This window comes from Cupressus sempervirens, chromosome 1 (assembly GCF_028749045.1).
Source record: "Cupressus sempervirens isolate cs-2001-9-10 chromosome 1, ASM2874904v1, whole genome shotgun sequence".
Classification (NCBI taxonomy): Eukaryota; Viridiplantae; Streptophyta; class Pinopsida; order Cupressales; family Cupressaceae; genus Cupressus; species Cupressus sempervirens.
In genome coordinates, this window is record NC_143118.1 from 537736779 (window position 1) to 538025136 (window position 288358).

The window sequence follows — 288358 nt, forward strand, 5'->3', positions numbered from 1 at the left end:
AACATATGACTTGGAGCTTTGTGCACATTTCCAAGCCCTCGAGAAGTGAAAGCATCAGTTATTGCCCAAGGATTTTGTTGTTTTCACAGATAACCAAGCCCTAAGATTTATCAACTCACAAGTGAAAGTAAGTTTGAGAAATGTCAAATGGATGGATTTATTGTATTCCTACACTTTCACTATCAAGCACAAAAAGGGGCGAAACAATAAGGTAGCAAATGCTTTGAGCAGGAGGTTGCTAACAGTACAAGAGGTCAAGTTGCAGAGCATGGGATTGGATGGGTTCAACGATCTATATAAGGAGGACACTAATTTTTCATAGGCCTACAAGGTACGTACTAATTTTTCTAATCATTTTCATAGTGACTTTGTTGAATACAACTTGTAGAATGGGTTATTGTTCAAAGGATAATAGTTATGCATCCCAAGGGGATCTATGAGGGAAAATCTCATACAAGAGAAGCACAATGGAAGCATGAGTGGGTACTTTGGTCTTAACAAGACTTTGGACCTTGTGGAGAGGTTTTATTAAGTTAGCCTAAGATGCAAAGGGATGTAAGGAGGTATGTGGAGAAGTGTGGAATATGTCAGAAGGAAAAGGGTACTTCATCAAATGCATGACTCTACCAACCTCTACCCATTCCTAATAGGCCTTGGGAATGCATCGACATGGAATTCATAGTGGGATTGCCAAGGACTAGAGCAAGGTTAGATAGTGTTTTTGTGGTATTAGATAGGTTAAGTAAGATGAGCCACTTTAGCCCATGCAAGACAACACATGATGCAAGCAATATTTCCAATCTATTCTTCAAGGATGTGGTTAGGATACATGGCTTACCAAGGAGCATGATTGCTGAAAAGGATGTCAAATTTATGGGGAATTTTTGGAAGACCCTATGGAAGAGGCTTGGACAAAACCTAGCACATAGCTCTACCGACCATCCCCAAATAGATGGGTAGATAGAGGTTATCATCAGGGTCCTAGGCAACATATTAAGGTGTCTAACCAAAGAGTATGGGAAAAGTTGGGAACAAGTCATCCCTCAAGATGAATTTTCCTACAATGATACTAAGAATGGAAAAATAGGTTTAAGCCTTTTCCAAATGGTGTATGGGACTCATCCAAGTGGCATCATGGAGCTAAGGGACTTAGCATACCAAGGCCACATTAATGGGCATGTTGATGACTTTGTTTAATCCATGAAAGAAGTGCATGAATAGGTGAAACAAACCTTGATGGAGGCTAATCAAAAGTTCAAGGAGAAGAAGGATGAGGGGAGAAGACAACTATAGATTCAAGTGGGAGACTTGGTGATGGTTTATCTAAATGAATCTAGGTTGTAAAAGGGCATCCCAAGTAAGTTGTAGATGAAGATGATTGAGCCATGCAATATACTTGAGAAATATGGACCCAATACCTTCAAGTTAGACTTACTCAAGGACATGCCTATCTATCCCATCTTTAATGGCAAGGAACTAATATGTTATAAGGGTCACAAGATGGATGAAGAAGAGTATCAAGAAGAGTTAAGGATGTCTCAGACCTACAAGTTTTTGAAAAGAAGCAACCACTAGTGGAGAGGATTTTGGATTCTAGAGTGAAGAGTACAAGAAACAAGGTTTAAAAGGAACATCTAGTGAAGTGGTTGGATATACCTAAAGCTTAGTCCACTTGGATTGCTAAGAGTTATTTCAAGAAGCATGCAATCAGCAAGGAATTCATCTCTCAAGTAGTACCTTAGTCTTTTCGTGTGGGGGAGAATGGTGCAAGAGCACCTAGGGGTAAAGGTGAAACCCTAATGCATTTTTGGTTTTTAAATGATCTAACCAACCATTGAGGTAATAAGAACTAGGAATAAAGTCCCTAGGTATTTTTAGGAGGTTTGGATAGGTAGGATTTGGAATGTGAGTCAAATTTTGTCTATTAGGTCCTGATAGGCAAAATTGCTTAAAAATTGCTCAAGGAGGAAAAATACAGAAATTTTCCTTTAAATGAGGAAATATGTGTGTAAGAGTGGTCCTTAGTTATATTAATGTCATTTTAGAAGGTTTAGAAATAGACTGGCCAAGTTTGATGGCTCAATGTGGAAAATTGCAAAAGTTGTCAAAAAAGTTGCATTGACAACTTTGCAATTTTTGCAAAATTGCATAGCAATTTTTGCAAAATTGCATAGCAATTTTTTATACAATTTTGAGGAATGAACTACTTGGGTATTTATGTTTTGAACCAAAGGAAATAATGGAAGATGGGTTCTATTTAAACCTTCTTCAGTCGTTTCCAAGGGTTGAATAGTCACTTGTATGGACAACACCTGTAGTGGAGCAATTTTGTGATCAGAAACGTGGTTTTGAAGGATTGAATAGAGAAAGTGGATTGAATAACCTACTATTTTGTATGGAATGGAGTCCTTGGATAATTTTTTAAATATATGAATACTTTATTTGGTTCCAATCATTCATTTGCTATGGTTTTGAAAATTAATTAAGTTTTACCTTACTGTTGTCCAGTTTTATATTTCTAGCATTCAAATGGCTATGGCTTGAAATTCCTTGGTCTAAACACCATGGCCTTTGGAGAACAAGAAATATCCTTTTTAAATAGTGTATATAGTTATTTTAGATTTTTTTCAAGGCAAATAGCTATTTTTTCAAGTGAGCCCTAGGCAAGCAATGCAAACTTGGCAAGGTGCAATGAATGCTTGAATTGAAGTTTTGATGAGAACAGTAGATTGGCACATGCCAATCTAGACTAGGAAATGAAGGATTAGAGTGATAAGGTTTCATAACTCAAAGGAGAAGGTTTGAATTGTATTTTGAAACCATTGGTGAAGGATTCAATGGCATTGCCTTTGATACCCTTAAAATGAGGGTTTTTTGAAGTTGTACTACACGGTCATCCCAAGGGCCTAAGACCTAAAAAATATTCAATTTTAGGTAATAGGGAATAAAATTTCTGAAGACACCAATTTTCCTTGTTAAAAAAAATTGGATTTGTATCTTGTTCCTTGTTTTTAGGAGGGCTAATAGGGGCTCTTAGGGCTACAAGGCTAGACAGGGTAATTTGCAGTTGTGGGAGTGTGAAACTCACAAGGATGGTGAAAAATGGTAAGAAATGTGTCAAGAACCTTATAATTATGGCTAAAACTTTATTTTAACCTTTTAGGTGCACTTGGTGAAGTTTTGGCATTCTAGGTCAAATAGTGCATAATTGGTGAACTGAAGGGAGAGGATGGAAAACAAAATTGTTAGGTGAGTTTCTCGGTGAAAGGGGATTGGGAAGGAGTCCTCTAGGTTGGGGTTTGGAATAATAACCCTAATTAGGCTAGGAGAAGCCTTGGAAGAGCAAGAAATCTCTAGAGTAAAGAAGCTCCCAATCAGTAGATCTTTTGCTATGGCAAGAACTATGTCTACTTGGTTCTGAATTTTTTGTATATGAAGACTTGGGTGATGTATCACTGGGGATTTGAGGTATTTTGGCACCTCATAGATGGAAAGGTCCTTTTGGTACTTGTTGTGGCATTGATTTTGATTGTTGTACCATGGGTTTTGGTTGTTGTTGTGTCATTTTTTGTGGGTTTTGTTGACATACCTCTATTGGTTGAATGTAAGGCCATGTATGTGACTATTTTTGTAGAGGTATATGTTGAGTATGTTGTGGCATATGTTGTTGTTGCAAAAAAAAAATTTGATAGGTGATTTTTTGCTCTAATCATTTTTTATATTCCAATTGTTGTTGTAGTTGCTCTTGTTGTTTAGAAAATATTACTTGAACTGTTGTTGGAATTATTATTGATACATTCTATGTAAGTCAAGTGGATTTAGACTAGGTTGTGTAGTAGGGATGTTGGGTCCTTGTACCACTTGAGGTTGTTGTTTTTGTTGAGGATTTTGATATGTCACATGTATGTTAAGTAGATTTTGACATGGTTGTTTGTTAGGGATGTTGGGTTCTTGCATCACTTGATGTTGTTGTTGTCTTGGAAGTTGGCTATTTCCTTTAGAGGTGAGCATTATGTTAGGGTCCTTGATTTGATATATTTGTGGGTTGAACACTTCACCTTGGGATATCATATTGATTTGGCAATGGGTCATATTCCTTTTGGGAATTTGTGAAATGTCGATTAGACTCTTCCTTTGTGTGTCAATAGGGGCTTTTCAATAAGTGTTGATGTTTCACGTGGTCTACTCATAGGGGGCTCCATAGCATTTGATGTCATAGAAGTTGGTAGAGTTAGGAGAAAGGGTGCACTTTGTTGATTTTCCTCCAAAAGTGGTATGTTAGGCATCCCCATGGTGCAGGTCCCCTTAGGCACTTCTTATTGTTGCATTATGTGATTGATGTATATCCTTAAAGTCCTTTTGGGGTATTTTGGAAGAGATTTGTTGCCATTGATCAATGGAGGTTCATTGAATAAGGGGTTGATACTAATATGTTCAAAAGTACCTTGGAGAATCTCAATGATTGATTCTTGCTAAGAATTCATAGGTTTTACCTTTGTATTTGAAAATTCTAAAGGTTTTTTTTTATTGTCCAAGTCTACGTTAATCATAGGTTGTATGTTTTCAAACATGAGGTTTTCTTGATGTTTAGACTTAGTTTCTTCTAAATTGGGATTAAACTTGACAATCTCTTGGGCTACCAAGAGTTTAAAATTCTTTTGAAAAGTTATCTTGACAAGCCCTAGTCATTTCTTCGTCAGTGATACTATAGTCTATGTCAAAATCATCAATTAGGTACAAAGTACCTTATTGTATGTTTGAAGGATTAAAGGTATTTGTGTTAGGTTTGTTGAATTTGAATGAGTGGGTTTGTTCATCTTCGGGTGCTATAGGTATAGTTGCACATCTATGTGGTATAGGTACAAATATGGGTTCAAAATTGGTACTCCATTGAACCATTTTATGTATAGGGGAAGTGGTAAGAGATAATTTCATAGTAGACATGTTGTTGAGGGTTAGTTGTCTCATTTCTTGAGGTTTACTATTTGGAAAATACATGCTTAGAGGTTCTACGAGTAAGGGTTGTAAAGCTTTAGCTTCATCTGTGTCAAATGTTTGTCGAGGTTTCTTGGTCTTCTTTTGTCTTGGATGCACTTTTGGTTTTGTTTGTACTTAAAAAAACAAGGGTTAATACAAGTCTTCTGGTCTTTAGGTTGATTGTGTCCTTGTGAGTAGTGGCATCATACTTAAGGATGCAAATTCAATTGGGAAATCTCAAAATGGACTCTCTATCTCCCAAGTGTGCACCTAAACTACTAACTGCACTCTAACATTTCCAAGTGCACCCTAGGGGTGTGCACTTGATATCTAGAAGGGGGAAGTTGGTAAAAGAGGTGTTTGGGTGACAAATATGTAGAGTATGAATGATTTAAGTTCTTTTAGAGATTTTTTAGGGTTTAGGGATGCAATGCAAGCTATGAGAATGCAATTTAGGGTTTTGGAACCCAAGATGGACTTCCTAGTTACCAAGTGCACTCTGAAACTACCAACTACACACGTGAGGTGTGCAATTGGTAAATAGGCCAAAACTTGATAATTTGGAAGTGGGTATGCAAGATATGAATTTTTTTGGATTTTTAAGGGTTTAGGTGTGTTATACAACCTAAGGAAGTGCAAAATGACCTAGGGTTATGATATGAAAGATGTAATGACCTAAGAGGATGATGCACAAATGCAAATGTGAGAGATATTTTGGACTTTGACTAAAGGATATGAAAATGATTCTAAGGTTTGAAAAATATTGATTATGTTGGACCTTACACTTGGAAGTGATGTTAAAAGTTGATGTATGTAACTTAGGATTGAATTATGCAAGGGGATTATGGTAAGGTTGATAATGATGTTTAGAATATACAAGATAGGAATGTGAGATCAAGAAAAGTGTTGGGTTTGAAAAATGATTTGGACAAGTTGATTGTTGGAGATGTTCATGGGGTTTTGATATTTGGAAGAGATACTAAAGTTTTGGACTATGCAAGGTGAAGTGATTATGCAACTAGGGTTAAGAAAAATGATATTTAGGGATACTAAGGGTGTGATAATGCTGTGACAAAGTGTATGCAAGGTTTTGAACTTAGGATAAATCTTTTGAAAGTATTAATCTAAGAGTTTAACCTTATGAAGATGGACTTTGGATCTTGACCAAAAGAGACAAAAATCAAAAAGATAAAGTTGATAAAATGACAAGGTCAAATCCATCAAGACAGATAGATTTTGACCCAATTAAATGACAAAAAAAGATGATAAAAGGACTAAGGTCAAGATCCATCATCCATCAACATAAGGAGATACTCTAGGACTCATACTTTGTTCTGATTTTTTACTAAGTTCAAAAGGGGTCTTAATTTAAAATGAGGTTTAGAGAGGATCAAAATGAGGGCTATGTGAATTGGATATGCAAGATGTAAGGATCCTAGGATGAAAAATGATGTTTAGGGTGCAAAATGATGTTCAAGGTTATGGTTAGGATGAGGACCTATATAGGCATTTGGAGCCAATTCTAGGGTCTCAAAATGTAGTCAGGAAGCCATAATTGGTTGTTCTGGCAACCAAGTGTGCTTAGAAAGCACTAAGTTCACTTTGACATGCCAATTATGCCTAGGGTGCAATTGGGGCCAGTTAGAGCACAGTTGGAAGTTTCATAGTATAGTTGGGAAGTTGTGATGGAAGTTTGTTGATTCTAGACTTGGTGACTTTCAGACTCTTATGCCAGAGACCTAGTTGACTGGGGATGATGTTATGATCATATTGGAGATGAAAAATAAGGGTTAGAACATGAGAATTGAAGCCTAAGATGTGCATAATGAGGGTTAGGACATGTAAGAGTGATGTTTAAGACATGATAAATATGATGACCTATACATGCATCTAGTGGCAATCCTAGGGTCCCAAAATGCTATGTGGAAGTCAAAATTGGTTTTTTTGGTAACCAAGTGCATTCTAATAGAGCTAACTATGCTTAGGGTGCAACTGGTTCCAATTAGAGCATAGTTGGTAGTTTCATAGTGCAGTTGGTGAAGTGGGATGAAACTTGGGTGATTGTGGACTTGGTGACTTCCATACTATTATGCCAGAGAATGATTTGATAGTGGATAATGCTATGATTAGAACAATGATGAAAATGAGAGTTAGTACATGAGAAATGAGGACCAAGAGATGAAAAATGAGGGATAGGGCATGCAAGAATGCGAGTTTGGCGATGCAAGATGAAGATTAAGGGTTGAAAGGTGAAGGCTATGAGATGAAAACTGAATCCTAAGGGAAGCACTATGAAAGCTAAGGGATTCTTTATAGGTCTAAAAGGTGAAAAATGCAGGCTAAGGATGAAAGTATGAAAATCAAAAGATAGACAATGTAAAGGTATGCTATGTAAAGATGAAGCCTGAATCATGCCAAGGACTCCTAAGATTACAAGTCTCCATGTTTAAAAGATCTCAAGTGTTTGACAAAATGTTTGTAATGTTTTAAAAAGAGTTGTAATGTTTTGACAAGAGTTGTAATATTTTGACAATGTTTGAAAGTGTCCAAGCTTCAAATGTGTTTAGACTGAGTTTGTAAATTTGGCTTTATCTTGATTAATGTTATTCACACACGCAAGATATAATAGACAAGAATAGTTGTTGTTAAACTTAAAAGACACATCATAACCTAGGCTTTAAGATTGTATCCACTAAATTACCACTTGAACCAAAGTATCTAGAGTGGAAAACCTAGAATCTTGGCACTATAGGCTCCCCCTTATAGCGCACTCACTTCTTAGGGATACCAAGATTAGCTTCATAAGGATCATCACTTCCCAATGGATTGTTGCCTCTACTAAGGACCACAAGAAAGTGGGATGTCTTCATAGGCATGGGTGACCCCCTAATCCAGTGGATAGAAAGGAATTTTTCCAGGAAGACAAGGTGTTTAGTTTGGGATCTGTATTTGGCAAGTGAATGATAAACTTCCTTAGAAGGTCTCCCATCCCTAAGAATTGGGTCTGACACACCACAAGGGTACTGGATGAGAGATATCTCACAACAATACCACTGATAGGAAATTAATTGTATCAAGTCTATTATAGAGGTTGGAGTGTAGACTTGGTATTGGCCCATTATCATTTCAAGATCAAACCCTGGGGCTCACCAAGTGGTGAGTTTTGGTTCCAAGGTATTCCTTTATAAAGAAATTGCACAAATTTTTCTTACACCCAAGATCCACAAATGATGAGGGGAGAGGATATGTCCATGCAACTCCTAGGGTTATAAGCAATATAGAGATGCCAAAAAGAAAAGAACTTTCATTTTATAGTACCAAACTAAGTGTTAGTTAATCTAAGAAAAACCACACACATAGTTTGAACAAGCACACAAGTCTTTTTCAACATCTTTCATCAAATAATTAGTAGTTTCCAACAAGTTGCACATGTTGCAAATAGATCATCAGTAACACAAAACCCTCTACTCTAGGTCCTAGAATCAAAATGAAAGCCTAGATGTAGATTATGACTAAAACTTGACCTTTCTATGAACCAATTGCACCTTGACAATGAAAAATGTGCCACAGAAGGCCAAAAACACTTAGGAGGTTCCCAAGTGCACTCAAACAGTGCCAACTATGACCATGGTGTACTTGGGACCAGTTAGAGCGCAAATGGTAGTTTCACATTGGGTTCACCAATCATAGGACTAGAAAATGGGTTAGAACCTAGCATACTATGAGAAACCACAAAAACTCAATCAACACACACTAAAACCTTCTAATCAAACATGAAAATCAATAAAAATAAAGAGAATCAACATAAGTTAAACCCTCTCTTTAATTTTAGTTCCCATGTCCTTCTTTCTTCTCCATTTTAATTTAGCTTCAATTTCCTATAGTGCACACACAATTGAAATAAAATGACAATGATGGGATGGATGCTACTGAGAGTATTAGAAGCATGGTTTGGACATGATGTGAGAATATAAATTTTAAGGATGTTCCACAAGATAGGGGTTAAAGAATGAAAATGACTACAAGATAGCTCAATTTATAGTCAAATTGCAAGAGGTGAGACAGGAATGAGGAGATGGACATTTATTAATTCTAATGTGCAACTTGGCATGATAATCCTTAAAATATCTATGACATAGTATGAAACAATATGCCAAATGTAGTATTCTATGACGCATGAAAATCTACATGGCTAAAAGTGGAGGAGAATATATGATGTTCATATGACACATCAAAGCCACTTGTAGACAAGAATCTATGATGAAGGAGGTTTATTATAGTCATGTGTAAGGAATAATATATGTCAAATATGACACATATTAGCCAAGTGTAGGGAGAGAATATGTGATGTATGATGTCCATGTGTCAAAACTAGGTGGAATATTTGGATTAATAATTCATGATTCCACGCAAATGGAAATTGGTAAAATAGAAATTAGAAGTGAAAAATAGGACTTGGGAAATTGAGAATTCCCATAGTTTTCCAAGATGAATCAATTAATTAATAAGTATTAATTAATTGAGAATATTGCTTAGTAAGAATAATTAGTAATGTGAGATGAGAATGATTAAAATGATATAGGAATAGATTATGGGTTATCTAATCCTATAGGGAAAATTGGTAAATGATTGGCCAATTTTATTGGATAAATGCATGATTGTCTTTTTGGTGAAATGTGATGATCATGCAAATGGATTAGGACAATGTTGGGTAGATCAAAGACATGATCAAATTTATTTAGTGATTAAGATTGATAACATGTCAAGGACACATGACATGGACTAAGGACATGTAACATAATGCCACAATCTAACACAGAGGGACTCGACAATGTTAATGATCAGATGATGAAAATGAAATATTTGACCTAGTGCTAAGGAACATGACAGTGCCAAAGTTAGATTTGATAGGTTTGATAGATTTCCAAGGCACTAAGAGACACTACAATATTTAGGGTTCCACAAATGATGATTGATTAGGGGTGCTTGACATGTTTCAAGTTTACTAGGGTTGATTTGGGATGGTTTTGAGTCATTTTGGATTATTTTCGGTTGATTTGAAAGGATTCTAATGATCTTGACATGGTTTTGGGTTCATTGGATGAGATTTTGATGATGTTGAAATAATTTGGAGTCAATTCCAAAATGTTTTGATGATACTGGAACCAATTCTAAAATTATTTTCAATTGACTTGAAAGGAGATAACTCTGATGAAGGATATTGTCGAAATATGCTCGAATGATAATCAATTTGGCCAAAAGATAAGAATTACTGAAATGAGAAAATAGGACACGATAGTATAAAAATGTGATTAAATAGTAGACACGAACCATTTTTTAGTGTCTATACTATCAATGAATGTTATCTCAACAAGGCAAGAAACTTTGTTGACTAGAGGGAAGATGACACATGAAATAATGGGTTGCACTGTGTTGTCATGATTTTAGTCCCCTATATTTTTCAAGATTATAGGATTAGGGTTGTGTTAATGTTTCGTGTCTGTGTTTGGTCTAGGTTTCCATTAGGGTTTCCTCTCTCATTTTTATCCTTGAGTTACCTAGGTGGGAATACAAGAATAATGTAATAGATTCAATCAGTTTAGGTGACTAGGATTTGGGAGGGTAAATTTGTGTATACCTTAGATGTGAGAGAGAGAGAGAGAGAGAAAGAGAGAGAGAGAGAGAGAGAGAGAGAGAGAGAGAGAGAGAGAGAGAGAGAGAGAGAGAGAGAGAGAGAATCAATTCTATTCAAAAGAAACCATAATTGTATGATCAAGTATTCCATTAAAGGCATAATACAAGTAGAATGGAGAGATCATAGGCATATTCAGAGCAATATATAGCAGAGAACATCAAGGACAGAGGCTTAAAGACAATATGCAAATCGTGAGAATGAGCTACAAGAAGAATCATTTGAATTTAAATGCAAGAGAAGAAAATAAAGATGCAAAAATGGTGAAAGAACCCAATCAAAGGTGGTCTGACTCTTGTTATAATGAAAATTGACAGCTTATATTTAATCTACATGTCTACATGCAAATTTGACAAGTCAAACGGCTCAGAGACTAAATCAAGATCATTATATGAAGACTAAATCAGTGGATGATGTTTTAAAGATGGAATTATAAGTATCTAATGGTGAATCTCCTTAGTAGTCAAATCTTTAAAAGTTCACACTTGTCATTATGACCCTATAAAAAATTTCTTTATCAATAATCATGGTGACATAGCGATGAGTTAACACCTGTCCACTAGACCCAATTGAGGGTAAGATCATCACAAGAATCATCATTTTAGACCAAACTTGAAATTAACACTTGTCATTATATCACTATGGAAAGTTGCTCAACTTTTAATTTATGTGACATAATGATAGAGCGATGCATGTTCCTATGGGCCATTTCCTCTTACAGTTGGTACAGTGTCAGATGAGGTGACAAGTATCTTAATTTTCTTGGTTCTATATGAGATAGAGTCAGGGTTATGAAGAGACTATTTTCACTATTGATCTTTGGATCAATTGATGGTCATCACTATATTGTTATAAAAGTTGCTTGATCATTAATCATGGTGACATAGTGATAGAGCAACACATGTCTAGATGGGCCCATCACATTCCTTGAGGTATCGTTAAAACCTAACCACAAAGTAAAACTATGTCAATTTCAAATCCTCCAGGCAATGAAACTGTGCCACTTATTTGCCACAGTGTACATAGATGGAAAGTGAACCCATGAAGCAAAGTAAAAAAAGGGTTAATGTCTTTTATCGCCACCATCAAATCAAAAGGAGATCAATGTCCATCAGTATGTTGCTATAAAAAAGTTGCAAGGAAAATAATCATAGTGAAATAAAGATGATTTGACACGTATACCTAGGTGGACCCGCATAGAAAGTCATAAAGGGAAATGGATGGGTTTTAATCATAATCATTGGTATAAGATCAACGACCAAAATTCAAAACCATTGTGACCGTTGAGATACAAATTATATGGATTTGGCACCAACAATAGAATATGAAGGAAACAAAGTGTTTAACAGGGTTTTCTAAAGTTGCATGAAGATTAATGGTTTCCAGGTGTTCTTAGAGGTACCATGGGATCAAGTCATCAAGGGGAATGATGTCACACATCTATACCATGTTGAAGAGTAGATATTTTTCATGTATTATTCATATTTTCTTTCTATTTTTTGTTTGTTTCTCTACAAGAACTAGGGGATGATAGAAAACTATAATTGTAATTTATTTTGATAATACAGAGGTCAACAAACTTGATGGTGAATTCGTTTGTAATTCCATTTACCCTATTTGCTTGTCATGTTTTATTGCCCATGCATAGATTAGTTCTACACTAAGAGTCAAAAGATAATCCTATGTGATTTTGTGATAATCATATGGATTCTATTTTATTTTGGTAATAACAATGAAGGTGATTCCATTTACTTTCTTTATATATGGTTTTGTTTCTTCCATTGTTAATTTCATATCATGTTAGATAGTTTCATTGGGAAATGAAAGATAAATGTGTATGAATCTTTTAGTTATTGGTTGGATTTCATTTCATTCAAGGTTGATAGTGAAAGCAACTCCATATGCCCTCATGTGCATATCTCTCCATTCCTCTTTTTTATTTAGATGGTTAATCTACATTTAGAATAGAAGTAAGGATTAGAAATCTCAAGATAATCTACTATAGTCATTCCATTGGGTGTGATAGGTTATTCAAAACCATCTTGCCTAAATTATTTGTGCCTACTGATAAGGCTAATTATTGCCTTTATTTTATGTTAATTTTAAATACTATGTTTTCATACTGTCAAGATATTTGTGAACTTATGTTTAGTTTAACTTATGATTAAGTCCAGATAGAACCGTTAGCCCATGGGTAGATAGTATGTCATATTTTACCAATATTATACATATGATGTTGTATTTCATATAACCATCCAAATGTGTGTTCTACTATTTGGAATTAATTTGATTATGCTTATTTGCATAAATATTTTTGCATCACAACTAACTTGTTAGGGAAGAAGCTGAAGGGTGGTTGATAGCATTCAAGGAGGAACATTAAGGCCCAGCTGTGGTGGAAGAACCATAATGGTACCAAGCGACATGGCTACTAAAAAGGAGGAGCTATTATTCTAGGAATAAAAGGATGAACTGTTACTATATTCCCTCTACATTTACTATTGTGTTGAATTGGTTATCCAGACTTTAATGCTTGTACTGCGAGCTGTTATATTTCCTTCTTCTTATCTGGCAGTTTTGTAGTTAGTTTGTTTTCTTTCCTATTTTAGAATAATTTTTTATCCTCTATTTATAGGGATGGGATCAATAGTTTTTGTGGTTAGATAAAACTTTATAAAAAAACATTGTTGACTCTCATAGTGAGTTGTTTTACAGTTTTATGTATTGTTCTTATATAAGGAACTTTGGAATATAATGAAGTAATTCTTGGTTTACATTTCATGTTGGTAGATTGGAAGAAGCCAACCAATGGGGCCCACTTGGGAGGTGGATTAGATTAGAGTAATTTCTAGTATTTTAAGTAGAAGTTGTAAGTTTCTTCCTGTAGCATCATACTTTGTGAGTGTTCCTACAGCATTTTCAAGAGCAGTTATAGTGGATGATCTGAATTGAAATATAAGTTAGTGTTTAATTATATTTCCAACATTCATTTTAGTAAAGAGTTAAGTTTGTTACTTCACTACAGCACTATTGTAGGTTTTTTCTTTGCATTTTACTTTCCTGTAGCATAATCATAATGACTCCTTAAGAAACCTAGTGCACATACCGTGTCGACCATTTCAAGTATATTTCCTTGGGTTGAAAAATTAAATGCACCTCATGGTGGGGGAAGTAATCCTTATATTGAATATATTATTCCTAAGAAAGGCCTTGGGCCTAATTATCATACACCTATTATGAGGCAGACCATTTTTGGTGCCATTGTCAGGGATGGTGTCAAGCTAGGAACATCTTTGTGGGTCATAGATTCTTTTAGTCAAGTTTTTAGAGATTTGCAATCCTTAAAGTTTCTTCACAAGTGTGAAGAATTAATTGCATGCATCGAAGAGGAAGACAATGAGATGAATATGGCAGATTTCTTTCATAGGAGTCTATTAATTTGAATGAAGAAATTGAAGAAGTTGAGTTTACTTTTGAGGATGCGAGCTCTGATTTTCCTACAGGATCTTCCTCTAGAGAAGAACCCTTGGACACAAGCAGTCTTCAGCCTTGTGCTAAAATTTTGCCTAACTTTCTTGATAGTTCTAGTCAAAATCCACCTATTGTTGACAATCCTGTAGCCAATGCTCCTTTTCAACAACAACCCCATAATAAAATACCTCCAGTAATGGCACAACCTACTTTACCATTTCCTCTCCCAAGCCTCATAACTAGTGCTAATCTCAAAAATATACCCACAATTGCTCTTCCAAAGTTCTATGGCCTTGTAACTAAGGATACTAATACTTTCTTGTTTGATTTTGACATAATTTTTTATAGCTTTGACTATAAAATTGATGCCCACAAACAGGAGTTATTTCTAGCAACACTGAAAGAATTATTCTTATGATGGTTCATGGGCTTAGGAACTAATGCAGCAGGTACTTGGGATGAAATGCAAACTTTATTTTTGGAGAAATACAAAGAGTATTGCAAGGGGAATGATCCAAGAGGAGATGATATCTTTAGAATATCACAAAAGGAGAATGAAACATTGGAAGACTATGTTTCATGTTTCTTGTATACACTGTAGAAGAACCCCCAACACGTACTGGCAAAGGATTCACATAAACTAGTCTTCTTGAGAGGGGTAAATGATAATTTTCTAGAAGCACTAGACCTAATGGCTGGTGGTGATGTATACCAATCTTCTTGGGATGACCTCAAGAAAATTTTTCTTAACTACTCAAGGTCAACTATGAAGAAAGGTAAAGCATACCGATCCACAACCACTAAAGGGATTAGTCAAGGTATTTCAAAGCTCGAGATATCTAATCTACTCTCAAATTTCAAGAAAGACATCATAAATGATGTCACTACACATCTCAACACAATGACTACAAAGAAAAAGCATGCAGAAGTTGAATCACGATTAGCGGAGTATTGTCCTCACTGCCACAAATAGAAGCAAGACTATGCATGTAAAATAGTAGCCAACTTGAGAATCAAACTTTGCCAATGAAGTACATGAAGATAGATAGGGATAATGATCAAGTGTTCTTCATTGCTCAACGTTGACCATGGGCTTCAAGACAAGGTATACCTCAAGATCCTTTACAGTTTTCAAATCCTTACAATAGGTAGTGGAAAAACCAAAACTATCAGAATCCTTCTCAGTACTCCCAACCTTCCTAGCAAAACCAAAAAAATAACCAATGGCCTAACTAGCAAAATGACTAGTGGCCTAACCAGCAAAATAACCAGTGACAAAACTAGAAAAATAACCATTGGCAGAATCAGCAGAATTAATGGCAACCACTACAAGGAAATTGGCAGCAAAATAACCAATGGAGGGGACCTCGACAATGGCCTAACCAAAATCTTGGTAACCCACAACTACCACCTCCAGTCCAACAAGCTACAATAATTCCACCTCCTATAGCAAATGATACTAATCCTAAGTTGACCCAATTACCTACTCAGCCTCAGCCAACAACAAGCAACAACAATAACAAATGTACACTACTGATACTCAGTAGTGCCCTACATATTCACTAGAGGTATCTAATATCCATTTAAGATCAAGTACAACTTTGCCTACACCAAAATATGTTATTATCATGGAAGTTACAAACACTCCTGCAACACCCCTTCTAGAAATTACATTGCCAAATACTAACCTACCAACTGATGTACCCAGCAGGACTACTGACCATACCACTATGAATCCTCCCTTTCCACATAGGCTAAATAAAGAGAAATCTATATCCAAAGAGGAAGAGAAATTTGACATTGTAGAGAAATTGAAAAAATGCACTTCTAAATCTCTTTGTTTCAAGCTATCAAGGATGTCCCTCCTTATGGAAAGGCTATTAAGGAAGCATGCCTTAAGAAGCCAAGGCAAAAGAAGAAAGATCCTCAAATAGTCCATGTTGTCAAGCAATTAGAAAATATCATGTTAGGGAAGGTAGTGATACCAGAGTATTCAGATCCTGGTAATCTAGTAGTTAACCTAATCATAAATGGATAGGCTATGAAAATGCTTTAGTTGATCTAGGAGCAGCAATAAATGTGTTGAGTAAAGATACAATGCATAGTTTATGTATGGAAGGCTTAAGAACAACACCCATGGTGTTACAACTTGCAAATAGTTCAACTATCACTCCAGATGGTCTCGTAGAAGATGTGATAGTGACTTTAGATTCATGGGAATATCCTGGTAATTTTCTTATCTTATCTCCCAAACTCAAACTTGTTAGCTATCCTATCATATTATTGAAACCCTAGTTAGCCACCATTGATGCTAAAATTAGTTGCAGATCGGGTAGTATGATCATTTAAAATGTTCAAACCATAAGGAAGCTAGAGCTATATCCACCTGCCCAACCCCAACCAAACATGGGAGAACCTATTTGCCCAGATTAAGGAGACGAAGAGGAAGAACTAAATTTTGTAGCTTAGCTCATGATGTTTCATAGGCAATCTTTTTTGAAAATATAGGAAGAGGATGATGTAGTACAGAGAATTCTTATCAATGAGTGTATAGTGGCTAGAGATATTGTTGAAAGTTATATCTTACAACTATGTACCTATGAAGATTGTGTCTACCCAGCAAGCCCTGAGATAATTGACCAATTATTACCAAGTGAAGTAGCTACACATTGAGTACCAAAAACGTTAATGGTAGAATTAACAACTACTGTGGAACTTTCTCCTAGTCATAATCTCCATGTAAACAACAAGTTGTCCATATCACAATTGGAATTGTTAACCAAGCTCTTCAATCAACATGAAAAATCCTTTGCTTGGGATTATAAGGATATGGTAGGATTGAGCCTTAAACTCTACACCCATAATATATATATCAATTATGGAAGCTTCCCACTTTGTCAGCCTCAGAGGAGAATAAATCCAGCATTGTGCAAAATAATTAAAACTAAGTTACAAAAGTTGTTGGATGTTGGATTCATCTATCCAAAATCTGATAGCAAATGGGTATCACCATTAGTTATTATACCTAAGAAAGGAGGAAAGTGGCAGATATGTGTAGACTATAGAGAATTAAATAATTCCACAAAGAAGGATCACTTTCCTTTACCCTTTATTGATCAAGTTTTGGATACTTTGGCTAGAAATAAATACTTCTCATTTCTAGATGGATACAATGGATACAAAGAGATAAGTATTACTCCAGAAGATCAAGAGAAGACCACATTTACATGTCCTTGGGGTACCTGTGCCTATTTTTTCTTACCATTTGGCTTATGTAATGCACCTGCTACTTTCTAGAGAGTTGTAATCAACATCTTTGCTAACATATCACATGAATGCATGGAGATATACATGGATGACTTCACTACATTTGGTGTCACATTTGAGGAAGCTTTGGAGAACTTGGAGAAAGTACTAATTCAATGTGAAGAGCACAACCTATCTCTCAACAATGAGAAATTTTTTTGATGATGCAAGAAGGTGTGGTATTGGGAAATTTTATCTCCAAAGCTAGAATCCAGGTAGACCCTGCAAAAGTAGAGGTAATTCTTGTACACTCGAAAGTGTCCCACTCTAAACCCTTCTATCCAAACGATTCCATGAGATTGGAATGTTCGGATGCCGGCTTAGAGCTCCCTATCCACGGAGTGCAAGAGAGTATATTTCAAGAATAAAAAGGCTCTCAGATGAGCCTTAGAGATACTCTTCTTGCTAGTAAACCATGCAATGGGAGGTTCCAAAGAAAAGATGCAAGAATGCAAATGTCCCAAGGAGTTCCTCAAGAATGCAATGAAAGTATGTAAACTAAGCTAAGATGATAATGCAAAATGCAGCTATACTAGAATATGAATGAGAGTGTTACAATCCAAATATTAAGCTATGTGAGAGATTATTGCAAAATAGAAGCTAAACTAACATGCAACATGAATCTACGCTAAAATGACATGGATGAGAGAATGTAGACAAGGAAGAGAAGTTCTCCACAAAGCTCCAAATAAAACCTGTTAGAAAACCTGCAGCATAACAATGTTCAAAAGATGGATTAGAGTGAGGGGGAAAGCTCTCTCCCTTTTAAAGATGTATGGACGGTAGAGATCAAGATGAAGATGGTGGATGATCAACGGTGGAATTCGAAAATAGGAGTGATCCATGTGCACACACAAATCAACCAATAGAATATAAGTTGACTTGTCATATAAGACAAAAGTCACAAAGCCTTTTCTTTTAATTGCAAAATAGAAAAAGGACTTTATGTGTGCACTTTAAGTGGGTTAGAAGAATGGGGTCTTTTATTTAATTAAAAGGGGACATGTTCTTTTAATCAAATAATGAACTTAGGATAGCATAGTCAAACTATAGGTTATAATCAAATAAATTGATTATTAGCAATTTGGTCTAGGTAAATGATTAAATTAATTTAGTCAAAATGCTGAGAAGGGGGCTAATAGTCTAGATGACCATTTTTAGGTGATTACATTTGCCCCTCTTTGACTAATGCGTGATCGATCTGGGAACACATTATGTCAAAGAAAATCGAAGCCAAGTAGGCGATGATAGATATAGATGTCTAATTCCGAAGAGTGAAATGTAGAAATAGATAGCAAGTCCTGAATGCACAGCCTGATAGCAGTAGTACTGAACACTAGGAAGAGATGATGTTAGAATTCAAGAAGAATACTAACACTTAGAAAAGCAGATAGAGTGAGAGCAAGTGAGAAGATCAAACAAATGCTCCTAAGCAGTGATAGAGTATTTCTGCCCCCTCGGGATCGAAATTGAAATGAGGTAAGGGGATGCAAAAACTGGCTAGAAATGAGAAAATTAGAATATAGCAATGTCCAAGATGACAGATAGATGATTAGAACCCAAGAATGACTATAAGAAACTGATAAAATGCCCCAGTTTGACTAGAGTTGACCTTGAAGGATATAGCATAAAAATAAGGTCGAATCTAGTAGAAAGATGATTTAGATGTGAAACAGTGAATTGAAGTAGATATGAAGTATGGAAATGATGAAGACATGAATAAATGAAGATGCCCCAGTGATGATTCGGAGATTAGACCTCAAAAGGTCAGCTAACTGCTTAGAAGAAAGTAGAATTTTAAAAGACAATTTTGACCATCAAGATGAACTCGAATTTGGATTTCGATCCCGAAAATGAATCTAGGACGTCAAAATTATTTAAGAGGTCAAAACTTTATATAATGTGATGACAAGATAGAAAAGAGATGAAGCGAAAGATTAAGAAGGTGAAAAGACATGAACAAGAAGAAAGTAAAGAAATATATGAAAGGAGTTAGCTGATATGTCCACAAAAAGATGAAGAGAGAGCTCTCCCCATATGCAAGAATGCAAGACTAAGCTAGAAAATGAACCTAAAATGCAAGCTAATATGCAAAGTGGTTTACCAGCAAGAAGTGCATAACATTTAGACTCTTAATTTCATCATTGAGCATTTATTAGGGACATCATGAGATCATACAACCATCACTAGTATAACTATGAGGATATGAATATGATCGATATTAGCTAGGTATGTGGAAATCCAATCTAAGCATCAGAGACATGTAAGTCAAGATAACTACACGATTAGATTCCCTAAGTTTAATTTAGCAAGATTACACCTGTATCAAGGCATAAGTGCCAAGATAAACCCCCAGTGCGATCTTGTGAAACAGTCAAGGATTATATATTTGTAAGTCAACGTGTTGAATAGGACCAGCATAAATGCTTACAACACTATAGACAAGCAAAGTATACCCACAAGCAAAAATCAAGAAGACATGCCCCATGCCCCCAGTCTTCTAGTCAATGACATCCTTGAAAGACTATTAGGGAGGGAACACATGGCAAAGAAATCATCATAGACAGCACACAAAGTAGATAAATGTCAGCATAGCTCAGTCGTTTAAGTGTTAAAGTGCGTGTGTGTAAGTCACTTGGCCATTTCTTCCAGACTTGATTCTGATAGTGAGAAATATCGCAACATCGGAGACCGTAGGAAAACTATCTGTAAAGTGTTGAAAAACACTTGATGTCAAGGTGGGGGAAGTGTTGAGAAACACTATGTTGTGAGTTGTCAAAGAAACCCTAATGCACAAGAATACCTCAATAGGCTAAGTAGCTATGCCCCCAAGATGAGGACAAGAAACAATTCCAAGCTAGGAAATGTGTAGCGAAGTGGATGATTGAGATTGATAGACATAGGTGCAAGGGTTTCAAGTAGTGTCTATTTTCAGTTTTCACCACTTGATAGATTTTTTCAAGACTTTTTTCAAATTTTTGTATTTTTGAATTTTTGAATATTTTTTTTGGTGATACATCAAAGTGTCTATTGCTAGGTTTTCACTAAGATGATCATTTTTTCAGGACATTTTCTGATTTTTAGAATTTTTTCAGCATCATATATGATTTTTTTTGGAATTTTTTACAAGGTTTAGAGATCACTAGTTCTCAAGCAAGATCACATCATTTTCTCCCAATGTCTAGCAAGGTATAGGCTATGATGGAGCAACGAGCCAGTGGATAAGCAAAGATGGATGAAAAAAGAGTATGAAGCAAGTGAAAGTGATCCTCAAGGACTGACTCCTCAAGAGTACCCAAGCTAGGGAAAGAGGTGAAATAGTCATATGAAGCATGTTTTGGATAAGCAATGGAAGTAATGAGAAAGATAGCATGTAGAATAAGAAGTGAAGCCAACAAGTGTGATAGCATATAAGATAAGCGATGGAAGCTAATGAGTAAGATAGCATGAAAGCATGTAGTCCAAAAGAGTAGCCATGTCAAGAGACCTATGAGAACCATGTTTCATTTATTATGATCAAGACCAAGGGGTCAACTAGATAGGACAGTGATGGGATAGAGCAATAAAAATAAAGCTCAAGATGGAGGCTATGAGGGAATGAGAAAGCATAAATAGAGAATCTCATGGATAAGATAGCCAATATGCAAAGATAGCTCAATATTGTCAAGATCAAAGAGAGAAGAGCGGATAGATGGATGATGGAAGAATTACGCATGACGCCTATTTGCCAGGTTTTCATCATGGTACTTATCCAAGGTGCCACAAGAAGTAGTTTTCACCATAGGATGCATTTATTTCTCTTTACTTTTGCTACTAAGGTGCCACAAGAAGTGGTTTTCACCAAGGCACATTTTCAATTTTTTCTTTTTTTCTTTTTTTTTTCTTTTTTTTTTCTTTTTTTTTTTTTGTCTCTTGAATTTTTAGAAAGAGCTCAAGCTTTTTGAATGTAGATAGTGCTCCTATAGGAAAGATAAGCCATGATAAGACAAGATCATAGAAAGGTATGCTCAAAGATGTTGATAGGGTGATGAAAGAGAAATGGTAGTAGGAAGAGTATATGGAGGATAAGAGTTCATGTATAGAAAGTTAGTGTAAGCTTTAGAGGATTTCATGAGGGTAGTTGAAATATTGTACAAGATCAACATTGACACACATTTTGAAGGGTATTGGAACAATGGAGGAATCATGGATGAAGTAGCTTGAGGTTTAGATGTATGAGGTGGTAGAAGAGATTTGGAAAAAGGTGGAGTGGAAGGCTTTGAAATAATTTTAGGAAGATTTTTGGAAGAAGATAGAATGGAAGCCTTTGGAAGCTTGAATGTCAACTTTGAAGTATTTTCAATATTCAAGTCTTTTAAAAGAGACTTGGGAATCCATATAGCTTTAGATTTTCCTTTGGATACTTCAAAACACATTTCTTCAATAATGGGTTTAGGAACCCATATTTTGTTTGATTTAGCTTTTTTAATAGTGGACCTTTGCGGTCTCTTTTGTGCATTTTCCTTCTTAGCATTCACATGTCGATTAGATGGGACATAGTGATCTTTCTTTTTCAATGGATTCTTATGTTTATTCTCACTTCCAAGGGACTTGGGATTTGTGGATGAATAAGGATGATATGACTGGTTTAGATGTATAGATGGGTGAAAAGTCATCAAGGATGAGTGTCTTTGTTGATCTTGAGGTATGATGGGAGAGCTAGGAGTGAATGTAGGAGATGGAGGAACATAAGGCCCCAATATGGATGGAAGGTTTGAAGGCTTTAGCTTTGATGGATAAGGACCAAGGATAGATTTAGAAGATGCAAAGGGATAGTGGGAAGGGATATCAACATCTTTAGAGTGAGAAACATGGTCAAAGCCATCAATAGACTCATAAGTACCTTTGATAGGAACAACATTTTTAATAGAAGCACTTGAAGCTCGAGCACAATTTTGAAGTGGATATGGAGAAGTAGAACATGAGGGGATGCTTTGATCTTGACAAGTAGCCTTGGATAGCATATGAAGAGAACTTTTCTCATAATTTTCAGTAAGCTCAAGGGAGATAATGGAAGTGGTATCTTCATCATACTTAGGAGGTGGACAAGATTTAGGATATGGAGGGGAAAAATCTTGAAAGAGATGAAAGGGTGCTTGATCTTGATCTTTTTTGACATTTATAGCTTTTTCTTTTTGAGAGTCCTCTTGACATGGAGCCACTTCTAAGGACAAGGGAGAATGAAAAGTGAATGGAGTAGTGCTTGGATTAGGCATAGTAGTGCATGAAGGTTGAGGATGTTTAGGATTAGTAGCATCGAAAAGGTTTGCAGCCAAGTGAAGGCTAACTTGAGTTTCTTTTAGAGGTAGCCTTTGAGGATACATGTAGTCAATGTGGAAAGCATTAGGTTCTTTATTTGATGGAGGCAAGTTGGAAAGCTTTGAAGTGTTGGGAGATGCATGAGTGTTGGAAGAAGTGGAAGATGTAATGGAACCACTACTAGACATAGGTTCATTAATGTAATCTTGCTCAAGAAAAGTATCCTCATCGCATGAATCATTAGAGGTATCAATAATTCCATTATCAATAAGATCTTGGATTTTATGTTTTAGCTCAATGCAATCTGAAGTACTATGCTCATTATGTTGATGATAAGTGCAATAGATATCCAAGAATGGGTTTCCATATGATCTAGACTTTGGTAACATGATGATCTTATTGCTAAGAAGTTTTTGCAAAGTGTCATCATAAGAATCTTCCAAGGGAACAAAAGTTCTATTAGAAGTATGTCTAGGATCTTCTTGTTGTTTCTCAAGTGAATACAATGCATTCATGTCTTCATCATTATCTTGGTCAAAGATAGGTCCATCATGAAATTTTGGAATAGGCTCAAAGTAGGTATCACTTGCTTGTCCTCTAAAGAGGTCTTTAGATCTAGAAGATGAAGACACTTGATGTCTTGAAGTAGAGCATGTAGACCTAGAAGAAGAGGATGACCTCAAAGAAGGTGACTTAGATGCATGTAAAGACCTTAAGGAAGATTCATGTAATGATGAAATCTTCTCCTCCAACCTTTTCTCAAGTTTAGACTTCATTTCTGTCATGCACTTAGAGAGATGAAGGTAAGAAAGATCATTTGTCTCTTCTAGTTCTTTGTATTGTGCATATAGATCTTGAAACTCTTTAGTGACATGGAGGATATCATGATCATCTAGATTCGGTTGAGGTTTGGTAGCACAAGCTTTGAATTTCATAGTGATAGATAGATAATCAAGCATGAAGGAGACTAGAGGAAGCTAATAAGGTGACACAAGATAACTTGATGTCCAAACTAGAGAGGTAGAGTGTTCACTTGCCAAGATAGTATAGAGAGATTAAAGTGACTTGTCAAACAATATGTCCAAGAAACTTACGACATGAATGACTCAAGTCAATAGCTAGGCAAGATGCCCAAATAGCCAAATAGATAGAGCAAGCGGGGTGACAAGTGAACAACTCTCCAACCCAAGAGTGTAGTCAAGAAATCAAGACAACCATTTCAGCAAAAGAATAACTAGCAAGTAGGCATAGACCATGAAGATAGAAAGACCAAGAGCACTAAGACCAAAGAGCCATTTTAAGCATGTTCAAGAACTAGAGACATAGCAAATCAAAGTCAAATGATGAGACTCCCCTTAGCAAGCAACACAAGAAAAATGTTTGCATTTGATGTTTTGACTTGGTTGACAAAGTTTGACAATAGTTGATAGCATAGCAAGTTTGATGTTCAAAAGCAATTTCTTTCCAAGCAAGATAGTGACACATGGAGTAGTCTTCAAACAATCAAGCAAGGGACAAAGCAACCTTGCATGATACAGGCATATTTGAGGTCTCAAAAGAAAGCCGTATAACTATCATCATGTGTATGTTCAAAACATTTTCACTAGTATAGCACATTCGAGAACACATCAAGCAATATCTACTTAAAAGTCATGGTTCATTACTCAACAACTTGGCCCATGCTTGATGCTCCTTTGCCTCACACCAAGTGGTTGCCCACAAGAGATATTGGCTTTGTCATGGAAATGCCATAAGCATAACCAAGGGAACACATATGGTGAGTGTAAATCTTGGGGTGATCCGGGTAGTCCACTAGGATCAATCCTTGCACCAAGAAGTTGAGCAGCTAAAAAGGGTAGTTACTAACTTAGGGTGTTTAGATAGGGCTTCCGTTCATAGTGTTCCTCTTGCTCCCAATTACGGGACACCTCACCTTGCGATGAGTAACCGATCTCGCGATCACAAGAGTACCTTAAGCATTCTTGCCTAGTGATCTCCCTATGGTCGAAATTCCATAAGCGATCACACTAGGAAAAGATAAACACTACGTCTACCAAGGTTTTGTTTCCTTAATAGCCTTGAGTTTATAGTGGGTTGGAAGAGCCGGGTAATTTGCTTGTCCCCACTTGGGTCGTTCCTCTCAGGTTGTCCGAGAGCAGGCCCTCTAAAGGATTTTAACTACACAAAGTGTGGATCAACTTTTAGAAGTCAAGATTTCTGATTCACCACAAGGGTGAAGAGCATACTCTCCTATTCCAATCATTTTCTCCCAAACACGCCAAGAAGATTCAGTTACCCCTTGCTTTTGAAACCAAATGGCAAGTCAAGATTTCTGATTCACCACAAGGGTGAAGAGCATACTCTCCTATTACCAAAAGACTCCAATCACAAGTTTTATGTGCCTATGAAAAATGAATAATTATTCAATGCTACACATGAAAACAAAAAAGCAAGAAATTTTGGATTTTTATGCTTTGGGCAGCCCTGCAAACAATCGTTAGTAGCCCTTGTGCATTTGAAGCTTTGACATGCATTCTTTTTATGCAATATTTCAAATTTTTTTTCTCTCATAAAGATGGCAACCTGTAATCACAACTTGTTAGCACCAAAAGTTAGTATGAAATAACATAAAAATCTGCAATAAAAAGTGGTGAGTTGCCTCAAAAATCTAATTTATCTTCCAACCAAGTACATGCAAAGAAAGTGCAAGTTAATCACAAATGCTTTCATTTTTACTCTTTGGTTTTGACCTAGTCAACAAGATTGAACTTTTTTGCTATGATTTCGTATCCAAAAATGAAAATGAAAAAAAGAGACCCCTGTTAAAAATCAGAGAGCTTTCCAAAAATGCAAGAAATTTTAAAAAATCTCTTCATTTGCTCCCTAGAGATTGATTTTGTCAAAACAGGCCAAATTTATCAAATCGAATTTTTTATTCTTAATACGATCTCAAAATTAAAAACACAAAGAAAGAACCCCCATTAGAATTAGAAAAGCTTTCTGAAAATGTAAGTTTTTTCAAAAAATGCGCTAATTTGCGATCAAAAACGGCTTTTTATGAAAAATAAAGAAAATATCATAACTTCCGAAAATCATGTCAAAATGCTCTGAAAATTGGACTGAGACATTTTGAGCATATACGCAACCTGCAAACAAAATTTCAAAACCAAATTCTAAACGGTTTAAAAGATATGATCAAATCTTTAAACCAACTAAGTTTTTGGCCTTCAAACCAATTTACTTATGGCTTGGCCTTAAAACCAAAGTGAAAATTCTACAAAAGCATTTGATTAGACCCAATATGCTGCTGTAAAAAAACCAGAGATAAGAAATGAAAGCAAATGGAGCTGAAAATTTGATTCAAGCCCCACGGTGGGCGCCAAAAATGTACACTCGAAAGTGTCCCACTCTAAACCCTTCTATCCAAACGATTCCATGAGATTGGAATGTTCGGATGCCGGCTTAGAGCTCCCTATCCACGGAGTGCAAGAGAGTATATTTCAAGAATAAAAAGGCTCTCAGATGAGCCTTAGAGATACTCTTCTTGCTAGTAAACCATGCAATGGGAGGTTCCAAAGACAAGATGCAAGAATGCAAATGTCCCAAGGAGTTCCTCAAGAATGCAATGAAAGTATGTAAACTAAGCTAAGATGATAATGCAAAATGCAGCTATACTAGAATATGAATGAGAGTGTTACAATCCAAATATTAAGCTATGTGAGAGATTATTGCAAAATAGAAGCTAAACTAACATGCAACATGAATCTAAGCTAAAATGCCATGGATGAGAGAATGTAGACAAGGAAGAGAAGTTCTCCACAAAGCTCCAAATAAAACCTGTTAGAAAACCTGCAGCATAACAATGTTCAAAAGATGGATTAGATTGAGGGGGAAAGCTCTCTCCCTTTTAAAAATGTATGGACGGTAGAGATCAAGATGAAGATGGTGGATGATCAACGGTGGAATTCGAAAATAGGAGTGATCCATGTGCACACACAAATCAACCAATAGAATATAAGTTGACTTGTCATATAAGACAAAAGTCACAAAGCCTTTTCTTTTAATTGCAAAATAGAAAAAGGACTTTATGTGTGCACTTTAAGTGGGTTAGAAGAATGGGGTCTTTTATTTAATTAAAAGGGGACATGTTCTTTTAATCAAATAATGAACTTAGGATAGCATAGTCAAACTATAGGTTATAATCAAATAAATTGATTATTAGCAATTTGGTCTAGGTAAATGATTAAATTAATTTAGCCAAAATGCTGAGAAGGGGGCTAATAGTCTAGATGACCATTTTTAGGTGATTACAATTCTCACACTCCCTACTCCCACAAAGAAAAAAGAAGTCAGATCTTTCCTAGGACATGTTGGTTATTATAGGAGGTTTATCAAGAAAATTAGTTAGATAGCTAGCCCTCTTTATACTTTTCTTACCAAAGAGGTTGAATTTGCTTGGACAAAGGAATGTGATAACTCCTTCCAGGAGCTCAAGTCACTGTTGACAACTATACAATACTTAGGGGTCTTGATTGGATGCTACCCTTTCAAATACATGTAGATGCTTATAACTATGCCATAGGTGCAATCCTAGGACAAAAATATTTGGTAGACAAGAGGCTATTCCTGATGTTACAGATTAAAGTGACAATACTCCATTAGAGCCTTTGAAAAAGAATCTGTTGATGATCATTTGTCTATAATAGAATATTCTACTTGTGATTTGCCAAGAGCTACAAATCTGATTCCAGTTGAAGAAAGAAGCAATGAATTTTACCATGAAGAATGGTTGTGTCAACATGAGGACGAACTTCATGAACCCACTGGTAAGACTCTTATCCTTGGTAAAGATGTGATTGAAGAAAAGAGTCTTGAAACCAACTGTTAGTTTGTAGAAGAATCAGTTCCATTAGTAGACACAACTTTCCCTTATAGTGAGGAAGAGGAGATTGTGGTTTCTTGTCACCCTTCCAAATGGATGAACCCTCTCAAAATGACCCACCTATGAAACTAAAACTTGAAGAAGGGTCATTGGCTTCTGATTCTCTTGTTGTGCATTCAATTGTGAAGGCAGTCACAATACACTGAAAGAGAGAAGGGATGAAATTGATTTAGTTTTCCAAAGTAATGAGGTGATTGATCATCAACTAGTGGATCTTTTGGTAGAGGTGACATCTTCCCATTCTTGGGCTCATGAAGGAAGTTCAAACCACTGCAAGAATGAGTTCATTTTCTTAAAAGAGGTGTATCTATTTAGCACAACAGAAGACCATCAAAAGAATGACATGAAACATGAAAAGGGAGATAATGAAGTATATGACCAAGCATGGTTGTTTGGACTTGAATGGATGTGTAGCCAACTAGTGTGTGTAACCAACTAGTGTGTGTAATCAAAGAAACATGTGGAGTTTCCATGTTGTTGATGTTGCTACAAGTTGGTATCCTACTTAGAGATCAAAATCAATTGTGGAGAAGAGGATCCTAATTTAGTCAATCAGTAAGTGGATTCACTTGAGTATCTTTTTTTGTTGGTTCTCGAGGTGAGATTCATCTCACCTCTGTAAATATGTTAGGTTAGGTGTGTGTTTAGTGTAGTTTTCTTTCCTTGCTTTCCTCCTTTTATGTGTTTGCTTTTCTTTTATGTTGGCTGCCCTATTTCCCCACCACCCAAATGCATAACATCTCCCTATGCTATATAAGACTCTACAACCCAATGGACTAAGCATAGATCTTTTTTATTTGGTATTTTCTATAATAAAGGAAGTAGGTAGTTTGTTGATGTATGTGTTTTTGCTGAACTTTTTTGTGAAACTATAGATTATTAGGTTCCTGCCTAAGCATTAACATGCCTAGTTCCCTAGTTAGAGCCAATTTTTGCCATGATTTTAGTCCCCTATATTTTTCAAGATTATAGGATTAGGGTTGTGTCAATGTTTCATTTCTATGTCTGGTCTAGGTTTCCATTAGGATTTCCTCTCTCATCTTTATCTCTGAGTTTCCTAGGTGGGAATACAAGAATAATATAATAGATTCAATCAAGCTAGGTGACTAGGATTTGGAAGGGTAAGTAATTGCATACCCTAGATGTGTGTGTGTGTGTGTGTGTGTGTGTGTGTGTGTGAGAGAGAGAGAGAGAGAGAGAGAGAGAATCAGTTCTATTCATAAGAAACTCTAACTCTGTGATCAAGTGTTCCATTAAAGGCATAATACATGTAGAATGGAGAGATCATAGGCATATTTAGAGAAAAATATGGTAGATAACATTAAGGACTAAGGCTTAAAGACAATATGTAGATTTTGAGAATGAGCTACAAGAAGACTCAGTTGAATTTGAATGCAAGAGAAGTAAATAAAGATGCAAAAATGGTGAAAGAACCTGGTCAAAGGTGGTCTGACTCTTGTTGTAATGAAAATTGATGGCCCTTATATTTAATTTATAAGTCTACGTGCAAAGTTGATAAATCAAATGGCTTAGAGACTAAATCTAGATCATTGGATGAAGACCAAATCGATGGATGATGTTTTCAAGATGGAAATATTAGTATTTAATGATGAATCTCCTCCACCATCAGATCTTTAAAAATCCACATTTTTCATTATGTCACTATAAAAAGTTTCTCTATCGATAATCATGGTGACATAGAAATAAGTTAACACCTATCCACGAGACCCAACTAAGAGTAAGATCGCCAAAAGAATCATCACCATAGATCAAAGTTGAAATGAACGCTTGATGTTATATCACTATGGAAAGTTATTCAATTTTAAATTTATGCAACATAATGACAGAATGACACGTGTTCCTATGGGCCATTTCCTCTTGTGGCTAATATGGTATCAAACAAGGTGACAGTGTCTTTATTTGATTGGTTATATACGAGATAGAGTAAAGGTTATGAAGAGATTATTTTCACCGTTAATCTTCAAATCAATCAATGGTCATTGCTATATCATTATAAAAAAATTCTTAATCATTAATCATGGCTAGGTAGTGAGCAACATGTGTCTAGATGGGCCCATCACGTTCCATGAGGTACAGTCAAAACATAACCATAAAGTAAAACTAGGTCAACATCATATCCTCTAGGCAATAAAATTGTGCCACCTATTTTCCATGATGTACATAGCTAGAAAGTGAACCCATGAAGCAAAGTAAACAAAGTGTTAATGTCTTTTTATTGCCACCGTCAGACCAAAAGAAGATCAACACCCATCGTTATGCCTCTATAAAAAGTTGCAAGGAAAATAATTTTAGTGACATAATGACGATTCAACATGTGTACCTAGGTGGACCCGCAGAGAAAGCCATAAAGAGAAATGGATGGGTTTTAATTGTGATCATTGGTTTAAGATCAACGGCCAAAATTCAAAATTTTTGTGATTGTTGAGATAGAAATTATATGGATTTGGTGCCAATGGTAAAATATGAAGGAAATGAAGAGTTTAACAAGGTTTTCTAAAGTCGCATGAAGATGAAGGGTTTCTAGGTGTTCTTAGAGGTGCCATGGGATCAGGTCATCAAAGGGAATGATGTCAGGCATCTATACCATGTTGAAGAGTAGATATTTTTCATGCATTATTCATATTTTCTTTCTATTTTATGATTGTTTCTCTACCAAAACTAGGGGATGATAGAAAACTATAAATGTAATTTCTTTTGATAATACAGAGGTCAACAAACTTGATGGTTAATTGGCCTGTAATTTCATTTACCCTATTTGCTTGTCATGTTTTTTTTCCCATTCATAGATTAGTTTTGCATTAAGAGTTTAAAGATAATCATATGTGATTCTATGATACTCATATGGATTTCATTTCATTTTGGTAATTAAAGTGAAGGTGATTCCATTTACATTCTTTGTATATGTTTTGTTTCTTCTCTTGTTAATTTCATATCATGTTAGATAGTTTCATTGGGAAATGAAAGATAAATGTGTATGAATCTATTAGTTATTGGTTGGATTCCATTGCATTCAAGAAGTATAGTGAAAGCAGTTCCATTTTCCCTCATGTGCATATCTCTTCATTCCTCTTCTACATTTAGATGGTTAATTTGTATTTAGAATAGAAGTAAGGGTTAGAAATCTCAAGATAATCTACTACAACCATTCCATTAGGTGTGATAGGTTATTGAAAACCATCTTGCCTAAATTGTTTGTGCCTACAAATAATTTGATTATCCTTTACTACTCTCAAGTTAAGAGCTTATAATGTCAAAACTTCTGATCTTATAAAAACATATTCATTGCATATCATTACAAATCATAGGGAGATGCACCTAATAATTTAGAGGCCAGTGATAGAATACATACACTAACCCATTTGTTGGTAAACATCCTTTTGTCTCTCCAAAACATTGGGTATCAAAGAGTCAGGTTATAAAATCTAATAGGAGGATAGACTATTAACCAACACACTATAAATTAAATTCCAAACCCTAAGTTGAGGTTTGTGGCTATGGTGTTGGGATACAAATTTTCTCACACTAGTAGGGAAAAGTATGTCCCAATAATATACCATACGAAGCAGTTCATATAATCCACAACAAGTCAAAGGTTGACCTATGTGGATATCTGCTTAGGTAGATAATGTATAGAATGGGAAAGATAATGAATAATCATCAAGATCAAACCTTACAGTTTGCATCCATACAAGTATGCATTTTATTCTATCTAGTGGGAGAATCTCCTAGATCCTCAAATATCAAGTGGAGTGAAGACCAATAGATCATGGCTTAAATGGGAGAACTATATTGGAAACTAGAAGGCAAGGGGAATGCCATGTTGTGGGAATAATTCAAAGGATTCTAGAAAGAGATGAATCAAAGAGAGAGGATACCCACAAATATGGTGAAAAGGTACAAAGACAAAGTTTTTTTATAGCAAGTATAGATAAGTGTATTGTATGCTCAACTCAACCAAGAACTCTGTGGTTGACATCATTCAGATATGAACTAAAGGTGGTTCAAACCTACATAGAAAGGTCAGTAGCATCAAATGAAAACCATATTTTGCCAAGGTTGAGCACTTGTGTAGAGATAAGAAACAAGCTTCCCTTGAAACAAAAGAAAGCTCAGAAGTCAACTCATAGAGAGTAACAAGGAGTCAAGCACCTAAACCATTTGGAGTAATGGCATTCAAGGTGATGAGCACTAAGGAAATGGAAGAATAATTAGCAATAAGTCCCCCTTACACAAATCAATCACCGAAAAGAAAAGAAATATCACCGGATAAACCCAAGACTAAGGAAACTAAATTTAAGATAATATAGGTGGAGTAGTTGTGATGATTGAGGCCACCAAGGATGAAGAAGTAGAAGCATAATTGGCACCAAAGAAAGGTAAGAAATCTAAACTGGTTCCCATTAGTGAAATTGTGAATACAATTGTAAAGAAACATGATTATACTATTCTTAAGAGTAGATTTTCAATATTTTCTAAAGAAAACAAGACAAAGGGTATAAGTTTTGTATTAACTAGCATGAGAATAATAGAAAGAAAATCATATGATGTTGGTTTATCATTACCCATAGAATTGAGAAAAATATTAAATGATGAATGGAGCACGGGAACAAAGGATCATGAGAAAATGGTCAAAGATTCTCTCATTAAGATGAGATCAATGATAAACAAGTCTCAAAATATGCTCATAGTAGTAGAAGTGTGTAGGGGAAGGTTCAAAAAAATAAGAGATGTTATAGACATTTTGACCAATCGAATCAAATAGACTTGGGCAAGCATAGCCCAACATTTAAAGGAAATAACTATAGATATTAACACTTATTTTGATAAAAATTAGGCACTAGGAGGCATAAAGGAACCATCCAACTCAAAGGTCAAAGAAATAACTAAGGCCAAGCCAACAGAAATAGAAATCAACACAAGAGTTGAAATAGAGAGAAATTTTGAAGAAAGGGGATAGGAAACTCCCAGTTCTCAAAGGGAGGAAGATGTTCTACAAGAAGAGAAATAGGAAAAGACCAGTGTGACATAAGAGGAGTCAACTATGCCCAAGGCAACTAATGTATAAAGGCCTGCAGTTGAAGTTAAAAAGGATGAGTAGCCGATAGTTCCCTCACTAGTTATACGGGTTGGTGAGAAAATCATAAAGAAGCAAGTCAAGACACTAGAGGACATGACTAAATAATATGTTGATGAATCAATCAAGACATCAACCATATTTGTTGACCCATCACCTAAAAATGATGAGGGTAATAGGGGTAAATCACCTTAAATGATACAAATACCAGATGATGAACCCTTAGAGGAAAAGTCCCCCAAAATGGAGGAGGGACAAGAATTACGATCAAAGGGAGGTGAAGAAGTTGAAGACAAAGAAAAATCACATAGAGGAGATGAAGATATCACAAAAAAACCCACATCTTCAAGATCAAGAGTGCCTAAAAGCAAGATACATGGACTTGCAAGAAAAAAGAGAGCACCAAGCGTATTGAGAACAACACATGTTGAATATTATAAGAAGAAGACAAGGTTAGTTAGACACATGACAATGTCTTCATCATCATCTCTAGATTCAAAAGATGAAGGATAATTCTATGAGAAGGATGTTGGTGCATTAGAATGAAAGGAGAAACTCAATGCTCTAATAATTGAAAATAAAGAAAAGATTAAAGACACAGACCTAGAAGAAATCAATGGCTACAAGAAATACTTAAAGAAGCAAGGAGAACTCAAAGAGAAGCAATAAGAAAGAATATTGGTAATCATTAGAAATATCATAGCAGAATTAGCCTTAGGTGTCAAATTTGATCCTAATATGAATCTCATCAACCAAATTTCCACATTGGCTTGCAAGGTAAAAGATGATCAAGGAAGTGTAGAAGCATTGATAGAAAAGTAGGTCAAAGCCAAAAGCATGAATAATTTGCACAATTTGGTAGAGCACAATAGGACCACCCTAAAAAAAGCAAGGGACAAACTAAAACAAACTTTACAAGCTTTAGTGCAGTCATGAAGAAGTCATCAGATCTACGAGGACTCTCATTGGATCTAGAACATAAGCTAAAACAAGCTCAACATGAGTTGCAAACTCTGAAGGACAATTTCAATGTAGTCACTAATTTTGTAGCTTACTATTTTACAAGATTCAAGGAGCATTATATCTCATTCATTAGTTCAAAGATGAGCAAGAGAAGAAAGCTATCAAACTAATCGACATATAGTGCAAGTTATCCCATATGCTAAACATCATCTAAATACACATTGCAAATGTAGATGCACTAGTCTACAGAGTTTTGATGCAACACCATGAGTGAATTCAAAGCACTCTTGGATAGGATAAAGAGTGAGATAATTTCTCTTAGAAATCTAACATAATGGGATACTCATCTTGCCACCATACAAGGTCAATACCAAGACATATTCAATAACTTGTAACACCCCACATAACCCTTTGTCATTGATGAGAAAAGGGGGATAATATACAAAGAAAAGGTTCAACATTAGGGGGAGAATACACATGAAAATGAAAGGGGAGAAAAAGAAAGGACCAACAAGAGAAGAACAATAATAGAGGAAAAAGAGGAGAGTTCAGAAATAAAAGAAGAACAAAAATGAGGAAAGAATAGAAGAATGATACATAGATAAAAGAGGAATGAAGCAAGTAGAAACATTGCTAGGGGGATCTTCTAAAAAAATCCTAACCAAGTCCATCTACCAAAATAGGAAAAAGAATGGTAAACATATTTTTCCATCAAGTGAACTTCACAAAGAAGAAAGGGAGAATGTTGGTAAATGATGTTTTGCCATCAATGCCAAAGGGGGATATTACTAACCCTAGAAGTACCTTTGGCAAAAGGGTTGAAAGAAGTATGAATTAGTTTCATTAATGGCCAAAAGTATTTGATTGGAAATATGTGTGACAATTGATCAAAGGAAGAAGACAAAGAAGGAATTCAACAGTTATCAGTCATGAGATACACCAACATACACTCTGGCACATCCATGTCGACATTGGCAGTTAAAAAAGAATAGTAGTTGATATGAGTCATCAATATAATGAGTCACTAATGATGTGACATAAGGTAAGAGTGAAATGACAGAAGCAGGCAAGGATGAAAGACCACCATTGGCTCACAGAAAGAATGGAAAGACTACCAGTCTAGACCCTCTGTGGAGGATTCACGAGTCTCTTGTGAAAAAAGTAGGTATGGAATTAAAATTTTGAATATGAAAATGAGAAGGATAATCTAGTCATGGGTAATTATGCCCTGACATCAAAGAAAGGATATATACAACTAAATTAGTCATAGTTGTTACTATTGAAGGTTGTTGCCATTGCAAGAAGAGAAGGAAAGAACTAAGAACTAAGAGTTAAAAAATAAGAAAACCAATAGAAGTATCAATTAAAGAGGGAGAAGAGACAAAAAAGGGCCATTACACACAACCAAGGGAGAGGTGGGAATAGAGCACTTGTCAAGAAAGTAGGAAGGTCAATGCATCTTTGAGCATATGAAGTAGAGATATACACAACAAGACAATGCCACATTTAAGGTCAAAACACTTAGTATGCTTTCTTACCATTACATCTATTTACAACTCTTAACAGGGAAATCTTTATTGGTAAGCTTATCATAAAATCCTCTAACAAGATGTCTCTCAAAAGGAGATTTGTAAATCCTCTAACAAGTTATCTTCAACAAGCTTTTGTAACCCTAATAGGTTGTAGGAATACCTAACAGGTTGCGCTTCCATAAGAAGCACTTGTAGCTCTTAACAAGGCACCCCTTTACGTGCATTATAAGGGCTAGTGGGCATATTAGCCCCACCATGGTATTCATCCTCTAACCAAGGGTTTCCACTAACAAAATATTTGTGTCAACTTGATGAATGTTTTTGTGTGTGAACTTACCTACTTTTACCTAACTGCATTTATCTTGGTTTTTGTTGTAAAGTGGCTTACTATAAGGTTATTTGAAATGGCTAGAAGAACAACTCATTTTTCTAGATGATACTAATTCACCCCCTCCCCCCCCCCCCCCCCCTCTTAGTACTAGTTGGGACCAACATCATCAACCATTTCCTTGACTTGTCAAGTATGTTTAGGGTCAACTTGTTAAGCCGACATAAGTCATGTAATATTAGCTTAGGGTTAGGGTTTCCTAAAGTGAATATATAGCTTCTTCAAGTGGTATTGAGTTGTAAGGGATATTTAAGATTGTAACAAGTTAAAGTTACTGAATAATAATATTGGACTCATTGTTTGGTGGATGTAGCCCAAGGATTGGGTGAACCGCGTTAAATATTTGTGTCTTCTACTTGTTTATGTGTATTTTATTCCTTTGTGATATTGTTTATAGTTTCTTGTAACTATTATTTTTCATTTAAGTAATCCTAAAAATGATAATGTTTAATAACAACATCACTAACTACTATAGTAAAACCTTCTAACACCTCAAATATTATGTAAACATTGATTTTCATAAAATAGAAGAATAGGTTTACCCACTCTTCTATAATATGCACAACCTTATGTCATGTCTAACTCACTCATGATCTTGACCTAAAGATAGGCTCTCTCCTCACATGGTTTAAAATGGGCTGACCATAAACCTCAAATAAACATAAACCTCCACCATCTATCCATCTCATATGGTTTTCTAGATCCTTCCATTATCCCTTAAAAGAGACATGAACTGACTTACTCGTGTGATTTTGTTCACCACTATGCTTTCACACTAGAGAATTGAAATCATCGTACATGTCACAAACTAGGAACGAAACATTATACATCATCCCCACTACAATTTGAAATTTCCACTTATTCACATTATCAACAACATTGAAAAACAAAACATATCAACCTATTAGAATTTATAGTCCACTGATATAATTGAGAGGAGGGGGTGAATCAGTTATCCAACTATTATCACAATTATCAATCTTAAACAAACTTAACCATATGAGTGTGTGCATAAAAGTATCACACTTCTATAAACCATTATTCTTAAGAGAACCCATGGAAGAGGGAGTCTCAAGAGCCATCTTATAGCTCTCTATCTATGACGTGCAAAGGCAATGAGATGGCAACTCTCAAATGAACCAAACTATACAACCCTTGCAAGGTGCACCATAAAATGAGAGATTCAAAGAGTGGAGGCAAGTGTTGGAAATTTGATTCAAAAGCTCATTGATGAAGATCAAAGAGGAAGATTTGTGTTAAAAGAATGTTTTCAATCATTGTTTTATCATTGATGTCAAACCTACTATTTGTAGGAATGACATTTGCTTATAAGATCCAAGTACTATCACTTAGTTGATTGATGAAGAGGATTTGATCAACAAGATGTAACAAGAGCACCTAAGGGAAAGGTTGAGTTATGATGTTATAATGAAGTGCAAGGATCAGTTAAGACAATGGTCAAATGATGTATTGATAACATGCTCAAAGATATAGAGGTTGATCACACTTAGAAACATTGGAGGAAGAAGTTGTAACAAGGTTGACTGTAAAGCTTAAACTAAGATCATTAGTAGATGTTGAGCAAGTTAGTTGAAGCTAAGAAAATTCTTAGTTGGAGTCAAGTAACAGGAAATTCTACTGTGTGTCGAGTGAAGTTTAGGTGCTGAGCATCAAAAAATCTTAGTTGGTGTCGAGTGATCTTCAAGTGTCGAGCATCAGGATAAACACAGTTGATTTTGAGTAACACGATATGTGCCAAGCACCAGTATTTCAATAGTGCCAAGTTGTTGCATTATTTCAAATGACAAAGATTTGCCAAATCTAAGCTGACAAAGTGGTTACCTTGAATTTTGTGAACTATTTAGAAGATAAGGATGATGAGCTAGTGGCACAGAATTCTATGTAAACCATTTTTAGATGAATTCAAAAGGATTATTCAAGAAGTTTCTAGAGGAAACAAAATATTGGTTAGATGCAATGAATCCTACCTAATCCATATGAATTAAAATCAAAAGGAAGGAAGACTCGAGTGGGAAAAGAACTCCAAGACTTCAATTTAAGGAGTCATAGACCAAGAAGCAAATGTTGTTGCTGCCAAAGAGCCAAATTGCAAAGTGGTTAGAAGGGTGTCTAGGAGAAGACATCTAAGAGAAGGAAGAGCATAGAGGATCTACTTCAACAAGTGGTCAAGAAGAGATGATTTCATGGGTACATTAAGAATGGAGACTCAAGGAGACTAAGCTCGAAAGGAAGGCAAGTTGTTATAGTTGCAAAGATTGAAGGCCAGGCAATAGTATGACCTAAGAAGTGATCTGATATCTAAAAGTTAAGTTGTATGTCGTAGTCAAGTCAACGATTTTCTAATACTCTCTAGCAATTATATTAGCTATGAAAATCCTATGGACTTAGGTTGGTTTAACAGCCATTTGTAAATCCTTTAACAAGGTGGAATTCCAAGTGAATGTTCTAAAGTCCTCTAACTAGGCCCACTTCTAACAAGGTGGTTAAATCCTCTAACAAGGTCACATTTAACAGTGTGTTGTAAGCCTTTAATAGGGCAGGCCTTTCACAAGGCATCACTTCAAAAGAGTGAGAATTGAGTAGTATATTACTAGTGGTTTTTCCCAAATTGGGTTTCCACATAAATCATTGTGTTATGTGTTGATTTCTTATGTGTTATGTTTGCATGTTGATTTGCAGTAACTTCCTAGTTAGAAAAGTTAAAGCTTCGATGAATGAATGGTTGAATGGGCTCACTATACTTAGTGAAAAGTTTGAATAGGACATTTGGACCTTGAATAACTAATTCACCCCACCCAGTTATTCTAAAGCATTTCTAACAATTGGTATCAAAGCCATCTACTGATTTAGTTTCAAGGTACTAGAAGCAGGAAGATCAAGTTGTCCAAGAGAGAAGTTCCCAAGCTCAACAAAGACAACTTTGCTGCAAGGTAGAGTCTGGTGAAATTGCACCTTGCATCAATAGGTGACTATGCACAAACCTCAATTGGAATAGATCATGTAAATACAACAAGACCTTTTACTGTAGATGATTTGAAGAAAAAGAAGGAGCACAATCAAGCAATGCTGGAGATTGCCTTTGCACTCAGTTATGCAGAATATGATGACATCAAAGATTGTGACACTACTTTCAAGATGTGGAAAGCCTTATCAGATATCTATGGAGGAGATTAGAATGTCTAGAGAGCAAAAAGAGAAAGCCTAAGAGGAAAGTTTGATGACATGAAAATGGAGGAAGGTGAAAATGTTGCTCAATATGCTACAAGAATGAAAGAAATGGTAAGTGCAATAAGAAGTCTAGGTGGTCAATTCAAAGAAGAAACTGTCATTAGCAAATACTTAAGAACTCTACTCCCTACCTATGCAATTAGAGTTTCAACCATTCAAGAGCTAAGGTGTGTACAAGGAAACACACTAACCTTTGAAGGGATAGTGAGAAGACTTACTGCATTTGAATTGTCTAATTTTGATAACTATAGACCTGAGAACCTTGAATCTACTTTCAAGGCCAAGATGACAATAAAAGACACTAAGAAGGAGACATCAAGCAAGAAGAGAAGAAAAGGAAAACATGCATCCAATGATAGCAGCATAGATGAGGAAGATGTGGAACAGTTAGAAACACTACTGGCTAGGAGATTTCATAGAGGCAAAGGTAAATTCAAATGTAAGCTCCCTATCATATGTTTCAATGATAATGAAGTAGGTCATATTGCTATAAGATGTACATAGAAGAAAAACTACAAAGAAGGAAACAAGTACAAGAACAAGAGACAAGAAGATAGCAAAGACTACAAAGAAAAAGGCAAGAGATGCTACATTGTTGAAGAAGATTCTGATGAGAATGATGATGAAGTAGTCTATGTGGCCATGAAGGATGAATTAGATAAAGATGAAGATGAAGCAACAACATTGGTTACCTGTGTGAACAAGAATGATAAGTGGATTATAGACACTGGATGTTGACATCACATGACAGGAGATAAAAGTAAGTTCATTACCTTTACTCAATATGATGGAAATAGTGTTAGATTTGGTAATGACACTCCATGTTAGATCAAAGGAAAAGGTTCTATTAAACTCACAAAGAAAATTTCATATGATAATGCATACTATGTTGAAGGATTGAACTGCAACTTGTTAAGTGTATCACAGTTAGGCAATGTAGATTGCAAAGTTGAATTTGGAAACAAAACTGCTAAGATTTATGACACTGATGAAAATATGATAGGAAAACATGAAAAAACTAGGAGTAATCTATTTTACCTAGATATGGAAGATGCAACATGTCTTGTTGTTAGACTTGATGATGTGTAGTTGTGGCATAAAAGGTTGTGTCATGTTAACTTTGATAATCATATCAAGATTAACAAGAAGAAGGTCAGCGGGTTGTCCAAATTAAAGAAACCTGAAAACACAATATGCAAACAATTTCAACTAGGGAAGATGACTAAGTCTAGTTTCAAAAGCAAAACATACACTTCCAAAGAAGTACTAGAGTTAGTCCATGCAGACTTGTGTGGTCCAATAGAAGTGCAAAGCTCCCTAGGAGACAGATACATAATGCTACTTGTAGATGATTATTCTAGGATGATGACTGCTATGTTTTTAAAGAAAAAATTTGATGCATTTCAAATGTTCAAGTGGTATTTGGCTAGAGTTGAGAAGGAAACAGGAAATAACCTGAAATGCTTAGGTCAGATAGAGGAGGTGAGTTCACATCAAAAGAGTTTGAAATATTATGCAATGACAAAGGTATCAAAAGCCAAACATCAAAACTAAGAACTCTACCACAGAATGGTATTGCTGAAAGAAGGAATAGGTAAGTGATTTATTGTGCTAAAACCTTGATGATGGAGAAAAATGTTGCACTAAAGTACTGGAGAGGAGATGTAAGTATTGCAGTCTACACATTGAATAGAGTTCAAGTAAAGAAAGGTACAAATGCAACACCTTTTGAATTATGGTATGGTCACTCACATAATGTAAAACATTTCAAAGTATTTGGTTGTAAATGCTATATTCTTAAAGATACTAAAAATGGAAAGTTTGATGCAAAAAGTAATGAATGCATATTCCTTAGATACTCCACTAGAAGCAAAACATATAAGTGTTTGAACACTAACACTAACAAAATTGTGAAGAGTGCAAATGAAAATTTTGATGAGCATGCATAAGTTCAAGTTGATGATGAGTCCAAGCAATCAGAGGATTATAAATCCTTTGTATACTTCTATGAATGAATAACTATTGAAGGCAATATTGCAAATCAAGTTGGGAATCAGCAACAAATTTCAGTATCTGCCAAGTCACAACCAGTGAATGTCGAGTTGCATTTAGAAGCTGAGTTGTAGAATGTAGAAAATGCACATTCTAATTCTAAAAATAGTATATATGAGAGGAATGATGAAGTGCCAGATAAAGAAGAACAAAATGACTCTGAAGTTGAAGGATCAAACGTGGAAAGAAGGACATAACCAAGGTTAGCCAAGTATGTGAGAAGACATCACCCTACAGATCAAATCATTGGTGACAAGCATGTTAGACCAATGAAAAGGAATAGACTAAGGAATGAATCATGTCTACCAAGAAAGGTTGAACCAAAAATAGTAAAAGATGCACTACAAGATGATGACTGGTATAAAGCTATGGAAGAGGAGATAGATCATATTGAAAAGAACAAATTATGGAACCTAGTTCCTAGACCAGCTGATAAGAATGTGATTGGTACCAAATGGGTGTTTAGAAACAAACTTGATGAGAATGGTGAAATAACAAGAAACAAAGTTAGACTAGTTTGCAAAGGCTATGCACAAGAAGAAGGACTAGATTATGGGGAAACATTTGCCCCTATTGTAAGAATGGAAGGAGTAAGAACATTACTTGCATATGCTGCATACAAAGGTTTCAAAGTGTACCAAATGGATGTTAAGTCTACTTTTCTGAATGGTATACTGGAAGAGGAAGTCTACATAGAACAACCAGAGGGATTTTTTGATTAGAAGAACAAAGACATGGTTTGCAAATTGTACAAGGCACTTTATGGATTGAAGCAAGCACCTAGAGCATGGTATGAGAGACTACACAAATATCTTGTGAAGATATGATTTGAGAGAATAGATGACAACAACAACTTGTACATCAAAGCTAAAAAAGATAAAGACATTTTGATATCAAAAATCTTTGTTGATGATATAATATTTGGAGGAAAAGATGTTCTATGCAAAGATTTTGCTGATCAAATGAAGCATGAATTTGAGATGTCAATATTTGGAGAAATCAAATTCTTTGTTGGTTTACAAGTACATCAATTGAAGCATGGCATATTTGTGACTCAATCCAAATACATCAAGGAGATGCTCATAACATTTGGATTAGAAGAGTCAAAACCAATTAGCACACCAATGTCAACAAGACATAAGTTATCCAAGAATGATGAGTCTGTTGAAGTGAATCAAACATTGTATAGATCTATGATTGGGAAGTTGCAATATGTTGTACATAGTAGACCATGCATTGCATTAACTATTGGAATAGTGGCAAGATTTTCTACAAATCCAAAAGAAAATCACTTAATGGCAGTAAAGAGAATACTGAGATACCTAAAAGGAACTGATGACTTTGGTTTGTACTACAAGAGGAGTGAAAATTTTGAACTAAAAGCCTAATGCAGATTGGGGAGGTAACATTGATGATAGAAAGAGCACCAGTGCGGGAGTACTTTTCTTAAGAAAAAGGTTGATTACATGGACCAGCAAAAAGCAAAGTTGTACCTCACAGCCCACTACTGAAGCTGAATATATTGCAGCCGCTATAAATTGCACTAATATTGTATGGATCAAAAATTCATTGCGAGGTATGAACAAAGAGGTAAATGAGCCTATGATACTTTATTATGATAATACAAGTGCAATCAACATATCAAAGAACCCTGTAATGCATGCTAAAACCAAGTACATTGCAATCAAGTATCACTATGTAAGAGAGTGGGTGGAAGACAAACAAGTGAAGATGGAATATGTTAGCTCAAAGGAAGAAATTGTTCACATCTTCACAAAAGCACTACCTAAAGATGCTTTTGAATATCTTAGAGGTAAGTTAGGGGTGATACCCCTAGCCAAGGCTACTTGAAGTAAAACAAGAATGTCGTGCATCAAATGAGTTGATTATTAAAAGATTTTACACATTGATGTAGAGGATGTTTACTTTATGATTCATGCCTAAAGTAGTAGAAGTGTTGAAGTTCCAAATCAGTCACAAGCAAGGTGACAGAGGGAGAAATTGAATGAACCTGCAAAGGCTACACTTGCATACTAAGATGCTAATATGTCTTTGGCATTGTTGTGAAAGAGGGAGAAGTTGTGAGAAACTGATCAAAAGTATGAGGGAGATACTGATCAAATGAAGATGGAGAAGTTGATATAAATAATCAAAGGTTGATTAGAATAGAAGAAGATGAGCAATATAGAGGGAGAAAAAAAAAACAAGGATACAACAGCAAAAGAGGGAGAAGCAGGAATGAAGCAATCAAGATAGTAGAAGGAGATATGAAAGCTGATAGTAATACAACAATTACTTTTTGGCATCTGACTTACTGTTCTAACCTAGTTAGCATTTGTTTAAATAGTTTAGTCTGATGGTTGATCAATTTGATTTGCCATCAATGCCAAAGAGGGAGATTGTTGGAAATCTAATTGAAAATCTCATTGATGAAGATCAAAGAGGAATATTGTTGTTAAAAGAATGTTTTCAATCATTGTTTTGTCATTGATGTCAAACCTGTTATTTGTAGGAGTGACATTTGCTTATAAGATCCAAGTACTATCACTTAGTTGATTGATGAAGAGGATTTGATCAACAAGATGTAACAAGAGCACCTAAGGGAAAGGTTGAGTTATGATGTTATAATAAAGTGCAAGGATCAGTTAAGACAATGGTCAAATGATGCATTGATAACATACTCAAAGATACAGACATTGGTCACACTTAGAAACATTAGAGGAAGAAGTTGTAAAAAGGTTGACTGCAAAGCTTAAACTAAGATCATTAGTAGATGTTGAGCAAGTTAGTTGAAGCTGAGAAAATTCTCAGTTGGAGTCGAGTAATAGAAAATTCTAGTGTGTGCCAAGTGATCTTCAGGTGCTGAATATCAGGAAAAACACAGTTGATGCCGAATAACACAATATGTGTCAAGCACCAGTATTTCAATAGTGTTGAGCTGCTGCATTATTTCAAATGATGAAGATTCACCAAATTTGAGCCAACAAAGTGGTTACCTTGAATTTTGTGAGCTAGTTGGAAGATAAGGATGATGAGCTAGTGGCACAAAATTCTATGTAAACCATTTTTAGGCAAATTCAAAAGGATTATTCAAGAAATTTCTAGAGGAAACAAAATATGGGTTAGATGCAATGAATCCTACCTAATCCATATGAATTGAAATCAAAAAGAAGGAAGAATCAAGTAGGAAAAGAACTCCAAGACTTCTATTTAAGGAGTCATAGACCAAGAAGCAAATGTTCTTGATGCTACTGTTGTTGCCAAAGAGCCAAATTGTGAAGTAGTTAGAAGGGTGTCCAGGAGAAGACATCTAAGAGAAGGAAGAGCACAGAGGTTCTGCTTCAACAAGTGGTCAAGAAGAGATGATTGCACTGGTACAGTGGGCATGGAGACTCAAGGAGATTAAGCTTGAAAGGAGGGCAAGCTGTCAGAGTTGTAGAGATTAAAGGCCATGTAATGGTATGAGTTGTGAAGTGATCTGAGATCTACAAGTTAAGTTATATGTTGTAGTCAGGTCAAAGATTTTCTAATACTCTCTAGCAATTGTATTAGATTTGAAAATCATATGGATTTAGGTTGGTTTAACAGCCATTTGTAAATCCTTTAATAGGGTGGCATTCCAGGTGAATGTTCTAAAGTCCTCTAACCAGGCCCACTTCTAACAGTGTGGTTAAATCCTCTAACAAAGTCACATTTAATAGTGTGTTGTAAGTCTTTAATAGGGCAGGCCTTTCACAGGGCATCACTTTAGAAGAGTGAGAATTGAGTAGCATGTTACTGGTGGTTTTTTCCAAATTGAGTTTGCACGTAAATCATTGTGTTATGTGTTGATTTCTTATGTGTTATGCTTGCATGTTGATTTACAATAACTTGTTGGTTAGAAAAGTTAAAGCTTGGATGAGTGAATGGTTGAAAGGGCTCACTATACTTAGTGAAAAGTTTGAATAGGACATTTAGACCCCTCCCCCCCCCCAGTTATTCTAAAGCATTTCTAATAGCAAGAGTGCCAATATCCAAGAATCTAGAATAAAATGCAATGCAAATGCAAGCTATTCTAAATGAAATGCAAAATAACAAAGAGAACTAAGCTAGAGCTTAAATGAAGCTAAGCTAAAAAGTATACCATAATGTAAGTAGAATGAGAGCTAAGCTAAAATACTAAAATGCAAAAATGCAAGAATGCTCCAAGTCTCTAAAATCACCAAGAAAACCTGCAGCATAAAAATAGCATGAGAGACTAAGAGTTTTTTAATGAGAAGAGAGCCCTTTCTTTTAAAGAAAAATGGATGGTAAAGATTAAGAGGCAAAAGAGGAATAATCAAGGGAGGAGAATACATCTTGAGCAATTTGTCTGCATAACCATCTCAACCAATCACAATTAATGATTGACTTTTGAGAGGGTTTGAAATGTGTGGAGGATAATTAAAGTTATTTTAAAAATAGAAGATTCCTCTCACAAAGGAAAATTGTGCATTCATGTGTAGACAAATATGCCTTTTCTTTTATTTCTAAAATAGGAATAATGCTTTATGTGTGCACACTTAGGACAAGAGATGAGTAATAACCAATGAACCCACTGTCCAAATGATCTATGTATTATTCCTTGCAGAATAATAGAAATCAAATGTACTTCCTTCTTCTTATTTTGTCCTATCAACCAAACCTTTTCTCCTTCTGATCTTGTAACCAGATATAAAAACCTACATCCAATAATTTCTTGGATGGCTTACTCACATTTAGTAACCACTCTGCTCCTTTTCTCACTTCTCACTTCAATACATTTCCACACACATGCAAACAAGGAAAACATCTTTCCTTTATACCACATCTTCATAATAATTTCTTGAGTTGGCCTGAGGCTTTCCCAATTAATTATAATAAGATAATTAATTAATTACAATTACAATAGTATTGTCAGCTCACAGTCTATACAAAAATTGACATGTGTGATACTAGGGCTTGCGCACTTGCTGACATCATCAATAGACTATCCTTTGTCACTATCTGATTATGCATCTTCTCATTACATATTAGATATAAGATAGTAAACAAATATTAAGAACTACTTTCCCAATACTTTGTCTTTGACCTGCTTAATGTAAATTAGGTACAACTTTTGTACATCTTCGACTTACACTTTGTGCACTTGACCACGTAGTCAAGACATTGTGTTGAACATTTCTATAACTGCTCATCACTAGACAATTAAACCATTATTTGTACCATTAAGATCTTTATCTATTACTCAACCAGTCTTTACAAAAACCATGCTATGTTGACATCAATGACAAACACAATCATGAATGCAATATGTCAATACTCTCCAATGCTTACGATACTCCCCCAAAGTAGTATCATTAGCATTCATGCTAAAAATCTCCTCCTTTGGCATTGATGACAACATAGATGAAAAACCATCTAAGTTTCAAGAATACCAACAATATTCTACTACTGTTGCTGACCAGCATCAGTTGTCCACATGCTAAAAAGTCTCAACACAACAAGTGCATACTCCTACTTCTTTGATAATAGTTGTTTACTTCACACTAAACAATTCATAATACATCAAGTGTGTATTCCTACTTCCTTTCATGAATCTTTCTAAAAATCTCTAAAGAGATATCTCTCCTTTATTCATATAGTTCTCTCCCCCATACCTAGGAGTTGTTTTTCATGCATATTCTCTCTCCCACTAACATCAATGTCAAAGGCCTCAATGTTATAATATACCAATTGTTACATACCAGTTTCTAATATGCTACTCCAAGACTTCAACCAGCTCGAGTGTCCAAAGACACTATTCAAAACCAAATACCAAGAGTACTGAGTAACAATGCTCATCACAGATACTCCCCCATACAGGAAGCATCAATATTCAATCTAGGCTAACAATAGTGTTGTATACCATAGGACTAATGCACTCTTTGCATCATCTACTCAAAAGTTGGCAGAGGCATAACCCCAAGCATACCTCTCAAGTACTCAAATGTATCTTTAGGCAAAGGCTATATAAAGATACCTACAATATGATCTTTAGTACTCACATACTCTAATCTAATCCCTTTTCTGTTGCTTTCTCTCTCAGCACATGATACTTAATAGATATATGCTTAGTCTTAGAATGCAATACAAGATTCTTAGACATACTCACTATACTTTTGTTATCATGGTAAATGATAACAAGTTCTTCAAACTCAATTCTAATATCCTTTAGCATTAACTTCATCCACATAACTTGATTACGATTATTTGTTGTTGTAACATACTTTGCCTCAGTTGTACTCTAATAAATGCAATCTTACTTCTTGCCTTTACTTGTGCTTCTAGTCTTTTCTATGCAATAAAAGGATTCTAGATCTAGAAATGCAATGCTCAATTCTTTACGTATTTTTGATGTCTCGCCAAGAAGCTCCATCTCATGGTTGTCAAAATTTCCTCTATCAAACTTAGGACTATCCTTTTTAAAATGGCTCACAACTAATCTCCCAAAGTTGTTAAGCTTTCTCTTTAAGGACCTGAAGCTCTGATGCCAATTATTAGAATATATTGCCCACTGATATAACTAACAGGGGGGGAGTGAATTGGTTATCCAACTATTATCACAATTATCAACCTTAAATAAACTTAACCATATGAGAAATATAAAATGAAACCACAACAAGATACTCATACACAATAACACCAAATATGTTAACTAGGGAAACCCTTGATAATAGAGAAAACCCCAATGGGGATGGTACCCACAAGATGATGTATAATATAACTATTTCTTGTTAGAAGATGGACCTTATTAGGAGTATATGAATACATTTAGTACATATGAGTCCCTATTAGGAGACTTTGAATCCCTATTAGAAGATTCCAACCTTGTTAGGAGTTGTACTAACCCTGTTAGCGGTTGTGGAAGACCCACTACCCAAATAGTTGCAAGGGCAAGACCAATGAACCCACTGTCTAACTGATCTTTGTATTATTCCTTGCAAAATAATAGAAATTAAATGCACTTCTTCCTCTTCTTTTGTCATATTAACCAGACCTTTGCTCCTTCTGATCTTGTAACCAAATCACAAAATTTTCATCCAACAATCCCTTGGATTGCTTACTCGCATTTAGTAAGCACTCTGCTCCTTTTTGCAATTCGCACTTCAATAGATTTCCATACACATACAAACAAGGAAGACATCTTTCATTTATACCATATCTTCATAATAATTACTTGAGTTGGCCTTGAGGCTTTCCCAATTAATTACAATAAGATAATTCATTAATTACAATTACAATAGCATTGTTAGCTCACTGTCTATACAAGACTTCACATGTGTGATACAAGGGCTTGCACACTTGTTGACATCATCAACAAATTGTTCTCTATCACTACCTAACTACATATCTTCTATTTACATCTTAGATGTAAGTGTACACTATATATTCGCATATTCATGAGACTTTAATGCAAAGTGTAGATAAAATGACAACGAACTAGACTAAACCCAAGAAATCATTGTCAAAATTTTAACTCTATGAATGCCCCATGTTTCCCCAAATACAACCACTAAGAAAGCTCTCAAACTAGCATCTCAGTGATAGTCCTCGAATGGGAATATGCTTAAAATGTAAATCTACAAAAAAGCATGCAAGATCTATGACTAAATGTAGATTATATGGTGTAAAAACTCTAGAATTCTATTAAATGAATATGCAATGAGCTAAACATGTGCTAAAATGATACTAAATAACATGAAAAGAAAGATAAAATGCTATCAAAATGAAATGAACTTTCTATAATGGCATTGCTAAAAAGATGATAACTTAGAATGTGCCTATAGTGCAGATACCTAAAATTTGGGTCCCTTTGCTCTTGAATTTCCCTCCTATTTATAGAATTTTAGAAGGGGTTGGGGTAAGAATAAAGATTTAACCTCTAATTAGAGGATGGAGTTGAAACTAAAAATATCTCATAAGGAACCAAGTGAAAAAGTTCAACAAACTTAGTTTGTGAGGATAAAAGAGGATTTTTCTAATTCTTTTAAATGTAAAAAGGAGGATTTTCACTTTTGTGAGGATAAATGGATTTATTGATTTAATAAATGTTCCATTTATTTTCAACTTTTTTCTTTTCCTTTTTCATTTTTTATTTCATTTTATGATTTATGAATTGTTTTTCCTCTTTTTGAAGTGATTTAATTCCTTTTGATTTGATACTTAATTGATTGATAAATGACTTGATGTGACGATTGATTTGAAAGTATGTTGTGTTCCTCTAGTTCAATCCTTAATTCGCATCATTTGCTCAAAATTGTGTTGTTTAGGTCTTTGCCAATTTTTGGGTGTCTACAAATGCCCCTCTTTGAGCTAATATGTGAAGCATATTAGTTCAAAGACTGTCTTGATTCTCTGATTTTAGGTCAAATTTTGATCGATGATGTTTTGATGTTTTGAGGTTGGTATGATGTTTAATTGTTGATGACTTGATATATGATTATCAATAATTTGATGTCTAATTAATGTTTGTTTCAATGTTGATGTTTTAAAATCCTTCATTTAGGATAACTTGATTGGATGCCCTAGTTTGATTTGATGTTTAAAATTTTGGTTATTTTTTATAAATGAATTTATTTTATGCCCTGGTTTGATATGGATATATTACCCCCTTTGAAATGAAATTGGAAAAATGGATGTTCAAAAAAAAATGGATATTACAATTTTATTTCTGAAAATATTGATGAGAACAATTGATGTTACAATGGGGTAGAATGAATTAGATGATATTGGGTAGATTGAAAAAGTGTCCCCCCTTAGGATACAAGGTACGAAAAACTAACAAGTCCATCTCAAGATATAGATTAGGACAAATAACTGGTTCAACAATAAGTCTTAACAAAGTGATGTTGGATAAATAGAAAACAATGCCCCCCCAAGATACAGAGTAGGGAAAACTAGCATGTCCAGCTCTGGATACAAAGTAAGACAAATAACAGGTTCAAGATAGAACTGTTAGTTGAATAGCTAGATGTTAATTTTTTATTGATGTAAGATGATCACTTGTGATGAAAATTAATGTCGTTGTTTGGTGTTCAATTATTTAAGATGAGATGAGTGCCCTTAGTGAGCAGGGACCTCTGAATCAGACCTAGACAAATGATGTAGGTGGTGCAACATAGGGTTGATTTGTGGAGCTTTTGTGTTCAGTTTATTGGCTTGTCATGTGTGTCATTTATGATGAGGACTCTTTTATGTTAATGTCAAGGACCTTTTGATGTTGTTGTTGATGACCTTTTGATGTGGATGATTTGATCCTTTTGATGTTGATGATTTATTCCTTTTGATATATGAGATATTTGATGTTCGAACTTGTGCACTTGTTATATCATGGACTTTATATATCTGATGTGAGAAGTGAAATATGTTCAAGGGTAATGAAAATGATGGAATGAAATGAAATGCGATAAATAAAATATGATGAAATGAAAGGATAATGATAAATGAAATGAAATGAAGTGAATGAAAGTTGAAAAACAATGAAATTAAATGGTAAATGAGATGATAGATGGAAAGAAACATATGGAAGCAAATGAGTATGTTGGAGATGAAAATATGTGAAGGCATGGAACTCAACATTTGAGGTTTGAAAGTCACAAATGAAACTTGAGATCCAAGTAAGAATAGGTGAAGTAGTGAATGCATAAAATATGATTAATGGTGTAATGAATAGTGACCAAAATTGTTTGAGATTTGAAGGCCACACAATGTAATAGATGACGTAGTGTAAAGAAGTATGAGGTGAAATAGGATGAATTAGTGACCATAATTGTTTGAGATTTGAAGGTCACATAATGCAATAGGTGGAATAGATGAGGTGAGCATGAAGAGTGATGCAATGTGATAGTGTTGTGATGAGACCAAGTCCACAATAGTAGTTGTTAGGATAAACCACGGACAGAAATAAAAAATTACATGCAAATATAACCAATAACAGAAAATAATAGAACACACAGAAATGAACACAAGGCACCAAGATTTAACGTGGTTCACCCAATCCCTGGGCTACGTCCACCAAACAGCAAGTCCGATCTTATTACAATCTAGTGATTACAACCTGATTACAATCCGTAATCCCTTACAGCTCAATACCGCCGCAAGAACCAATTTCGTATCACAACATTATAAAAAATACCCAACTCTAAGCCCTTTTATACAAGTATTAAACCACTTTAGGGTTATAACATGTCGGCCATATGTTGGCCATAATATGCCGGCTACCATGTCGGCTACTACCCAAAAAAAAATTTAATCTAACAATCTCCCACTTGGGGACTGATCAGGCTCCACACTAAACAATAATCTCCCACTTGGAGACTGATCCTGTAGAAATACCACTACCACATGGGGCTCCCACTGGATCAAACCATCCTGGACTCTACTATTCTTTTATTCATGTTCAGTCTAAAAGACCAACCGAAGCTGAAGAGGAGTTCAGCTTCTCCCTTGTTACAACCTTTGTCAACATATCTGCTGGATTGTCATTGGTATGTATCTTCTCCAGCTTTAATTGTCCATCCTCCAAAACTGATCGAATGAAATGGTACCGCAACTGTATGTGTTTGGTCTTAGAATGCAGAGCTGAATTCTTAGCAAGATGAATGGCACTCTGACTATCTGTGAACAAATAATTATCCTTATGAGGATGTCCCAATTCTTCCAAGAAGAACTGAAGCCATATCATCTCTTTGGCTGCCTCTGTAGCAGCAACATACTCTGCCTCTGTAGTGGAGAGAGCATTAATCTTCTGTAACCTAGAAACCCAGCTCACAGCTGCCCCACCAACAGTAAAGACATAACCTGTAGTACTCCGCCTGGTATCAATATCCCCAGCCAAATTTGAGTCAACATAGCCCTGTAAATCAGTAGTAGAGCCCCTAAAGTGTAAACACTTATTGGATGTTCCTCTCAAATATTTGAGAATCCACTTGACAGCATTCCAATGCTCAAATCCTGGATGACTCATATACCTGCTAACGACTCCCACTGCATGTGCAATATCTGGCCTAGTGCATACCATAGCATACATCAAACTTCCTACAGCTGAAGCATAGGGTACCTTGGACATCTTATCCTCCTCTTCCTGTGTCTTGGGACACATCTCCTTAGTCAATTTCAAATGACCAGGTAAAGGTGTGCTGACAGCTTTAGCATTCTCCATAGAGAAACGTTGCAACACCTTCTCAACATAATCAGCTTGAGATAGCGTCAATGTTCTGTTCTTCCTATCTCTGCAAATCTTCATACCAAGGATTTGTTTTGCTGCCCCCAAATCCTTCATAGCAAATGCATGTGCTAAGTGGCATTTCAGCCCCTTAATATGATCCATGTTAGACCCAGCTACAAGCATATCATCAACATATAAACATAAAATAATGTAGCTATCATCATCCAACCTCTTAAAATAAACACAGTAATCTGAATGACACCTATTATATCCATGCTCATGCATAAAACTATCAAATTTTAGATACCATTGCCGAGGTGCTTGCTTCAAGCCATATAAACTTTTCTTCAATTTGCACACTAAGTTCTCCTTACCTTTGACCTCAAAACCCTGTGGCTGAGCCATATATATTTCTTCACCCAAATCACCATGAAGAAAGGTTGTTTTAACATCCATCTGCTCTAAATGCAAATCTTCAGTAGCCACAAGACTTAAAACAGTATGAATAGAAGTCATTTTAACAACAGGAGAAAATATCTCATCAAAATCAATTCCCTTTTTTTGTGCAAATCCTTTTACAACTAACCTAGCCTTAAATCTTTTCTCACCTCCTTCCTCTTCTTTCAACCTGTAAACCCATTTATTCTGTAAAGCCTTTTTACCTGCAGGAAACTTGCACAAATCCCATGTCTTATTTTTTAGCAAAGAGTCCATTTCATCTTTCATTGCAGACTCCCACTGAATCTTAGTATCCACCTGCACAGCTTCATCATAACTTTCAGGTTCACCAGCATTAGTAAGTAAAATAGAATACAAAGAGGGAGAAAACCTTTGTGGAGGTCTAATTTGCCTTGTTGACCGTCTAACATTCACTGGTGTGTGTGGTATTTGTTGTTGCAGTTGTTGCACATCATGAGGAATGGCTGGAACATCAGCTTTTGGAGTATCATCCAGCACTACATAATCATCTTCTTTCTTCTCATGTTGCTGCAACAGATCTTTGTACAACACTTTCTCATTGAATATGATATCCCGACTTCTAATAATTTTAAGATTTTCAAAATCCCAAAGCCTATAACCAAATTCATTAATGCCATATCCAACAAAGACACATTTCTTTGATTTAGCTTCTAGCTTGGTTCTATTTTCAGAGTCTATATGAGCAAAAGCTTTACAACCAAAGGTCTTGAGAAAAGAATAACTCACCTTCTTACCAGTCCATGCTTCCTCTGGAATACCATAGCCCAAAGGAGTAGAGGGACCTCTATTAATCAAATATACTATAGTATTGACAGCATCCGCCCACATGTGTAAGGGTAACCCAGCATGCAACCTCATGCTCCTTGCGCGCTCCATTATAGTCCTGTTCATGCGTTCAGCCACTCCATTTTCCCGTGGAATCCTTGGAACAGTTTTTTGTCTAAAAATACCATTAGTGGAGTAATAATATTCAAATTCATGATTGCAATACTCACCACCATTATCAGATCTGAGACATTTTAATTTCTTACCAGTCTCATTTTCAACCAAGCATTTCCATTTATTAAAAGTTTGAAATACATCAGATTTCTGTCTAAGGAAATAAACCCATACTTTTCTAGTTGCGTCATCAATAAATGTAACATAATAATGAGAGCCACCAAGGGAAGATACTTGGGTTGGTCCCCATACATCTGTATGCACAAGCTCTAATTTCTCCTTTTTGTTTTCCTTCCCTGTCTTTACAAAACTCACTCTCTTTTGTTTTCCATACACACAACTTTCACAGAAATCCATATTCACACATTTTAGACCTGGTAAAACTTTCCTTGAATGAAGTACTTTCATACCTTTCTCACTCATGTGCCCAAGTCTATTGTGCCACAGCACTGTATCAGAATCTACAGCAGCTATTTGTTATCCCTACTCAACTGCAGTAATTGTTCCTGAATATTCATTTTTCTCTGAAACAATCAAAGTAGAAGGAACAATATGACCTGTACAAAGATATAAGGTGCCTACTTTCACACCTTTTTCTACTACAAGGGAACCTTTTGAAACCTTCCAATTTTTATCATTAAAAGTAACTGCACAACCCTCATCACCGAGTTGCCCTGCTGAAATTAAATTTCTACTTAGTTTTGGAACATGTCTAACCTCGTGTAGTAGCCAATGATTCCCATTCTGCAACTTAATCTTAATTTTTCCCTTTCCAACAATCTGACAGGGTTCATTATCCCCCAAATAAACAAGCCCAAAATCCCCTTGGACATAATCAATGAAATAACCTCTATGAGGTGTAGCATGAAATGAAGCACCAGAATCTAAAACCCATGAATCATCAACACTCTCTAAAGACAGAAGCAAAGCATCCTCTTCGGATTTGTTACTTACCACATTTGCCTCCTTGTCTCCATCTGATTTATCTCCCTCATTTTTTTTTCGATTCCAGCAATCTTTCTTTTTGTGCCCTAGTTTCCCACAGTACCAGCAATCATTTGGTCCTCTCAATTGAGACCTCCTCCCCTTTGACTTTCCTCTTGATTTCCCACAATTTTCAGAGTTACTTCCTCTTTCAGTCGTTCTGCCCCTGCTTTGTGCATTTAAAGCACTTCCTGATGTAGATCCACCTGAGGATTTTCTACGAGTTTCCTCACTTAAAATAACACCAATCACATCATCATATTTTAGGATACTAGATCCAGGAACAGAATTACTCACCGCCATTACCAAGCCATTCCAGCTTTCAGGCAAAGAACACAAAATCAAGAGAGCCCTAATTTCTTCATCAAAATTGATACCCACGAAAGATAATTGACTAGTAATAGTATTAAACTCATTTAAATGATCTGCAACAGATCCACCTTCTGCCATTTTCATATTAAATAAACGCTTCATGAGAAATACCTTATTTGAAGCGGAGGGCTTTTCATATAGTGTCGCTAGGGTTTTCATCAAATCTTCTGTCATCTTTGCTTTTGTAATATTAAATGCCACCGATGGTGCCAAGCATAACCGAATGCTTCCGAGTGCCTTTCTGTCCAAAAGATCCCATTTAGCCTCTCACATAGTTCCCTGATTCTTGGCTTTTCCTTCCAACGGCTTCCATAAATCCTTCTAATATAAATAGTCTTCCATTTGCATCTTCCATAACTGGAAGTTCTGCCCATTAAACCTGTCAACCCTCAACTTACCCTCATCTGCCATCGCTCCCACTCAACTGTGAGACTCCCACTTAACCGTGAGACTTTCCTGCAGAGGATAACTGAAAGACAACCTTGCTCTGATACCACTTGTCAGGATAAACCATGGACAGAAATAAAAAACTACATGCAAATATAACCAATAACAGAAAATAATAGAACACATAGAAATGAACACAAGGCACCAAGATTTAATGTGGTTCACCCAATCCTTGGGCTACGTCCACCAAGCAGCAAGTCCGATCTTATTACAATCCAGTGATTACAACCTGATTACAATCTATAATCCCTTACAGCTCAATACCGCCGCAAGAACCAATTTCGTATCACAACATTATAAAAAATACCCAACCCTAAGCCCTTTTATACAAGTATTAAACCGCTTAAGGGTTATAACATGTCGGCCATATGTCGGCCATAATATGTCGGCCACTATTTATGAAGTATGTACAGTACTTTCCTGATCAGTCACCACAATCTAACAGTGGTGTTAACCGTGCACGAGTATGTTGGTTTGTGACCTATTGTTTGATAGCCTTACTCAAATTGTTTTAGCCATTTTATTGATCACTGTTGTTGAGACTTGTGTGTGTTATCCTGATTTATGTGCCAACCATGTGTTTTTAAGGTACCCAAGATGAAAATGAAAACTAAATGAATGTAACTAACTGTCACTTTTTGTAAAGAGATGCAAATTAACTGTCATCATAGAGCATTTAATAAAAAGTGACCAAGTACAACCACCACTAGCTCAACTATGGTGATATGAATATGGTATCATGCTAAGAAGTACCACCAAACATGGACAATGTACATGAAAAACATGACAACTAGGAAAAATAAAAGTTATAACTGCAGTAAATAAAAATAGGCATGCAAATAGTCACATGTCAGATAAATAACCTTACCTAAGATATCGTACAAAATTGGTCAAGGTACACATGGCCTTCCAAATGAGAGGAGGCACTTATATGTGGACACTAATGATGCAAAAAATCCAAGGAGCACTGGAGCAAAAAAATGAAAAATGAAAGGCAAATAAAATATCATGACTTCATCCGAGTACCTCTAGTCAAGTACACCATCGAGGTACTAGAAGTTCATAACAGTAGAAAAACCCATTATTTGTAGACTAGGAATGTTGATAGTTATGTGTAATAGTGCCAAGTTTGTTCAATTCTTCCTGGAAGCAACTATTGTACAAGTCTGATAACAAAGCATGGGATGTGTCAGTGGCAATTCAACAGTGGGATTGTGTGATTGTGGTGAAAGATATGTGTCGGTGTGGATTAGGGTGTCTGAGTGTTAGAGTCGAGGGGAAAGTGTACCTAGTACTGGTGTGGTAGGGTGTGGAGAGTAGACGCATGGAAAGGTCGGTAATATATGAGTCATGGTGAGTGACAACCGTAAATAGGTAGATAGTTTGGAGATAAAATGAAGCAAGATGAAGAGTATAACATGGTCATTAGGTATATTAAGAAGTGTGTAAGTAAAAACATGTCAGGCTCACCAAATCAGTCACAATAGGAGGGTGATGATAGCCAGGGAAGGTGGGTTAGGCAAGGACAAAGGGTGAAGTGCAATCAACAGACCTCTGGGGAACTGGTGTATCAGTCTGAACTTCAAGCATTAGTTGAGGAGTAGGGTGAATCAAGTCATGTGGGACAGGTGCCAACACAACCTAAGGATGTGGGGGCTAGAGCAGAAGAAACACCCTTGTCAGCATTTATGATGTTTTCAAGGACTACGATGCAATAGGCATTGCAGGTGGTATTGGATGATGAATTGATGATGTAGGCAGAGAATAGTCTGCCCAAAGTGGCAAAGAGTGTGTCAGAGGTAGTGATGGAAGTGGGGGTGATGGACTCTCCCAAAAATTCTATAAGAAAAGCTTAGAGAGAGGTGGAATATGTTAGTGTGGGTGAGGTGATGAGTGTAGCACGTCAGTTGATTAGTCTCAGGATTCCAGGACAAGGGTCAATGAAAGGAGAAGCAAGAAGTGTGAATGCAAAGGAGCCACAACTAGAGGTGGGGGGTGGAGATGAATCATCAAGTGATGTGGAAGAATTACGAAAAATATTGGCCACAGAGAGAGTCCGAGTGGAAAATGTGAAACAAGAAGTTGCATTTTTGCTAGGGTTAATGGAGAAGGCATGGGAAGATGGAGCACAAATGAAGGCAAGATGGCTCTAAGTAGTGGTTAATATGGTGGGCGCGAGTATAATCATTAGAAGTGAAACTGCGGGTGGAGCAATTGTGAGTGCAAGGAAATGAAGCAGGGATGCAAGCAAGGAATGAGTTTAGAGAGCAAGGAAATGATGCAAGGTTACAAGAATCCCTAAAGATGGTGCAAGTGGGTTTAGAGAGCATGTAAAATGAGTTGGTGTTACTGTAGTCACAATCTGAGTCATTTAGGGAGGCAATTACAAAATCAAAAACCCTGTCATTGAAGCTGTAAGAGTGGTTAGCATTGAGTGAGTCAAAGGTGAGATAGTTGTAGCAACAGTTGGGCAAGACAAAAGCAGACATGGAGCATTGGTGAATGGTGACTGATCAAATGCAATATGAGTGGGATGTGGACCAACAAGCGATCATTGTACCAAGATTAAACAAGCTAGTGGAGAATGTGTTCATGGATATGCAATGGATGGCAATAGTACACCAGGAATCTGCTTATAATATGGGATTTTATCATCAAGCATTCCCTAATGAGAATGACGAGAGACATAGTTTTTGGATAGGGAATTACCAAACTATTGAATACAAAATTATGTGGTGGTAGATTTTTTATTCTCATGGATGTGGTGTGGGTACATAGAGGATTGACGTTAGAGGATTCTTCTTCTGGAGCTGGGTCTGGAGAAATGCCATTAATTGGACACCTTGTCCCGCCACCTCCCCCAGGGAGGCTAGAATAAATGATTTTCCAAATGCTATTTGAATGTAATGTTGTTGTTGCCATTATAATAGAATAAAAATTGTGTGTGTTTTTGCGGCAAGCAAAAGGACACGTGGTATTGATGTTAATGTGTTAGATAAACATTGTCGTGTTTGTTTTGATATTTTTGGGATGTATTTGGATGTTTTAGAATTTTGGGGAATATATGAATGTTTTTAGAATTTTGGATAGATATTTGAATATTTTTGGGATTTTTTATAGATATTTGAATTTTTTGGGATTTTTGATAGACATTTGAATGTTGTTGGGATTTTGGAAAATATTTGGGGAAGGTGTTAATCTCCATAAAAGTTGGAACAATATGATATGTAGAGGAAGAAAGACCTTTACTTGTTTGTGGGGTACTAAATGTCGGTGCGAGCTCTCAATGAAAGATGAGTACAAACTTGTGTTACATTTGGAGAGCCATGGTGTTTAAGGTGGAAAAAGCAGGAAGTGCTAAACCATAAATTATGAGGCACAATTATGTATATATTGGTGGCCTTTAAGACAAGCTTAAGACCAAAGTTGGGATTTTTCTCTAGGTGTGTGTCGAGATGGATGCTCATGAGGCCTTTGAAAAGGCATTTGGGCCTATGAGAGGCATTGATGACTGAAAGAGGCCTAAGAGGGGACTTGAAAAAGGCACTTGGGGGTCTGAGAAGGACATTTGGGCTTTGAAAAAGGTGCCTGGGGCTTGAAACGGTGCTTGAGGGCCTAAGAGGTCACTTTGGGAACCTAAAAAGGCAAAACATGGCCTTAAAAAAGTTGTTTGGGCCTAAAAAGGCATTTGAGGAGGTTGAAAAGGCAAAACAATGCCTCAAAAAAGGCATGTTGTCCTAAATAAGTGTTTGAGGGCCCAAAAAGGCACTAGAGGGGCCTGAAAAGGTGATCACGGTGATCTCTCAAACTTACGCTTACTTATTATGTGCCCCCTATTAGGTGGTGATGAAAGAATCCAACAGATATTGGGGTCTTTTGTGATAGCATTGATATATTTGTTGAAGGGATCTAGATCAATTGTAACCACTGCAACATAAATGAGACTAATAATCCATCGAGAATTGGTGTTCTTGACAAAAGGAAAGAAGGGGGACTCTACTGGCACCTCTTGCGCTATTTGCGTTGTGCTAGATTTTCCAAAACCCAGCAAGATGTTTCAAAACATAACTATGCTACTTCTTAATACCTTAGAGGCATTCTTTATCATTTTGTTAGAGGTAATAGAGCCATAAAACATACCATAAAATACTTAAATATTTTTCAATATAGTGGGCCTCACCATTGATTTCATATAAAATTGATCGAGGTGTTAGAAATGCTTTAGAATAACTGAGAGGGGGGGTGAATTAGTTATTCAAGGTCCAACATGTCTAATTCAAACTTTTTACTAAGTGTAGTAAGCCCATTCAAACTATTCATTCATCCAAGCTTTAACCTTCCTAATCAGCAAGTTACTGTAAATCAACATACAAGCATAACACATAACATAGTGATTTACGTGGAAACCCAATTTGGGAAAAACCACCAGTAACATGCTACTCAATTCTCACTCTTTTGAAGTGATGCCCTGTGAAAGGCCTAACCTATTAAAGGCTTACAACACACTGTTAAATGTGACCTGGTTAAAGGATTTAACCACCCTGTTAGAAGTGGGCCTAGTTAGAGGACTTTAGAACATTCACTTGGAATGCCACCCTGTTAAAGGATTTACAAATGGCTATTAAACCAACCTAAGTCCATAGGATTTTCCTTCTATCCTAACTGATACAATTACTAGAGAGTAACAATTAGGGGTTTTGACCTGATTATAACTTACAACACAACTTGTAGATCTCAAATCACTTCTCAACTCATAACATTGCCTAGCATTCAGTCTCTATAACTCTTGATAGCTTTCCCTCCTTTCAAGCTTTGTCTCCTTGAGTCTCCATGCTCAATGTACCAGTGCAATCGTCTCTCTCTGACCACTTGTCGAAGCAGAGTCTCTGTGCTCTGTTCTTCCTTCTCCTAAATGTCTTCTCCTTGACACCCTTCTAACCACTTCGCAATTTGGCACTTCAGCAACTCTTGCTTCTTGGTCTATGACTCCTTAAATAGGAATCTGGAACTCCTTTCCTCCTCAATTTTTCCTTCTTTTAATTTCAATTCGTATGGATTGGGTAGGATACATTGAATCTAACCCATATTATGTTCCTTCTAGAAACATCATGAAGAATCCTCTTAAATTCACTCAAAAATGGTTTACATAAAATTCTATGCCACCAGCTCATCATCCTTATCCTCTAACTAGTTCACAAAATTCAAGGTAACAACTTTGTTAGCTCAAATTTGGTGAATCTTCATCATTTTCAATAATGCAATAGCTCAGCACTATTGAAATCTTGATGCTCGACACATACTATGTTACTCGGCATCAACTACATTTTTACTGATGCTCGGCACCTAAAGTTCACTTGGCAAACACTAAGATTTTCTGATGCTCGACACCTATTACTGTGCTTGACACTTGAACTTAACTCAGCGCCTAAAGTTCACTCAGTACACACTAAGATTTTTTGATGCTCAACACTTGAACTTCAATCAGCACCTACTGATGAACTTAGTTAAGTTTTGCAATCAACATTGTTACAACTTATTCCTCCAATGTTTCTAAGTGTGGCCAGCCTCTATATCTTCAAGTGTGTTATCAATACATCATTTAACCATTGTCTTAACTGATCCTTGCACTTCATTACAAAACCATAACTCAACCTTTCCCTTAGGTACTCTTGTTACATCTTGTTGATCAAATCCTCTTCATCAATCAACTAAGTGATAGTACTTGGATCTTATAATAAATTGTCATTCCTTCAAATAGCAGGTTTGACATCAATGACAAAATAATGATTGAAAACATTCTTTATCAACCAACTTCCTTCTTTGCAACAATCTCCCTCTTTGATCTTCAATCTTCTTCATCAATGATCTTTTCAATTAGATTTCCAACGCGAGGTATGCAAACTTGTCGCAAAGGAACAACAATTATAGATAGACACCAGTTCGACATGAAATCAATGGATCATCAGTTTGAAAAATACATCAATAATTTATGCATAATTAAAGAGCTCATTTGAGTTGAAGTGAAGCATGTTTGACTAGAATTTTGGGTTGCTAATTTTTCAAGATTTTTGACTATTCTTGGCAATTATTACCCATTTAAAAATATTTTTGGTAATTTTCGACAATTTTTTAAATGTTTTTGAGAAATTTTGATAAATTTTGACTATTTTTGACATTTTTATAATTTTTGAATGTTTTTGAGATTTTTTTATAATTTTTTACTATTTTTGACATTTTTTGATAGTCTTTTACTGTTTTTGATGATTTTTGACAAGTTTTGACAATTTTAAAACTAGTGAGAGTGAAACGAGGATGTGAATGAGATTTGTTGGAATAGGGAGATAACCAGGATCATGTGGAGGCACCTAAAGAGTCAAGGAGACCAAAAGTGGGCCACAAGGGCCAAGAGTGGGCTTGGAGAGCCATATTGGAGATGATGGAGGCAAAAGGAACTTTGGGATTTCAAATGGATTGAATGAAGGCTAAAATGGATATTGGGAATTATTAGCCATGGCAATTAGCTAAGATGTGCACTGACTTTCCTGCAATTCATGTCTGTGGTATCTCAATACATAATCTGACTCCATGTTTCTTCTAATTTTTTGTTTTGCCCATTGTTACTATGATGCTGACTATCTCGGTTGCTGTGAACTATGTCCAATGCCAAGAAACCATTGAGCTATAACCCACAAGTGTTTCTCAATTGGGTGTGTGTGAAATTAACTCAACTGTGCTAGGTAAGCCACAAACAAGTAAAATTTGTCTCTAAAAGAAAGTTGCTTAAATCTTCCCTTGATTGTCTTTTTGCATTGAAGGACTTGTATTGTTTAGGGAAGTCCAAAGGTTCTATCTCTTAGTCCTTTTTAAATTAAAGGTGGCATTTCTCATCTCTTTTGTACTAGTTTTTTTTTTGTGTTTTCTAGTGCTTTTTTTTTTTTTTTGGTATTTTCGTGATGAGGTGTTTCCTCAAAGTTTTAGACATAAAACCTTTTGAGATGGATGTTGTTGATGGGCTCTGCTAAGTCTTCTCCATCATAATCAAAAAGTCTGTAAGCACTAGTCCCAAAAGACTCTGTGGTAATGTAAGGACCAATCCAATTGGCCTCCCATTTTCCTTTCTTTTCTCTAGTAGCTTGATTCTTAGGATTTTCTGAGAGGACTAGGTCACCAACTTGAAAAATACTAGGCTTGACCTTTTTGTTGTAATGTCTTAATAGCCTATTCTGATACACTTTGAGGTTTCCATGCACTGCATGTTGATATTCTTCTAATAATTCTAGTTGTTCTAAAGGAGCCACTCTTTAGTCTTCATCAGACAGGATATCACAAAAGGAAGAATGGCTTCACAACCATAAACTAAGGAGAAGGGTGTTGCACCTATAGGTGTCCTAACACTCGTCCTGTAAGCCCAAAGGGTGGGATTTAGTTGTAAATGCCAATCTCTGCCAATATGATTGACAATTATTTTAAGAATTTTGATAATGGTCTTGTTTGTGGCCTCTGCTTGGCCATTTCCTTGAGGATAATAAATTGATGATGTATGATGTATAATGTGGAATTTCTCACATAATTCATCAATTATTTGATTTTTAAAGTACAAGACATTGTCCGTGAGAATGGCATGAGGTATGCCAAACCATAAAATTATATGGTTTAGGATGAAGGAAGAGATTTGTTTTCCTGTAGAGTGGGCCAGTGGTGCCGCTTTAACCTACTACGTGAAATATTATGTTGTGGCGATAATCCATTTATGTTCACTGAAGGAAGGTGGGTGGATGGCTCCAATCAAATCGAAGCCCCACTGATAAAAAGGCCATGGTGTGGCCAAAGGGTTGAGCTCTTGGGCTAGCACATGAACAAGGTTACCATGGATTTGACACTTTTTGCAAGTTTTAACATAGTCGATAGGGTCCGTTTCCATGGTTAGCCAAAAATAACCCATCCTAAGAATTTTATTTGCTAGTGTAAACCCATTGGAGTGTGACCCATAGATCCCTGCATGGACTTCTTGAAGAGTGATTCTTGACTCCTCCTTTTGAAGACATCTAAAAAAGTACAGTTAAGACCCTTCTTATATAGCATATTAGCCACCAAAGTGTAGCTCGAGGTTTATCAAATGAAATTATGTCTTTGATTCTATGAGAGATTAGAGGGAATGGTGTTATCATGGAGGTAGGTGATGATGGGGTTATACCAAAGGGAATCAGAGGTGTCTAAGTGGAAAATAACAAGGGACTCAAGTTGAGTAAATGTGGGTTGAACCACCTCTTCTACTAAGAACTCATACTACTGATGTTGCTCTGGTAACTAAAGTAAGGAGGCCAAGGTGGCCATGGTGTCAACTACTTTGTTCTTATCTCTTGGAATTTGTTCAATAGTGACATGAACAAAACATGCCTTAAGTGTGTTCAATAACTTTTCATCCTTGGTCTGATATGTGTCAGTGACCTAATTGATGATCAGCTGAGAATCTCCATAAACTTCTAGCACTGTTAATTTCCATTCTAAGGCTAGTTTAAGGCCTAAGACCAAAGCTTCATATTCTTCCATGTTGTTTGTACCAGGAAAAAGTAGTTCGTAGGATTTAGGGATGGTAACACTCAGAGGCATAATGAACAAAATACTAGCACCTGAACCATGGTGTGTATAAGAACCATCAAAATAGAACTTCTAAGTTATTGACTCTATTTGAAAAATGTGCATATCTGGAAAATTAGCTATGATAGGATTTGAGCTCTCTATGGGTGCATTTACCAATTGATTGACAATGGGTTGTCCTTTCATTGTTTTCCTATTGACATAGTCAATTTCAAACTCACTTAGGAGCATCACCCACTTGGCCAATCTGCCTGTTAACGCTGTCTTGTTGAGAAGATACTTGAGGGATCAATCTTGGAGATGAGTATAACCTTATGTGTCAAAAGACAATGGTATAGCTTTTGGGAAGCAAAAACTATGGCTAAACAAGACTTTTCAATAAAGGTGTTATTGAACTCATAGTTGACTAGGGTATGACTGATGTAATAAATGGCCCTTTCTTTTCCCTGGTCCTTTTCTTGTGCCAAGAGGGCTCCAATTGATTTATCTATTAGGGAAATATATAGAAAGAATGGTTTGTGTGATACTAGAGGTACCAACACAGGTGGATTCATCAAGTAGTTTTTGAGTAAATCAAAGGCCTTTTGACACTGATCATCCCATTAAAAAATGATGTCCTTATGGAGTAAGTGGGTGAAAGGCACACACTTTTTTGCTAACTGGAAAATGAAATGATGGACTGATTAAAGTCTTCCTTGAAGAGAACATAACTGACTCAAGTTCTTTGGAGGTTTCATGTTGGCTATAGCCTATACCTTTTTAGGATCAACTTCCATTCCTTTGGGCAAGACAATGTATCCTAGAAGCTTGCCAGATTTGATGCCAAAAGTGCATTTTTTAGGGTTTAGCCTAACTTTGAATGCTTCTAGGCGAGTAAATATCTTATCTAAGACAGGGAGATGATCTTCTCGGGTATGAGATTTGGCAAGGATAACATCAACATAGTCTTCCATAAAAATGTGCATCATGTCATGAAAGATAGCGGTCATGGCCTGCTAATAGGTGGCCCTTGCGTTCTTTTGCCCAAAAGGCATCACATTTCAACAAAATGTGCCCCATGCACAAGTAAAGGTTATTTTCTCTTGGTCCTCTAGCGCTATAATCTAATTATACCCCAAAAATCCATTCATGAGTGAAAACATGGAATGAACCACTATCAGATCTACAATTGTGTCAATGTTGGGAAGGGGGAAATCATCTTTTGGACATGCTTTATTTACATCCCAAAAATCAATATAGATGTGTATGATATTAGAATAACTGAGAGGAGGAGTGAATTAGTTATACAGTAATCTAAATATTAAACCTCTTAATCAATTCTTAATCATTCAACCAAGGCAAATAATAATCACAAAGAAATGCACATACACATTTACACCAAATATGTTGACTAGGGAAACCCTTGATCAGAGGGAAAACCCCAGTGGGAATGATGCCCACAAGATAATGTACTGATTTGAATATTCCTTATTAGAGGATGGACCCTATTAGGAGTCTATTACAACACTTAGTACAAAGAGTCCCTGTTAGGAGATTCTAACTCTATTAGGAGTTTGTGGAAGGCAGTTGAACCCACTGTCCAAACAACTTTCAAGATTAGATCAACGAACCCATTGTCCAATTGATCTTAGTACTATTCCTTTCAGAACAATAGATGTGGAACAATCTCTTATTTCTCCCTTTATCTAGTATGTCAAACTTCGTTATCCTTAGATCATGCAATCAGATCTGGAACTCAGCAACAGTAACCCTTAAGGTCACTCACATGCATTAGCAGATTACTCTGCTCTTCTACTTTTTAATTTGCAAGTCTTTTCACTCCTCAATCTTCTTCCACACTTCAAAACTCAAAAAAAATCTTTCCTTTATACCACACTCAACATTAATTTATTGAGTTGGCTCCATACACTCAACATTAATTCCTTGAGTCAGCTCCATATTTAATTAAATGAAATACATATTTAATTAATGTTGTCAGCTCTCAGTTGCACACAAACTTTCACACATGTGACTTTTATACCTAAACACTCGCTGACATCATCAGTGGTTAGTATACTTCCTCTAGTCATCTTTGCAACCCTTCATTCCAAGTGCAAAGCTCTATATTGGTCATATACTAGAACTTGTTTTTCCACTGCTCTGTTTCCCTGTGGTTCTCTGTAAATCACTAATATCTTTCGTGCACTATTGATTCAAGTTCTACACACTTGCCCATATGTTAAATACATGTTGTAGTATATGCTGATAATTGCACATAAGTAGATACGCAATGCGATGTCTATAATACACAAATCTTGATTAGCTGCTCTATAAGTCTTATACAAACTTATTGCCATGTTGTCATCAATGACAAACAAAGTTTTACAATGCTCCCCCATAGCATCAGCATTCATGCTAACAATCTCCCCCTTGGGCATTGATGGAAACATAGATGAAAAACATCTAGTTCCAAGAACACCAATAGTTTTTCTTCATCACTCAAATCTTCATGCAAATCTTTTATTGCAACATTTCTCCCCCATAGTACAAACTCTTTGTAGTGTTTTCCATGTTATATCTTCCCCCATTGACATCAATGTCAAAGGTAGTACAAGAATTGAACATACAACAATCTATTAGCATGACCACAAGCCGGTCTATTGCTTTACAACTTTTTCATATAGTTCTATAAATATTACAAGTGTCAAAAGACACAGTTGCATACCAATTACCAATTGCCAATTACCAAGAGTACATTGTTGACTTTGTTCATCACAGATACTCCCCCATTGAGGAAGCATCAGCATTCAGTCCAATCTAACCATGGTGCTATGTTCCCTAGACTGATGCACTTCTGCATCTTCTACTTTGAGCTAGGTAGGGGCATAACCCCAAGCATACCTCTCAGGTACTCAAATGTATCCTTTAGTAAAGCCTTTGTGAAAATGTTTCCAATCTATTCCTTAGTATTGATGTACCCCAATCTAATTTCTTTCTCTATGACTTTCTCCTTCAACACATAATACTTTATTGTTATGTGCTTAATTTTAGAATGCAAAATAGGATTCTTAGACATGTTGATAGTACTTGTGTTATCACAGTAAATGATAACAGGTTCTGTGAATGTAATTCCAATATCTTTCAACATCTACTTCATCCATATGACTTGATTGCAGTTGTTTGCTACCGTAGCATATTTTGCCTCTGCAGTACTTTGTGAGGTACAATCTTGCTTCTTGTTGAGCCAAGAAACTAGTCTTCCTCCAAGGAAGAATGCTCCACCGCTTGTGCTTTTTCTATCATCTCTATCTCCAGCCTAATCAACATCTATATAAGTACAAAGAGTAAAGTCATTGCTTCTGTCATACCAAATGTCATAATCTGATGTTCCTTAATATCCTCTTTGCTATTGCATAGTGATATTCTTTAGGATCATCTTGAAATCTTGCTACCATTCCAAATGCATTAGCTATATCTAGTCTGCTATGAGTCAAATATTGTAATCCTCCAATCATAGATCTGTATTTCTTCTATTCAATAGTAGGCGTCTCATCCTTGCTTGATAACTTATGACCAATTACCATAGGAGTTCCAATAGGTTTACAATCTTCTAAACTAAATCTTTTTGACAAATCTTTCAAATACTTGGTCTGAGAAATAAAGATACCTTCTTTGTTCAGAACAATTTGCAATCTTAAGAAGAATTTCATTTCTCTTATCATGCTCATCTCAAACTCATTATTCATGTCTTCTGAGAATTTGTTACTACCTTCATCATTTCCACCAAAATGATGTCATCAATAAATACAATGATTATTAGCAAACCTTCTTCTATTTTCTTCAAGCACAAGTTACTATCTGATGTTCCTTTTGTAAATCCAAGCTTTGGTAAGTACTTGTCCAATCTTGCATACCAAGTTCCAAGTGCTTGCTTTAATCCATACAATGCTTTCTTTAGTTTGCAAACCATGTCCTTCTCTTCTGTTAAAGGAAAACCCTCTAGTTGTTTAATGTAAACTTCTTCTTCAAGCTCTCCATTCAAGAATGCTGACTTAATATCCATTTGATACACCTTAAAATTCTTATTTGTTGCATATGTTAGAAACATTTTGACTACTTCCATTCTTGTTACAGGTGCATATGTCTCCTCATAGTCAATTCCTTCTTTCTTTGAATAGCTTTTGCATACAAGTCTTGCTTTGTTCCTTATTACTTCTCCCTGTTCATTCATTTTATTTATAAATAACCATTTTGTGCCAATCACATTTTTGTCCTTTGGTCTAGAAACCAATTCCCATGTGTCATTTTTTATTATCTGTTGAAGTTCTTCCTCCATTGCTTTTGTCCAATGGTCATCCTTGATTACTTCATCTGTGCTTCTTGTTTCTACTTGAGATATCAAACATATCTCTTCATTAATTCTACTCTTTGTCATTACTCCCTTTTCCTTACTTCCTATCATCTGATCAGCAAGATGATTTCTTATCAAATTCCTGTTTGGGGTAGGAGTTGCTACTTCAACTCATATTTCTAGTACTGTGCTCTATTCTTCTCTTACATCTTCAACTTGCACATTATTTTGCAAGTCATTGTTAGTCTTGAAAAATAACTCATTAATTCTATTAGTCATCTTAGAATAGTCATCTCCATCAGAGTTATAGTCCACTATCTTTTCCTTAGTGCCAAATTTTTCATCAATTTTAACATTTGTGCATTCTACTATAGTTTTTGTTCTATAGTTGAAACATCTGTAAGCCTTACTTTTCAATGAGTAGCCAATAAACATACCTCCATCACTCCTTGGATCAAACTTACCGATATCATCAACTCTTTTGATGTAACATTTGCTTCCAAATATCCTGAAATATTTGACTAATGGTGAGTGACCAAACCATAGCTTATAGGGTGTTTTGTCCATACCTATTCTTATCTACACTCTGTTTAGTGTGTATACTACTATATTGATTGCTTCTCTCCAAAGGGTCTTTGATACATCATTATCAAAAAACATGGCTATTGTTGCTTTAGCAATTGACTTGTTTCTTCTTTCGGCAATTCCATTCTGCTCAGGTATATGGGTGAGGATAGTTGTCTCTTGATACCGTGTTCTTCACAATAGATATTGAATTCTCTAGAGGTGAATTCTCCTCCTCTGTTTGTTCTTAAGCTCTTGATTTTAACTCCAGATTCATTCTCAACTTTGTTCTTAGATATCTTGAAATTTCTCAAAAGCCTCTAATTTTTCTTTAAGAAAAGCTACCCACATCATTCTAGTAAAATCATCAACAAAAATCATAAAGTACCTTTCTCCATAGAATCCTCTTGTTCTTGCAGGACCACTTAGATCTGTATGAACCAATTCTAGCTTTTGCGTAGTATAAAACTCTTTGCTAGGAAATGAGACTCTCTTCTACTTAGCCAAGATACACTCCTTACAAATAGTTTCAGTGGGCTTAGTGATCTTAGGTAAATCTCTTACAACAAATGTATTGCTGCCTTTCACAATTTTATCAAAGTTAATGTGACAAAATCTTATGTTCCATAACCAACTATTGTCAATCTTAGCTACCAAACATGTTATTTTAGTGGAGTTTAACTGAAATACATTATCTCTGGTTCTTGTACTAGTACCAAGTAGTTTTCCTTCCTTATTCTTGATGATGCATGTATCATTACCAAATTGCAATTGGTAACCTTTGTCCATAAGTTGTCCAACACTCAACAAGTTATGCTTTAGTCCATCAACAAAATAAACATCATCAGTGTATGTTTTACCATCAAGTGTAATAGATCCAATTCCTGTGATATGACAGGCTACATTGTTCCCTACTCTAACAATTTCTCCATCATGGCTCTTGAATTTGACAAACTTGTTCATATCATCAGTCATGTGATGTGAACAACCACTATCAATGATCCAATCTTTCTTTTCAACTGTGGGATCAGATAACTTTCTTCTTTGATTTCTCTGTCAAGATCATCCTCCTTTATAGCTACAAATCCTAATTCATCTTCACTCATATTTTGATATGAATTTTCCTCTTCTTCTTCATTACCATATAAATAGTTTCTAGGTCTTCTAGATTTGAATCTTCCTTTAAATTTTCTTTCTCTTTTAGGACACTTATATGCATAATGACCATATTCATTACATGTCTAACATTTAAAGATATTCTTACCATCTTTTTCTCTTTCTATAAGAAGAGCTACTCCCTCTTGGATCTTTTCTTCAATGGACTTGCTACTACTAGCAATGTTTCCCTACGCTTTTGTGCTCCTTGCTAAACCAGGTTTGATGTTCAACATACTAAATGTTGTCTCAACTTTTGCTAATTCTTTGGATTTTTTTAGATCAAATTCCTTAGCTTCCAATCTCCCAAGCAATGTTTCTTTGGTGAAGTTAGTGGTGCAAGTTAACATTACTTGAATCATATAAGTTACTATCTTGAAGGGTGGTGTTAGACTTTTCAAGCTCTTCCATATTACTTCATCATCATATTTCTTTCCATCAAGAGATGTGATTCCTGTAACAATCTCAGATATTCTACCAACATAATTTCTTACAGATTCATCTTCCATCATTTTAGCATCTTGGAATGCACAATACAAATTTTGCAATCTAATCCTCTTAGCATGAGTGTCACCTTCATAATTAGCCTCTAAGGTTTTCCAAATTTCATGAGATGTTTTAAGTTGTTTTACCTGACTGTACTCACTTTCTAGTAGTGCTAACAATATTGCTTCTCTTGCCCTTACGTCGCACATAAACACTTCTCTTTGTTCCTCGGTGCAGGTTTCAAGATTGTCTTCTTCTACAGTGTTCTTAGAAGTCTTGGTTACAAGCCAATATCCTGGATCCATGCATAAGAGATGAGTCTTCATTTTATCTTTCTAGCTATTGAATTTTGTGCCATCAAATCTAGGACTTTCCTTTCTGAACAGATTTTCCATGGATCTCCCACAATTGTTAAAATTTTCTTCAAGGACCTGGTGCTCTGATACCAATTGTTAGAATAATTGAGAGGGGGGTTGGGGGGGTGAATCAGTTATACAATAATCTAAATATTAAACCTCTTAATCAATTCTTAATCATTCAACCAAGGCAAACATCAATCATAAAGAAATGCACATACACATTTACACTAGATATGTTGACTAGGGAAAACCTTGGTGGGAATTATGCCCACAAGATAATGTACTAATCTAAATATTCCTTGTTAGAGGATGGACTCTGTTAGGAGTTTGAACAACACTTAGTATAAAGAGTCCCTGTTAGGAGACTTTGAATCCTTGTTAGGAGATTCTAACCCTGTTAGGAGATTATGGAAGGTAGCTGAACCCACTGTCAGAATAGCTTTCAAGATCAGATTAATGAACCTATTGTCCAATTGATCTCAGTACTATTCCTTTCAAAACAATAGATGTGAAACAATCTCTTATTTCTTCCTTTATCCAGTACATCCAACTTCTTTACCCTTAGATCATGCAATCAGATATGGAACTCAGCAACAGTAACCTTTAAGGTCACTTACACGGATTAGCAGATTACTCTACTCTTCTACTTTTCAATTCGCAAGTCTTTTCGCTCCTCAATCTTTTTCCACACTTCAAAACTTGGAAAACATCTTTCCTTTATACCACACTCAACATTAATTTCTTCAGTTAGCTCCATACACTCAACATTAATTCCTTGAGTCAGCTCCATATTTAATTAAATGAAATACATATTTAATTAATGTTGTCAGCTCTCAGTTGTACACAAACTTTCACACGTGCAACTTTTGTACCTGCGCACTTGCCAACAGCATTAGTGGTTAGTATTCTTCCTCCAATCATCTATACAACCTTTCATTCCAAGTGTAAAGCTCTATATTGGTCATATACTAGAAACTATTTTTCCACTACTATGTTTCCATGTGGTTTTCTGTAAATCACTAATATTTTCCGTACACTGTTGATTCAGGTCTTGTACACTTGCCCATATGTTAAATACATGTTGTAGTATATGTTGGTAACTACACATAAATAGATATGCAATGTGATGTCTTTAATACACAAATCTCAGTCAACTACTCTATCAGTCTTATACAAACTTATTGCTATGTTGTCATCACTAACAAACAAAGTTTTACAATGCTCCCCCATAGCATCAACATTCATGCTAACATATGTTACCATCTTTCTTTGATATAGGTACAATGTTTGATATCCATGATGCATACAGTAAGGGCCAGATGAAGTTGGTACTGAGTAATTTCTCTAATTCTATTTTGACCAGCATGGTTGTATGGGGATGCATTTTCCTTAGGTTTTGCTTGACCGGCTTAGCCTCTGGAGAAATGTTGAGGTGATGAAGGATTAGAGTTGGGTCTATCCCTGGCATGTCAATGTAAGACCATGAAAACTTTATTTGCCTCTTTTTGAAGAAATGAATGAATATGCTTCTTTCTTCTGTATTTAAAGACTATGCCAAATAGATGATCCTTGGTTCATGTTTTGTTCTGATATTGACTTTTTCTATAGACTCAATTAGGATAGATGATCTTTCCTTTGAGTGTTCAAGTAAGGTATCAATCATCTCATATGTGGGTACCACAATTGGGTTTTCACCTTTGGATGCGTAATTTCTATTTTTTTTCTCAAGGTTAGCTACAACCTAGTGGTGGTAATTAAGGATTTGAAGTGCTCAGCATGTTCTAGTATGACTAAGATGATTGATATCAAACCTGTCTATGTGCATTTCTTTTGTTCTTTGTGGATGAGATGGTTCAATTATGTTAAGGTAGACAAAGACATCATGGTCAGTGTCAAAATTGAGAATATGGTGAGGGTTGGTTGTATCCTAACTAATGAGGTCGAGATAGACTAAGGAGAGTGGTTCACTATATGGATAGGATTCAATAGGATTTAAATACATGACCTCATTTGATGGTTCATATGTTGTATCAGTTAAGTCTATGACATGCACTTCCTTAAGTATTAGGAAAAGTAGAGCTCGCGAGTGGCTCATAGTAGTCATCTTTGACTTCTACTGGAAAGAAGTCAAGAAATAGGGTTTAACACTGAAACCCTTCAATAGGTTCATCATCCTCATACAATGTGGGGTGACGTGTCTATTTTGTATCACCCTCTAAGTTGTTCTGATGTGTGCTCACTCTTGTGAAGTAAAGTTTAGACGAGAGGTTGATCCTTGTGCAATGAAACCATTAGATGTAGGAATGTCAACAACATCACATTCTTTATCGTGAATGGACTCTTCGGATAATAATTCAAATTCACACTTGGTGGAATCGTTATCATCTTCATTATTAGAGGTTTCCACGAGTGGTTCTCTTGTGTGATGTGCATCTGGGAAGGAAAAATTCACTTTTTTTTATGTCAGCCACTTTTCGATTACTACCATCCCTTTCTTTAGGCACCCACACCAAAGTGGAAGAGGAGGAATCACTGTATTTGGGACAAGACTCAGGAGTGATATGTACATTGTCTTGTTCATTGTACTCCACCCCTATTTTGGATCTGTTAGACCTGAATTGTGCTACTAGGGGTTTGACAATGCCTTTCCCTTTCCCTAAGGGGCCATCTCCCATATATCCCATTTTTTTCATTAAATAAAAACCTTTGTCATATAAGTGAGGGGAGATGTCAATATTTTTCATTGATTTCTTCTATAGAGCTTGAAGGTACACCACTTGCTTTAACAAAATGAGCATGGTAAGATCTATTGGTGGATGATGGTTTGCCGTGAGATTTTGGAAGAAAGTGGGGGATCAAATAATGAGACTGAGTACTCACCTACCCCATTACGTTGTAGTGTGCACTTCCTATCAGACTCTTTCATTAGCCTATCCATTTCTTCATACTGTGATTGTTTGGAGTCCTTTGATGATGATGGTGAAGGACGGGAAGAAATTGAACAACCAACTTTCTCTTTACCCTTAGTCGATGTAGATAAGTGGTCGTTATTTTGGCTAGTAGAACATGAAGTATTTGTTGATATGGATTGGCTGATGTTATATGTCAGGGTGTCAGTTTCTTCCCTGTTATGAGAAACAATGGAGTTACAATATTGGGCAAGGTTTTGATCCTCGGGTATGGCCACCACTTAACCCATGTATGAAATTTGAGACATTGATGGTAAGTGGAAGGAACAACTTGCATTTCATGAATCCATGACCTCCCTAACAAGATATTGTAAGTTAATTATAAGTCCAAGACTTGACAAACAATTTCTTTTACAATCAGGCCTACCTTGATCGACAAAATAACCATACCCTTGGAGGATCTCTCCTCATCATCATAAGTCTTAATGGTGATTTTATTTTTGGGGTTGAAAACATCCTTTGTATACCCTAAGGCTTTTAGCAAATTTAGTGTGCAAATTTTTAGTCCTACTCTGTCATCAACCAAGGCTCTTTTAACTCTATTTCTATGAATGAACACTTCAATGTGCAACAGGGAGTTTTGGGGATGAGTGGATGACATGTCATCTGGAGTAGATAAGGATACATAGTGAGGGGCAACAAGGTTGCCAACCATGTTTTGAAATCTACTAAGATCAAGTTCATTTAGCACTAAGGCTTTGGCGAGGATTTCTTTCTAAAATTTGCAACAACTCAAAAATAGAGATATGGGCGGGAGTCTTGAGTAACTGGTTGACCAAGCTATATTTGGGTAAGGAGAAACTTGTAGTTGCATGACTAGAATTTGTCACATGCCCTAGTAAAATGACTTTAGAGGCTTGGCCTTGGGTAATAACATTTGATGATTATTTCTTGTTTTTATCTTTAAATATGATGACATTTATGACATCATCAAATCCGGAGATCATGTTGATGGTGTTATCATAGTGATGAGAATAACTAACCTTATCATGAGGAGGTGCATTTTGGGGTAAAAGAACAAACTTGTGTCACCCTTTTGTAAAGGAGAAGGCTAACAAATGTATAATTGTTCACCTTCAATGACAAAAAATTGGTATTATTATTTTGAATTTGGAAATGGAGTAAACTAATGAAATGTGTAGAAATGGATGAATTTTAGGATTATAATTTCAATAGTTATTTGGAATAAGAATTGATATATTTTCCTAATTTTTATAGATAATATTTTAAGTGTTGAAAAGCACTAAAAATTAGAAGTCTAGTTCCCACCACAAAACTATATGGAAATCAACTTATTTCCCTTTGATCTTAGACTATGTTATAGATAACATATATATCTAGAACAATCAAAAATAAAAATTGGCTTTAGACGTATATTTTTTCTTTTATATAGATTGAAATTTCAACTCACTTGGAATTGATAGTTTTCATCTCCCACCACATTTTTCAAAACAAATCTATTCTAACCAAGAGAAGAAGTATACATTCTAGATGAGGACTCTCTCCTCTAGAACGTTATATAATTTTTAGATTTTTTTGATATGATTTAATATTTTTTTCTTTCTTAAAACTGACATCTTTTTGAGTGTTAAAATATGTGGTTGTGGAGTTTTTTAATTATAATATACTATATCTAATTAAAACACTATAAACTCTACATGAGAATATTCTTGACTTTAAGCTCTATAAAATGGTGTTTATATGTTATTAAAAAAATATAATAAAAAATAGTAAGAATTATTGAAATGTCACTTTTTCTGAAATAATTCGATTTCTTTAGTAATTGGATACAAACTAGTATAAAACATGCATTTAATAGACATTTCAAATTGGAAAAGTGTGAGACCATATATAACTTAGCTAGAATGAATTTATCAAGATCATATGTTTAAAAAAAACAAACTTTTAGATAGAAATACTTAAATTTAGTCATTATGATAAGTCAACCTGAAAGGTGACACAACTTTGTACTTTTACCTTTTGATTAGCCCTAGAGGATTCACCCTTTTCATGGCTCATGAAAGGGTTCTTGAAGGTTGTATGGTCTTCATTATTAATAAGGTTATTCACTTCGATAGTTCCATCATTGAATAATTTTTGTATGGCCCCCTTAAGGGCAAAACAATTGTTTGTTAAGTGCACCTGTTCTAGTGGTAGGCACAAAAATTCTTGTCACCCCATCACTTTGGTTTAACTTTCAGTTCATAGGGTTTGGACTCGAAAATATAATGAGTTCATCGGCCAAGAGGGTTTGCAAAGCACTCTCATCAGACACCCCAATAGGTGTATATTCCTTGGGTATGTCAGAAGACTAATATCTTCTTAGATGAGGGGCTTGATTATAAGCAAATTGTTGATTAGACGTCAAGGGAGTTGTCATGTTACATCGATAAAATGGACGGGCATTGTCTTGTCAAGGTGTGTTTGGATTGGTGTTATTAACAATAGGATACTACTAATTTGGATGGAGTTAGGTTTGAGGTTTAACATGGTTAGCTTTAACCACCCCATCATTGACAGTGTTTTTGTTGTTGTTTCTCCACCATGAATTTTGTTTATCAATGGATCAATTAGAGGAATTGTGAGTCTATGTGAAGTTGTTTGAGAAACCCTTAACATCTTTTGATAACTTGATGATATTGTTGTTTATCAGGGTCTCTTCTACTTTGGTGGCATTCTCTAGGGCAGTCTTAAAGTCTTTAGGCAATTGGAGTTGGAGCCAGTAATTCATGGGTTTTGAGCGATTATTGATGAAGATGTTGGTCTTCTCTTTGTTTGGAATGTCTCTGTGTTATTTGGAAAACATGTGTCTCCACCTTTTTAGGAATACTTTGAATGATTCTTCAGGAAGTTGTTTTGTGTTACACAAATCAATCATCATAACTTCCCTTTTAATATTATAGGGGTATTGGGTGATGAAAATAGAAGCCAATTGACCAAAAGACTTAATGTTAGCGGGTAGCTTAGAGAACCACTCCATGGCTTGCCTTCCGAGGCTCCTAGGAAACATATGCATTAGGTAAGTTGTGTCATGAACAAACTCCATACTCAAAGTATAAAATTGTCTAAGATGATCTTAGCGATCTAACATACCAATATATTTGTCGTATTTTGGTATCTGCATATTTTGAGGAAAAGGTGTGAAGGTAATACTTTTATCAAATGGAAGTGGACACACCTTTTTGAGGATAAATTTTGCAAGTTGTATTGTTCATCACTTCATCCTTTCCATTTCCAATTGTAGGTCTTGTAGCTTTTGTGTGACAATATCTAAAGGTGACTCTTCTTCATCTCATTTAAGGTTGGTTACATCAAAGTTGGATGGCAGTTTTGCACCTTTTTGTGCTAATGCTAGTATGTAACGTTCTCTATATTTTTCAAGTATCTTGTCCATGATATCGACAAGCTCAGGATTTTGCTAAAATTCCTCAATTTTGGTTTTGATGCTTTTTTTGTCCCATGCATTGGATGAACCCATTTTGGCAAAAGGTTCTAAATTTTGATTGAACAAGGGTGACTCGTGAGTAACTATATTTAATGAGCAATCCATTGGTGTAATAGGTTCAACAAGATCCAGAGATTTTGTACATTTGATGGTTTTGTTGGCTATTCTAGCACTCACCCGTATAGGTGATCATTTTGGTTTCATGACTACACTGGTTTTATGTAGTGGCATGAGATGTGGATAGAGATTCCTCTAACTCTTATGGATTTTCACAATATGAAGGTTTCTATTGACTGTGGTTTGTTATGGAGTCACAAGTTAAGTTTGGAAAGGTGTTTGGGACTATTGATAATGACGAGCTCACTTTCCCAAAGTCAGGTAGGGAATGGATGTGTGTCTTTGGGCATTTCTAGCTTTATATGTGAAGTGAAGCAACAATATTTATTGAATTAAGATTCTCTAAAGGGAACTTGTAACTTTGCTTGTTTCTAAAATAGATATGGTCAATTTCAGGATCTCTTAGTCTTGGAAAATATCAATGAAGAAAAATGGTATTTGAATCCGTTCTTTGTTTGCAAGTGTCATGTATGCAGATAGCCTCTATTTTAGGTTTTTTTCTCAAATGCATTACAGGATTGCTCAAATGTGCTATTCCATTGATTATATGCGCTATTTAAATGCTCAAATGCATGATTTTATAAGTTATGTGCATTGTTTAAGGCTTTAAATACATTGTTTTTTTTAAAAAAATTTATAAGGGTGCAACACTGGGACTTCCTAGGAGGTCACCCATCCCAGTACTACTCCGGCCCAAGCGCACTTAACTGCGGAGTTCTGATGGGATCCGGTGCACTAACGCTGGTATGATCGCACCTAGCTTTAAATACATTGTTATGAAGGGCAATTGTGCTATTTAAATCTTTAAATGCATTGTTTTGTAGTTAGATGTACTATAACAGAGTTAAAACGTGTCACAAAATGTGCCAAATGTGTTGTTTTAAGCAATAAATGCGCTATTTCAAGTCTTTCAACAACGTTCTTATTTTGAACTTGGTTTCTCATATCAGTTTATAGTGACGTCTTTTGGAAGGACTATGATCCAAACAGGAGTTTGTTATTAAGTTTTAAAACACATCCAAGCACATTAGTAGTAGAAATAATAATAAATTATAAAACCACACACACCTAGAAAATGGAAGAAAAGGGCTTCCTAATAACGTTGTTTTGAGCTGGTGACTAGTGGTCTTTAGTTTCTAACCAACAATGTTTAGACTTACCTCTCTTATGATAGAGAGGTTCCCACAAACGCTAAGGAGGTTTGGCACAATCCCTTACAGGACTACTAGAGGAAGGTTGTATTTCAAACACGGATGGCTTGCATTTGATTGGGAATGCAAGATTGGAAGGTGTTTCCTCTCACCAACCTTGATATGGCAACTCAAAAGGTAGCCTTTCTATGGCTAAGTAATTCTACCTAGTAGAAAGTAGGAAAATAGAAATCAAAATTAGGTTTGGGAATTTGATCATTCTAGCAAAGTGAGAGTGAGGGCATATCCCTACTATCCTGACCTCCTAAACATAATAGACACAATTATTCAATTACAAGCCCTTATACTACAGAAGACAAGGGGCTTCTAGTTAAGCTATGTGTGGGTTCTTTCCTCATTTGATTGTAATTGATTTTTACAGAAGGTTAGGCATCTGATCAACTCAAAAGAGTTGAGAGCATAGACCTACTCCCATTGATGTTAGCAAAGACTAGACACATTTTCTGAGGGTCTTCATTCCTGTCGCATGCTGTCAGTAGTTTGGGAGTTCTTGTTAGCTTGGAAGAGACCTATGAGCAACCAATAATCAGATTTGGAAGTCAGATTCAACAATTGATGACTTTTATCAAATGCGCCATAGGAATAAGCATTTGCATTACAGAATTTATCATATGCATTAATTAGACTAGTAAATGCACTACAGGAAGTTGCAAATGCACTATAAAAAACTTTAGATGTGCTACAGAAATGTATAAATACACTACAAAAACATTTAAATGCACTAGAGAAAGATTTAAATGCGTTAAAAGATGGCTCGGAAGCATTAAAACAAAGTTCAGAAGTGTTGTAGGGTTAGAAAATTGCAGATCTAACCTTTGTGTGTTTGGGTTAGTTTTTGAGAGTTTGTTGTTGCTATTATGAAGCTTTTGAGATGTTGTAGAGCCTACAACCAATCAAATCTGCACAAGAAACCAACAAAAAACACAAATCTACAATAAAAACAAGAGATTAGAAAGATTGAAGAACAAAGAGGTTTTAAGCTTAGGCCCCACGATGGGTGCCAATTTGTACACGATATGTTTGTGTATTCATAAGACTTTAATACAGATTGTAGATAAAATGACAACAAACTAGACTAAACCCAATAAATCATTGTCAAAATGTAAACTCTATGAATGTCCCATGTTTCCCTAACTACAACTGCTAAGAAAGCTCTTTGACCAGCATCTCAGTGACAGTCCTAGAATGAGATTACGCTTAAAATGCAGATCTACAAGAAAGTATGCAAGATCTATGACTAAATGCATATTATATGGTGTAACAACTCTAGAATGTTATTAAATGAATATGCAATGAGCTAACCATGCGCTAAAATTATACTAAATAACATGAAAAGAAAGCTAAAATGCTATCAAAATGACATGAACTTTCTATAATGACAATGCTAAAAAGATGATAACTCAGAATGTGCGTATAATGCAGATGCCTAAAACTTGGGTCCTTTTGCTCTTAAATTTCCATCATATTTAATATAGGATTTCAAAAGGGGTTGGGGTAAGAATCAAGATTTTACCTTTTACTAGAGGATGGAGGTGAAACTAAAAATATCTCATAAGGCACCAAGAGGAAAAGTCCAACAGACTTAGTTTCTGAGGATAAAAGAGGATTTTTCCAATTATTTTAAATGTAAAAAGGAGGATTTTCACTTTTGTGAGGATAAATAGATTTATTGATTTAATAAATGTTCCATTTCTTTTCAACTTTTATCTTTTCCTTTTTCCTTTATTATTTCATTTTATGATTTATGAATTGTTTTTCCTCTTTTTGAAGTGATTTAATTCCTTTTGATTTGATACTTGATTGATTGATTAATGACTTGATGTAACGATTGATTTGAAAGTACATTGTGTTCCTCTGGTTTAATCCTTAATTCGCATCATTTGATCAAAATTACATTGTTTAGGTCTTTGCCAATTTTTGGATGTCTACAGTAAGATAGCAAACAAACATCAAGAACTACTTTCCCAATGCTTTATTTATGAACTACTCTTTGTAATTCAGGTAAAACTTTCGTATGTCTTCGACTTAGAATCTAGACACTTAAACATGTCATTAGGACACTATGTTGAACATGTCCATAATTGTGTATCACTGGACAATCAAACCATTGTCTACACCACTAAGATCTTTGTCTGTTACTCAGCCAGTCTTTACAGAAACCATGCTATGTTAACATCAATGACAAACACAATCTGATGTAGGAGTATCTTGCATCCAAAATAAAGGGGAGGCATGTTGAATGTTAAAAAAAAATTAAAATAAAAATAAAAAAGAAAAAAAAGTGGAGAGAGAAAGTGACGAAAATTAGAGGAAATAAATAAATAAATAAAAGGAAAAGAGAAATTTCTATTTTCGAGGTGCATAGGTGGCATAATAGAAAAATAAAATAAAAATGGTTGTCATTCCATTTATCGAGGTGTGTGGGTAGAATTCTAGAAAGTTGTGGATATTTTAGAAGGTTGTGGATATTGTGTAGGTGGAATTCTAGAAGGTTGTGGATAAGTCATGTATTGGGTGGTAAGTGCCTATTTAAGCAAGGCATATGAGCATTTCTAATCAAGCTCGAGAAGTAGAAGCTAGAAGGTGTGAAGACTTCAAGGTGTGAAAGCTCTAAGGGAGTAGCTCTTCAAGTAGAAGTTCTTGGTGAAGCTCTTGGTGTGAAGACTCTTATTTGGGATTTCTCTTATGTTGAAGAATTTGTAAACTTATTTTTGAAGAAGACATATCTATGATATCATCTTGCAGCTGTTGTAAGGATTTTCAAGTATAATAAAATTGCTTGTGAAGCATTTTTTTTTTTAAATTTCTCCATATTGTTGCACTCTTGGTTATGAGTTGGTAGGGTGGTGTGGCCCTTCATCACAATCATGAATGCAACATGTTAATACTCTCCAATGCTTAGGATACTCTCCCAAAGTAGTATCACTAGCATTCATGCTAACACAACCTACATATAATGCCATAAAAATTAATGAGTAGATCCATCAATGATGATTAATGAGAGGATGTTGATCATCCTCTAGTCTCCATTGCCTCCATCTCTCAATGAATTTTCTAAGCTTATAAAAATTGAGCTTAAGGCTCATTTTGTCAGCTCTAAAGAAATAACATATTCCACTGCCCAAGATGAACATCACATACAAGAGATAATGTGCCCAATTACTATTGATCTTTCTTTAAAAATGTATTCATGCATAAAATTAGCAATAACTAAATAACATATACACTAAAACACAAATACTTCATCAAGACAAAATGAATATCTATCATTGCTCACTTTCCTTGGAAGCAATGCTTTATAAAACTAAAAATGAAGAATTCATCCATGACTCAAGCCCCCGTAGATCAACCACCACTCAAAATCATATTCTAGGGAGGTACCAAACAAGTAGTGTATACATTGGCCAAAATAAGGAGGACATCACCTAGGATAAAATATTAAGCTAAACAAATAGATCAAATGTGAATTATGTTGTGACAAGTGGATAAAATCAATTATAAGAATATGAAAAACTTGGAAAGAATTTAATTTGATAATGGAAACAACTATCTCCAAGGCTTGTTGTTTCTCCATAAGGTGGAGCTTAAAAACATTGTCCAAGGGTGGGATGTGTAAGGTTGCAAGATCATTTATAGTGCTTACACTTTTATATTGTAGCAACCAAAGAAATTATTGAAAGTACTCTATATTGTTATAAATTCATCCAATTAATTTGTGATGTGATTCATGATATAGTAAACTATCTAATATGGCCTATGTTGACTTAGTGGTGAGAATCTCCCTGGAGATTCATGACATGACTTAATTGCCTCCTATGGGTTGGGTTAAAGATGAACTTTGTATTGGGAATTCATAGTTTGAGATTTTGGTGAAATGACAAATGGCTCGAATAATTGGTATTAGAGCCTTCGATCATGGGTTCAAGTCTCTCTTCAATGGTAGTTGAAGGTTTAGTTGGTGTTGAGGGGGAGATTGTTGACATGGTCAAAAAATCCTTGGAGATTCATGACATAACTTAACTGCCTCCCATGGGTCAGATTATATCTAGCATTCGTATCAAGTATTGACAATTTGATCTTTTGGTACAATGATAAATGATTCCAATAGTTTATACAATTTATTCGCTCTTCTTATACAATAACCTTTTACACTCCATGACATTGATAACTTTTTATGCTAAATTTAGATCATGCAATATTTATTAGATAATATCAAGCTCTAATATTAAATCTTAAATAATAGACCCTTACGTTTCTTATCGGATAGATTTTTTCCTATTCAAATCATAACTGTTAGCCAGCTCATGCTAGATTATCAACACATGGCAAATGGGTATAATATTTAAAATGTTCTCCAGACTAAATATATGATGAGTGTCTAACAAGATATTCAACTAATAAAGAAAACACCACCACAATATGTATCACCTCAAATCAACACAAATAAATGAAGTAGTTGTTAGCATGAATTTTGATAATACTACATTGGGGGAGTATCATAAGCATTGGAGAGTATTGACATGTTGCATTCATGACTATGTTTGTCATTGACGTTAACATAGTAGCAAATCTATGAAGACTAGCAAAGTAGCAGACATAATTCTTAGTTGTACGTATAATGTTTTGGTTGTCTGGTGATGTGTGTTCATGGACATGTTTGATACTATGTCCTACTGTTAAGGTTCAATGCATAGTACTTGACTCAAAGATGTATGAAAGATATGCCTAATTTTTAGAGTGCAATACAGATACTGAGTACCTAAGAAGCAATTTTTAATGTTTGTATTATATCATCTAACATAGATATAATCTAGAGATGTGCAGTCAACCAGGGACTTAAGACAGTTTGATGACGATGTCACCAAATGTGCAAGCCCTAGTGTCACACGTGTGAGAATTTATATAGATTGTGAGCCAATGGTTCTATTGTAATTATGAATTAATTAATTATCTTGTTATAATTAATTGGAAAAGCCTCAAGGCCAACTTAAGGAATTATTTTGAAGATATGATATAAAGGAAAGATGTTTTCCTTTTTTGTAAAGTGTGTTGAAAAGTTGTGATCATTGTATTGAGTGTGAAGTGCAAAAAGGAGCAGAGTGTTTAGTGAATGGAAGTAAGTGATCCAAGGGATTATTGGATGTGAGATTTGTGATATGGTTACAATATTAGAAGGAGCAAAAGTTTGATTGATAGGACAAAGAAAGAGGAAGGAGCAATACTATTCATTTCTATTATTCTACAAGGAATAATACAAAGATAATTTGGATAGAGGGTTCATTGGTCTTGCCCTGAACTTGTTTGGACAGTGGGTCCATCTGTCTTCCACAACTCCTAACAGGGATTCAAAGTCTCCTAAGAAGGATTGATATGTATTGAATGTTGTTATAGACTCCTAACAGGGTCCATCCTATAACAAGGCATATTTACATTAGTACATCATCTTGTGGGTACCATCCCCATTGGGGTTTTTCCTTTGATCAACGATTTCCCTAGTCAACATATCTAATTTTATTGTGTATGAGTATCTTCTTGTGGTTTTTTATTATATTTCTCATATGGTTAAAGTTTAATAAGGTTGATAATTGTGATATTATTAAGATAACTGATTCACCCCCTCCCCCCCAATTATATTGGTGGACTATATATTCTAACAATTGATATCAGAGCTTTAGGTCCTTGAAGGAAAAGCTTAACAACTTTGGGAGATCATGGCAAGAAGAGATAGTCCAAAGTTAGATAGAGGAAATTTCATCTCACAGAAGATAGAACCTCTTGGTGAGTTATCAGATACGTGTAAAGATTTGAACATTGAGTTTCCTGATCCATAATCCTTTTGTTGCATACAAAAGAATAGAAGTGCAAGTAAATCTAGATCCAAATAAGACATGAAGATCAACGAAGGAATTAATCTACTTATTAAAAGAGAGCCATAAGGTATGAGAATTTTCATTTGTTGGGCATGTAAAGAGCTTGGTCACTTTTCATCAAGATGTCCTATGAGAGCAAGAAAATCTAGAAAGAGTTCACTTTCTGATGAAGTTAGTAAGCCTAAATTGGTTAAGGAAGAGGAAGTAAGAGAAGAGTTAGCTTAGTAACTATTAGTGATGATTATAATCTAGAGATAGTTACTATTAGTGATGATTATAACCTAGAGATAGTTAGACAAAATGTAGAAGTTTTCTTTGAGACTAATGATAATCTGCAAAATGATGTACAAACTGTTGAGCAAAGAGGAGAACAAAGATCTGAACCAAGAGATGAGATAAGAGTTGAGTTGGCAACTCCTACCTCTAACAAGAACATGACATAGATCACCCTCCAGAGAAGATAATTGGAAGCAAAGACAAAGGTGTGATGACAAGAAATAGAGTTAATGAGGAATTATATCTGATTTTTCAAGTTGAACCTAAGAGTGCAAATGAAGCATGTAAAGATGATTATTGGATTCAAGAAATGAAGGAAGAACTAGATCAAATTGTGAAGAATAAAATATGGGAATTAGTTCCTAGACCTGAAGACAAGAATGTTGTAGGAACAAAATGGGTATTTTGAAACAAGATGAATGAGCAAGGCGATGTTGTAAGAAACAAGGCTAGACTTGTGTGCAAAGGATATTCATAGCAAGAAGGAATAAACAATGAGGAGACATGTGCCCCTGTAACCAAAATGGAAGTAGTAATAATGTTCTTGGCTTATGCAACAAATAAGAAGTTCAAGGTATATCATATGGATCTTAAATCAACTATCTTGGATGGAGAACTTGAAGAAGAGGTTTACATTGAGAAACTTGATGGTTTCCCTCTGACCGAAGAGAAAGATATGTTACGAAGACTAAAGAAAGCTCTATATGGGCAAGCACCTAGAACATGGTATGCAAGGTTGGACTTTGGAAAAACTTGGATTTGCTAAAGGTACGACAAATACTACTTGTATTTGAAAGAAATTGAGAATGATTTGTTGATAACAGTAATATTTATTGATGACATAATATTTGGAGGTAATGATGAAGTAAGTGATAAATTTGTTGAAGAAATGAAGAATGAGTTTGAGATGAGCATGATAGGAGAAATGGAGTTTTTCATAGGGTTGCAAACTGTGCAGAATGTTGATGATATTTTTATTTCACAAGCTAAGTACTTGAAAGATTTGTGTCGAAAAGGTTTGGATTGGAAGTTGTAAGCCTATTGGTACACCTATGATAATTGGTCACAAGTTATTTAGCAAGGATGAGACACCGACAATTGAGCAGAAGAAGTATAGATCCATGATTGGAGGTTTGCAATATTTGACTCACACCAGACCAGATATAACAAATACACTTGGATTGTAGCTAGATTTCAAGCTGATCCTAAGGAGTATCATTATGCAACATTAAAGAAGATATTCAAATATTTGAAAGGAACGTCTGATTATGGAGTATGGTATGATAGATCGAGTTATTTTAGTCTATGTGCATATACTGATGTAGATTGGGCAGGCAGTATGGATGACAGAAAAAAACACCAGAGGTGGAGCATTTTTTCTTAGAAGAAGATTGGTTTCTTAGCTAAGCAAGAAATAAGATTGTATTTCACAAAGTACGACTAAGGCATAGTATGTTGTAGTAGCAAACAATTGTAATCAAGTTATGTGGATGAAACAGATGCTGAAGGATATTAGGATTGAGTTTACAGAACTTGTTATCATATACTATGATAACACAAGTACATTATGTATGTCTAATAATCTTGTGTTGCATTTTAAGACTAAACATATATCTATTAAGTATCATGTATCAAGAGAGAAGGCAACAAAGAAAGAGATTAGATTGGAATATGTGAGTACTAAAGATTAGATTGCATATATATTTACAAAGCCTTTACCTAAAGATACATTTGATTACTTGAGAGGTATGCTTGGGGTTATGCCCTTACCTACTTCTGAGTAGATGATGTAGTTTGAGTAGATGATGCAAAGATTGCATTAGTCTAGTGGTATAGAGCACCTATTGTTAGACTAGACCAAATGTTGATGCTTCTTGTATGGGGGAGTATCTATTATGAGTTGATTCATTAAGAATCGTTGATATTTGGTCTTGAACAATGTATTTGGATAACTAAGTTGGTTGAAGACTTGGAGTAGTAAATTAACGTAATGAGGCCTTTGTCATTGATGTTAATGGGGGAGAATATGCATGAAAAATATCTCCTAAGTATATGGGGAGAAGAGGAATATCTCTGTGGGGGAGATATGCAACATGAAGAACTTTTGTGTATGGTAAGTTATTTACTGTGAAAAATTATTGTCGATCCTAAGAAGATGCATAATAGAGTACTGTTCTAGAGGATTTCAAATTTGATTGATGAAGAGGATTTGAAAAGACAAGTTCAACAACAACAACAAACTATTGTTTTGGAATTCCTGGAACTTTGATGTTTTTCATCTATGTTGCCATCAATGCCAAAGGGGGATATTGTTAGCATAAATGCTAATGATACTACATTGGGGGAGTATCCTAAGCATTGGAGATTATTGGCATGTTGCATTCATGACTGTGTTTTTCATTGATGTTAACATAGCAATAAGTCTGTCAAGACTGGCAAAGTAGCAGACAAAGATATTAGTTGTATGGACAATGTTTTGATTTTTTGGTGATGTGCGTTCATGGACACGTTTGATACTGTGTCCTCATGTTAAGGTTCAATGTGCAGTACCTGAGTTGAAGATGTACGAAAGATATGCTTGATTTGCAAAGTGTAGTACAAAGATAAAAGTACCTAAGAAGCAAAATTTGATGTTTGTATTATATCATCTAATAGAGATATAATATGGAGATGCGTAGTCAACTAGTGACTTAAGATAGTCTAATGATGATGTCAGCAAATGCGCAAGCCCTAGTGTCACACGTGTGAGAAGTTGTATAGAATGTGAGCCAACAATGCTATTGTAATTATGAATTAATTAATTGGGAAAGCCTCAATGTTGACTCAAGGAAGTATTTTGAAGATACAATATACAAGAAAGATGTTTTCCTTGTTTATAAAGTGTATTGAAATTTTTTGATCATTGTATTGAGTGCGAAGTGCAAAAAGGAGCAGAGTGTTTGGTAAATGCTAGTAAGTGATCTAAGAGATTATTGGATGCGATATTTGTGATTTGGTTACAAGATCATAAGGAGCAAAAGTTTGGTTGATAGGACAAAGAAAGAGGAAGGAGCAATACTATTCATTTGTATTATTCTACAAGGAATAATACAAAGATAATTTGGATAGTGGATTCATTGGTCTTGCCCTAAAGTTGTTTGGACAATGGGTCCATTTGTCTTCCACAACTCCTAACAGGGTTGAAATCTCCTAACAAGGATTCAAAGTCTCCTAACAGGGATTGATATGTAATGAATGTTGTTATAAACTCCTAACAAGGTCCATCCTCTAACAAGCAATATTTATATTATTACATCATGTTGTGGGTACCATCCCCATCGGGGTTTTCCCTCTAATCAAGGGTTTCCCTAGTTAACATATCTAGTGTTATTGTGTATGAGTATCTTGTTGTGTTTTTTATTATATTTCTCATATGGTTAAAGTTTAATAAGGTTGATAACTGTGATATTAGTTGGATAGCTGATTCAACACCCCCTAGTTATATTGGTGGACTATATATTCTAACAATAGCTGAAGGAAAGATGTGCACATCTCAAGACATGAGTGATCTCTTTATTTGGTCTACCCATTCTCAAGAATGTTATCTTAATGAATTTGTCTTTCATTAAGTTGACATCTACTCTCACTCTAATACCATTTTAGAAATATGGAAGATATTATTGAAGCAGTCGTAATTAAAACCAAATAATGTGTGTTTGTATCTTTTAACACTCAATATATGACTAATATATGGCCATTCACACAACCAAGCAACCTCCTATTCAGTAGGGAAGTGTTATGACTGATATACTTGATTACCATTCATGGGTATAAAACATTAAGCACTAATTATTATGATATGTTGTTATTTAAACAAAGTATATAACTAACCATCCAACCTAGAAAATCCAAAACAACAATAAATGATGCTAAATTTTGCCAACTTCCAAGGGTACAATGAGCATGAAATTGATTGCTAGGGTTCCTTGCACTAGGAAGACAATACTTAAAAATTCAGGAGAGGAAGGTTTTATAGATGAACATGGGGACAAATATGATTTGGGGTTGGTAGTTGATCCTTCTACCTTTGAATTTTTTTGGCTCTATGCCCTTGGGTTTTCTTTGGCACTTCCTTGCTTCGATACTCTACCAGTGTTATCTCTCAAGCTCTTCCCTTTCCATGACTTTCTCCTTGCATTTTTTCCATTGAAAATTGGGAGAGTGGGTTACATTTCCCTTTCATTTGTTGGTGATAAAAGGAACTCTTGTTTGGTGTTGGTATATTTCATTAATAGGGGAAGGTATGGTTTGGCATTGGATTTTGTTGTTTACATGTTTGACCTACCTTTGGCTAAGAGAAGTATTGACATAGTTGATGATGTTATTGGATTGTGTATCCTCTAGAACTCTTGAGGTTACACTTTGGTCTTTTGTACCCTTAGGGGATGCTTGTACCTTTTCTTTAGGTGGGGTCCTTTGTGGTGGTTCCTACTTTGTGGCTGTTATGTCATCTCCCTCAAGAGATTCTTCTTTTTTTGGGGGCTTTTATTGGTTGGTTGTACAAGGTTTTCCTTTGATCCAAGGCTTTAGATTTTTATGGGATTAAGACTTTTGTTGCTATTTTTAGTTAGAAATACAAGATGCTTGATTGGTTGGTAGGTGTATCCCTTTTGTCCCGCCTCATTATTTTGTGTTGTGAGGAGTGTGTTAATATACTTAAGATCTAATATTATAGAGAGGAGGGGTGAATCAATAATCTAATAAATCAAAACTTTAACAAACTTATCAAAGAAACATCAACCAAAATATATCTTAACCACTAACCATTCACCACATGCATGCAATGTAAACTTTTGAAACTATCAATAAGTTAGCTAATAAAACATCCACACAAGTAAACAAAAACACCAATATTTTACATGTCCAAACCATTGGTCAATAGGAAAAACCTTGGTGAGAATTAGCACCCAAAAGTATTTTCACTCTTCTAAAATGAGACAAGTTAAAGACTTAGCCCTATTAGGAGCTTACAAAAATGCCTTGCTAAGAGAAAACCCTGTTAGGAGTCACCTAGGTATGGGATATCCTCTAACCCTATTAGGAGTAAGTTCATTCAAGGATTTATAACTCAAGCTAATGAGGTCCACTTAGTCAAGGGAATTAATCTTCAGATTTATCATGATCTTGTTCACCTAATTAAGATTGACTCAATAAAGGGATTTAGACTCGAGAACATGTTAGGATTCAATAAGGCAAGTAATTTAGGAACAAAAAATTCTTATTTTTTGTACAAATTCAATTCAATTCAATATCTACCTATGATTGTAGGAATTCATCTACCAACTTGATCACACCCACATAAACACACATGATTCACAATCACCGCACTTGCAACTATAACATTTTGTCATATAAATACATGCACTTGCAACTATATCAATCTCCATGGTGGCCATTGTCTTGAAAAAAAATGTATTACACTTGAATTTCACCTTAGGCTCACGAAAATGTGTCACAAAGCCCTAATTTATCCTTTACTCAATCATCTCAATTACCAATTTGAATTGCACATTGATTCGACAAAGAAAATGTGGCCTTGTGCACTTCTCCCCAATAAACATGCAAATCTTTAAGAAATTCAATCACAATGAACAATGTGTGACCAATTCATCATGATCCATAATAACTCAACTTTATATTACGATTTTTTTATACCAAAGTTAGCCTAAATCACACCAGTTAAGGATACACAAACTATTCTAAGTATTCTTGCCTTTTCTCTTGAACATACTTCAATTAATCCAAATCATGTCTTCCTATAAATTAAATTATGTATAGTTGTGATAAGGATCACATAACTAAGTATAGGTCATAAATCCTAAATAACAACATATGGATCATCATAAATTTAATAAACCAATCAAATGATTCACTATTTTTTACAAACTGTTGATCCTGGTAAACCTGCCACACCTCAATCAATCAAAACTTTCTCCATAATAGTATGCAATACATGGAAGTGCACACACACGATCTAGAGACATCTTTACATCTCCCATATTAATTGAACACTTGAACTCATCACAAATGTTAGAGACATGTCCAAAAAAAAATCACACATTGAGATTCTAGTGTGTAAAACTCTTTGAGCCTCTCTAGACCACTACAGACAACCATCCTTTATGTCAGAAAACAACACAATTTTCTCTTAAGATACTAATCCATGTGACACCATGCAAATCACAACACACCATGATAAGACCTTTTCTGATATCTTGAATCTTTCTGTAACACATATCTAGATCAATAAGTTATTGAGAATCTCATCAAAATTGGCAAAGGTTATCAAAGATCAACACAAAGAACAATATCACACTCAAAACAACATATCTTTGTAGATGAAACCAACATAAAATGTTTAAAATAGAACATTGCATAGATGTTAGAATCATATTCGTAAAATAGAACATAGTAGATGCTAATGCAAACCATTCTTCAATCCTAACTAGATCATTCTTAGCAACCATCCTTTCTCTCAACAAATAACACAATACATCTTCTTCCTTTGAATTGTTACAGACTTGGATAAATGATGAAACAATATTCATAAAGCTTGCATTATAGTGCCACCACCACAAGACAATAAATTCTTATGTGGAGGAACGTAGAACATTCTCCAATAAAGGCTATATATACACTTTCTTGCAAATTTCAACTTTCCATACTTTCATCTTTCTAGAGAATTGAAACATTATGTCAAACATTATTTCTTAAATACTAGACTTCAAATAATCTTTCATGCATATCAAACTTCAAATACTCTTTCTTGCATATCAAATTCCCTTATACTCCTACACTCATCTTCATTACATTGAAATTAATGTATGAAGCATGTTGCCATCAATTGTTAATTTGCTAACATGACATACTAAGAGTTATATTGGTTCTTAATGCTAGGCTCATATTCCAATCAAATCCATCCCTGTGTATGCACCTTCATGAAGGATATTGCCACTTCTAGCAGGAAGGTGGGTGAGGGACTACTCGGTGTATGGTTGGAAGCAAACCATTTGACTCTCTCTCTCTCTCTCTCTCTCTCTCTCTCTCTCTCTCTCTATATATATATATATATATATATATATATATATATATATATATATACACACACACATATACACACACATATATATATGTGTATGTGTGTATATGTATATCTATATATACATATACGTATATATATATATGTATATGTATATATAGATATACATATACACACATATATGTGTATGTGTATATATATATATGTATATACATATATATGTATACATATATATATATATATATATATATATATATATATATATATATATATATATATATATATATATATATATACATATATATATGTATGTATGTATGTATGTATATATATATACATATACATATACATACATATATATGTATGTATATATGTATGTATGTATATGTATATGTATATCTATATATACATATACATATATATATATGTATACATATATATATGTATACATGTATACATGTATACATGTATATACATACATATACACACACACACACACATATATATGTATGTATGTATATGTATGTATGTATATATATATATATATATATATATATATGTATGTATATATATTTATATTGTATATATATTTATATTGTATATATATATATACACATACATATATATATATATATATATATATATATATATATATATATATATATATATATATATATATATATATATATATATATATATATATATATATATATATATGTCACATACATACATACATACATACATACATACATACATATATTTCATAAAAATGAAATAAGAGGAATAAACATTAAGCAACTAACATCTATTCCTACATGATTATGCAAACTTCAAAATATGCAAGAGAATATGTAAATAAGCAACATGAAACAAAAAAGTATAAACTATTCAAAATAGCACATATGCAAACCTCATGAAATCATCAAGTGTAGATGATTTCCTTGCTCATGGGATGTGGTTGCTCACAATTCCTGTAGCATAACAATGAGGTAGATGGTGCTTGTATAAAATGAGGAGAGGGATCTCCTTTTATAGGAAAATGGATGCAATGGACGGCTAAGATCAAATGCAAAATGAATGGCTAAGATCTCTCAGGATCGATGAGGTGTCCATGAAGTGGAGGCCAAGTAGACTCCATGTGGATTAGGGTTTTTGACAATTCAAAGGGGGAAAGATGCTCACACATGTGAGCAACCTTTGATGTGATGGGTTAATGACAAGTGTAAGAGGGTTGGAGGCTCAAGGTTTCTCACACATGTGTGAGACACCTTGGTTCACATGTGAAGGGGGACAAGGTTGTAAGTGTGTAAGAGTCACGTGTCATATGTGACTAGGGTTTGCTAATCCTTTGATTATGATTGTGCAAATGATTAGGGATGTGATTAGATGGGAAACTAGGTTTAATTAGTAGATAACTGGATTGACCTAGGTTAGAAGGATGGGTTAGGTTAGGAAAGTGAGGTTGGGTGAGGGTTAAATTTAGGAGCCATGTGCTCAAATAGGATTAAATGTAATATTTAATTCCAAGTGGGATTAGGAAAGGGATTAATTAAGTAAATGAAGTACTTATTTAAAGGGAATGGGTTAGGATGCAAGGGGAATAGGTTAGGATTTAAATAAACCTTAGTTTGTTTAAATCAAGAAAGGGTGAACATAATTAAATAAATGTAAAATTTATTTAATTAAAGGTAAGGGAATTAAATAAATGATAAATATTTATTTAATTGGTCAAGACACGTGATTTGGACAATTTTAGGTGTCCACAATATCTATACACACACACACACACACACACACACACATATACGCATATACATACACACACACACACATGTATACATACATACATACACACATGTATACATATATACATGTATGTATGTACATACATACATGTATGTACATACATACATGTATGTACATACATACATGTATGTACATACATACATGTATGTACATACATACATGTATGTACATACATACATGTATGTACATACATACATGTATGTACATACATACATGTATGTACATACATACATACATACATACATATATACACACATACACACATACATACATACATATATATATGTACATACATACATACATACACATATTTTATATATATATATACACACATAAATACATACATACATATACATGTGTGTGTGTGTGTGCGTGTGTGTGTACACACACACACACACATCATTTGTATTTATTTGGTAACTTATATGTATATATGATGAAATAATTAATTTATATTCCAATTCTTAGGAGTAAAAAATGGTACAAATTTCTTATTTAGAAACATGACACAACATTAATGGTCAAAATTGGTTGTTATTGCATTTGATTTTAGTTATTGTATTATATAATGTGAATACAATTGAGTGAAGTGCAAGAAAGTATACACATGGATAAGTAATGACACGTGAAGTGAGTCTAGCTCTACATAAAAGTGCACAATTTATCAACATACAATTATATAAGGTCATTCCATTAGAACTTTCCTAAGACTAAATAAGAGTGACATGAGATGTAAATTTCACCATCATACCAAGTTAATTACCATTTAGTTTTATTCCAACCTTAAATAAAATGTCACATGACGATAGCATATTGACACATGACATACTCTTGCATTGAAACGTCTTGCAACCCAATCCATATTTATCCTTATTGTAGTTGAATTTATGCTAATTTCTATGTAATCATACTAGCAAATATGACTCAACTCAACATTCTTTTTACACAACATATCACCACACACTTCTTATATCCTTATAATTCTTGCCAACTTAGTTCACCTTCTAATTCTTGCTAACCTAATTTACCAAATACAATCTATTCACCAATCCATGCAACCAACTCCTAAATAGTTTAGGCACCACCTTGAATTCTTATATATTCAATAAAAAAACAAAAAACCATATTCTTATACTTACCATTTTTTTGGTTGTAATATTGATTTGCAAAATTCTTTATTTATAGTTTAAAATTTAAGAATATTCTTTTTTTTTTTTATATAAAAACAATAATTTGAAAATAATTCTTTTTTTAAATCCTTCAATAGTACTATATATGTCCGCTCTATTTAACTATCATATTTAATTAATTATATTTATTCAATCAAAGAAAATGTTATTTCTTCTATGCTTCTAATTCTTGCTAACTTGGTTCACCTAGTAGAATTGTTTATCTATCCAACTTTCACCTTTCATATATATTATATATAAAAAGAAGCATATTCTTAGATACACTTTTCAACACTTACACATATTAATGACATAAGGTATGACATTGGTTTACAATTTGTTTCCACACTTTAAATGTTAATACATTCTTTAACTTTTTAATATTAAAAATTATTTAAAAATAATATCATTATTATTTATATTTTAATAATATTAAATAGGTTTATTTTTAAAATTTAATTATCGTTTATTTTAATTCTATTCAACTAATTCTTATATATATATATATTTTAAAGTGATTTTTTTTTTTCCAAATTTTCTTCCATGACGAGTTTTATTATCAATGTTTCAGAACATAGAGAGCATTCTAAATGTTGACGATTAAAAACTTCACACAATTGTGTCTATTTTTTTTGTTCCATATATTAGTCAATAGATTGCAAAACTATATATACAATATATATCAAAATGAGGCAACAATGATGATCAAATTAGTTTTTTTCGTGAAGATTTTTACCATAAATATGTTGATGCAAAAGAACATTAGAATCAAAGAGGGTAAAAATTTGAGATGATTTAATCCAATTTTTGTTCCCAGATATAAATATATCTAAAAATGAAGCAACAACAATGAGCAGACTAACCACAATAATATATAATATATTAAGAGCTGAGTAAAATGACAAGCAAATTAGTTGATTTTGACTCAAGAGATTGACTTGAAGCAGTGATAACAATCAATATAAGAAACAATCAAATTTTTTTAATTTGAATTTGACTCAAGAGCTAGATAGTTAAAGTTAAATTGTGAAATTATCTCCTACTTATTTCCTCATATAATAATGAAGTATGATTTGTTGAATATAAAAATCAATCTATGAAATCTTTGGAAAAAAATCTAACAACAACAAAAACCACTAAACACTACTAAAATTATTAAAAATAATATCATTATTATTTATATATTAATAATATTAAATAGGTTTTTAAAAAAAAATTTAATTATCATTTATTTTAATTCTATTTAACTAATTCTTATATATTCTTTTTTTTTTAAAGTGGTTTTTTTTCAGATTCTCTTTCGCTAAGAGTTTTATTATGTTTATGTTTCAAACATAGAGAGCATTCTAAATGTTGATGATATAAAACTTCACACAATTGTATCCATTTTTTTTCTTCCATATATTAGTCAATAGATTGTAAAACTCTCTCTCTCTCTCTCTCTATATATATATATATAGCAACAATGATGAATCAAATTAGTCTTTTTCGTGAAGATTTTTACCATTAATGTGTTGATGTAGAAGAACATAAGAATCAAAGAGGGTAAAAATTTAAGACGATTTAATCTAATTTTTGTTCCTAGATTAGTCAATAGAATGTAAAACTATAAATACAATATATCTAAATAAAAAATGAAGCAACGATGATGAGCAGACCAACCACAATAATATAGAATATATTAAGAAATTCAGATCGAGTTGAAGTAGTGATAACAATCAATATAAGAAGCAATCATATTTTTAATTTGAATTTGACTCAAAAGCTACAAGTTAAAGTTAAATCGTGAAAATATATCCTACTTATTTCCTCATATAATAATGAAGTATGGTTTGTTGAATATAAAAATCAATCTCTGAATTGTTTGGAAAAAATTCTAACACCAACAAACGCCAGTAAACACCACTAAAATTATTAAAAATGAACATTTTAAAGTGAAGTTCGAATGTTCATGGGGTCCAGCGAAGGAGCTCAAATTGATGCGAGGTGGGTAATAGAGTGGAAATGACGCTAGGTACCACACAACAAAAAGAGGGATCCTTCTCGGAGAGAGACATGATAAAAAGGCTGCGAATTTTGACGGAAAGCCATGAACCGGCGGGCCCCGCAGAGACAGGATACAGTTTATTTCTGGGTATGCAACACAGCGACAAATATAGAGGAAGGCTACACCGCCGACAGCAAATTATAGAAAATTGAGAATAGCTAAGCATCTATCACACTTACAGCGCTCTCACTCTCACTCTCACTTGCACGTCTCTATAGAGCCCAACATGCAGCTGCTCTGACTTCTGCTGCTTTAACTTTACTCATAAAGCTCCCATAAATATAATGTTCTCTTCTTCTCTGAGGCTTCGTTGTGCTCTTGGGTTTTGTTGATTTGGGACAATGGCTGGTAGGAGCTTGGGCGAGGCGCCCACAAGGCGCCTGACTCGAACACAGACGGTGGGGAATCTGGCTACCAATGAGACGATTGACAGTGAAGTGGTTCCTTCTACTCTGTCCAAGATCGCCCCCATTCTTCGTGTCGCTAATGAGATCGAGAGCGAGTGCCCGCGCGTTGCATATCTCTGTAAGCATATTAGAAACCCTAGTACTTGTGTTTCCACAAATCTGGAGTCAAGTATCAGAGTGCTTATGACGAGATTCAATGGTTGTGATGTTGCAGGTAGGTTCTATGCATTTGAGAAGGCTCACAAGGATGATCCCACTTCCAGCGGCCGAGGGGTTCGTCAGTTTAAAACAGCTCTTCTGCAACGCCTGGAAAAGGTGGGATCAAGCTTCGTTTTTTTTCCTCTGAGGATTTGTTTTATTATGTGCATGTCTTGATTGAACGGTTGGGGTGTTCCGTGAGGGGTCTGTACAGCCTATTATTGGGGACATTCCTCAGTGATTCGTAGGGAGGCGACATTCAAATACTTTTGCCGCTAAAAGTTCGTTGTTTTCGTCGAACTTTTCGCTGCCCAAAATTCGGTATTTTTATTTGATTTATTAACTTCCCATAATTAGTTATCTTCTTCGTTTTATGCGCACATTTTCTTTCCCAAAATGGAGCGCCTTTTCCTCGGCAGAATGGGACTCGTCCTTGCCAGTGGAATTGGCTGAACACTCTACGAAGTTCTTAAAAATTCCTCACTGATGGCCTTTGTTTGGTTTTTTGAAGTATATTGTTAGGATTCAAACTCACAGGTAATTGGGTCCGACTTCAAATTTTACCTAAAATTATGATTCGATGTAGCGAGATCAGCTTAAAGTTCTTATTATACGTGAAAAAATTAGGAGCCTTCTCCAGACCCCGTTGCTTGAGGCTATGATTCGATGGATTACAGAGTTATCTGCTGTTAGTATATTTTAATTGGAAGTCTGTAATTTACACTGACAAATTATGGACACAATATGCTACTCGATGGAATAATTTTTATTTTTCAGGGAAAAAAGAAGAAGAAGTCATGCATTCTACCTCGTCGACATTAAAGTCACTAAGATTGTTACCATGGAGGGGATGATGCTATGTAAATTTTCCCAGCGGGCGCTGTCCACAAAATTCCAATGTTTTTATTATCAAGTGGTCTCATTTGATAGGAAAAGACACATTTTGATCCTGTAGATACATTTTTAAAATGATATCGGAAATATTTATGAGCAAAAGCCCCTTCCATGAGATTTGGGGAGAGCATTGGGGGTGTTCTTTTATTAGGCAATATTTATTTTAATATTTTATCTGCACTTTTCCATTATAATGTACTGTGCTGAGAGAAAAATAGGAGCAAAGGCTCCTTGCATAAGACATGAGCAGGGAATTGTACTAGAATCAGGGTGCATTAACTGTCCATGGAAATGGATGGTGTATTTGGTTTTTTCTTGTACAGTTACAAGATTGCTCGAACACAGATGCGGACATAAGAAAGTTTGTTAGAGGGAAGTTTCACAATGCCATGTGGAACAATAATATGAGTAGAAAAAAACCCTATAATATTAAAGAATTTAATCCAACTGGAGAATTGGGTGAAAAAGCCTACCTTGGGGCTGCTATTAAAGGAAAGGCAAGGTTACTAGTGGCACAACTGAGGACAGGATATCACCTTTGGTGCGAGATGGGAAGATGGAAGAGGCCCAAAGAGATTTGGGAGCAGATAATTTGCAGATTTTGCAGGTCCTGAGCAGTTGAAACGGAATGACATTCTCTCAAAATGCGTGGCATACGACAACATCTGATCTCTCTATGATGTCATCTTGGAGGCAGACAACATGCATAGCTTATTTGAAGGGGATAAGATAAAGCAGACTGCTGGTTTTTTGGTTAAGATACATATCAAAAGATTAGGAATGGAAAGGAATGCAGAAATTATCTAGTGCGGTTGTTCTTCGGTCTCTTAGATTGCTCTGGTGTCGTGGACGTCATTAAAAAGCATTCATTCATTCGTTTAGTTGGGACCATGACTAGTTTAAGAAACTATGCGATAAGAATTGCTATCCTAAAAATGGATGAATGCTATTTTTTAGGGTACTAGGGGGACTAGACCATCACACAATTGCAGTTTCTGCCTAAATAATTTTCTGAGATATTGTGTTAAATGGAAGCCTGTTTGGATTTGTTTCTTGAATTTGTTCTATTCATATAGCTTGGAAAAATAGCAGCCATCCGTTGGTACCTTCATTTTTCTTCTTTTTATTTCATATGGTTCTGTTTAGTTATTTTTCTGCAGCACCCATGGAATGTCCCCTGCTGAGAATTTAATTTAATATTACTCAATTTGTTTCTTGCAGAATTCTTTCAAATATTTCTGGCATTTAGTTTTTATTCTAAGAGTCATGTCTTTTCATATTATATAATATTATATAGGTAATATAATTATATTAATAATTAGATTATAACATATATATTATATTAATATACAATAGAATAATAATGATAAGTTTTAAAAAAAAATGGTGAAAAGCAGCTTCGCTTGCGAAAAAAGCAGCTGGACATTCAGAAAAAATTGTCACATTAATAACAAAAGCGTCCCATTCAAAGCCATGAATTTGAGATTTCCATATGATGACAGAGTGATTTGTAGAAACAGTTTCGAAGCCCTAATCAAACTCCATGAAGAATACAATGCAAAAATTGAAAATCGATATTTGAACCCGAAGACCTCTAATCAAAGGATTTTAGAAACATCATTCATAGACAAAACAGATCCAAATGGATTCGCTAAGGACATTGGGTGGCAAATGGTCATAAGCCCTAGAAAAATCAGAAAGCGAAAACTTTCAGTAGCCAGAAATACAGGAGCAGGCAGTCTTAGGGCTAGAGAGCCACTAGCAAACATAGCCATAGATGCAAAAAACAAGGATGGATAAACAAACACTTTCTTCGCAAAAACAAAATATGCGGACTGGGCGCCAAAGGAGATCACGACAACCACAACAGGATCTCAGAGCTCAGCTAGGGCAAAGCTTAACAACACATAGACAATCACTATTCCGAAGCCTTCCAAGATATCATCGGTCAATAAGGTACCATTAGGATCGGAATTACCTCCCTCTCATTCACCTCTTTTAAATCCTCCCTTAAACTTGGGTCCATATCCCTTAAACTTGGGTCCATAAATTCCGCTGCATAGGAAAACCTTATCTCGGAAATTAGGTCAGCTTAAATTTGGATCCTTTAGAGCAGAAATCTTAGAGGATAAAACTATCATGGCTGAACCTTTTCAGAAACCCCTTTATAATAGAGTCAATAAATTTGTAGAAAATAAAAAGATTCAAACTACTTCCACAGATTTAGGCTGCTCTCAAATCTAAATTATCAGCAACCAACATTCAGAACAAAGATGGAATGAATGTTAGAGAGTTGGGATATATGGATATTGGAATCCACCATCTAGCATAGCTTTCAACATTAGCTTCCGATCGCCACTCATTAATTCCAACTATTTCTTATGATGATCAATTGTGTACCTGCCAACAGACTGCAACCACTGCGTACCCATGATCACACCCAATCCCCTCCAACTTGATGACATAAAAGTCATCCACCAGAGTGTAGTCACCCAACTGTATTCTAAGGTGCAGTATCCTTCATGGGCTATTTAGAAGATCATCACCACCTTCACATGAAGTTAAAGAATCTCCTCACCTTGTAATCCTCGTTTTGCCACTTACTTGCATCAATAAAGTTATGTGTAGCGTCTGTATCTAGAAGACAAACGACTTGCTGTTCTCTAACAACTCCTTTATGTAAGCACTCCTGAAAGTGTGGCAATAGCAATGGAGGGTTGATCAGCTGCCCATTCTTCACTCTCTTCCACTGTGAGCTGCTCATTAGCCTCCTCATTATCATTGCCGTCAGACCTGCTGTGCACAATCTGCTCTTCTTTGCCCTTGGAAACAACTTCAAGGTACCAAATCACGCCTTTTTTAAGGCACTCGTGACTGGGGGGCCAAGGTTCCTTGCATGTAAAACAATGTTTCTTTATTCTTAACTCATTTGTAGTCTCCATATCCATTACAAGAGGTGTTTTGTTAATCGTATTATACGATTTCAGATTTGACTTTGATCTCTTAAAGTTCTTTTTGGGCAGAGATCAAGTGCCATCTTAATAGCATCCCGTAGTGAATTGGGTTTAAGAACTTTCACAATTCCCTTGAACCTATTCCTCAAACCTTCAATGAATAGCACACGGCTTTCCTTTTTTCTGACGTATCTTGAACCATTACTGAAATTCTCTGAAATTCTTTTATAAAAGAATCCAATGAACCACCCTGTTTCAGCTGTACCAACTCCATGTAGATGACTTCAATATCTTTCTTGTCAAAACGAGCAACCAACTTACCATGGAACTCCTTGTATGAATTAATCAATCCACAATTTCGTGTCAGGAGTCCATGATGCTATGAATCATATGCTGGTCCCTCTAAGTGCATGGTAGCAAATTTAATAGCCTTTGTTTCCTTCATGGGCTTAAGTGTTAGGAAGGTATCTGACCTATGTATCCAAGCTCGTGCAGTTGTCTTACTACTGCCGTCGAATGTGGTAAGTGAAAATTGTTTGTAGCATGCTTCAGGTTTTTGTTTGAGTTTTAGGCCTTCTATCTTGTCTATTTCTCATGCTTTCCCTTTGCTGCCCCATATATTGAATGGAAGTTAAATCTGCCTTAACATGATCTGGGAGAAGGTTCAATTCATTGTGCATAATCATTACATTATTGGGAAACACCATCTCTGCTTAAGCATTATTCACTTCCTCGTCAACATCAGCAACAGAAGTAGGCATCAGGTCTATCAAAAGAGCATGTGGGAGCTCTTACACCTTGTGGGGAACCAACTGTGCTACTAACATAACTTGACTATGCTGAGATCTTCTTGGGGTTGCACTTAATTACTGTATAGCTACTGTAAGCTGCTTAAGAACATTGGCCACTTGTTCCTGTCCTGTTTGAATTTCTCTTAAAGTATCTCTTGCTTCTGTGGCCTCATCTTGTGGTGAGTTATTGTTCCTAATCACCCATTGCTGCAACCTGTTCAACACTGCCAGAAGAAGCACCGATCAAACCCGATACGGTTTATTCTTAGGTACTTGTGGTTGATGTGAAGTATTGCATAGTTCCCTCTTATAATATCTTCTTTCCCTATCAGTTGGTTGCATTAAAACTCTGACACAAACCCATATGCTGGCAGGGTCTTAGCTTTGATACCACCGTAGGATCCCCTAACTATTCTCTCCTTAATTTTTAGTAGTTTTATAAACATTCCGTCAAAGTTATGTAGAATCCATATTGCTTTTTCTGAGTTTTCCTTATGCCAAAACACATTATTCAACACAAACACTTTGCATAGAATTTTGTCAAACATTTGTATTACAGTAGAAATCTGAAGCTATTAAGAAAGCTGGAAGACGTGTAGCATTTAAGCTTTAACATCACCAAACTAGCACAGCTTAATACATCAACATTTTATCAAACAGTTAAGATGAAACCAATTTCAGACCTCGGTTCATTATTTTGTCAAACATATTTGATAACTTCAGATTACCAGTGCATAAGAACAACACTATATCAAAGGACATGCATGTAAAACTACTTCAAAACCTTTCTATTTTTTCGTGATATTTCATGAAACACGTAGCAGACCTCTTTTAGTCTCAGAGTTGGAACACTAAATTACTCCAGACTTCCAAGTAATTGCAGATTCGTAACCATTACATTTCAATGGCAAATGCCATGAGTATTGAGGCTTTTATATACCTCATGATTCTGAACTCTTATATGGCTAGCTAGTCAAATGATATGCTCCAGACAAAGTTTTTGAGAATATGAATTCTTGTACAACTAGAGTAACAAAACAAACTAAATCTGAAATACCTGCTGTGAACATTGTCAACGCATTGTAGAAGCACAGTCACAACACTGCTCATGATATTATTCACATTACTATTCACAACACTGCTCATGACACTATTCACATTACTATTCACAACACTGCTCATGACACTATTCACATTTCTATTCACAACACTATTCATGCCACCTTCAATCTGCATCATAGCTTCTTATTTGAACCAAATCTTTCACCAATACGTTCAGTAGCAAACTCTGAAAATAAGTTCGCCTGTCAGGGAAAGTTGGGGTTTTGTACAACAAATCCCATGGGATTTTGTCCATAGAAAACCAGTCACCAAGTCTCAACAACAATGGACACATTACTTCAATTTTATAATCACATATCATATTTCGAAGGAGAGAATAGCCTTGGACTTCACTTTATTCACCTACTTTTAGCAATGTTGGATAAAATCATAAAAGCTACTTTTAATTTATAGTCACCTTAATTATATAATGCCATTTTATAACATAAAGTAACTCAAGCAACCCATTATATAGAACTTTATTTTTTCTCAGTTTCTCCTTGAATAAAGCTGTGACTGGAAAACCTTCCCATTCTAGTAAATTATTAGCCTCTTAGGATGACAAAATAGGCTAACCAAACTTTCGGGAAATTATGAAGGGGACACTACAAAAAATGGGGATATTAGATAGGCATGTCTTCGGACGACCAGATATAAGTGTGTGCTTATTAATGTGTTAAGTAGCATGCTGATATTTGGCAATTCAGTTCATTCCAAGACTTTGCTAATGTGAACATCTTTAGGCTACTTGTGCTTTTGCTAATATGAGTTTCTTTAGGCTGCTTGGGCTTGCGAATTTACATTTTGAATTCATAGCAGGGCTCTTCTTTTCTGATATGTTAAATTACATAGTAAAATTTTGCTTCCTTACTTAGTCTGTCCGGATGAGAATTGCCATCTGTACTTTGGAGAATTGCATGTGGAGATACAATTTTTCAGCTACAATCCTAGAATATTCTTTAAATTTTTTCTTTTAGATGAATTTTGAAACTCAAGTGAGAATTGCAATAAAGCATAGATTTATATGCTAAATTGCAAATGACTGGAAATCTTGACTTTTCAACTATTTCTTGTTAGAGGGGACAATAATTAATTTATGGAGATCAGTGATTCAATTTGGACTCAAATGACACATAAACTTGAATCTATTTGAAAATTGATCAAATAAAGGTTTTGGGTAACAATTAAAAAATTGGTCTCATTGGTGTTAATTTTCTCCTGAATTGGACATCTAGTAATATCTTGCTATTATTTGAGATAGGACAACACTGTGAATCCCGAACAGTGTATCTATTTTTGCTTGATGAGCAAACCTTCTAGATTTATGCATCCGCTTCTTTAGACAATACAAGTTGAATGTTCCTAATAAATCTGGAAAGTTCTCTACATTATTATGATTTCTTTTGAAATAATAATGAGACTGCAAATTTAAGGCGTTCCTTGTCCATTTGCAGTCATTTTTTGGTCTGGCTTCATATTCTTCAACAATTTTTTTCCATACGGGATAATGATAGAATCCACATTAGCTGTGGGAGAAATCATTGCCATCATCAATGTTTCTTGGAACATGATTAATGAGAAGACTGATATTTTCCGCTATATCTCTATGGGCCATGAATGCTAATTTCTGAAATGTGAGGGGGAATACCATTTAGTGTTCCAGAGAGTTAATGCTTAATCGGTTGTAGCATTGAGTTCTCATTGTTGAGACCCAAGTTCAAATCTGTCATTGGTCATGTTGGTTGTTCCTTTGTGATTGTGAAGTTTGGGAGAGTGGCATGTCAAACCACAAGTAATGACAATTAGAAATAATTCAAAAAGTCTTAATCACTTGTAGGCTCAAATTCAAATTGATGGTCCCCATAGGAGATCCTTTGAGTTGAGGTTGGTATGTTCTTGATGGAGGCTTCAGCAATAATTCATTTGTTAAGTTACTTAGAAAAGGTTGAAAACATGGATGAGCATTAATGGCCCAAAATGGTTACTATGGAGGAGTTAAAATGCAAAAAGAAGGTGTATAGAAAGGAAAATGACGTGTGGATGGACAAATGGGACATTAATTGGCAAAATTGCTCTAAAATGAAAAATTGGGTGCTGGAAAAATGCAACACCATCATTTGGATACAATGTAACAGTTTGAAGAAAAGACATTGTCAAAGAATCAAACCATGTGGACGCACAATGGAAATACTTATTTGAGAGGCGAAATCAAGGGAAAGGCTAAAATCTTAATAGTGCACTATAGGTATCGTCATCCTAGATGTGAAATGAGTAGATGGATAACTCCCAAGGAAGAGTGGGAAGAAAGAACTTGCATCATTTGTAGTAAGGGAGTGGTACCATGGGGATGCATTTCGCCTCCCCCAAGGAAAAATGCCTTATTTCTTGGATGGGGATGTGAGGAACCTCCTTGAGATGTTGGGGGAAGTGCACAATCCTTCAAGTGTAGATAAGATAAGATAAATGTATTAATGTCTAACAAGAGACCACAAAAAGGGTCTAAGGGACTGAAAGCGTACAATCAAGGAGGCTAACAACATCAGGATCACCATATGGTGTTCAAAAAGAGCAGAGCAAAGGAAAGCAATAACACAAAAGAGAAGAACAACGAGAACAAGAAAATGAACACAAACACCAACTAGATAAGGACTAGGGATCCTTCATTGGTGTAAAGAAGTCTAGAATCAAAGGGTAAGGCCCAGGACAACCAATAATCCTAGTGTCTCTGAGTACTACCAGAGGGGTGACACTGTTGTGTAAGACCGCTATAGGGTATTACAGATCTAGATTGACCGATGGTAGAAGTGTTGATCGTATGCTTCATACCTTAAACAAGAGGTAGGGGCAAAAGGAAGGCAGTGATAAGCTGATCCAAAGCCTGGCTCTGGGGAGAAAGAAGTTGCAGAGTATGGTCACGGAGTTGCATAGTCTCTCGAAGGTAAAGTGTGATACACTTTTGGTCTATATAATTGCAAAAGGTGGAGAGAGCTCGACAATCTCTGAATTAAACAATAGTATCTCCCTCTAATCTCATAGTAGGTGGGGCATATCAGAAAATGAAGTGGGTCTCCGTCTCTACTTCCCCCAAGGGACAACCGACATATCCGGTCCTCCCTATCAATGTGGTGATTGGTTTGGATCTGAAGTCTGTGAGACCCTACCCAAAATGAACCCAAGGAGATACGTAGAGCATCGTTGCAGTGCGGTGACAAATAACTTGGGTGCGTAATAATCCCATTCTAAATATCCAGAATCGGCTCAACGTAGAAGGCCATCTGTAGACGTAACCCCCCCGGGGGATTACTCCAAGTCGTGAGAATGAAGATAGTGTTTTCTTAATTTTGCCTAGGGATGTGTTTTTTTAAACTTTTTAATTAGTGACGATCTTCATTCTCTCCATACCCCTTCAATTGTTGGGTTTTAGCTTTTAAATTTGGCGTTCACTGTTCATTTTAAAATTATTTTAGGCTGAAACCTGTGTACAAAGAGCTTTAAATAGCACGATGGGATGTAAAGCTAGAGGAGCTAAATGATATTGATGAGGATGCTACAACTTCAGATATTGGGCTGGTTGGTGTTACTTTGGTGGATCTTAACCATGAGGAACCAACAGCTCTAATGATGAGCATTTTGGGGATGATTAGGGGCCTCCTGTCACCATATTTTAACATTTTGTACTTATTTTAGTATAATGTTACCCATTTTAATCATCTTTATGATATTTGCTTTATAATAGAAATGTCTGATATGATTTTTTTCATTTGTTAAATTTTGTTTAATATTCATGTATTTGAAACTTTAGTGGTTAGTATTTGCAATTCGCTGGTTTAGTAATATGCCAAAGTTTCATTTGAAACATACTTCTTATACAGCTTTTTATAACCAATATTTCAAGTATTATATGTATATCAGCTCTGCCCCCTTGTTGCCTCTGTTGCCGTGTGGAAATTCATGCCCTTGGTCCCTCCATCTCCTCACCTCGAAGCTTGGTGGAGTATTGTCTGAAACCTAATGATACTTCATCATGGAGAGCACAACATATGAGGATATTCATAAATAAGTTGAAAACAATTTGAAGGCAAGCAAACTGAGCATGTTCTTTAAGGAAGCAAGGTTTCACAAAATGACAACTTTCTTCCTTAAAGATTCTTTGCAAAAGAGCTGACATAGAGAGAAATTAAAAATATAGTTGTTTCTAGAGATCCTAGTTCCATAGACCACTTGGTTCTCACAAGAGCTTGTATTGGTCTCATGTTCATGCTCGTCATAGACAAAAATGTCATTTAATATTGTTGTTTTTATGATTATTTATTGACTTAAAGATATTGATTTGAGCCATAGGTCTACATTTTGTAATGTTACCCTGAAACACATTTCCTCCCTAAATTCACGCATTTTGGAAATGGAAAAAGTTTTGGGGACATGGGGCAGCCAAAACTGTTTCCAAGTTGTCTTCAATGAAGCAAAGTTTTCGGGAATCATACCAAGAACATGTGGACGGTCAACAAAGGTTTATGGAACCGTTGACTGTCCTTGGAATGGATGGAAACGACTGAACACCTGTTACCTTCCTGATAACTGATGACTGTTTCCTGTAGTGAGAGGCAAAAAGTAAGATAACTTTATAAAATATTTGCAAAATCTTGAAATCTTGTGTAGGTTGCATGCCTCAAGGAAACCCTAAATATTAAAATATTTTATTACTGATATCAAATCTTAAACATATGATTGGAAATGCCAAATTGTGTATACCTTGTAAGTTGCTTATGGATTCACCCAAGTGAACAGAGTTATGCTTGAGTGAATAATCATTTGCTATTGCTGCTGTAGAATGTGAATGGAGTTAACTGTGAATTTTGGTAGTCTTTGGTGAAAATCTGCAGATTAAGAGTTTAAGTCTGAGCAATATTTAGTATTCTCAAAGCAAATCTTAGGGGCAGCAATATATATTTTTGTTTTCATTTTGACTTTGAAGTTTGAGACTTTGAGTCTTTTGACGTTATATGATACATTAATGCAATGATAATAGGATCTTGATATATGATATGATACTATAAGTCTTTAACATTTCATTTTGTTGAAAATTGCAGCCTTGAACATTTTGATATATGATGTAATACTTTCCATTTGTTCTATGTATTATATCTATGAATGTATGAAATGAAATTTGAACTTTCATTTGATAAATTAGATGATATTTATGGTATTATTTTGTGATGATTTGATTTGATTCATCTAATGCTATGTTCTATGATGTTTTGTTGAATGATCATTTATTTAATGTTATATTCTGTTGCTAAGATGAATGTAACAAGGTTATATAATTCATGAATATAGTGAAAATTTCAGATCTCTCTCTCTCTCTCTCTCTCTCTCTCTCTCTCTATATATATATATATATATATATATATATATATATATATATATATAGCTTCCCCTTGTCCCCTGGTTCAAGGGGGGGAAAAATGTCTGGAAAACCCGTTCCTCGGTCCTGGAAACTTGGGGTAACATAGGAATTTTGTGGAGGTGATGTCAGGTCTAATGATGAATGTCATCTATGTTGGATCTTTCTTTGAATTTTGTAGAATTTACATATTGATCTTTCTCCAGGCTTTATATGCTTAGTATTATTAATTTTGTTTTGTAATTTCTTTGTTGGAAATATCAGATTTTGCTTACCTACTTTTGGCTTTATTTGAAATACAAGTAGCTTCTAAATTTTATATTGTTTTTACTTATGATTGGCTACGCATGTTCGATGTCATATCCTCTCTTTTTCCTCTCTGATTCACAGAAGTACATATTAGACCTTCTAGGAAAATGTGTTTTCTTGATTATCTTTTACAGATTTTAGTTTCATTTGTTCTAAACTGGATATTCTATGGCATATGTAATTGCAGGACGCTGAAGCAACCTTGAAAGCAAGGAAGAAAAAAAGCGATGCTAGAGAAATGCAAAGCTTTTATCAGCAATACTATGAACGATATATCAAGTCACTTGATGAAGCATCTGAAAAAGCAGATCGGTACAGTTTACACAACACTATCTTTTTCTTAACATAGCGTGTTGCTTTCTGCTGTGCAAAATCATGGCTTGCTTCATCTTTTCTGAGTTCCATGATTAATAAGCTTATATCAACTAAACAGAAACAAACAATATTGTATATGTGGCAATTGTCATATTGTATATGAACTTTCCACTTCTAGAAATGCTTGATTTTTAATGAGGCTTGCTCTTTAGTAACCTACTTTGAAGAGTTGCATACGGAACTGAAATTCAGGATAAGAGTATTCATCAAAAAGTGAAAAAAATCCATTTGGTGCTGCAGGGTGTCATGGCTTGAGAAAAATGTTGTTTTAGGAGCTGCAAAAACTCTTCTAGAGCAAGAAATGTAAATGGGAACTTGAATATTTTGGGAACACAAGAATCCATTTGGTGATTCTAGGTGGTATCAAAATGTGAAATAAGAAAAAGGAGCCTGTCAAAGAGGGAAAAAGTCCATTTGCTGCTGCTGGATGAATAGGTGAAGGAAAATCTAGGATTTGTTGCTGATGCTTTATGCAAACCATAGTTTCAAGAATCACGGTGACTCATGCAATTCATGCGATTTGGCGATTCGATTCAAGCCAAATGATTTTTTGTGAATCGGTGAATCGAATCAGCAATAAAGGGTTTATGAAATAAGTTGCTCACTAAATTTCAAGGGTTTTTTTAATTTGCCGATTCGTGGGCGATTCGATTCGGTTCGGCCTTTCCGATTCCGATCCGATTCCGATTCTTGTTACTTTGATGCAAACACACTTTTATAGAAAGAAATGCTAATAGGGACTTGAGTGCTTTGGGGACACATAGTTGGAAGTTGGGAGAATTAAGCCAGGAAATGGAACAAGCATTGGGTGAATTTCTAAGTCACCCCAGGTTTCCGTGATGGGGGGATGGAGAAATGAGTTTCTGGGACCTTTTTTTTCCCTGGAGCAGGGGATGGCAGTGTGTATGGCTATATAAAAAACAGGGAAAGTTTAAAACATATTGGAAACTTTTAAAGATTCATACGAAAACATGGATAAAGCATGCTTATATTATATACATTATAGAACCGTAACTTAAAATGTGTGTGTTAAATAATATAAAATAAGAATTCGCATGAGAGAGGAAGTGAAACAAATTATTAAAGCACAAACTTTGTTTAGATTAATTTTATGGGACAGCCAGTGGACAGTTTTGTGGAAGTTTCTGAGTTTGCGGTACACCCCTGTTTCCAGGACATATCAAATTATGCCGGAAATGCATCTCCGGGTGACACTGGTCACTACTAATTTTCTAATAAGAACAGCAGAAGATGAAGAAGTGGTACAAAATAGTACAAGAAAAGGAAGAGATTCTTGTAACTGTTAAGACCTGCTTTGGGAACTTGTTAACACTGTTTGGAGTAATATTCTAATCTTTGAAGAGCTGAGATTTGTAGACACTAATGGTTTTCCAGATTTGTAGAAATGGTCTAGGGACATAGACTGTAGCCATCAATATCATTCATATGTACTGTTTGTAGGAGTTTCAGATAAATTATGATTTCAAAATCAGTTTATCAGTTGTAGATTTTATCCCTAACATGTTTATTGATCCTAAATTATTAGCTGGGGTTATAGTTTTGGGAGTTCAATTTTTATTATGAGATGTGAAATAAAACCAAGAATAAAAGCTGTTTTGCAATCTTAATGCAACATGTCTTGCAAGTCATCCTTGATTTTTGATATCAATTTCGTCATCAAGTTTCAGAGCAAATAACTCAGTAATGGAATTGGTCTAAAAGTAGGACATGAACCTGTGTGAAAATGCTAAGGGCATGAAAGAAGGCCTGTAAATAAAATGTTACCTTGAACCTATATGTGGCCTAAGAAAAACAAAAATGACAGCAGAAGAACATGCCAATTCTTGTGAGTTATTTTCAATGTGGGAATTTCATTTTCAATATGGGAGTTTATGAGTAAAGACATCCCCAATATAGATTTCCTTAGATTGGCTTTCCAAAACTTAATTCAGTACCGAGGGTCAGATGCTATTAAATGATAATAGCTTGGGAAGAAGAGAAAAAGTAATGCGCTCTCCTGTTACAAAATATAGAGCATCTTGACACCATACTTCAGACATGTCAAGTCTTCAAGGTGTTACATAAAATGGTTTGGCTTAAGCTTGAGAAGTCTGAAGGATGGATTATTGTTCATAGTTATACGTAGTTCATTGTTTAAGTGTTAACAGTATTCGTGCCTTGTATGTATTTATAATTTTTTGCAACTGCATCGTACTCTCATAATGGTTGCTAATTGGAAAGACTAGTAGATTTTGTTGATGAGAGAAAGACAAGCAGATAGAGTTAATAAAAGCTCTAAATCGATTTCCAGAAACAAGATAACAAAAATCTTCAATTTTGTACAAGTCCCTGGGCATTGGCAGCAATTGACACAATGATGATGGGGTTTTTCCTTAGAAAATTTTGTTTGTTACATGCATTGACATGTTGAAGAACATTTTATGATTTGACATCTGAGCATTTTTTTTCGATCTGCTTCAGGGCACAGCTGGCAAAAGCATATCAAACTGCTGCAGTGCTGTTTGAAGTATTAAAGGCAGTCACTCAGACGGAGTCTGCTGAAGTTGATCCTGAGGTAAGTAGCACTAGTTTTGTGCTTTCTTTATGATCAAGAGCCAAATTGTAAATTTCCTAATAATCAGTAAAGCAAAAGGTGATTACATGGGTTAAATAATTTGTGGATGTAAATGTTGAATTAGCTGTTTTTTTTGCATGCAGGTTATGAAGTTTGGTAAAGATGTTGAGAAGAAACAAGAAATGTATGAGCCCTACAATATTCTTCCTCTTGATTCAGCGGGTGCAAATCAAGCCATTATGCAGTTCCCTGAGGTTAGTTGGTCCATCAATTAAATAAGAAACTTGATTGCTTCATGTTCTATGTTAATTTTTCCAAAAACTATGCCCTTTTTCCATGTTTTTGAGTTCATGCCCACCTGGGTCCATTTGTAAATGTCTGTAAAGCTCAGTTTCCGTGAACTTATGCTGTTGTCAAACCCTTATGCTATTTTTGTCTGTTGATGTTTTCTATGTTTGCTTATCAGGTTCCTGTTGAATATTAGTTACCTTCACATTCTCTTAAGACTATATTCATTTTGTTCAAGATACATGTTTGTTTTCTGAGTACTATTGTTTTGATTATTTGGAGATTGCTACTTCATTTGTGATCTTAGATTAAAGCTGCAGTGGCGGCCTTACGCAACATTCGTGGTTTGCCATGGCCCGACAATTATCAAAAAACAGATGGAGATCTGCTTGACTGGCTTCAATTGATGTTTGGATTTCAGGCAAGTAGATTAAAAGGTTTCCAAGGACACTTCCCACATGTTTTATTGCCACTTGTTTTCCCCATTATTTGTTCTTTTGGGCCTTTGAAGAGGGCCTTTTGATTCCATGTTTATATAATATGGCCAGCATGTAATGAAGGTATTAGAGGATGTTTAAATTATAAGCTTACTTGGTGTACATGTTTCACAGAAACACAATGTATCCAATCAGAGGGAACACTTGATTTTGCTCCTTGCAAATGTACATATAAGGCAGATACCTAAGCCAGAGCCGATAAATAAGGTATGCTGCTTACATATACTAACTGCACTGAAAATTATTTGGATGGTAGACAAAATAGGAGCTTTGTATATCATCATAAATATTGTTTTGTTGACCTGACAGTTGGATGACCGGGCTCTCAATGATGTCATGAGAAGTTTATTCAAAAATTATAAGAAATGGTGCAAATATTTAAAACGCAAAAGTAGCCTCTGGTAATAAGCTATGATGTGGTGTCCCCATCTTTCTCTTGTAGTCATCTCCTTTTCATTTTTATGTTTACTTTGTGATACAGTTCGCAGATTACCCTTGTAGCTGTTTTAGTTTTCATTGTATGGGAATGCTGATTTCTAGTTTTGTTACCACAGGGTACCCACTATACAACAGGAAGTTCAGCAGCGTAAAATTCTTTATATGGGACTCTATCTTCTAATTTGGGGAGAGGCTTCAAATCTTCGGTTTATGCCAGAATGCCTTTGTTATATCTATCACCATGTATGCAAGAGTTTATTTTAGCATTGAATTGTTTTTTCCTTTATGATAATTTTAGTTTTTGAAAGTGAATTAGAGGGAATTATTCCACCGCTCTTAAAATTAATGTTCAAATTCTATTTAGATTGAGATAAAACTGTTTTGCAAAGTGCTTGTGACATTCCTGCTGCTGCTCCTTCTCCATGATCTTTTAATTTGAAAGTTAAAAGTTCTTTGAGGCCTTATTAACTTGATTTGTCAAATGAAAATAGAATATTTAAAAAATTATAAATTTAAACTATTCATCTTTAAAGTTTTCCCGTGATGCTGGAAAATTTTTCAAGGCTCTAGATGGATATATACATATCTATGTTCCACAGAGTTTCCAATACAGAGACGACGGGGGAGAATGGGATGTGTTTTCGGTTTAGTGATAGTTTTAAACCATTATTTTAGGGGATGGCAGGAGACAGCTGTTAAAAAATTAGGAATTTTTTAAAATATTGAGAAATTTCAAATATGCATATCATAACATTGATAAAGCATTCGTCATGGATAGTGTAGAAACTTAATACTTTTGGAAGGATTTGGGAAAGTGATTAATCATTGTAGAAATTTTCATTGTCAATGTACCAAATATGTCAAATGTCTGCATGATTCAACCATGAAATGATATAAATTGCAAACAATAAACATAGATCTACAAAAATATAATGATATATTCCTGACCATAATCAAGGAGTCCAAATCAAGTAGATTTGATACCCTAACCTCCTCTTTAAAGTGCTGTTTATCCTTGACCAGCTGCTCCTTTTTTCTCTTGCTACTCTTTTTTTCTGCAATGTGATAAGATTAGGTTTTTGTATTGTTTAACGTGAGTTGGGTGTCCTTGTGGGCACAACCAACCTTTTTTCTCATGTTAAAAAATGTGTTTATTTTTCTTAAAACTATTCCAGCCAAAAAGGCCACCTAGGCCATAGTTTCTGAGCCGTCCCTGGGACTTATGGCCATCCCCAATGTACTCGACCATTCTTAGAGCTGTCTTGGAAATGTTTTTGGAATTTTGTACAAATTGGGGATGAGCAGGGTACTTGAAAATGTTGTCCCTGTGTTCTTGGTACGGGAATGGGGTAAAGTCACAGGGAACACTTTTGCATGACAAAGTACATTAGAATAAGGAAGTTAATAATTAATTAGACTATTTAAGTTTGAGCCTTGAATTAATTTGCATCAATATCATTTTGAAACTAGTAATGGTGTAATGGCCCGTTGCTTAAGACAAACAATGATTTTGGGCCCCTTATTATTCTCCATGTGTCGACTCTTTTAAAACAACGTTTCTTGTTAGAGTTTGGGGACGGATTCATGGGTTCAAGGAAAACAAATGTTTTCTATTATGGTTTGTAGGGGGTCATGTGTGTGCATATATATGCATTATATATGCAAAAAGAAAAAAAAGAGATATACAAAACAGTAAAACCAAATCATTTCATAGTATGATGCTTGATCATTGATCAATGCCAAATGCCAAAGATAAACATTAAAACACGATTATGTAATTCTAATGAAAACCATTGTATTGAATAACTGAATTAAAATTCAAACTTTCAAATTGGAAACATGATTCAAATTTTAATGTTCATCAATAATCAAAGTCTTGATCAATCATCAAATGGATTATCAAAAAATCATCGTCCATAGGATTTTTCTTTTCCACAATTGCTAGTAGATCATACCCCAAATTGGTTCCGCTAGCACTATATTCACCAAGTGCCATGTCCTCATCATCATCCATATCAAGTAGAGTGGCTCTAGCAAGATCTTGAATGGTCATGTCCAAGTCAACAAACTCGGATGTTATGTCCCACATCTTCTCTATTGAAGTATAGCATCAGTCCATTGAGTATTTTTATTCATGATTTATACAAACATTGTTTTATGTCTCATATTACTGATAAGAATATATATATAAAATTAGAAGAGACTATTATGTTATGAAGTTCCTGAATGTAATTGTTTTACCTCTACATGATTGTCGATTGAGAAGCAAACTAATTGTATTTTCTTATTCACCGATAGTGATCAAGTTGGGACATGACCCTATGTGGCCTTTAGCCAAGTAGAGTCATGTCTCTATGGGTCATGACTTTGTTATAGCTTTTGTCGGTTTGATTTTATCATGAGATATCTTGTTGATGGTAAATTATCTTTAAGATAAATATCTTATATATATATTATAAATGTAATATAATATATATTATATATATATTATGCATTATATATTATTATATAATAATATAATAATATATTACATATATGGTTAATATATTAATATTATATATATGCTTAAAGTTGTGTTATACATATAGTTATTTATTGACTAATGATGATTAAAATATAGGGAAATGTCTCTTGAAGAGACGTGTCTCCTTCTCTCTTATATATGAGATCCAATCTGCATTTGAAAATCATCAATCACATTGGAAATGTTACTACATTTGCAGAAATGATCCTAGAAAAACAACATTCTCTACCCCCTTTTTTCGTATTTTGAATCCTTGTGTGCTACAAGACGCAAATTGGTGTTAATAAACACCAAATCCTCAACATTTTTGGCAGCCAATTAGTTATGCATTACTGTGTGGATAAAGGAGTAAGTAGTCCAATTATGATCAATAACAAAAGTGCTAGCAACTTGGCGAGAAAACAAACAAAATAGAAAATAAAAAATACAATATAAATTCAAGAAAGTTAGGTGTTAATTTTACAATGCAAGTGACCCCAAAAAACAAAAAAACAAAAACTTACCTTGGAGAGGATCTTATTTGCAAGAGGTTGGAGGTACACATAATCTTGACCATAAAGGTACCCCCATGTAATCGTGTCCGTTCTTTGGTCATTTATAACAAGAAGCAGAAGACCTTTTCCTGAGATGAATAATCCAAATTCTCTCCTAGCAGCTGTCCCCACCTCTAGATCACTAAAGAGCTTGCTAAGTGCCCTCATGTACCTACTAGCAACCTCAACATCTCTATATGGTGGTACTCTACTAGGAATAGTGAGTTCCTTTGCACCATATTATTTGGGAGAGAGAGCACAAATAAGGATGGAGAACAATTGATTCCACCTTTATATAATGGTGTCCTCAGGATTATTCTCTCTTCTTTGCGTTACCTAAGTTATCAAATGATGTTCATGTAAGTTATGTGAATTAAAAATTTAGACATCTCTCAATAAACAATGATAAAGGAATGTATAATAAATTAAAATTTACAATTTACCACTTTTATCCTATTAAACTTGGTGTCCATGCCATCCTAGACATCCTCGAGGTATGGGTTCATTAGTGTCGGCAAAACAAAGCATGGGCATGATTGGCTCGGTGAATACCAATACATGCTCCAGATGACCCCATGAATCATCGTCCAATATCATTGCTTTCACTTTTTGGGCCTTTACTAAATTGGACTGCTTCCAAATGCTACATTGGTTGCTGACCATTTGTGACAATGCCTCTTTTATCTTTACAAGTCAGCTCAAGAGGATTGAGTGAGAGGCAAAACATGTTTCAGCCACCTAAGAACATGTTAATAGTAAGTTAGTAACACATTTCAAATATGTAAACAATATGAAAACTATTTTATTCAATTAAGCAAAACATGACATAAAATGATAAATGAAACTAGCAAAATTAAATTTCAAAATTTACCTTCAACAGTTCCAATTTGGAGAAAGTTCTGAAAATTGCTTGTGACATATGGTGATTTGTCACAAACATTGGAATCTCCTCACCATCATAAATTTGTTTTACTTAGTCTACTTGGTTGCCAATTGCTTGTATTACCAAATTAAGCCACTGTACAGTGTCTGGTGTCCAAAAGATGTGATCATTCTACCAAATCACCTACGACGGTGCAAACTTTTGCATCATCTGTAATTACGTCGACAACATTATCACTACTCACCACCTCTATGGAACCAGTGAGACTCTAGGAAATAAACTTTGCATCTTTTAGTTCCCCCCAGAGTCAACCGCCTTAAAAAATATTGCCTCCTTGGTGGACACACCAATACCATTGATCAAGGGGTGGTTTTGCAAGCTTTCCATCCATTAGAGACAATAGATTCACCTTAATGAACCCAAGAATCTCTAATTAGTCTTAATTGGGCCTCTACATTTTTCATCTCGTTATGCAATAAGGTGGTGCACACCTTTTTAAATAGAGGACCTTGGATACAGAAGCTGCATTATTTATTGCTGTCATCATCTCCCTCCAATAGGGCGGCCTTATCAATTTGAATGGAAGATCATTTACATAGAGGCAATGTGTAAATTTTTCATCAGCAATATCTCTTGCTTCATTTTGAATTGCTCGATCTAGTGGGCTTCTCTTGTAGGTAGTGACTCAACCTCCCTAGAAGGTGTAGCAAGAAGGGATGTCTAGAGGCCAGTTGAGTGGGTGGCTAAGTTATTGGTTCGAGTTCGTATACGAGAACCCTTTACATGGGTTTGTGAATATTTTTTTGCATTATGGTACGTTTGTGTTCCTGTGTGTGTATATATATTTATATGGTTTATATATACAAAAAAAAGAGATATACATGATTTTAAAACTAAACATTTCATAGTATGAATCTATGATACTTGATCATTGATCAATACCAAATTTCAAAGATAAACATTAAAAATCCAAATACCTTAAATGTCAAATCTATTTTGTAGAAGATATTTGGCACTCCACAATCAAATAACAATCACCTCACTTCAAACTGGCAAGATGGCGAGAGCAAATGTGAAGAAAAGTGTTTTTGGAGGCCTCATGAATTGTTTTAGGGTTAGAACACATCAAAATAATAAAAAATGATTTAAAAAAAAAATGTTTTTGGACCAACTTTTTGAGCGGGACACGGTGGGTCCCTGCTGGGTTCGTGTTGGGTTTAGATAGGTTCCACGCCTAGCTTTGTGTGTCCACGAACCTGTAAGGACCAACTAGGCAAGTGACATACCCTACCTAGACCAAACACCAAGTATTCCACAAACCCTAAGCCGCTTCACACGTAGACTTGATGTGAGGGTCCAATGTGCGAACCCGGTAACTCAAGTGGGTGGTGGTGGTGTTGGTTTTCTTTCTCGGAACTATACGTACTTTGTTTTTCTTTTGCAATTAATTTAGCTGCATCTTCTTGTTCTTTAATGAATGTTGTTGTTTGTCTTGGTGGCAGTCATTTCTTATCTCCTCCTAGTAGATCCTCACACATATTAATCCTCCCCCTAAAATCAAGGAACTGCACCCAACTGGCTCCCAACTGCCTGTAAAGTCAAGCTCGGTCATTGAATATCCTGTATGAGTCTCTACCCACAATTGCTAGCCTACGGGACCCCCATGATAGGCTAACTCACATAACTCTGCTAGTCAGACTAAAGAGGGGGCATGATAAGAGTTGAGAAGAGGAATATTTAATTGATGTATTTACTTTTAGGTTTACATAAATCATATACTATTTTGCTTTTTATGATCATCATTCCTCACGAGAATGTGATTTTGTACCCAGCCTTTGTTTCAAATATCCAGACTAAGCTTGTTTATTTTTTGTATTCTCATTTATTGACTCATTTGATGAATCTTTTAATTGACTTTACAAAAAAAAAAAACATTTCTAATTAAATTTAAGCAATATTTTAAGTTCTGGAGTATTTTCTTGAGTTTTTGCCAAAACTTGGCAGAAGTTTTTCCTGAATTTATTTTTCAGGTCTTGGCGAGTTTTTGGCTTTGGTGAGTATTCCAATGATGGTTGAGTCAATCACTTGTTTGGTAGAGACAAGGAATAATGATGCCAATGATGGAGAGAATGACAACAAGGGTGATAGTTCAGTCAATGGGGGGACTCACACTCATTGGCCCCTTGCCACAAATTGAAGGCCCATAATTTAACGTTTCCACCAAGGACAAGCACCATGATAATACCACTCTCATCCTTGGTAGAATTGCAAAAATAGTTAAAGTAAGATTGGCTAGATGGAGTATTGCAACTTGACATGTCCCTCTAGGACTACATAAACTGAAAGATAATAATGACACGTCCCTCAAGGGGCAATAGGGACTATAATAATGATATAAGGTGGAGATCGACAAGCTAAGCCTCCCCTTTGATTGATCAGGAAGATCAATAACATGTGCTTGGGTGTAGAAGGCGGATTTGTGTAGGAGCAACCAATTAGCTAGCATGTCTCCATGAGGCAAAATATGAGTCTTTTATGTTTTGATTGTTGTGGAGGTTTCACTAAGGTCTTGTGGAGCCATTTTGAAAGCATTGGGAGTTACTTCATGTGTTTTGAAGTCACTTTGTGTCCATAGTGCAAAATTGTCAAAATACTACCTTTGATCTCATAAGGGAGCAAAAGATGCAAATGAGCCTTGCATTGGATTTTTTATGTAAGGTTTGATTATCCTCATTTAAGCATGTTTGCGTCATTCAAGGTCATTATTTAGGTATCCACAAAGTTTAGGGTCATCATGCTCAAAATTGTAAAAGTTGTCATTTGCAAAAAGTGCAAAACTGAACTAATATGTCATTAGTGATCAAAAGTTAGTTTGGTTAGTCTAAACAGGTTGTTTTGAGCCTATTTATGTTTGAAGAACCACAAAACAGGGGTCAGAGTTTGTAAGGAAGCAATTGTAATAAGAAATCATCAATTTTAAATAAGCATATTCAGAAATTTACTTAATTTTCCATCTTTTTCAGACCTGTATGGTTCTGTATGCGATTCTCATGCTATGAAATAGTCACAGGATGATAGTACTCTGAGTAGCTTTCATTTACACTTGGTTTGAGGTTATTTTATCAAGTTTTGTGGATTTTTTAAACTATTTTACTGTAGGCTGTACACACGTCCAGTGGTAGGTTTGAAAGGAACAAAATAATGTTTTAGCCATTCCACCCACTGTTTGACCTTGTGACTCAGCAGAATGGCATATTTTGGTATGTTACTTGTTTGAATGTCTTGCAGGGACAGGGAACTTCATTCGGTGACCTTTTATAGGGATTGTTACACACTTTCATGCAAAGTTGAGATGTTGGAGTTGGGGTTAGATGAATCCTTGAAGTGGCTGACTATAAAATGGTCCAAGAGGCATGTGCAGACCTAATCCAAAGTGTTTGAAGTATTTGTGAGGTTTCAGAAGGTTTTGAAGTGGCATTTTTATGAAACCCTCATCCAAATTGCCTTTAAGAGACCTAGACCGAGGGTTTGATGATTGGGTTTATTGGGGAGTGTGTCTTATGCTGGAAATTGTGAATTTGGAGTGTTTTCAACATATCTAAATCTGTGTTTAAGAGTTTGCGGATTGGTGATCATTATTTTGTAGAATTGCTTTGTTAATGTGGCCTAATTAGGCATATTCTGCCACAATCAGTCAAAATTTGAAGCCTACATTCTTACACAAGTCTACCTTGATTTCACATATGTTTTATAACATTGTAAAGGGTATCCGTAAATGCTCTCAGTTTGTCTACATTTTGTTTGTACAGTAAGTTATGTGGGGAAGAACCTTCTAAGTTGGGCTTCGAGGGGTGGGTGTGCATTGTGAAGAAGGCCTATTTGAATCCAATTGTGATTGGTTGTAGGGTGTTTCCTTATGTTGTTTGGTATACTTTGGGGTATAAAAGGCCATTAGAGGAGTAGTTGCATTGAGGGTGAATGCATTTCATTTTAAGCACAATTGTAGCCTTGAGTAGTTGGTACCAAGTTGTCAAGATGGGTCATGTCAATGAACTTCATTTTTGAAATCATTCTTTGTCACTGCATTTGTGTTTTGGTTTAGTGTACATCTACACCCTTGGAGGGTTTGGATTACAGAAACATATTTTTAGCTCAATCACACGTCTTAAGATGAAGCAATCAAGTACCTAGCGCTACACATCGATGGGATCGCTTGAGTGGTGACACCATGGGATAGTCACCTTGGGACATAATTAGATCACTTCCTATATTAACTTAAGTTAAAAACGCATTGACATATTTGATGGGAATGATCCATAACTTAAAGGAGTTAGCGCAATTGGAGCGAAGAGGGTAAGCGATGGCTACATTCTCATATTAACAGACTACAAGAGGTGATTAGGAAGGCTCATTATGGCTTCCTCTACCTTGAAGAATCAGACTTTGCCCAAGGCAAGTATTTTACAAAAGAATAGTGGAAAGAAACCTTGGGAAAAGGAATGGCCCCAAAAAAACCAACTTGATGATGGGAATAAACAAGACATACAAAGGGGGAACTTGTGCTTTAGTTGTAAAGAGCCATGGGTTTAGGACATTGATGCCTTGGCAAGGAAACAAATTTGCTACATCGAGGTCATATCTGACCATGGGGAGGACCACAATGACAAAAAAGTTGAAGAATCAAAGGAGGAGCTACAACTTGTGAGGAAGTCAACTCCACTTGGTAAGAAGAGTGGAACTATTCTGTTACGTCAGAATATAGATGCAAGGTGTACCTCATGAACATCGAGTCATCATCATGATTGATAGTGCGGCCTCCCACAATTTCATTGGTGCTACCTTGGTTGCTAAGAGAAGGCTACATACAGAAGAATTCAAAGGGTTTGATGTTAAGGTAGCAAGTGTCCATCAGTTGCATACTGTACACTTGCTTCCCCAATTGAGCATCACATTAGGAGAGTACACATTTTCTGAGATTTTTCTGCTGCATCATTAGATGACAAAGAGGTTATTTGGGGCTTTCTGTTTATGGAGTACCTCAACAAGTATTCCCAAAGCTTTAAGAGATTAGAATTAACACTCAAAGTGGATGGGAGGAAGGTGGTCATGAAGGGCATGCCTAAGGAAAGGTCTAGTGGTGTACTTCAACTAGGCGCAAAGGCAAATTTCAGATATGATGAGAATTACGTTATGGGCTAAAGACTCAAAAGATTCGATTTTTGACAAACATACCAAGGGGGAAATTATGAAGACACAAGAGATTTGTGATGGCTGGATATCAAGGGCAAGAAATGAAAATTTGTTACCAGACCTAGCAAGGAAATGTCTTGAAGAAGTCAGAGTGCTGAAAAAGCAGATCACAGAGGACAACTAAGTGAAGACAATGTGGGATCAATTTTACTCCCAATCAAAGAGGTCAAGGGGATGGATCACATCAACGATGAGTTAGAGTGCTCAAGAGGCCAGAGGAACATGTTGACTAGTGGGAATAAATGGATGATATCCATCGCATGACTCTTCCTTTAGAGAGCATATTGAGTGTGCAACTTGCAGATGAGATTGTGATAGACGAGGACATACTTTGTGGATCTGCCAGTAGTGACATGCCAGCATATGTGAGGGAGTCCTAAGTGATTTGAAGGATCCATCTCTTCTGTGTACTCACATGGAAGAGCCTACACATTTTACCCTAACTTTGGGGAGTGCATGTTTACTGTACTGGTAAAGAAATCAACACATACAGACAATGAACACAAACAGCATAATTATATTCGCATACGCCAGACATACATTATGCTTCATAATATTCGCAATAGTAGATGAATGATGATTTACAATGATCCCAGACGGGACATAAATACTACCGCTGAACCTTCCCGAGGGAGTCCGTCGGCCACAAATATTCTATCCGCTACAAACTATTTACCGACGACGTTGGCTACAGAATACAGAAACACCGCCGGACATCACCCCGTCGGCTACAGAATATAGAAACACCGCCGGACATCACCCCGTCGGCTACAGAATACAAAACACCGACGACCATCATTCCGTCGATTACAAAAACACCGCTGGAACCATCCAGTCGGCTAACACCATCCCCCCCAAAAAGAAAAGTCGTCTCCGGACGACAATTACAAAATATCTTGATAGCCACTTGTGCTGCTTTCTCTGCTTCCAACACTGGGTCCACTGAGCTAAGTGTCGCTGCACTGCCTCCAACTGGATGATTAGCTCCTCTCGAGCTCTCTATGCATCCACCAAGACAGCCTCTCGGCCAACACTTACTCCTAGTGCCTCGGTACACAAACAGTCCATGCCTGCAACAACTTCAACTCTTCTGAACTGGTCAGACTCCCATGACTGATATCCGCCACGATTGGGGGTCCAGGGGGCAATGCCCCCGGCGGGGTCGAGGGGCAACGCCTCGGGTGTGCTCCCTATCGCAGTACAGGGCGGGGTCCACCAAATTAGCACTTCGAAACCCACACAAAATTGCACGGAACACACCATTTCTGTCATTTTCTGTCGATTCTACACTCTTTCTGGCAACCATTGATGCTTCCCCTTCCCTTTGGCATCATTTGCTGCTCATTCCGAACAACTTAAATCTGTCGTCGTTTTTTTTTTTTTTTAAATTTTTTAATTATTATATGTTAGCCATCAAACTAAATTCAATTAATGTTACAGGGCATCTGTACAACCCGAGACAGATTGCAACTCTTCAGCAGTTGCCAAACCGTCACCATTTGGAGCTCACCCATGTCAAAAATTCGGCCATGATCAGGCGGCAAGCCGTATGAAACAGTCAAAAACCGAATTTTGAAGCCCCTTTCTTGAATCTCATGGTTAGCAGTGAAGAAATGCTTGAAGTCTTTGAACGATTCTATCTCCTTCTGGCAGCGAATAGTTGAAAAGCACGCTTCTTGTTTTATTTGTCTCTGTTTCCCCGTGGAGAAGTCTGGCACGACCGGCTTGGAGGAGTGAACGAAGAAGTTTGGTGAAATTGTTTAATATCCGTGGGGCTTTTCACTTGTCCGCGGGCCTTTTGCTTTCTTTACACCTGTGGACAGACTGCCCGCGAGGCCTTTTTTCACCCGCGGACAGCTGCCCGCGGGGCTTTCATCAACCCGCGGATAGACTGTCCGCGGGGCCATTCCTTTTCACACCCGCGGACAGGCTGCTGCCCGTGGGCCTTTGACTTTGCTCGCGGACAGGCTGTTGCCCGTGAGGCTTTTCAGTCCGTGGGCCTTTCTGTCTGCGGGGCCCCCCCTTTTTAAAAATTTTTAAAATTTTTTTCTGTAAGGCACGAACCTTTTTGCTACTACCTTCGACGTGGCTGCTATCATCTCCAGCAGATTCGTCGTCATCAGAGTCAGAGGAGCTAGTTTTCTTCTTCTTTGTCTTGTGTGCACTTTCAAGGTCCAGTGCTCTGTTATAAGCATCCACATATGATGACGGTGGTACAATTTTCATTTTCCTCCGCAACTGCGAGCGTAGGCCGTCCACAAACCACCTTTTCTGCAATCAGTCCGTCGGCTTGCTTTCCATTTTGTTTATTAAGTCTTTTAATCTCCTGGCGTAGACGCGGACAATTTCGTGGTTCCCCTGTTTCGTATTGAAAATCTCTGCTACGATTTCATTATCGTCCTGTAAGAGTTTAAATTCTACCAGGAACTCCTTTTTAATCTTATCCCAGGTATCCAGCTTCTGCGGATCCATATCCGAAAACCAATCAATTGCGACACCCCGTAGGGTTGCCGGAAATTGCCTGGCCCATTCGTCGGCATCTGCGATTCCATTTGCCTGCTAGATTGTCTCACATGTCTTACAATGTTGGATGGGGTCGGCTGTACCATCGCCTTCAAATTTCGGCAGCTTCTCATTGGGTCCCGCCATCAGAACACTAGAGGTCTGCACTTCTACACCGGCAATCGGCACTCCCACACTGGCGGTTGGCACTCCCAGACCAGCAGTCTGAACTCCCACACCGGCAGTTTGAACTCCCACATTGACGGTCTGCACCTCCGCACCGGCGGTCTGCACCTTCCGCACCGGAGGTGTCAACAGCTGCGAACCTTGGTGAAGAAGAAGGATCCTTTGAAATTGTTTCCTGCGGAAGTCTATCCTGGACGAAGAGATCACTCCACGCTCGTGCTCCGTCGGCATTGTGAGCCGTGCAAGTTGATGCTCTTCCGTCAGAGTTTTCCTCCTTTGGCGAACACAAGTTCAAGAACTCCTCCCGTGCTTCTTCCACCAATTCCACCCGCTGTCGAGTCTTCTCCAACAATTGTTCCGCGCTCCGGTGTTCGTCGGCAATCTTCTGAAATCTCCGTCGACGTTCGGCTTGCTGTGCCAGAATTAAATTCTCTTGCGCAGTACGGATTCCATCTTTTCCCTTCGCCTTATTTCGATCCTTGTTAAGTTGATTTGGCATTAATTTTCATTCCTCCCACCTTCCAGATTCATAAGGCAACGGCGCCAAATGTTTACCGTACTGGTAAAGAAAGCAACACATACAGACAATGAACACGAACAGTAGAATTATATTCGCATACGCCAGACATACATTATGCTTCATAATATTCGCAATAGTAGATGAATGATGATTTACAATGATCCCAGATGGTATATAAATACTACCGCCGAACCTTCGTGAGGGAGTCCATTGGCCACAAATATTCTATCCGCTACAAACTATTTACCGACAACGTCGGCTACAGAATACAAAAACACCGCCAGACATCATCCCATCGGCTACAGAATGCAGAAACACTGCCGGACATCACCCTGTCGGCTACAGAATACAAAACACCGACAACCATCATTCCGTCGGCTACAGAAACACCGCTGGAACCATCCAGTCGGCTAACAGTGCACACACTGATTATGGCTTGAATACTTAATTGTTACTTGATACATTGATAGAGCATCGAGTTGGTCACTTTTCAGATTGGGTTGGTACTGTTGATTATAGAGAATTCAGCTGGTCTTTGGGGAGCAGCAATTGCTTGCGGGATTTGGAGAGGATTGTTACACCCTCTATTCATTGGAGAGAGACATTTTGTTGAGCTCCCATTATCCTTTGCCAATGGTTGGTGCATCACTAGGGGCAAAACTTCTAGTGAAATAGGGGACATTCAGATTCGTGGCAGCAGTAGATGGAGGACTGAAGTAATTGATTATATGCTTGAGATAAGTTCTTTCAGCTTCTGACAGGTTAGTGGCATTTATGTTGGTTGGTACAAATGGGATCATGATGTGAGCTCCATAATTTCAGGCATGTCGATATTTGTCTCAGAGTGGAGCAACAGAAGCTTGATGCTGTGTGGTAAAATAATATTCCTAGGCCTTAGATTGATTTGGGATCCTAGAATTGTTGGGAGCAATTGGCATATGTGCATTGCTTGAAGTTAAGCAATGGTTGGGGAGGGAGGACTGTAATGTTCCTTATTTAATATTCATTTTGGCCCCGTTCCCTAAGGCAAACAATCATATTGGGCCCCTCCTTATTATTCTCCCTCGTTTTCATATAATGGGCTGACTCTTTGAAAATTGTGGCTTGAGGCATATTGGGGGTGAGATACATATAGAGTGCTGGCAATCGTAGCAGAAATATGCAAAAGCTAAACATTTTGGCCTTTGTTCCTTGCATGATTTAATAAACCAAAATTAACTTTCTGGCTGAGTTTGTGTGCTTCTTTTACTCATTCTGTTGTTAGGTGATTTTGCAATACATTCTTTTGCATCTCCAAGTCATTTCACCATAGCCAAGAACTTATTCTTCTTACTTTTGGAAAATTGCCATCCATGACTAATCCACAAAAAAATAGTAGTTTAAAAAACTGGACCAAGGCACAAGACCTTTACCAATCATCTGAAAAAGATTACTATGGATTAGATTTGACATAAATAATAACCTGAATTGTTAAATCAGTGGCAAAATAGAGCATAAATTATTCAGAACATTGAGTTCTATTTGAAATGAACTTTATTGTATTAGTAGTTTTTATTATGACACTAATTCAGTAGTCATTTCTTGGTCCACACCTAAGGAATTGGCTTATTTGTTTGTAATATTAGGGAAAGCATACGCGATCAACCCTGGTTGACCATCATATTAACCCCTCACTTATTAGCCTTAATATCCGTGTATTTTTGTAATGTCTCCTCTTCAGAATCAAGGAATGAATGTTGGAACCTGCAACAAAATCATTAGCAGAATAGAAAAAGACTATACATCAAACATGTTAGAGATATTGAAGTAATTAAGTATTAGGTTAAATACTAGAATTTCTAACCCCTCCTATGATAAGTATATTAGCTTTGAGAAAATTGAATTTAAAACATCTTGTTCTAGATCAATAGTTATTAGCATAATTATTCAATTGTTATATAGATATCATATACAATATTATATTACAATTGATAAGAATTTAACTTCGCATTTATAAACTTTTTTTTATCACTTAATAACTATCGGCATTTCGTTTCATCGTAACTGTCAACAATGATAGTTTTGTTTTACATTTTAATCCCTTATAATGCGATGGGATGGTCGGTGTCCTTTGGACCAATGAGACATGTCTCTGGACATGGTCCTGTACTCATATAAATATGCCGAGAGTAGGCTGAGACCAATCACCAAGGCAGTCATCGGTCTTCTCATTGGCAATTTCACAATATAAATTATTGACATTCAAATTTATTATTATAAGCATTTTTTTATATTATATAATTGAAACTTCAATTAGTAATATTAAGATATTACATATCAAGCATTCAAAGAACCATTTCAATACTTGAAGACTTGTAAAACTATATTTCTGAAATTGAGATTTACACCAATACAAGATCTATTAAAACTTTACATGGTATCAGAGCTGTATCAAACTTTCTGCAAATCCAGTTATCCGCAATTGATCGAAGCATATCGAGACTCTTTATCACTACATAAGAGATATGGTTGGTAGAGACATTATTAAATTAAGTTATATCAGTACAAATGAGCAAAATGCTGATATTTTTACCAAGAAGGAAAAAGGAGATTCTGTTCAATCTTATTTCGAGAAAATTTCTGAAACCAAGAAACACTTATCATCTATTGGACACAAAATAGAAGATCAAGAGCTCTCATTAATAGCTCTTGGAGGACTACCAATGTCTTGGGATACTTTCATCCAAGTGGTAAGTAGACCTTCAATTCCTACCTTTGATCAGCTAAAAAATGAATGCATATCAGAAGAGTCACGGTTAATGTGCAGAGGAATCACATCAAATCAAGAAGGAGAAAATCAAGCTCTTCACACTTTCTCAAATAAACGGAAGAGAAAATTCAATAGAAAGAAATTCAATAATAAGAAAAAGAATTTTAGAAATAACGATTACTCCAAAGTTAATTGTTACAAGTGTGAAAAGATGGGACACACCTTCAGAAATTGTCCACAGAGAGAAAAAATACCAGCCTCCCTAGCTGAAACAAAGGAAGATGAAAATCAACTATATTATTCTGCACTTTCAAGTTAAGTAAATTCAAATAAGGAAGCCTGGATTATAGATAGTGGTGCATCTCGTCACATCTCTGGATTCAGAGATATGTTTGATACTTTTGGAACTCATATTACTGAAGGGGTCACAATTGGAGACAACTCCACCTATCCAGTCAAAGGCATTGGGACCTGATCTATCAAATTAAAAGATGGAGCTACACTTAATCTCAAGGATGTCTTATTTGTACCAGGTATAAAGAGAAATCTCATTTCAATCTCATGTCTAACCGATGATGGATATCAAGTCACCTTCAACAAAGACAATGTACTATACTGGCCTAATAACTCAAATATGAAAAGAGCTATTATCATAAGATCCAGATGTGGAACATTGTATAGATTAAGCAATATTCAAAAGCAAGCCCTTAGTCATGAAACATCAAATATTAATGAATTATGGCATAGATAACTTGGGCATATTGGGTTCAGCTCACTTCCAAATTTAGAAAAGATCACTTCTGGAACCCCTAAACTAGACTCATCCCATATAGGAACTTGCAAAGGATGTGCTCTAGGGAAGATTATAAAAAGACCATTTCCCTCCATTGAACACAAGTCAAAATCAGTTTTGGAACTAGTCCACTCAGACCTATGTGGACCCATGCCCAACCATCTCTAGGGGGATTCCTTTATTATATATCCTTCATTGATGACTTCTCTAAGAAGACTTGGATCTATTTTTTGAAAGTCAAAGAATCAAATGAAGTACTATCAAAATTCAAAACCTTCAAAGCCTTAGTGGAAAATTAGATCGGTAAAAAGATTGAAACATTAAGATCTGACAATGGAGGTGAATATACATCTGAAGTCTTCAAAAGTTTTTGCAACTCTGTTGGGATTAAGAGGGAGTATACAATACCTTGTAATCCTGAACAAAATAGAGTCGCAAAAAGAAATAATAGAACCATCGTCAAAGCCACAAAAGCTATGTTACATGATCAAAATATGCATGCTTCATTTTGGGCAGAAGCCTCTAAGATTGTTGTATACATTCAAAATAGATGTCCACATTCAATTCTAAAAAATACTACACCAGAAGAAGTTTTCTCAGGGACTAAACCAGATTTAAGCCATCTTAGAATAGTCTGATGTCCAGTCTACATACACATACCCAAAGAAAAAAGGACTAAACTTGAACCTTCTGGAAAGAGAGGTATATTTATAGAATACAATGAAAATTCCAAGGGTTATAGAATTTATTTTCCTGGACAAAGATCAGTTGAATTAAGTAGAGATGTAATTTTTGAAGAACACTCTGCTTTAAAACTTCCAACTGGCATAAAAGATGAACCAAACTCAGATGATGAAGGATCTAGACAAACTAAGACTCAGAGGGAGAACACATTTGAAGGAAGAGAATCAGATATAGCTAATGAGAAAATTACTAATGGGAAGAAAAGACCATTATGGGCAAGGAAGATGTTTGAAGAAAACAATGTAGAACCGGATGAGATCTCAAAAGAAAGCAAGAGAACTCGAAATCAATCATGTTACACTACTTTGATAACTGAGCTAAATAAAACTGAACCATCAACAACTGAAGAAGCTCTAAATTCACTAGAGTGGAAAGATGCCATGGTGGAAGAATATAGTTCCATACTTCAAAACGATGTTTGCGATATTGTACCTAGACTTGAAGACAAATCAGTTGTATCTTCAAAATGGTTATATAAAATCAAATACGCCACAAATGGAAGCATTGAAAAACACAAAGCTAGATTTGTTGCTCGAGGATTCTCTCAGAAAGCTAGCATTGACTATAAAGAAACTTTTGCTCCGGTGGCCTGTTAGACTTCTATAAGAACAATCATTACAATTGCAGCATCCGAAGGATGGAAGATTCATCAAATGGATGTAAAAATTGCATTCCTAAATGGGATCATTAGTGAAGAAGTCTACATAGAGCAACCTGAAGGGTTCACTATGAAAGATAAAAAGTTGTATGTATGTAAACTCAAGAAAGCACTCTATGGTCTCAAACAAGCTCCTCGAGCTTGGTATGAAAGGATAGACAACTATCTATCCAAACTTGGATACTCAAAGAATGAAGCCGACTCAAACATATACTTCATAATCTCAAAGGATGAGATGTTAATACTTGTTCTATATGTTGATGATCTATTAATTATAGGAGATGATAAATTAATTGAAAAATGCAAACAAGACCTCATAGCTGAATTTGAGATGAAAGATCTAGGGTTACTACACTACTTGGGACTAGAAGTTGATCAGAAAAAGGACTACATCTTCTTACATCAAGGAAAGTATACTTAAGATATTCTGACTAGATTCAAAATGATGGATGGTAAGCCCTTATCGACTCCGATGGAAACAAACTTGCGCAAGCTAAAAGAAGAAGCCATAAACTCTGAGAACATCAATCCTACTCTCTTCAGACAGATTATTGGATCTCTTATGTATCTTGTAAATACCAAAGCAAACATATTGATACAGAGACCTAGGTGGACTTTCAATCACTCATATCAAGAGGGAGTTTCATTGTGTTCTCATAACACCAAACTAGCATCTTCTTATGATCACTCTCCTTGATCCAAGCCATCTCCAAACCTTATCAGAGTGCACATACAACTTCTTGTGCCACTGTAGGCTCTACATCTTAGAAATCATCGCCATGTCCCTCAAATGGATTCACCCAAGCAATCTTGTTCAACAACCATCAAAATACTCTCAATGCCTCAATAGGTTCCAATCTTGACTTCACCTTAACTAGGTGTTTCCTCCACCTCTACACATCAAGCAACTTCAAACAACATGTTCCCAAAGTTGCCAAACCCTCATCTTATCATCTGATACCAAAAACCAAATTCTAGCCCTTCACTAGGCCTATTTCGCTATTAGCTCTGCCAGTTCAGTTTTTCAAGGTTTTCTCCCACTTTTCCCAAGACACACAGAAATCTAAAAGCATATCTAGATACCCTTTTGGACACTACATAACATACTTCAAGGGTTTGTGCCACTCCTTTGGACCAAATACCCAAACTATTACTGCTGCTCCACAATTAGCCCTCCTATTACAAAGCAAGTACTAATAGATCTCATTCCCCAAACCTTCTAACCCCAAACAGAGTTGTATTATCATCCCAAACAAAGGATTTTCACAATCACAGGAGATTCCACCAAATTTTGCTTGCCCAATCATCAAACCCTCCTTCCTAGGTGCCTAAGCCTAGGGTTTTCTCGTACTCACCTCTCCAAATGTTTCCAGACCCTCCCAATGGATCTAACACCTTCTCATGGTCCTATCATGACCTTTCATGCAATAAAATGCAGCCCTCATGTGGATGGAACCTCCAGACCATGACTGGTCCAATCACCAAATATCCCCAAGACAGCACTTTGTCTCAATTAGAGACCTCCTCCTTCAATCTCTTACCTATTCCTGCACACAATCTCATTTCATAAGTACTTTTTACCTTATGACACCCTCTCCCACGAGTTACATATCCATTACAGCAGTGGGAGGGGTCAAATACTTTAAACTTGCTTCAAACAGTTATCCTCTGTCCCATGACAGTGACAGTCAGTTTATTGCTGTACAAAACTCTTTAATAAATGACTCTTTCCAATGAAAAGAATCTTGAAAAACCGTCTAGTACATTTATAGATTCAAGTTGAAAGCTTTGAAACAAAATAAACTTTGCACCAATCCAAAACAAAACAAAAGGAACAGTAACTGTTTCTGCAGCAGTCTGAACATGACAGTAAAATATGAGATTGTTTTATTGATACTTTAAAGCATTACATTGAAACCTTCGACCAACATGTCTTGGAAACAAACTACATTGTTTTTATAAACTCCTTTTCCATCTTCAAACTGCCTAACCTCCCAAAGAACTGATAAAACTTCTTAACTGTCTTGGTGACAGTTTTGAATAATAACTTTTTAAATATCTTTTTAATAACAGTACTTTACTATAACCTTGGACATTCAAAGACTAAAGACTTTTAACATGATTCCCAAATGACTCAATGCTCCTAATAGGACTTAATGACTCCCAAATGACTCAATGTTCCTAATGAATTCTACTTAGCTTCTCAATTGCCTTATTGTGCCATATGTGGCCTATTCATATTTTTCCAATTGCATTGTATTTATTTGCATTTTATATGCACATTATGACTCTTTGACCTCATGTATGTTTCCTGGTACATTCTCGGACTCCATTTGCCATTGTACTACATTGAACGACCCCTAGGTACCCCTTGCCCTGTCATCATGCCATTAATGGTTTACAATTTTGAACTTTAACAAAATGATTACAAAACATATCTAAAAGGACCTTTACAAGGTCTTATTACATTCAATGACCCAACATGGTCATGTTGACACCTTGTTGCCTCTAGTGTCTTCTTATGTCTTCATTCTTGGCCTTGGTGCTCCTGCACCACATATGCTATGTTACCAATGTCCCGAGTCATTTCATGTGCAAACCAAAGAAGATTCACTTAACGACTGCCAAATACATCGTGAGATACTTACAAGGAACTATTGGTTTTGGTTTAAAGTATAAAAATGTTGAGATAAATCTTGAAGGATATACTAATTCAGATTGGGCAGGTTGCTCTTCAAATCGTAAAAGCACTACTGGTTATTGTTTTAGTCTTGGGTCAGCAACGATATCTTGGTTCAGTAGAATACAACCAGTGGTTGCCTGAAGTTCTATTGAAGCTGAGTATGTAGCTGCCTCCATAGGAGCACGTGAAGCAGTTTGGCTAAGGAAACTCCTATTTGGGTTATTTGGAAAACCTTTAAATCCTATAGTGATTCATTGCAATAATTAGAGTTGTATCAAACTTTCTGCAAATCCAGTTTTCCACAATCGATCGAAGCATATCGAGACTCCTTATCACTATATAAGAGATATGGTTGGCAGAGACATTACTAAATTAAGTTATATCAGTACAAATGAGCAAAATGCTAATATTTTTACCAAGCCTCTTGCGAAGTTGAAAATTGTGTACTTCAGAGGTAAACTTGGCATGACATTGTTGTAAATGCATTTATTAACTAATATATTCATGAATATAAAATTGTGCTTGCAAGCTTGTGTTGTGAAAAGTGACGACTTTTCTTGTGAAAGGTGACGACCTTTCTTGTGTTCTAATCCTATTATAAAAGTGACGGCTTTATTTATAGTTGATTTGTCTTCAAACATAAATTTTTGAAGTTAGGGTTATCCTTGTTCTTCGGGCCGGATCTTGCCGGACACATTGATAACCTTAATGGTTCTTTGGGCCGGATTTTGCTAGACACCATGAAAATCTATTGTGTTTTGTTTTTTGGTTACACCTTACCAATTACTATTTTGTTTTAAAGTTACCTACAATTTTCCCTCTTGCTAAAGAGGGAGTGTTAAGTATATTAGCTCTGAGAAAATTAAATTTAAAACATCTTGTTCTAAATCAATAGTTATTAGCATAATTATTCAATTGTTATATAGATATCATATACAATATTATATTACAATTGATAAGAATTTAACTTTGCATTTATAAACTTTCTTTTATCACTTAGTAACTATTGACTATTCATTTCATCATAACTGTCGACAATGACAGTTTTGTTTTACACGTTAATCCCTTATAATCCGACGGGATGATCGGTGTCCTTTGGACCGACGGGACATGTCTCTTGACATGGTCTCGTACTCATATAAATATGCCAAGAGTAGGTTGAGACCTATCACCAAGGTAGTCATCGGTCTTCTCATCGGCACTTTCATAGTATATTATTGACATTCAAATTTATTATTATAAGCATTATCTTATATTATATAATTGAAACTTCAATTAGTAATATTAGGATATTACATATTAAGCATTCAAAGAACCATTTCAATACTTGAAGACTTGTAAAACTATATTTTTGAAATTGAAATTTACACCAATACAAGATCTATTAAAACTTTACATCCTAATCCCTCGGAAGAAACTCTTCTCAAATCACTCAACCCTCTGGTGAGAGTTGCTTCTTGATCAGGCAATCATCATAGAAATAACATCTTCCTAAGGCCTCTTGGGATCTCTGATTAATCACTTTATAACATTACTTGGTAGAGATCCCACCTCCAACCAAATCTCTTATCTTTGACATATACATATGTTTGACCACTACAATATATATATTGCCTCTAAGAGATTCTCTAGAAACCTCTCTCTGAATTCTATTTTAGAATCCGACATTCAATTAAGAATGCCCTCTAGTCGCTAAGTTCTCTTACGAGGAACTCAGCATTCTTGTTGAATGCCCTTTGCCAAGATCTACTTGGTCTCTATGGGAGTTATGAAACTCTTCTCTTATGTATGACTATTAATTCATGATTAGTAGTCTCTCTATATAATTTCTATTCATTCTGAAGTAATCATCAAAGGGTGCATGCATCTGGTAAATCTGAAACTGTAAGTTCTTCTCAATATTTATTACTTTATTCTCTACTTCCTCTTATACAAAATAACTCTTCTACAATAGTTTCTAGTGTTCGTTCCAACTACTAAGGACTTGTCTTTGGTGATTGGGATCTTTCTTATTTATTTTAGTTTCTATTCTGTGCTCTTTATGTTTATATTTCTTTTATACATAACTCGACACATAGGATAAAATGGAAATGAAAATCTTATCTAGTGTTTCGTGACTGATTTTTATTCTGTGATGAGGTGTTTACTTTCCATTGTTAACTTATGTGTGATAACATCTCTTCAATATTTACACTAATACTCCTTAATGTGCAGACCCGACAAAGATTCATATCCTTTCCTTACAAGTTGGAATGAATATATTAGTTTTTATTTCTTAGATTTCACATATCCCGACTAAGTTCAGGAATATATATGGTTTAGCGTGTAATCGATCACTAGTATGATTTTGATAACTTATGTATAAGAAATGTGTTGCGGCTGACCGGTGATATATCTTCTAGCTATTCATTGTTGTCTGCTAGGTAGCAACCCTCTCTTTATTGGTATTGACTTTACTCTTTATTTTCTAGTTGGAAGTTTGGTATGTTGCATCACTAAAATTCCCTCCCTGGTATTATAATTGCAGGTGTTATAATATTTCATAGTTTAATTTATATCCTCAAAAATAGAAGACATTAACAGGTTGATTAAACCATATCCTTGGTGTGTTTTCCTCCATTGATGGTTGACTCTGTTTCGCCAATAGTTATTTTCATTGATACCATTGATATTTATCTTATACGTGCATAATGATTTGGTCCTGCTCACTGTACATATGCTGGGGGTTCATTTCTTTCCACTTAGATTACATAGCACAGGCAAATGAAATGTTGTTGATTATTGGTTGGACTTCTCTATGCTCATTTCATGTAGAGAGGGAAACAATGATAGTTCATATTATATTTTCTCCTGTTCATTCCCCACTTTTGTCCAAGACGTGAGTGCTATTTCTATCCATCTCTCTATTTGAGTCCTTTGTTTGGACACAAGTACCTTTCAATCCCTTGTCACCGATTAATTCTGTAGAACACTTCATGTTACTCTGCGTCCCTTTAATTTGTAGATAATAGTTTCTTTCTGATATAAACATGATTTAATGTTGACTTGTTGGTGTCTGCGTGGTTGAGTTTCTTTTACCTCCTTGCTTACTATGACATCTTTGCTCTCGGTTCGATCATCTGTGTCTCCTGTGGCTTGTTGATTGGATTTCACTTCCTTCTGTCTGTTTGTTACTGCAAATCAAGGCAGCGAAAGATGAATACCTGTTTTTTTTCCATGCTGAATAGAATGAGATTGATTCTTACTTTATGTTGTGCCATTGGGAGGTTACATTTTGTTGAGAGACACAACCCTTCGATACATCAGACCTCTTTGTAGTCTATTTATTGATGGGAACAAATAATAATACTAACATTAGCATTAATAGATGATAATATTATTTTAGTTGCTCACTATTTGATTAGCAAAGTAATATGGATTGATTAAATTTTATATAATTATATTTGTATTAAAATATTACTTCATAATTTATTTAATTATCTATAAATAGTATTCCTTCATGTGTTATGATTATGTTATAATATTTGTTTATTTAAATCTATTTTCTTATTATAATATTTTTATTTAATGATTATTAGTTTTATCTCGAAATGCAGGGCATTATGATTTTACCTCATCATTCCACTATAAAATTGTCATACTTATTATTTCTCTTAATAATTATTTTATAATTGAAAATTGGAGTTATCACAATTTTTTTTTGTTTTAGTATATTGACATTTTGTCAAACACGTTGCACTAATTGTAAATTTGAAATTCCTGAGTATTGTTTTGGTAGCACAATTTTTGTTTTGTTTTAGTATATTGACATTTTGTCAAACACGTTGCACTAATTGTAAATTTGAAATTCCTGAGTATTGTTTTGGTGGTGATTACTTGATTAAATCATAAATTGTGACAACTGTAATTTGCAAAAATGTAGAAATCATTACACAGCATCTGTAAAGAGCATTACATCAAACTTATAACTAATCTCCATTTAGATATTACATTCAAATTCTAATATCAGGTGTAATAAATCAATTACTTAGTGAATAAAGTTCAACAGTTTCTCATTGAAATTGCTATGATAGCACAGGCAAGATAGTCGACTCACCAATCACTCAATGCTTATGACCGAGTTCAATTTGGAAATATAAGATGTATTGACCAAGGTCATGTCCACGATCCCTGTCTTTCTTCCCTTCATGTCAACCCATATACAAGATTTCCATCAGCAAGGAAATAGCAAACAAGGTTCACGCTGGAAAGAAAGGAGGGTCATGAATGTAGGAAAATATGAACGCTCTCTGTTGTCTATCCACACCCTTTATCGTAGTCATAAACAGCTGGAAATGTCACCACATCGTTACTTTGTGTCTTCATATGTGCCTAGACATTGTTTCTGCCTTTGATCGATTATTAACATAAATTACCCTGTACCAAATAAATATTAAACACCACAATATGAAGCCACAACCTTATTTTTTCTTTATGTTAGACTCAATTCAAAAGATTTAATATTTCCTTACATTTCCCTCATAAAACTCAAAACCGGCAAAAGTCTTCAAAGTCAAAAAACTTAAGCAATTATAATATAATATTTCCTTGCATTTGGCAACCAAGGCACCAGGATACTTCTATGTGGTTCATTTATTCACCAGCCACCAATAAATATATATTAAAAGTTTCGAGCAGTAAACAAAAGACATTAATTCATGCCAACCACAAACAACCACACTTGCAAATAAATCATGTTTCTTCTTGTCATAATACTTTTTTTTGGAAAATAATACCATTGTGGAAAGTGCTAATATTTTATTTGCTCCGTGCCAAATTGATTTCTCCAGCAATTTTATAAATTAATTTTTGGAACTAAGTTCAATCGTTATACATAACATGTCTCCCATGGAGACTCAGAAATTTCAATTGTTCTTTAAGCACTCTGTGAAATACCTGGCATCTCGAACTGGGAATGGGTTTTCATCCACTTCTTAAAATTGGAAGGGTTTCCATCCTTGAAGTCTGAACATGCAATTAAGTTGTCCAAATCTCATGATAAAATATTTTCCTGAATGAATAATCATCCTGTCACATTTTTATAAGGTGGTTTTTGGCAACCATCTCGGGACAACTTCAATAAAAATTCTTAAATAATTAAGGGACTTTATTAATATCGTATTTGTAACTCCAAAAGTCACTTCAATAAAATAATGATCAATTAAAATATGAGTTGTCATAAATAACTTTCAACAACATAATAAACAAATAAATAAACAAATAATTTATTTTCACCTGCATGCAGAAAATTGGACAGTACTATCTTTCAATGGTAAATGACTCAACACAATATTTTCTAGTTTTACATTAGTTGGAACGTGATAACACATTCCTACTACACTTATTTATTTCCAGCATTTTGTAGAAATATTGTCTTCAGACAGTTTCTGCAGAGTTCTCTTGATGTGACGAATTTATGACCATGTTACAAAATGGCAATTGACTGTTTTCTTGAGTTATATTTTTGCAGATGGCATATGAACTCTATGGAATGTTGGCTGGTAATGTCAGTTCTGTAACTGGAGAAAATATAAAGCCAGCATATGGAGGTGATGAAGAATCCTTCCTAAGAAAAGTTGTGACACCGATTTATGATGTCATTGCAAAGGTTATTCATTTCATCTTGTACTTGTCCTCCCACTTTATATTCTTTATGATGCTGATGTATTGACAAAACTTGTCTTGACTTATGGTGTTACATATTTCATTTATATAGGAGGCCAAGAGAAACAAAGGTGGCACAGTGAAACACTCACAATGGAGGAACTATGATGATTTGAATGAGTTTTTCTGGTATGATGTCTTACAGAAATAATTAGTATGTCTAGGTTTTGAAAAAAGTGGTACATAATGCTGGCACTTGACTTTTTTCGGACAGGTCAGAAAATTGTTTCACCCTACGCTGGCCAATGCGAGCAGACGCTGATTTTTTTTATGTCCCCAAGGAAGATGAAAGGCATCCTATCATGAAGGTGACAAATGATCTTAAATGCTTCGTTTTGGATTGTTGATTCTTCAAGTTGGAAGCATTGTCTAGAATGTTCAGAAATTAGGAAATATTTTTTTAAGTCGGAAACCAGACATTAATTTAGTGATCTAGTATATCATATTTGGAAGATGAATTCTTTTTGAAAAGGAGGAACATGGTTCCAACTCAGATGGGTTTGACAAAGAATTCTCTGCAGCATAACCTCCTTTCATTATTGATACCATCGTTGCAGAACTGACTACTTCCTTTCTTATATTCAAGGGAGAGTAGTCAAAATGTCAGTTATTTGTCAGTCTACTTCAATCAAGAATGAGTTTGGTGCTTGTGCTTTTATTGTCTCAAGAATGTTAGTTCAGTGATTGTGTATTTGTATGAGCATGCTCTTTCCTATATAATACTGAACACTGAATCTGCGTAAATTAAAATTTACTTGACATTTTGCAAGGTTGGAAGAATAAATAAAACCTTGTAATAAAGGAATAAGTTGTTGATCTTGAAATCTGTAAATACCACATTCAGATGAAGTCCCTGTTAGTGGATTTGTAACCATTGTTTAATAATTGGCTCCCAAATAAAAGGAATTAATGAAGGATATCAACCAACTTGAGCGGTCTTGAGGATAACAACTCCTCATTTTGTTTACACATCTCTTTGATTTTCATTATTTCTCTGGGTAGTAAATTTACTAAATAGGATATATATGACATTATTCTATGGATGATTGAGGAGGAATCTGAAAATATTTTCAGTACAACATGCCAATGCCGACAATTTTTAACATTGAATTGAGATACTGGGTCTTTCCACAACTGGGAGACTACATTCCCATTTAAACATTCAACAATAGCACCCCAACAAGGTTCAAACATTGATGGCAAGAACAACACCACCACAACTTAACCATCACATCATGCCAATATTGTTAATTGTCAATACTGAAATCTTATACATTCCCGGAGCTACGAACTGGTGAGTCGGTGATCAGCTGTCCAAGCAAGAATCTCACCATCCAAACTATCTCCACCAAGAGCTCCCCAAATGCAGGTTTTCAACTCTTACAGTACAAGGAAACTCATTGAACCAATCTACCATTGGGCCCATCTATCCAACTCACTTAGTTTATCTTGTATTTCTCATACCCGATAGGTTCTGTTCTTCCAAGTCTTTACTGGCATCCATTAGAAGCTGGATTTCTTTCTGGCAATGCATGCTACAGCCACAAACAGGGGGCCTCATTCCCATTTAAACATTGAGCAATAGCATCCAATGGGATTCAAACATTGATGGTGAGAACAAGAACACCACAAACTTAACCATCATGACATGCCAATGCTGGCAATTTTCAACACTGAAATATTATACATTGGTTATCAACCCTCCACAGTGCAAGATTCTTAAGATGTGTACAGGATGACCATAGAGGGAAAAATACACACAACCTGTTTTAGATATTAAAAAATTCTGACTATGTAATTTAATGATTACTTTGATTCTTGAAATTTTTAATAGGTATCAAGTGCCATTTACAATATTTTTGAGGAATCACTCAGAAAACCTACATATGACTGTTTTTAGAATTAATAGGAGAAATCTTGGGTTACTGATAGTGTTTGCTAAATTTCTTTAAAACATTGCCAAGTAACTGTCTAAAATTAGGGGGGATTGACTATAATTCTGGTTTTATGGACAAAATTGTGATCAAATTTGGAATTTATGTCAATTAAATTCCAATTTGTTGGCCAAAACAACTTGGTTGACCAATTAATAAAAACAGAGCCATTTTGGCAAAAACAATAGCAACAAGGCCAAGGAGAGATTATATGGACTGTTTCACTACTTTTTGGTGATGCCTGAAAATCTGTGCACAGAACAAGCCAAATGAATTGAGTGTTCAGAAGAAATAATTTTTTTATAATATTCTCTTTTTGCAAAGGATAGGATATCTAAAGCCCCTAGTGAGGGTTAAAGCTCAAACATCTGCTAATTTCGATTCCAATGTTACTCTCATAGACCATTTCAAGGGTTGAAAAATGTTAGTAATTAGTGAAAAGATTTGATTGCTCAGTCTTTTGGCAATCTTTGTTGTTCGTCTTATATCATAGGAGTGACATGGTGAAGGGGCTATTAATGGCCTGTACTGTCAATGGGTTGAAATTAGTGAATACAATTTGTAGAGACTAAGATAAATATTTGATAGAAATCATTGGCAGAAATCTGCAGCTTAAAATAGGGCAATGCATGTTTTTAATATGTTTTTTTTTGTAAGTCATGTTTTTATAATGGATTTAAGTTATATTTTACAAATATGAAAATGACCTACATGGGTTAAAGAAACAAAGTAACCTTGGTCAATTTTTTTAATCTGATAAGTGCTTTAACATAATTGCTTAGACAAGTCTAGATGGGTGTATGCAATCATCTCTTATTGAAGCTGCTTCTCGCTTTGAAACACTCTTATGCTAGTTCAGACAGGCAAAAAACTGTCAATATAGTTTCAAAATGAAGTGAGAGAAGTGAGACTATTTACAAGAAAACAAAATCTATGAGGGAAATAAAGAAAGCTGTTTTAGCTACCACTGGTAGGTAATGCCTCTGGAAACACTATTGCAGATTGATTCCAACACGACCCGCTGTTGAGCAGGTTCCACTTACACATTGTGGCCATATGCAGACTGAATTCGAAAAGTTAGTTATGTACATCTCAATAGTTGTATGGAGTATTAGAGATTGTATTGTAATTTTATGAAATATGTAATGCTGTATGCAACGTGAGATGGATACATACTACAAACTAGCTTCTTCTGTATGACTGGCAGAAAGTTATTGAGCACACTTGTCAGCAGAATTCTGGTCAGTGTCAGAAAAGGTCACCCATAAACAAAGTACGGGCAATTTTGATTACAGATTGGTTTGTATATTGTTAACTTGTCGGAATTCAAGATTAAGATTTTTTGAATAACGAATCCCCTATTACCTTATTATTTGCTTTATCATTGTAGTTTAAGAACATTTCTGTTCTTTTCTGGGAGTGTGCTTTCCATATATTGTGACTGGGTTATATAATGTAAATGGCACATCCTGTAATAATGCCATGAATTTAAGTCTATATGTTTGTGTGCGTTTGGGCAATTTAGATTACAGGTTGGTTTGTTTGTTATTAACTTGTTGGAATGCGAGATTGAACAGTTTTGGACACTGCAATCGCCTGCTACCTTTTTTTTTTTTTCTTTATCACTGTAGTTTAAGAATATTTCTATACTTTCCATATACTGTGACTGGGTTATATAATGCAAATGACACACACTGTAATTATGTTATTAATAGAAGTACATGTGTCTGCATGCATTGTCAAAAAGATGAGATAAGTAGGAGATATTTTCCAGAGCAAGTCAAATTTAGATTTTGCTATTGAGATTCAACTCTGTAGTCTTTGATTCAAAGTCATTGACCCATGTTTCATGAGTAGTGATTCACAAGATCCCACATCGCATGAAAATTACTGGAACACTTAACACAAATTGCATCTATGTGATGCTCACAGAGATGACGCATGGGCCAATGTGTATGACTAAAATATTACACAGTTAATCCTGACAGCAATATCACATAAAGATGCGAGTCTAATTATTTTTATTGTTTTATAACATCACTTATACTTTCCATTACTTTGACCTTGACAGTTATGGTGATTTGCTTTAAATTTTGCAGAGTACTATGCGGAACCAAGGACCCAAATGGACTGCCAAAACAAACTTCGTTGAAATTAGGTCATTCTGGCATCTTTTTAGAAGCTTTGATAGGATGTGGACATTTTTCATATTATCTCTTCAGGTGAGATCTTTATTCTCCGTTATAGCTTGTTGAAATTTATTGTATCCATGGTGCTCTGTTATTAGAATTCTATACTTTCTGTCAACGATAATGAACACGTTTATGGATTTGATGAGTTCTGAATCTATTGTTATCATTCTTTCTATACAGGCTTTTACAATAATTGACTGGCATTTTGAAATTTTGGATCTTTGTGAAATATGTAAATCTGTTAAAGTATTATTACATGGTAAAATGCTATCTTTTCTTTTATTGCAGGCGATGATAATTATTGCCTGGCATGGATCTGGCTCTCCAACTGAAATATTCTATTCTTCTGTCTTTAAGCAAGTTTTGAGTATATTCATAACAGCTGCCATATTGAAGCTCTTGCAAGGTACTTTTTTTTCATCTTTATGTAGTAAGAATCAGGTTTCTTGCATAAGCAAAGGAACGATAACATAAAAAACTTATTTTGGGAATTCAGCTCATCTTATTTCATGTGATTTTAATTTGCTTTCAACCATATAAAAATATGTAACTTGATTTCACACATTTCTTAGAATCTCAAAATTTATGTCATTAAAAATTCTAAATACATCAATAGGTTTTCTTTTTAAAATCAAATCTTCTTGGATACTTCTTTAGAATCTGGGGATTTAAAAAACATGTGGTGAAGCTTAACCTTTAGTCAGATGCATTCTCTAATTAGTTAACCTTTATACGAGAATACTGGTTGAGGAGCATCCCATGAAATTGAAATGATCCTGCACGCCTGAAGCAAAGCTTTCCAAGGGTAAGCTTAAAAGAGTTACAAATTCTACTCACTTTGGAGAGGGCTGGTAGCTGTTGGACTCATCTTGGACCAATGGTCTTTTATATTTGAATGACAAATAAAGCTTTTGGGTCTCTTGGTTGAGAAATGCATAGATACATGGTGATCAATTCTTCTTCAATGATTGTGGAGGGCTGGGGGGGGAAGGGGGTTCATTTACGCCAATAATGGTTGAGAATCGTTTTACCATTTTTGATCAATGGCCATTTGGGGCTCGGAAGCTGATAATAGGTTTTGATGTCATTATTTGCAAAGTGAATTTGCATTGTTGGATGCTCTATTGTACTGCTGTTCTGACATTTGAAGATTTTTAAAGTTTGGCAAACCTTTTTATTTGATACCCAAAGAATTATTTCAAATTGTAATGTTGACAAAGGAACATCCTTGGAAATACAAGGGATCTTCCATATTTCAAGCAAGGGCCATTCATGCAGTGGCTTTGATGGGTTTATATACTGTTCTTCCTTTTTAAAGGTCCAAGGGTAGTTGGATTCTTCTTCAATCAACTCCTTCTTGAATTTGAAGGACTGAAGTAAGTGTCTAGGTTCTTTGATTGTGAAGCATGTTAAGCGCAATTGATGCATTCGGGATCCTTAAATATAGACGGTTTGGTGTTGGGGGGGGGGGGCGGGGGGAGGGCGTGCGGCATGGGGGGGAGCATTTGCATAAAAAATAATCAACTTGTTCCATATTTTATTAGCAAGTCTTTTGGTTGAACACTTTATAGTCGCGTCCTTTAGTTAAGAAATTGTATGTCCATTGCCATGCTTTAATGTCGATATTCTTTCAGTGGAGTCATTTTATCATGAAACTTCAAAGTACTATGAACCATTGATTTGTGGGTATCTTTAGTTAAGAGATTTGATGGGAACTTTTGAGATCTTGTTTTGGATAGGAACTTGTGAACAATTGAATTCAGATCTTATTGAATGGTTAATGTTGTCTTGGATTTAAGTAAGGTGAGCAATATGTAGAAAGAGACTTGAAGCATATTCTCTGGCTGTTGGAAAGAAGAAAACCTTTTTGTGGTTTAGTTTTGCTTAGCTTTGACACACACGTTTGGTGCAAAATTACATTTAAAGCATCACTCCCTTTCAGATCAATGATAGACAAAGCACAGAATTGCTTTCATGGTAATGCTCCATGATTTAATGAAATTAGTTGCACAAGAGAAAAGAATACAATAGGAAATTAGCTGCATGTGCTTGATGATACTTTACAATAATGAGTGACTTCAAAGAGGCCATCCTCCAAATGTTGTTTTTAATTGGATTAAAAATATCAGCATGATAATAATAAGCTAACTAGTATGTCTTATATAAAGTTGTAAACCATTCTTTTGCTATGGAATCCATTGGGGTTAGCCTAACACTTTATAGTACTACATAAAGGATAATATAGTGCAATTAAGGATTACGTAAGCATCAAATTTGGTACACAATTCAATACAACCAGTGGGTTAAAGGTGTAGCATATCTCTCCTTCAAAGAAGTGTTGGTCTCATTGGAGCTCATTAGTGGAAGCTAATGTTCAAAATCTATATTTTCCCAGTAACTTATTCAAAAAGGGAATTCTTTCAGGTCATCAAATATTTCTTAATTTCCTTTTTGTCTCATCCTCTTAGTATGTGTTTAAAGGATTCCTTTGGGTTTCAAAATCATTGTTGCCTTATTCAACTATCTGCAATAATTTTGTGTAAGTTGGTACTCTATCTGCTATTTCCTTTTTTAACCAAGGAGCACAAAAGACTAGATGCGTTTTTGTTAAAAATGAATTTCATTTTTATGTTACAATGGCAACCCTCTGTAAAACCTTGTAAAGGCCATAACCTTATTAGTTTTCTCATATTTTAGTGACTCCTGCTAATGTATTTATAATTGAACCTTTTTGTCTCATCCTCTTAGTATGTGTTTAAAGGATTCCTTTGGGTTTCAAAATCATTGTTGCCTTATTCAACTATCTGCAATAATTTTGTGTAAGTTGGTACTCTATCTGCTATTTCCTTTTTTAACCAAGGAGCACAAAAGACTAGATGCGTTTTTGTTAAAAATGAATTTCATTTTTATGTTACAATGGCAACCCTCTGTAAAACCTTGTAAAGGCCATAACCTTATTAGTTTTCTCATATTTTAGTGACTCCTGCTAATGTATTTATAATTGTTAAAGTTGCAATTTCTTATCTTGATTTCTTTTACTCTAGTGTTGATAACTTATCAGCTTTGTGCTTCATTTGGTTCTGTGCAATTGCCAAGTTGTCCCTAAGACTAGAGAGTACCTCTTGTTGGTGATGAATTTTTTCTTCAAGAACTTGAATGCTTTGGTGTGCACACAATGGATAGGTGGTCCAATACTGGAGACATTCTGGATAAGTGTGGAAAAAAGTGTTTATGTTGGTATTTTGCTAGTGGCAGCCATTGCACATCTTTTTTGTTTGTTTAAAGCACATCGTGAAATAACTATCCAAGTACTTATCAGTTACCTCATTTTGTCCATTTGATTGCTATGAGTAGGCAAAGTGTCCAAATATGACAATAAAGCAGTCCAAGATTTTACTTGTACATATTGGTATGCATAAAGGTCGTTTTCGTAAAACTTGCTACATATGGTTGTGACAACGCATACAAATATCCATATTTGGGAGTCAATCCACACCAATTATGATGCTATTATTCCCTTTAAACTTGGGTAAACTATTTTACAATTTCGAAATACTGGAACACCTTCCCCTCTTGACTTGGAATAGAAGAGGAATGTAGAATACCTCAAGTTTTAGTTGTATTTGTTGATTTCATGGTAGTGCTCGTTAATCACAAGCAAACTATCAAACCTGTTGCCTTCCCAACTATAGATGATAACCCCTTATCATCACCCACGAACACACTACATATTATGTACATAAAGAATTCATTTTCTATTGATGCAAGAATAGGCTTGCATATATATGAATCAACGCCTCAAAATAGACCTCCAAACAGCCTTGTAGTTTGGTGCCAACAATGGGATCATACCTATTAATTACAAGGTACATCTATTTGGGTCTTGCCCAATTTCATAATTGTGAGTTACATGAATTACCCAAATAGGAGCAGGCCCAATGAAGGATTGAAATGACAAAGTTCATTAGCAATATAGCTAAGGCCGACAAGCCAATTAGCCATTCGATGTTTTAGGTCGGCCCTAGAAGGGATCCAACCTAGCTACACATTAACACTTCCTCTTAGCTAGCGAGGATTCCTTCAATATCCGAGTTACATAGTGACAACCATCTTGGCTGGCTTGAGAGGCTAATTAGCCATTCAATGTACTAGGTCAACCCTAGTAGGGATCTAACCTAGCTACCACCAACACTCCCTCATAGCTAGGGAAGATTCCTTCAATATCTGAGTTACATAGTGACAACCATAATGGCTTAGCACATGAAAATGCAAGTGAACATAACCGCCATGGCTACTTTGAAGGGTGGATCCATCATGGTTACTTCCATGAATGGAAATACAAGTGCTCATCACAAAAATGTGGTGACGTTCACCATGGCTACTCCCAGAGGGTGAATAAACAAAAGTGCTACATCATAGAATCTCTTCCACGACATCCACAATATTAATTTCCAATTCGCTTCAAATGTAATAGCACTGCCTTTTTTGGTATGTGTGTTCCAAGTGCAGATTTGAATATATATATATATATATATATATATATATATATATATATATATAGTGTAATGTTCCCGACCCCAATGTTGCTTGCTAAACGCGTAGACTAAGAGCTCAAATTGGCCGTACATTTCTATTCAGATGACTGTACGATTGGAGCAGGTGAGCAAGTTGGCCGTACGACTAGTTAGAGGCCGTACGATGGGGTGACTAATGGTTGAACGACAGTTGGGAGAGAAAAGGCCATACAATACTTGTAGGGTGGTTGTATGGTTATGACTTTGGAGGCCGTACGGTCAGAGTGGAAGTTCGTACAGTATTGGTTAGGTTGTATGGTGATGATGAAGGACTGCACAGGAAGGGATGGAGGTCGTACGGTGGTTGTGGGATGTGGGTTTGGTGATGGATTGGAGTGGAAAGAATATGTTGGAGATAGTCAAATACACACTTGCCAATACACTAACCATAATATAAATACTAATGTAGTCCGAACACGAATATATTCCAGAAGTTGTGTAACTTGTAAACAATAATGATGCTTTGATTTGCCAGATCCGAGCCAAGAAATATAGTGACGGAATAGGGTGAGGTTTGAATCCCACCAAAATTGCAAGAGTCAAATAGGGAAGATCTTCCACTTCCGAAATGGCAAACAATCCAGAACTCCGACAGGATTTCGCACTAGAAAGAAATAATCCAAAATGCATACCATCTACTTCCTACATGTTGTGCTTAAATACCCTTAGGAGGAACTTCCCGAGGGTTTACAAATATAGCCAACGACCAAACCTATGGAAACAATAAAATAAAAATGGGTCCGAGATAAACTAAATCAATGGGCCCAAGAACAAAGGTTTGATTAATTAATTATTTTATGGAGAGAACATTACAGTCCTTCTATCCCAAAATTTGCTTGTCCTCAAGCAAATGCAATGTTTGATGTTGCAGAATGCATTCACCTTCCCAAGTCGCGTCGTCCAACGACAATTGTTTCTAGCGTACCAATTCTTCCTTCATGGTTTTGTTTCGGAGAGTCTTCTCATGAACATCAATGATCTCGGCCGGTTCCAATACGAGCTTTCCTTCTTCATTGAGCGGTGGAAGATCTATAGTTACTACGATGTTCTGTCCCATGGCTTTCTTCAGGTAGGAGACATGGAAAACGTTATTGATGCAGCTCCCTTCTGGAAGTTCCAGTTCGTAGGCAACTTTACTGATGTGGCGAGCTACACGATAAGGACCATAAAAATGTGGCTTCAATTTTTCTTTTCCTTTTGCCTTCAAGGACAATTTCCTGTATGATTAGAGTTTGAGATAGATGAAATCTCCCACTTCAAAACTTCTCTCGATCCGGTGTCTGTCGGCATACGTCTTTTGTTGATTTTGTGCCCTTTGTAAGTTCTCCTTCAAGAATCTCAAGATGTCTTGTCCCTCTTGAATCCAGTCCCTCACCCTTGGTGCTCAGCGCTCACCCAACACTATGTCGATAAATGAAAGGGGCTCATACCCGAATAGTGCTTTGAAGGGTGCCATCCCAATGGACGTGATAAGTGGTATTGTAACAATGTTCCTCTAGATGCATCCATTTCGCCCATGCTTATCGTTGTGTTGAAATGTAGTTCCGAAGGTAGCCTTCTAGCCATTTGTTTACAATCTCTGTTTGTTCGTTTGTTTGAGGGTGGTAGCTAGTACTTGGCGACAATTTTGTTCCTGCCAACTGAAATGTAATATCCTCCCCTGATTTGAACTTTGACTTGCAGAAAATTAACTTAAGGAATATTGTCAAACACTTTGTATGCAAACTCATAAAGCTGATTTCCTCAATAAATTGCTTTCCAATGAGTAGATTTACGAACAACTATGAAGTGACATTAAAATGCATAATACACATCATAACATTTTCACAAACACTTGGCACACATTCAATAGTATATGAAAAATCTGGAAACTCTTTCAATCTGCTAATAAAGGGTGATTTTTAAATTTAGATGTGCACTTACAGCTGCCTTAAAGGCTGCAACAACTATTCAAACTTGTATTCAACAATTATTATGCAAAATATCGAAATTTGACAGAAGAAACTTGGAATTAGTTGCCGTAGTATTTTGCAGATGTAGTCGGCCAGCCCTCCAAACTTCTAATCAGCCGGAAAAACAAGTAAACTTGATACCAACACTGTTCACGCCGTACTGTAGCAAAATACTGTTCATGCCGACTGTAGCAAAATACTGCTCATGCGGCACTATAGCAATAACTAACTTCAGATCTGCATCTCAAACCCTTGTAAATTTCTTTATGCAAACACCCCAAATGAAACCCAGTGTATTTCCTGACTGTGTCTTCCAACAGCGAAGAGAATGCTAGCAAAGAGGGATTCCGTCCTCCAAGCCCGATAATCAGATATCCAGCAACATAACATTAATCTTCATCCAAGCATACAAAAAAAAACTCTTCCATTTCTTTTATAGTGTTCTCACAAGAGCTCAATCCTTCGTTTTCTCAATGTGGGATAAAACATAACTCCCTTTATGTACCTTATGTCTCCAATGTGTTATAAAAATAAAGGGAACTCTTTTAATTTAAATATTTCCCACAAACTATAGTCTATGCATTAATAAAGTTAAATATTTAAATTTAACTTTATAAAATGGCTTTATCAATGCATAACAAATCTTATCAATGATAAATAAGTCTTCCTGTCGATTTTAAACAATTACCATTGACATACCACTGTGACTAAATGTCCGGCCATGTCCAAGATGACTTACTATAAATAGTAAGTATGCCCAAAGTTGCCTCAGAACCCCTCAGAAAGACCTGCAACTGAAACTGTCTAGGCCAAATGGCCTCTAAGCCCCTTTAATGTCCTAGTTAGCCTACGGGACTGTGGGGATATAGGCTAACGACAACATCATGCTATGAATGCTAGAAAGGGGACATTACACGAAACAATTCTATCCAGAACATATTGATAAACTGACCATCCTTGTTACTAACAATGTTTTGGGGTAACCCGTGTAGATGAAAAACTTCTTTGAAAAATAAGTTTGCTACTTGCGTGGTCTGAAAGTCTAAGGGGATGGTGAAGAAGTGTGTATACTTCATCATCCTGTCCACCACCACAAAGATACAATCCTTCTCGTTTACCTTAGGAAGTTCGGTGATGAAGTGCATAGAAATACTTTCCCACTTCCATTCTAGTATAGGCAAGGGCTGCAGTAACCTGACAGGGAAAGTGTTTGGATTTTTTTTGTTAATAGGCTGCACACTCTCGTACATACTGCAATAAATCTCCTTTAAGTCCCTTCCATGAAAACCTCTCCCTGAGCTATCTATAGGTTTTGAGAAATCTTGGGTCTCTGGCCAAGGGCGAGTTAGGTATTTCCCTCAGGATTTTCTGCTTCAGTTTGGATTCAGGTACTAAGTATTTCAGATCCTTATAGTAAATGATGTCATCCATTGCCTTGTATCGATCATCCCGAGTGTCGCCGTCCATTAGCTTACATGCAAATGTGTTTTTGGAATATTGCACCAATAGGTGTGCTTCTGAGTCAGTTGAGATCTGAGATAGTAAATAGATGGCAAGTTTTCTTGACAGGGCATCTGCAACCACATGGCTCTTCCTGTTCACATATTTAATGTTGAAATCAAAAGCTTGAATCTTACTAATCCATTTTTGTTGCCTTTTGTTTAGATTCCGTTGCTCTAGAAAATATCTCAAACTATTATGATCGGTGCGAACGACAAACTTGGCGCCCACCAGATACTGCCAGTATTTGGTTAGTGCATGCACGATAGCCAACATCTCTTTGTCATAAATGAAATATAGGTGCTATGCTTTTGTAAGCTTTTGACTCATAGGCTATAGAGTGTCTATCTTGCATTAATACTGCACCAATTCCCTCTTCGGATGCATCACACTCTAGAATGAATGGTTGTGTGAAATTAGGTAAGGTGAGAACCAGACAAGTGCTCATTGCTTCTTTTAACTTATCAAAATTGTGTTACGCTCTTTCATTCCATTGGAAGGAGCCTTTCTTAGTTAGATCTGGTAATGTGCGCTGAGCTGAGGGAAATTGTCTACAAACCTCCAGTAGTAACTGCATAGACTTGAGCACCCGTGCAACTTAGAGAACGATTTTGGTGGGGGCCAATCCATGATAGCTTGAATCTTCTCTTGGTGGACCTATACTCCATATTTACTGACAACGTGCCCTAGGTATAAAATTTCTATCATTCTGAATTCACACTTGGATTGCTTGGCGAACAAGGGTTGAGTCTTCATGATCTCTAGGACTTGATTTAAGTGTTTCAAGTGTTCTTCCCAAGTTTTGCTGTAAATAAGGATATCATCAAAGTATACTAGCAAGTATTTATGCAGTTGTTTGTTGAAGATGCGATTCATGCAAGATTGAAAAGTAGTTGGTGCATTCATTAATCTGAATGACATGGCGAAGAACTCATAATGCTCGCAGTGACAATGGAAAGCTGTCTTCTCCACATCTTCTTCCTGCATGTGGATTTGATGGTATCCGGAACAAAGATCTATTTTAGAAAAATAAACCACACCATGCAACTCATCCAACAATTCATTGATCCTGGGAATAAGGTATCTGTTTTTTGTTGTCTTCTTATTCAGCACATGATAGTCCACACACATGTGCATCGTCCCATCCTTTTTCACCAAAACCACTGATGATTCGAAAGGGCTAGAGTTGGGATGGATCCATCCTTTCTCGAGCAGCTCCTGAATCGTCTTTTCGATCTCATCTTTGAATTTTCTGGGATGACAGTATGGCATGGTGATAATTGGTTTGGTGCTAGCTTCCAACTCGATGGTATGTTCAAACCCGCGATGGTGGGGTGTGCCAGGAGGAATGTCTATTAAAACCTTATCATGGGTACTCAAAATATTTTGAAGATCATCATCCTGATGGGTGCTTATTGTCCTTTCATAGGTTCCGCTGAAATGAACCAATGTGCAACCCATGCAATGTCATCATGCCAGAAAATTGCCTCCATCTGTTGTGCTGAAACTTCCTTCGGTCACTCATTGGCCATTCCATGGAGAACAACCTTCTTCCTATCGACAACAAAAGTGAAGTCCATCTGTTTGAAGCTTTGAGTGTATTCATCAAGTGTCTCCATCCATTGTATGCCCACAATAACCTCCATCATCTAGGTCCACTATAAAGAAATCCTCTGTCATAGTGTGGTGAGCCATGGTGATACGTAGTTGGGGAACAAGTTTCATATAGGGCACGAGTGTCCCTCCGCTGATCTTGACTTTGAATCTCGTATGCGTCTCATTAGGTAGACCTCTTTTTTTCACCAAAGATGAGTTTATGAAGTTTCGAGTGGTTTTGCTATCGAGCATCACCATGACCCTTTATCCTTGTACACGAAAGACCGTACATCTTGAGCTCCTGGCTAGGGCGATGGTTCCTCCACGCCGTACCAGTGCTGCAATTCTCTCTGTATGGTTCAGATTAAGTATTTTGGTATCCTCAGGGGGATGGTCATCTTTTGTGGGTAGATCCTCTTGATCGTCCTCATCATCGGATACGACTTGAATGTAGTGTATTTTTCCTTTACTGAGGCATCTATGCCTAGGCTCCCATGGTCCGTTGCAATTGAAGAATAATTTCTTTCTTCGTAGCTCTTGTCTGGGAGCTTCTTCCAACAAAGGTTTCTTTGGCAGAGGTTTATTATCTGTCCTTTGGAAATACTGATGGTTTGGAGTGTGAGTAACCTCAAGAGGATGATGTCGACGATGATGCCATGCTCTGCGCCTTCTTTATAGCCTCCGAAAGGGTGCCAGGATTGAACCCTTTTACCCAACCCTTCAGTGGTTCTGTCAGTCCATCAATGTAGAGCACTATCCGTTTGCTTTCGGAAATGTTCATGACCAAAGCAAAGAGTTTCTAAAATTCTGTGGTGTACTGGTCGATCGATCCGGTTTGCCTCAGTTGTGCCAATTCTTTGAAATTATGTTCCAGATCTTTACCATCAAATTGATGTATCAATTTTTTAGTGAATTCCGCTTAAGTATTTATTTGGTCATGTCCCAGTGTGATGGGGCCATGATGCCTCCATTAATGCGCCACTCCCTCCAAGTGTAGTGCTGCAAATTTGATTGCTTCTTCTTCTGGCATTGGATTAAGTTGGAAGTAAGTATCAACCTTCATTACCCATGCTTGAGCAGATATGGATTCGGATCCGTGAAATGGTGACAGATTTACCTTACTTAACTTCCTTCTGAGATCATCGTTAAAATACCCTCGGTTTTTGCCTCCAAAATATCTCATTCTATGTTCTACGTAATCTTTGTAGGATATATCCCTCTCCAAATTTGCATTCTTCCAGTCTTCTCTCAACAGTTCTTGAACTTTCTCAAAGGTTGTCTGTTTTCCTTCGTGTGGTACATTTGTCCGTGGAGGGAAAGATGACATGGAAGGTCGAGAGCGTGTTGGATGAGGGTTTTTCTTACCCAACACTGATTTTGTGTTGTGACCATTTTATTAACCGGATATTTTATTGTCTGCCAATTCTCTGAGAGTTTCTTCCATAAGTTGTTGAGTGTCATTGATCTGTGCCTGATTCCTCGAAAGATCTCTTAGTAGCGCCATGAGTTCGGCAATAGTGGGTTCTTGTTCCACCATTCTATCAATCGAATGAGATCTTCTTCTCTTCCGGCTATAAACTTTCATTCACTGTTCACAGGCTAGTAGGATCATTGGCTTTGATACCACTGTAATGTTCCTGACCTCGACGTTGCTTGCTAAACGCCTAGACTCAGAGCTCAAATTGGCCATACACTACTTTTCAGGTGACTGCAGTTGGAATAGGTGAGCAAGTTGGCTGTATGGTCTAAGAGTGGAAGAATTGTTGGCCGTGTAGCTAGTTAGAGGCCATACGGTAGGGTGAGTGATGGTTGAATGACAATTGTGAAAGAGAAGGCCATATAATGCTTGTAGGGTGGCCATACGATTATGACTTTGGAGGCCATATAGTCAGACTAGAAGTTGGTATGGTATGGACTGGGCCCTATGGTAATGATGAAGGACTGCACAGGAAGGGTTGGAGGCCATACGTTGGTTGTGGGATGTGGGTACAATGATGGATTGGAGCGGAAACAGTATGCCGAAGATAGTTGAATACACACTTGCCAATACACAAACCATAATATAAATACTAATGTAGTCTGAACACGAATATATTCCAGAAGTTGTGTAACTTGTAAACAATAATGATGCTGCGATTTGCCAAATCCGAGCCGAGAAATACAGTGACAAAATAGGGTGAATGTTGAATCCCACCGAAAGCGCAAGAGCCAAATAGGGAAGATCTCTCACTTCTGAAATGGTGAACCCTCTAGAACTCCAACAGGAATTCATAGTACAAAGAAATAATCCAAAATGCATACCAACTACTTCCTACATGTTGTGCTTAAATACCCTTTAGAGCAAGTTCCCGAGGGTTTACAAATATAGTTGACAGCCAAACCTAAGGAAGAAATAAAATAAAAATGGGTCCAAGATTATCTAAATCAATCGGCCCCAGAACAAAGGTTTGATTAATTAATTATTTAATGACGGGAACATTACAGATAGTAGATAAATAGATGTGAAATATCATTAACCAAATGGAATAATGTTTAACCAATAACAATAGAAGTATTATCTAGAGATCAATTCAATCTGGATGAAGCTACAACACTAACAATCCCTCTTAGCTAGGGAGGATTGTTATAGAACACATCATGCTCTCAAGCATATAGAGAAATATCATCCCAATATGATATGCTTGGAATGACATATTTACGGATATCAACATATACCCATCAAATTAGATGTTATCTTTCGATATCATCCGAAGTATGATTCAACAAGGAATATCAACCATATGATATTCATCATATTCTATTGGTATGTGTATTGGCATCAAGTCCATGATGCCTACCAAGAGAATATATTATATCCTAGAGGGATATGCGTTATTTGATCTTTGGGACAACAACTTTATGTAGTCCATTAGAATAACGACATCATGACCTCCGGGTCAGCGACTGAATGTAGTCTATCATGATTAGCAGATAGGTTGTCATGACCTCTGGGACATCAACTTAATGTAGTCCATTGTTACACGTAGGTCATCATGACCTCCGAGACAACAACTTAATGTAGTCCATCATGATATTAGGTCAAGCATTTGTTAAGATCGTCACCTTACAACAACGACCATAATCAAACATCAATGAAATATCGTCAGCTTACAATAACAACCATAATCAAACATCAATGAAAGATCGTCACCTATCATGATGTTTCTCAACAAAATCATATAGTAACTCACATGATATCCGTCATGACCCATGTTAGAGGGTGGATCGACCATAGCTGCTCCTAGAGGGTGGAATAAGGACGTTCACCTCAAACTTCTCTTTTACAAAGATGAATGCATTACAAGGAATGTCACCACAACTTCCTCATTAAGCAAATCTCAATTTGTTGACTTTTTCGTTCAAGATTGCTTGTTAGACTCCCTTTGAAACAAAAATGTCCCCCTTTGAAACAAAAATGTCCAAGATCCTCCAAATATAACTAAAGTAGATCCTCTGGTTACTCACTCTTGAACTATTGTCATAAGATCATTTGAACGACCAATCTTGATGTTAGAACAAATTTCCATTGCAGTCTACTCCCCCTCAATGAAACCTCGTCTTTATCTCATAGTCCCAAATATTTTGTCAACAACATTCCTAATGCATCATTCTTCTTTTCCTGGAAGAATATTCCTATAGACCAAGGAATGGAACAATAGTACATCAAGGCAAATGGCTCTTATTATTCATATAAGCAAGAGACTACAATAAGGAAGTAATTATAATACTCAAAATTAATTACCTGACACCTCCCCTTGTTATTGTTATACCCCCACAATGTAAAATTCCCACTCATTCCATTTTATAGAGTCAGAACATTTCTTCCAATTCGTTTTAGGTGTGAACCTGTAATTAGTGTGTTATCTTGATGTATATTTCTATGAACACGATCATTGCTATCCCTCATATCACCACCATCGAATGAATGAAGTATAAGTTGCCTCAGAAGAATAAAAAAATGCTCTACCCTCCTCTAAAAGTATCTAGCTTAAGACTCTTATATAACATCTCATTAAGTAAACCGTATGTATCATCAACTTTGTTAACTTGGACTTTTGGGGTACCTACTTCACTTCTCACATTTACTTTGGGTGAGTTTTTGCTTCTTGAACCAAGTAATTGAAATTAATAGGAATTATGCCATATCTCCAACTACTAAATTTGGATTGAACCAATTGATATATATGTGTGTGCGTGTGTGTGTGTGGGCGCGCGCGCGCGTGTATACATATATGTATATGTATGTGTTTTTTTTTTGAAATCCTTGATGAGTGCAATATATGGTATTGCTGCAAAATGTCATTTCTTCAAATGATTGGAAAAGATAAAATCTTTTATTATTAGTTCTTCCTACGTTCATTATCGTTCCAATGGATTGTGATATTATTTACTCTAACAATATTTGCTTGTGTGTTTATCATACTAGGGCACATGACCCACTGACTCAGGGAACTATGTCAATGCCGATACATTCCCTTTGTTAGTAGACGTGTATATGGAAATTGGGAATTTTTGTTTAATACTAATGCATAATTCTTTGGGCTGCCGATTCTGTAGACCACGTAACCATGCGTCTATTTAATTATGGGCTCAATCCTTTCCTTTCTCCAAATCTTATATCCCTCATATATTTGGGTGGTCCTATGACTATTCTCTTGTGATGGGTTAGTGTCTACTTGGGAAACATATGAATATTATCGTTAATGACATGTGCTTGAGTATATTTACCATATTCAAAGGGGCCACCTTGGAATGTATTATACCTTGGAATGTATTATCCCCTTGACTTACATAGCATTTGTGCAAGGCACGTTTAATATACATGGTTAGTGGAAAGGTAATGAATGTGCTCACAACCTTGATGGCATGCACGTAATTGTATTCATGGACGGGTTACTATAATGTCTCCAAAGTCAAAGTATAACATTCATAATTTGGGTCGCCGTCCACATATGTTTGTTGTTAAACATGTGTCAAGCCCATTTCTGTTTTCCCATTTTATATTATATTTTATTATTTTTATATCCCTATTTGTGGCAGTGTGTGTGTGTGTGTGTGTAGGCCCTTATTTGTAGTGGAGGTTAGATGCTTTCAGTAATGAGATTCGTCTTCTTCATGTTGTAGTGTATAACATATGCATGGCCTCATCCAGACAAGAGAGCGTATAACCAATAAATAATAATGTGAAACAATTGCATTGCAATGTCAAATAAGTAGTGCCTTTTTTTTCCACTTTTTGAGTTGTCTAATCAAGTGTTCAATGATTCTTCATATGAGTCATCTATAACTATGATGTTTGTAGGAATGTTCTATCCATCACTAAGTAGAGTCTTGAATCTTGGTTCGATACAGTGACGGTGGATCCAATAATGTTATTTGATATTCTTATAATCTGCTTCTCTAAATTACTTGCATCTTTATAGTCTTCCACACAACTCCTTTCCTAACATTCCATTCACTTAGTCACTAATGGAATTCACCAAGTCTTCTATATTCTTTGGACTATACACTTCCCTCAACTCATTGTGATCCATATATCTATGGTCTTCTATCTTCAAAGATAACAATATGGGCTTGATTGACATTGAAATTTAATGTTATTTGTTGAATGAGTCCCTCTTGCTGTCCATTGCTTCTTGTTGTTCTCCATTGTATTTTTCATTGGTTTGTTGTAATTCACTTATGCTATCCTTTTCTGAACCTATATTAGCTTCCACTGCCACTATATGTTCTTTGGAGATATGTTCCGATTCCTTCAACTCTCATCGCTATGCTTGTGAGACTTAGTCAATAATGATGAACGCTAATATTTTATATCGATATCTATCTTCATCTCATCGAATATGTATTTGATCCTCTATTTATGTCGAATCAAAAAACTTCCATTTTCTAATCTTTTGCAATCATCGATGCTTAGAAGATAGAAGAGAGATATAGTTTTTTGTCTCCTACAACTGCGGATTTAAATGGATCTGCTTGTGTTCTTAGATTGATTTGCACTTCTCATGTTGAATGGAGTATAATATATGAAATATATGTATCGTGTTCCTTTATACTTGTTTCGGCATTGATTTTCTCCTAGTGACGGAGTAGTATTCCGTGCATAAGACTTCCAATGTTGAACCTTTAATCCACTATGAAATGCGATTTCTATGTTTCTTTATATGCACGATGCCATACGCTTAAAAGCTGCGATTAGTCCAATTGAATGTGTTTCCCTTTGTGCACAAATTTGCTTAGTTACAATGTATATTATTTTGACATATCTCCTACCACATATTTATATATATATTTTTTCTATATTGTTCGATGATGCTTTCAAATTCTTCAATTTGCTGCATGGGTAATGAGAACTCCCGACCATAGGAAAGTTCTTCTATCTATTAGAATTTTCAATATTTAATCGCAACCCTATCTATGTACCCTCTCTGATATTGTATATATATGCAATACTAAATTTTCAGAGTATCTATATATATATATATGTATCTATATATATATATATATATGTATCTATATATATATATATGTATCTATGTATCTATATACATACATATGTATCTATATACATACATATATGTATATACATACATATATGTATATATGTATGTATGTACATACATATATGTATATATGTATGTATGTACATACATATATGTATATATGTATGTATGTACATACATATATGTATATATGTATGTATGTACATACATATATGTATATATGTATGTATGTACATACATATATGTATATATGTATGTATGTACATACATATATATATATATATATATATAAAATATTCATTTGTAGTCTGGCTTTGATACCATGCTAATTGCCAAATCGTTGCAACTCTAATATCACTGCCTTTTTCGGTATGTGCGTTCCAAGTACAGATTTGAATATATATATATGTGTGTGTGTGTGTGTGTAGAGGATGCATGTCTCATGAAGAGACCTATCCCTATGGTATTTTGCAAGTTAATACTTATTAGACAATATCAACAATATATAATCACACACTCATGTACGAGTTTGTTTAATTTATGATTAGCCAAATGAAACAATGTTTAACCAATAAACCATAGAAGGATCATCTCTAGATCAATTCAATCTGATTGAAGCTACAACATTAACATACAATGCCTACTTGAAGAGTATGGATCCACCATAGAAAATCAAAGAGAGCGGAACAAGGCCTTTCACCTTAGACTTCTCTGAGAGAAGAATACATCTTTACCATGTCCACTTGCAGATGGTGGATCAACCATACCTTTTTGTAGAGGGTGGAACAAGGGATTTCACCTCAGATTACTGCCAGAGAAGAATGCATCTCCACCATCCCTCTTCATAGATGGCGAATCCACCATACCTACTCGTAGAGGGTGGAACGAGGGCTTTCACCTCATACTTCTTCTAGATAAGCGTGTATCTCTGCCATGCTTCCTTGCAATGGGTGGATTCACCATACCTACTCGTAACATGTGAAATGAGGGCTTTCACCTCAGACTTCTCCCAAAGAAGAATGCATCTCCACCATTCCTGCTTGCAGAGGGTGGATCTATCATACCTACTCGCAAATGGTGGAATGGGGGCTTCACCGCAAACTTCTCCCAGAGAAGAATGTGTTATCGAGGGCTTGCACCTCAAGCTTCTCCTAGAGAAGAATGCATGAACTAGGGATTGCACCTTAAACTTCTCCCTCTCAAGGAAGAACTCATTAGCAAGGGATTGCTCCTCAAACTTTCCCTCATTAGAACAACTTATTAGCAAGGGATTGCACCTTGAACTTCTCCCTCACAGAGAAGAACTTGTGATCAAGGGATTGCACCTCGAATTTCCCCCCATAGAGAAGAACTCGTTAATAAGAGATTGCGCCTCAAACTTCTCCCTCACAATGAATAACTCATTAACAACACATAAAAGATCATCTAAAGGTTGAGACTCCCTCTCAGTTGACACTCCCTCTTAAGAGGGGCAACATTCTCATAGCTTTGATTAACACAAAACGGGGAAATTGACTCTAATGTTTGTCCAACAATGAGCTTTTCTAGTTATACTGCTACACAAACTTGTTGATCCTCTGCCAAGGACTTGGCATTCTACATTTGCCACTGAAGCTCTCTCTGAAATTGACTTTTACGGCTAAATAGTCTTGTTGAGATAATGGGTGTTGCACACATTGCATAATATTGTTACATTGTATTATTTTGTTTTATTATGTAATGTTGTATCTAGGAGCACCAAGATGGACGTGCAATATGTAAAGAGTCCCATGGGATATACTTGATGAGTTGTATTGTAACATTGTGATAATATTTGATGTAATTATTTAATATTGGGGAAAAAAATTAAATGTCCGATATTAAATGTGGGGTCAATGGGTTAGGTAGCACATGGTTTTAACACATGTTTTATGTAATACCACTTGCTCGTTTTGTAAGACTTGCTACTATATAAGCAACCACAAGGGTAGTTGTAGTGACAAGACGAAAAAGATGAAAATGCAAGAGTTGAGCCAGACAAGGCTTTGCAGGTTAACCAAGCGAGCATTTGTGAAGGTTGGAAGCATGGTATGGGATGTGTTGCTTCATGCTTGTTCACATGGATTGCTCGGTTGTGGCTATGGCTTTGAAGGCTTCCATGGTTGTATTGCAATGGTGATTTTGTTGAATAATACATAGTGATGGATGCTTATGGAGGTTGGGTTTTTCCTTGAATGAGGGTTTCCCAAGGTATATCTTGTGTCACATTTTGTGTGGATATGTTGTCTATTCTCTTGCATGTGAATTTTAACTGTGTATTTATTTCATATATATTATGGGTTATGTTAAAATGGTTATATTTTTGTTGCAAATTTTCTTACAAGTGGTATTAGAGCTATGCTTTTGTTGTTGTAACCCTAGATTGTATCCATGGGAATGCATGAGGGGATAAAAAAGGGCAAGATATATGGTTTCATAGGTTGTTTATGGAAGATCTGAGGGTTTTGGATTTGCTTTTATGATGGGATGTTAGATTTTGGTAATTTGAAATTGTTGGTCAAAAGAGTTTTTCCGGATGCTTTATTTAAATGAGGGTTTTAGAGGGTAGCTTATAGAAATGACCTCTTGGGCAAAAACAAACATCAACATTAGATCCGGGTCGATGTTTCCATAAATTTTGATATATAATATGCCTTAGTTTGGCCATGTTGAGAGGAAATGAAAGAGTTTTTTAGTTTCAGCTCGTAATGATTGTCAAATTTAATCCCGTTAGAATTTTCATCACAAAAAAGAAATCGCACTAAAAAATGGTAAAAAGAATGATTGGTGCGGCTTCTAGTAGGTGTGGTGAGGTAATTTTTTATGCTTTTGGCTTTAATTGGCACAGGATTACCTTTCACCATGCTGTTCCCTTCCTAGTGCTTGGCACAGAAGACTTTGCTATGCAATACTATCCTCATGTGTATTTCTCTTCCCACGCGTGGACACAATACTTGAGGAGAAGAATTGCTTGGCATTGAAGTTTGGCTGCTCAGATCTTTATTAGGCCATGGAAATTAATGAAGTATTATTTTGACATTAAGGAATCACAGAAGGAACACATCCCTTGTTAGCTGTCTGATTTGTAGCTTACATGGAGGTATTTTGAAAGCATGGATACATGTTAGGTGCTTTGATACACCAAATGGCATAACCCTTTCAGAGTAAGTGGACGGGAGGGGTGTATTTTATTATAAGATTTATTGCAAGAGTGTGTTGTGCCTAATATTCATACTGTTGTCTTGCCGTGGCTGTTGAGTTTCTTGATTGGTGCGGCTTCTAGTAGGCATGGTGAGGTAATTTTTTATGCTTTTGGTTTTAATTGGCATAGGATTACCTTTCACCAGGTCGTTTCCATCCTAGTGCTTGGCATAGTAGACTTTTCTATGCAATACTATCCTCACTTGTAGGTCTCTTCCCATGCGTGGACAAAATACTTGAGGAGAAGAATTGTTTGGCATTTGGTATAAGCGCTTTTGGGTTTTTTGCTGATATTTTTTTCTTGGTACGGAAGTATCTATGGGCTTTTGGTCTCTTCTTGGCACAAATGGGAGTCTTTTATTTTGACACAAGGAGCTTGGTATGTAACTTGGCTGCAGGTGCCAGGACCATATCTTCGTGACTGGGAATTTGAGGAGACTTGGCTGGTCAGATTAAAGAACTTAAAATGCCATCAGAATTTATATTATTAGATACATCTGCTTATTGGAGGTTGTGCAAACTTCATTGTCCCTGAGGGCTAACTCTATCCCAGGAGTTGGGTATGGTACAGACTTCTGTGGCATATATGTTTCTTCTATCTAGTGTGGTCCTCTTCTCACACCAGTTCGTACTGCCCCAGTCTTAGTGGACAAATCATAGTGGAGGGGCAATCACCAGTTATAGAATGACAGTTCATATACTAGTTGGATATCGCCTCAGTCTTGAGGTTACCTAGAATTTATCCTTAGTACACACACGAAATCCTGACTTGGTGTGGCATGGTCAATTTGGTTGTTGGAGAATAGTTGCAGCAAGTACTCATATACAGATTGGTTTAAGTAATTCGTGCTAATCGAGAGAAGTCTCCATGGTGTGAAAGTTGCAGTAATCTTGTTCTGTGCGCAAGGTAAATTCTTATTCATCTTCAATCACCTAATCAGTGAGAAGAAAAGAAAAAAGGTAAACATAAATCAGAAACCAAAAGGGGTGGCTTCTTACATATAGTGTGAAACTGTTATGACAAACATGGTGTGTGTGTATGGGAGGTAAGGATTTGGTTGAAGTGATCTGTGATCATATTTACTGGAGCCCTTGTGTGCATATCATAAACAGTGCGTTCAAGGACATTGACAAAATTGATACATCAAATAGGTTGTGGCTGATTTCAAATATGTGCATATGTCTACTTGCAAATATCATATGCCACATGCTTTATTTCTGTCTTAATTTTTAGCTAGATGCCAAATACATGATCTCCGTCATGGCCCCAATTTTTAGGGTGATCAAATATGGAGACTTTGAGACCTTTCAAGATGTACAAGTGCATAAATTGCTTGCTTGGGCAAATGGAGATTGTTGGAGGATAGAGGGAGCCCGCATTACTTGTAATGCCTCCCTCTTCCATTGTTCGTCATTGCTTGTTCTTTGTTTAGTTGACCTGTTACGCTGCCTAATTTTCTTGTAACATTCAATTTCAGAATGTCCTTGTGATTCTCTTTCAAGAGTTTAAGCTTTTAATTTACTTTAGTCACAGAGAATTGTATTATGTTCTTTGTCTTAATGATGTTGTCCTCCGTATCTATAGTCTCTTTCACTTAGTTTGCAGATATCTAATCCACTTGCTGGTGGCCCTAATTATTCAAGTACTTATTCCATAATTCCTATTATATTAGACATATATCTGTTGTGGTGACTGGCCTTTGACTGATTGATATCCTTAATGAAATTTTGTGCTCCTCATAAGATTGCTGGCCGTAATGTCAGATGGTCAAGTTGCTGACTGCAACTTTCTTTGTGGTTGGTTGAGTATCCTCTCTCACATTTCCTAGACATCGTGCCCAATCCTTCCCCTTGTCTTTTCTTATGCCTAATGATAGCCTAATACTAAAGGATGCTGATGAGTATATTAGATATATTGACTGGGTCAATTTGCAAACTGGTCATTATAAAGTACTCTCTTCTTTTTATTTGCTGTTGATCCAGAATCCCTTTTCCTTGGTCTTCTCTGGTGCTCGCACATAAATATTGTCCTTTCCATATATATATATATATATATATATATATATATATATATATATATATATATATATATATATATATATATATATATATATATATATAAGTATTCTATGCGTATTGTCTATGTGTGTCCTCTCTGCTTGTTTTGTTCTGAGTTGTTCTGTACTTAGTGTAGATCCATATTTCATATAGCCATTTTCAGTTTTACCAAACAAAAATATCCTAAAAACATTTGATCAAACTGTCTGTGTATTCCATGTTCAATTATCGCTACTTCTTTTATAATAAATGCCTTGCTGTTTTCTTATATACTCAGCTTTATTCTTTTTCAATCTCCCCCTATTTATACGTGTAGATCCTTTTTATATTTAGTCCTTGATATGATCTTCAATATAAATACATTGCCCAAAAATATTTAGTATTTGTAAAGTTTCTGCTAATTCTGTACTAAATAATTCAGACTTGTATAATATCCTTGTTGCTGAATATGATCTTCTTATGTTCTGAAGTATGGAGGAGTTGTCAACTTTAATTCTGATCTTAATGTTATATATCTTTACAATAAATTCGAACTGGTATTATTGCTTGAGGGAGCAGACTTGTAATTATTGTGTGTCCTCAAACTGCAATAATTCCTACCCTATATATCAAGACCAAACTGCAATAATTCCTACCCTATATATCAAGACCAAAGGGCATGTCCCTTAAAGGGACATGACCCTATCCAGGTCGGCCAAACACCTCTTGTAGAAATTGGTGCCTAGAAGGAAGTAACACAAGGTCAACTAACATAACCATTAGTTATGATTAGTATACAATGTAATCTCTGCCCAAAGATGGCCACCCATTCTAGTGTCAAGACTGATGTATATATATGCCATCTATGATATAATAGGTGAAGATAAAGGTGTGGTCTGCACTTTCTCAAACCAGTATAATTATCAATGTTAACATTTAACAGTATTTAATATTAAGGGAAATTTCATAGATTATTGGTAGTCACTAATATCATTCAATAATCATTCCACTGAACTGGTTTGGTGGAAGAGCAAGATAGATAGAAGTCCTATCGCAAATACTGTATGCCCTGATTAAAGAATTCAATCTTCTCGCCTGGAAATAGCACTATTTTAATCCACTCTAGCACAAAATAATAATCGCGTACCCACAAGTCCATATCGGAGCTTTGCATTCTATTCACCTCCTTTCATGAGTAAATTCATGTCTTCTCCTCCGTGCGTTTTTTTTCTCCCACTTAACACACGTCTTCCTCTTAATTCTGCAAAGTATGAAGAGATACATCTCTTCTCGAAATCTTACATTTAATATAATATGATTAATATTGTAAGAATATATATTATTTTGATAAGCATTATAAGAATGTATATTAATATGACATGTTTGATTCATATTAATATTTTAATTATATACATTATAAATGGTTTATATTAGTTCTTATACTATTATTCATTAAAAATTTAATATTACATTATTAATTGATATTTTATATTCTTCGATTATCATATTAAGTTATTTTTAATAATAAATAAAGTATTTAGTATGATAATTATTTTATCATTTATTATTTTAATTTTATCATTTATTATTTATTATCATGATGTATGCCCACTCTCATGACCATCGACTATTCCTCATAGTCGATGTGTTAAATATTTGCAATGATCAATATCTTATTTGAGTTCCATTTAAATTCGACTATTATTCAAAGCAATATTAGATTATATTATTTATCATTATATTATTATTTTACCATCAATATTATAGATAATGTGATAATAACTTATATTATAATCTATTCATTATGTTTTCATTTATTAATATTATTTATTTTGTAAATATATTACAAATATATTGTATTGAAATATTTAGTTTTATAATCTATCTTTATATTTTATTGTTATTATTTATTTATTAATATTAAATTTATATTATTTAATAGTAAGTCCTATTTCAAAATAGGGACATTACATTATAGCTCTATGATGGGTGCATTCAGCCTATTGTTTTGCAGTCATGGATGAAGCTCAACACTCTTCACATGGCCTTCAATGCACTTATAGAAAGTGGTAAGCGTAGAATAATGGTAGAATTCTATCATAGATGAAGTGTAGTTGATGAGGGGCATCAACATGGCAATTAAGACCAAAAAAGAAGACACATAATACATTGATCCAACATGAGTGGATTCAGTTTGTTGAACTTTGTATGAAAATGAGTTTGACAAAGATGTTGAAACTTTTGCATGAGAGTGCCCACTATGTCTGTGGCAGTTGTATGCATATTCAAAATTGTTGAAACACTTTCTGTTCAGTTCTTATCAATACCTCTTTTTCAAATCTTACTTAGTAAATATAATTTCCTCGTGGTAGCTAATAAAAGTGTGTAATGCTTGATTGAATGCAATTGCCACCCTTATTCAACTGCATCTACTGGTCGGCTTAGCTTGACTCCATGTTGAAGTTGACTGAAGAGCTCGTGGAAACTGTTTCTATTTCATCAATGAGACTATAAGTATATATATTTTGTTTTGACCGAGAACAAATAGGGAATGAGAAAGCCAATTTTTACTAACATGCATTGGCTTCTTTCTGCTGCAACGTAGGAAGTTGTCTTGACTAGATTTTATAGGAGCAAACCTTTAATCCTACTTTAACAAGTTTGTAATTTCTCTATTGTTGAGTGAAATCTACATTATCATTTTGTACAAAGAAAGTCTTAGCAGTATTTTGGGAGGTAAAGCCTAAGGAGTTGACATAGACTGATGAGGATCAGGTTAGAAATACTTGGTTTGGTAGTGTCCTATTGCAAGAGCTATATGTTCTACTTCCAACAATGTGGAGTATTCCATTACACTTGTATCAGAAAAAGTGTTGTTATTAGCCATTGTACTTCGTGATCTGATCTTGATGAATAATATACACATGGATCAATTAACTGTCAAATTGTCAAACTTTGTGCAAATTTCAGATTTCAACTTCTTCTATTCATATTGTTTACATAAATGATGAATTGCATGTTCTTGTACTATTTTATTTCTGTAATTGAGTTTTAAATGTTAATTTTTATATATTGCTTTGCTTTAATAGCTGTCTCCCTTCCGTCTCCTAAATCTCGAAAGAAAATTGCTGACCCTGAAAGCTGCCTGCATCCCAAAGATTCTTGAAGGCTGTGATTTGAGTTTGTTATGATTAAAAGATCCATTCCTCTGAATGAAAACTGACCCAAGTTTCGGATACATTTCAAACTGTCATACGGTGCCAGTATTTTCTGAATGACTTCTGATTTTTAGATACAACTGTCACATTGATAATGAATATTGAATAGGTTAAGGAATATGTTTAATCAAAGCAATAGCTTTGTGTCAGTCGATATCTTGACTGATATTTACATCAGCGACAATAATTGTACTTTCTATACCATGTGTTTGAATTAGAAAGCTTCTGCTCTAGGTATTTAAAAAAACAAAACTATTTATATATACTGGTCCCATCTATAATAATGCTTCACAAAAGAGCTAATGAGAGGATGTATTTACATATTTAACTGTAGATTAAGATAACATCATATGGGGTTCATTGGAATTAATCTCTTAGTTCTTTGTTGTTCTAGCTATTCTTGATATTATTCTAAGCTGGAGAGCAAGGCAGTCCATGAAGAAAAGGCAGATTCTTCGATATATATTGAAGGTTGTCGTAGCTGCAGCATGGGTCATCATTCTCCCAGCATGTTATGTTCATTCATGGGATAATCCTACTGGTCTGTTCAAAAGTCTAAAGAATTGGGTTGGGGAATGGAAAAGTCCTTCTTTGTATATCTTTGCAGTTGTAATATATTTATTGCCCAATGCTTTATCAGCATTTTTGTTTTTGTTACCAATGGTGAGGCGGTATGTTGAAAACTCAAATTGGAGAGTTTTCACTATGCTAACATGGTGGCAGCAGGTAAGCGTGTTAAATAATTTTCTTGTAAATTCTGATTCGCCAGTCTCATTTTGAGTTTATGAGATCATTGCAAATTATTTGAATAAATTTTAGTAACTAGCTATGGTATTGTGCCATCTGTTATTTCAAGTAGAAATGTAGCATGGCTGTTTGGACCTTTCATTTCTATAATAAGTATACAATGAATCTGCTTCTGGTCGTTTGCAGCCAAGACTATATGTTGGACGGGGGATGCATGAGAGTTTCTCCTCTCTCTTTAAGTAATTTACCAATTTCATTATCTTGTATTTACATGTATTTCAGTTTGAGCATTGACATTGTTTAGTTTAGGTTTAAATGCTTTCATTATGGTTATTTGTTGTGTTTCATTACAAAAGTATTTTTTGGCAAATTGCTAGGTATACATTCTTTTGGATCTTGTTGCTCATAAGTAAGCTGGCTTTTAGCTACTATATCGAGGTAACAAGCTAACTTCTAATATGTGGTTTTGCTTTTGTTAAAAAATATATTCTAATGCAATTGTCCTTAAATATCTAGTATAATATCTGAAATGTAAAATTGCATTGATATGTAATATCTCTAGCAAGGATGATAACGAACAGAACTAGAGCATTGTTATTGTTTTGTACCCTTTTAAACTTTGGATGTCGAGCACAATTGAGCCTTTTGGCCATTGTACTTAGAGTTCATGATGCTTCTTTTTCAGATAAAACCACTGGTTAATCCTACAAAGGTGATCATGAAAATGAGTATTAGCAATTACCAATGGCATGAGCTTTTCCCACAAGGTAACACCATATAATTTCTAAGAAGTCACTCTGATTGATTATATTGAGATAATTCTCTAATATAATATTGTCTTGCAGCAAAGAAGAATATAGGGGTAGTGATTGCTGTATGGGCTCCAATTATTCTTGTAAGCATGAATTCAGCTATGAAATATGTGTTGTTTTGATGTGATATTGTTTGTGCATGCCTTTTATCTGCTGGTTTTCACTATTGTTCATTTGGCAATTTTGGTATAAAATTTTTCATTTACAGGTTTATTTCATGGATACACAAATTTGGTATGCCATCTACTCCACTATCTTTGGAGGTATTTATGGAGCTTTTCGCCATCTTGGTGAGGTGTGCCACTCTTTTGTTATTACCATTGTTGTTATCTTTTCCGTTCTTCCAATTTCTTTTATATTTATAAAGCAAATTTTCGTTCTTGGAGGAACCTTTCAGGAAAACCGAAAATATATTGATGAAGTTGTTCTCAGGTTAACTATTACATTTCCTTTTATGTTATATATTTGTATATACAAGTTTCTTAAGATTCAGTTTTCTGTATTTGGTTTCTTTGTCAGATACGAACACTGGGAATGTTGAGATCTCGATTCCAATCTTTGCCTGGAGCTTTCAATGAGTGTCTAGTGCCACCACCTGCTGAAAAACATCAGAAGAAGGGTTTAAAAACTTTCTTTTCCCGGAAGTTTGAGAAGGTCAAGTATATATGAATCAAAGAGCTGTCTTTCGGTGACAGTTGACATGTTGTTTATTCTAATAGTTAAAGATATTACGCTATTTTGGTTGTCATTTGATATCTGAAATTATCATGGTTAAAACATTTTGATATATGCAGCCTGAGCCAGGAAAACGGAAAGAGGCTGCGAAATTCGCTCAACTGTGGAATCAAGTGATTACGAGTTTTCGTAATGAGGACTTGATAAATAATAGGTAAAAGGTTTCTATAAGTGTGAGTACAGAGTCATCAAAATAGTCTGGTTAACATTTAGTGATTATTATATTCTTGTTTCTCATGCTGTTGATCAGAGAGATGGATCTATTGCTTGTACCATACTCTTCAGATCCAAATGTAACTCTTGTCCAGTGGCCACCATTCTTACTTGCTAGCAAGGTAAGTTTGTTACCTGTTGGTTCCTCCATACCAAAAACCCTTTTTGTTGCTTAATCTCTTTCTTCCAATGCAATTCAGATACCTGTAGCATTGGACATGGCCAAGGATTTCAGAGGGAAGGATGCAGACCTGTATAAAAGAATAAAAGCTGATGATTACATGATGTGTGCTGTGCAAGAATGCTACGAATCAGTCCAACGTGTTCTTTTGACAATTATTATTGCTGACCAAGAGAAGAGGTAGGGGCATTAACAATTCACAATGAAGAAGGACCATCCTTTTGAAATTTTTGATTGGTTTTATGGCCTGGGTTCATGTTTTGCTTGACCATTCTTTGTTTTTCTATTTAATGCTCATGATATGAAATCCTTTCCAAATGTTTATTCTTTTTCTCATTGTCATTTTGGAAAGACATCTGATCTCAGTTAAGAAAATAATTGTTGTTTTTTTCTCAGGGTTGTCACAGATATACTTGAATATGTTAAGGATAACATAAATAAGGAGACTCTATTGGAAAATTTCAAGATGAGTGAACTTCCCGTTCTGTACACTAAGTTTGTACATCTTGTTCAATTACTGGTACACACAAATTTCTTTTGCTAATTTTACAATTTTATTTATTTCATGCTGAGAGCTCAGCTTCACAGTTGATTCCAAAGGTTCTTACTTGTCTGTACATGGCTCAGAGAAAAAATGACGACGAGCCAGAGTCTCGGCCACAAGTGATTCTTGCCCTTCAGGATATGTTGGAAATTGTAACTCGAGATATGATGAAAGACGGTCCTAAGTGGGTATCTCTTTAGCAGTTTGCCTTATAATTGGAAAATGATCTCGCTCTGATTTATACCAATCCTTGGATGTTTCTGTGATGCAGCATTTCAGATTCAATTCACAACATGCAATCAGGTTATGATATTTTAGCAAGTCCTGGTCAACCCCAAAAAGCCCAGCTATTTGCATCTTCAGGGGCTGTTGATTATCCTATTCAATATACTGATGCTTGGAGAGAACAGGTATGCATTTCTCATTGTTTAATACCAGGCACATTGCAGGGTTCATTGCTAAAACAGATAGGCTTTGTATGGATTGCCAGATTACCAGGCTTTATTTGCTTCTTACGGTCAAGGAATCAGCAATGGATGTTCCTGTCAACTTGGAAGCTCGGCGCCGGATTGCGTTCTTTACAAATTCCTTATTTATGGATATGCCTAATGCTCCCAAAGTTCGAAACATGCTGTCATTCAGGTAACTTTTGTGCAATGGCGTGTTATAGTATATAATGGCAGAAGTTTCAGTACCAGTTTTGAAATATGTTGTACAATAATATAAAAAGACAATGGGAATCTATAGCAACAAATTTGTGAATTCAAATAAGTAAACTGAAATGCAGTAGTGCGCATCAAATGATGTTTGCTAAAACTTGCTGACAATTTCTTTTCAAGTGGTTTATGTTTGTCTACTTTACTGTTAGCAATGACATTTCCAACCTCACATGCATTAGTTAAATAGAATCTTGGAATGCTAAGAATGAACATAATGTGGTCCCTCCAATGATAAGTGAATGGGAGTGAACGCTCTCACATGTCCTTGGGGATGTTGCAGGTTTTCTTGTCTTTAACATGTTTGAATGTGTTGATTTAAAGGAGGGAATGACTAAATAGATTAGTTAGGACTCAGAAATATCATTATTCATCATTATGGACTATCTAATGATTCTAATCCTTAAAATCTCACATGTAAATCAATACTCACCACTGATGGTATTGTTGACATCATAATGTTAAGGGTTTATGAATGAAAGAGTTTGAGATGAAAATTCAAGTGTGCATATGTATCAAAGAGTGTTTGACAAGAAGCATAGATAAATCATTTATTAACAGTTATGGAATAAATGAGACTAAAACATGTATGGTTAGTAGAATACTGCACACAATTTTTTTTAATGCCGAGTCTATAAATTTTAGGTCATGCAATGATGTGACTAAGCTATAACAGTAATGCGATTATCTGCAGCCACATCAGAAATGCATATCCATTGTGGAGATAGCTTTTACTGCCTGAATAATTTTCCAGAAAATAATTTGGTCCTATAATAAGCATTTTTTAAATTACTTAAAGCCATTTACCAATAAGTTGTGTTGTAATTAGTTACTAATGGCTCATGTGAGTGTAAGATTAGCATTTTGTGTTCATCAAAATTCTGGCAGAAGCTTGAGTAAACTTTCTGCATTTGTCAGATGTAGAAATAGCTTTGGGCACTTCTAATATTTGCTTAAATAGGTGCTGGTTTAGATCCTTGCATTTTCTGTTGGGGAAGTTTGGATTGCTTTGTAGTGTTATAACATCAGTTACATTAAATAGACTAGTTAATACAAGAAAAGTCAATCAAGTAAGAGATTCCATTTTTATATGCATATTTGAATGAAACCCTAGTTATGGATGAAGGAAAATTCAGTAACCAATGGAAGTTATCTTAGTAGAAATAAAAGTTTTACCTAAATAAGTTTTGCATGTTGAGTTGGCATTTTGAAATCATCGAGGTTAACTCATATTTTAATATTGTTACTAATATTTTTACTATATACCTTTTTTATTGAACTATGCTGTCATACGTGATAAATCTCAGTTTTCCTGACTATTGCCTGTCTCCTTATTATCTCCCAAAGCCAATGGTTGTCCTTATAACCCAATGAACACAGCATGCATGCCAGCAAGCAATCAGTTCGAAAGGATACAACAAACATGTTCACTTCCGGCACCTGATAGAGACATTGAGTATTGTTACATCTGAAACGCTACACCAATACAAAAAATTCAAATACACAAGGAACACCTCAACTTTGTCACATATATGTGGGTATAAATACTTGATGAGGGTGGTCACTGTTATGTGTCATTTGGAACTACTGATTACATATATGAATTATTCATTACACCTTCATACTTACAAATGGTTGATCAATTCAATCTTCACATCTGGACTTTCAAGCTAAATTGAGCTAAAGTGGATCAAACTAGTTGGATAGTGCTCATCTTTGGTGTAGGAGCCCACTTCAGCTATAAAGAGCCTTCCCTAGTGTGCAAAATCAATGCTGTTTACCTATATCCTTAAAACATTGAGGCTGCGTCATGTATGCCTCTTCGTCCAAATCACCAGTGGGGGAGGCATGCGTTACATCTGTTTGATGTACTCCCAGCCAAATTGAGCTAAAATGGTTAGAACCAATCAGATAGTACTCGTCTTTGGTGTAGTAACAAAGGTCTCCTCATAGTGAATGCCTTATTTGAGAAGCCTTTAGCCACCATTCAAGCTTTTTGTTTATCAAGTGTTTCATCAGTTTTACATTTCACTTTGTGGACCCATTTGCAGCCAATGCGTTTCTAAATTGTTGGAAGAGATCTAATAGAACCCATGTGTTGTTATTCAGAAGACTATGATATTCACTTTCCATTGCCTTATCCTATTTAGATTTAGCTCTTGCCTCTAAATAACCTTGGGGCTTATAAATATTCTGAATGTTAGTAGCCATAAGGGAAAAATTGATAGTACCCTTGATGAGCTCATTATCCAAAACATCACCTATGATCTTTTTGTACATCTTAGGTCAGAGACTAGAAGGAACTTTTTTCAAACCAGGATGATTATTATGACTTGGGCTGCTTGGAATGAAGTCATTGGGATGTTGATCAAGGTTCTCATGAGGTAAATCCTAGGAGATTCCACGAGTTTGGAAATTGCCATAGTCACTCCCTTTAGGCGAAGCTAATGGAAATATAACACGTAAGTTTTTATCCTTCACTGTTTGTTAGGACTCATGATGGGAGAAGAGAGATGAAAGGGCCTTCTTTCTTCATCAAAAACACCATCTCTTCTTGCTCTGTACAATCATTGTCCACATCAATCAATTGATAGGGTTTATTATTGTCATTGTATCTTATAAGCATAAATTTCTGGCCTATGATATCCAAGTTAGTTCTCTTTTCATTTGGAATTCAAACACACGTTGTCGAGCTAAAAACCTTTAGGTGGAAATTTTTTGGTTTGCTTCCCAGAGCATGCCTCCTCTTGGGTCTTCTTCTTGGCAACTTGTGTGGACAAATGAACATTTCTTAAAACTGCAATATACACTAGTGTTTTCCGGCAAACGGGGTAGTTAGACGTGTTGGTTCCCAAAACCGCAGATTGGAGTCCTATGAGCCTTGCCTGCTCGATGCTGGGATATCCAACCGGTTAAGGCCAACTTGACTGAACTGAACAATGCGGTCTGAGTTCCCTACACTTTTGGCTTTGCAAAACCATGGTGGGTATACCTCATCTTGGACAATAACCTTAAATCCAAGATGCTTATAGCAGATTGATTGGAATGTGAATATATTGAAAGTTTTCCTAACGGCAAGAATTATAGAAAACTTCAAATTTGCAAATTACGAGTTAAGAATAAAAGTGAATGATTGTATAAATGTGATCATGTTTTAAAGAAAGAATAATTATAGATTAATGCAACAAATGAATATATTAATTCCTCAAAGGAAAGAAATGAAATAGTTGCCAGCATATGGATGATGAATCAAGAGCAATATAAAGACGAGTGCTTAATTAAATGGGCAATCAGAGTCAATATTATTAGTTGAAATGCACAACTTTATAAAATTCAATATATTAAACTATAAATAATTTAAACAATTCAAACGTGACGGTTTAATTATATGAATGCAATTTTAAACCAGTCTAGGACGCACTTTAACTCCTGCGATATGGAGACAAACTAGACATAAATACGGAAACAAGTAAATATTTCACAATATTTATGTTTATCAAGTTTAAAATGCAATAATGACCCAGTCCACTTATTAGAATTTTAAAATATTTATAGAAAATAAATAAAAATATTTATAAAGAACACAATAATAATTTAAAACTCCAAAATTTAAAATAAATAATAATGCCAGAAATAAAATCACAATAAAGACACTCCTTAGAGATGATCAATGTATTGCGAATTTATTTGGATCGCATATAAATTTGCTTGGAAATTCAATCCACAGGCTTTATTTAATAATTCGTTTCTTTGCTAATCGGAGAATATAATACATCATAGGTGCATCATAATATGTAAATTTTTTAGAATAAGTATGAATTGTATTGTCCATTTGCTTTCAATCTCCTATTTATAGAGACCGATGGGTCATATGGTTATTTCCAAATGACACACCGCTTCAAAACAAATAACTAAATACTTGTTCACATAGCGTGAGCTTCTAATTTATAATTTGGTATTATTGTAAGGGATTAAAACCAGCACTTCCCGACTATCCTCATATACTCCGAACAACAATAAAATCACGGGCAATGATTTATGTGGCCTTCGAATCTCTCCAATTTTGGAATGCATAGATGTTGATAAAGATCTGCATTCAAGGTATTGGGTGACTTAAATTGTTCCAGAACAATCTGCCACATTCCTTGATATATTTCTCCTGACATTCAGAAGGGTTCTGTAAGTTGTACTTTTGGATGCCCATGCCTACGTTGTCAAGCATGGTGGTCAACCATCTAAATAATGCTCAAGCCACTCCTTTCTAACACATTACAGACTTGTATAAAGCACAAACCATTGTCATGTGGAAAAAAATGATTGATAATAAACATTATAATTCCACTACATCGTATCGAAAATTGAAAGGGTATGACGACATCTCAGTTTATTGCCATTAACACTAAATTTTTGGTTTTGTATTTACATAGCCTTTGCATCCATCGGTTTATCCTTGCTAACACATGTTAAGAATATTAACCAGATAACCTATAGGTCTGATAGTATAGACCGTACTTCCTGTTCTTATTATATATCTCTAAATTGGCAGTATATTATATATATATAACTCTTCCTAGGACCCAATGACTTTTCAGGAAGCAATAGTATGATGCTTAACTAAACTAACACATAGTTAGTTAGGTGTTATTAATTTGTCTTCTCTAATCGCCGACTTAGAGGGAGTTTAGTTAGTGCTAGTTAAGGAAGGGTTATGTCCCTTGAGGGACATACCCTTTAGGAAGGATATATAGGGAGGTTATAGATGCAGATTAAGGACACAATGCTACAACAAAGTTTGCCCTCTAAGTATCTATATCCTGCAAATAATATCAGAGATACTTAATCAGAATCAAAAGTCGAATATTCATTATTGGATCTACATAAAATTAGGAATTAACTCCATCAATATTCAAAACTCTTAGAAGATCATTCTCAACATTTAAAGACTGGATTAAAAATTTGATTCAGAGATAAGGAATTTGTAGAATCTTTTCATGGTATCAGTGCTCTGGTAGTCGAACCTAGGTTCTACAAAATTCAATCATCAGACTCTATATATATCTAGCAACTATCTTTTATCTTCAATGGCATACACAATCGTACCCAATGACAGGTTTGATGGGAAAGAGCACTTTGAAGCTTGGAAATTCAAAATCATGATGATTCTTGAAGAGAATGATGTAAAACAATTCGTTGATGGAGCATCCAAACAACCCCAGTTGAACCTCACAAATCTATCTGGAGCAGAGGAAATATAAAAGCTATTCAAATCATCTTTGATGGAGTAAAAAATGATATTGTACCTATGCTTACGAAACATCAAACTGCCTTTGATATGACAAATGCATTACGAAATGCCTATGAAGTAAACAATGCAACTAGGGTTCTTGCACTAAAAAGGCAACTGAATCACATTCAGAAAAGAAAGGACAATCGATAAATTCTTACTTCCGAAGAGTTGCCGGCATTAGAGATGAACTATCAAGCATAGGAACCATCATTAGTGACACAAAATTAACACTTATGGCTATAGATGGATTGCTAGATTCATGGGAGACATTTGCATAAGGAATAAGTGCTAGAGATAAGCTTCTGAACTTTGACAGAGTCAAGAATGATTATCTTCAAGAGAATCCAGAAAACTAAAGAAAGAAGGGAAACCAAAAGTAGAAGATGAAGAACTTCACATTAGAAGCATTTCAAGAAGAAAAAGGGAAATCAAAAGAATGGAAAATCCAAGAAAGATCTATCTAAAATAAAGTGTTTCAAATGTGAAAAATTTGGACACTATAGATTTAATTGTCCTGAAAATTCCAAACAACAAGCAAATTGTACAAATGTCATTAGAGAAGAAGATACTTATGATCTTGAGAATCGTGTTTTGTATTCCTCTCTATCAAATGAAATTTCAAATAAAGCTTGGGTAATTGATAGTGGATCTTCTAGACATATAACGGGATACAAAGAAACTCTAGATTCTTTATCAGAGAAGGTTAACGGTGAAGTTACCATTGGTGATAACTCAGCACACTCTGTTGAAGGAATTGGAAATTGTACTTCGAAACTAAAATCAGGGAATACTCTTCTTCTAGAAGGTGTACTCTATGTACCAGGAATTAAAAGAAACCTAATCTCAATTACAACACTTGAAGATGATGGGCACAATGTTGCTTTCGTAGATGACAAAGTATTAACTTGGGCTAAGAACTCCTCTATCAAGAAAGCAAAGTTAATTGGTCAAAGAAAAGGATATTTGTATAAATTGAATACAAAACCTAGTTGTTCTATTCAAGCCCTAGTTCACGAAGCTGCAGATACAAATGAAATATGGCACAGAGGATTAGGGCATATAAATTTCAAAACTTTATCAACTATGGAGAAGATGGTTACTAGATTACCTAAACTAAATAAAGACCACCCAAGTATTTGCAAAGGGTGTGCTCTGGGTAAGAACACCGGAAGTCCCTTTCATGATAGTACTAGGAAAACAAATAATGTACTAGAATTAATTCATTCTGATTTATGTGGACCCATGTTTGTTTCTTCTCCTGGAGGATTCTGGTATTATATCTTGTTCATAGATGACTTTTCTAGGAAAACATGGATTTATTTTTTAAAATGCAAGGAATCAGAAGAAATCCTACCAAGGTTTAAATAATTAAAAACATTAACTGAAAACTTTTCATGGCATAAAATTAAAACCCTCAGAACTGATAACGGAGGAGAATATGCCTCAGATTTGTTTAAAAGGTTTTGTAAAGAATTAGAGATTAAGAGGGAGACTGTTCCTTATAATCCAGAGCAAAACGGGGTGGTAGAAAGAAAGAATAGGACAATTATATAAGCTGCTAGAGCTATTATTTTCGATCAAAATCTAGAATATTATCTTTGGGCAGAAGCCTCTTGTACTGCTGTATATATTCAAAATAGAAGTCCTCACTCCTATTTTAAAGATAAAACCCCTGAAGAAGTATTTACTAAAGTAAAACTCATATATAAGTCATCTTATAATTTTTTAGTGTCTTGTATATATATATGTTCCAAAAGAAAAGAGAACCAAGTTAGAACTCTTTGGGAGGAAAGGTATTTTTGTAGGGTATAGTGAAACATCTAAGACATATAGGATTTTCATACCTGGACAGAAAAATATTGAACTTAGCAGAGATGTAATTTTTGAAGATCTTGCATTCAAAAGAGCCATAAGTCCTGATGAACCTTCTCCTTTATCTACTTTTGAAAGAAATGGTGAATCTAGGTCCTAGAGGGAGAACTTAGAAGAAATTGAAGATGAAATTCAAAATATGAACTTTGAAGAAAATTCAAAGAAAAGACCACTTTGGGCCATCAAAACAGTTGAAGCAACTCAAGACTTTGTTGCACCTTTTGGTACAGTCAGAGAAAGCAAAAGACTTAAAAGATTCTCTAGTTATGCAACAAACATGAGTGATTTATCTAAAACAGAGCCAACCAATCCTTCAGATGCTATTAAACATACAGCTTGGAAAGAAGCTATGACAGAATAATACCAATCTATTATGAAAATGATGTTTGTAAAATTGTTCCAAGACCTAAAGGAAAATCTGTTGTTTCTTCCAAATGGATATTTAAAATAAAGCATGCTGTTGATGGTAGTATTGAGAAGTATAAAGCCAGATTTGTAGCCAAAGAGTTTTCTTAGAAAGAAAGGATTGATTATAAAGAAACCTTTGCTCCTGTTGCCAAATATACCTCTGTAAGAGTAGTCTTAGCAATTGCTGCATCGAAGGGAGGGAAGGTGCATCAGATGGATGTAAAAACAACATTCCTAAATGGAAAGATTTCAGAGGAAGTATATATCTGAAGCAATCGAAAGGATTTGAAACTCATGATCCTAACTTGTTTGTTTGCAGGCACAAGAAAGCTCTCTATGGGCTTAAACAGGCTCCTAGGGCTTGGTATCAAAGAAATGATAAGTATCTCACCATCTTAGGATTCTCCAAGAATGAAGCTGATCCAAATTTATATTATAAAAGAGATAAAGATGATATGTATGTCGATGATTTACTAATAACAGGTGATGATCATCTCATAGATTAGTGCAAGAAAGATCCAACTAGAGAGTTCAAAATGAAAGATTTGGGACTCCTTCATTACTTCCTAGGACTAGAAGTATGACATAATTCTGACTGTATCATACTTAATCAAGGAAAGTATACATCAGACATTTTGAAGAGATTTGGAATGTGTAATTGCAAACCTATGTCTTCTCCAATGGAAACTAATCTACATAAACTTAAGGAAGCAGCAACAGAATCACCTTCCATAGATTTTACTCTCTACAGACAGATGATAGGGTCTCTTATGTACTTAGTAAATACAGGGCCGCATATTTTCTATGCAGTTAATGCCTTAAGTTAGTTTATGTGTGAACCAAATGAGATTTAGCTAGTTGCGGTTAAACACATGATGAGATACCTACTAGGCACTCTTAATTTTGGACTCAAATATGAGAAAGTTGTTTTAGACTTGCATGGATTTACCGACTCAGATTGGGGTGGAAGTGTTAAAGACAGAAAAAGTACTTCAGGATGCTGTTTCAGTTTAGGATTAGTGATATCTTGGATTTGCAGAAAGCAGTCATCAGTAGCTCAGAGCTCCATAGAAGCCAAATACATTGCAGCGGCGATGGCCTCTCGAGAAGTAGTCTGGTTGAGGAAGTTACTTGTGGGATTATTTGGGCAAAACATGAATCCTATGATTATTCATTGTGATAATCAGAGTTCCATCAAGCTCTCAGTGAATCCAATTTTCCATGACAGGTCCAAGCATTTTGAAATTCCTTACCATGGTGTAAGAGATATAGTAGACAAGAATTCTGTAAAATTGGAATACATTTGCACTGCAGATCAGACATCAAACATACTCATCAAACTCCTATCTAGAGTGAAGATAGAACATTTCAAGAGGAGACTTGGTATGGTTGAGTTGTAATCAATTTGTACTCTTTTGATTATTAATAAATTAATTTTATTTTGTCAGGCTATTGACTGTTATGGGCTCCACCATATGTATTCATTATTTAAAGAGGTGAGGATCTCTGAAATAATGAATGCTTGTATAAAAGGCATTATGAGAGATGACGATCTCTTAGATAATGTTCTAAACAATAGATTTTATTGTAAGAGCTAGATGAGTTTCAGATCATATTGTGATATTGACATTGCTATGTTCATGTGTCACAAATTGGATAAAGGAAGAATCTTAGTATTCTTCGGGTTTATCCTGTATTCTGGTAGATCTTAAAACTCAGAATTTTGTTGTGATATAGAAATACCAGTTTCTATGAAATCACACTTTGGATAAATGAAGAAATTACTCTTCAGATTTATCATGTATAATATCACTAGTAGTAGTGATTTGTCATATCACAAGTTTAGTAATATGACTTTGTATCATGTGTTCTATGATAACACATACTAAGAAGAAACAAACAGATATAGAGTATTAATTCTTGCTTATTCATCTGTATTCGTGTTGCTAGATATAATATCTCTCTGTAGGATTATCAGGTTAAGAGGGAGTGTTGAGAATATTAGCCAGATAACCTATAGGTCTGATAGTACAGATCGTACTTCTTGTTCTTATTATATATCTCTAAACTGGCAGTATATTATATATACAACTCTTCCTAGGAGCCAGCGACTTTTCAGGAAGCAATAGTATGATGCTTAACTAAACTAACACATAGTTAGTTAGGTGTTATTAATTTTTCTTCTCTAATCGCCGACTTAGAGGGAGTTTAGTTGGTGCTAGTTTAGGAAGGGTGATGTCCCTTTGAGGGACATACCCTTTAGGACGGATATATAGGGAGGTTAAAGATGCAGATTGACACACAGCTACAACAAAGTCTGCCCTCTAAGTATCTATATCCTGTAAATAATATCAGAGATACTTCTTCACAATCAAAAGTCGAATATTCATTATTGGATCTGCATAAAATTAGGAATTAACTCCATCATTATTCAAAATTTTTAGAAGACCATCTTAGCATTTAAAGACTGGATTGAAAGTCTGATTCAGAGATCAGGAATTTGCAGAATCTTTACAACACATCCTTCTCCAAGACGACTTGGATTCTATGTTTCCAATCCTTCAATGCTATCGGGCATTTTGCAAAGCACAGGCTGATTCACCCACATTTTTCTGTGCATGTATAGACACTAAATTGATTGCAATTATCTAGGTGTCGGGCTAGATATGTAATGTCATTGCTTTATTGATGGTGGAGTCTCCCAAGAATTTGAATATAAGCTCTGAAAAAATGCTTGGTATAAACAAGAGATCTGCAGTTGTTGAAAGTATCACAATAGATTGCTGTATGTAAATGCCAAGCATATGGAATTTGCCTATCCACAAAATGTTCGTAGAGCAGTCCCATTTCTAGCTGGCCTCCTGGGATTGGTAAAACTAGAGACAATGAAATGTCTGATTATACTTAGTCTGCTGTCCCTAGGACAATAATCTTTAGCAACAATGGTTTCTGTCTCTTACTCCAGTCTCAAACTGTACAAATGTCTCAATAAATTGATGAAGATATGATGCCCCTGTTTCTTCTTAAACTGCTCCAGATGAGAGTAATAGTCTTTTAATCTATCTTTTTCCTCAGTCACAATTGAGTTTCTTTCTTCCTGCAGATCTTTTATACATTTCTGGAGATTAGGAAGGGCATGATTAGATTGGAACTAATAGAATGACTGTCTTAATAAAACCTCTGGATCACTATCTTCACAATGTATTGGATTCAAGGTCAGTTGTAGCTCAAATCTAATGCATTATTCAGAGGATCAAGACTACTTTTAACCATCAATTTTTCTGTAGAAGGTTCCAGTTTCTTATGAATCATAAAAATGCAAATGCCATGTTTATCAAGTCCTAACAAGCATTAGATTAGGACTTGGTCTGAAGTCCTTAGGACAGGATATTTCCTTGAAGAGAACATATATTTCACTGACTGAGTAAATCATATCTCCAATGTGCCCTCTATAAGCTGTAGAATATTTTTCCATTTGCCATGTGTATCCATGCATCACTATTTCTATGTAAATATTATGCAAGCTGCAGATGCTTCACTCACCGTTGCCAATAGTATTATTTCAATTTATATTCATAGTATTTCAACAACTTGGGCAAATTGAAGGTAATTTTTACTTCATTCAAACAGTGAGATTGGCTCCTTGTACTTTTAATATTGGTAATGGTTACCTTAGCAATCTTGTTTATGCTTATAAATCCTTTGATATCATCAATTTTCAACATCATTCCACAAATGGAGACCTAAATTTTTAGGCTGCATCAAGACGGTTATGGGTACAGGTACGGTTGTGTTGTTTCATTGGCACCGTGTCGGATGCGATAAATATGGCATACACTTATGTAATTGGCATGTTGTTGGTATTGAATATTATTACTTGTACGGAAGCATTTGATGAATGAATAATACTTTACTTTGTTAAGTTATAAGTTTATTTCCTATTCACCTACGGGCTGAACATTTGGCGCCGTTGTTAGTTCAAATCCGGAGTGACAGCGAATGGAAAGCTGAGGATAAATGGGAATACCTATATTAGACAACCAAAAAACTAATGATGGGTACGAGAGATAATGCCTGGAAGGCGAGCACAAGGCAACCCAAAACTTCCTCATCTTGTACCGCGTAAGCCTCGAAACCTTTGTATGGAGAGAAGCGCTGGAAAACGAGGTTACATAGAATACTGTGTGGGATGCCATGCATGCAAACCCAACAACAAATAAGTTCCTTGACCAACTCCATCGTTTAATTCCACCAGTATACCTGTCGCAGAAGAGACACAGGGAAGAAGTGCAGCAAGAGGAACATTGTCAACAAACCCTCATGAATTTCTACGAGGATAGATGTACATCTCAAAACTAAACCATGAGCTTTTGAGCCATGGTACCAAGAGCACTCAAGAGTCTGTAACTCTCGCATGAGTCAACCACATGATGTATACAGAGTGAATAAATAAAAAAGTGTTATGTTTTTTTTAATTTTAATATGGCTATGTCAAATGCCCAACCTCTTAAATAAAAATAGGAACTTGAGGGAGGATATTGATGAATTACAATTTGTGCGTGGAGATTTAATCCAAGTGGAACGAAGGTGGTGACTAAGACAATTTGCCGAAGAACAAACTGTGGGGCTGTTAGAAGAATCACCACGTATGGTATAAGGCAATTGCGCAAGTGGCATAGGACCCACTGAAGGGTGCCACAGTTTGCCTGAATGACGTGTATGGAGCAATGAGGAGTTGCTCGAGGAAACACGTCACAGATTAATTGTACTCGAGGATACAAGGGAACAATTTCAATATTCATCCTGTACACCACTACGAGAGGGAACTCGTGAAAAAGTAGGAAAGGAGGCGAGGCCAACAAAGGACACTGGGGCACAAGGAAGTGTTGAAGGGATATCGCATGGTGGTTAGAGTAACTTGCCAGGACCAATTTTAAACACTTCCGAGACACAATCAAGTGGTACACACACAACTATTCATTAGAGGACGAGAAACACAATGTCTTAGAAACAAAAACTCTCGAAGCTCACAGGCGATAGGAAGGAAGACCTCGTAAGTCATTGTTGTACATGTGAAACCATATGGACTGCCAACTCGATCATAGATGCGGATGAGTGGTTCCAACAGTTTCCAACCACCTTACGAGGAGTGGTGGTGAATTGGTTTTTTGATATGGACAAGGTGAAGATCAACACATGGGACAATCTCAAAAAAGAATTTTAAGCAGATTTTTGATTGCTACGGGATGATAATGAGGTCATCGCTGAGATCTACAATTGCAAACAAGGGAAAAAGGAAACCATACGAGCTTACAATCGAAGGCTCAAGGATCTTCTTAGCAGGATGGGTACTAAACCTGCTGACGAATTAAAGAAACGGTGGTTCGTAAAAGGACTTTGCTTGGCACTGAGAAGGAAGATGAAGATAGTCTCGCCCACATCGTACAGAGACGCCTACGACTGTGCCATGAACTTGGAAAGTGAGGGCAAGACCACAAAGAAAAAGAAAAAGAAAAAGAAGAGTAAATCCTCATCCTTCTCTGAGAGCAATGAGTCCTCTGAAGAGGAAAGCAGTGTCAGCAGCGACGAAGATCCCAACAAGAAGGTACAGGCTCTCAAAATGGACATGGAGTGGATGATGAAGGAGTTCAAGTCCATGAAGGGAACCACTAGCTGTACAGAGGAAGGAGAAATATGGTGTACCGATTGTAAAGAGAAATGACACACAAGAGGAGCATGTCCTAGGAAGGCGATGTGCAATATTTGTTAAGTTTTGGGTCATTCTACGATGGAGTGCCCCTATAACATGAACACAAAGGCAAAAAATGCTCTTCATGCAAGAACGACCATCCACCTCTTGCATTAATAATGAGACGTAGGGGAACAACGACACATTCGATGGCTACAGAAACAACTGTCGAGGGGGACGGGGTGGAACTGACAATAGGAGTTAGATACAATATGACTCAAGGGGAGGCCCATAATCCAATGCCGTGCATGTGGCCAATGGGGCCACTTTGCAAAGATTGCCCAAAGGGTGACACTCAGAAATTGTGTCAATGGTTTGGTCTAGGGGACCACAAAGATGCCAATTGCCCAAAACAAGTGAACCTCCTTAACATTGAGGAGGAGAAGGTCCTCGTCCTCACCCGCAACCAGGTCAAGCAGGCAACGTATCTAGATCCCCGCAACTAGAAGCAAAGATAGCAGGAGGCACGAGAAGAAATAGAAAAGGCAATGAAGAGTAGAAAAGATAGCAATGGAACCACTTTTGGACGAACGGAGGTGGAGAACAACTTACTGAACCAGATGTTGCAAATGAAGGTGCTCATCAAACTTCAAGACCTCTTCCAAACAATACCAAAATTAAGGATGATATTATTAAACACTAACACAAACCTGTCATCGATACCATAGAAGAATGAACAACCAACTTTACTAGGAGGGTCGGTCACAGACCCCATGTTGCTGGTAGTGAGCAATGGCCATCACCCGACGGTGGTCGAGATGGGAATCCTCGGAACCATCTTGATGGACATCATTGTGGATGGTGGGTATGGGGTGAATGTCCTTCCCAAGGAGACATGGAAGAAACTCAACAAGCCTACCCTGTGGTCGACCACATTCAAGTTGCTTAATGTGGACCAGTAGGGGATAAAGCTCCTGGGGACCCTGATGGCTCAACAGATAACCATTGGGACAACAATTTGTGCTCGATTTCATTGTGATTCCTTTGAAGAAAATGGGATACGACACCATTTTTGGAAGAGGATGGCTGGTGGCAGCCAAGGTGAACCACAATTTGAAACAAAACACTCTGTCTATGGAAAGCAGAGGGTGGAAGTTCGCCATTGATCTTCAAACAAAGATAGTAAGTGAAGAAATGGTGTTGTCATCGGAGTCCGAGTCAGACGGGGAAGATTAGATGGATGAGGGAAGAGCCCGCATGGATCTGAACGACGAAGGCATTTTGGAATTAGAGGAATGTTCAGGAGATGAGACAAGTTCAAATGGAAGACTATGAGATCTTCCATTTTTACATGCTTAGCATCGAGGAACCTGAAGGTGAGAAGGAGGTATTTCCACTAGAGTTTGTGGAATACAAAGAAGGCAACACAGAGATCAATGAGAGTCCTACCCATCGCTTTGAAGGGAAAGCCATTAGATACGAAGAGCTGTTAGTGGAGGCCATCAATCTTGGCGATTCGAAAAATTGGAGGAACATACTTGTCGGAGACAATTGGATCCCCGTATTGAAGGCTGCAACATTAAAAATATTCATGGAGTATAAAGATGTATTTGCCCGGTCTTACAAGGATTTCAAAGGGATCCCGCCAAAGATGTGCGTTCACTGCATACCTTTGGTGCCTGGAGCCATCCCTGTGTTGAAGCGATCGTACAGAATGAATAAGAACTATGCGACACACGTAGGTGAGGAGATACAACGAATGTTGGAAGCTGACATAATATTCAAAGTCCAAACAAGTTAGTAGGTGTCACCAATAGTGATATCCATTAAGAAGGATGGGAACCAAATCCGGATATGTGTGGACTTCAGGTGACTGAATGCTTTCACGATAAAAGACCCCTTTCCCATTTCATTCACGGATACAATCCTCAAAGAAGTGGCAGGATACGAGATGAACTTCTTCATGAATGAATTTTCTGGCTATAAATAGATCTCGATTGCTGAAGAAGATAAATTGAAAACTACCTTTGTGGTGGAGGACAGAGTATACACTTACAACCGGATGCCCTTCGGATTGTGTAGCACACCTGCTACATTTCAGAGAATCATTTTACACATCTTTGACAAAATGTCAATAGGCAACTTCTAAGCATTTTTGGATGATTGGTCCATCTTAAGTGGACAAGATAACCACTTGGTGGCACTTTAGGAATGTACGGAAAGGTGTGAACAGGCACGACTGGCACTAAACCTTAAAAAGTGTCGGTTCATGGTTCCTCAAGGCAAATTACTTGGGCACATTGTGTGCAAGATAGGATTGAAGACTGACTCAGACAAAGTGCGTGTGATTGTGGAAATGGAAGCCACAACAAAGGTAACTGGAGTGAAATCTTTTCTCGGGCACATTGGATACTACAAACAATTCATCAATAACTACGCCTAAATTGCTCTTCCCCTCGACAAGTTGACACGGATGGGAGAACCATATGTTTGGCACTCAGAGTAGGAGACATCCTTCAAGAGTTGAAGAATTGATTGTTGGGGGCGCCTAGCTTGGAATATCCAAACTGGGACAAGGAGTTCCACATTCATTTGGACACTTATAACTTCGCCATAGGTGCAACATTGGTGCAAATTGGCAACCATGGCCTTGATCACCCAGTATATTTCGCAAGCCGACTACTTTCAAAGGTCGAGAAGAATTATAACACCACTGAAAGGGAGGCCCTAGGGATGGTGTATGCCGTACAAATGTTACAACATTACCTCCTTGCTCCACTATTCACCTTTTATGTGGACCAATAGGCACTGATGTACCTGGTGAACAAACTAATCATCCAAGAAATTATTAGTAGATGGTTGTTACTCCTATAAGAATTCACCTTCACCATTATTGTGCAATTGGGGAAAAGTCACGTCATGGTCGACCATCTCTCCCGTATAAAGTCAGGAGAGCCACTGGAAGGGGTCAATGATGATTTTCGTGGTGTACACTTGTTCAGGATTGCCATCCTTCTAGGATGGTATAAGTCTATTGGGGAATATCTATCCACATCCCACTTTCCGAGGGAGATGCTGCAAGACAAACAACGAAAGCTAGTGTTAAGGAGTCAAACATTCCAATTAATAAATGGCCTCCTATATGAGATGGGCCCAAACCAAGTACTAAGGCGATGCATAATGGAAGAGGAAGTGTTGGTGTTTGAAAACTACTAGGTTGCAAAACACCCAATACCAGGATGCAAAAGACTAAAACAAGTCTAAGGACTAGCTAGATCCCATATTCAGCAGGATTTTCTTTAGATCTGGACCAACTTTAATAGAATCACAAGGACTCTACACTTTAGGTTTTGCAAGACCAAGGCGGGTGCACCTTAGGGATGGAAATGTGACTGATTTTATGATTCTATATTCAAATATTTGCTCACTAATATTCTTCTTTTAGATCTATCTCTCATAGAAAAAGATGGTCCACAATTCTTCTTAGATTTGCAATGACTCCTTGATTACAGTATCTAACTATAATATAGAGAAGTACTATTACAAATAAGTCATGACCAACAATTTGATTCTTCATTACAAAAAAGTAAATATTGAGTTGATTTTAAATGTGCTTTGTGCAACCACTTGAATTTATCAATTTGCATCTGACTAGATGATCAATGCCTTATCTATTGTTATATAGAGTCACACCAATAACCCTAGACCTATTCAATTGCCTTGCAATTAAATTTACAGCAGTTAACTAACCCTGAATTTCATTCTTATGATATCCCCTCCCATACATGTAAAAACCCTATCAATTCATGAAAGCATTTACTTAACTCTTTGAATTAAAAGCAATCAACAAAAAGATATACAACCCATCCAAAATTAAAGTGAAGGAACTTTGTTCATTTCAATCCCAAAATTACAGATATGTGAAAAAGGAGACAAAACTCAGAGACACAGATATTGCAGAACATTCCTTTGTATTAATTTTCCTTGAAAAAAATACTTTACTGATGTAGACTCAAGAATAACTCACAATATAACAAAACTGTCATTCAAGATTCATTTGTATTCTCAGATTTGCACAATTGAATACATTCAACTGCAAAATAGCATAAACACCAAAATTATACAGACTTCGAACCTTCACTCCACCTCTTGGAAATCCTTTTATAAGAAGGATTGCAACAAGCTTCAGATGGGAGGACACATGTCAAAATTTTCATGGAAAGCAAATACAAAGATATTTTATATTGTTACATTACAAACGTTCTTTGTATTTGAACAAAATCTTTAGAGAAATAGTTAGAAAATTGGCAGGTGGCACTTTCTGTAGGTGTCTTCAACACAATTCTGTTTGTCTTCAACCTCGTGTTGCTTTCCTCACATTTTCTTTCTCTCTTCATTTCTTGCTGTGACCATGCGAAATGGGTTTCCTTAAACTGTTTCGCAACTTCATTACCATTTCCTTAATTGCTATGTCTGGCTTGTGAGGCTACGATTACCTTTAATCGTTACATTGCATCTTCGTGGTGGTTTGGAACTTAGCACTTATGTCACTTGCGATGATGCGATGCTTCTGTTCTTAACCTTGTCACATCTTCATAACCGCTAGACATGATGTTTGCTCTAACCATGTGATGTTGCGCTGAACCCTTTTCCTTAACTACTACTTCATGTTGCAACATTGCAACTCAAAATTTCAACTCTTTGAAATCTTGCGAAAGTGTGATAAATAGTTCTTCGCCGCTTCGCAACTTAAAATATTAACAACTTTTGACCTGTGATGACGCAATTATGAGCATTTTGCTACTTTGCAACATTGACCTCAAGTTAGCCTTTACTCCTTGCGATGTTGTGATTTCTTTGACTTTAACTGTTAGGTTACTGTTCGCACATTCGCAACTATCAGATACAAAGCCTTTCTCAGACATGCGATGTTCCCCGAGGCAGTGAGAGGTATTGATAGGAGTATCTGCCATTCTAGAGCCATAGGAGTTGAGGGTAACAAAGTCCGAGGTTGCGCATAGTACAGAGGAGGTTGCACCAGAGTTGGTAGTTGCTACCATAGAGGGAAAGGTGATGGATACTAACCCACAAGCCGAGCAGGATGTTGAGGTTGAGGCTGAAGAGGAACTAGACTATGGGTCAAATGAGGAGAGGACCGTGACTTACATTAGGGCCATGGAGGTTGTGCTAGAGAGAGTTCGAATTATTGGACAACATGCTTTGACCTGTAGAAGAGAGTTGCAGTTGATCCGAGCCTATATCCAAAGGGGCTGTCCAGAGCGGTTCTGCTCTTTCTTTGAGCCTAGAGGATGGCCAACCGTGGAAACGTCAGAGATGTTGGTTGATTGGACTAGAGAACCAGAGTTGACACCGTACAACACTGCTATGGATAAGCTGGCTCATGAGATAGTAGGGGCATATAAAGTCGTCTACTATGCTCATCGGTGTATGGAGGCAGATAGAGAAGTAGAGATGGTTGCAACTATGCGGTCCAGGGCAGTCGAGGCAAGGGTTCGAGAGGAGCTAGCTACTGAATTGGCTAGTTGACAGGCAACAAACATGGCAATAGAGCGAGCCGTGCTCATGCAGGATAAGGAAAGGGCTGAAAAAGGATTGTAGGTGGCCCAAACTTAGGCTATGGAGGCAACACTTATATTGAAGGAGGCTGTGGAAGTCAATACATAGATATAGGACTTATGTATATGCACCAATCAGGTTTACGAGTTGCACTAGCTGCTGAACACTTTAGGGACGCAACCTCCTCCCTAGTCTATATTTGTTTCTATAATTGTATGTTGTCTCCTAATTTTGTCAGTTTTGAGTCGCTAGGAGACGACTTTTTTGTTTTTGGGGGGATGGTGTTGTCTGATAAACTAGGTAGTTAGACGGTTATGTCTATGGGCACAGTTGGGTTGTTTCATTGGCACTGTGTTGGAGGCGATAAATATGGCATACACTAATGTAATTGGCATGGTTGTTGGTATTGAATATTATTACTTGTATGGAAACATTTGATGAATGAATAATACTTTACTTTGTTAAGTTATATGTTTATTTCCTATTCACCTACGGGCTGAACAACCATCTCTTCCAAAAACTTCTTGGGAACATTTCTATGCTCTTACACAAACCAAACTATCTTCGCAATTGTACAGTTCCTATGCATAACACTATTTAGCTATGGGGTGTAGAAAGTGGAAAGTTGACGCTTGATATCTTGTTTAGCACAAAACTTGGTTATTTTATTGGAACAAATTTCACACCCATTATTTGACCTAAGAGCTATGGTTTGATGTCCTAACTCTCCAACTAGTGCTTTAGAATTTTGGAATTCATCAAACACATCTGATTTTGCTTTTTAAAAAAACACCCACATTTCCCTACCAAAATCATCTACTAATAGAAGGAAATAGTTGACACCAATGTTTGATGAAGTATTCATTAGTCTACACACATCCACATGAGTTAACTTTAAAACTGTAGTCGCTCTTGAAGAGTTTCCATTTCAGTAGGGAGTACGATGTTGCTTCCCTGCTTAGCAAGCTCCATATACTCCATGTGGCCATAGCCGAATCTGTGGTAAGCCATCTACTCGATTCGGCCATAGCCGCTCTTGAAGAGTTTCCATTTGAGTAGGGAGTACGATGTCGCTTTCCTGCTTAGCAAGCTCCATATACTCCATGTGGCCACAACTGAATTTGTGGTAAGCCATCTACTCGATTCGGCCAAGCCAACTAAGAGGGATTTGATAGGTTGAGATGTCCATATCATTGATGCCAAATAGAACTGATCGATGGACTTTTTACGACAATTGCAAGCTCTCGAGACTCTCTGGTGTTTATTAGGAAAAACAATCCATGAGCTTCAAGCTGAAGTGCAATTGTCTTTGTAGACTCCTTGTTGACAATGTGGCACTTATCTGTACTAAAGCCAATACCCAACTTTGAACATTGTCTCATAATTTGACTCATAAAGGGAAAATTGAGCTCCATGCTTGGAACAATAACATACTTTGAGAAAAATCAGGTTTCTCCCACAAGATGCAATATGAACATTGCTCGTGCCAACAATTGTATACTCTTCACCATTGCCAGAGACCATTGAATTGAACAAAGCTACGTACTTTGTGAACCAATTTCTCCCGTGTGGGAAATTTTGGGAAGCTCCAAAAACAATGTGCTCATGTAGAAGATTTGACGTGATATGTTGGTCTTTTGGCCACAAACGCATAAAAGGTAGATTCCTTAATATTTTGTGCAACATGGGCCCTCTTCTTAGATCCCCTCCGTTAGACTTCTTAACAACCAAGTGCTTCTGGTAGTGTTTTTGGATGTGTCCAAGCTTACTACAATAATGACAACTGATAATCTTTTTGGAACTCTTCTTACATTTGCCTTGTCTTTTGAGTTAAGAGGACTTGCCTTTGCCTTTGGTAGAAAAAAGCTTTTCTGAACTTGGGGTTTTCTTTTTGCTCTTTAACATTTGCTTCCATCTAAACTATTACAAGAGAGTGCTGTACAAGTAATTGAACCTTAGTTTGACATTGGTGGAAGTAATGTTGATAGTTTTGATCAATTGCTCCTAGGATTGTGGTTAGTTTTAAAGTGCGATAACAACTATATTGTTTCCTTCCATCTTGTGACTAATGGCATTTAACTAATTGTGAATGTCTTTGATTTTCATTAGATGATCTTGCAAAGAAATTTTGTCATCCATCATGATTGAGAACAACATATTCTTTAGGAAGAAAGTTCTACATTTGGTAGATGCCTCTTGGAGACTCTTCATGTCTGTCAAACTTCCCACAATTTTCTTGCTAGATGACACTTTTGGATGCATTTTGTTAGCAAAAAAAAATTTGAGCAACATAATTGTTTCACCTTTACACTCATGAAACTTGTCGTGGTCTTTGCCTTCCTTTGTGGGTAGAGTAGTTTTACCGAAAACAATCTTTTCTAGGCACTTGTATTCAAGAGTTGTCAGCATTCATTACTTTCAGGCATTAATGTTTTTGTCATTAATCACTAGTTGCCTTACACCTAATGTTGGTCAAAGACACCATCCCTCCCATTTTCAAAAGTGAGGTCAAGGTCAAATGCAACACCAAACTTGTGGGACATTCCACCAAGGAATGCCCATATAATATAGAAACACAAAGTGAACAAGTGCTTTTCACACAGGATTAGTCGTCCATGTCTACAACCGTGAGGACCTCCAACAGACAAACACCAACACATCATCTGGTTGATATTAGACAATCGACGCATAGGGACAAGTAACAACAATATCAATAGTAATAATAATTGAAGTGAAATCTAATATGATGTAAGGGGTCGGCTGATGATTCAGTGTCGTACCTACAATTAATGGAAGCACTTTGCGCGTGATTGCATGAAGGAGAAAACCCCAAACTAGTTGTGTAGATGGTGTGGTCTAGGTTACCACGAATATGCCAATCGTTTTAATCTTGGATCGAATTTACCAAACATTGAGAACACTGGTGTGTATGGAGTGTTGGCAATCACTTGGGCAAATGCCAAGAAGGTGACGTATCGTGATCCCCACTCAAGAAAGCATATAGTACAAGAATTTGCGACAGACATTGAAAAGCAAATGATTGCCCAATGGTGGGAGACCCATGACACGACAACCACCTCGTCTCGGACGGAAGCTAAACTTAACATTCTGAGGCAAATGTTATAAATAGCAGTAGTGGTAAAGATAAAAGATCTCCTTGAGATGATGTCGTAGCTAAGAATGGCATTGTTAAGCATTGTACCCATACTAGTTCGTATGATAGAGCACATGGATATTCCTGTCCACCCTTTGGTAGATCCAATGTTACTGACAATAAACAGTTCTTGTTAGCCTGCGATCATGGAGATAGGTGTCCTCGAGACCATCCTAACGAACAACATCATCGAGGGAAGGTCGGTAGTGAACGTACTACCAGTGGAGACATGGAAAAAATTGGGTAAATCAACACTTCAACCACCCAAGTTTAACCTCATTGGTGCCAATCATGACATCTAGCTAGCAGGGACATTGATGGCACAATAGGTGACAATTGGTTTCTTGTCACAACTTGAGTGATCCATAATTGAAAGTAGAACATTTTGTCGACAGAGAACAAAGGAAGGAAATATGTCATTGATCTTAGAACATAAATGATGAGTGTAGAATTGACATCCTCCTTCGAGTCTGAGTCCAATGGGGAGATAAATGAAATAGAAGATGGGATCTAATGAGTAAGGCATTCTAGAATTGGAAGTATTCTTTGAGGATGATCAAGTTTTAATGAGTGGACTATTCCATTGGTAGATGGGTGACTACAAACTATTCTAGTGTAATATGTTATAAGTTGATAAAGAATCAAAGAATAACTTGTTTCAGCTAGAGTTTGGGGAATATCTGACACACAAGTTTGATAGGGATAAACCAATGCTACACCAAGAACCCTTACTTGCAGATTTCAAACCTTGGGGACGAAGCAAACCCCTGGAACATATTAGTAGGGACGAATGGAACCTGATACTGAAGGTAATAACATTTTAAATCTTCATGGAGTGCAAGGATGTAGTTTCATGGACATACAAGGACTTGAAAGTAGTACCTTTAGAGTTGTGCGTACACCGCATCCCATTGGTGGTTGAAGCTGTGCTATTGCAAAAGCGACCATACTGGATGAAGAAAGAATAATGCCACAAAGGTCAATGAAGAGATACTTTGAAAGCTAGAAGAGAACACTGTCTTTAGGGTAGATGAGCGAATTGGTATCCCCCATCATTATATCATTGAAGGAGGTAACTCTGATTTGCATTTGTGTGGACTTGAGTGACATAAACTTCGTCACCATTAAAGACCACTTCCCTTTACCATTTATTAAAAGTATCTTGGAGGAGGTTGTTAGACATGAAATGTTTCTTTTATGGATGGGTTTTCAAGTTACAATCAAATGTTCATTTTGGAAGATGATAAAGTAAAGACAACATTAGTAGTAGTGGATGGTGTGTATGTGTACAACCGAATGTCCTTTGGTCTCTGTGATGCAGGATTGGTCTTTCAAAGGACAATCTTGCACATTTTTGATGAAATGTCACTAGGAAACTTCAAGGTGTTTCTGGATGATTTGTCCATCTACAATGGATAGGAGGCACACTTGGTAGCCATTCAGGAGTGCTTAGAGCCACATGAAAGAGAAAGGTTGGCACTAAATTTAAAGAAGTGCAAATTCATGGTGCTGCAGGGAGAATTGTTGTGACACATCATCTTTAAGCCTAGTTTGCAAACAGACCCCGACAAGGTGAGGGTGATTGTGGAGATAGATCCCCTCACAAATGTCACTTGGGTAAAGTCATTCCTTGGCCACATAGGGTGCTATAAAAGGTTTATCAAAAACTTTGCTCAAGTCTCGTACCTGTCAAACAAACTAACACGAAAGGGCAAGTTGTACACCTAGGGACAACACAAAGAGAAGCCTTCTGATAGTTAAAGACAAGGTTGTGGGTGAGCCAATCCTTGCATAGCCAAATTGGGATAAGGAATTCCTTGTCGACGTGGATGCTTCAAATTTTGCTTTAGGTGCTACATTGGGTCAAGTTGGTGGCAATGGGTAGGACCATCGCATCTACTTTGGTAGTTGGTTGTTGTCAAAGGTAGAAAGTAGCTACGTTGCAATAGAGAGTGAGGTTCTCTGGATGATATATATCGTACGGAAGTTCAAGCACTAGTTACTAGCAATCTTGTTTACATTTTGTGGACCACCAGGCACCAATGTACTTGGTATATAAATCTATCATCCAAAGATGGGTCAGCAGGTAGTTACTCTATTTGCAAGAGTTCACTTTCACAATGATTGTACGGCTAGGGAAGAGCCATGCAATGTAATATACGCGTCATAAAATAGATTATTAATCAAATCTTTGTTAATTTGTCATTTGATTTAAAATATCTCAGACTCATTTTAGTTTTGTTTCTATAGGTAAGTGTAGCCGTCGGCTATCTTTGTACACCCTCAGAAAGTTTTCCTGATGGGTATTTAAGCACGACTTGTAGGTAGTTGTAGGTATGCATTCTTTTGGATTATTTTCTTGGTACTGTGAATTCCTGTTGGGATTCCTTGTTGTTTGCCAATTTGGAAGTGAAAAGATCTTCCCTATGTGGCTTTCCGGTTTCAGTGGGATTCAACCCTCACCCTATTCCGTCGCCTGTAATACTTCTCTTGGATTTGTCACATCGGAGCACCATCTATTGGCATATATTAATTGAAGGATATTCTTGTTCAAATCTCCATTCTTGTTTGGCATTGTTTGATGAATTCAGGATTGATCGTTAAGGTGCATAACTGAAGTTGTTTTATCATCCGTGCTGCATCTGCCACTCACCACACTTAGTGCAACTTCACATCACCTACCCGTACGACCACAGAGTTCAGTCGTATTGCCCTCCTTTCTATTGTACGACCTTCATTTGCATACTGTATGACCTGCCATATATCTACCATACGACCTCCATTTACATACCCTATAGCCTCCACATATCAACCGTACAGTGTCCCTTGTTACCATACGACCATCACCTCACCTTACTGTACGGTTTCATCCTTGACCATACACTACCCTCTGCTTACCGTACGAACATTGTAGTCCTGCCAGGTCTCCCCTACGGACGAAATTCTACTTGCTTGTGACTCACCATTAGGCCGTACGACCTTTCCTTTGCTCCTTCCATAGCTATTTCAACAATTCCACGAAGATACTTAGATAGGAATATTACATGTGATTTTAGACCAGTTGTCAAGGATACGATCTGGGTAGGTACTAGAAGGGATTAATGATGACTTTTTGTGGACAAGTTATTAAGGATACAATTTGGAGAGCTACTAGAAGGGATTAATGATGACTTTCTACTTATTCAACATTGCAGTATTGCTGGTATGGTACAAAAGCATTGGAGAGCCCCTATTGACATCCATGTTCCTAAGGGGCATGCTGCCAGGAGAAAGAAAGAAATTTGTTCGCAAGACCTGGACATTGTAGTGACTAATGGATTATTGTACAAAATGTGGCTTGACCAAGTGCTATAGAGATGTGTGATGGAGGAAGAAGTTTCGAGTCTTTTTTGTAGGAAGCACACAAAGGCTCAACAAGTGGACACATAGGACCGAACATGACACAAAAGGTCCTTGTAGGCTTATTGTGGCCTACATTGTACAACAATGCTAAGGAATGGGTCATAGGTTGTGGTACAAAGGACCAACAGACCACTAATGAGGGACTTGATGCCGCTGAATTGTTTGAACGGTGGAGGTTGGATTTTATCAGACCGTTGAAGGCCAGTTGTGCTTGGAGGTGTCAATACGCTATAGTGGTGGCAATATCTAAGTAAGCCAGTAGGAGCACAAGCCCTACCTGATTATTTTGTATTAAGTATGACAAAGTTCATTTACAAAAAAAATCATCATGCAGAACGATATTCCTCAACTAGTTGAAGAGTGATTGAGCGGAGCATTTTGTAAATCATGTCATCAGGTTAATGATCACAGAGCTCAATTATTTCTGCTCTATCAAGCCTCTACTATCCCAAAGCTAATGGACAGGCTGAGGCCACGAATAAGCAAGTTGTGAGGAGTTGAGCTAGAGGACTGGGAGGAGAAATTGCTTTTGGTGTTGTGGGCCTATTGGATGACGTACAAGGTACCCTAATTGAGTTTTCTATTTAGTATTTGATTTCCATAGCGACAAAAATGAGATCATTATTGATGGATTCTGTAACAACAAAAAAGAAAGATTGGATAAAACAGTCACAAGCATCCCCATCAAACAGTGCTTCAAGATTGAACAAGGATACTAGAGTGTTGCCTTTTGGTGTCAAGATTGCAGGCAGAATTAACACAAACCCATGCAAGAAGAAACTAAGGCGAAAGCTACAAATGCAAGTGTCAAAGGATACTTTCATCTCACAAAATGTTGCCTTTTGAATAGTTGAATGGGATGGAATGCAGGAAGTAGTGATAGGAGACACTAGAGAATGATATTATGGAGCAAATGAATCGTTTTGAGGTACATTGGGCAATACAATTGTCAATTTTTTGTATCAGAGATAAACATTTTAAGTAGTTGCGTGAATGATGATAGACCCCTAGAATTTTTGGTCAATTTTTTTGTACATTGAATTAGTGCTGCGAATGATGATAAATTCCTAGGATAGGCATAGGCACAAGAGTGTTTTTGGTTGCCTTGGACACAACCTCACCATTTCCTTTTCAATAGTGAACATCACAGGGGTTTTTGGCATTCTTGGCAAGAAAGGGGGAAGGCAAAGAAGATGTCTTGGGAGGACAAGGAGAAATTAATCAAAATGATCTTGAGAGATTTAATGCCAACAGAGATGGATTCCATAGTCAACACACAAAAAAATCTGCAAAATTCAGAAATCCTCTGTTGCACTTGTTGTGTGGTAGTGTCTAATGTACATCATCAAGAGTAGGCTTATAGGGTCTTGCAAAGCCTTTGTCATTGCACTCCCTCAAATTATCTTGATGAATTGCATCTAGAACCATGCTATATACTATTGGGCATTGGTATTGGTTGAGTAGATGTATGAGCCCATGACGCTCTAGCATAAGACATTGTATACGCCACATTATGCGATTAACTTCTTCCTTGACATCACCCACATGTGGATACCCCACAACACATTGGAAGTATAGCCATAGGGTAGCGTGGCACCTAATGAGCCAAATTTTGTCTATTGGTGCTATATGGACACGTGTTGTACCACAACACAATAGAGGAAGAGTTAGGTGGTATCCAAAGTGGAGAAAACCGGAAAGCAAACATGCAAAATACAAAAACCTTAAAAGAAAAAACATACCTTTCGAAAATGACTCAAACATGTCAATATGCAAAGCACTTCAACACACAATTTTGAATTTGGAGTTTGGGGAAAAACCAAAAACATGTAAATGAACAATTTCTTCATTTTCAAAGGAAAAATGCACTTCCCATGGTATCAATTTCAACAAGTGGCAATGCTCAAGCAATAATGTGCATAAAATCAACAAGATAAGCACAAATTAAATAGCAAGGAAGAAATTGTCCACTTACATGAAGATTAAGTGCAAAACATGGTGGAGGGAAATGCTCCAATGTTGAAAATTTCTTCAAAAAACACTTTGAATCTTTCAAACTTTGCACGGTTTAATGGGAGAAGGCAGCAAATGAGGCATTTATAGTGTTAGATGCAAAAAAATGTGCCCTATCATTGCTCTAATATCCAACGTTGTTGGTTGTGTTGGTTATCAAAATCACTGGTTACCTACTCGATGCTGGGTATCTAACTGATTTTGGCCAACTTGACAGGATTGATTCCAATCCTTTGCGCTTTTGGTTCCGTTGAACCAAGGCCTGTTTACCTAAATCCTGGATGGCAAAACTTAATTCCAAGACGATTTATAGCGGATTACAGCAATCAAATAAACTCCTCAATTGGCAAGCATGAAGGAAACGTTCTGGATTGTAATTAATAATTATTTATCTTCAAACTTCGATTACTTTATTTAAGATTTTGTGTTTCTGAAACGAAAAAGATAGACAAATACTAAATGAGATCAAATTTGCCAAAGAAAAAGGATAGAGAAATGCCAGCGTTGGATTCAAAATTTATGAGCAATTTTTATGATCAGTGCTGAATTCTAATTGGGTGATAGAGTCAAACATACATTTCTTACATACAACATTACAGGATTGTTGTTATAGTATTTGTTAATAACATAATTAATTCGATGCCACAAATTTTCACATCTTAGCATATTCAGACTAGTCTATTATGATTTAACCATTATGTGGACACAATAGCTACAAATAATGGGATAGAAATTATATCCTGCACTCTTTGTATTGGTCAAATCCGACCAGCAATGAAAATTTTAATGGACTTATCGAATTAATAAATTAAAAACAAATGGACAATAAAATCATAAAAGACGAGTTTTATATATTTCAACTCTAAAACAAATAGAATTTCTTACTGATTTAATTGTTGGACAAATCGTGCTGAAGACACTCAATCATTTGATGCTCTATCCAACACAATAAGATCCATACAATGCGCTGAAATAGTACTCGAAAATTCAGAATCTCCTTTGCTTTGTTCAGATCTGCAACTTCTCTTTCAGACAAAAAGATTCCAATAGTATTGATAGAAAGTTTACAGATTTCAAATGAAGCAGTCTCAGTGTCTTTGTTTGAACTTTACATCTCATATATATAGACAATGAAAGGTCACAATTTGAAAGGTTATGTCTTTATGAAGAGTTGTGTTTTAATGTCACAACCTTTCAAAACAAATGACCAACCGCTAGTCCTTATGAAATATTTAAAATACAAACACTTCTTTAGCTGGTGGTTTAATTAGCATATTTTATTTCTTCATTGGCTCGTGTAATCCTTATATCCACCGTGCTTGCTAATCATCTCCTGCCTTTTCCTTCATACGCGTTGCAGACTTTGGCATCCACACATAACAATTCATCCACGACTCTGCATAAAATATTGGGTTCCACACTTGCATAGGCTCCTTGTTCATCGATCGCGTCCAATATGAGGCCTTCCACCTGGGCATTTTGCTCTTCATCTCTGCGTAACCCACCTACCTGCAACAAAACACAAGAAAATGCATCAGGAATAAGCCGCTGGGTAATGATTGAAGATTGATTTTGTAACGATTTTCCTTCTGTTGGGATGCCTGCGACTTGATTCTTACACCCATAGTCTGCTCTCCATCCACCACGAATCGTGAAGCACTCCCTGGTATATGGATTGCAGCCGTCACCCTTCATGGGATTCAAACCTGTGCAACTCCCACAGTTGAAAAAGCAACTCCCACAGTTGAAAAAGCCAATGCCATTCACTCGCATGCTTCATCCGCGGCACACAGAGTGCGGGGACCTAACGGGGAAGCTAACCATCACAACCACCCATCCTGCCCATTTTGGATTGATCGTTTAATCCCTTGCTGTACGCGTGCCATACAATGTTACAGAGATTTGATCATTGCAGAAAACTGATTGCTTGATGGGCAGGATTGAACATCAAATTGAATCTTGTCCATAGATAACCCTGGCAAGTATATCATAACTATAATTATTTTTGGCAGGCTGCAGGAATGCTTGCATTCAGTCATGGATTGCATCCAAGACAATATCTAGATTAAACCAATCGTCTTTTGATACTTCACAATCTTTTGTTGTGTAGAGATCGATGTCGGCCAGATATCCAGTTGTTTCCTGAGGCCTTCACCTCTTGTTCATGTTGAAAATTGTTTTAACAAGAAATTTGCCAACCTGTTTATATAGAAATGTATTATCACCCTCATAGGTGCAGGCAGGTATATACGCTGCAAATAGCTCAGGCAAACCATTAGAACACAGGTAACTATGTCCCCCACATGCTTTCCTGCATTTTTCAATTGCCTCTGTGTTTCTCTGTTAGCATTATTAATGGCAAACTGCCGCCTGACAGCACTGTTCCTCACAGCTATTGTAATAGCACGTGAAAGTTCAACTGAAGCCTCCAAAAAGATGGTCTGGCGAGTGGCAATCATGCCTTCATATAATATTTGTTTGGGAACATCTGGATATACATACTTTCCTTCTCTTGTTACTACAGCTATCCACATCAACAAGTTCGTACGAGGTATTCGTGTATGATTAAAGCGCAAGAAACCATTATCCACTGTATTGTTTCCAACATTCCCAAACTTCTGACCAATGTCACCAACTGTTATTGTTGTCAAAGGTTTGTGATCCTCAAAACTCTTTATTTGTACAATGAAAGCATGTACACTATTGCATGGGTTGCAACTTTACCCAAGCTTCCTAGCTACCGTTTTGTAGATGAAAGTGTTGTACTGTGCAAGATAAATTCGTCAGCATATGGATCAAAAGTTGCTGTAGTTTCAAGCCCCTGTACATCAGAGCCATGTCTAAGTTCTGTCTGTGCACAACAACCAATGATTGCCATGCTCGTTGCTAAAGGAAGCCACTTCTTTTGTTGTTCTGGTGTTGCCTGGGTCCTTAATTCAGGGACAAACATATTCATGAACAAGAATTGCATGCCGTGGAGAAATATGCTTCAACGTCCATGATTCCTTTTGCATCTGTATGGGCGCTGAATGATAACATATGCACCTGACAACGAACATCAATGTGTGTTCTATTGTCCACCCTGACTCTTTTAGATTTCCCTGACATCAAATTGTGTTCGACAGTTCCAGCTATGCAATATCTGATTATAATTGTGTCATGCTGGGCAACAAAACTTTATTAGAGACAAGAATCCTCTCTCATGCCGGTTGGTTGCTGCATTTTCCTCAAATGGATGCCCCAAAATTTGGGCTCAATCAGGTTGCACATGCTATGGGACGTTTTTTTACCAAAAACATGTTTCTCCAAGGCATGTAACAAAAACGTTTTGGTTGTTAAACACCAAAACATGAGTCACAATGCAATGTATAACACCTCAAAAGCCAAATTGATTCATCCTTGGGCAAAAATGTGAGCTAAAAATGGATTTATTTGGAGTTTTTACCAAAAACGTGCCTTTGGATAGAGCTTGGAAAAATGCTTTTTAGCAAGATAAATCGATTTCTATTGCTTGAAATCCATGGCTAAGCAAAAGTGACCTTAGTTGAGAAGATTTTGTGAAAAACTATTAAGTAAATCTCCCAGAATCTTCAAAATTGGGTTTTTGGAGGCTCTTTGCATGTGTTCTTCCAAAGTTGGGTTGCTTGAGAGCAAATACATGAGCTTTAGTGCAAATCAGACCTTTTAGGAGGCAAAACATGTTTTAAAATATGCATAAGATACAAATCGCATCTTTTGGGATGGATTGTATGTTTAAAAACTCCTCATGATGCGAATCGCTCCTTTAGAGAGGCATGGCATGTTTTAAAATATGCATAAGGTGAAAATTGCTCCTTCTGGGATGGATTGCATATTTTAAGTGAAAGCTCATGTTTTGGATGCAATAGTACATTTAAGTCATAAAACTCACCTTTAGATGCAATGACACCAAAAAAGTCCACTTTTGATGACCTTATGTTTCGAAGTTGAACTTTATATGCAATAACATGTAAAATGTCCACTTTTGATGGATTTTACATGTAATGGCATATAAAATGTCCACTTTTGATAACTTAAGTGATTAAATAAGCATATGTCAATTTAATTTCATTAAAATGTTACTTAATGAGACATAAACCATATTTACATATCATATTAAAAATATAAAATATAAACTTAATTTAAAAAGTAACATTTATATGAGCATTTGATTTAAATGTTAAAAATTAAACTGAACTATATAGTTGATATAGTCACTTTAAGTGAAAAATCAAAAAACAACTCAACTTTAAATTATAACATAAAGTGTGCTATAGTTACTTTAAGTGGAAATTTAAATGATAAAGTAACTTAAAAACATAACATAAAGTGAATTTAAGTTATTTTTTTTTCAAAAAGTGAATGTCAAATTAAAAATATAATATGATATTTTTAATTTGTGCTGTTGCATCAAAAAGATCCACTTTTTGGGCACTAAAACGATCATATCTCTTGATTGACAACTCCGATTGAGCTCTAGGTTAGATCAAATCGAAGGAGAAACTGAAAGCCATGACTTGAGCAAGACCAAAGGACTAAAAACCAACAAATGCAAAATCAAGAGCAAAGAAAAGGATGGTGAAGGTCTAAAAAATCAAGAATAGGCTCGAAAAAAAGCAACATGAAAAAGACTTGACGAAAGCCTTTAGTAAAATGACTTGATATACGAATTGGAGTTGATTGATTGATCAACATTGAGCAATTGAATATCAAATTAAACTTGGAGAGATGCGAAACTAGTTTGGAAAAGTTTCGTACTATTACCTACATTTTGTGGTGACAAAATACAGGACAATTGACACAAAAATTCGGGCAAAATGGATTAGGACAACCTATCACACCCAATAGAATGACTATAGTAGATTGTCTTGAAATTTTGTGACCCTTACTGCTATTATAAAAGCAAATTAATCATCTAAATCCGAAAGAGGAAAGGAAGAAGAGATGCACATGAGGGAAAATCAAATTGCTTTAACTATTAGGCTTAGGTGAAATGGAATCCAACGAGTTGGTTATAGAGTCATCCACATATATTCTTCAATGCCTAATAAAACTACTTTTAACATGCCATGGAACAAACAAGAGGATAAGCATACATTCAAATTACGATTACATAGATACATACATTCAAATTATGATTACAAATTAAATCACTTGACAAGGAGGTTCGAATCTCTGCATTAGTTTCAACCTTGGTTTTACACTTTGCACATAGAGTTGGTTATTTATTCTCCTATTAATTCCATGGTAAACTTTCCTGTACACTCAATTCAAATATTAGTAGTTTGATAAAAATTACTTTTATATATAAGCTAAATTTGCATAATCAAATTGACCAAAACATTCTAAATCTCATAAACTTTTCCCATTTTTGCACATTGATTAAATATAACAAACTTACATGATTGGATCAACCCTTTAACGTCCATAATTTCCTTTGAATGAACTTATCTTTTCTAAGCAATATTCATAGAAAACACACATACTTCAACAATGTGATATAATCCTTCAATCTCAGTATTAAACTTTTTTGAACACAACTCATCAAATTATTCAGAATCTAATGTTGATCACATCACTTTACTATTATCAAAATGAACTATTTGAATGTGTATAACATGAGCATCAAGGTATCGTAAATAACATCATTATCATAAGGTAAGACACCACATAGCATCATTAGTACAAATCAATGTTTAAATAGTCAAACAATATAGCAAGTCTCAAATCATAGGGTATCAAAATATGAACGTATCAAATAATATCAATTTCCATTAAAACACCTAAACCATAAAACCCTTGATTCATATCCATCATCATAATTATCCAAGTCCATTAATTTTTTATCACCTAGGTATGTGATTGTATCCTAGGGAAACACATGCAATGTCTATGATTTAAACTATAATTTTGAACAACCAAATAACTCATCCCAATACGGAAGTACAACCTCTTGTACATAATACCCTAACAACCTTAACACATCATAATGTACTTTTAATATTTAAAATTAAGCCACCTTAAGGGCCCTTCTAATGAGTTGATAATCTTTGTGTTTGAATTTCTAATGATTCATATAAGGGTAAGTATTAAATTTCATTATCGTAACAACTGTCAAATCATTATACATAAGATAGCCAGAATTTATCATAATGTCCCCAACATGGTTTCTAGCAAGAACTACAACATGGGCATTTTGCTTGTCTATTATTGGACATAGAACAAAAATCCCTTGGCTTCCGTAGCCGTTTAGTTGGTGAAACTTGAAAGCCATTAAACTAGTGAGCTATTCCACACAAGGATTGTAATTGAATTGAACTTCATTGATTTTCTATTTGGCGGCTCTTACCTTACTTTGATTGATTTGCTATTTCCGCAAGAGGGGACTCAAGTAAGCCATAGCAATAGGAGTGTACAATCTAGGGCAATACTTAAAAGTTGAAACCTCAGAGTATGTTTTGCAATACAATCTAATGTATGTGAATTAAGATAAGACGATTAAAGCACATAAATTCTAGATCTGAGAATGAGTTGGTCAGAATAGAAAAATCAGATAAGAAATCAAAAAATGGAAAGACTAATTTTAGGGCTAAGCACAACATGGGATCAAAAGCTGATGTAAATAGAAAGATCAGATAATCTGATATGAACTAATAACCTAAGGTTTGTTGTCAAATGTGAGATTGTTTGTGCTCTATTCAGTGTGTGTTGCCATGCCAGTGAGCGGGAATGGCGAAGTTATCTGAAAGCTAAGTCGCAAGGTTGGAATTCAAATTCGAGTTCGTCTATCATTAAATTCAGATGGAATTTGGCAAGGGTATAAATTCGACAAAAAATCAATATTGAATTTACCTCATATAAAATTATTTATGTTTAAATATAAGTTATATATAGTATATACACAAATTAGTTAGACATTGTTAAATAATAAAACTAAATAACCAAATTTTATTTAAAATAAAATAATATTATATTAAATATCATAAAATTCGGATGAAGTTCGGAAAGAATGAGAATTTGCTGAAATTCAAATTTCATTAAGGAAATTCAACGCATCCTGTGACTTAGTCTGAAAGTGTCAAGGGAAATAGGGGGATAGCTTAATAGGCAGGACAAGGCTGCCAGCATTGCCTTGTCTAGGGCACATGTTCTCGCTTTTAGTCTACTAGAGGGTATAGGAAAAGCTGGTGAAGGGGTTTGGTCTGTGGATTATTTACTACGAGACCAAAGTAGCTGTAGGTAAAGAGACCATAAGGGCACAGCGTGCACTTTTCTTATTTGAAATTATATGATTGATGATTGTATTTAGCTCTGAAGAAAAAGTTGAAAACTTTATTAGTTGCATCTTTCTGAAGTAAATTTTAGAAATGTTGTGTGTTGAATTTATACATGATATGTTAGGCTGTAAGCTTTATGGTTCAACCATTGTATTATATTGTATAATTTTCCAGAAACATTTCTAGTATATTCTTCTTTGCAAACCCAGCTATACTTGAGTCTTGTTATAGGAATACAATGCTATATCAATACTTGTTTGGTAATTATAATATGTTTTGTCAATATTGATTTATATATGTAGAAATATAAATTTCTGTTGTCTCAAACACCTTTCAGGCATGAAAATTGGTTATAATTTCTGTTCGTTTGCTTTATTTTCCAGTGTCATGACCCCTTATTACACGGAAGAAGTTTTATACTCGATGAAAGAACTTCAGAAAGAAAATGAAGATGGGGTTTCCATTGTCTTCTATCTGCAGAAAATTTATCCAGGTTGGTGTATGCATGGATATTTACATGTCTGAAACAATCAGTTTTGGCAATTTGGATATCAAATTCTGTAACACTCATTGCTTTCTGTGCTTGTTAAAAAGATGAGTGGAAAAACTTTCTTGAGCGCATAGGATGTGAAACTGAGGAGGAGGTTCTTGGCAACGAAGATAAAATGCAGGAGCTTCGCCACTGGGCATCTTATCGAGGGCAGACCCTCACCAGAACAGGTTTGAAGAATAAATAACAGAAGTATAAACTAGTGAAATTAAAAGCTTGAAATATTGCGTTTTTTATGTTGCAACCATTGCATATTTGGTTTTCATTTTGCAGTTAGAGGAATGATGTACTACAGAAAAGCCCTGGAACTCCAGTCCTTTCTGGACATGGCAAATGATGACGGTGTGAATCTGTTTGCACTGGTTTATAAGCTCAGCACATGATATATAACTGGATTATGCCTATGAGTGGTGCTAATTTTGTGATTGATTTATTTGGTTAAATTGTCTTCAGTAAAACTGTAACATATGCTCTCTGAAGATTATTGTCATCTAATGTACTTCATTCATTCTGCAGAAATTATGAAGGGATACAAGATGCAGGAATCACTACCCGAAGAGTCAAAGAAGGTACAACGATCGTTATGGGCACAATTGCAGGCAGTGGCTGACTTGAAATTTACATATGTTGTTTCCTGCCAACTGTATGGTATACAGAAAAGATCCAGTGATTCTCGTGCAAATGATATTTTAAACCTTATGGTGACGTAAGTCCACAAATATTTGCCTTGAATTCTTTGTTGGGGTAAAACCGAATTGATAGTTCTTGTCTGTAGATACTAGATTCAGTTATTAACAAGTTGACAAATAAACTGGTACTGGCTGCAGATATCCTTCTTTACGTGTTGCTTACATTGACGAGGCAGAAGAGAGGGAGAAAGACAAAACTCAAAAGGTTTACTATTCTGTTCTTGTGAAAGCATATAACAATCTTGACCAGGTACCTTACCATTCTTCCATTGGATGTGTTACTCCTAATGGTTTATTCTAACTCCAAGTCCATGGTTTGTATTCTTTGTAGGTAGAGCTAATGAATGTGAACGCTAGATATTAAAATGAAACTATCAAATATTCATTGCTGGTGATGATGAGCTTAGAAAGTAGTTTGTCATCTTTTCTTTTCAAGAGTATTGCTAATAATTTCGTAGCACAAAAAGCATATACGTCTCAAATTCAAAAACATTTGGAATCTTTAGCTTTAGTGGCAATAGTTATCTTCTTTAGTTTTGTTTGTAAGTACAGTTGCATGCACAAACCTCAGTCTGCTTTTCAAAATATTTGAAGCAAGTGTGGAATCCCAGACTGTCTGTCATGTTGCAATATTCTTTTGCTTGTTTCCTTATCTATTGCTATAAATATCCTTTACTATTCGAAGTTCTGTTCTTTGAAGTGAGTCTGTAGAATAATTGTCTTTGACACAATGCATGTATGCCAACTTGAATGCGCATGTTTTATGTTTATTTCTCCTTTTGTGATATATAGTATTGACCTGAATTTATCAATTGCATTTAGGAATCATTAGATTTTTAATTTTTATTTTCCCCATCTTAATTCTTTGACTTGGCTATTGCAAATAACTTTTTATGTTTCTTTGTATCCAATATTAGTCTGTTGTCATTTGAACATATGCATGGTGTGAATTGGAACCCGTAATCAGCATTGCATTTTGTTGTGATAATGTATTTTGCATTTGTATTATATCTTCAATGTACAAATAGTACATATAAGATATATTTATATATTTACACACACAGTAGAAAATATAATGTAATTGGTGAATATGGATGGATGAAATTATAGGTTTATTTTATATGTTTTAGGGTAATATATAATGAGCATGTTTGAATGGACAAGGAACATGGAGACACTAGGTCACATTTTAGGGTCACAACATACAACTGAAGAATCCTATATAATTAGGCCTGATGTGTCCTACCGTGTTGGAAATTCTTGTTCTAAACGTTGTTAAAATATGATAAATAGGTTTCGATAAGTATCTAGAGTATTAATGAATTGAATGATGCTTAGTCCATCCAAGATCAATTGTAATGTCCTGAAACAAAATGTTATGCAAATCTGAATGTAAACCCTTTTCAATGTGAAATATTTCAGTCAAATTATATCAGGTTTTGGCATTTTTCTTGTCAAACTCATATTTAACACTGTTTGCATCACATTATTACCATTCCATTCTAAACAGTAACTCAGCAAATAACAGATGCAAGTCCTTATTCTACTAATAATAGAATTTGAGTACATTCAAATGTTCAACAATAGCAGCAATAATCTACCATGTGCAATGTTGTGGTTGCAGTAATTGACAGCTAAATAATCAGAGTTATAATGTCTGACATATGACTTTGAAATGTTGATAAAATATGATAGACAACATAGCTTTTATAAAGTCTTCCCCACTGTAATTTAAAAGATAAATTGAAACCAACAAGAAATGGAGGAAAGCGGGAGTTCAGGCAGGAGCACACAGGAGAGGGCAGGAGTTTGTGCTGAAGCTGGGGCTGTTGATTCCTCCTGTTCCAGTGATGGTGAGGGATCAAGTGGCAAAGACACAGGAGGTGCTGTTGACAGCCTGCTTCTTGGCGTCTCTTCTGTTAATTAAGGCTGCACTAGGGGTTTTTCTGTGGCAGTCTATTGGGTCTTTATTTTTTGAGGGGATTTCTAAAGTGTTGGAGGCCTTGCGGGACAATTCTTGGAGCAAGGGGGTCCTTGATTTGGTGGAAGAAGATCTTTCTTCCCCTTCATCTGCTTCTTGTTTCTTCCCTTTTAGTGGGATTGATGTATCTGATGAGGAGGAGGAGCTCCTTTTGGACACATTTTGTTGGAAATGCAATTGAAGAAAAAGAAGGCTCTGTGTGCAGATTTGGAAGCCTCTGATGGGAGTGAGTTTTTTGTGTTGAAAAATGGATTTTTCTCACCTCACTTGGGAGCTACATCCTCCATATCAAATGACAGGGCTGTAAATGGGAATAATCTCTCTCCCACCTTTAATGAAAGAAAATGTCCCTTTGTCTAAGTTAGTGGAGGATGAGACAATTTTCTGTCTTTCTGATACCCCAAGCTTTGTGAGGATGCTTTGGAAAAAATTGTGGGAGCTGATAAGGGGGTGGTTGTCTCTTCTCTCGCTAGAGTTGAGTTAACATTGTGGATTCTGAGGGTGTTGGTCCTCCTTTAGGTTTGGCTCTTGAAGATGGCTGGATGGTGTTGTCATGCCAAAAATTAGGGCAAAAACACACCATCATTTTAAAAAAATGCACTACTTATTAAGTTATACAATTGTAATACCCCAATGATAGGAATACAATTGCAAGCAAAAGATGAATGATTTAACACGAGAGCAATGTGAGGGGTATCATGACTAGTGCCTACCGTGTGGTTGTCTCACCATCACAGCTGACAAAGCCAACTCCCCTCAACAACATAAAGGTTTAAAGTTTGAATCTAGTTTTATTAATTGGGTTAAAGTTCGGCTAATAACTTTCATGATCTGAAGGTAATCCGATCGATAAGCAGTTTCTTTTGATAATAGTCCTAGTGAGGGTTTTCCTTTCCAAGGATGCTATAACCAATTTTAATAGGCAAAGCATGTTTTTGATATAAAAGCAGCCAAACTAGGGGGCTGGCCCATTACAACAGTGGTGGCACAACTGGCAAAAAGCCAGCCAACAACCAGTAGACAACCACACACAACAACTTAACGATTTACATTAAAAAAAAAGTAGCAGAATAACGGTAATTAAAAGTAATAGGCAAAGCATGTTATGTTACCCTATAAATTGACTTAATGTTTGACTAAAATCTACTTATCTAGCCACGCTAATGTACTTAGTTCAACAACTTGATGACTTAACATAATGCTGAAACATTTTAGCCAGGTTTCAAATGGTTAAATGTGATATACTAGCATACAAATTTTGTAATATTTTCCTTTTCTATGATTTCACTATAGTTGGATTAATCTAAAGTAATCAATATAATTACCCAACCAATCAGGTGATCTCTACAATAGATCAATTAAACTTACAACTAGTTAGGAAGATAATGGATTCTTAATCATTTAACCTGTGTGTCAATTTTAACCATAGTTTAATTAAACCTACAGATTGTTCAGTTTATAACAATACTTCAGTTAAGCATATAAAAATGTTCACTTTTGCCATTAACCATTTAATGTTCGAATTTTTGCTAACCTTGGGTTCACTTTATTTATTTAGCAATTACTCACTAGTATTTTGGCATCTTCAAATGCATTTTAATTGTTGATTATTCTTCCTAAGTAGCTTAATTTTCAAAACATAATTCCTACTATAATATTAGCACAAACTTTATTCCATTCCATGCTATAGGAAATTTCATTAGTTGTCTTAAATACATAGTCCATATGTCAATTCCAATTCTAATCTCAATTGAATTTACATTACCAACATAAACATTTGAATGTATAGACATCAAAGCATATAAAATAGGTCCTAATCATCATCATAAGTGAAATAAACATAATGTAAATCATCTCATAGCATCAAATAATATGTAAATCCCTTTCTAATCAGTCTAAGATGTGTCCAAATATTGCATCATAAAGTATCAAAGTATAAATGTATCATCTGTGCTATGATGGGTTGGGGTGGGACCTCAGAGGTGTTTGCTTCCCCTCCTATTGCTGAGCCTTGGAGGGTTTGAAAGACAAATGGAATTCATTATTCCTGATTCTCTTCAAAATGAGTCTGCGACAAGCTTGTGGAGTTTTTCTTGTAGGAATGTTTTTGGGTAGTCACCACAATATTCAAACTATGCGTAAATGGACTGTTCAAATATTGAAGTTTAGTGGGCAGGTTGTGGTAACTGCAATATTGAATGTGTTCCTTTTTCGTTTTCCCGCTTGGAGCACTATTTTAGAATTCAACATGAGGGCCATTGGTTTTTGGGCATGAATGGTCCTTGTATTTGCAGCTGGTATCCTGGTTTAAACCCTCCGAAGGAAACTCACATGTTTTCTGTTTAGGTTCATTTGCCAGAGCTGCCATTGGATTGCAGAATGAAAACATTTATGATTACTGCTAAACTTTTTGGTCAATATTATGCTGCAAGCAAGGTCTGAAAACTCATGAATGGGTTGCTGTTTGCTAGATTTTGTTGTCAAAGGAAAATTTCATGACATAAAAGTGCATGGTGTATTTTATTTCGACTTTCTTGGTTCTTAATGTTTGCCAATGATTTGTATTGATAATGAGGTAGCTTAATAGGAAGGAATCCTACCTGTTTTCTTTTTCTTACATCCGTAATTAACATTGCTTATTTGTCACTAGACTACAATTAGGACAATTTTTTCACTCACTTGAACAATTTATAAGGAAATCCATTAAAGCCACTATCTTAGATGTAAGTTGATCTTTGTGTGATGTTCCTTAAACATCAAATTCAGTAAAACACAATAAAATATGGCAATAAAGTTATATATATATATCAAAGTAACAAGAATCGGAATCGGATCGGAATCGGCAAGGCCGAATCGAATCGTGAATCGGCAATGAATTGGCGATGAATCGGCAAATTTGAAAAAACTCTTTAAATTTAAAGATTTTAACAATTTAAAACTTATTTCATGCACCCTTTATTGAATATAACTTAAACACACTATAACATCATCAAATAGAAGTTAAAACTTAACATACATAAACATGGAACATAAAATCTATCACATATGTAACTTTGTTATCTAAAATGTAAATTGTAGGCTAGCTGAAGTAAATAGAAATCAAATGATCATAATGATTTAAATCATAGAATGTATGTAAGATGATCCATAAGACATCAAATCATAAATGTATGTAAGAATCTAAGATGAAGATCCATGAAAGTTTGAAACATATGTCTATCAATAATTCAGTATCAATATCTGTAAACAAAATATAAAAACAAGGCTCCAGCTCAAGCCTCAGACTCATAGTCATCATCATCATCCTCAACATCATCCTGAAGCTCGGCTGCAGCCTCAGCCTCAGCCTCTGAGTATCCAGTCTGCCTAGTAGCAAGGCGTCTAATGTAGGTCCTAGAGGACTGCTGAGCCATATCTCCCGCATGTAAGATGGGCTCATGAACGTCGCTAGGGCCTGTGCCTGTGCGTGCACGTGTGCGTCTACCAATGCCTGAAGAACGTGCTCTAGCTGCCTCAGCCTCTATATCCACCTGGTCAACCCACACACGGTCTTCCTCAGTGAAGATTGGATCCACAACCTCTGTGAGCCACTCTGATTCTAGATCAATCTCCTCTAGAATGATCGGAGAGGAGTCAGTGCCTAAAATCTGTCTGATCCTAAGACGGAGGTTGTAATGAACAAAGACAATATCATTCAACTTCTGCACTGTCAACCTGTTTCTCCTCTTCGAATGGATGTGCTCGAACATGGACCAACTGCGCTCACATCCAGAAGCGCTGCTTGGTTGACTCAGAATACGAATGGCAATTTTTTGAAGTTTTGGGGTTGTGGCCCCAAACATTTGCCACCATCTATCTGCAATAAGGGAAAAATTGAAAATAGAAACAATTAGTCTCATTTACAAATTACAAGTTAACTCTAAAATTACATAATCAACTTTAAGATTAGAATCTAGATTCATGAACATTGAATATTCAATATATTATTTAATTTTTACCTGGCTGTAGTGTTGTCTGAGCATTTATGGCCATCCTGCCAGAGAAAAGTGGCCCCTCTTTATTGTTGAACTGGTCTAGCTCAACAATCGCAGCAGCACTATCTTCATCGCTACTCAACCTCTGAATCACTGTGTATAAGCCAGTGAGAACCTCTGCATCCGCCTTGAACTCAGGACGGAAACGATATGCCGGATTCAGAAAGTAAGCTGCTGCATGGATGGGTCGATGGAGCTGATTCTGCCATCTCCTATCGATGATGTCCCAAATAGGGCCATACCTCTCCTGCACTCCTGCATATTGGGCTTTGATGGCCTCCTTGGCCCTATCCATGCCCTCATAAATGTAGCCCATAGAGGGCTTCTCCCCATCAGCAGTTCGTAGCAAAGCTACAAGGGGCTCAGTGACCTACATATAAAGTAAAACAAAAAACTTGAGTCAAAACTTAAACATAAAATAATATAACTTAAAGTAAAAGTAAAATATTAAATGTTAAATTGCAATAAATTTACTTGCAGGATTTCTCTAGCAGGTTTCCAAAAACCATCCTCATCAAATATGCAATCCGCCACATCTATCCCTACAGTGGTCGTAGCATAGGAAGAGGAAATCCACTCCCGCCCAACAAACATGCTCCTCAATTCATCCCTTGATGTCAACAAGGACTGCAAGGTGATGAAATTCGAGGCAAACCTCGTGATACCTGGGCGAGCTAACTCCTTGCCTTCTGTATACTTCCTCATTGTGCTAAGGACAAATGAATGATTATAAATGAATTTGCATATGTTTTTTGCCCTTTCCACACATGACTTGACAAACTCAAGTTTGCCAATTTCCTCCAACATGAGGTCAATGCAATGTGCCGACAAGGGGACCAAAATATGGTGGGGTGCCTCTCCATCAAAAGTTTACCTACAACAATTTTAAGTCAATTAGAAATTCAACTTTCAAAATTCAAATAAATTTATTTTCAAAACTTGAAAAGTTAAAAGTTTACCTGCAGCAACATAACTTGCTGCATTATCCGTCACCACCTGGATCACATTTTGTTCTCCCACTTCTGCTATGACTTCCTCAATAGCCTTACATAAGTATGTGGCATTTTTTACATGTGCAGAAGCATCAATGGATTTGATGAACATGGTATATCCTACAAGTAACAAAACAACGAATTAGAATATTAAAATTAAATGGATCATCAACAAATTAGAATTCAACAAATCAAAATTTACAATTATGTATGTAGGAAAGTAGAATGATCAATTACCTCCACAGGATACAAGAAAATTGAGGAGTGTTCTATTCCTCCTATCTGTCCAACCATCAGTCATGATGGTGCAACCCTTTGAAATCCACTCCTTTCGGTTCTCCTCGAGCTCAACCCTCATTTCCTCTACCATCTCAACCAAGAGGTATCCGCTCAACTCAGCCTCAGTTGGGGCTTTAAACCCCGGAACACAAATAGCAACCGCATCTATCATGTTCTGCCAATAAGGAGCCCTATCACAAATAAAAATTTAGATGTCAAAGACTCAAACTATAAAACAAGTAAATATAATTTAAGTTTTACTTTTACTTTTAATTTTAACTTTAAAGAAAACAACGAAAAAAGAATCAATTACCTGGCTGCAATAAATGGAATGTTGCAAAAGTACCAAAATTTGCATATCTCCTTTCTGGCAGCATCATGAATCTCCTTGTTCAAACCCATGCCCTCAAGCGTGGGTTGGAAACTAGGAGTAGTGCGGGGCACAAAGTAACTATCCATTCTGTTTTTCCGCACTCTAGGCTGCAATAGGTTGGTGTGGGACTCTGTCTCAGTATGTGACCGACTAGCACTAGCACAAGCAGAAGAACTAGGATAAAAAGGAGGCCTAGAAGAACCCTCTCCAACACAACCTACAGATGCAGAAGCTGATGCAAATGTGGATGCGGTTGCGGATGCGGATGCGGGAACATGGGAGCCAATACCCCTTAACCCTTCAAGTTGCATTTTCCTATTGGCTTTGTCTTTTTCAATTTTTTCTAATGCCATTAAGCAAGTGCGTTTTGCCTCATGAGTTTGGTGGGTGCAAATTGTAACATCGTGTCCAGGTATAGCAGCAATGTGGTATTTCAATCTATAAATACCCCCAGAAGTTATTTTTTCTTTACAAAAAATACATTTTGTTTGATATTTGGTTCTTCCAGGAAACTCTTCGTTATATTTCCAACATTCATCTTTTCTAACCATTGCGAATTTGCGAAAAATGAAAGCAAAGGCTGCTGCAATAAAAATTTATATGTAAAATATCAAAGTTTGAAGCTAATAAAAGCTACAAAACAACAAACCCTAGTTTGCAACTTAGTAAAAATAAAGAACATTCAAGATCTAAACTAAAAATCTTGAAAACTATAAAAATTTAACAAAAAATACATAATACACTAACATGCAAAAAAAAAAAAGAGCACTTACCTCTTGCAAATGAGTTGAGGAGTATTGAGATTGGCTCCTTAATGCTCCCAATGCAATTGATGGCCTCCCCAAATGGATTGCTGATCTCTTTTGTGCTCTTTCTTCTTGCCGGTTAGAAACCTATGGCTTTTCTTTTCTCTTCTTCTCTCTCACTTTTCCTCTCTTCTACTCATGTTAAACAAATAGAAGGCCCTTTAGGGTTATAACAAAGAGAATAGGTCAAAAACAAAGTAAAAAAAAAAAGCAATTTTTTTAAATTTTACAAGTCTATACTTTATTGGCTGCGGGCGATTCATGCCGATTTTTTAAGGCGATTCATGCGATTTTTTTGATGAATCGCCTAAATCGGCGATTCAGGCGATTCACCTGATGAAATCGGCAATGGCGATTTCCGACTTCAAAAAAATCGCCATTGCTGAATCTAATCGCTGAATCGCCGATTCAGGCGATTTTATGGCGATTCTCGTTACTCTGATCCAAGTATATGACTTTTGGGAAAGGTGGGATGCTTTTGTGCAAGGAATTTCACCATGCAATGTAATAGATAAGCAGAAGTATGATGCGATGGTAATTGTTAAGTTTTAAAGGTAGGCAGTCAATTATAAAATACAAGGTTCCGTAGGAGTAGCTAGGTATTTTGAGGGAGCTAGAGATAGGGGCCATAGTGTTTTCGACACATGTTTGCAAACTGGAGGTGACATAGGCAGCTATTGGTGGCTGCCCTCTTCAAATGTTAAATTTACTATTTGCCAATGTGATCATTAATATGAATATAAATGAGAAAATCTATTTCCTACAATTCATTTTGATCTCAGTTTCTTAATAGACTTGGTTAACATTTAGTAATACAATTAGGTAACGATTTGGTGACTGCCCTTTTTAAATGTTGACTGAATATTTGCCTATGCAATCAACATATGAATATAAATAATAAAATCTGTTATCTACAGTTGATGAGTTAAATTCTATTTTATTTGCTCTCTATATATCTATGCTATAGAAATATGCTTACATTTTTAAAAAATGTAATTTTTGTCTCTTTTTCTACATTTTTTTCTTTTATTTGAAAATCTGATTTTCAATTTTTTCCTTCTTTTTAAATCTCATCTGAGTTCTGGTTTGCCAATTAATTCACCAAATGGTTTTTGCTCCTATATATTAAATAATTTTGTTAGATTTCTTACTCGTGTACAGATAATATACAAGATTAAGCTGCCTGGTCCAGCTAACATTGGTGAAGGAAAGCCAGAAAATCAAAATCATGCCATCATTTTCACTCGTGGTGAAGCTCTTCAAACAATTGATATGAATCAGGTAGATACAGTTTCTATACTTCTGATGGATTTTGTATATGGTGGTTAAGAAACTAATAATTATAATTTGAGCATGACAGGACAACTACCTAGAAGAAGCCTATAAAATGAGAAATTTGCTTGAAGAATTGCTCAAGTATCATGGCGTACGACGGCCAACAATACTTGGCCTTAGAGAACATATATTTACGGGCAGGTGAGTTGTTGGGTTACTGCAAGTTTAATATGTTAAAAGTAAATCAGGTCTTAATGAAAATGAAGTTCGATGAAATTTGAGTTGAAACCTTTATCTACTGGATTTTAAGGTCTTAATTCAAGTCTGCATTATTAGATTTTGTGAGATTGGTTAGTAATATGGAATAGGAAGTGGACATGTCTGAGTCATTTTCTTTAGAAAATTGCAAATCTAATTAAAGTTGTGTTGATGCAGTGTTTCATCACTTGCCTGGTTTATGTCAAATCAAGAGACCAGTTTTGTCACAATCGGACAACGATTACTTGCAAACCCACTAAAGTAAAAGCTCTCTCTCTCTCTGGTCAGCTTGTGGAATATTGGACATCACAAATTTCCATAAGAATTTATATTAAAGGACTTTGAAATATGATAAAATGCACGCTAACAATGTTTTAAATATCAAAATGTCATTCAGTTATTAAAGTGCATATAGAGTAAATGTTTTTTATTTTTAAGAATTTCTAAATGTAGGTTGCAGTGTAAAATTAATTGATTGTATATCTGTTGCATGAAAAACCTAAAGAATACAATATCTATGTGAGGAGAAGTGCCATAAAGCCTAAAGGTACACAGGTAAAATCTTGTCAATGTGAAATACATCCAACCTGTAGTCATAGCTGCATTAGTTTCTCATTCATCCTCTGCCCTGTTTCTGCCCATGCCACTGTCACTATCTTTGCCTTCTCCCTGCCTGTCCTGCCTTCCCTGCTTTTGCCTGTGCCAATGCCATTTGTGCCACTGAGGAATTTTTTTAAGCTGTAGATATGTGTTCCCTAGTTGAATTGTGTGATCTAATATTATGATCAATTTTGTCCAACTAAATGACAAGAAAATTGGATTACCAGCTTTATTTAATGTGGTTTTGAATGTTTTATTGAACAAAAACAAAATTAATCATCTTCTTTATAGACAAGATTATTATTATGTTTCTTGGAGTATGTGTGTTCAAAGCTGTGCAAATTGAATTCAATCTCAATAAGTGTTGCATCGTGTCATGTCCCCATTTTGGAGGCAATTTGATTTAATTAATTAGGTTATCCAAAATAATGAATATTTTATGAGGATGACTAATTAATTATTTTAATTAAATAAATAAGTGGTATTAAGTTAATTATTTATAAAGTTATCAAATAAATAGATATGAAAAGGTAACTTTATATTTAATTAATTTAATAAAGTGATTTGAATAATAAAATATTTTATAAAGTCACTCAATAGATAAATCAAAATAATGTTTTAGAAGCTTTTGGAGAAAGTGGAGAAAAAAAAAAAAATAGGCACCCCGGGCTTCATTCTAATCATCCAGATTTGTTGTTGTTGATGTTGATGTTTGTTGATGTGCATTGTGGAGCCTAGGGTTTTTGCAATAGTCACAACTGGCCATTGAGAATGAAAACTCTCAATTGGTACGCAATTTTGAGGGTGTGAAATATCACTTGAATTATTGCAGCTGGGAGAAAGATACTTCAGTCTTCTATTTGTGCTACATTGAGAAAAAATATTTGTGGCCATTGAGAACGAAAATTCTTAATTGGTACGCGATTTTGAGGGTGTGAAATATCACTTGAATTATCGCAGCTGGGAGGAAGATACTTCAGTCTTCTATTTGTGCTACATTGAGAAAAAATATTTGAGTACAAAAAGCAGGCCGAAAAAGCAGGCTAAAAAAGCAGTTCGAAAAAGCAGGTCGAAAAAGCAGTTTGAAAAAAGCAGGCTGAAAAAGCAGTTCGAAAAAACAAGCCGAAAAAGCAGTTCGAAAAAGCAGGCCGAAAAAGCAGTTCGAAAAAAGCAGGCCGAAAAAGCAGAACCGAAAAAGCAGGCTGAAAAAGCAGGTCTGGAAAAGCAATTAAAAAAAAAAGCAATTCGAAAAAGCAAATTCGAAAAAGCAAAGAAAATTATTACAGCCATCTACAATCAGGGGCGGCAGCTAGAGAGGCACGACTTGGGCACTTGAGGAGGTTATTTTTTGTTCAGTGGTATTGCAATACATCTATTCTCTAAGGCGACTTCATATGCCAGGTCTGATGTGTATTTTCATAGTTGCCTTTCACTATAGAGTGCTGTTGTAATTGTCATTTCGTATCAGACCTATCATTCATTAATAGATATATCATTCATTTTTACATTCCTTACAATGGTATCAGCAATCCATGGCTTTAGTTGTATTTAATCATGCATATGATTAGTATACTGCTGTAGAGGAGTATTGAAGTTAGATATTTAGTGTTGCATTAGTTTTCATTGGCAGCTGTAGGTGCATATTACTTTACCAGCAATCATCATATTTTGATATCTTTGTAAATGCCAAGAGTCTTGGCTAACTTAGTATGAATATTGTATTGGATACTCATTCTCAATCAAGGAGATACAATTGCTGGTCATTAATAGTTGTCCTTGAGCGTTAATATACCATTTTTTTTTATCAGCCAGTTAGCTTGCATACCAACTGTTTGTTAAAATACCAGTTGGCTGTAGGTGATCATTTTCATGATTAGAACTCATATATGCATTCACTATTGCCAAAATTAGTTGCATATTTATGTTAGGACATTGTTTGGACAATTTGGAGTCTTTGTAAGCATTCTCTTTGAGGTAAATCCAAACAAGAACCACTGCAGCAATCTGAAAAGTTATATTAGTCAGATGACCCTTGCTTGCAAAGTGTTTGACGAAATGTCAAACAACTGAAGTATAAAGATTCTTGGTGTTTGAAGAAGTTAGAACCTATTGGGGTTATTACAATCGGAAACTCAAAATTGGAACAATGTTCTTCTGAAGTTCTTGTCTTAACATAATGGTACTCTCACTATACATGTAAAAGCTTGAAACTTTTATGCATTTAATATTTTTTTTTACAAAAATAATAATATCCAATAAATATAAAATAAGATGGAGAATGTAAAATAATTTGGAATACATAAAATTGAAGTATTAAAATAAACTGCTAACTTGGTAATAAGACTTTGCTTCAATTGATTTATTCTAAATCTAAGGATGCTATGTATTTCTTCTATCAGCTCCATTCTTTTCGTGCGTGATTAGAGCTCTTCTCATGTGCCATTATCATGAACGAAAAAATCTTTAAAAACTGAGGTGTTCTGATCAGTGTCAATATCATTGAGCTAATCTTCGTAAAAATATTTATGGATCAAGCAGTGTGTAACTGCTTGTAATTTTGTAGGAAGCTGCTGTTCCCACCTTGATCCCATAATGAATGATATTTTTACTGACACAGAAAATCAATCAGAACTGGAACAATTGAACATTCAATGATTGAATCAGTGCTGGCAGTGGTGTGGTTTCGGAATGGCGAAAGTGGGGGTATTCCAACTAGCTAGTGCAGGGACATGTACTTTGAGGTTTTGGCATGGGGGGAGGGGGTGAGTCCCCGGGCTTCTGTGGTCATTGCCCCATTTACAGAGGATAACAACACATAGGATAACCAAACTCGACACTCAGAATTCACATCCATGAAGGATCAACTGTCATAAATAAAAGACACTGATTACAGTTTAATAAGGATGATGATTAATGTTCTTTTGAGTGGTGGAACTAACATCATGAAGAATATAATCATGCAGTAATTCAGATTGGACAGGAACTATTCATTAATGGGTGTAATCAGTTAACAAAGGGACAATGAAAAGATCATCTCAAAAGACATTCTTGTCAAAGATGGTACCTCTTGAGAAAGTCCAAAGGATGGAAAGCAACATCAATCTATTTGATATTTTGGTATGAAAGATATTGCATTACATAACATCTTAATATTCCTCTTTTAATAAATGCAGAGACATTGCCTATCATATATGCAGAGACACTGCCTATCATATATTTCACTCTGGCATTCACCTCAAAGAAAGATTAGGACAAGAAAACTTCCCGGAAACACCTTTCATCTTAAAATGAAACAACGAGGTATAGATAGTGATTAGCTCAATGAATTAAGGAGAAATAAATTATGCTTCCAATGTAGGTAGCCACATGACCTATCTCACAAGTGTCCTGTAAAGGCGAAAGAAGCCCAAATACAATATTTTTCAGCTGAGGAATCATTTTCAGTGGATGGATATGCACAAACTGATTGAGAAGACAAGAAGGAAACAAAATACTTACGAGATGGAAAAACAATTGTGAGCCTCTTTGACCAAGCAATGACATTTAGAGTGAGGAGCATGATTGAAGGGCAACAAGTGATTACTTTGGTTGGTACAAGTGCTACACATAATTTCATATAAAAAAACTTGGTTAAGAGAACAAGGCTTTTGATAGAGGGGCATAGGGGCTTTAAAGTAGTTATAGCCACAGTAGATATAGATTGCATGGCACTCGTGTGATTAATGATATGCACTTGTGGATGAGAGAGTGTGATGTGGTTGGGAGTTTTTTCGTTGTTAACGTAGATGGCTATGATTGCAATCTTGACATGACTTGGATGAAATTGCTTCTTGAGTACACTTTCAACCTTGACATAATGGACCTGAAATTTTAACATCAAGGTAAGAAGGTGGTAATTAGAGCACTATTAGATGTAAGGCTTCAGGTAGTGTCACCTAGACAAATGGAGAGGTGGAGAGGTTGATACAACATGTCTAGGTATAGTGGGCAACATGGATTGTGGTGATGCCAGAGGAGAGTGTTCAACAGAAACATGATTACCCACTACTGGTTCAGGAGTTTTTGACGAAACACTCTAAAGTGCTTGGGGATGTACTTTTAGGCAGACCAAAATAGGGGTATGTAGCATGTGATAGAACTTGAGAAAGGAGCTAAACTAGTGATTATTACTCCGTACATGCATCCGAGGAGATATAAGGATGAAATTGAAAAGGCAATTAAGGAGCTACTTGAGATGGGACATATCAAGCTAGCAAGAGCCCATTTACCCCCCACAAGTTTAGGAGCTTTTGAGGAAACACTCTAAAGTGTTTGAGGATATACCATCAGATAAACGACTAAATAGGGGTATGGAGCATGTGATAGAACACGAGAAAGGATCTAAACTAGTGATTATTACTCCCTATAGGCATCCGAAAGGATTTTAGGATGAAATGGAAAAGGCAAATAAGGAGCTACTTGAATGGGTTATATCAAGCCTAGTAAGAGCCCATTTGCTTCAACAATTGTTTACGTTAAGAAGGATGAAATTTTTTGTATGTGCATAGATTACAAGGAATTGAATAAGACGATGATAAAAAACAAGTACCCAATTTCCCGTATAGATTGGTGATGAGTTACATGGAGCTTTCCACTTTTTGAAGATAGATTTGAGGTTAGGTTATCGTCAAATACATGTCATGGAGGATGACATAGAGAAGACAACTTAGGTGTCATTATGGGCATTTTAGGTTCTTAGTCATGTCTTTTGACTTGACTAATACACCAACTACCTTTCGAGCATGCATGAACATGGTATTTATAGATTAGCTGAGGAGATTTGTCTTGATAGTTTTTGATGATATGCTGATATATAGCACAACTTGGGAGGAGCATCGAAAACACTTTGATATTGTGTCAAGTATAAATTTGGGATGACCAATTTGTTTTTCTTGGGACATATTATTAGCATTGAGAATGTTCGTGTGGATCCGAAGAAAATTTGAGCTATAATTGATTGATCACCACTTACGATTCTTTAACACCTTAGAGGATTTATGGGTTTATGTGGATTCTACCACCACTTTGTGAAGGGTTACTCACAATCAGCAACTCCTCTCACTGATTTGACTTGGAAGGATGCATTTGAGTGGACATATAGGTCATATTAGTGCTTTGATAGGTTGGGGTTGATGAGTTCTTGCCTAGTTTTTGCCACTTTAGATTTCAATAAATTATTCAAGTTACTGTTAGATTGTGGTGACTGATCAGGAAAGTACTGTACATCATAAATTCTTTGGGGTTTGGGGCATCGCTCCAGAATTTTTTATTTTCGGGTCCTATTTTAGCCGACATGTAATTATTAATTATAACCCTAAAGCGGTTAAACTACTTGTATAAAAGGGCTTAGGGTTAGGGATTGTTTCATAAGGTGTGATGCGAAATTGGTTCTTGCGGCGGTATTGAGCTGTAAGGGATTACAGATTGTAATCAAGTTGTAATCACTGGATCATAAAAATATTGGACTTGCTGTTTGGTGGGCGTAGCCCAGGGATTGGGTGAACTACGTTAAATCTTGGTGCCTTGTGTTCTTTTCTGTGTGATCTATTATTTTCTGTTATTGGTTATATTTGCATGTAATTGTTATTTCTGTCTGTGGTTTAATCCTAACAGTTACATTGTGATGCTTCAGGTTAATGAGTTGGGGCAGATTTTATGTAGGATAAGCACCCTATTGAGAGTAGGAATAGGAGGGGTGCTGAGAGGAGTTACAACATTTATGATAAGGAGATGTTAGCCATCATGCATGCATTGGCTAAATTTATTTAGAATTTGGTGGGCAACAAATTTATTGTTGAAATAGATCATAACAATCGGAAACATTTCCTTGGGCAAAAGGATTTAAATGATAGACAACAGAAATATGTTAGCAAAGTACAATATTATGACTTTGACATAGATTTTGTCAAAGGGAAGAACATTGTTGTTGATGATTTGTCTTCGAGACCACACTTGTGTGTTTTAGGGGCTAATATCAAATGATTGGAGAGAGCTAATTTCGACGGAGTATACAAAGGATGAGTTTGCTACGAGCATAATTTATGATATTCTACAAGATGAGGTGTATTGGCAGTGGATGATTTGACAATGCATAAGAACCAGATATAGTTGGCCCCTAGATTTTCTATTAAGCATAAGATTTTGAAAGCCTTTCATTACTCACTTATGATAGGGCATTAGGGATAATTTAAAACATATAGGCATGTAAGAACACTTTACATGGAAGGGGCTCAAGATGGATGTATTACAATATGTGAGAGAATGCTCGGTTTGTCAATAGAATAAAGAGCACTCTTTACTAGGTGGGTTCTTGCAACCCTTGCCCAATCTAGAGAGGAAATGGGATTGCGTGCCGATTGAATTCATGATAGGTATGCCTAAGGTCAAAGGTAAAGATTGCATTTATGTGATGATAGATAGTACTATGAAGTTTCCACACTTACTTTCCATTGCATCTACATATACAACAATACAGGTGGTTGAGTTATTCTTCAGAGAGATTTAGATTGCATGGGTTGCCATAGACCATTGTCAGTGACAGGTTCATGAGTCTCTTTTTGCAAGAGCTTTTCAGATTAGGTGGGACTCAGCTCACCCTGAGCACTAGCTACCACCCTCCAACCGACAAATAGTCTGAGATAGTGAATAATTGGTTTGAGGGATATTTTTGCAATTATGTAGCAAGACAATAGAAGAAATGGGTGAAGTGGTTGCACCTTGGTGAATATTGCTACAACACGACATACCACATGTCTATTCAGATGACTCCTTTCATTGCTCTCTATGGGTATGATGCTCCAAGTTATTTAGACTTGTTTTTTAGTGACAATAGGGTGCCAAGTGCTAGAAATTTACTGCATGAGAACTAGGATATCATGAGATCTTTGAGGGAAAATATTCAGAAGGCACAAAACCAGCAAAAACATTATGCAGACCAGCATAGAGTTGAGCTATCATTTGAGGTAGGAGATATGGTCTATCTCATGCTACAACTCTATAGACAGTCCTCTCATAAGAGGAGTGGTGCAGAGAAATTGAAGCCACATTATTATGGGCCTTTCGGAGTGAACAAGAGGATTGGAGATGTGGCACATGAGCTGGAGTTACCAGCAGACAGTAGGATACATAATGTCTTTCATGTGTCACACCTAAGGCATTGGAATTCAATGTGATACCTTCAACAGAGGTGCCTACTTTAGGTGATGTGGGGAAGTTGATATTGTTAGCCAAGGTGATTTTGGATAGGAGAGAGTGCACACTTCGGAGGACTATTAGAGAGTATTTGGTGCAGCGAAAGGATTTATCGAGTTAGGATGCTACATGGGAGACTGAGGCCATCTTACAACATCCGGGACTAAGGTTGCTTGAGGACAAGCAAGTCCAAGTGGGCAGACTGCATTGTCCCTTTCTTGAGTTAGCCACGGAGATTAGTTGTTAGCCCATATTGTTATGGTTCCCAGGGCTAACTGGGACTATCAGAGGGATCCTGGAGGTGCTTGGCCTAGGCAAATTAAAGAACATTCCAATCAGAGTTCATTTGTTGCTTTTGTTTATTGAGCAAGCATATGATCTTTAAAAGGTCTAATTAAACTATATTCATCCTATGCTCACACAGGGAATAATTAAAGTATATTTACATTTGGCCGGTCATTCATTTGGTGAAAGAAATGATTAAAATGTTCTTTCTCACCAGTTATGCATATAAGAAGAGATTAATAAGGGAACAATTATGATCGAGGAAATTAGAAGGAAGATCATACTGATCTAGGCGTTACAGAAGGTATGGGAAGAGTCGGGTCTGGTGGATATACACAGAGAAGGGAATGCAGAGAAAAGGGGGAGAGAATTTTTTGCTATGGAAAAAATACAGATTGCAGAGATTCCTATAGGTGTACACTATTTGAGTTTGAGGGGCGTCCCTGTCTTAGACTAACAGCTTTGATGCCATTGCATTGCTAATGGTTTTGGGGCTGTGTTGACAGCTACACAAAGGAGGAAGAAAAGATTTGTTACGGTGTGATGACAAGAAGATTGCAGGAATTTGCCATTGATGTTAACAGTTGGGTTTGAGGGATGGAATCCACATAAACTATCAGCTTTGACACCATTTGCATGGAAATGGTCTTAAGAGTTATATCGTGCAGGTACCGTGGATGACTGAGATTTGTGTGTAAGATTGAAGAGTTTGCTGGGTCGGGCTGCATATTGTGAGGTATCATTCTGGGTTACACCCTGGCATTGCATGTTAGTATCATTGGTTGGAAGTGGATAGCACTATCTGGAGTTAAGAGACAGGATCATGCATACTCTTGTGTTGGAGATTGTTACTCTTCTGCTGCTGTTATTGCAGGAATACATCTGCTGGCTTTATCTGATTGCTGGCACCAATATGTTGAATTCTGGGCACTGTAGTCATGAAAGGAAGTTGTCATTAGTGTTGGGTGCCAGTCTTGACTTCTTAGAGGTAACATAGTGGGTGGGCATGGCTAGTTGCTGACATCCACTTATTGATTCCTACCCACCTGGAAGGAGCGCATGAGTTGCAACAGACTTGGCATAAACTGTATGTAGATTCCCATTTAGGATTCCAGTTGATTTTTTCTAAACTTCTATAATGAAATTGAACTCAGTAAAAGTAAGCATGTGGATTTAGATTGTTCTGATTTAATGACTTGAAGTCCTTTGGAATGTTTAGAACTGTAGTCTTTCTTCTTTCTTAATAAATATCACTCTGCTGAAAGACTGGTATTTATCATTCATAAATGCAATAACTGAGGAAAGAAAACATTGAACAAACCATTCCTCACATTGAGACGCTAAATGCATTGGGTAGTAAACCGCTGACAGCTGAGCAGGGATTATAAAATAATTAATTAACAGCAAAAAGGGCTGGGTCATTACAGTAACTCACTCCACATTTTGACTTGGTAGCACTCATGAGTCAAAAGAGTTATTAGAGAGTTTTACAACAAAGCTACATACTATTGGTGATTGAAATCTCATGTGACAAGAAAGATCTTAAGTTCAAATGTCCAATTAGCTAGTTGGGTTTGTAACTTCTTTCTTTGGAGTTTTCTATCTTTGCCTATGTATGGACTTGAGGTCTAGACATTTATAAGTGAGTTTTGAAGCTATTATAGTCTCATTGAGCACTAAAACATTCATGGACCAACACTAATAGAATTATCTGTTCATCTGTTTGGTGCTAGAATATCTGATAGAGTATCAATCCACCTCTACCTGGATCTTCCAGCACACATGCTACCCTCGTTCTTATTCCCAACACATAGTCACACTATTTGCAATGATTTGTCACACACATTCAAGAATCAAGAAATTATGATGGCAGTGGATATGTGAAATGATGCCAAAGTAAGTTTGCACATTAGAAACAGCTCTGCAATTGGTGTACATGGTTACCCAAGGCATATTCAAATATAAACAAGAAATTATGATGGCAGTGGATATATGAAATGATGTCGAGTAAATTTGCACATTAGAAACAGCTCTGCAATTGGTGTACATGGTTACACATGGCATATTCAAATAATTTGAGGCCTGAAACAGTCAAGTAATGGCAAGCAGCACAAAAAGGGACAAGAAGCACAAAGTATGAAATAGATGATGGAACAACCGAAGAGACGACATTAGTTACTCCTGAAATGTGGTTTTTATATTTGGAAAAATGTCTGGTGGGGTGCCAAAACAGTTATTTCTTGGTACTGTCACTGGTTGATTTAATATACAATGGCAGCTCACTGTTGCATTTCGTCGAGTTATAGTATAAAACCTATGACACCTTTTTATCCTGGTAGACTAATATGTGCCTTCTGACGATTATTGAATATTTGGAGTGTCTTATGTATCTAGGCAAAGAAAAACATTGTGTAGCTGCTAAAGATATAGGGGAAATCTGTGTTGAGCTGGGTGCCAGGGATTCCAGTTGCTAGAGGGAATTTTCCTCTTGACTAATGTTACAGTGTAGTTACTTTGGATGAGAAAAAATCCCTCTGATGGCTATCTATCCCTTCTTAAAGATAAGCTACTAGATATTCCGTGCACTTGGGAATTTATACATTAAAAATAGTCACACAATAAATCAATGAAGTACTTTGATATACTCTGGAAACAGCAATTTTATGGCAAACTTTTTTCTCAATTTTGGCTTCATTGACGATTTCCCATATTTTGTTGCTTTCAAATTCAATATTTTCTTTGTCATTAGCAAGAGTCAAGACCATTAATTGGTAAATAATGTTTAACTAATTTTACTGCTAATTGTTTTGTTTGTGATTTTGTTTTTCTTGTGGTGTCAGGGTTCGATTTCACTATGGTCATCCTGATGTATTTGATAGATTGTTCCACCTGACAAGAGGTGGGATAAGCAAAGCCTCAAAAGTAATCAATTTAAGTGAGGATATATTTGCAGGTAAGCATTTAATTTTTTATTTATTTGTCCTACTTCCTGTGGCCTATGTAACTTACCAAGTTTTGGGGCTCTGATCTGGCTTTGTAAAAGTTGTCCTTTTATTGGCTGAACCATAGTGTTGCAATTAACTTCTCAAGAAAGATGTGTTAGCATATAACATTATCATTTGCTATGCAGGATTTAATTCCACCCTACGACAAGGAAATGTAACTCATCATGAATACATGCAAGTTGGTAAAGGTCGAGATGTAGGGCTTAATCAAATATCACAATTTGAGGCAAAGGTAGCAAATGGAAATGGTGAACAAACCTTGAGTCGTGATATATATCGGCTAGGACATCGGTTTGACTTCTTTCGAATGATGTCCTGCTATTTCACTACAGTTGGATTTTATTTTAGTACCCTGGTACGGATTAATTGCATTCCATCTTGTATGTTAATGGTTTTTCTGTCTATTGATAGCTACAAATAGTTCAAGTTAGATAGGAAAAGATCTTGTTTATTTCCTCTGTTGTATCTGAGCAGGGTTACTTATATAAATGACTAAATCCTTCTCGTATTTGTATTGCAGGTGACTGTTTTTACAGTGTATGTTTTTCTATATGGTCGTTTATATCTGGTTTTAAGTGGGCTCGAAGCCAGAATGATGCATGAAGCTGCAGTACAACATAATACTTCCTTAGAAGCATCCCTTGCATCCCAGTCGTTTGTTCAGCTGGGTCTATTGATGGCATTGCCAATGGTGATGGAAATTGGTCTTGAACGAGGATTCCGTACTGCATTAAGTGATTTTATTGTTATGCAGCTGCAACTGGCTTCTGTTTTCTTTACTTTTTCTCTTGGGACAAAGACACATTACTATGGGCGAACATTACTTCACGGAGGAGCCAAATACAGAGCTACTGGACGCGGGTTTGTTGTTTTTCATGCCAAGTTTGCAGATAACTATCGGCTGTACTCACGCAGTCACTTTGTCAAAGGAATTGAGTTGATGATGCTTTTGATTGTATACAATGTCTATGGCCAAGCCTACCGTAACACTGTTGCATATCTGTTAATAACTTTTTCCATGTGGTTTATGGTTGGGACATGGCTTTTTGCACCTTTCCTCTTTAATCCATCTGGTTTCGAATGGCAAAAAATTGTGGATGACTGGACAGATTGGAACAAATGGATAAGCAATCGTGGTGGGATTGGTGTACCACAAGAAAAGAGTTGGGAATCATGGTGGGAGGAGGAACAGGATCATCTCAAGTATTCAGGCTTGCGAGGACGGATTTGGGAGATACTCTTATCACTTAGATTCTTCCTCTACCAATATGGATTGGTTTACCATCTAAATATTGCACATGAGAATCGTAGCGTTTTGGTATTGTTTACACATTTAGTTCTATATTTTCATTGTTATAGTATTTGACTTTAATACGTTGATTGCAAAGTAGTTTCTTTCAGGCTCTAATGTTTATTCAATTTGCAACTTCCAGGTCTATGCGCTATCTTGGCTTGTTATTGGAGCTGTCCTTGGGGTATTGAAGGTAGGGTAGCCAATCCTGTTGCTTACCATCGTGTGGTGCAGATCCAAAGCTCTCAATAAACAAAAGAAATATACAATTATTCTATATCGTTGTCCATTCATATTTGACTAAAGTATTCATTTATAACCCTGCTTTGTGTATGGAGAAAAACTGCTTGGTAACTGAAGATATTTTTTGGTGTTGTGAGATCGGAAGGTCTGACTTCTACTTTTATTTTGTCCATCTTGGTAATTGCAGAGTGTATCTGTCGGGAGGAGGAGTTTCAGTGCGGAATTTCAGCTCATGTTCCGGCTTCTCAAAGGGCTTCTTTTCATCGGATTCATGTCAGTTCTGACTATTCTCTTTGTTGTGTGCGGGTTGACAGTAGCTGACTTATCTGCGTGCATCCTTGCATTTATGCCTACTGGATGGGGCCTGCTACAGGTAGGTGGTATTCTATGCTTTAAAGTTGCTTTCTCTGCTCCCTCCTGTGTCTAATTGGAGTAGAAGACGAACCATTTTTGCTTGGGCTAATATACGAATTTTCCATTTGTCTAGATTGCACAAGCCTGCAAGCCTGTAGTTGAAAACACTGGAATGTGGGATTCTGTTCGTGCCCTTGCTCGAGGTTATGAATATGTAATGGGATTGCTGCTTTTTACACCAGTTGCCATATTAGCCTGGTTTCCTTTCGTATCAGAATTTCAAACCCGTTTACTGTTCAATCAGGCCTTTAGTAGAGGGTTACAGATTTCACGTATTCTTGCTGGTAGGAAAAAAGACTGGTCTTCTACAGGCTGAGATCAATATATACATATGAAAATGGTTTTTCAACGTTTTGGTCCTGATTAGTCTGAAAGCATTGTAAATATCTGAAGGCAGGATTATGTATCAAGTAGCGCCCTTTAGCTGCAAAATATTTCCAACATATTCCAAATAATATTGCTGTACAGATCATCTTGGTATCAGTGGATCAACTTTTAATTTATTCGGTCAAATTCTCTTTTAGTGAGGCTGACCAAGTGGTCAAGCGCAAGCCCAGCCAGCTTCACTTAGGAGAAACGAGACTTACAATACTTTGGGATTTTGATTTCTTGATAGATTTTTCAAATTTTCTGTAATTTAATTGTACAACAGTAAAGTATGCTATCATTTTTTACAAAAGTAGTCAGGTGGTTAGAAGACAAGGATTGTGTTTGAATGAAAAGACAATTTCCTCAATAGAAGTAGAATATCAGAAACTAACATGACCAATTATAAATTTGATAATTTCTTGAACAAATATAGAATATTAGCAATTGAAATGATCAACTATGCATTTATTGTTATGTATGGAGAGACCTTTTGAGAAAACAAATCTATTACGGTGTGATGGCATGTATTTATCCGACCTTTGGGAAGGCAAAGTTGGAAGGAACCTATTTATAAGACATTGTTACCCAATGATAAGGTCCGTTTTTTTCATAATTTTACTGACTGTATTTTATAACACATTTTAAAGATAGCTGTGAATATAAAAGTTGTTTTGAACTTGTATAATCAAATTAGTTTGATTTGGTGTCGTCTAGTTTGTGTTGTATTGACATTATCTGCATGTATGTGGACGTTGAATGCACGCTTTAGTTCCAATACTTGTTTTAGATTAAGGTAAAAGCAGGTTTTGAAGGGGCCCCGAAACCTTTTACATCTAAGAGAAAGATAAACCATTAAGCACAACCAGGTACAAAGACCAAAAACCAGCAAAACAACTAAATCAGGTTATACAAGGACCTGAGACCAAAAGATGCGACCAAAAAAATCAACCAAAACAATACTGGAACCTAGAAGGTCAACAGACTGGAACAACAACCTGAAAAACCTCCCAAACCAGTATCCAACGAACCAGTAAAGCAACCAATTCATCGACACAAAAAATGGTCATCATAAGGAAACAAAAGATTTTCCTTTAGATATGAATTTTCCCTTACCTGACCGAAGGACCCTATCTAAAGGGGGGGCAGAATAATTAGACTTTTTCCGTTTAACTGCGATCCAACCGTCCTCAATCTTCGCAGCCTCAGCGACCCAAGCCTCAGAAGACAAAGACCCGAGGAAACCAGGGGACATAGAAGTCGCAACAACCTCCGTGAGAGAATCAGACGACGTCTGACCCTCAAGAGGGACATCCGAACCAGGGGTAGAGACCAAAGCATCCACCTCCACCACCAGCTTCGACTGAAAGCAAGCCTCAACCACAAAATCCTTAGAAGCATCCAAGGAAAGTTCCACCAGAGCATCCTCCTCAGCCACCGGCTCGGAGCTAGCCTCAGCGTCAGAATCCTCAGGAGCAGCCAAGGAATGTTTCACCGTTAGTGCTCAAAGGAGGCCTTTGACCACCAAGAAGGTGGTCGCCTAGATTTGGATTTCCCAGCAGCACAGCGAGCAACAATATGGCCTGTCAAGTGACATTTCTTGCAACGAAAAGGGATACCCTAGTAATCCAACAATTGTGTCCAAGAACTCCTCGGGGAATCCAAGCAAATCGCCTCAGGAAGGCCCTTAGAAACATCCGAGTCTACGAAAAAGCGAGCACAGGTCGAGTGGAGAATATTTGAAGTGTCAACATCCACATATAAGAAATCCCCAATAGCATTCCCAATAGTTTCAAAAATCAAATCTTGCCAAAGATGTAATGGAAGATTAGGGAGCCGGACCCAGATAGGGGACTTATTAAAGGATTCCGAGAGGATCGAAATCCATGTGCCACGGTTTGGCCATGAGTGGAAATCTGCCCTGTCAAGAAAAATTATTGTGACACAAAATAATCTTTCTGTCATTGGTACTTTGAAACTTAACTATAAAAAAACCTTTAGCACACGGGAATATGTGGGCTTTATTATTTATAAGTGGCATCTAGTTCTTGGAGATCCAGCCATGTAGATCTGCAAGAGAGGGCCAATAGCCATGGAAGCGAAAAATGGCAGCAAGAGAAGAAAGGTCTTCTACCATATGGAAAATGTCTTCAATTGATTCTGGGTCTAAAAAAACCCTAATAGGCTTTAAAGCACTTACAGGTGAAATGTGAGATGGACCAGATGAAATGGAAGCATCACGCAAATCGGTTTCAAAGGCAACCACGTCTGCAAAAGACCTACATCTAGAACCAGGAGACCCAGGATGAGGAGCAGGAAACACAGAGGCCGCACGAGGGGCAGACGAAGCCCTACCCCCACCTGCAGATGCAGCCAAACGTGAGGCACACACTGCCCACACCCGCATCACATCCCCCATTATCAACACCTCCACCTAGATGACAGGCGGGAGCAGAGACCGCAACATTTCCTGAAGGAGCGAGAGAAACAAGCGCAGGAGATCCAAAAATTTGAACAGGAGGAGCAGGGGCCATCAAGTGGAAACCCTTATAATATTCAAAATGTTTAGTTCCAATACTTGTTATATGTATTAAATCAAATGCATATAAAAAAAATTAAAAAAAATGTGAAACTGTAATCATTTTGAATCTCTTAAATTCTAACGACATTGGAAATATAGCTATATTTATTGACTTATTTTTGATAAGTTAGTGGAGGCTGGAGTTTTAGTAGTGTAGTTTGATTCGAGTTGTGGATTTGGAGAACATTGCCTACCATATAACCTGCAATATAGTAAATTCTACAGCACGATGCAATATTGTAAATTCTACAATACAGTTTAAAAAAGAAACGAATATTATAAAATTAATATTCAGTTTACAAAATATATGCGTTATTACTCCACCTGTGTTGTGATTCAAACCTGAATTCGTTTAAAATACTCTTAAAACTTTAAAAATGTCAACCTAAACTATTCAAATTAACTTTAACTAGCCAAATGTGTACATATTATTCGCTCAGCGCATTATTTCATACATTTTATTCGCGCAGCACATTATTTCATACATTTTCGTCAAAGAGTGATAGTGAATAAAGAACCAAAATGGACTACTTTTTTCATAATTTTGATTAAATAGAGTCACTCAATAATTAGTTAATAAATGATGTTTTTGGAAGAGAGGAAGTCTAAACCACCACCACCAGCCTATTCCTATCTTCAACCAGAAAACTAAGCATGCTCTTAAATCTAGTTTCAATGGTAACCTTAATTCTAACCTTAACAAAATTCCTAACCTTCACTACAACAATAACCATATAATCTAACCTCCTTATCTATAATCATAATCCTAAATTCTAATCCTAGCTCTAATGATAATGTAACTCTATTCACAACCCTAGTTTTAATGTAAATCTCTCATTAAAATCTTATCACTATTGTTAGATAAAAACATAATTTTTGTATATTATCAAAAAATAAAATTACTATTTTTTTTGCATCTATTTGATATTTAATAAGAATACTCTAATCCCAACATTAATTTTAATGTAAATCTCATCACTACTGTTAGATAAAAACATAATCTTTGTATATTATCAAAAAATTAAAATTACTATTTCTTTTCATCTATTTGATATTTATTTGTATTTAATAATACTTAAACCAACAAGTACATTCTTATTAATTGAACGTTAAAGTTAACATTATTATTTTATTGTAAAATTTAAACCATTTACTAATTAAATATTAAAGTTAATATTATAATTTCATTTTAAAATATAAACAATTAAATATATTAATGTAACGCTGAAACAAATCAAAATTTTGTTACAATTAATATTACTTACATTTATCAAGATATAATTTATAAAGATTATAATATATATGTTTATGTTTGAAGATTTAATTTAACACATTAAATTTTTATATTATTTTTATTCTTATTTAATTTAATTTAATTTAATTTAATACATCACAATTTTATTTTAATTTTATTCTAATATCTATTTCGGAATCCTTACTCGTGCTTTTTATGAACTTCTTTTCCTCAAATCCTATAGATAATCATTAATTATCAAAAATATATTATTATTACGCCAAGAGGCGTTCTATACAATGGCAGCACGGGAATATGCCAAGATTCTTTGTCAATAAAAAAGATTTGGGAGCAGTTACAAACTTCTAAATTAAATATTAAAAAAGAATTTTCGAAATAATAGCTGGCCGAAATAATAGGAAGCCAAATGGAGGTCGAAATAATAGGCTCGAAAAAGTAGGGCCCGAAAAAGTAGGACCCGAAAAAATAGGGCCCGAAAAAATAGGGGCGAAATAATTTCAATATGTTTTTTTTTTTTGTTAAATATAATTTTGCATGCACATTCATGCTTATTTTTTGCGGGGAGTGGGGGAATTTGAAACAAATTCGTGGAATGTGAAGAGACGTCTGTTGGGGGATATGAGGAGCCTCTCAGAAGTTATAAAACCAAGGCTTCTCATTTCATTTTCATTTTATGTTTTTGCAGGAAGGAAGAGGTGGAGGAGGTTATTGGAGGATTAGATTGGAGTTTTTGAATACGAGTAAATTGAAGTTTTGGAGTAACATTTTTGTAGGTGAGATTTCTATTTTTTATTTACATTTTCATTTAGATTTAGATGTAGATGTAAATTGAAATTCAAAATTAATTATAATATTCTACTTTGATTTAGATTTCAATTTTAATTAATTTCAATTTTGTTGGCTCTCCTCCACAACAAACAGTGTATTGTGTATTTAATGGGTGCATTGGAATGCAGATTATCAGCCTAATGGCCAATCTCCAGTTTCCTGAAAATATTCGTGGAATTTTGTGGAATGTGAAGAGACGTCTATATATTTACGCCGAGAGGCGTTCTATACAATGGCAGCACGGGAATATGCCAAGATTCTTTGTCAATAAAAAAGATTTGGGAGCAGTTACAAACTTCCAAATTAAATATTAAAAAAGAATTTCCGAAATAATAGCTGGCCGAAATAATAGGCTCGAAAAAGTAGGGCCCGAAAAAGTAGGACCCGAAAAAATAGGGGCGAAATAATTTCAATATGTTTTTTTTTTTTTGTTAAATATAATTTTGCATGCACATTCATGCTTATTTTTTGCGGGGAGTGGGGGAATTTGAAACAAATTCGTGGAATGTGAAGAGACCTCTGTTGGGGGATATGAGGAGCCTCTCAGAAGTTATAAAACCAAGGCTCCTCATTTCATTTTCATTTTATGTTTTTGTAGGAAGGAAGAGGTGGAGGAGGTTATTGGAGGATTAGATTGGAGTTTTGAATAGGAGTAAATTGAAGTTTTGGAGTAACATTTTTGTAGGTGAGATTTCTATTTTTTATTTACATTTTCATTTAGATTTAGATGTAGATGTAAATTGAAATTCAAAATTAATTATAATACTCTACTTTGATTTAGATTTCAATTTAAATTAATTTCAATTTGGTTGGCTCTCCTCCACAACAAACAGTGTATTGTGTATTTAATGGGTGCATTGGAATGCAGATTATCAGCCTAATGGCCAATCTCCAGTTTCCTGAAAATATTCGTGGAATTTTGTGGAATGTGAAGAGACGTCTATATATTATGCCGAGAGTAATCGTTCTCACATTCGTGGAAATAATTGTTTTTGGGATGCAAGGTTCGGAGCTATTGGTAAGGGAGGCTCAGAGGTCATTGAGCAAGGAACTGGTGACATTACTCGGTTCCTTGGATAAAATGGGGAAAATAGAAATTATTCTTTTATGTATGTAGAAAAAAATTAGAAAGATTTTATGTATGTAAAAAATTAAAAGAATTCTATATACATCTAGATTTTTTGAAAAGAATTCTATTTACATCTAGATATTTTGATTGAAATAACCATAATGTAAAAACAAAATATAAAATAGAAATGTTAATATATGTATGTAGAAAAAATTAGAAAGATTGCATGCATCTAAAAAAATTCTATTTACATCTAGATTTTTTTAGAATGGAAAAAAATGGATAATAGAAATATCAGTTGCATGTTTGTAGAAATAAATTAGAAAAACATGTATATAGAAATTAAAAAGATTCTATATGTGTCTAATTTTTAGATTTTACTTTATTCTAAACTATTTATTGATGGATATATATTTTAAAAATATTTATTACGCCGAGAGGCGTTCTATACAATGGCAGCACGGGAATATGCCAAGATTCTTTGTCAATAAAAAAGATTTGGGAGCAGTTACAAACTTCCAAATTAAATATTAAAAAAAAATTTTCGAAATAATAGCTGGCCGAAATAATAGGAAGCCAAATGGAGGCCGAAATAATAGGCTCGAAAAAGTAGGGCCCGAAAAAGTAGGACCCGAAAAAATAGGGCCCGAAAAAATAGGGGCGAAATAATTTCAATATGTTTTTTTTTTTTGTTAAATATAATTTTGCATGCACATTCATGCTTTTTTTTTGCGGGGAGTGGGGGAATTTGAAACAAATTCGTGGAATGTGAAGAGACGTCTGTTGGGGGATATGAGGAGCCTCTCAGAAGTTATAAAACCAAGGCTCCTCATTTCATTTTCATTTTATGTTTTTGCAGGAAGGAAGAGGTGGAGGTTATTGGAGGATTAGATTGAATTTTTTGAATAGGAGTAAATTGAAGTTTTGGAGTAACATTTTTGTAGGTGAGATTTCTATTTTTTATTTACATTTTCATTTAGATTTAGATGTAGATGTAAATTGAAATTCGAAATTAATTATAATACTCTACTTTGATTTAGATTTCAATTTAAATTAATTTCAATTTGGTTGGCTCTCCTCCACAACAAACAGTGTATTGTGTATTTAATGGGTGCATTGGAATGCAGATTATCAGTCTAATGGCCAATCTCCAGTTTCCTGAAAATATTCGTGGAATTTTGTGGAATGTGAAGAGACGTCTATATATTACGCCGAGAGTAATCGTTCTCACATTCGTGGAAATAATTGTTTTTGGGATGCAAGGTTCGGAGCTATTGGTAAGGGAGGCTCAGAGGTCATTGAGCAAGGAACTGGTGACATTACTCGGTTCCTTGGATAAAATGGGGAAAATAGAAATTATTCTTTTATGTATGTAGAAAAAAATTAGAAAGATTTTATGTATGTAAAAAATTAAAAGAATTCTATATACATCTAGATTTTTTGAAAAGAATTCTATTTACATCTAGATATTTTGATTGAAATAACCATAATTTAAAAACAAAATATAAAATAGAAATGTTAATATATGTATGTAGAAAAAATTAGAAAGATTGCATGCATCTAAAAAAATTCTATTTACATCTAGGATTTTTTAGAATGGAAAAAAATGGATAATAGAAATATCTGTTGCATGTTTGTAGAAATAAATTAGAAAAACATGTATATAGAAATTAAAAAGATTCTATATGTGTCTAATTTTTAGATTTTACTTTATTCTAAACTATTTATTGATGGATATATATTTTAAAAATATTTATTACGCCGAGAGGCGTTCTATACAATGGCAGCACGGGAATATGCCAAGATTTTTTGTCAATAAAAAAGATTTGGGAGCAGTTACAAACTTCCAAATTAAATATTAAAAAAGAATTTTTGAAATAATAGCTGGCCGAAATAATAGGAAGCCAAATGGAGGCCGAAATAATAGGCTCGAAAAAGTAGGGCCCGAAAAAGTAGGACCCGAAAAAATAGGGCCCGAAAAAATAGGGGCGAAATAATTTCAATATGTTTTTTTTTTTGTTAAATATAATTTTGCATGCACATTCATGCTTATTTTTTGTGGGGAGTGGAGGAATTTGAAACAAATTAGTGGAATGTGAAGAGACGTCTGTTGGGGGATATGAGGAGCCTCTCAGAAGTTATAAAACCAAGGCTCCTCATTTCATTTTCATTTTATGTTTTTGCAGGAAGGAAGAGGTGGAGGTTATTGGAGGATTAGATTGAAGTTTTTGAATAGGAGTAAATTGAAGTTTTGGAGTAACATTTTTGTAGGTGAGATTTCTATTTTTTATTTACATTTTTATTTAGATTTAGATGTAGATGTAAATTGAAATTCAAAATTAATTATAATACTCTACTTTGATTTAGATTTCAATTTAAATTAATTTCAATTTGGTTGGCTCTCCTCCACAACAAACAGTGTATTGTGTATTTAATGGGTGCATTGGAATGCAGATTATCAGCCTAATGGCCAATCTCCAGTTTCTTGAAAATATTCGTGGAATTTTGTGGAATGTGAAGAGACGTCTATATATTACGCCGAGAGTAATCGTTCTCACATTCGTGGAAATAATTGTTTTTGGGATGCAAGGTTCAGAGCTATTGGTAAGGGAGGCTCAGAGGTCATTGAGCAAGGAACTGGTGACATTACTCGGTTCCTTGGATAAAATGGGGAAAATAGAAATTATTCTTTTATGTATGTAGAAAAAAATTAGAAAGATTTTATGTATGTAAAAAATTAAAAGAATTCTATATACATCTAGATTTTTTGAAAAGAATTCTATTTACATCTAGATATTTTGATTGAAATAACCATAATGTAAAAACAAAATATAAAATAGAAATGTTAATATATGTATGTAGAAAAAATTAGAAAGATTGCATGCATCTAAAAAAATTCTATTTACATCTAGATTTTTTTAGAATGGAAAAAAATGGATAATAGAAATATCAGTTGCATATTTGTAGAAATAAATTAGAAAAACATGTATATAGAAATTAAAAAGATTCTATATGTGTCTAATTTTTAGATTTTACTTTATTCTAAACTATTTATTGATGGATATATATTTTAAAAATATTTATTACGCCGAGAGGCATTCTATACAATGGCAGCACGGGAATATGCCAAGATTCTTTGTCAATAAAAAAGATTTGGGAGCAGTTACAAACTTCCAAATTAAATATTAAAAAAGAATTTTCGAAATAATAGCTGGCCGAAATAATAGGAAGCCAAATGGAGGCCAAAATAATAGGCTCGAAAAAGTAGGGCCCGAAAAAGTAGGACCCGAAAAAATAGGGCCCGAAAAAATAGGGGCGAAATAATTTCAATATGTTTTTTTTTTTTGTTAAATATAATTTTGCATGCACATTCATGCTTTTTTTTTGCGGGGAGTGGGGGAATTTGAAACAAATTCGTGGAATGTGAAGAGACGTCTGTTGGGGGATATGAGGAGCCTCTCAGAAGTTATAAAACCAAGGCTCCTCATTTCATTTTCATTTTATGTTTTTGCAGGAAGGAAGAGGTGGAGGTTATTGGAGGATTAGATTGAAGTTTTTGAATAGGAGTAAATTGAAGTTTTGGAGTAACATTTTTGTAGGTGAGATTTCTATTTTTTATTTACATTTTCATTTAGATTTAGATGTAGATGTAAATTGAAATTCAAAATTAATTATAATACTCTACTTTGATTTAGATTTCAATTTAAATTAATTTCAATTTGGTTGGCTCTCCTCCACAACAAACAGTGTATTGTGTATTTAATGGGTGCATTGGAATGCAGATTATCAGCCTAATGGCCAATCTCCAGTTTTCTGAAAATATTCATGGAATTTTGTAGAATGTGAAGAGACGTCTATATATTACGTCGAGAGTAATCGTTCTCACATTCGTGGAAATAATTGTTTTTGGGATGCAAGGTTCGGAGCTATTGGTAAGGGAGGCTCAGAGGTCATTGAGCAAGGAACTGGTGACATTACTCGGTTCCTTGGATAAAATGGGGAAAATAGAAATTATTCTTTTATGTATGTAGAAAAAAATTAGAAAGATTTTATGTATGTAAAAAATTAAAAGAATTCTATATACATCTAGATTTTTTGAAAAGAATTCTATTTACATCTAGATATTTTGATTGAAATAACCATAATGTAAAAACAAAATATAAAATAGAAATGTTAATATATGTATGTAGAAAAAATTAGAAAGATTGCATGCATCTAAAAAAATTCTATTTACATCTAGATTTTTTTAGAATGGAAAAAAATGGATAATAGAAATATCTGTTGCATGTTTGTAAAAATAAATTAGAAAAACATGTATATAGAAATTAAAAAGATTCTATATGTGTCTAATTTTTAGATTTTACTTTATTCTAAACTATTTATTGATGGATATATATTTTAAAAATATTTATTACGCCGAGAGGCGTTCTATACAATGGTAGCACGGGAATATGTCAAGATTCTTTGTCAATAAAAAAGATTTGGGAGCAGTTACAAACTTCCAAATTAAATATTAAAAAAGAATTTTCGAAATAATAGTTGGCCGAAATAATAGGAAGCCGAATGGAGGCCGAAATAATAGGCTCGAAAAAGTAGGGCCCGAAAAAATAGGGGCGAAATAATTTCAATATGTTTTTTTTTTTGTTAAATATAATTTTGCATGCACATTCATGCTTATTTTTTGCGGGGAGTGGGGGAATTTGAAACAAATTCGTGGAATGTGAAGAGACGTCTGTTGGGGGATATGAGGAGCCTCTCAGAAGTTATAAAACCAAGGCTCCTCATTTCATTTTCATTTTATGTTTTTGCAGGAAGGAAGAGGTGGAGGTTATTGGAGGATTAGATTGGAGTTTTTGAATAGGAGTAAATTGAAGTTTTGGAGTAACATTTTTGTAGGTGAGATTTCTATTTTTTATTTACATTTTCATTTAGATTTAGATGTAGATGTAAATTGAAATTCAAAATTAATTATAATATTCTACTTTGATTTAGATTTCAATTTTAATTAATTTCAATTTGGTTGGCTCTCCTCCACAACAAACAGTGTATTGTGTATTTAATGGGTGCATTGGAATGCAGATTATCAGCCTAATGGCCAATCTCCAGTTTCCTGAAAATATTCGTGGAATTTTGTGGAATGTGAAGAGACGTCTATATATTACGCCGAGAGTAATCGTTCTCACATTCGTGGAAATAATTGTTTTTGGGATGCAAGGTTCGGAGCTATTGGTAAGGGAGGCTCAGAGGTCATTGAGCAAGGAACTGGTGACATTACTCGGTTCCTTGGATAAAATGGGGAAAATAGAAATTATTCTTTTATATATGTAGAAAAAAATTAGAAAGATTTTATGTATGTAAAAAATTAAAAGAATTCTATATACATCTAGATTTTTTGAAAAGAATTCTATTTACATCTAGATATTTTGATTGAAATAACCATAATGTAAAAACAAAATATAAAATAGAAATGTTAATATATGTATGTAGAAAAAATTAGAAAGATTGCATGCATCTAAAAAAATTCTATTTACATCTAGATTTTTTTAGAATGGAAAAAAATGGATAATAGAAATATCAGTTGCATGTTTGTAGAAATAAATTAGAAAAACATGTATATAGAAATTAAAAAGATTCTATATGTCTCTAATTTTTAGATTTTACTTTATTCTAAACTATTTATTGATGGATATATATTTTAAAAATATTTATGTAGTTACGCCGAGAGGCGTTCTATACAATGGCAGCACGGGAATATGCCAAGATTCTTTGTCAATAAAAAAGATTTGGGAGCAGTTACAAACTTCCAAATTAAATATTAAAAAAGAATTTTCGAAATAATAGCTGGCCGAAATAATAGGAAGCCAAATGGAGGCCGAAATAATAGGCTCGAAAAAGTAGGGCCCGAAAAAGTAGGACCCGAAAAAATAGGGCCCGAAAAAATAGGGGCGAAATAATTTCAATATGTTTTTTTTTTTTTGTTAAATATAATTTTGTATGCACATTCATGCTTATTTTTTGCGGGGAGTGGGGGAATTTGAAACAAATTCGTGGAATGTGAAGAGACGTCTGTTGGGGGATATGAGGAGCCTCTCAGAAGTTATAAAACCAAGGCTCCTCATTTCATTTTCATTTTATGTTTTTGTAGGAAGGAAGAGGTGGAGGTTATTGGAGGATTAGATTGGAGTTTTTGAATAGGAGTAAATTGAAGTTTTGGAGTAACATTTTTGTAGGTGAGATTTCTATTTTTTATTTACATTTTCATTTAGATTTAGATGTAGATGTAAATTGAAATTCAAAATTAATTATAATATTCTACTTTGATTTAGATTTCAATTTTAATTAATTTCAATTTTGTTGGCTCTCCTCCACAACAAACAGTGTATTGTGTATTTAATGGGTGCATTGGAATGCAGATTATCAGCCTAATGGCCAATCTCCAGTTTCCTGAAAATATTCGTGGAATTTTGTGGAATGTGAAGAGACGTCTATATATTACGCCGAGAGTAATCGTTCTCACATTCGTGGAAATAATTGTTTTTGGGATGCAGGGTTCGGAGCTATTGGTAAGGGAGGCTCAGAGGTCATTGAGCAAGGAACTGGTGACATTACTCGGTTCCTTAGATAAAATGGGGAAAATAGAAATTATTCTTTTATGTATGTAGAAAAAAATTAGAAAGATTTTATGTATGTAAAAAATTAAAAGAATTCTATATACATCTAGATTTTTTGAAAAGAATTCTATTTACATCTAGATATTTTGATTGAAATAACCATAATGTAAAAATAAAATATAAAATAGAAATGTTAATATATGTATGTAGAAAAAATTAGAAAGATTGCATGCATCTAAAAAAATTCTATTTACATCTAGATTTTTTTAGAATGGAAAAAAATGGATAATAGAAATATCAGTTGCATGTTTGTAGAAATAAATTAGAAAAACATGTATCTAGAAATTAAAAAGATTCTATATGTGTCTAATTTTTAGATTTTACTTTATTCTAAACTAATTATTGATGGATATATATTTAAAAAATATTTATGTAGTTTAAAGTTTAGATTTTAATTAATTTGTATGCAAATAGGAAAAAGAATAAATATTTTATATATATGTAGATTAATTTCTATTTTTAAAATTTACAAGTAAATGAGTACTTTATTCATTTAAAAGTAAACAAGTTTTTAAGTAATATATTTTTATTTTAGAAATATATTAATCATAATATTCATTTATTATTACTTATTTAATATACTTACTCTCAAATCTAAGACAATAGAAATGATATTTTATTAACTTTGAAATAGGGAAGTGTTAAGCAAGTTCGTTTACAAAAATACCAAAAATATATTTGGTCTTTGATCAAATTGGAGTTAATATTAGAAATATAAATATGATCATTAACAATTAAGCTAAATTCAGTTCAAAACAATAATATTATTTAAATTTAAATAATTTTTTTTGAAAAGAATTCTATTTACATCTAGATATTTTGATTGAAATAACCATAATGTAAAAACAAAATATAAAATAGAAATGTTAATATATGTATGTAGAAAAAATTAGAAAGATTGCATGCATCTAAAAAAATTCTATTTACATCTAGATTTTTTTAGAATGGAAAAAAATGGATAATAGAAATATCAGTTGCATGTTTGTAGAAATAAATTAGAAAAACATGTATATAGAAATTAAAAAGATTCTATATGTGTCTAATTTTTAGATTTTACTTTATTCTAAACTATTTATTGATGGATATATATTTAAAAAATATTTATGTAGTTTAAAGTTTAGATTTTAATTAATTTGTATGCAAATAGGAAAAAGAATAAATATTTTATATATATGTAGATTAATTTCTATTTTTAAAATTTACAAGTAAATGAGTACTTTATTCATTTAAAGTAAACAAGTTTTTAAGTAATATATTTTTATTTTAGAAATATATTAATCATAATGTTCATTTATTATTACTTATTTAATATACTTACTCTCAAATCTAAAACAATAGAAATGATATTTTATTAACTTTGAAATAGGGAAGTGTTAAGCAAGTTCGTTTACAAAAATACCAAAAATATATTTGGTCTTTGATCAAATTGGAGTTAATATTAGAAATATAAATATGATCATTAACAATTAAGCTAAATTCAATTCAAAACAATAATATTATTTAAATTTAAATAAAATAAGCCATGTTTACTTTGAAACATCAAACAACTAATTAACTAATACAATAATTAAAATAAATGAATCTATTATGACATAGAAAAATATTTTCGAAGTATAATTTCTTTGTTTTTGAATCAATATGAGTTTTTTTTTCTACTTGAAAAGATAAACCATCCTAATTGTCATCCTTAGTTAACCCTAACAACAACCCCTACCTTAGCCCTAGCCCCAACAATGATGTACAATCTAACTATAATCCAACATTAAACTATAATTATAGCACTAAAACATATCCCTATTGATATTCTAAACTCTAATCATAACGAAAATCTCAGCCCAAACCATAATCTAAACCAAAAACCTACACACTAATATTGGTTATAGTCCTAACCCTAAAATCTAACCCTTAACCATAATGTAAAAACAAGCTCCAAAATATTGATCAAAATCCTAAACCTAACTATAGGGATAACCATGATATTAAACTCTAAATCCAGTCCCAAGGTCCTAACCATGGTGTAAACCTATAACCGAACTCTTAAAAAATTTACTAATCCCTGATCCTAATCACATTCCCAACTTTAAACTTGAACCATAAACCATAGTTGTAACCATAATCATAAACTTAAACAAAACCCTAACCCTAAAGGTACAATCATAAAATTAATCATAGCTTAGACCCTAATCCTAGCACAAACCACAATCATGACCAAATATAAATCTTCACCTTACCCCTAATCATAATTTCAATGTTAACCCTAACATTAGTTTCAATCCTACCATGATATGAACCCTAATATAGACTTCACCTTGATCCTCACCCTAATCTTAAGTCTAATTAAACCCTGACTAAAACCTAATCTAAATGATATATCTAACTATAATCCTAACTGTAATTATCATACAACCCAATGCTAACCCTCATGTATATTTAATCCCTAATCTTAACTCTAAATATTCTATAAACTCTAGAATTGACCTTGATTCTAACCATAACCCTAAAATCTAAATTGTAACCATAGCACGAAAGGTGGGGACCCCCGCTACATGGCACAATTGTGGGTCTTGGAGCCTTGTGAAAGCACTACAGAGTGAGGAAATGTCAGAAAGGTGACATGTAGTAGCATGACACAATTTTGGGCTTTAGAGCATTGCATAAACAATGCAGCGTAAGGAGGCGCTAGAATGGAGACTCATGGAAAGAAGAGGAAAGACATTCATGTCGCTGGCAAAAGACTATGAAAAGAGATAACATGATGTCTTTACCTCCCACAAAAAATGCAAGGTTGATCCCAAGGGGGAATTTGGTTTCCCAAAAAATGAATGATGGTCATCGATGAAGGTCTTCCTCTTGAAATAGACGACATAGATGCATCGTGAATCCTCACCAACGAAGGATTAAGTTGCAACCGTTGATGTAGATTCTCCCCTCAAAAAGGATGACTGAGATGCAACGAGGAAACTCCTCCCAATGAAGGATTAAGTCACATTCGTCGATCAAGATTGGCTTTATTTCCAATGGATGACTAAGATGTAGTGAAGAGATTCCTCCCAACAAACGAAGCAGATAGCACAAAAGGTGTGAACCCCCTCCATGTGGCACAATTTTGGGTCTCAAAGACTCATGAAAGCATTGTGGAGTGAGGAAATGTTGGAAAGGCAATGCGTGGTAGCATGATGCAATTTTGGGCTTCAGAGAATTGAAGAAACAATGTAGCATGACGATGCATCAGAATGGAGATGCATGGTAGCATCTTGTGCAATTCTAGGCTTTAGAGTGTTTCGAAGACACTAGCGTATAAAGAAACGTTAGAATGGGAATGCATGGCAACATCTTGCACTTTTGGTAAGATGGGAAGATAGCTCGCGAAGAAATAAGAGTTATCGAATCTCGCAGCATGAATCAACCTGACCAAGAAAAAATGATCCAGTGTAGTCAATGAAGAAACCGAGCCAACACAAAATGTTAGCCGCCAACTTTAGCAATGTTAACCCTCTGCAAAGAACCTATCCCATTTAAGGTCTCTCAGATCAGACATCAGTGATGGGTTGAATAGGGGGAAAAATAGCACACAATGCCCTCCTAAATGAAATTCTAAATGTAACACTAATAACCATGGTCCTACTTCTTTCCCTAACCTTATCCATGAGCGTGGGAATATACATATTATTATATAGGGCACCTTATATAATAATAAATATAATCTAAAATCCCAACCCTTACTCCCCTCCTAACTATAACTGTGACCATAAGATAACTTCTAAATATAACCCTTCCTCTAACTCTAACCCTAACCCTAACCCTAACTATAATTGTAACCCTATCCCTACCACTAATTGTAACCCTGAATCTAACTCTACCATAATTGGACTTTAACCCTAACTATAACTGTAACCCTAAACCTAACTCTAACCTTAACCGTAACCATAACCGTAACCCAAAACCTAACCCTAATCGTAGCTAGGATTCTAATACTCTGTCTACCCCTAACTCAAACTATAGCCCTAACTATAACTCAAACTCTAACCCTAACTCATATTCTAACCCTAAATCTAACCCTAACCTTGACCCTAACCCTAACCCTAAGCCTAAGCCTAACCCTTTGTCTACCCCTATCTCTAACCCTAACCCTAACCCTAACCCTACCCCTAACTCTAACCCTAAATCTAACTCTTTCTGTAAATCTAACTCTACCATAATTAGACTCTAACCCTAACCCTAACTTTACTCCTGACTGAAACCCTAACCCTAACCCTAACTCTAACCTTAACCCTGACTCAATCCCCTTACCCTAACCTTAACATTGATATAACTCTCTCTATATATAACCCTAACTCTAAATATAAACCTAACCCTAACCCTAACCCTAACCCTAAATCTAACTCTAACCCTAACTGTAAGCGTAACCCTACCCCTACCCATAACTCTAACTGTAAATCTAACTCTACCATAATTGGATTTTAATTTTAACCCTAACCCTAACTCTAACCCTAACCTTGACTCAAAACTCTAACCCTAACCCTAACTCTAACATTAACCCTACTGTAAAATTAACTCTGTTGGTAACTCAAACCCTAAACCTAACCCTAATTCTAACCCTAACTCTAACTCTAGCTCTAGCTCTAACCCTAACTCTAACCATAACTCAAACTCAAACCCTAAACCTAACCCTAATCCTAACCCAAATTATAATGCTCTGTCTACCCCTAACTCAAACTATAACCCTAACCCTAACTCAAACTCTAACCCTAACTCATACTCTAACCCTAAACCTGACCCTAGCCCTAACCCTAACCCAGAACCTTACCCTAACCCTAACCCTAACCCTAACCCTATCTATAACCCTAATCCTAACCCTAACTCTAATCCTAATCTTAACCCTAATTCTAATCCTAACACTAACCTTAACCCTACCCCTAACTCTAACCATAAATCTAACTCTACCATAATTAGAATCTAACCCTAACCCTAACCTTAACCCTAGCTCAAACCCTTACCCTAACTTTGTCCCTAACCATATATCTACGTATGACTATAACATTTTACATTACAATATCCCAAAAATAATATATATATTTTTATCTAAATTAAACTGCTTATATTAAATTTAAAATAATATTTGACTCAAACCTTAACCGTAACCCTAACCTTAACCATGAGCATTACTCTAACCCTAACCTTAACCATAAACATAACTCTACACCTAACTCTAACCCTAATTCTAACTCTACCATAATTGGACTCTAATCCTATCCCTAACCCTAACTATAAGCATAACTCTAACCCTAGCCTTAACCATGAGCATAACTCTAACTCTAGATCTGACTCTACCATAATTGGACACTAACCCTAACCCTAACCTTAATTTTGATCCTAACTCAAACCCTAACCCTAACTCTAACCTTAACCTTGATTCAAACCTTAACCCTAACCCTAACCCTAGCCTTACTATAACCCTAACCCTAATCATAACCATAACCATAACTCTAACCCTAACCTTAACCATGACCATAACTCTAACCTTAACCTTGATTCAAACCTTAACCCTAACCCTAACCCTAGCCTTACTATAACCCTAACCCTAATCATAACCATAACCATAACTCTAACCCTAACCTTAACCATGACCATAACTCTAACCCTAACCTTAACCATAAACATAACTCTAATCTGAACCTTAACCATAACTCTAGTGATAACCATAACCATAATTCTATCCTTGACCTTAACCATAGCTCAAACCCTAACCCTAACTCCAACCCTAACCCTAATGCTAACCCTAACCCTAATTCTATCCCTAAGGTTAACATTAACTGTAATGTTAACTTTGTCCCTAACCATATATCTACGTATGACTATAACATTTTACATTACAATATCCCAATTTTTTTTTTTTTATCTAAATTAAATTCCTTGTATTAAATTAAAAGATATATTTGACTCAAACCCTAACCCTAACCCTATCCCCACTATAACCCTAACCATAACCATAATGATGACTCTAACCCTAACCTTAACCATGAGCATTACTCTAAACCTAACATTAACCATAAGCATAACTCTACCCCTAACTCTAACCCTAATTCTAACTCTACCATAATTGTATTCTAATCCTATCCCTAACCCTAACTATAAGCATAAGTCTAACCCTAGCCTTAACCATGAGCATAACTCTAACTTTGGCTTTGACTCTACCATAATTGGACTCTAACCTTAACCCTAACCTTAATTTTGATCCTAACTCAAACCCTAACCCTTTAAACTCTAACCTTAACCTTGACTCAAACCTTAACCCTAACCCTAACGTTAGCCTTACTATAACCCTAACACTAACCCTAATCATAACCATAACCATAACTCTAACCCTAACCTTAACCATGACCATAACATTAACCCTAACCTTAGCCATAAACATAACTCTAATCTAAACCATAACCATAACTCTAACAATAACCATAACCATAACTCTATCCCTAACCTTAACCATAGTTCAAACCCTAACCCTAACTCCAACCCTAACTCTAATGCTAACCCTAACCCTAATTCTATCCCTAAGGTTAACATTAACTATAATGGTAACTTTGTCCCTAACCATATATCTATGTATGACTATAACATTTTACATTACAATATCCCAAAAATAAAAAATATATTTTTAATCTATATTAAACTCCTTATATTAAATTTTTAAAAATATTTTGAAGCATAATTTTATAGTAACTTCATACAACTCTAATTAAAAATTAATTAACAATTTTATAGTAACCTTATCAAAATAAAAAATAAAAAGTAAATATTTTTCCTATTGCGTCGCGACTGTCACTAGCTTATATATACCTCTATATATATTATGCCGAGAGTAATCGTTCTCGAGGCGCCTATTTTTATTTTCATTAATCCCAACTTCGATTAAAATAACTTTGGGATTAAATAAAAATAGGCGCCTCGAGAACGATTACTCTCGGCGTAATATATATAGAGGTATATATAAGCTAGTTCTAACTCATTTAATTTTATAAGATGTGAAAATAAGAGAGAATACTTACCAACCAAGAATGGTGGAAGATGTTAATTGTCAGCGAACGGTAAGGTAAAATTAATAGCTTTTGATTAAGGATAACAGAGGTAATAATAGCTTTTAATTAAGTATAAAAGATTTTGAAGGATACCTAAAATCTTTTAGACAAACGATTTTTAAACGATTTTCAATGAAGCGACCATAGACAAAAGGAGAAACAGGCCACCAACCAACAAAGGGTGACCAAGGTGGCCCTGCAGATAACACAGTGCAAAACTGCCGCCAAATACAACTGAAAAGGTAAATTAATAGTTAAAATCTATAATATATTTAAAATTGACAACCTATTTAAGTTGTGAATAAAATACAAATATTGACCGCCAAATCTAATGAGACAAATTAGATGAGATTGTATAAATGTTGATGGATTTTTCTCTCATGTGTGATTATATTAAAATAAAGTTGAAATATCTTTAATAAGTTAAAGGCTCTAAAAGCTAGCGTGGTGCTAAAAGGAAACTCAACAACATGATGGGATTAAAATGTCATGAAAAATAGATAGAGGAAAGTCCTAATAAGAAAATATTAAAATTGACAAACATAGTTAGAAAGACTCATTATGCCACACAGCTATAGGAACTTAAAAATAAATAAATAAAAAAATTGAAAAAAGGTGACGTCCGAGTAGAAAATACATTTGGGGATGGGAATAGTAAATAAGCTACCTAATTTTCCCAAGTCGAACTTGCAGTGGATAAGCCGTCACAGAGGAAAGGAAGGAGAACTTACATAGTTAGGAGTGCTCAATCTCGCTAATTCAAGAGACGAGCATCCATAAATAATTCAAATTCTTTCCACCAAAAAAATACGTCAAATTTTATAGCTACAGAAACATCTTCAATTTGGGTTCCATCTTGCCACAAAAAATTCATCCGATTTACAGCAACAGAACTAATATCTTCAGAATTGGGTCCTATCCATCCACAAAAATTCATCAGATTTTGAAGCAACAGTAATAAATCTTAAACCTCGGTCTTATTTTTCCACAAAAATATCATCAGAGCTTACAACAACATATATAAATCTTAAAACTGGGTCCTATTTGACCACAAAAATATCATCAGATCTTACAACACCAATAATAATATCTTCAAATTGGGTTATCCATTTTCACAAAAAATCATCAGATCCTACAACAACAGAACTAATGTCTTCAAGTTGGGTTCTATCTTTCTACAAAATATTCACAGGAAAAGAACTAATATGTTCAAATTGGGATCTCTCTCTCCACAACTAAATAATCAGATTTAAACTTTACAACAAGAGAAATAATATCTTCTGGACTGTTACAAAGAAGAAGGGTTTTCTAAATCTCTTTCCCAAACTCATTCTATACTGTTGGGTAATAGACCAATTTGTGCGAGGTCCTGATTTAAGCAATTGCTTTGTTCAACACGTTGCAATTGTGTGGCAGTTTCCTAACTAGCATTGCTACAAACTCGCCACGCGACGCGTTGATCAAAGAGCACGAATGTTGTATAAAGGTATATCACTTGGTAAAGAGGATCAAACAACCATTAATATTTCAATCATCTTGCATTGCTTGAGCGTAAATGTACACCATGGATGCAATTCTGAAGCTCTCAAACTTCAGTATAGTATGCCTTCGGCGTAAATATATAATATTATTATAATATTTGTGTTTATATATTATTTACCTTCAACACAAGGAATGCTTTTTTAGGTGGGGAAAAATGGTTTCCATGACATGCTGCTTGCTTTTCAATAAGCTAAGAATGATATGAACGAGGTTGAGATTACTTAGTTTGAACAATGTAATAATTAGTATGAAGGAATCAAACTACTTTAAAATTAAAATCCACATGTAGGGAGATAATGTTTCAATACTTTGTTTATTTAATCCATCTCTTACATAACAAATCCGATTAAAGCACACACACAGGCTTACAAAGAAACCATCATGTAGAGATTAAATAAACAAGTCACAAGATAAAACAAGATATACTTACTCAAAGTTGCAATTTGAAAAATGTCTATAGTCTATCTTCTTGTTGAACAATAAAATGTACAATATATTTAGAAAGTTAAAAAGAAGTTTTTTGGAGGGAAAGTTGATTCAAGCAAATTTCAAATACAATCGGGAGCACTCAATTGATCAACAAAGATGCACGACGTCACACACTAGGATATGGAACAACCTATACGACAATACAAATTTCATCCACACTATCAAAACTAAGAATGTAGGGTATTAGAAAATCAAAACTAGTTGATTGTGATTGACCTCTCTAGAAACCAAGGGTTGTGATAAGAAACCATGGTGCTATGCAATTGATCTTGTTATTGGTGATATAATAGAATATGAGATTGTTATTCAAAATCCATGATCTTCATATTGGTGACATAAGCTCGTTTAGAACATATGTGCTCAAGGAAAACAATAGTGTGTCAAAATAATAAGGGGGAAATACTTAGATACAAATCAAGGCACTATAATTTTTACCATGAGAGACCTACCTCATGGATCAACAATTTGGAGCTTTATTTTGGGATAATTTGGGAGATAAGGGATGGAAGGAGTGCTTCCTTTTGGAGTGATCTATGGAAGGTTTTGTGGTTTTGGTCTACATCTAGGACTTCAGAGTAGTTTAAGATGCTACCCTTAATGCTCGAGGAATAAAAGTTGGCAATCAAGGAGAGGTAATGGAGGTGAATGGTCATCAAGAATGGAGATCGTAATTACTCAAGAATATTTAGGCTTCCAAAGAATAGAAAGAAGGGCTTCAAATAACATTAATGAATAGGGCCACAACTACTTTTATGGAGGGGGCAATATTTGATGATGTTGCTAAAAGTTTGGAGACTAATGTTAAAAAATGGGATACGAGATTTAAGGAAGCAGTTACAAATAGGCTCGTTTCACTGTTTTGAAAAATGCATTGGTTACCAAAAGTATGTTTTTCTTGGATGGCAACTCATGGGAATATTCTAAGAATAGATAGATTGAGAAAGATACTTAAGTGGCTCACTCTAGTGTATGCTATACAAAGAGTCTAATGTTAATGGAAATTATCTAATCCTAGATAGCTCGTTCACTGAGCTAATTCTTTATGCAAAAATTAGATTGGCAATGTCCATTGACATATATTCATGACTGGCTTTGTTAAGACATCATTTTCACTCTCTCCTAACTAGAGTTACTAGTTAAGTTCACTAATAAAATATTGTCAACTGTACTGTTACCCTCAGTAAGCCTTGTTCCATTGAAATGTTGACCTTAAGATTGGTTGTAAAATTTAAATTGAAATATTGACCTTTATGACTATTTGTAAAACTAAGGGTACAATGCCATTAGCAAACCAACCTCTCAGATATCTTTCCATTAGGTTTTACCGGCTTGGTCAATATGTCACACTTTCCTTTAGCCTTATAATTTCCCTATTTCCTCGCAAGGTTCCTCTTTTCAATTCAAATGTCATCTGGTGAGTGAGGTTAGGTTTGCTACCCTACATCTTATTCTACAAAAATGGCTGTGCGGGGTCCCATAAGGAATGGAAAACGAAGTTCGAGAGGCCTGATTCTCGCTTCCTCATGCATCATCACCAAAAAGGCATTGTACGCGTATATGGAACATTAGTTCATAAAGGCTTCTTCTTAGCCCCCTCCTCCCTTCTACGAGATTAAAAGACGTGGAAAATCAATTGCAGGTGTACAAGATAATAGCGAGATAATATAGAATGTTTTGGCCTCGCATCCCCGCAAGGATGAAAAGTGAAGTCCAAGAAGTATTATGCGGGCGAGGGAGGTATAATTGATAAATGATTCCTGAGTGTTAATTGTGACCATGCTTTTCTGCTTCATAATACCATTGTGGAGTAGTTGCAACGTGAGTGTGCAGGGTTGTGAAACAAGTTGAATGAAAAATATTAACACCTCTTTTATGTTAGGAAAGGAAAGCTACTTGCAGAAAACGTCTTTCAAATGTCAATTTATAAGGGAAATATAACATATTGTAAATCTACTTTGGAACATTGAGATACACAGGAAAAATAAGAACATTGAAGAATAAATGTGCACAACATAAACACAAACCTAATTTAACATGAGATTAATTGCACTCACTAAGCATAATTGTACTAACTAAGATTAACTTTTCCAAGTAGCTAATATAACTGTATAGTGCCTCAACATACGATGTTTCACCATACATCCATCATCGTATAGGTTTCACCATATAGATATCCCACTTGACAAGGTACGTACTAATATCCATCGAGATACTTCACATTACCATGTCCATCATTCAAACTTAACCTTGTCCATTTTCACAACATCACATAGAAGTGCAACAACAAACTCGTAGCATCAAGAACATATACCAAGTAAACTATCCATGTACCATGTCCTTCTCCTTACACTTCTAAATACCACACAATCCTCCTACTAAAACTTTCAACCTTTCCAACACACACATCTCTAATCACAAGAGATAGCACCATCATCTAGATCTTTAAGTTTCCATGAGTGCTTGCAATTGATCAATCTATGCCAACTCCGAATGCAACATTACAATACCACGAATTATCAAACAAATGATCAATGTACTCAAAAAAAAAAACTAAACCAAGATCAACATCTCAAATTTCCAACCATATTCTTAGGAACATAAACATGACAACATGATCTAAACAATCTCAACCAAAGAGATTACATGCTCCATTTAAACATATAAAAAATATTCTAAATGAAAACATAAACCACACCCTTATCAGAGACTCCGTTGAGCCCTCAAGATGTCAACATCTTCAGCCACATGAAGATTAACATCTCCGAACAATACTTCAGCAAATGTAAAAAGATCCTTCTGCAACATCAGAACCTTGCACCTTCAACATCTACTATACCAATGAAGATCAATTACTTTGTCATTGCTAACAACTCTCACTAATCTGTTGTGTCGAGTTACACATGGCATCTACATCACGACCAAAAACTCCTATTGTATAGTGGTGTCGGGTCACACATGACATCATGACAAACATCTTCTACACAACGACTAAATTACTCTAACCAGTCACCATCAAATGACCGATTAGCCAAAGCAACACTCCTTGCATCTTCATCATCATTCTAAGAAGACTCAGAATTAGAAGAACTCTCCATTTTAATTTTCTTCTTCTTCTTCTTCTCTTTGCAATCCTTTCAAATATGACTAGTCTACCCACAGTTCCAACACTTCACTTTGGACTTCTTCTTAGAACATTCAGATTTCATGTCCTTCTTGCTCTTGTCCTTCACTCTGCCTTGAACAATGAGAGCCTCCTTAGCCACCTCAAAAGATTTTTTCCACCTCTCCTCTGACAGAAGTGCAATAACCACTTCATCCATTTTTAATTGGGTGGTAGTACTTCCAATGGCCATCACATGATGATCCCATGAATCATGCAATGATCATAACAGTAGCATGCAACGCTCTTCTTCACTCACATATACACCAACAAATGTCAGTTGTGCAATTGCCATATTGAACATGTTTAAATAATTTTCCACAGTCGTTCCTCTGTCCATCTTCAAATTTTACAACTTCTTTCTCAGGAAGAGCTTGTTTACCAAGGATTTTCGATGATAAATATCTCCCAACTTCTTCCACAAAGAATGTACAGTTTTTTTCTCATGAACATTCAAGCTAATAGAGTCCACAAGACATAGCCTTGTCAGTTCTCTGGCCTTTCGATCTGCTAAAACCCAATCTTCTTGCTTCATGCCCGAAGGCTTGTTACCAAACACAACAACCCATAGATCATGATCAACCAATATATCTTCAAATTTAAGTTTCCACAACTCAAAGTTTGTGCCAAAAAACTTTTCAATCTCTATTTGCCTTGTACCTATAATCTCAATTACTAGATAAACACTTTCTAAACACCCACTAGAACCAAATTGACATAAAAACAAACCCTACTTGACAAGGATAACCTAAGCTCTGATATCGCTTGTTAGGAAAGCTACTTGCAAAAAATTCCTTCCAAATACCAATTTATAGGGGAAATATAAAAGATTGTAAATCTACTTTAGAACTTTGAGATGCACAAGAAAATGAGAACATTGAAAAACAAATGCACACAAGATAAAAAAAGACCAGATTTAATGTGGGAAGCCCTTTCGCAAAAAACCCACCACCCAAAAACTCCTGAGAAACTTTGTATTACAGTCAACAATTTACATACAACAAACTTTAGTTTCTAGACAGATTCACAAGCTTAAATTGTATTACAATCAACCTAACTTTCATAGCCACACTAGCCCTCACGAATCCCTTAGACATTTATACATTCTGTAATTTGTTATGGAATTTGGAGCATTAATTGTCAAGAACAAAATGGTTATTGGTAGCCTTGGAACTCATCCATTGCACAATCAATCATCCTTTTGACTGTCACTCCTTCAAGTATCAGACATCTCCACTCACTTGGACACCTTCGATCATGCGGATGCCTTTAGTGACAGTCACTCAAACACCTTCGGTAATGCAGATGCCTTTGGTGATGGTCACTTAGACACCTTCGGCATCAGTTAAGTTCCTTTGCAAACTAACTTCATTGTACTACTACACTCGTTGTGCTCATACTCACATACCTATTTTTGTACCCACCAAGCATATCACACTAGCTTCATTGTAAATGTATCTTAATGTACATGAGATTAACTTGTCAAACTACATGCCGTCAATGTATGGTCTTTCACCATACATCCAACATTATACGGGTTTCATCATACACACTCATCTCTCCCAACATTCTTGACATCGGGAAGTAAGATGATGGAATGTATTTTGTGGGTGAGTGAGGTATCATGACCGCCCTCGTCTATTCACCGATAGAGCTCACTTATGAATGCATCATGTGGGTATTTGGGATGCTAGTGGATAAATGAAGATTGAAAAGGGGTTTGTTGTTATATTTTAGTACCCCATAGTCAAAATTGGCCTAAGAAGCTCTAAAAGTCAAAGTGAAGTCTTTCTTTGGTATAATGTCATTTTCTCGATTTTGGGAATTGGGTAATTGTTGGAAAATTACTTTCTAGAATATTAGAGTCAAGTGAAAGAGTTTGTTCATTAATTTGTATTGTATCTATGTGCTAGAATTTTGAGTTTAAAGTTCTCTCTATTCTCAAAGGAAAATAAAATGGAGGAGTAAGGCAAACTTATATTTAACCTTGTTAAAAATTTAGAGTGCAAGAAGATTGTCAGATTTGAATAGAAGAGGAGAAGATTGAGAAGGATCTGGTAGAAGAGAAGAAGGTTGAGAAGGATATGAAAGAAGACAATGCTTGTCAAAGGATTTCATTCAGGAAATAGAGAAGGTAAGGAAGGTGGTTAGATTTTGAAGGTAAAAAAGAACCAAGTGGAAATATTGCAAAATACCCTTGAACAAGGGAAAGAAACGATTATCATGATGTCTTTCTTTTATTATTAGAATCCAAAAGAGGGAAAGCAAGGAAAATAATTCCTTGCTATGAAAAATAGAGAAAGGGAAATGATGTGATTGACGTGCCTTCTACACATTCAGATACTTCAAAAGGAGATTGAAACAGAGAAAAGTGGATATTTAAGAAAATGAGGAAAGTTATCAAATTCTGATATATTGAAAAGTTGAGTGTGCACAAAGTGAAGGCCGCCATTTTGAAATTTCAAAAAGGTTTACAACCATTTTCTTGATGAAACTTGCATTACTAGCACATTCTACCCAAACCAATAAAAGCACAATTCCACATCATTAGCTATGCATTTCAAAAATATTTTGAAGAAGCTAAGCTAAGGTTATTTGTGCTCTATTGAAAAATGAAAAATAATTTAGTGAATTGAGTTTTTTTGTGTGCCTCATTTACTTTGAAAGAAAAATTTTAGTTAAAAGAGATAAAATAGGATTCATACACTCTAGGTATGATTATTTGAGTCGGTTAGGAAGTTCTTTATTGCAGATTAGAGATACAAAATTGCCCAAGTTCGATTAGGATGATCTTCATAGAGAGAACATGCATCCTATCATAGACAAATTGGTGGTTATCAATTTGGTGGAAGCAACTAGATTTTGTGTCTTAGTTGAGCATGTTGAGCTAATAATGTAATTTATCAACCATTTTGACCTAGACACAAGAGAAATTAAGAAAGCCAATAGAAAAGCTCTAAAATAAACATCTAAAACTCATTCAGATTGCCTACCAAGACTGTGTATGCTGATTAAAATTTGCCTCTACAGATATGAGATGCAATGAGAAGAGGACATATTATGGAGCATGATGTTTGAAGAGAGGTTTTAGATAAGGAGAGAAAACTAATCTAATGCAGGAGCATCTTGGGTTCAAAGCAATATTGCATCAACCTAAAACATTTATGCTTCCAGTTGTTTCCAATTTGCTAGCTTGTACAATTAGTATGATTGATTTTGTGATCATTCAATTTTTTGAATTGGCAGTTACAATTATTGATTATAATCAAAACCAATCTTAGATGATATTCCTAGGTTCACAACTCATTTGGATAATTATTGCTTGAGTTATGATTTGTTTTGTCTCAAGTAGTGCATTCTTGCACGTTCTTGGACCCATTGGCTTGAGTAAGATATAAGAAAAGAAGGAAAGTGATAAAATTCCTATTCTTGAGAGTAGGTGGAGAGGAAGAAAGTGGAAAGGAAAAATACAATCTTATCACATACCTTATCACATGCCTCTTTTCCCCACTTGGGATTTCCTTACTACTATTGTATCACCTACTCTTGTTCCTAGTGCTTTCACACCATTATATTCCCAGGTTGCATCAGTGGGGATGAATCACTAGAAAAGAGACAAGACTCAAAGCCTACATGTGACACTTGATCATCTTCAGATATTGACCTAACTACTAACAATGAGACAATTGAAGAGAATGCCCAACTTAAAAATGAGTAGGTTTAGTATCCTCCAACTCAGATAGAGGAACATGCCAAGAAAAAGACAAAGAGACTGTGACTCAAGGAGACTCTATAGCCCAAGGAAAAAAAAATGATCAAGTAACACATAATCCTCCTCCTTTTCACTTTATTATTTTAAATAAATATCCAGAGTTTTTATTTTCAAAACCTACGCACTCTCTAGTTGTTAGAAAATTGTTCTTAGATTATGAAACATCAAGGTAAGCTTCTTGGGTCCTAATCATGCCATCTTGGATAGCGGACAGCTTAGAAAATAAGAGAAAATGAGAAGAGGATATGAATCCTACCAAAGAGGCTATTTCTCAATGTTTTTAAAATACTCCAAGAAGGAGAAGAAAGTGGAGACCTTAGTGAACTTGCGAATGAATGAAAACACTAGGTGTACAATTTTTGAGATTGTGTAAATATTGACAACTGAATGAATGAATTAAGGATTTTAATAATGTCCAAGAGGCCAAAGCAACCTATGGGATCCAACTACTAACAACTAGCCTAATCTAGCTGTAATCCTTTAACTAATTCTTCTCTTCTTTGGTGCGTTTTGATGATCAGATTTGCAGTCTTATCCAACTACTTTTCTTTGAAGAGGTGGTCCCCACTGTTGGTTTCTAACATCTTTGAATACTTGGATCTGATGTCATTGTATGTCAGGAAATCCATGACAAAGTGATGCTCTATCTCAATTGTTCTCGTGTCATAGAATAGGTAGGTCCTATCTTCCTATTCCTCTTTTGGCACTTTCCATCTACCCATCTCACATCTCAACTGGTGAGAACTACTTCTAAGCTGAGATATACGCATTTTGGCCTTCCACTTAATTGTTGCGCCTAGATACACTCTTTCCTCGTGGCATGCGTTGGGGTTAAATTCCTTAATATAGTGAAAATTTTCCCTCCCCATGTGCCTTGTCTACATGATGTTACAAAATCTTTCATGAACAAACTTATTTCTTTTGTGCTATCTAGGCAACTGTGGCTATTGACGTCCCATTTTTGCATCCATTTGTTGTTTTTTTTCATCCATTTATTTTTTCTCCTTTCTAACATTTCTTCAATGACTAGCTTAGGCTAGCGATGATTTCCCATACCCTATGTTTTCTTTACGTAACATAAGAGTTGGACCATTGCAAGAAATTCCAAGGGGAAGACACCCAGTTCACCTAATAAGATCTTGTAAGGCACCGAAGTATTAATTTTAAGGTTGTTGATAATAAGGTATTTTTGTATTCTTTCTACCTATCTCCATTTTTGATCCAATAGGCTATTGCCCCAAATTTTGCAACCATACAAAATCATAGGTGTGATTAGAAGCCTAAATAACATTTTCTTTGTCTTCCAATCCTAGAGTTCTGTATTCCTGCACTTATTCTATAAAGAATATAATGCCTTTTAGCTGATTTTGTTTTGGAAGTCTATTCCCAAATACTTCTATTTGCTCACAATCTCTAGAGGGTTACCCTTAAAGAGAAAAGTGTCAGGGGGTCTCTTGTTTCTATCAACAAGAAGATCATAACTTTGGTTTTAATGGTGTTAAATTTCATACCCACCTCTTGGAAAAAGCTTTCCAATGCCTTCAAGTGCTCTCTCAAACCATTAGCTATCTTGGTGATACTGATGAGGTCATCTGCATACAACAATAGTTTTATCACATAACTACCAGCTAAACCTCCTCACCATCGGCACTATCTATCCATGCTTCCAACTTTTCAATGTAAAGCCCAAACAAGGTTGGAGATAGTGGGCACCCTTTCTTGACCCCTATGTCGATGCCAAAGCATTCTGATAGCCCATCTGTATAAGTTTTGATTCTAGCTTTAACTAGTTCATATAGTCTAAATACTATTTTCCTTAGCACCATAGGAATTCCCAACTATTCCATTCCTTTCCAAAGTTTGTGATGAGGTACTCTGTCGAAGGCTTTTTTGAAGTCCACAAAATAGAAAAAAGCCTCATCTCTTGGAGTGTCCCATATTTTCTCAACTAAGTATCTAAGAGTCACCCCATGATCAATAGTGGAGTGTTTTGGTCTAAAGCTTGCTTGTCCCTTTGCTCCTTTTTCCTCTGTTTTAGCCTATTTACTAATTTTTCATTCTACCATGCTTCCAAATAAATTACGTAGAAGAGGGTTGATCATGATAGTTTGATAGTTAGAGGGGTTGCTTGTGTCTCCACTTTTGTAGATCGAACCACCACACTGGTCATCAAATTTTTGGGGAAGCCCTCCTCATTGGCACTGTTGAAAATATAGATGATATGAGGTGCAAGAAAATCAGCACCCTATTTTAGCTATTCATCATGAAGCCCCTCAATGTCTATCGCTTTACCTATCGCTAATCTCCTTATGCCTTGGGTGATATCATCAATGTTGAATACATCTTTTGTGTGTATGGTTATTGAGGTATCATGTTCATCTTGCTCACATTCATATAACATTTTGGCATATTCCAACCATTGTGTTTTGGTTATATTCTTCTTTGTCAACTTCTTTTTATGTCTGAGTTCATTCCAAAAAAAATTGGGGTTGTTTTTCTTGAGATTAATTAGCTCAAGTCTTTTTAAGATCACATATTGTCCCTTCTTCCATTATAGAAACTTGATATGCTCCTTTTTTTTCATTATCCTTTTGTCCTCTCATATTGCTTTTTGCTCTCTTGCATTCATCATCAAACCATGGGTTGGTTAGGAATGTATTCTTAGTGCCTCTTTTAGGTTTAGATCTTTTACATTCCTTGAGAGCCTTGCTGATAATCAGAAAAAGGTTATCTTTGTTCACATGATGTTATTTAGCAGTGTTTGAGTTCTTTTGTTGATTGTTAGATATCCTACTAAAAAAGTTTCTAAAAATTTCTTGATTTTCTTGTGTCTTGAGAATCTTGCCAGCCAAAGGACCTTTTCTTTCCTTGTAGACTTGCCAAACATTTTGTTGATCTTTTATCTGAGTGGCCAGCTTAAGTAAAATTGGATTATGTTCCGAATTGAGACTGATTGGGCATTACTCTATCACAAACTCCAATATCGTTGAGGTGTAGTTTTGAGAGAAAATGATGTAATCCACTACAATTTTTCTACTATAGGTTTTGCAAGTGATGTATCTTGAGTTAGGCCATTTCCTTGCCTTTGTCATGCAAGCACCTAATAATTTTGCCCCAGAATGATTGACCTTGCCTTTGTCATTATATGATGACCTCTCCCAAAGTTGGCCCCCCTCTTCCTCTAACCATATCAAATCACTGTATTTTTTGTACCCTCTTTGAAGATTGAGAGTCTGATTATTTGTTGTCCTAGAATTAAAGTCACCTATGAGTAGAATTTCACCTATGGCACTAAATGTAGAAATTTCCTTTTTGAGCGAGACAAATGGGTCTTCACGGTCTAGGTGCTTCTTCTTATAATAATGAGATCCTTTAGGAGCAAAGTAGCGTGCTACCACCCGAATAATATCTTTATCCCCTACTATGGGCCCTAAACCAAGTCCTCTCCTCCATGGGTAGCCTCTACAATTCCAACTAACTACAATTAAGAATTCTTGGGTGGGCCTGAGTTCGTATTTATCAATTTTCATTTTGTCACTAACATGGGCCTTCCCATTTTATAGCCATGCCCATTTTCTATTTTCCCATTATTTTCTCCTTTCCTCTTGTTGGGTTATGGTAAGATCATTGTCAAGGTATATACATGTTAATTTGAGAGACCTCTTATTTTTCATAATAATATTGTTGTCTTCTGCATTCTTCATCATCACCCTTATGTTTCTATCTTTGCAGCCCTTTGTCCACCTTCTGATTCTTTGTGTTTGCATAACCATTCCATTCTAGTCAAATTGGTCTTAAAGGAAGTCCTTTACTAGCTCTGTTGTAGTTTCTTGTTCCTCGTAGTCTCTTAACCCTTTGATGATGAGATTTTATGCCCTCTTGTTAATTTATTTTTCTTCCCTAATCTGGCTTCTTATTTGCTTTCCTATGACTTCACTAAGTGTATTCATTATCCTCCTTACTATGTTGGTCCATGACTTGACTTCTTCCATTTGTTTTCTTATTTGATTGTTCCATGACAGCCATGGCATATTGTATTTCTTTTATTTCTAGATTCCCATCTTTGCCTTTAGCATTTCCTCATATTTTGTCTCCTGTGGTAGATTTTGTTTCTCCTAGTTCTTTCCTTAATAGGATCAAATCATACTCCTTTTTCTCCAAGGTGAAATACAATTTTTGAACTTGCTTTCTAAGTATATTGACTTCTTTCGTTAACTTCCAATTATAACCTTATCTAGACCATAATTAACAAAGTTTACGTTGACTCAGATAGATAGAGACCTTCAAGGCATTAAACAGGTATAAAATTGTGGAAACATGCAAATAATAAAATCGAGGAAAGACTAGAAATAACCAAGGAATACAAGAACCAACTCAAAGATATGGATATATTACTCTTTGATTTCCTTTAGAAGATATTGATTCTTTTGCCTTCATTATTGGAGGGTATCTTTGATGCTTGTTATGATTTAACCTCTGAAGAAAATGTGGTCTTAATAACCCAACTAAAAGTGGACAAACACCTCAACTATGTTACTCAGAATATGATCAAGGACCTTAAAGTGAGGGAAATTCCTTTTATTTTAAAATTATTTGTATCATTCAATAACCTCCTATAAGTCTAAAATAACACCATTTATGACATAAATGTTGAAAAATAGGAGGATGTATTTTATAAATAAATATTATCAGTCTTGAGAGAAGTAATAGACATCAAAGATGACAATGTCATGACACTCATGGTAATTCAATCTCTAGATGATATTTTGTAGAGGTGGGCATTTGGGATTACTTGTATATGGGAATTCATTGACAAAAGTGATAAGGAAGTAAGAGTACATTGAAACATATTTGTCCAATAGTGGTGCTATGTTGTATAAGGAGGGAGACAAAGAGTTGGTGACTATATAAGAATTACATGACAGCCACAAGAGGAACATTGAACACATCAATCATCCACATGTGTATTACAATAGTGTAACCTCAAAGTATCCATTTCTAAGATGGCTATTGCAATACCCAATTACCACCACCTTCACCATTCCACAACCATGCTGCCATTGGGATGAGTACTTGAATTAATATTTGAATTTTGATTTTAAAATGTTACTATTGGGTGTGTAATATGTTACTATGTTGAATTTTTAATGGTTCTAGTTCATTTTATAATTTTTCTATGTTAAAGTATTTCAATTTGACATGTTCTACTGAAACATCATTTCAAAACTAACATTTGAAGTTCTATATGTATACTATGCAACACCCCTCCCTGTCCCATATTCTTGTTGCCATCATCCCCTTGTCCATCCCTCTACCTTCCCAAAAATGAGGCCCATTTTTCCTTGCATTTGAAAAACTCATCTCATTATCCCATCATCTCGACGTAGTCCAGTATTGGTGATACACTATATTGTAAGGAAAATGCCATAAGCTTACTCAAATTGATACAACATTGATTTGTTGTGGAAAGAAACATAAAAGATTCAATGAAAAAATAAAGGATGTGAAACAAACTACATCTCTCTTGACCACTCAGAGCACAAACATTAAGATGAAAGGGATAAATGATATTACATGTGTCATCACAACCATGTTCCAATACAAGGAGAGGCAAAAGGTGAAAGAAAATGATACATTTGAGCTAGAGAAGGGGAATGTTACCACACTATTTATTTCTTATTGTATTTTCAAAATATTTGAAATTTTATTATTACTTCTTGTTTCAACTATTTTTGTATCCCAACCTCTTACATTATCATAAAAAGGAGACTTTTATCTAACCATCCTCAAGAAGTTAAAGGGACTATATATTTGAATATGAAATTCAATTCAAAGGATGAACAATTTTGATGCAAAATCTTCCCTGTTGTTGTGATAATTGAGTGAGTCTTAAAGTTAAATGATAATTGAATGAAATTGATCAATCATAGATGTTAAATTGTGCTTTGAATTTTTTGGTTGTAAGGTGACCTGTGATTCACTATTTATTTCTTCTTCCTATTATGTTTTCAAGAAAATTTTTTCTTGGTAATTCACTTGTGCATATTTATCTTTGTGATAATATATATACACTTACAAATATTGATGTTGTGATTTTTCTTTGTATGTTTTCATAGTAGTGGAGATATGACACAATATTTCACTCTTTTTAGTATTAAAGCCATGTTTATTTGTGCATATGTCATAGTGATGAATATCTATTAGAATCCTCTCATTTTCTGTAGTTAAGAGAATTCTCCTTTTATATTAAAAAATTACCAAAAATATATATTCATTGCATATTAATCACAGGGAGTTGTAACTATAAAATTCAAATATCAAACTATTTGTTTTGATTTTTTCAACTATTGATTAATAGAAGGATTTTGTAAGGGTTAGAGTTTATACTATTTGAGGACCAATATATTATGCATTTGTTTGTGTGACTCTCCTAGGGATACAAATAGTCATTATAGGACTAATCTCCAAGACATGATTGTATAGTGGTGTTCCCTCATGAAAATTTTCTTGTGTTATAACTAGACTTGGAATTCAAAGATGAGCAAGCAACCATCATAGGTTAATTAGATTTCCTCATCTAGATGCCACAAAAAATGCAAAATATTATATACAAGAGAACCTAGTTCTTGAAAGAGAAGAAGAGCTAGTAGAAAACCTTGACCTTATTTTCTTAGACAATAAAGACAAGTCTAGAACCAAGTGCCAAACCTTGTTTTTGAAGATAGAGTGAGGTAGGAAAAACCAATAAATTAGTAAAACCTCTATCTAATATGTTAGTCTTATATATAAAAGGTATACATAGGGTGAATTGAAAAAAGGTGTAGTTGTGTACAATTTAAAGTGCTACGAAATTTAAATTAACTACTCCTAGACATCAAGAAAGAAGTATATATCCTCCTCTTATGGAAAAGAATAATTCATCTCCCATTTTTCAAGTTTTAATTATACATGGGCTTACCCTCCCTTCACAAGTTAAATTTTCCCTTGTTCATTTTATTCTACCCAACAATTGGGTTGCACATGTGTGCGTGAATTTATATCCCACAAGATGCAATGACCAACACTCTAATATATCCTTGCATGTATGGTTAGGCTCAATAAATGATCAAATAAATAAGCATAGGTAACCAAAAAAATCAATCTATCACCTCCTATTCAAAGTAAGTATGAATGCTCTTAGAGTTTTTTCAAGCTATTCAATGACTATAGATACCATTGAATTGAAGGATTTAAATGGATGCAAGATTAAGCTATATTTTTGTATTTTTCAATGCACATATGATATGGATTTAATCTAAATGAAAGATAACAATGGTACAAGCTATGATATCCTATGAAGGTAACATGATCTCTAAGCTAGACATGATATGCAAATTAAGCTAGGATGATAGCAATAAGAAAAAATCTCAATTTTGGTGCATAATGCTGCTAGAGAAAATTCAACATAATGACTGTACTCTTCAATTACGCATGAGAAATAAAGAGGGGTTAAATTTTCATTCAAAGATGAGATAAAAGTTAAATATTAATTCAAAGATGAGTTCATGATGAGATCGAAGCATGCACTTTGAGTTGATCAAATAATTTAAGAAGGCAGAGTTGAGCTAACAATTGGTTTTTGAGTCTTTTTACAAGATAACATAGATAATAAATCGATCTAATCTTCATGGTTGAGTTAACATCTTTATCTTTTTTAATAATTAATGCATTCTTCACTAAATTTCTTTTTTGATTTATGCATAGTTGATTTAACTTTTTTTTTTTTCAATTTTTATTTAGTTATGCAATTATGCAACTCAATCTTTGATTTAATCTTTTTCTGTATACATTTTGAGGCTAATCAAGAGGACAATTTAATATTTTTTTCAATTATTAAATTTTCTCAATTTTTTAGTTTTTAAAATCAAATTAATTATTTTTAATGTGTAAATAGAAAATGGGTTCAATTTAATTAATGTGCTAGGATATTTAATTAAATTAAATGATTTTGATTGTTTTAATTACCACTTTGATGTTGATGTTTAATAATTAATTTTTTTTTAATGATTTTGTAGATGTTCATATATTATGTAATTTTGATAATAAGATCATATTAATGAGAGAAATTGAATTCCTTTTGGTTAGGAATTTGTTAATTATAATAATAATCCAAATTAGGGTTCTATGGTTTAGGAGATCAATTTTAGATGATTACTCTAATCACCTAATTTTGGTCTAGTAAACTATGTGCTCCTATAATGAAATAATTAAATTAAATTAATGGTGGGCCTTACTATGTGCAATAATCAAGCTTGCATAGTAAAAATAATCATTTGACCTGCAAATCAATCATATCCTAAAGTTTAACTACCTAAGTCTGTTTCTTACTTAAATAAAAGAGCATTTCCCTTTTAAATTAATAAAGTTCCCACTTAATGTGAACACATAAATATACTTTCTAATCTAAAAATAAAATAAATTGAAATCTACTCAAAATGCACATATATTTTAGAAACTTCTAAAAATGACATCGCACTAACCAAGAGTGGGAACATCTCCACCATTTCTTGATTTTGCATCTTGACTGTTCATCCAACTTTCTCAGGTGTATAAATTGAGGCCTCTACCTTAGTTCAAAGGATCTCAATTTTACATATTTTTATGCTACTACCTTGAATATCTATCATTTTAGCATTCTAGCTTTGTTTAAAAAAATGTATTTTGTTTTGCATATTAGCTTTAGATCACATAGATTAATGAAATGGGTGAATCAATCTCATTTTATGGCTTAGTGTCTCAGATTAATGAAATGGGTGAATCAATCTCATTTTATGGCTTAGTTTCTCATTCTATCTTTTATTTTCATTTACATATCAAAGTTTTTGATTTTTTTCCATGTCTTCTACATTGTTTCTCTTTGAATATATCATTTCAAAGTGCACCTTGTGAAGTCTCATTGTTAGATTTTGAGATCATAATATAGCATATATTTTACTCACTACAAATAGGGAGCTAAAAGATGGCTTTTGTGTTCTTTAGATTTGATTCTACATGTAATGGTTTATAGAAGTGTTGATAATGTTGATTAGAAACTTTATTTTAGTGATACATCTTTTTGGTCATCCATGGGGATAGAACTAGTTTCTATTTCTACATTTTTTATTTTTTATTTCATTCTCTAACATACATATATGGATTTTAGTGCAATAGAAATTATAACTATAGGCAATAAAAAATACTTTGCATCTCATCATGTTCTTTCATAACATTATGTCATATGATAAAAGATCCTATTGCATTTTACCGCATGGACTAATAGTATCTTATTACTCATAGTATTGACCTTGTATCACATGATATTGGCTTTCACCATGCCATGTTTTAGCATTGCATCGTATGAGTTATGTCTCTGACTTTGTTTTATTGTACATAAAATAGTGAGTGTTTTTAGGGGGTCCATATACAATTTTTTAAAAAGTTGATTCTTGATTTGGCTTTATCTAACCCCTACCCATCTTGTTGAAGAGCTAACTCATAATTAATAATTAATTATTTATTCTATTTACTTAAGCTTACTTAGGTTAATGCATTTATTTAATATTTAGTAGCTAATAGTTGTAGTGATGAGTTGTTGACAACACGAGAGTTTGTTCCACTCTAGCATGTTCTGCCTTTTTGTGGAAGAGTGCTTAGTTATCAACCTTATCTTCTTGCATCTTCCAACTTGTTCTACAAGCTTCCATGAGGCCTTTATATTCGAGCTCTCTCATTGTATTTTCTCAACTCATTGTAAATACATTTTCATTGTTTTGCAATATGTTCTCTCTCATGTCCATTTAGGGTTTTTCCAAGCTCCACCTCTTCCTTCTTGGTTTCCCTTCGACATGTTATTTGCATGCAAGTGATCTTGGTGAACTATGGAGTTGGATTTTATCAACTCCTACATGGTATCAGAGCCTCCTTATTGCTTCTTGTTCGAAAGGTTTTTTGAAGTCGTAATTTGAAGACACAAACCCTAGTTTGTTTGTGCATTTTTCTTCAATTTGGGCGTAAAACAAATTTTTGGAGCACTTTCAGCCCAAATGAACGCTGCCATTAGATTTGAAAGGTCATTTATAGTCAAGATTCATATAAAATTTGTTGATTTTGGAGAAGTGGCTCTGGGAAGCAAATTTTTTTTTTCTTGCAGGCCTTGTTGTATGGTCGTACAGATTTTTTTGCAAAAAAAATAAAAAAATAAAAATTCAGGCCACACCACTATGGCATCACCCAGCAGCTACTACTTGGCCACCCGTGCACAACCAGTACCTCATCAATTTTGATGGTGACCTCCTTGCATAGCTTAGTCCTGGTCATGGCCCCCACACCACTCTCTTAGTAGTGCCCCTGTCTATTCCGCCTATTTCTGTCGCGACACCTCCTATCTACTTTGCCTTTGGGCTACTACTCCAATGTCACTAGCCTTTTCTCCACTACTACATAGTCACCGACCAACGTGGAAACATTTGCACAGTTAGTGCTACTTTGCAGTTTCTAGGGGTGACATGTGGCATGGGTGCCATGGTGGCACTTTGCCATGTGGTCCCTGCCATGTCACCCTCCACGTCAGCAACCTACCATGTGGCATCCACATGGCACATGGCATGTCATGTGGCATTTTTTTTTCTGCGATGATTGCAAAGCCATCAAATTATTTCCAATAAAATGCTGACAATAGTACTTACTAGGCTCTCTAGGGTCCATTTTGACCTAGTTGCAATTTTTTGGCCATAACTTGAGCATATGGAGGTATTTTTCCAATCCAAAAGAAGCACCAAAAAGCTGACTTTGAGACGAAGACATTGCTGAAGGTATTTTTAGGTTTTGATGTAGTTTAGTTGCTCATTTTTGCAGTTGAAATCCAAAGTTTTTTTTGACTCCGACATGCATATCTTTTGCGTCCCATGTCCATTTTTTGAAAATGTTATATTTTTGAAAAGATGGTTTTCTCATCTTTTCAAAAACGCTGTCATTTCCTTTAGATTCTAGTCCATGCTCTTTCTATTGTATTTTTGACATTTTTTTCTCTATTGTGGATATCTTGGGTGTTTCAGGTCCGAGGATCGTTTTCCTAGCATGTAATCTTTGTTTTTGGGCTATACTATCTTTTGTATTAGCTTTTTTCCTTTTTTGATCATTGTAGACATCATTTGTAAGCACTTTTATGTATACACACTAAGATAAAGTGCCACTCTTGCATTTCGGGTTCATGAATGTTGTTTTGAGATAGTTGTACTTGCACTATTTTTATAAAGCACCATGGGGGGATAGTTGTTTGTTATTTTGGCCTTCTTCCTTTTATTTTCCCATGCAACATTGGTGTGACTGTGTCTTTATAGGTGTTTTTACCTCTTTCCCTCTCTCATCATTCTTGGTTCTGTCTATAGAGAATATTGGCCCACCTTCTCAGTTGCCTGTCATCTCACCCCATCTGCATTAAGGGGGGGTTATTCTGGTGTTCTAATGCTTTCGTGGTTCAATGGTTTGATAGTGTGATCTATGTATTCAGTGGTTTATCCTATACATAAGGTGATTACAGTGGCTAGTTACCTATGCATTTCTATGAGATGGGTCATCTACATATAGACATGCTCGGTTTGTGCCTTCTTCTTTCAAGGAGGTTCTTCAGATCAGAAATTTCTTTCTGATGGCAAATTTTGTGGCTTCTTCATACTTCAGTGATGCTCTTCATGATCACTCTTTATTCCTATTTTATGGGAAATTCCTCTAGTTGGAGGCTTCTTCAGTCCTTCACTAGGTTCTTACCTCTTTTTGGGGGAGGATTTTTTCCCATGTGGTTTTCTCTCTTTCCCCATTTTTAGAGGTTGCATTTTCTTGCATTGTACATGGGTACCTAACATGGCCTCGTTGCTAGGTCCCATTCTGCATTACATCTTAGTTTTGTGAGCTTAAGGCATTCCCTTAAGTTGCACTTAAGGGAGGGTGTTCGAGTAAATAATTAGTAATTAATAATTTATTCTATTTACTTAAACTTACTTAGGTTAATGCATTTATTTAATATTTAGTAGTTAATAGTTGTTGACAACATGGGAGTTTGTTCCCTTCTAGCATGTTCGACCTTTTTGTGGAAGAGTGCTTGGTTGTCAACCTTATCTTCTTGCATCTTTCAGCTTGTTGTACAAGCTTCCATGAGGCCTTTATATTTAGGCTCTCTCATTGTATTTTCTCAACGCAATGTAAATACATTTTCATTTTTTTGCAATATGTTCTCTCTCATGTCCATTTAGGGTTTTTCCAAGCTCCAACTCTTCCTTCTTGGTTTCCCTTTGATAGGTTATTTGCATGCATGTGATCTTGGCGAGTTTTGGAGTTGGATTTTATCAACATCTACAAACTATTTACTAGACATATTTTGATTTAATCCTTGCATGCCAGATACACTTGAAAAATACAGTCTGCGTCACTACTAATGAGTGGTTTGGCAGGTTGCCTTGGCTAGAGATTTAAAAAAATATCAAACTTTTGGCATAGTGGTTTTGTATGTATCTTGAATCAACATCAAGTAAACATTATGTCTATTTAATTTTTTTTAATGAGGAACCTAGTTATATTTAGACACACTTGAACATTTAAGTGCACTTCATTTGGAATGATCTCTATTTTGCATGTCTTGAGTCAAGTAGCTTGATATAGGGGTATGCTCTTCTCCTAGGAGAATTAGAAATCTTGACTCTTGTCATTGATATTTTTTCTTTTATTTACTTTTAGAGTGCCTATTAGTTGAGGAAAAATCTTTCGAGAACAACTCAAGTGACAACATACTAACACCAATGATTCCACCTCATTATAATAAATAAATGCCAAAGAAACATCATAGTCATCCATGTTATCCTTGACCTGATCAATCTATGAATATGTTAATTATTGTATCAAGATGTCTTAATCTCATTGAAGAAACTATGTGGGGTTTGGTGATGAAATTTTTTACTAGCAATAGTTAGATAGTTTTTTTCCCAATTGACCTCCTAAAGGATCATTATATTTGTGCAAGGAGGGGGAAGAATCTCTCTTGAAGATTACTCACCATAGGTATCCAGGTAAGTGCACCGAGATTTTGTACAAAAAGGGGGTTATAAGTGGACACCTTTTTTTTGAAATAAGGTAAATCTAAACTTGGATGAAACATTTGAGAGTCATCCACTAAAAATGACAAGATGTGTAAAACATATAAATTTTAATACTATGAATCTACTTTCTAAACTACTAGAGTATTCACAAAATGGATAAGATTAGGTGGGTCAAACACCACACACACGAAAAATAGTTCCTAATTTTTTAGAAAACATAACATAGCTATTTTCATGTGTAGCACAAAAGACATAGTTATATTTAGTATTTTGCATATCCCTTTGGTAGGATGATATTTAAGAGTCATATCTAGAAGTTGTGCATTTTTTTGTAATTTTATGATGAGTATTTGTTTTTTGTTATGAATTATTGAATAGATTACATACTAAAATTTTGGTACCTTTTCATGTGCTAAGAATAACTTGCATCAAAATAATTAAAAATGGAAAATTTTAAATTTAAATATGTATATAATCAAGTGTAGAACAACAATATATAATTTATTTTGAATTTGGTTAAGTATAATAAAATTTATTTAAAAAATGGTAGACATATGTTTGTGAGGAATGTCAAGAAATTGGTAAAAGTAATTAAAGTTTACAATGTGAATGTTATCCAAAAAATAAAAAATTATATGGTTAGAAAGCTAAGAAGACGAGTAAGATTATGGTGGTGATTTTAGAGATACCCACTTCACCATTAGTGTGCCTAATGAAGACAAAAATAATAATTCATCTTAGAAGATGAAAAAATGTCTAAAGGACAAAAAATGAAGGGAAAATAGTCTCCCAAGCCTTTGGGTCAATTTTGTAGGCTATCTCCAAGACATAACCTAATTGTGTTTTTTGGATTGAAATAACCTAATCAGGTTATGAAAATAAAAGATGCATTCAAAACTCGATCGGGTTCTACAAAACTTGATTAGGTTTTGTATTACTACTACACAAGGTTATATTGAGTGAGGGAGTGTGTGTGTGTGTATGTGCATGTGTGTGTGTGTGTGTGTGTGTGTGTGTGAGTGAGAGAGAGAGAGAGAGAGAGAGAGAGAGAGAGAGAGAGAGAGAGAGAGAGAGAGAGATGTTATTATGTCAAGGATTAGGGGATATGATAGACACTTGTAAGTGTCTATCATATCCCCCAATCCTTGACATAATAAACAAGTGTCTATCATATCCCCAAATCCTTCTCTCCATCCCATCCCCCCCTCTCTCTCCATCACTCTGTCTCTCTCTCATTTTCTCTCTTTATCCTATCTCCTTCTCTCTCTCACTCTTTCTATCATATCCCCTAGTCTCTCTCTCTCTCTCTCTCTCTCCTACCCCCCTCCCTCTTTCTCCTATCCCCTTCTCTCTCTCTCTCACACACACTCTTTCTATCCTTTCCCCAAATCTCTCTCTCCCCCCTCTCTCTGTGTATCTCTCTCTCTCACTCTTTCTATCCTTTCCCCAAAATATCTCTTCCCCCTCACTCTCTCTCTTTCTATATATATCATATCCCCTAATCTCTCTCTCTCTCTCTCTCACACACACACACACACACACACACACACACACACATCCCCCCCTCTCTTTTTGCTATCCCCTTCTCTCTCTCACTTTTTCTACCATATCCTCTAATTCTTCTCTCCATCCCATCCTCTCTCTCTCATTCTCTCTTTGTCCTATCCCCTCCCTCTCTTTGTCCTAACCCCCCCTCCATCTCATTCTCTCCATCTCTCTCTCTCACTCATCCCCTCTCTCTAACTCATCTCTCTTTGTCCTATATCCTCCCTTTGTTTCTCCTATCCCCTTCTCTCTCTATGTCTCAAATCCCCTAATCTCTCTCTCTCTCTCTCTCTCTCTCTCTCTCTATCCACCTCTCTCTCACTCTTTCTATCATATCCCCTAATCTGCTATAACCTCTCCTCCCTTCTCTCTCACACTCTTTTCGATCATATCCCCTAATATCTCTTTCTCTCTCTCTCTCACGCGCACACACACTATTTCTATCATATCCCCTAATCTCTCTCTCCATCTCTCTCTCTCTCTCTCTCTCTCTCTCTCTCACTATTTCTATCATATCTCCTAACCTCTCTCTCTATCATATCCTCTAATTCTTCTCTCCATCCCATCTTCTCTCTCTCTCTCTCTCTCTCTCTCTCTCTCTCTCTCTCTCTCTCTCTCTCTCTCTCTCTCTCTCTCTCTCCCCCCCCCCCCCTCCCTCCCTCCCTTTGGCCCTCTCTCTATTTGTCCTATACCCCCTCTCTCTCTCTCACTCTTTCTATCATATCCCCTAATCTCTCTCTCTCTCTCTATCATATCCCCTAATCTCTCTTTCTCTCTCCTATCTCCTCTCTCTCTTTCTCCTATCCCCTAATATTTTCTCCATCCTACATCTCTCTCTCTCTCTCTCTATATCTATTTCTCTTTATCCTATCCCTAATCTCTCTCTCTCTCTCTCTCTCACACACACACACACACACACACACACACACACATCCTCTCTCTCTCTCTCTATCCTATCCTCACCCTCTCTCTCTCTCTCTCTCTCTCGATCACTCCCTCCCTCCTCCAATCTACCTTTGTGTAGTAGTAATACATAACCTAATTGGGTTATTTGTCCATATGGATAATGCAGTTAGAACTCAATAACTCCATCAGGTTATTGAAAACTATAAATAAAATAGCATGTCAATTATTATTATATTATTTCAGTGTGGTCCACTAGATTCTACTATTGTTTCACATGTATCTCTATACCATGTATGCAAGTGTAAGGTTTTTTGTTCTTAAAAATGCTAAATTTTATATTTTTCATGTGCCAACATCTTATTTTATGTTACTATCTTGTGTTTGAGAATAAAATAATCATGCAAATTTGTTTAGTTTTGTATTTTATTTCATATTTTATTCATGTTATTGTTTGTAGGGTAATTTGCATCTACAATCATGGGAAAGAATAAGAGAGGAACAATTGAAAAATGAGAGGCAACAAATGAAAAAAAAAGAGAGTGTATGAGGAGATTACGTGAAGGTACATGATCAAATGCTTCCATTGTACGTGATGAAAAATCTACCTATTGATATTGATGTCGCAAAAACACCTAATTTGACAAAAAAAAATGTTAAACATACCCTAGTTGAAATGATAATGACAAATACACTTACATCACCTGATGCCCCCTAATGCAACATCTCAAGTTGAAATGATGAATGTACATGATGTAAGTAATGAAAAATTGAGCATGCAAGTACATAAACATCTCCTAGAATAATTTGTAGAAAACCAAAGTTTCTAATTGACATTGATGAAAATATTTTGAAGCCAATGGATGATAAAATGCCAGAAATAAATTGTAGGAGAATTGTTCAAAATATTTGGAATAACTATTTTGAAAATTTAAATCAAAGTGGAAGATGCCAACTTGTTTTTGAAATGGTTAAAAATTTGAAATTTAGAGAGGCAATGAGAATTTTGGGGTTAAGAACATCTGAAAATAGTAGTGAAAGAAGCATTGTTAGAAATTTGTTTTATGCATACCAATTCATTGGTTCAAAAGCACATACTAAAGATGCTAATACAAGTTGATGAGTCCTCACATCAACCATAATGGGAAAGGAAATGAAAAAAAATTGTATGGTAAGCAAAATAAGTAGTCATTAAGGATAAGTAGAACAACGTTAGTCAAAGCCTTAATGAGGAGAGAAATTTGAGAATTCTAATTAGAATTCTTTTTGGTCATTCCAAGGTAGACTCTGACATAAGAATAAAGTTATTGTTGATGCACTAATAACATTAATAGAAAACTTTTGGCGTGACAACACAAGAGCTTCACCAAACCAAAAAGATGTTGTCAAAAGATGAATTGGAAAGACAAACTGTGAGCCACATGCAAAACATTTTTTGAATATGACACAAACACAATTTTATGAAATGTTTCTTCGGAGATTTCCTCAAATTAAAATCAGCCAAAGGTTTTTTGATATGACAAAACCATTCTATGTTAAGATAAATCATACATGCACTACATGTTGTTGTAGGGTTCATGTTGATTTTTCTATGCATTATGATGTTTATTGTTATATATATTGTACTTTTCATACTAACAAAATATTTTAGGAATGTGCTCTACAATTTCCTCCTAATTCATCTAGAGAATTTATTGCAAGTGTACATAAACAAGATGATGAGTGCATTTATTATAAGACCATGTGTTTGAAAGGTTTTTTTCCCTCAATGTGGTGGTTTGCAAAAGTTGCATAGATGCCTACATCTAGATAGGACACATGAATTTGGTAAGACACTAGTTTCTCTTGGAAAGTACAAGTCAATTATATATGGTGTTAAAGATGGAAACATATTAAACAGGTGCGAATTAGTGAAAAGTGATGTATGTGTAGCTGATTTTATGAAACTATTTCAAGAGAAAATAGATTATAACTATATAGGTCATACACATAGAGCTAGATGGTTATATGAGAAATTCAAGTTGTGTAAGGACACTTTTCCCTTGAGTACAATTGTGTTAGTAGTTGACTTCACTAAAAAATATACTCTAAAACCTCAAAATGAAGTGCAACCACTGTATTACAACTCTATACAAGTGTCAATTTTTGTACACATAGAATTTATTCATGCACATGATAGCACCGAGAATGAGAGAAAAGTATTAAGAGGGTATCACTTTGATATCAGCGATGATCAAACTCATTCATCAGAGTTTGTGCAAGGATGTTTTAGAGTTTTCTATGACAATTTGAGGGAAAGAGATGAAAGATACAATCAACACATTATGGTCAGACAATTGCACCGCACAATTCAAGTATGCAAGAATATTTTATTGGTTGAGTAGGATGCATGTGACAAGTGAAGTGAAATATTTTTTGAATTTCATTAAGGTGGGACAATGAAAGGGAGAGAATAATGGTGTTGGAGCATGTTGGAAAAGAGCCCTTAGTAGAATGGAATTAAAGTATGAAGGTGGTGCAATATTAGAAAATATTAAAATAGTTGTCCAATGGTGCAATTCTACAATGAGACCAAGTTATATAGGCAAGTCTCTAAATGTAAACTTAACATTGAAAATTTACAAAATTGTTTTACACTTATAGGATCAAGTGAGATGCATTCATTTTGAAGTTCAAATGCAACACCACTAGCTATTCATACTAGAAAGCTTGCATGCTTTGGCTCTTCATGTATGCATCATTTATGGGATGAATGTGAATCAAAAGAGTGGGTTGACCAATGGTCTTGTAGACCTTTGAATCCAATTGATTCATATCAACTTCCTACAACACTACAACTCAACTAGGTTGAAGCATCAACAAATTTTGAGCATGTATCTGACCTAGTTGAACTAGGTACTAAGTTATCAATTTAATACTTGGTTAAAATAGATTACTTTCAAATTTTTCATTATCCTTCTATATAATGCAGGTCATGTATATGCAGTTATTACATATGAGAATAATGATGAAGGAAAAAATTACTTTCTATGTTAGTGTATTGAGCCCAAAAGGAAACTAATAGCTACAGTCATTAATGGTGAGGATATTGAGTACCTAATAGGATCCATTGTTGTAATAGGAAAATGGCTTAGAAGGTAGTATATTTTTTTCCCCTACCATGAAGATCTCTTTAAGTCAACTTGTCATGTATAATATATCAATCTTGACTTTAAATTGTCTTTACAATTAAATGTAGGTACCCTATCAAGAATTCTACATGGTTATTTGAGGATTTTGAGACACATAGGCATATTCTTCATTACTCTAACCTTATTGTTGCAACAAATATTCAATTGTACCATATCATGGTAGTCCTCTTAACAAGAAGTTGTGGAAAGTATGTAAATATGATCAAGAGGCAATACTTGATACAATAATAGTTAGAGCTGATCCAAAAGGTTCCTTTGATTGATTGTGTGCTATATAGATGAACCTTTCTACATATGGTAGAATAATTTTTAAATTTTTGTATATATGTTATGTGAAATGTTACAGCTTTGCAGTGATGTGCATATGTAGATGCCAAATTTTGTATATAAAAAAGAGAAGACATGTAAAATGTGCATATTTATATGCCATAATTTGAATAAAAATCCAATAAGAAATGTCACATGCACATATTTAGATGCCAAATTTTGTATATAAAATTGATAAGACATGTAACATGTGCATATTTATATGCCATATTTTGTATAAAAATCTGGTAAGAGATGTCACATGTGCACATTTAGATGCCAAATTTTGTATATAAAAAAGAGAAGACATGTAACATGCACATATTTAGATGCCATATTTTGTATACAAATCTGATAAGAGATGTCACATGTGCATATTTAGATGCCAGATTTTGTGTATAAAAATGATAAGAGATGTAAATGTTGTACATTATTGTTATTAAATTGTTATAAATTTGTCTCTTGAACTCTTTTTTGTGGGTTTGCTGATATCCTTAAAAACATATTCAATTATCTTCAACTTATATGGATTTGGATGGCTGTCCTCTTACATTTTTCTTCCAAATTTCCCAAAACATCAAGAAAACATATGCAAATCTTGGATAAGGTTGTTTTGGACCATCTCCTTGCTATCACACACTGTCACCCCTTTTTAGGCTTAAAATAACCCTTTGATTGGTACAAGGCATGATGATGATGTCATCATGAGGTCAATAGGGTCTACAAAGAGTTAGAGTGAGGTTTTTATCATAGGTAAGATTTGTGGTTAAGTTTGAGATGATAGGAAGGTCATTTGACCAAATTGGTGAAAAGTTGCAAAAAAATATAAAAGTTGCAATGTACAACTTTACAACTTTCAAAAATTGCTTGAGCAAACTTTGGCAAGAAAGTTGTAAAGCATTGAAGAAGAGTCTGAAAGGGTGATTAACCACTCAACCACTCTATATAAAACATGAGAAGAGAAAAATTGCATAATAGTGCAATAAGTTGTTAAAAAGTTGCAAAGTGCAAATTTTGCAAAAGTGCATTTTTTGCAATTTCTTGAAAAAGTTGGTTGGGCAATGACCAAATGACTTGGAGGAGTGTATATGTGTTGGAGATAATGATGTAGAGACTCCACAACCTCAATCCTCTTTCTCATCTCCATATCCATGCAAAAAAATTGAACTTTTTGTGCTTTCTTAGCAACTAGGGATTTTGAAGCTTCTAATGCATTCCTAGCAATCCATGACTGCTTTATTAGCTCCAGTTGGTTAGGGTTAGGCTAGGACCAACCTTTTGTTGAGCCACACTAAATGGAAGTGTCCCTAGGGGTCTCTAAGCACCATCAAGCTACAATATTTGATTAGGTATTTCTCTAAGCTTGTGTGAGGTATTGACAAACTATCAGGTGCTACAAGATCATGTTATCTAGGCCTACAATAACCTATCTCATTTTTTAGAGATTTGACTTTGTTTGGATTGGCATTCATATCTTTCTTATTGCCAAAAGTTGCAATGTTGCTCAGTTAAAATGAGCAAGGTAGTGTATATTTCAAACCGTTGGTCCTAGGATCAAATTGTCTACTCTGTTAGCTCAGGTTGGTGAGGTTTAGACTAGAACCAACCTTGTTTCAACCATAACATCTCTCCGATGGTATCAATCACTCTGAACAAAAGCATCCCTAAGGTTCTATGAGAACCATTGGGCTGTGATCATTGATTGGGCATTTCTCTGAGCTTGTGTGAGGTAATGAAAAATTGTTAGGTGCTATAGGATCATGTTATCTAGGCCTACAACAACCCATCTCAATTTTTAGAGATTCAACTTTGTTTGGATTTGGCATCTGTATCTCGCTTATTGCTAAAAGTTGCAATGTTGCTCAGTTAAAATGAGCAAGGTTGTGTATATTTCAAACTATTGGTCCTAGGATTGAATTGCTAAGGTGCTATAGGATCATGTTATCTAGGCCTACAACAACCCATCTCAATTTTTAGAGATTCAACTTTATTTGGATTTGGCATCCGTATCTTGCCTATTGGTAAAAGTTGCAATGTTGCTCAGTTAAAATGAGCAAGGTTGTGCATATTTCAAACTGTTGGTCCTAGGATCAAATCATCTACTTTGTTAGCTCTAGTTGGTCAAGTTTAGGCTAGTACTATCCTTGTTTTAGCCACGATGTCCCTTTGACAATATTGACCACATTAAATGAAAGCATCCCTAAGGGTCTCTAAGTACCATCAGGTTGTGATCTTTGATCAAGGATTTCTCTGAGCTCATGCAAGGTATTGACAAACTATTAGGTGCTATAGGATTGCATTATCTAGGCATAAAAAAACCTATCTCATTTTTTAGAGATTTGACTTTGTTTGGATTTGGCATATGTATCTCACCTATTGCTAAAAGTTACAATGTTGCTCAGTTAAATGAGGAAGGTTGTGTATATTTCAAACTGTTGGTCCTAGGATCGAATTATTTTCTCCATTAGCTTTGATTGGTCAAGTTGAGGCTAGGACCAACCTCATTTTAGCCACAATGTCTCTCTGACACTATCAAACACATTGAATGGAAGTGTCCCTAAGGGTCTCTAAGCACTATCGACCTATGATCTTTGACACAAATACAAAAATCATGACATATTTTTACTTTTCATGTCTTATTACATTAAAATAAGTGATATATGACTACATGTTATAAATTTTTTGATAAACATGTTACATTTTCTATATAAAATAATGAACATTCATGTGTTTGATTAATTGCAAGAAAGTAAGTGAAATACAAGTTTATAGGTACACATTGAACAAGTTGTATGGAAATCCAAGTTTAATGTATACCAAAATGAACACAATATTATGTCATATCAATCATAAAGTTAAAAAATATGTTTTGTCTCATTAGTACAATTCAAATGCTAAATGTGTATAATATAAATGTTGAATGTGCACAATACAAATCTCAAATATATACAATACAAAAGTCAAATACCCAAAAAATATCGAATGTGTACAATAGAAATGTCGAATGTGCACAATACAAATCTTGAATATATGCAATACAAAAGTCAAATATATGTCAATGTCATGTGATGACCACAACACCATATGTATATCACTATCAATATCTATGACTATGTAGGATCATCAAAATTGACTATCTTTGATACAGTTTATGGCTCACCATGTGTTTACAAAAGAAAAATTAAAATACACTGTTAAATATTTTATCTATAAGTAATATAAAAATAACTAGAAATTGAGTTCTAAATTGTGGATAGTTGAGTTGTTCATCACCATATCCCTTTTTCCCACAGTTGGACTGAATGATAATGATAATGGGCTCCTTTATTGATGTGTGGGACTCCTAACAAAATGATGAGGTAGAGTGATAATGGGAGACACAATTACCAATGAATCAACTCTCACAGGAGGTACAACTACTAATGAATTAGTGCTAGTATAAGGCACAACCTATATAGTAAGTGATAAAATGTTAGCATTATAGAGTGGCATTGGGATTCCAAATAGAGTAAAAAAATAAAAATTGTACTACAACTTGAGCTAGATCTTCCATGCTAGTAGGAGGTACAACCATTGATGAATTAGTACTAGTATGAGGCACAACCTATATGGTAAGTGATAAAATGTTAGCATTATAGAGTGGCATAAGGGATTCCACATATAGTTAAAAAAAATTTACTACATCTTGAGCTAGATCTCTTGTGCTAGCAAGAGGTACAACCACTGATGAATCAATGTTGGTATGAGGAAAAAAATGTATAGTAAGCAATTAAATGTTAATATTGTAGTGTAGGCATTAGGGATTCCAAATAGAGTAAAAAACAAAAAAAATGTATTGCATCTTGAGCTAGATCTGCCATGCTAGTAGGAGGTACAACTATCGATGAAGTAGTGTTGGTATGAGGCACAACTTGTATGGTAAGCGATAAATTTTTAGCATTATATAGTGGCATTAGGGATTTCAAATAGAGTAAAAAATTAAAACATATTACAGCCTGAGCTGGATCTCTCGTGCTAGCAGGAGGCACAACCACTAATGAATCAATGCTGGTATGAGGCACAACCTATATGGTAAGTGATAAAATGTTAGAATTATAGAGTATGCATTAGGAATTATTTTCACACACAAAAGCAATCCAAATTGATATCACAAGAGGGGTTCAACTAAGACTCTACATACATACCTCTGGCCTCTATTGTGTCTGACCCGGTCTTTGATGCTTGAGACTTCTAACAAAATGAGATGGGAAAGGATTTACATGAAGTCTCAAAGAGTGCTATAATGGGTAAAATATAAATAACACATGTTAATAAGAAAAATTGTTGATAATTACTATAAAACTGAAAAAAAAAGTACTCATTTGTAAATACAATTGTTTAATATGTATATAGAATAAATGCATACTATAACCTAAAATTTATGAGAACGAAAATATGAAAATTTTCCTCCTTCATTATCTCAACATCAACAGTCTCAGGTGCATTTATCAACTATACAAAACTAAATTGTTTCTACATATATACAAAAAATAAGTCAACATGTATTCATCAATATTGAATACATGTATATACATTCATTCATAATAAATTTTAAAATAAAAAATTGACTTGTATTTAATACCTTTTTTTTTCCCTTTTGGTGTTCTTTTTTATTTCCTTCCCTTTCCTCCAAACCTCGAGCTATGTGGAGTACCCTAAATAAGAAAAAAATATAACATAAGAGAAATCAATAAGACACATCATGAGTTCAACTCAAATCATAAACTTGATAGATGTGTAAGATATGGTACTGTATATCTCTCAAGGCTAAAGTTATTGGTAGAAAGTGTGGCATCATCAATTTGAGAAATTTCAGCTCCTGAGAAGCCCTATAAAATAGTAAAGAGTATTGTTATAAATATGAGATAATGTTGTAAATGGAAAAATGGTACAATAACAAGAAGAGGATTATAGGAAGGAAAGAAGACACAAGAAGGACTTAAAGGATGATATTGGAAGAATAATTGAAAGATAGGAAAAATTGGGGCTCAAAGAGAGTACAAGGCCTAAACTAAAAACAAAGACTGAGAAGGAAAAGAGAGATGTGAATAAAATTTTGGAACCTTGTCAAGAAATAAAAAATGAAGATTCATGATCTCTACACTCCTACAAGACACCCTATGTTATATAGAGGTTCTTCAATGTAGATGGGTATATGGAGGATGAAATCATGAGGTTCATTAGATGGAGTTTGGGTATGCTAGGAGCAAGATATGTGGATGGGAATTGGATGGATTTGATGAATTTGGGAGGGTTTCAATGATGGTAGGAGATGGAAAGGTATTATTGTACTTTTAAGAATACCAATTAAGAAACAATATTTCAAAGCCAATGTATTATTGTAGTGGGATGGATGCTACCACCTGAATTGGACACTCAAGGTGAGGGGTTCAAGGCATGACATTCTATCACACACACCCCTCGTCTCCATTCCTTCTTTGTCTGTTCGTATGGAATTTCCCTAACTATCTTAACAGCTTCAAGGTGAGACTACTGGATAGCTTTATTTGTTTATTCATTTTTAGGAATATTTAAAAAACTTTACCTTAGGTGTTCTTGCTCCTATCCTCACACCTTTAGTAGAACAAGTACTATGTGGTGTTCTTGTACTACTTGCTACACCATGCATTGCATATTGTTCAAACATATCAATCTATGTGATCTATAAAATATATAAAAAATATTTACTTTTGTGATATTTAGGTGATTAAGTAATATCATGTCAAAACTCATGAGGTTCATTAGATGGGGTTTGGGTAATTCTAAGAACAAGAGATGTGGATGGGAATTGGATGGATTTGATGAACGAGAGGGTTTCAATGATGGTAGGAGATGGAAGAGGATCTATAAGTGGGTTTTTAGTGTCATACAAATTAAGAAAAAATATTTTAAAGCCAATGTATGATTGTACTTCTAAGAATATTTAAAAAACTTTACCTTGTTGTTCTTGCTCCTAGCCTCACACCTCTAGTAGAATAAGTACTTTGTGGTGTTCTCATACTGCTTGATGCACCCTGCATTTTATATTGTTCACATATCAATCTAGAGTGATCTATAAATTTTTTTTTTAAAATTTTATAATATTTAAGTAATTGAATAATATAATGTCAAAACTCAAACAAACAAACCTATGTATCTTGTCCATCGAAGACCATCACCATCAAATAATCTATGAGTGTGAAATCCACACCTCTGTATGAATAACAAGTATGCCCATAATGTACACATGGATGAGATAAGACTCCATCCTAAAATTCTTCTATATCTATCCCATATCACATGTGCTAACGACTAAAAAAAAAATGTTGATTGGGCCTCAAAAACTATAATGATACACATGATGATGATGTAGGTGGCACAAGTGAGGATGAGACTGGTGGTGCAATTGACACAAGAAGAGATGAAACTAGTGGTGCAGGTGACACAAGTGGATATGAGATTGGTGGTGCAGGTGTTGATGGAGCTACATAGGCTATGATGACCGAGGTACCATATGTGATGATGATGGAGTTGTCACATGTTGTGATGACAATGGAGCTGTTGCATGTTGTGATGAACCTAAAAGTACATTTGATGATGGTCAAGGTGCTATAGGAGCACCTAACTATGAGCCATGCTCAATGATAACATTTGTCAATGATGCAACCACATAAAGGGTCTATAAATCAATAAAATCCTTTAAAATTGATGGAAGTACAAGATGAGGCATGGTTTTTCATACTTTAAATCTCCTCTCATCTTGTGGTACTACATTACAAGCCCCAGGTCTATCCTATGTAGAGCCTCTTGCTCTACCTTGGAATTGACAGATGCCAAAGTAACTTGGCTTCTCACCAAGGATGAAGTCAAAATATAACTTTCTCAAGAAATATAGAGGCACCTCATAATTATTACATGGTGGTAGGTCAAGTATCATATACCACCTATCCCAAAAACATGATCTCATCCTAGTATGAGTGCACCAATGAATAGGAAAAGTCTTGGTTGTGTGTAATAGGGAGTTGCTAGATATAGGATTGGTGAAAAGAGAACATATAGTACCTTTTTTTATGTCTTTATCTTACACTTATTGATATAATAATCCATTGAAATAAAATGCACAACACCTATCCCTCCATGTATCCCATTTTTTAACCTCCCTAGACACCTCATTTGCATTTTGGGCCATTTGTTCAAGTGTATTCACTAGGGTTGAGTGGTGAGAAAGTATAGATGAATGCAACCTATTGACCATTTGGGTAATGTTAGCACCATTTTTTGTAAGGAAATTTATGAGGTCTTGTTGTGTAGTAGTTAAATTATGTAATTGTATGTGCAAATGGTTTATAGGAGGCGGTGGTTGTTGAACGAGAACATTGAGTGGAGGGTTTTGTGGTTGTGTCACTATGGGTGGAGGGTTGTGTAGTTGTGTCACTATGGGTGGAGGGCTTTGTCATTGTGTCACAATAGGTGGAGGATTGATTGTGTAGAGGGCGGTCTTTTATCTCTCCCTCATTTTCTTAGATTCCTTGATGCATCTATATTAAAAAACATTAAAAAAAATTACAAAACTTATAAATTATAAAACCACATTACAAAATTTGATAAAAAAATACTTAAGAAATGAATAGAATAAAAACCCACCTCATTTGCAGGGTGCCATGGATGGAAATGCAATAAAAAATTGATTTTTATGCTAAATTCGATTGGGTTTTGATTTTCCCCTTTGCACTTCATGATGTTTTTGCCATTTGAGGGTATAAAAATGCCCTTAAACACAAACATCAGACAAAATATATACTTTACAAAACCTAATTAAGATTTGTGAAACCCAATCGAGTTTTTGAAAGTATAATGGCTAGCCTTGGATACCAAGCTTGGCTGACATTTGACTTTTAAATAACCCGATTGGGTTATTGAAATTTTTGCTTTTTTTTTGGGTGTCCACTTTTTTGTACACCAAATTGGTGGGCTCACCCATCCACATGGATGCTTGAAGGTGGAATACGACACTAGCCCCTATTGTAGGGTAACCTTTGAACATCTTTATTGAGTCCTTGGAAAAAACCAAAACACAAATACTCTCTACAGGGTGACACAATTGTGTGATCTATACAGATGCACATTAGATGTGGACAAGTGTTGTGCTTCCTTATCCATTTTCTTTCTAGGGATAGAGTGTGTTTGTTGTTTTCTCTCTACATATCCCCCATCATGCTTATCCTTTCAAGTTTCTTTGTCTCAGTAGGACTATTGTTTACTACTATCTTCATTGTGTCTTCAAACCTTAAGAGCCAGTCAAACAAAATGAGGGAAATTTCCATAGAAACCTAGATTATATCACTTCCTTCTTACCTTCTTCTTAGTATATGTAGGATTGATTACTACATCCATGGTTTCAAGAAATTGCAAACACTATCCTAAGAAGTGAGTAAGCTATCTATGACTAGTGTGAGTTTTCTAAAAACTACCTTTTGCCACCTACAAATGTTAATGTTGAACTATCATAATCTATCTAAATGGTCAAAAAATGCAAATGAATATGATCTTTTTGAATGAAACGACACTAACTAAACATTCACTATACATATAATTGTATGATAAAGCATCTCATTGTGCCTAATAGTAAACATATATCATACAATGCAGTAATTTATCCTATTTTATGGCATCTAGAACATTGATCATATCTCTCCCGATCTAGGTTTTTATTGATGTGGTTATAACATTTTATTTTACATCAAATTTTCATCGCCTCCTTCACTAATTGACATTTATCACACTCTTTGCAAAGTTGTATTGCATGATCCAACTCTCTATCATAAATATTTTCTTAGATCCCAAAAACTGTCAAATTTGACTTCAAATTGTTTGATCCTTCACTATACTTTATCATATGGTGTATCATAGTAGGTCTAGAGTCACCTTTCACTAAAAATAAAATTTAAGTCTATTGATTATGAGTCCTAATTAGAAAGTTGTATCACTTGTCATTTTTGTCCAATAATCTCATCTCTTGCTTGTTCACAAGTGTCACGCATTACACGTTCAAGCCTTGTCTCATACACCTCATTGAAAGTTATGTTTTTGTACCTCATCAATGGAAAATTATGTAATTTTTTTCCAAACAAGGAAATCAAGAAGATCTAGTTTCTTATTAGCTTTTGACACTCTTTTAATGCTAGTACAAACTAGGAGTAAGAGGGTCCAAGGAGGAAACTCTAATAGATAGTTCCTATATTGACACTCATACATCTTGGGTACTTAATCCCTTGGTCTCTTTTTGAATATAAATCCACATCCAAATTAGAGTTGTTTATATCCCCATGTTATCCTATGGAAAAGAAAGATAACAAAAGTATAGATAGTCCTCTTGAAAATTTGAAAGAAGACTAATGAATATGAAGAGGAGAGATAAATGCCTATAGACAAAAAAATGTCCCAACATGTTGATCCATCCTTTGATAGTGACAAGGAGGTCATTGAAGAAGACATTCTTTAGTTTCAATAGGAAAAGATAATGGTCTCATGAACATCACCCTCAATTAGGACTAGGATAAATACTTTATATCATGAAGGACGACTTTGATACCACTGATGTAGATATGGCTTTGATACCACTGATGAAGGTACGCTCTGCAACCACTTGATGAAGGTACACTCTGATACCACTAAAAAAGGGCCACACCACCCTTACCAACTCACAACCAAGAATGCAACAATATGAAGACAAAGAGATAACAAAATACTTCCCAAGCAATTTTATTAAACCTAAAAATCCAATAGCAATTACAATAACATTTCTCCAAGATCTCTCGAGATCCAATCCAGGCCTAAGCTAGTCCAAATCCACACTCTGGTAGAAATCTCCAAGATCTCAACTTGTGCTCACAAACCACCAAGCAACCTCCTTGTTTCTAAATCGCAGTCACTA

At 35.4% G+C, this 288358-nt stretch overlaps 2 protein-coding genes and 1 pseudogene across 2 annotated transcripts; 1 reads left to right on the top strand and 2 right to left on the bottom strand.

The window, feature by feature from the left end:
- Positions 1–78055: 78055 nt before the first annotated feature.
- Positions 78056–78174, bottom strand: LOC149578583 (5S ribosomal RNA; annotated as a pseudogene).
- An 18625-nt stretch (positions 78175–96799) lies between these two features.
- Positions 96800–231225, top strand: LOC149578584 (callose synthase 3-like). Its single transcript, XM_089829999.1, has 42 exons — positions 96800–97398; positions 97495–97595; positions 109119–109243; positions 111788–111881; positions 112025–112135; positions 112477–112590; positions 112781–112873; positions 112976–113067; positions 113221–113347; positions 138639–138776; positions 138885–138961; positions 139047–139140; positions 142866–142988; positions 143247–143364; positions 167991–168322; positions 168530–168582; positions 168721–168781; positions 169029–169110; positions 169189–169238; positions 169364–169450; positions 169675–169809; positions 169950–170044; positions 170141–170225; positions 170304–170464; positions 170681–170804; positions 170912–171012; positions 171100–171238; positions 171319–171470; positions 206625–206734; positions 206836–206961; positions 207065–207133; positions 207308–207497; positions 207619–207730; positions 217107–217226; positions 217306–217421; positions 217656–217739; positions 228434–228546; positions 228724–228953; positions 229119–229916; positions 230032–230082; positions 230320–230505; positions 230620–231225. The coding sequence occupies exons 1-42, from the start codon at positions 97215–97217 to the stop codon at positions 230860–230862; spliced, it is 5796 nt and encodes a 1931-aa protein (XP_089686125.1). The 5' UTR covers positions 96800–97214; the 3' UTR covers positions 230863–231225.
- Positions 212551–213887, bottom strand: LOC149578585 (uncharacterized). Its single transcript, XM_089830006.1, has 2 exons — positions 213460–213887; positions 212551–213317 (listed from the first exon to the last, which is right to left on the bottom strand). The coding sequence occupies exons 1-2, from the start codon at positions 213809–213811 to the stop codon at positions 212734–212736; spliced, it is 936 nt and encodes a 311-aa protein (XP_089686132.1). The 5' UTR covers positions 213812–213887; the 3' UTR covers positions 212551–212733.
- Positions 231226–288358: the final 57133 nt, after the last annotated feature.

Excerpts from the sequence above, each read along its gene's own strand:
- LOC149578584 (XM_089829999.1), top strand. The coding sequence starts at position 97,215 with ATGGCTGGTAGGAGCTTGGGCGAGGCGCCCACAAGGCGCCTGACTCGA. Across the intron at positions 112,874-112,975 it reads AGCCAGAGCCGATAAATAAG|TTGGATGACCGGGCTCTCAA; the intron begins GTATGCTGCTTA and ends TTGACCTGACAG. Across the intron at positions 171,013-171,099 it reads ATGATGAAAGACGGTCCTAA|CATTTCAGATTCAATTCACA; the intron begins GTGGGTATCTCT and ends TCTGTGATGCAG.
- LOC149578585 (XM_089830006.1), bottom strand. The coding sequence starts at position 213,811 with ATGGGCTACATTTATGAGGGCATGGATAGGGCCAAGGAGGCCATCAAA. Across the intron at positions 213,318-213,459 it reads TCAGACAACACTACAGCCAG|ATAGATGGTGGCAAATGTTT; the intron begins GTAAAAATTAAA and ends CCCTTATTGCAG.